Raw genomic sequence first — 206314 nt, forward strand, 5'->3', positions numbered from 1 at the left:
GTCTTGTAGTGTCACTGGAAAGGCCTCTGGTGAACGAATTCCTCCCCCCTGGTGGATTATCTGTGTATTGCATGTATCTACTGGTATACATCAGGTTTTCAAGAAAAAAATTATCACACTGATCATGTAGAGGACTTCAAAACTCATGTATTAAATATGACACGTTTGGTGTTATAGGGTTAACACAAAACTAGATGTTTCTTTACTATCTTTGCCTCAAAATGCAACTTTCTTCACTCATAAAATTATATCTTAAATTGCTAAATATCATACATGTAAATGGTTGTACAATTCATACCAAAATTATTTGTCCCTTGCTATTGACCACTGTTCATAATTATTTTGTAAGGTCCCATGGGGCACAGTGGAAGGGGTGGGACTTTGGCTGTCTTTTAACATCTGCGACTGAGAAGAGGAGTGTCCAGCTCAGACCAAATGATCCAGATGTTTGATGTGTATACAATTATAATCATTTTGTACTATGTGCAATATTAGTGTGACCTGGTGATAAAGTTACCCAAAAATACAGATATTTTTATGACTTGCATCTTACAGCATTTCATTTTGAAGTTAAAATCTGTCAGGGAGCTCCTCTGAATCATAGATGTAATCCTGGAATACTACATGGCAGTAAGGAAGGTAAAAGGAGTGAAAACACTTATAGTAAGAGTGCAAAGACAGAGGAGGAAAAAGAGTGAAAAGAATTCACCAGAGTCATCAGGTGAGACTTTAGCCTGAGGTTTGTAAAAGAGTCAGATGTTGGGCAACACCTGGCCACCTCCTCCATCATCCTGACAGCAGATCAGCTTGTGCTGCAGCTCGTTCCACTCAAACATACTCCAAGATCTGCCTCGATAAGCAGCTGCTTTTCACGCTCTTCTTTTATTCTTTCCCCTCTCATCTACCGCACAAGTCCCCTGCAGACACAGCGCTATCATTACTCACCAGGGCCTCCTCCTTTTTCTCACTCACATTTTTGTTCACTCAAGGTAGCGTGTAGATTGACCCCAAATGAACCTCCAGTAGGTCATAGCACTAAACTCAAACCTCGTCTGGAACCACTAATGAAGTACTCAAGGAATGCACTACTCAAAAATATAAGAGTAAACTGACAATAGTTCTCAGATTCCTCATGTTCATTTAATAAATTACAATCACTGGTGGAAAATATCGGTAACAGGCAGTCAAAATGAGGTTAATTCATCAGCTGACATTACTTATCGTTTTGTTATTACAAGGAAAGAACATAATGGGAATGTACGAGCAGAGTGTGTTCATATGATATACATTTGTAATGTTTTTTGTCAGTTTTTGGTGAGAAATGACAATTTCATGACAAACTAAAGTCATAACCAGTGTTGGGAGTAACGTATTACAAAAGTAATGTATTACAGTAACTGATTACTTTTTGCTGTAACGCAGTAGTGTAAGGTATTGCTAATCGATTTTCAGTAATATATTACTTAGTAGTTGTTCAATAGCGCTTGTGTTACGACACACTTATTGCCCATAATTTAATTGCTCAAATGAAAAAAACAAAAAAGCAAGACCATGAGACCTTAAGGAATCGAAAATGCAACAAGAAAGTTCTATTTCCTGTTGGTGTTCAGCCAATGGGTGAAGACAACAGAGGACAGTACATTCACCACATGGACGTATGTTCATTACTAACCCTAACCCTGCTTTACAGAAGCTAGTTAGCATGATCCCTGTGATCAGCAATGACAAGGTAAGATAACGTTTCTATGGCTAGTTAGAATTCTTTATCGATTGCGTGCCCTCTGTTGAATGTTGAAAAAAATGCAAGCGTTCCTGCTGGGATTCGAGCATCATAGCGTTACATACTGAGCTATCTGTCCACATGTACTTTGGGGCGCAAATGTGTGTATTCCAAGGCTCTCCTATCTCTTGTTTTTTTGGAAGGGTGGGAGGGTTGCGTTCTACTGTGCACACACCATTTATGACAAAAGTATGTATGTAACTCAAAATGAATACAGGAGTCATGTAACACACTAGAGTTCTGAGACAGTAATATTGTAAGGTAAGGAATTACTTTTAAATAACAGTGACAAGTAATCTGTAATGGATTACAGTTTGACAGTAAGTTGCATAACACTGGTCATAAGTAGGCTGAATCCTCCCCTACCACTGCAACTTTCTAAAAACAAAGATAGAAATCCCACAGACGGTGATGAAAACGTAAACTCCTATGATCCCATGATATCTCATAATTTAAATGAACTACATATTTACCCCACCCCCCAAAGGGGAGGCAAAGGGTATTGTTTTTGGTTTGGCTTGTTTCTTCATTTTTGTTTTTGTTTTTTTTTGTTAACACTTTAGCAGCAAAACTATTGGTTGAATTCATATCATATTGGGTTTATAGATTGCAAGTGACCCAGAACAGATATGATTGCATTTTGGGAAAAGTAGGTCAAAGTTCACATTTTTATGAATTTTTTTAAAATCTTTGTTTTTTTTCCCATTCACTTATTATGACCAAAATTTGTCTGTGCTGTCTATATCTATGCTGACATCAGCACACGCATAGACATGATGACATCAGCTAGATCGATACCAAAATAAGCTACAATTCATGCAAGGGGAGGGGTTTGTTGTGCCTGGTACCACTTGTTTGGTTTTGATTTGACGAGCTCAGAGAGCAGTGACAGAAATGACATGGTGTGTGTTTAACTGCACTGTATGCATGATGAGAAAGGCCATGTTTTACAGCCAGGAGAGGTTGAGGAAATGGAAAACATATATAACCCTTCAATAGTCCTTTACATAACATGGTATACTTATTTCCTTCTACTTACTCGTTAACTGTCACCTAATGTTTAAGTCATATTTACCTAGACTTTCTGCTTCAGTTGCCTCAGTATTATCTAAACTGTAAACCGACTCTACGTCTAGGTTTCCTCCTTTTTTAACCCTACACAAATTGGATCCTCAAACAAATATAACACACACAGGTGAACACTAGAAAGACCATCACTACATAGCCTGGACAGGTTCTGCAAACACTCACACCACAGTTTACATCCAATATCCTTCTCAGTGGGTTTTATATTTCCAGTTTATATGTGGCAGATGCTCATACATCACCTGGGTCACTGCACAGTCCACGCTGACCAACCTCTCAATTCAGTTTCATCACTGATAGACAGCAACAATATTTAACCACCGTTCAACAAATCCCTTCCTCAGCTTTGTATGAGCAGTGAGTGAACATGAGTGGAATAACTCCATTTGTTCCACTCCGTCAAGCTTGTGGGTGAAAGACAAACAGCCGCCTCTTTGCCAAACAATTGATCATAAAAAAGTGAGGCATATACACACGAGCAAACAAAGAGCGCTCATGGTTTGAGTTCAGTCAGGTGGAAGATACAGACAGAGACAGATGTCAGTGGCTTTCTACACGATGAAACCTGCTGCCCGACAACATTTGACGTTAGCGTCACCGACAAACATTTCCCAGGTGATTCTGAGGACAATGTGGCAAAACATGCTCACAACATGTCTCCTGTGCATAAGAAAATGATAAAGGGAAATATATTTTAGAAAGGTTACACATATTGTTGATATTTCAGACTCTCAGGAACATGCGTACCAGAACACACTCAGATCTACCAAAATCAATGCTATGTATCCACAGATTGTACCACTCATTAAATAAAGTATAAAGCTCATTGTTTACACCAGTGGTTTCCAACCTTTTTTTAGTTTGTGACCCCATTTTAATATCACACATTTCTGGTGACCTCAGACATTCAAAACGAAGACATTTTTTCAGTAAAATTAATTTGTTTTTGATCATGTAATAGTTTGTTATACTATATTGCAAATAAATGTTCATTTTAGACAACATTTAATCTATATAATGTATATTATTATGGACGGAGGCAGAAAAGCCAGATGTAGATTACTGCACAAAGTGAGAATTTTATTTTCCTTGGTCAGGATATGTACAGTCAGTCCAGCTTGGATTTACAAGGCTGACAATTAATACTGAACAAACAATAACTCAAACTATGAATTATGAAAGAGCTGCAGCATCTGAAACTGACCACAATGAACATTTGAAAGATAAATAGTACCACAGTGCTTCAGTTTTAGCTTCAGAGTTTGTCATGTCTTTAATGTATAGGGATGGTCTCTCTCAACTCACTATGTATTGTTTATTTGTTTTGGTTTTTTTGTTTGTTTTTTTATTAATTACTTGAATTTTCAGGTGACCCCATTTGAATTCCAGGCAACCTCATGTGGTGTCCCGACCCCAAGGTTGAAAAACACTGGTTTACACACATCTGTATTATGGTATCATTAAATTTTCTTCTTCAAACCAAAACTCATCGCTGGTTATTTTGATAGTTGGTCAAAATAATACTGTGTCTTATAATCTTCACCTGCTTTGTCAGCTGATAGTTTGCATTACAGCTCTGTTAGCTTAGCTCTGTTTTTAGAAACAGCCACAGTAAAACCACAAATCACCTCTGCTTTCTGTAGGTTTGTGTTACCAATAACTGCACTAAAGATCTGTTTGGAATCGTCTGGACAAGGTCAGAGCCATCGCAGTTTAGTCTGAACCATGAATCAACAAACAGCAATTTAGCAAAGATAATAACATCCCATAACAACTTTATATGTTCAAAGGTTAATAAAAAATAGTGACTAAAAAAAAGGGTATATGATCCAATAGAATGTCATGGACTTATAATAGTATTCTATGGCTTGTCCAATCAGTTTTATCATTCATCATAATCATTGTTTCTTGAGTCGCTGACTTTTTCCAATAGTCCTAAAAGGTAAACATAAGTATTTGGACTGGATGCTGAAAATACGAGAAACATGTAATTTTTCCAACAGCTATGAACCCAAAATGTTTCTGGAAAACATGAACAACCCATATATTTTCAGAACACACTCAGGTGCATGTGACACTCAGATACAAAGTGTAGAAGGGAAGATTTGTGTTGTCGTAAAAACAGGTGAGATTTGGTTGTTAAACATGAGTGAAGGTAGCCCTGCCTCTTCACACGTCTGCAGATTTAATCTCATTTACAGGAATGCAAATCCTCACACATGCCAGATTCTTGGCGCTGTCGTGTAAAATGGGAGATAAATACTAAGTGTATGTGTCAGGAGTCCCCCAGGGCACCACTCCGGGCCCACTGTATGAAACGCTCTCTGGCAGCTCGCTGTTTCCCCGTGTCTTATCGTGGTAATCTGAACACAGGTGTGAACCAACAGATCAGTCAACCTGGCCCAGCCGCCACTCAAACACCACACAGCGCTGTGCCCTGAGGACAACAACCACACTGACACTGAGTCAGGAGAAGACACTCTGGCCTCTGGAGACCAAGGAGCAAACATACTCTCTGCTGTGCTTTGTAACCTGTTGACCTCAGTCACATTACTGCCATATTTTTCCTCACCTAAGAGACGAACACTCTGTCCTAATTGAGTCTGTACATGAGAAGAATGAACGGCTGCCAGAGGGAACAAGCCATTTCTGAAACAAGCACTGCCACTATCAACACTTCTTTTCAGTTTTTTTTTTTTTAGCTCTTTGGTTTTAAGTGACACACAAAGAGTTTAACAAAGACACTGACTGGATTCACTAGCAAAGAGACATTAAAACCTCACTTTTGGGTTTGTTTTATTGTGTTTTAACCATATGATTATGACAACAAAGACAATGACCTCACTATTTCTCTATTAAAACCTGACACTAACCCAAAGCAAAAGCTCCATAAAATTTCAGAAATTCAGCCAAATTTGCAAAGTCAGTGTTGGTGAGTAGATATGTAGACTTTCCATAAACACGGTGTTTGTCTTTCCTCTCTTTTCAATCCATCTCTCTCTCATTTTTTCTCTTTACAGTACCTTTAGAGGAATTGATTAGTAATAATATCAAATGAATTGTAATAATGCAATAAGGCTTAAGTCTGCTAAATCCTCTGCAATATTGTCAGGAGGGATATAGAGGGAAATCTGTAATATGAGGCCATGTGAAATGTTATTGACTGCATATGCATTCTTCTAGTTTTTACTTTGTGACTTTTAGTTGTTTCTACTGCATGCTAAATTTGATTTATTGATCAATATTTAATTTTTATTATTATATTATAATATATCTTTATTCATTCATTCATTCATTCATTATCTGAACCCGCTTTATCCTCGCTAGGGTCACGGGGGTCACTTGGAGCCTATCCCAGCTACTTACGGGGAAGACGGGGTACACCCAGGATATTTCATATAGAGACAAACAATCACTCTCACATTCACACCCATGGGCAATTTAGATTAACCAATTAACCTGTCAGTGCCTGTCTTTGGATGGCGGGAGGAAGCCGGAGTACCCGGAGAGAACCCACGCAGACACAGGGAGAACATGCAAACTCCTCTTTATTCACTGATCTCAAAACAAATTTCCTTAAGTGGACCATAAAGTATATTGTAGTCTTTGTTATCATTAATGTACCCATAGCAAAAATGTGTTGCTCATCTGTTGTTCAATCTCATCTCTTGAGATCAGTTTGAGCTTCTCATATTTGTATCATTCCGTGGTCATTTGTTTCTGAGTTACTTCTCCTAAGGGTCCCTTAGGAGCAAGAGATAAGCTAAAAAGAGACAAGACATCACTAGGACAAAGGAGGTTGAGTTGAGAAAACCATTTGAGCAACACTTGAGAAGTGGGATAACTAGTGGAGATCTAATAATTGTATGCCCCTGATCTCATTTATGTCTTAGTTGTTTTGAAGGACAAATAAATAGAATAGTATGAGATGAATCTGAGACTTTTATGAGACAAATCTGAGAAGTATTAGCCTTAAAAGAGATTTTGTCCGATGTCTCTTCCATGTCTTGATTATTTCTCTTAAGTGTCTTAGAATTATGATTATTATTTTGAGAATGATATCTGAGCCATATTTGAGAAATGAGAGAACAAATTGAGAATGTAATTTTAAGAGTAATTATCTTTATTCAATTAACTGTAAAAACAATACTCCATAACGAAAAGTTGAAAACTTATATTTGGGTAACAGCATTAGTGCACCATTAGGTTTTGGGTAGCGGCATTTACACTTATTTTAAAATTATAACAAAATACAAAAATATAAAAGGTAAAAAAAAAAAAAATCACAAAAATAAAAAATTAAATACAGTGCCGTTTACATCCAGAGATCCATTTAGAACAGTGTGAAAGCTTTGTTATGGAACTGGAATATTTGAACTGTGGTGCATTCTATAAAGCTCTCTGGCCAACGCACAAAAAATCAACACTTCCAGATGGTAAAAAAGGACCAGCACTGCTAAGGTACATGGAACAATCACATTTGGGTTTGAAACAAGCACATGAAACCATGTGAACAGGATCTGAGACCCTACTACTAATAACACAAATACCAAGCCTCAGTCAACTTGGCAGGTACTGTATGTAAAGTACTGCCTCTGGTCCTTGAAAATGAAAAAGAAAACAGAAGAGGAGAGCAAAAGCAGTCCACATACTGTAGGTTATAGCAGCGGTCTACTCCTTCGAACCTGCTCTGGCCCTACATTTGTTGACAAAGGCTTTCTTGAGCTTGGCCTCCTTGATTTGGTCCCAACCAGGGAGCAGCACATCTCAAGACATATGCTGTAAGACAAGAGTATTAAAATCTGGCATGAGTAATTTGACAGAAAGACCACATAGACCATACACAACTGCACTTCAGGATAAAAGGACATAACACCGTGAGACGTTCATTTCAGTTCAAAGAATTTCTAATCAATCAGCAAGTAAGTTTGTTGGGCCAATCATAAACATAAATGTAAACAATAGTCTGTTATCCTTAAAGATGCTGTAAGTGATACTGGATAAAACTTCATTTCAGGTGTTAAACATCTCAGGGTTTCTGCAGGGGTCTTGTCTTTCTGTGGTCTTTATCACACGCAGTGGCGTCTTCACATCTCCTACAGCCGCGAGTATGTATTTTCATCTCATCAAAGCACCAAAATAATAAAATAATCCACTCGTTTGACAAAGACCGCGCCACTTCCTTGTTTTGTTAGAAAGAACCGCATGTCAAGGGATAAACCAATGTCATGTCAGGACTCACAATCTGTCAGTGATTGGTCAGTTTCACAGTCAGTCCTCCTCTGTTCGCTAATCAGCTCACATTTCTCTGAGAGTGCTTTCAGTGGCCCCAAGGAGAAAAACTGCAGCTCAAGAGAAACAGATCGAGAGAGATGACAAAAAGCGCTGTATGATATAAAAAAATAAATAAATAAAAATAAGATCAGCGCAAACATTTTAAAAATTACCAGGTCAGATTTTAGACTTTTTAAGGCCTTAAATTGGGACTTTTAAATTTTAGACTTTTTAAGACCCCATGGAAACCCTGACTTCTACTATGATAATAATCATTGCTACACTGTCCTGATCATAAATCTATTATTATCCCCACTATCCTGGCCTGAAAACACACAGAGCCTAATTTTGAGAAAACTTACTTAGGATTCCGTCAACTTTTTTACGGTCAAGGACCCGCTTTCCTTCCTTTCCTGAGGGGTTGGTGCCAGGGCGACCAAAGGGGACTGCATTTTGACACTCTTCAGCAGTGAAGAAATGATCAAAAAGTGCATGAAACAGGCGCATGCAATGTGGTTTTGATGCGTGACTCATGGCAGCAAGGCGGAAGGATGAGATGAATATGCCACTCCCAGGAAAGAGCTCCTGCTGGCCCGATGGTGAAGATGGGCTGTCACGATGTCTCTCTCCAATGAGGTCGCAAAGAGTCTGAAGCTCTCTGACCTGGCTTGGATCTGAAAGGGAGAAATAAAGCAAACAATACAAGAGTGAAAAAATACCAAACTACTCTTTAAATGGTTCAAGGCTTTAATGGCAGGCTAGTTAATTTTTGCATATTAAAAACATGCCTACATGACCTCGCATAGTCGTGGAAAAAATTAAGAGACCCCTTTTACAAATGTTTCTTTAAAAGTAGATCTCTACATGTATGGCACGCTTTTCATTCTAGTTTTTTTTTTGTGTTTTTGTACCAACACACAAACGCAAGCCATTCTACTTCATGAGACACTGATAAGGTGATCACCTGAACCACATCTGATTTTATAGGAATACTATAAAAACCACTGCTGGGATTAAACACTGACATCATCCCACTAAAGTTGATGTATAAACTCCTAAGTTAAAATATTTGTGTTGTGTTGTCTAGGAATGAATATGAACATGTTTTCTTTGCATCATTCAAGGTCTGAAATAACTTTTTTTTTGACTAGTTGTCTTTTTTTTTTTTTTTTAACCAATAAATGCTCTAAATGATAATATTTTCATTTAAATTTAGGGAGAAATGTTGTTAGTAGTTAATTAACTCGTTAATTAATTCAATAATTAATTTGATAGGGACAAGTATATGTACATTCACAATGTAACACACTAGAACATTTAGAGCCTAGGCTAATTTGCAATGTGCGTCCCTAGAAGAGCTTTTACAAAGGTACAAATAGTAATTTGTACCTTAGTACAACAAAAATTTTCATTTCACTCAAACTTAATGGTGCAGGAGACTTTCGTAACCAATTTTTCATCAAATCTGTAAAACATCAGTCATAGCCTAAGTATCACGAATCTGTAAGTCTTTCTGTGATTACTCACCTGAATCTCTTGCATTACGGTGAACAATTTCAAAGTGCCATCCACCATAAACAAATACCATGTGTTTACATTCAGAGCCGGGAGGGAACTTGGGCATTTTCAGAATTTTTTGTTGCAACATACACTTTGGGAAACGGAGGCTTGTGCTGCCGTTGCAGGGAGGTTCGTGCAGATGCATGCAGCGGCAGCGCGAACCTCCGTTTTCCACAGATTCGTGATACTTAGGCTATGACTGAGGTTTTACAGATTTGATGAAAAATTGGTCACAAAAGTCTCCCGCACCTTTAATATGTCCCAAGACTAAGTAGCCCACCATTAACAAGTGTTTACCCTACATAAGCTTTAACTAGAATTTCAACCTGCCCAAGAAGATGAAACTTGAATTCAAAATTATCACTGCTGCACTTAATTTTTCAATTAAAAATATTAATATGACAGGAAAAATGAGTGACAATAGATTTTACTTAAACTAGTTTAGATAAATTTGATCCCCTTTAGCCCATTTATACACTTTCTTGTTAAAATATCACAATTAATATAATGAGTTGCTGCACTGTTAAATTATGTTCATATTATAATTTAACATTACGAGTGATTTCTAATTTGCTATTATATCAAGGATTATGTGCAATAAATAAGCTTTGATCATAAACCTTCCCATACCATTTTTACCTTACACCGTCTGTTTAACACCTCAGCCCTCTTTTCTGCCTTATTTCTAGGAGAGTTCAAACGGTATATTTATGTGTTCAAGGCCCAAACAATAATATAGATAAACAAAACAATTATATCGAGAATGAGTTGGCAGAAATTACTTACCTATTCTCAAGATGACTTCATCAATCCTTCTCTTTTCATGAAGGATTTTTTCGACCTCCCCCCTACATCCATCACATGGTGTCCATGCATTTTCTGCTGCAGGGATGTTGCTCTTGTTAGATGATATGCCTGCATCTCTCCTGTATGGCACCAGGCAACCTGCTTTTCCGCTGTCAGGTGGACTGACCCCAATAGCTGGGGGGCCAGCTGCACGGCCACCACCAGGTGATGGACCAGAGGTGGTGAGGTCATACAGTGATGGGCTGGGTGTATGGCCTCCACCAGATGATGGACCAGAGGTGTCGAGGTCATACAGTGATGGGCTGGGTGTATGGCCTCCACCAGGTGATGGACCAGAGGTGCTGAGGTCATACAGTGATGGGCTGGGTGTATGGCCTCCACCGGGTGATGGACCAGAGTTGTTGAGGTCATACAGTGATGGGCTGGGTGTATGGCCTCCGCCAGGTGATGGACCAGAGGTGTTGAGGTGATACAGTGATGGGCTGGGTGTATGGCCTCCACCGGGTGATGGACCAGAGTTGTTGAGGTCATACAGTGATGGGCTGGGTGTATGGCCTCCGCCAGGTGATGGACCAGACATGTTGCGGCCATATGGTGATGGGCTGGGTGTATGGCCCTGGTAGAATGATGGACCAATGGTGCCCCCATTGGTTGAGCTATCATAAAATTATATTAAACCATTAATGACATTTAGTAAAGACAAATTGGTGAGAATAGATATGACAAATAACTACAAAGAAGTGACTGAAATGACCAGTATACACATAAAAGAAGTTTAAACACTGCCTTAAAAACTGGAGCTGTCTACTCTTTTTATGTATATGATGGCTGGTATCAATAATGAAAATAAACATACTATGACTGAAATCTGCCATATTGATAATCATATATTTTAAAAATAGGGATGTTTAAGATTAATAGCTAAACACATCAGAGATAGAGGGATGTGAGACTCATGGCACACTTTGTTTTGGTCTACAGGCAGTGCCCAACAGCAAACCTAGTGGTGAAACAATATTGCTTATTTCTCCTTCAAGTAGTTAGCATATTTATAACAGTGTAGTGGCAAGAAAGTGCAATTCACCTGTAGATATTGTGTGTAATATACCTTGAACAGGGTACTGCTTCTGTCTGCTGATTTTTTTTTTTTAAGTTGAAATGTGACCCATTAGAAGTCTACTTAAAGTCAGAGAAGAAATGTTTAGGGTGTTTTTACTGTTATCTAATATAAAAATGGGTCAAATTGGACCCTCAACCTTATTTAAGGGTTAAATAATGTGTTCTTTACACATTTTAATTGTGAAATTTAGATTCTCAGGAAGAAGCACCACTTATCAATAAATCAATCGATCGATAAGGTCAAACAACTAACAATTAATAAATTAATTGATAATTTGCATCCCTAATTAAAATATTTCATTAGTGGAAATAGCTGATCTACAAGCAAACAATGTGTTGTGACAAGTGAGCTTATAGAGTGGCTACTTCCATTCTTTGCTTAAAGATTTGAAAATCAAACATTTTTCAACAGATTAATTTAAATAGATGAATGTTAACGATTGTGACCATTATGCAAAAATAATGGCAAGTAATTTTCATCAGGGCCCACGAGTTCAAAACTTTTAATCCCAAAATCCAAGTGGATACAGATGTTGGATTTCGGGTCATATATGTTTAAAATAAAACTTGTATTTGTCATTCACAAACTATTTACTGAAATAATTCTATGATCGCAGATTGGAAAACAAAACCATCCTAATGCTGTTTTTTTGGTTTTGAACTCCACCAAATCTGATTGGATAATGATGAAAAGTTTTGAAGTCGTAGGCCCAGGCAATTATTTAATCATTATAACAAGCCTACCTATAGGGTGGTGGGCCAGTGGTGTTGAGGCCTCTTGCATGTCCCCCATCAGGTGATGGATTCAGCTCTGACATTTTCTCACCATGTTCAGACAGTGGGCTCCTATCTATTATAATGGTGTCAGCCTCTGACATTGAGTCAGATGGCTCAACATTTTCTAACATTTTTAAAAAGGACTCTTGTGGAGTTGCGGTGGTTTTTGGCAGCCTGGTCTGATCTTCCCCTGAAATATATTCAACAGTGGCCCTGTAAAATTTACCATCTGACCACTTTGCTAAAATAGGATCCCCTGATCTAAGATCTTGCAGCTGCACAGGAGCCTCGTCTCTTGCCATAATGTCAGATCCTGTAAAGATTTTGCCAGTATAGCCATCCTCCCATCTGACGAATGCAAAACACCCTGCGAAAGACCGAGAGAGAATATGTTTCTATTTGGGCACAACAATTTATAGTGGTATTTTTAGACCCCATTTGGACCGTAATGTTGTGATTACCCCCCCACTGGCAACATAAAGTGCACATAACAGAAACTATACCAGTTCACAGTATTACCTCCATACTTACCAGATTGCTCATTTGGGGGAGGGGAGCTCCGCAGGTCCTTAATTTTCTGGGTGGGAACCCGTACCCTCTTTTTTGTGTTTATTTTCCTTTTTTTTGTCCATCCTGTTAATAAAGAAAAATTGGATCATTAAGTATAATGTGAATAGACAGTATTTTAACCTAATTCACTCCATATCTTTGGGGGCAAGAGTTTGATCAAAATGAGCAAAAATCAAATCATTTTCCTAACTTATTGTTTATTTCATGACCTGTAAAACCACCAAGATTAAAATAATTTTGAAGACCGTGAACAATAGTGTCCCTAATCTAGTCCAACCTTTTGCAGAAAAGAGTACGTCTGCAACCTCGCAACATGCTGACTCGTTACACGATGTGTTGTAAACTTGTAGATCTGCTATTTTAGAGATATTTAGTGAAGAGCAAAAATAAGAGGGCGGCCTACTATAGAGCCATTGAGGGGCTCCAGTCAACCAAGTCAAGTTTAAACGTGACTACGTGACTATCCGGCAACACAAAGTGAAAAACTATATTTTGAGAAAACACAGTTTGTTACTGCATGACTTTACCGTGCAAAACCAAAGTCATATCAATATCTAGAAATGCTTCTTGAAATATATGTAACACTTTGGTTGTTAACTGCAGAGCTTTGAGTAAGCTACTAGCCACTAGCCGCTAGCCAGCTAGCCAAACATGCCATTTCAGTTAAATGTTTTACCCATTGACGTATTAAATGGTTTTACCTTATAGCCAAAGAATTTCTTTATTCAACTCTTCACATCATTACGTAGTTGATCAAATAACGATTCTTACCTCTCCAAGTCTCGGCGTGGACCTGCAGTAGCGGGCTAGCGGCCAACGGACACGTCTATTCAAAAGCCATGGCCTTAGGGACTATCAATAAATTGCTGGTCCAAACGCTGCAGAAAACCTTACTCAAACTACACTCATTTAAATTTCATAGAACTAATAAATTGTCAAAGCTGAATTGCAGTTTAGTAATATTTATGACATAACTTTAGGAAACACCACTTAATATTGGTGTCCAGTCTGTATTCATATTTTTATGAATATTATTAATATTTTTCATTACAAAAAATGTCAGTTTTTCCTCAATATTCCTAGTCATGTGACCCAGCAACGTCAAACCAGTCTCAAATTATTATACTAAAGAGTACCTTTAGGAAACACCACTTAATGTTGCTGTCCAGTCTGTATCAATATTTTTTATGAATATTATTCATATTTTTTGCAAAAAATTTAAATTTTTCTTTAGTATAATAATTTGAGACCGATTTGGAGTCGCTGGGTCACGTGACTTGGAAGCGATTGAAGAGAAATTTAAATTTTTGTTAAAAAAAATAGGAATAATATTCATAAAAAAATATTGATACAGACTGGACAGCAATATTAAATAGTGTTTCCTAAAGTTATGCCATAATTATTGCAAAACTGCAATTCGGCTTTGACAGTTTATCGACTATGACATTTAAATGAGTGCAGTTTGAGTAAAGTTTTCTCCAGCATTAAGAGCAGCAATTTATTGATAGTCCCTAAGGCGTTGGCTTCTGAATGTCCGTCAAATAACCAACCCGCTGCTAACTTCACCTCGGTCGTGAACGTCACTTGTGTTCTTCCCGCGAGTGCAATGTTTCATATTCCTCTTCTGCTCTGGAGGATATTCTGTCTTCTTGGAAATCATGAGTTATCCACTCTTTGCGCTCTGAAACCAGTAGCCGGGTAGCAAACTGCCATTTAACACCACAGAAGAAGAATGCTGGCTGGATGGGCAGAACTGACTGAAACAGCACAACTTCTTTGTAAAGAATAACGACTAAAAGTAAGTAATATTGTAAGTTTCTTTTGTTTTGCAAATTAACAGACTCTCTTAACGCACATGCGCTTCAGTAGGCCTAATGTCACCTTACGAAAATAGACCGTATATAAATCACTGTGTGTGATATAGCCTAAATGCCGCATACGCGCAACCAGCTAGCTATACTTAGCTATACTTACACCTAGCTAATACACGTATGACTACTGAGACAGAACTGTTTTTTATTAAAATAATTACAACTTGCTATGTCTATGGTTACGAATCTCATAGCGTTCAGACTCCTCAGAAAGGTCGAAGCATTGTTTACAACACGTGTGTCTCATAGAATAATTGTGAAATTGTTTGGCACAAAACATGTATTTGTTACCACATTTAAAATCATGTTGCTACATAGTTAATATTAGACCATTTATGTAAATTATACCAAATTGATCATCAATACTTTTGCTACTTTAAGAATATGATCTTTGTGATAATTTTGTAGTTTGACTTAAGATTTTGAAATTAACAGTAACCTAATATTAATATAACAGCTCTATACTATTTCTGATACCAGTCATTGATTAATTGTTAAATGGCCATGGTCTCCCCTTTCCCCCTGCTCTTTATTAAACAGAAAATGCATTTTTAGGTAAGGTTATCAATTTTATCCAATTAGGAGAGAATTCACACAGAATAATGAATACACATGCGAGACTGGAAGTGATAAGATAAAAGATCAAAATGGTTCAAAGAAATGAACAGAGAAAATTGGAAGTGGAATAAAATCGACACTTTCTAGAATTTTTTTTTTCTGTTTGCTTAAGAACTGATAAGATGAAAACCCCTATTACTCAACAAACACTTGATGCTTCATCATAATGTAGAGTTTTAAATTACAGAAAGTTCCACTATATATTCCAGCAGCTTGTGTAGTATTGGAGTGTCAAAATGACCAGACGAAAACCTGGAAAACGATGGAGAAGGACTGGTAATGAAGAAGACCCAAATAAACGACCAAGAAGGACTACACAATTGGTGAGTAGCCTGGCATAGCCGTGTTGCAGCAGACTTACAGCATATGATATTTAATACGTTATTTTCCTCCCTGCAGTCATCCCTCCCTGTGGCCACCAATGTTCATGTGGAGACTGATCAGCAATATTTAGGTAAGTTATGAAGTGTGTGTGTTTGTTTTATGTTCAAAAGGCATCTTCTCTGTTGTCTGACCTGTTGTAGCCACACCCAGTGGCAAGTGCAGAGGAAGGAGAGAGATCCTGAACACAACTAGTTCTGATCGAGAATCACAAGCACTGTAGATAGAAAGATACAATTAGATTAGTGTTCTTTGAACCTCTCTCCTTTAAGTTAAGGCTGTTAATAATAATTTAAGACCATGATCCTTTCATAAAGCTTACTGAGTGGCTGCAGCCTCATGTTCGGTTTGCTACTGTGGAATTCTACTCATTATTGGCATTGTCTGTAACCATCAGCCTGTATCATATATATCCTTCCGAACCCTGTCCAGCTACTCATTCAGCTCAGGTCCCACAACTTCTTATTGTTGTGTGTTGTGATGAGTTACATTCAACACTGTGGATTATGTGTTATCCAAAACATAGAAAGAGATGTAAACATAAACTGCTATAGCATGATCAAGATGTGGGGAAAAAAAAAATGCATCCTATTAGGTGTATTTATAAATATCTTCCATTTATGTAAACTTGTCTCTTGTATTTTATGTGTTTTCTTTTTTTTCCTTTTTCTTTTTTATCTTTTGAGTTTCTTGCAAGAAAGTTTCTCACAAGGAATCTGTTTTTTGCTTATTGATGAAAAATATACTTTAAACAAAATGTGGCTCTCTTAATATTTTCTAGAGGGTCGTGATCCAGAAAAAATGTGTGAACTATTTATGTGTCCTCTTCTGTGTCAGGAGCTAGCAGCAGGAGAACACAGCAGGAGGGGGTGCTTCCTGGAGGAGCCCAAAACGCTGCACTTCTAGGGGAACATGTTCAGCCTCCTGGTGTCCATGCAGGATGTACCACACTCACTGTGGAACATCAAGTCTCTCACCACCTGTCAGGTACACACACCCTCTGTCTGTCTGTCAGTCTAATGATGTACAATATGTTCTGTCACTGAGCGGATCCTACAAAAAAGAAAAAAATGCTATTTATCATGATTAACTCAGGAAATCCTGAGATTAATCATAATTAAGAATTTATTCGTTTGACAGCACTAGTTGTGACAAGATGTTTTTTTAGACCCTTAATAATTTTTATTCAATTTTTTTACCAGCACAAGAAAGCGAGGCACAAGAAAGTATTTCAACTGTTCTCTCTATCGAAGACAATGAAGAACCATCTTCCAGTTCAGCCTTCAGAGATCCACCTGATGGTATAACAACTGAACAACATGGCAGTGCTGAGTATGATCCATCTCAATCATTTGAGGAAGCTCTCCCTGATGTAGGGGATTGGATTTACGATGATGGACATATGTTCAGTGAGGGATTTGAAGAGGGTTTGAGTGAGGAGTGTGCAGAAGAGTCAAATTTCAAGGACACAACAGACAGACCATTATATGATAATGCATCAATAACTGTGGCAGAGTGCCTTTTGATGATCATGGCTTATGTAAACTGTCATAAATTAACTGATAAAGCCCTTAGTGATTTGCTGAAAATTTTCAAGTTGCTTTGTCCAGATAGTCTGAATACAGACTGCTTAAATAGTGTACAGAAGTTCAAAGACTTTTTTTTCTCCCACTCTGCATCATCCCCTATTGTATTGCATAAATATTGCAATAATTGTTTTGGGTCATTAGAAGGTGAACAATTAGAATGTCTGTCTTGTGGGACCTGTGTGTCAGAAGAAAGATCCTCATCCTTCATAGAGGTTCCAATTGAGGCACAAATAAGGTCATTGTTTCTCAAGCCAGGTTTTCAGAAGAAGCTTAACTTTAGATTAAGCAGGAAGAAGACAGATCCGAACAACATTGAAGATATATATGATGGAGAAGTTTACAAACGGCTTGTGGATGGGAGTGGTCCTCTTAGTGACTCTAAAAACATCTCAATTACTTGGAACACAGATGGGGTACCTATTTTCAAATCGTCCAAATTTTCAGTGTGGCCTTTTTATTGCATCATCAATGAATTGAGCTTCATGGAACGCACAAAGAGAGAGAATATGTTATTTGCTGGACTTTGGTATGGGGATGCAAAACCATCCATGGTTACATTTCTTAGACCACTAAGTGACACACTGAGTAAACTTGCAGACAATGGAATTCTTGTGCAGCCTGCAGAGTTGACATCTGATCCTTTTGTGTGTAAAGTGCTTACCATTGCTGGAACATGTGACTTACCTGCTAAAGCTTTAGTCCTTAATTCAGTGCAATACAATGGGAAATTTGGATGTCATAAATGTGAGCAGCCAGGAGAGACTGTGAGGACAGGGGAAAGGGGACATGTCCATGCATTTCCATACCAACATGGAAATCCAAAAGGGCCACTGCGCACAAATGAAAAGTTTGCTCTTGATATGAAAATTGCAAATGAGACCAAAACCACTGTTAAAGGGGTGAAGGGTCCCTGTTGGCTTAGCAAACTTAAAAGTTATAACCTTATCAAAGGCACTGCCATAGATTACATGCACTCAGTCCTTCTTGGAGTAATGCGCCTTTTGATGATTCTGTGGTTTTCTCCAGAGTTTTCTCGTCAGCCCTTCAGCATGGCAAAAAATGCCAAAGAAATTGACAGGAGATTTCAGGATATCTCTCCACCATCCTCAACTCGATATCCTCGATCAGTGGCATCTCACAGAATGTTTTTTAAAGCATCAGAATATCGGGATATTTTGATCTTCTTTGGACCTGTTGTTTTCCGTGGAATTCTTGCAACACTTTACTACAATCACTTCCTTCTACTAAGTGAAGCTATTTTCATTTTGTTAATGGAATCCATATCAGTTGAACAGATTGATCATGCAGAAAAACTACTGTTGAACTTTTGTTCTCAAATGGCTAATCTCTATGGTGAGCGGTACGAAACTGCAAATGTACATCTTCTCGTGCACCTAGCAGACAGTGTCAGGGCTCTTGGTCCATTATGGACTCATTCATGTTTCCATTTTGAGGACAAGAATGGCTATTTGTTAAGGCTCATACATGGCACTCAAAATATACCTATGCAGATCGTCCATGCAGTCAAAATTGTGCAGTCTATTCCTGTTATTTCACAAACCATAAAGCCAGGGAATGCCATAGCTGAATTGTACACACAGATGACTAAAGATGATAGTTTATGTCAAGATAACAATGATTTGTCTAGGACTAAACTATATGGAGCATCTAGTGAACTTCAACTGGACACAGTTCACCTTTCTACATTGGAAAGACTTACTGGCTACTGCATCAATTCTAAAACAGTAAGGATATTTCACAGGGCCCAAGTTAAGAGAAATTATCTCACGTCAAAACACTATGGGAAAGGCAAGAGAAGGAACAATTTTACAGTAGTTTTTTCTAGTGAAGGACAAACAAAGTATGGACAGATTGAATTCTTCTTTACCTCAGAACAGTCATGTACCAAATGGGCCCTTGTTCATGAATTCAAAGTTGCAGGTTTTTCTTTGCTGCAAGATAGTGTAACAAATGGTACATGTAATCATGTAGTTCCCCTATTGGAAACCTCTGCCAATACAATCGTTTCCTTGGATCATATATTGGGTAAAGTTGTTTTCCTTGACTTGACATCTATACCTGGCATTATGTTTGCAGCTCATTTGCCAAACACACTTGAAAGGTTTTAACCCAAATAATTTAAAAGAAGCCAAAAATCTAATGGTTGATTATTGAAATAACATGCTCTGAAAATGCACAACTTGTTCAAGAAATCAACAAATTTTGTTCAACATTACATAAATATATGTCACAAATAAAGGATTTGCCTGAATTAATTATTTTGTCACATTTTTGCAAGAGATAAATTGAGATATGATTGAGGTGTAATATTAAAGTGTGTCATGTTGAGACTCATTTGAGAGCTTCCGCTACTTAAATTTTTCTTTTTTGCTGAGGTGCTATAAAGGAGACAACTGTAAGAGAATCTGAGAACTCAAATAGTGAGCAATGAAAGACAGAACCATATATATTTCTCACTGAGACATAACTGAGATAGTGCTTCCAAGTAAGGATACCAAATTCAGACATATTTGAAATCGGCACAATATGTCTCATTTTTCTCTTAGCTGAGATCAAAAAAAGAGACAGCTGTGAGAATATTTAGAGAGCTCGCACAATGCTTACTCTAAGACTTATTTCTCAGGAGAAAAATTTGAGAAGAATGAGAAAACCACTTTGGTCTCGATTGGTGCTCATTTATATCTAGGAGATGGAAATGTGACATAAAGGAGATCTCATCTTCAATTTTGCTTTGCTATGGGTATTCATCTTTTCATATTGGCTGATCTGCACTCATTCTTTGAGATTTCTTTTTAAATTGCATCTTTAGCCCTCCTTTTTCATAAAAATATAGACTAATTGAAAGGTAGAAAAACAGTTTAAGACAGAAAAACATTGAGAGCCAAGATTAAAATAAAGCTACTATTCCAGACACCAGAAAAATGTTATCTCATCTATAAAATTCAATATGGATAATTTAGTGTAAATGCCAACAGTGAAGCCTGAAGGGAATTAGCAGTTTATTAAAAGCATCCAACTTGTTTTTGTCACCTTATGTTGCTTATTCTGGTGTCTGTTGTAAATAGCATTGCCCCATGTTATGCATCATTAAATAGAAGATTAGCGGGGGTGAAAAATATTTGATGAAACCATAGATTACAAAGTGCCATTGAGCTAGCTTTTTATCTTCTTTATCTCCAGGAATGCTGCTGCTGGGAAATGTACGGTAGGTTATCTGTTGGCGCTGATACTCCGAACCACTGCTAAACATTTATTGCATTAATTTCAACTACTTCTGTACAGTCTGTTGGAAATTTATATTGGTTTTTTTTTGTGTTATCAAACACAGAGATTGTGTTTTCTTGTACTTTTTTCATTCATTCATTGGTTTCCATTTCAAATGTTCTCTATATATTTCTTTATCAGAGCCTTAAATTGTACATAAACAGAGAATGTTTTGCCACGTTCACATATTCAGATTTTTTATTTCATGAAATGGCACCATTTTGCGATGGTGTAATTGTACATTCTGACAGTGTGATAGTCATTCGAATAATTGCACAGCTGTAATTTCAACAACGATTTGCCTTTTTTTGTCCCATCATTGGTGTTGGTCAACTAACTGTCCAGTGTCTTTGCTTCCAATAGGACATGGACATAAACTGGACTCTAATCCTCCTCAAGTTCAAAAACAGTTTCCTCAAAGATTTCTTGAAAGTGAAGTTGACCTTTGACCTTTTACATATAAATTCCATCACATGCTTTTATGCTGTGATACATCAGCATGAAATTTTGTCTTTCTAACTAATAATTCATTCCTGCCGTATGGCTAATACCGAGCCAATTTGGACCTGGTATCTATTCTTAATCCTGGTCCTTGTGTTCCAGCAGCCAAGGAACAGGCTTTCAGATGAAGATCTGACAGCCAAGAGCCACTTACCTCATGTTACAGAGGTTGGAAAGCAACTACAACTTGTAGCTGGTGGAAAACCAAACTGGTTCCAGACCAACACCAACACTAGAGTCGAACTAGCACCTGGTTTGATTCTGTAGAAAAAAGGTAATAATGATCTTTACCTTTGGTCTCTACATTCACACTAGATCATGTGAGCATTTATGCCCAATTCCCTCAAAGTATTCCTGTGATGTAGGCAGACATGCAGACAGACATGTGGATGGACATATGGATAGAGATACAGTGGGAAGGATGGACAATCCAAAAATATAATTCCTCCATTGCTGGCTGTCGCTAACAAACCAGCATAAAAAAATGCCAAATGAAGCTTTTCTCCCTCCAGAGACTGAGAAGGCTGTTGGAGAACGCACCGATAAGAGAAAACTCACAGACAATTGTTACATCAAAATAACAGAAATAAGAATCAAAGAGAAGAGTCTGCATTAGTGACTCAAATGTTCTTACACTGTTTAAGGATGTTATTTTATAGCAAATGTAATTCCAAACCAAACAGTGCTGTGCTACATGAACCAGTACACAGCTCAGGGGCAGCAGGGCCCACTCCACAGTCTGTCATTGCATGAGGCCCCTGTGGCAGTGCTGGGGCCTGTAACGTGAGTTGTTTCCCCGACTTTTGAGGCTGATTTGTTTATTGTTTTATAAAAGGCTCTTTCTCCGACTCTGCTGAGATCATTTGAAGCTGTGGAATAATTTTAGGCCTGAACCTGTGCTGAAACCTAAGCTCCAGACATTATTCATTAATAACGTTAGGGTGTTGATGACATCAGCAGCACACAGGGAAAAGAGCTCTGTCATAAACATTAAAGATGGCTGACACCTGTCTGCAGCTGCATTAGCAGTTCACCGCAGTGCCAGCACCATGACACTTCAGTGACCTGCTGCTTCAGGTGAGTCTGAAAGAAGTTTGTCATCAGCTGGCACTGACATGCACAGCTAAATGGTGTATTTTATGAAGTGCTTAGCAACCAGGTACAAGTTTGAAGCCCTAAATTATCCTAAAACAGCCAGTACTTGTAGCTATTCCTGATTGTACTGGAAAGAACTCAGTATTTTCAAGGTAATTTATCTGTTTAGAGACAGGTAATGATAGTAACTCAGCTGCTAATTTTGATATGCAGTGCATATATTTGTTTACTGCAAATAAAATTCAACACAATCACAGTTACGGTGTGTTAATTCAATACAAGGAGTTCTATTGTGAGGTCCATGTCAGATGTAACATTACATGTGGCTCCATCTTTTTTATTCTTTTTCAGTGTGTGCCTAAAAAACAAAAATATCATAAAAATTCTTATAGGCTGAGAAAGATAAAAAAGTTGGTGCAATGCACATAGATATAAAGGGACTAATGTAATAAAAAAATAAATGAATGCTGTGTTAGATTGGAAATGAACTGCCATCCTTTGTCATGTGCTACAAAAAAAAAAAGTTAGACAAAGGGCTTTGACAAAATATGGAAAAGTCCATGAAATAAGTAGAAGAGTTTGACTGAATGTCAGATGTTCTAGATTTAGTTCAGAAGTCAAAACCAGCACCAGGTTGTATTTTTTTAAGACAAAATATGTCTATGAGCTCCTCAATCTATAACAAAATCAACGTGCTAAACTACAATCCTCTACATATAAGTGGAAGTTTAAGTGTGTAATGTCACTGCATGAATTTGGATATTGTTTTGATAATTATCAGTTAAAATTTGTGATAAATTTGAATGGAGACCTGACCAGACTAATAAGAACTTCTTCTAAAAAATTTGCAATAAATCAATATCTGTGTATATTATACTCCTGAATGTGATACTGACTCCAAATAAGTTTAACTTTAATTGATTTTCTGTTATTTTTCACTGTCAGTCAAATGTCTAAACAATTATATTCTTGCATAACAATAACATTTTATTTCAGAAATTATAATAGTAGAGATGGGAAACTCAGACCATTTTAACTGTGAAACCCTGGGTAATTTGTTTCCAGTAGGAATCATTTCAATGTAACACAAAACCAGAGGCGTCAAAAGTATTGACATTCATTCCACAGGTAGAAGTATAGATACTAGGGTTTAAACAGACTTCCGTAGAAGCTGAAGTATCAACTCAAGCTTTTTACTCAAGTAAAAGTGTAAAAGTACTGGTTTCAAAACTACTTATAGTATAAAAGTGAATGTAAGGGGAAAAAATGCCATTCGGACAAAAGCGTGCCACAGGAGCCTATAGTGCACTACCCCACCTCCCAAAAAACCTGTTTCTAAAGGCCATAATGACTATAAGTATTGGAATGGTGCAAAAAGTCAGGTGTGATGGATCGCGTACAAACCAATAGAGTGTCAGAATGGTGTATGTTTATACTTCTCATCCAACCACAATTAAAATTCCCTCTATCCGGATGGTGCAATTTATCTGGATAGGTTTTTTTTATTTGAGTGATGACAAGCCAGAATGAAAAATGAAATAGAAGTAACAAGGCTATCTTTAAAATGTAAGGAGTAGAAAGTAAAGTTAATTGCATGAAAATGTAAGGAATAGAAATAAAAAGTCAGCTTAAAAAATTATTCCAGTAAAGCATAGATAACCAAAATTTGTACTTACTTCATTACTTGACACCTCTGCGCAAAACAGTGGAGGAGCCACTGGTAAAAGTTTCATTCATGTAAAACCAAGTTATGACCAGAAAACAGCAAAGGTAAAACAACGTTCATGATCATCTCTTCATAATGTGACCTTTAGTTTTGCTCTTCTTTGTCTCATTCAGGGAATTTTAGCAGTAGAGAGATACTACTAATATTGTTTTATTTAATTATCCATGACATACACTGGTCTCAGACCATGCTTGTTTTTCTATATTTGCCCAATGAAGTACTTTTTATTTGAGTTGTGTTCTGTTGTCTGACAGTTGGTTTCATTGAGCTGTTAACTGATGTTCTTCTGGTTATGTGAATGTATAGAATTATCATGTAGCATTGCCATGGTAACACAGATGGAACTGTGGCTGCCCTTGGTACAGGAGGCTGGTCCGTGTCTCTCTCTAGCTCAGATTGTTGGGCTCACAGATACATTTGGCTCAGTCACTTCCTTTCCTCCCTACAAATCAACTCCTTACTGGAGTTTCTGTGACTTTTGGCAGCTTCTATGGAAGTATGTGTTGCAGTGGCGGATCTACAAAAAACGGAGGGGGTGGGGGTGGGGGGTGGGTAGGATAATGGTGGGGTCCATAGTCGGAGTAGGGGTTCAAAGGCGTGAAGTAAAGCAAAATTAACATTATAAATGTTTCAAATCACATCAAACTGTATATTTTTTAATGATCATACACTAATAAAGTGAATCCAAATGAACCTCACTAATGTGACCACTTTTAGAATCAAAGCGAAGACTTGGCTTTAATAAGGTTGTCCTCAGTTATTGCACTGAATTCCATTGTATACCAAATAATTTTAAATTAGAAACAACAGGATACAGTAAAGGTATAGACCTATGTTTGACAACATTCAATCACTGGTTTTGTTCCACAGCAACTTAAAGATATTTCATATTCAGTCCATGCAGTTCTACAGTTCCCACTCTATAATAACACATTCCATACCTTCTGTAGGTGCCTGTTTTTCCAGAATGCAGACCCAAATGCTGCTTGAACAGACAGTTGTCTCTATATGATTAAATTTCAGTCTACTTTGGATTTAACTCCTTTACCATTTAGACTCTTGTCATAAATGTGAAACAGGAGACCAGGGTTTGAAACCCAGCAAGACCATTTCTATTGGATTCTACATTTTATATTTTCAAATGTGGGGGGTTTGCAGCAGTGGTAGGTAAATCCTCCATTGTATTGTTATTAGGTTGCTAAGAGGCTTGTGGGTTACACCATTTAGAACTGAAATGTGTTAGGACTCAAGTGATCTGAGTAAAAGTACACACAGATCTGTGAGTCCTGAGTCATTTTAGGGATTCAGATAAAAGCTCACTCAACCGTCTCCATAATGCAGTTTTAAGTTTCCTCCTCTTCCATCGTTGCCTTGCTCTTGGTTACAGTCATGATGATAACAGAAGATAAAAATGTCACAGTAGTTTATACTGACGACCAACCACACTAGTCGCTTTTCCATCAACTCTCAAATTGTGCGAATATAACTTGCGCACAAAAATGTTTCTTAAGGAAAAATGACAATTTCGCTGAAATTCTCATTTTTCCATGAAAAGTTTTTGCACTGGCAAGAGGTGGTTTTTCAGGTGTAGCAAAATCAGTATATCACACAAAAGTCATGTGAATTTAAAAAAACGGATGTTGACGGACGTTACAACAAGCGAAGAAGACAAGTTTTAAAAGAAACATGGCACGGTATATGTGGACACACTAGGAAACCAAATCATTTTTTAAATTTAGTACTGGATAGAGGGGTAATAGTTAATAATAATGAAGATATCTGTAAATCTACATGATATTTATGTTCATCACCATGTTTACGGCATGACTTCTAGCGTCATCTCACGATAATAAATAAACAAATCATTGCATTTATGATTTAATAGAAAAACTTACATTACGCACTTCTGTTTTTTCAACATTTAGTAAATATCAGTAAAGTTTTGCACAGATGTCCAATGGAAAAGCCACTACCATCAGTGTCTTGTACCTGCAGTGGAAATGTGTTGTGCTGGTGTTTCGTTGAGTAAAGTGGAGCTGATATCGTCAGTGGAAAACCAAGATGGACAAGAAGGACAAACTGCCTGAGTTAAGTTAGCCTTTAATGGGTAATAAGAGTGACAGACTGACAGAGGACGTCACAGTAGCTACATCCACTTCTGTGATGTTTCACTGCTATGAATTGAACAAATCTTTAATATGAGTACAAGTAGTAAATGAAAGTGAAAACTCAAACACGTAAAAAAGCGTCAGTCATCTCTGGTAGCGGATTATATTCTCCCATCAACTGTCTTTGCTGAAGATATAAGGTGAGTTTTTTAATTACAGTTTTATATGTCATGCTGTCTTATGAAAGCTCTCCCAACATCCTCAAAGGTCTGGGTTTAACCAAAGTAATTTTTCCCTTGAATCCCATGGCGGCCACACAGTTCAAAGACATTAAATTTGCTCCATGTATTGATTGGTTTGTTATTAGTTGGGGATGAGCACAGAGCTCTGGAGAGGTTCTCTAATAAAGGTGTAAGCTGCAGAGAAAAAAACATGTTCAGTCACAAAGCTGGAACTAGGAACAGATGAGGTTGGAGGAAATAATGACCTGTAAAGATTATTGGAGAGGATGTCAGGCTCAAATGGCAAACATCAATACCTCTAGTGTATTGATGTACGGCAAAAAAGTAGCTCATTCCTCTCTGACAAATGCCTTTAAGATTATGCATATATTCAGGGTGTCCATAAAGTTTCTTTACAATTTAACCCTTTTACAACTGTCATTATATCAGGCGGTCTTCATGTTTTCTGTGCAATAAAAGTGTCAGAAAATGTCTTTTTGCCAATTTCTTAGCACAAAATTAACTTTCAACCTTTGGCTACTAATTATCATTGTTTTAAACTATAAATGCTTAAAACAGTGTGTTTTAGTAAAAAAGACAAACAGACTTTAAGTTTTTAGCGTATTTAATAACCAGATATCATGATCATACTAATCCATTATTTTTAAATACTTATGTTTTGAAGTTTAGACATTTGGTTTATTATAGAACAAAACCAACGTGATATCATGAATTGCATACAGATAACAAACCGCTGTTAATTGCCGTGTTATTTGTATGTATTATAAGCTTTGAGCGTGTATATTTATGCCGCGTAAAATAACACGCCATGAGCGCAATTAGCAGCTACCGCGATTAGCAGTTTGGGTTAGGAGTTAGGGTTAGCAATTAGCAATTAGCGGCTAGTGCATTGACACGCCATCAAATAACGTGCGAAAGGATGAATATGCGTACAAATAGCATGAATAAATACAATTAAGTGGCACCACAGACAACGCAATTTCATGAGATCAGTCTGACAAAGTAAATCATGTTTAAAGAAAAAAACAAGACACTACCAGATTGTGTGCAAAAGTTTTTAATAGTGTCTGAAAGTAAATATGAGTTGAGAGATGGATGCAAATGTATGTTACAAAAAGCTAAAAAAGTAAGTTAAAAGAGGATGCATTTCTTTTAAAGGGGTTCAACTGTGGAATAGTGCTAATTTAAAACTTAAGCAATGTACTCCCTTTATTATGTTCAAAAAAGCATTATATGCATCTTTATTTGAGGATTATGGCTGTAATTGAAAAAAAAAAAAAAAAAAAAAAAAAAATATATATATATATATATATATATATATATATATATATATATATATATATATATGTGTGTGTGTGTGTGTGTGTGTGTGTGTGTGTGTGTGTGTGTGTGTGTGTCTCTGTGTGTGTGTGCGTGTGTGTGTGTTTGTTTTTCTTCTCGACATTATATATTGTGTAGCTTAAGCTGTAAAGTAAGTGGGCATTAATAAGCTTTGTTTCTACCTGAGCCTTTTTCAGTCAAATTGTATTATTTCTCTCCTCTGTTGTTTTAAAATGCAAATGACTGAAAATAAACTAACTAAAATTAATATTTATCATCAGAAACAACTGTAAATGTCCATAATGAAATTTTTTGAGATTGCAAAAATCCATCTTACGGCTTCATATTTTTTATTTCCAGGCATCTTTAGCCTGTGTGGAAGTCTCTCAAATAGTTCCTTTCTACTTGTAATAGAGTCCCATATTACTGCTGTAAAGTGTTATATAGTGTTGGAAAGCTCAGGATCTCAGCTTTGTGGATAATGCAAACGATTCAGGACTTACAGTAATATGAATGCTGTAAAGTGCAAAATGCAGCGCTGGAGAGACTGCTGTTGTTAAAGGGTTAAAAATGAGTACAAAAGCAACTGATGAGATATGTTCATCAGATTTGTTCTCAGTGGTTTTCAAAGTTTTTAATCACATTGTGGGATCATGTGCAATCGAATCATTGGTCCATTTTTCTTCAATAAAAGGTCAAAGACTGTAAATGTTTCCCTTGGCCTTTTGACTAAATATGTGTCACCACAACTGGATGACCTTCAACCAACCATCATTTTCCAGGTAGATGGTGCACCACTACACTGGGGACTGCATGTTGGTGGGTTCCTAAATCTAACATTTCCAAAACAGTGGATTGGAAGGGATGGTCCAATTCCCTGGACACCTCCTTCACCACATATCACTGCCCAGGATTTCTCTCTATGGGGTTATGTTAAAGATGTCATGTATCGAACAAAGATACAGGACATCAGCAACCTGAAGTGAAAGATCACTGATGTCATTGACACTACTGATGAGGCTGTGATACAGCCAACATGGAAACAAATCAAGTACTGTCTAGATGTGCCTCATGTAACTAATGGTGTCCATATGGAGGTGGATTAAATGAGGCAAAAAAAACCCTTCAATATCTACTTTTTATTTTGTAATAATTTCCATAGATGTGTCTTTTTTTTTATTTGCTTTTGTAATAAATTTGTTAAATTGTAAAGAGACTATATGGACACCCTGTATGTTCATGGTTTGGGGAAACTGCTAATTCTGGTTCTGGTGGAAGAAGCTCTAAGTACAGCAGGGAATGATTCCAACCCTGTAAAATAACTGTAATTTTTTTTTTTTTTTGTGACCCAAAATAATATTCTATTGATAAAGAAAACTATGCTCTGAAGTCCGAAACATGAGGAGAGTTACATTTGAGGTCTGTGTCAGCTACCTTTTCTAAAAAAAAAAAAAAAGCAAAAAAAAACCCTGACACATCATGAGGACTCATGGGTCATACAGATGAAAAAATACAGCTCTAAGGCCGCAAAAAAGAAAAAGACAGATCTGCCCTTCGATCTAAACACACATGGTTCATATTTTCCCTCCTAAATCCTACTTAGGTGCCTCTAAAACAAAGCACTTCGGTGCGGAAATCTCAAGTTAGATACACAGAGCGATAGATAAGAACTATCCTCCTTTCCAAACCCTTTGTCCCCTGGACAAACTCAGCTTCTTATTAAAGTGTTAAGGATGTGTCAGCAGTGGCGTACGTTGGATGATCTATAGATGAACCTCTGCACTAACATGTGACTGAAGCCACTAGTTTTTGATGCCACTGGGCAAAAACTATATAATTAGATTTCAGCAAAATGTAAATTAACCCATAAAGACCAAGTGCTACTTCTGTTGCAGTTCCCAAATATTTTTTTTCTCCATTTAACCTTTCATTTATTGTAATATTATCCTCTTTATTTTGAGTTTTTTTAGTGTAAATTATATATTTTCCTATGTTTAATTCACTGATCATGTAGATGTTCATAAACACTCAGAGTACATTCAAAAGTTATTACATCAGAAGCAGAGAAAACTGAAGAAAAAGCAACTTTCTGTGTAAAATATATCATTAACTGAACATAATCCAGGTTCTCCATCCACTGTCTTTTATCAAACTCCATGGGTTTTACTGGTAAATCAATGTTGTAGAAGACGTTCTCTATGGAGCCTCTGAACATCCAAATGGGTCATATCTGATGACTATGAGAAGATGACAAACTGTATTTTACACCGGTTATTTTCATGTATTGATAGGATTAGTACAGTGGTTCCCAACTTTTTTTGGCTCATGACCCCATTTTAACATCACAAATTTCTGGCGACCCCAGACATTCAAAATGGAGACATTTTTTTTGCTAACATTAATTGGTTTTTGATCATGTAATAGTTTGCTATACTATGTTGCAAATAAACATTAATTTTAGCGTCAGCGTTTAACATTAAATATAGTCTATAAACAGACAGCTGCAATGTCAGCCTTATTCAGGTGCCTATAGCAGCATACTGGCCTGAAACAAGCAACAATTTATAACACAGTAGTGAAAAGTGAAAATGTGTCATGGCTCTGACCATCAGGGTTTTTCTTGTGAACCAAAAATATGGTGAAAAAACTCAATAAAACGTTTTTATAAAGAAATAAACTGATAAACTGTATTTACATCAATGACAACAGCCAAAAGAAAAATTCTCAATGATGAGTAACTTAAAAATGAGATAATAAAACTTAAAAAAAAAAAAAAAAAACTGATGTTAAACAATTTTAGAATTGATTAATGTCAAAAGGTAATTTGAAGGATATTTCAGTGAATTTTGCCAGACCACAGTTGTAAATAATATTGTGTTCCTAATCTGTCTTACCCGGTTAAAGAAAAGAAAAGAAAAGAAAAGAAAAGAAAAGAAAAGAAAAGAAAAGAAAAGAAAAGAAAAGAAAAGAAACAAACAAAACAAAACAAAATGAAAAGAAGACATTTTTGTAGAAAATTACAGGTGGTATGATGATCATTTCACTCTAATCCATTAATAAAACAAGATAAAAAAATAAATAAATAAAAAAATAAAAAATTCCCATAAGTTACCATAAAAAGTGCTTGACATTTCTTAGATCATCTCTTACTGGTGAAGGCAATGCTATAAATATACCATCACCAGTCTGATCCACTATTTCTAAAAGTGTATTAACTAATGAAATATAAAATACTTTTAGCCAAACATCCAAAATATCCTGGGCTCTCAGTTCATTTTTAGTTTCCAAAGCGCGTTCAGATCAATTGGATAGACACAGCCAATCTGAGCCATGTTTTATCCAACTCCATATCAGGTTATAAATGGCTGTGATTGGCTGTACCCAGTCATGGTTCAGTGCAAATCAGTGTGAAAGGGTTTGGCAGTGTCAGACCGATGCCTCTGATTCACAGGTAAAGAAACTTTAAGACTCAGAGTCAGTGTTATGTCATATTCTGTGGGTTTGTTTCTTTACTTCAGTTGTTAATGTCCCATTCATTTGAGTATTCCTTTAAAGACACAACTTCAGAGTAAAACCTGCTGCCTAGTGTAAATTTAAAGGTTGTGTGCAGTTCTTCATATACTGTACAACCCTGTGATACCATTTGAACTACCATGTTACTTAAGAAAACAACGAGAGCTGTCATCTTTCCGACTTAACTCCAGGAACTGTGAAGAGGCTGAAGAAACAAGCAGAGGTTAGAGCTGTCTTTGTGCACAGATCACACACACAAACCAACGGATCTGAGTGGGTGAGTGGGGAATACAGATGAAAAGATGTGCTTATTCCAAACAGGTGGAAAAACTTTATTGTTTAATGAAAAGGTTATTGGTTAGGGCTGTCTGTTCTGTATTTGTGGTCATCCGTCAGACATACGTGAGTGAATTATATAATAAAACTCTGCATATTCGAAGATTAAATAAAACTGCCTCAACTTTTCATCTCAACGGGGTCATTTTAATTATAGTTACTTAAAAAGCAAACAATTTTTACTCACAGAGAAGTTGAATGTTCTTCTGCTGCCAGTAAAATAAGCCTGGGAATGGTAACCCTGTGCAGCCTGGCTACTTCAGCTCCTGCCAGAAGTGCCTGGAGTCACCCATGAGCTGGTGGATAAAGGAAAGCTGCCCTATATCCCAGCAGATGCTCTGACTGCCTCTGAACCCCATCCAGATGCTTCAGCTCTCAGCCTTCCCATCACTAACTCCACTGGAAGAACACAAAGTTCAGATTCTCCTGCTCTAGTCACTTCTTTCGGTCTATACTTGTCCAGCTCCTTTTGAACTCCATCAGCTTTTTTACTGGTTGTAATCATCTCACTCATCACTGTGAACTCTATGTTAAAGCTGAGCGGTCATCTTTGAATTCATGAAGGTTGACCCATTGGTTAAAGGTGCGGTGTAAGATGTTTTCCTGGAGCATTTTTTACTATATTGCTTAAAATCCCCTTCACAGCCCGATTACAACTAATTAAATAAATGCTCTAACACAGGGGTGTCAAACTCATTTGTCAACTCCAAACTTTTCTCTATATTTTACAGTGAAAAAAGTCAAATTAACAAATGAAAATGTTTACAGCTATAAACTGTCCTTTCAAACAATGTGAACCACCTGAAAGAATACGTGTAATTTTAACAATATTCTGCCTCAGTTTATCATTTCCACATGGTCATTATAACTTACAGATCACAGTGGATCTACAAACACACACACATTTAGTATCAGGCAGAATATTGTTAAACTTGCACTGATTTTTCTTAAGACATTTCAGGTTCTTCACATTTGATCAGATTATTCATATTTTTTGTGAAATTATACTTTGTTTTAGTGTAAATATATGTAAATATTTACATTTGCAAAGGGGAAAATTTGGAATTGTGAGTATTTATAGATTATTATGATAGTGTTTTACTGGTCTGACCCACTGGAGAATGAATTGGTCTGTATGTGGAACCTGAACTAAAATTATTGTTAATTTCTTAATATCTATTTTTACATTTCACAAATTCATCCCAAGGGCCAGACTGGACTCTTTGGCAGGCCAGATTTGGCCCCCAGGCCACATGTTTGACACCTGTGCTCTAACACACACACAAAAAAAATATGTAGTCACCTGTGGAACGGACAGGACTGAAAAAAAAAACCATCCAGTCATTTTGAGCGCCCAATCAAAATGATTGAACGGTGATGTGTCTATCAAACTCAACTGCCATTTGTCCCTCCCCCCTCTGAGCATACCCCTCATTGTGTGTGAATTGTGAGTTCTCAGAGGCTTGGAGCACTGGTATAGGAACCAAAGCCTGAGCCAGAGCTTGACTATATTAGTTATATTAGGATGGAAAGTTCACCATCAAACTGTTTGGTCACTCACATAAATCACTGGGAAGTGTAACGTTAGCCAGAGAGGTATGAACTGGGGCTGTTCTGTAAGAGCGGGGGTGTTGGAGGAGACTGAATGAGGCATGCATGGATCGGAGCCTCAGCCTCAGCCTCAGCCTCAGCCAGGGTCAGAGCCCAGAACCTTCGGGAACAAACATTGCCCGTGCCAGTACTCTGGAGGTGTGGCTTCGGGGGGATGTCTGAAGAAAGGGGTTTGGACTTTTGAATTGAGTATTTTCAAAATGTAGCTTGCTCGAACCATTTTTCTAAGATCTTGTACCCCACCTTTAACCTTAACCTACAAAGCTCTTCTAGGTATGGTACAATCATACCTATCCTCTTTTCTCCAAAGATCCACCAGTCAGTATTCTTTCCAGTCTTGTGGTCAGTAATATTTAAATGTACCCAAAGTTAGAACTCAATTGGGGAAGTGAGTTTTTAGCTTTGCCACCCCCTTTGCCTGGAATACACCTCAAGTAAAGCTGAAAATGCCAGAACTCGTGTCATTACAAGCTTTTCGCTCTGTCTTACTGAAAAAGCAGTGAGAGTCAATCGGACAGTGCCTGTGTTTTTAAATTGCTGTGACCTCAACTAAATTTTTGCGCTTTAGTAACTGCACTTAAAAAAAAAAAAAAAAACTGTCTAATTTTTCTGTTATTACAATATTGTTACTGTTTGTTTTAATTTATTGTTACTACCTGTCTGTAAAGCCTGTTTTCTTTCATGGCGTGTGCCGATGACCTCTTGGCCAGGTCACCCTTGTCAAAGAGACCTCGATCTCAGTGGGATTTTATCTGGGTAAATAAAGGTCTAATAAAAAAAAATCAGAGTGATTCTATGAAAAAGAAGTAGTTCGACGTGTTTTGTTTATTAAAAAAAGGTTATTAATAATAACTGTCACATCACGTCAGCCTTTATGACTCCCTTAGCAGAAGTGAATAAAGAACATCTCTTTGGACTAGTTTACATCTTTTGGTCCATGCAGCTTTAACCCATAAAGACCCAGTGGCACTTTTGTGGCAGTTTCCACATGAATTTTTCTCTTTATTTAACCTTTCTTAATTGATTTATTACCATTTATTGTAATATTATCTTCTTTATTTTGCATTTTTTCATTGAAAATCAGGTGTTTTCCTACATTTAAATTGAAAACCCTGGTGCTAAAAGTACTGAAGTCACAAAAAGAGTCTGTTAAAAATATTTATAGGGTGGACTTAGCCAAACAAATACAAATGTTTATATGCTCAACTTGAATTGTCCAAAAATTTGACTTCAGTACTTTTAGCACCAGGGTCTTCAATTATTGATAATGTGAATGTCCACAAAAGCTCAGAGTAAAGTTGAAGGTTATTATATCAAAAACAGAGAAAAATGAAGAAAAAGTGAATTTTTCATCAAAGATATCAATAACTTAACATAAAACCAAGTGTGTCCATCCACTGTCATTGGTCCAACTCCATGGGTTTTACTGGTGAATCAATGTTGTAGAAGATGATGATGTTTTCACGTTCACTACGGAGCCTCTGAACATCCAAATGAGTCATATCCGATGACCATGAAAAGATGAAAAACTGTATTTTACACCATTTATTTACAAATATTGATAGGATTAGGGGATTAACAGGGATTAAAAAGTTTAGATCGGTAGATGGTTTTGGTCGGCATTGGATGTTTGGGTCTTCATGGGTTAACGTTCACCTTTTTCATGCAATACTTCCTGGACTTTCAGTCAGAGCTAAAGGTAAGAGTTGAAGTAGAAGACGTACAAGTTGCTATGAATCTAAAAAAGTAAATGGGAGACTGACACCTCCTAAATGCACCATCGAACCACACAGCGAATCCTTCCTGCCTGTGACCATCAAACTGCTTAATTCTACTGTATAACCACATCATTTTAATAACACAACAATACTTTGGCATACTTATCTGTGTATATTTCTTTTAATTATCATATTGATAATATATTGTTTACTACATATTATATACAGGGTGGGGAAGCAAAATTTACAATGAACATTTAGTTGTTTTTTCTCAGCAGGCACTACGTCAATTGTTTTGAAACCAAACACATATTGATGTCATAATCATACCTAACACTATTATCCATACCTTTTCAGAAACTTTTGCCCATATGAGTAATCAGGAAAGCAAACGTCAAAGAGTGTGTGATTTGCTGAATGCACTCGTCACACCAAAGGAGATTTCAAAAATAGTTGGAGTGTCCATAAAGACTGTTTATAATGGAAAGAAGAGAATGACTATGAGCAAAACTATTACGAGAAAGTCTGGAAGATACTATTAAAGAAGAATGGGAGAAGTTGTCACCCGAATATCTGAGGAACACTTGCGCAAGTTTCAGGAAGCGTGTGAAGGCAGTTATTGAGAAAGAAGGAGGACACATAGAATAAAAACATTTTCTATTATGTACATTTTCTTGTGGCAAATAAATTCTCATGACTTTCAATAAACTAATTGGTCATACACTGTCTTTCAATCCCTGCCTCAAAATATGGTAAATTTTGCTTCCCCACCCTGTAAATTGCTGTTCTTTTCTTGCTACTTTTTATTATAAATGAATGGAGCAACTGTAACAAACAATTTCCCAGTGGGATTAGTGAAGTATTCTGATTCTGATGTTACCAAAATTAACTGTGCATTGTCTATTTTTGCTAACATGATCTGAAACAACAGCAAAAAACACAGACCACAATGGAAATTCTGCAAAACAACCCTAATTCAGACAAGTGGGACAAGGTTTAGCTTTGATCAGTATTTGTAAATCACTGGATGTGGTGAATATTTCCATCTTGTGTTAGGATTAGCATTCTCTTTCTATCTGTTACCTGTGCGTTGCTGTTTTAAGAATCTCCCTCTTTACTCCGTCCCTTTTGACAAAGAAATGTGTTTTTATGAGCCATTTTCTTTTGAAGGGCTTTAGTCATTTTAATACCATGCTTCTTCACACAGAATAACTGCTTTTTATTCTCTACATTATTTCACAAAAGCACTGTTTTCTGCCTTCTGCATTCACCACCAGGAAAGACAAGTGGTTCATGTAAAGCAGTTGTTTTTTGAGTTCAAGACTCACAAGAGAAAGAATGTGGTGACCCCTGAGGACCCAGAAAATCCAAAGATATATCTATATTTTTACTGATTCTTTCACTGTCAGTCTCTGAAAGTATTTTCTGTCATTCTCTGTTTTAATCTTTTTATGCCATTTTGTAATTTTTTTTCCTTGACATTGGTTTAATGTCTTTACTTCTTTCACCCTGTTTTTGTCTTGTTATATCATTAATGCTATTTTAATTTGTTGAATCATTTATTACATTTCTCCCTGCATTTCATCTGCTTTTGTGGTAAGTCTTGTTTCAAGTGTGTGTACATTTACTTGATAATTCTAACATATTCCGTCAAGATGTATTGCTTTCATTTTGTTGGTTTTAACTTGACCTCTCATTAATGTACTGTACTGTGAGCAGACTGACAGTCAGAATCATCATTAATGCTAAAATGCTGTAGACTGGAAACCAGACCACCGGCAGGTAAGACGACTGCACTGCAAAAATCTAAATCTTACCAAGATAATTTTCACTTTTTTTTGTTGCTTGAATTAAGAAAAAAAAAAAGAAAATCTTGAACAAAGCAAAAAAAACAAAACAAAAAAAAAAAAAACATCTGCCAATGGAATAAGTGAAAATTATCTTGGTAAGATTTCTTGAAATAAGATTTTCAAGAACAATTGTCAAAAAATAAGTTCTTTATATCTCCCTTACAAGTTGCTCTTTAGGTGATTATGTTTTATTTTAAGTGTGATGAGACATTTTGACAAGAAATGAGGAAAATACACTTGGTAAGATTTAGTTTTTTGCAGTGTGTGGGCTCTGAAAATACAAAGACCTGCTCTGACATTTGACACCGGCTCTGCATCAGGCCTGGAACGTCTCATTAGAACAGGGTCATAAATGTTCATCACATCCACCAGTATTAGTACTGTACAGACCATAATGACATGTCTGTTAAAATACTTTAACTATAGTAGAAGGTCCAGTTCACTGGGACAGAGTTTTACATTCAGAGCATGTCTTTGCTGTGACTGAATCATTTGGTTTCCAGATTTCTAATTTCATTTTATAATATCATAGATCAACTAACTGCTAAATGCCCTTTCCCTCTAAATCTCTATAAAAGTGATAAATGTTAAAGTTTAATCCAGAGAAGCAGGTTTGTTGAGGTAGAGGAGACCCTGTCTGAGACTGTTTTTTGGATCTGACTCGTGTAATACAACGGCTCCACCTCCTGGTTATCATGAGGTTATGAAACAGTGGATTGAAGTAATCATTCATACGCCTCATGATTTCACCAAAACAATGTGATATGGTCTGTTTTGTATTTCATCTGCTGTATATCTAACAAATATCAAAAATAAAATATTGTTTATGGTAATTGCCTGCAACTATGAATGTCTTTTTTTGTTTTATGGTATATAACTCTTAATTTATTTTTTTTTTCATAAAGCGTATACAGTATATTAAGGACCAAATATGTAGTAGCCTATATATACAAAGAGAGAGAGAAGAGAAAAACACACACACACACACAAACAAACAGTACAGTGAATGTTGTGGGGTTTTTTTTTGCAATTTAAAATATGTTAAACAAGGCCAGTGAAAAACAAAACAAAACACTTACCCCCCACTCCACACACACATGCACACAAACACACACACATACCCTCACACACAAACAAACACACACATTCATACTTAGTCAAATGTGCACAGTATTGTGAACATTATTATCACTATAATGAAACCACCATCAACAGTACCAATAACAGTAACAGCCATAAGAACAAAGGGAGAGTAAAATAAATAAAATGAGGGGAAAAATAAATTAATTAATAAAAACACACATACATACAGTGACAAACAGCCGTGTGTCACTTAAGTACCAAATACAGACACCTTTGTTCACTTAAGCACTTTAACTTGCACATGTAGTTTACAGCACAGCACTTTAAACAAACATATTGGCACAAACAGAGTAATTGCACACAACTGGTTTTTAAAGTAGTTTATTGATTTTATTGTCTTTCCTTTTCAGTTTTTACATCCAGGGGTACTTGTATGTTAATTGATTGATTGCTTGGCCCTGGAGAAAAGGAGACACAAATTAGACACAAAAAGATAAAGTGCAATGTAAATGTGCAGTATTTAAGTTTAGTTTGTTTAGTGTCTGTGTGAGTGGATTTTAAAGTGTTTTTAGTGAATGGTGTTTTAGTGTTTGTACTTACCCTGTCCTTGTGTCCAAGTCCGTCGGCAAAAACAGTCCCAGCATGAACAACAGCCCTTAAGAAGGTTCCGGCCTGGACCAAGCCAGGGAAATGTGTGGGGGAGTCTGGAGATGTATTTTATTGGTTTATGGGTTTTTTATTTAACTTTGGTGTTTAGATTTAGAGTTTTAGATATTTAGTTTGGGTTTTAGATAGGTTATGGTTGTGGGTTTTAGTTATGGAGGTTTTAGATTAGTTTTATCAATTTATGTTGATTTGTAACTTCCCTATGGAGTTGTAGTGGTTTTAGCCAGTTAAGTTGAACAGTATAAAAGGCGCCCATTTTCATGAGTTGTGGTTCGACTGCTGGAGAAGACACTGCTGCTCCAACCTCCGCATGCACTTGCACTTTTTTTTGGCCTTTGCACTTTCAGCCCTTTCACTTTGTGTGAAATAGATAATATTGAAAATATTTTTTAAAAATTGTGGACCACACCATCTCCTGCCTCTGCCTCATCTCCTTCCTCATTTCACGGACCTCCACCTGCTAAACGGCCAGCCGACGTCACATATACACACACACACACACACACACGTATGTATATGTACACATATACACCCATATACATATATACATATATATATATATATATATATATATATATATATATATATATATATATATACATATACAGTACAGTATAGTGCAGTGACAGGACAGTGAATGTTGACAAGAGGATTTCCCATTATTATTACTAGCGGCATTGTACCCGTGGTGCCCTCGTACGATAGCGCCCTCCCATGGTGCAACAGTGGCATTGTACCTTTACGCCCTCCAGTGTTGCAACAAACATCAATGGAACACACGTCGATGGGACACAGGGACACGGGGCGGGGCCGAAACATGAATTATATAGTAGGATTATTTCAGGTCAAGCTTATAGTCATATATCTGCAGAACTAAAGAAGTCTATGAATGGTTGCCATGTTTGATGAAATCCTTCCAGTTTCCCTTTCGGTAAAAACCTTATTTTTTCTGGCTGTAAATGTTTCAATATATCTTGTAATAAAGCTGAATGGGGTAGGAGCGTTTCTTGTTTCCAATCTAACTGTGTGCTAGCAACGTCACAAAACATATCGTACTGAAATGAGTGTCTGAATGTTCAACAACTGTGAATTTCTGACTCAAAATCACATTTAGTGGTAGCTCATGAGGGTGTGGGTAACCTTGGCACTGAGCGGCTGTATTCCAGACCCTCCATTAAGTCCATTAACCCATAAAGACATCATCAAACACCCATCACTGACCAAAAGCATCTAAACTGTTTAATACTTGTTGATCCAGTAATTCTATCAATTCATGTCAATAACTGATGTAAAATACAGTTATTAATTTTTTCATGGTCATCAGATATGACCTATTTGGACATTCAGAGGCTCTGTTGTTACCGTGGAAACACTGTCATCTTCTTCAGCATTGATTCATCAGTAAAACCCATGGAGTTGGATCAATGACAGTGGATGGACACACTTAGTTTATGTTTAGTTAATGATATCTTTTACAGAAAAGGTAATTTTTTCTTCAGTTTTCTCTGTTTCTGATGTAATAACCTTCAACTTTAATCTGATCTTTTATGAAAATCTACTTAATCATTTATTTATTTGTTTATTTAGCAGGAACAGTACACATTAATGAACATTTCTGTAAATGTGCCAGTATTAGCAAAAAAGCTATTTTTCAACTGTTGTCCATGGGCAAGATGTAAAGTACCAGCATTCATAAAATTAGAAACATTTTAAAAATCAAGGCTACACCCACACATTACATAGCATTAGTTCACACATAAATCACATAGCATTATTTCACATATACAGTATACACAGTTAAGCTTTAAGTATTAGTAAAACACCTGGATAGACATTGGCGCATGGGCAGGTGGTCATGCAGCGCAAAACAAAGAAAACTTGATTCCAGTGATGATGAATATGATCACTGAATTAAATATAGGAAAATACCTTATTTATACTGATAAAATACAAAATACGGAGGATAATATTATAAATAAATGGTGATAAATCACTTAAGAAAGGTTAGATATAGAGAAAATGTCATTTGGGAACTGACATAAAAGTAGTGCTGGGTCTTTATGGGTTAAGAAGATGTTCTGTGATGTTTGTCTGATTTGTGGCTCAGTGACTTGAATCTGCACCAATGTCAATATATTTTCTTAAATTTATTTTTGGTTTTTTGACCCTATTAGGCTCTCAGATTAGAGCAGGGGTGTCAAACTAATTTTTTTCCGGTGGCCACATTCAGCCCAATTTAATCTGAAGTGGGCCGAACCAGTTAAATAATAGCATGATAGCCAATAAATAATGACAACTCCAAATTCTTTTAGTGCAAAAAATAACATTCTGTTATGCCAATATTTACATTTACAAGCCATCCAAACAAAAAGGATGTAAATAACCTGAAAAAAAAAAAAAATTGTTAAGAAATGTAAGTACAATTTTATCAATATTATGCCTCGACTTATCATTTATACATGTGCATTACAGATGAGATCTAAAAAGGCACAAAACATTTAGTAACAGACAGAATATTGTTAAAACTGCCCTTAATTTTCTTTAGACATTTCAGGTTGTTTATATTTGTTCAGGTTATTCACATTTTGTTGTTAAAGGATAGTTTGTTAATGTAAATATTTTCATAATTTAATATTTTTTGCACTTAAAGAGAAAAAAATGGTGTTGTCATTATTTATAGGTTATTATATTATTTTTCAGTTCAATGCAGTAACTTGCACTTTACAAATTCATCCCATGGGCCAGATTGGAAACTTTGGCGGGCCGCATGTTTGACACCTGTGGTTTAGAGTAGGGGTGTCAAACTCATTTTAGTTCAGGGGCCACATTCAGCCTAATATGATCTAAAGTGGGTTGGACCAGTAAAATAATATAAATAATAGGTTAAGAGCTTATAAATAACATCAACTCCAAAGTTTTTTCTATGTTTTTGAGTGAAAAAAATAAAATTCCATAATGAAAATGTTTACATCTATGAACTAGGCCTGTAACGGTACACGTACCGAACCGAACCGTTTTGGTACATACCTGTTCGGTTCGGTACACAGCTGTACTGAAACGGCACAGTATGATGAGAAAAAGAAAAAGGAAAGAAAGACGTCGTTCGATGCAGAACTTTAAATCTGTGCAAGTTTCACATGGATATATTAAAGGAGCACACATTGACCTGAAATATGAAATAGCAGCTGATATAAGGTTAAAAAAAACAACAAATATGATGTGAACCTGGAAGGAAGAGACTGAAGACCCTCCACCATCAGTACAGTCCAGTTTAGATCAGTTCAGGTTCAGGTGAAAGACAACAACGAGGAAAGAGACGTTAAGAAGACGGACATTGTTTGGCCCCTAGGAACTACGGTAGTTCTAAAACACTGACACTAGCTCTGTCTGTCTGTCTGTCTGTCTGTCTGTCTATCACGCACGCTGTATAATAGAGGAATAAATAGAACGTTGAAAGTATGTAAAGTTTCACTTTCGTTTCACGGCAGCGTTCGTTCCGTTAGTTATGGACCGCACCCCCAGGTATATAACTGCGCACCCCCCCTACCCCCCAGCTCCGACAAAAAAAAAAAAAAAAAAAAAAAAAATCCCCCGTGCACACAGGCACACACAAATACACACAGTGTCCTAAAAAGTTTGTTCTCTGTCCAATAATAAATAATTTGGTTCCTTGTGTTGTCAGTGTTTCTCTTCAGTTTGTTTAAACAGAATACCAGTTTACCCTGTTGTTAATGTTGCACTTCAGGTGGAATTTTTATGTTATTTGTATGCAGAATGTGAACTGACAGAACTGTTATTAGATTTTTCTTGTTTATTCAAAACTACCTTTCAGGGAAAAGTGCAATACTAATGTTTAAAATACATTTAGTAATATTAATAATTTATTTTATTTTCTATTTGATTTGTAGCAGCAGAATTATATTATTCCTGTTTTTCTATATTCTATTGTCTTCAAAAATTGGGGGGAAAAATGTTTTAAAAATTCATTTGCATTTATGCATTTATAGACATTTTGAGGGGTTTTCTTTCTTCCCGTACCAAACTGAAAAAAAAAAAAAAAAAAAACGAACCGTGGCTTTGAAAATTGAAAACATACTGAACCAAAAATTTTGTGTACCATTACAGGCCTACTATGAACTGTATTTGAACATAACATGAGCAAATATGAACAACCTGAAAATTCTGAAGAAAAATAAGTGCAATTTTAACAATATTACACCTTAGTTTATCATTTATACATATGCATCGCAACTTACAGATCACAGTGGATTTACATATACACAAAATATTTGGTAACAGGCAGAATATAGGTAAAATTTCTGCAAACATCTCTTAGGTCATTTCATAATGTTCATATTTGTTCAGGTTATTCACATTTTTTGTAAAAGGATAGTCTGTAAATATAAACATTTTTGTGTAATTTTACTTTTTTTTAAACTAAGATAAAGACAAAAATTAGCGTTTTTCATTATTTACAGGTTATTATGATTGTATTTTACTGGTCTGACCCATTTCAGATTGAATTGACCTAAAATGATTTTCACATCCTTGATTGTTAATATCTTCATTATAATATTTGCATTTCATGAAAAAAGGTGAACGACATGCACATCCAAAATTAGAGGTGTGCAGGATCCCAAAAAAGTAGAACGTGAAAAAAATAAAGGAAGGTCCGCACAACCACTGAGCTCCCAAACCATTTAATTGTGACGTTTCGGGCCGAGGCCCTTCATCAGACTGAGGACAGAAACTTTCACAGGTGTTCTATATGTGGCGTCTAATCACAACACGTGACCCACGTTACACATCATAACAGAAAAAAATATTAAAACTGTTCAAACTTATGATCAATTGTAAATGATCAAGAGTCATACATTTCAGAGTATCCACAAATACAAAATACACAGGTGTTTTATATGCAGTGTCCGACCAAAATAGCACGTGACATGCAATATACGTCATCTTAGAAGATCAGAAAATAACTTGTAAAGCCTAATCATACGTACAATCAATCATAAAGTGTTACAAATGTCTACAAATATACATGATTTTTAATGATCAAATTGCTTTGCACTCATATTTGTAAATAGATATTAATCAAATTTCTATAGGTCCATGTAGTTATACTGTCCATCTGAATGTGGTGACAAACACCACAGCATGTGTGCAAAAATACAAGAACAGATTTACAAGAGCAAAAACAAAAGAAAAATTGTTTTAAAAAAGTTTATATTGGGCAATTTTTGGCAAAACTTTTTTAAAACAATTTTTCTTTTGTTTTTGCTCTTGTAAATCTGTTCTTGTATTTTTGCACACATGCTGTGGTGTTTGTCACCACATTCAGATGGACAGTATAACTACATGGACCTATAGAAATTTGATTAATATCTATTTACAAATATGAGTGCAAAGCAATTTGATCATTAAAAATCATGTATATTTGTAGACATTTGTAACACTTTATGATTTATGATTGATTGTACGTATGATTAGGCTTTACAAGTTATTTTCTGATCTTCTAAGATGACGTATATTGCATGTCACGTGCTATTTTGGTCGGACACTGCATATAAAACACCTGTGTATTTTGTATTTGTGGATACTCTGAAATGTATGACTCTTGATCATTTACAATTGATCATAAGTTTGAACAGTTTTAATATTTTTTTCTGTTATGACGTGTAACGTGGGTCACGTGTTGTGATTAGACGCCACATATAGAACACCTGTGAAAGTTTCTGTCCTCAGTCTGATGAAGGGCCTCGGCCCGAAACGTCACAGTTAAATGGTTTGGGAGCTCACTGGTTGTGCGGACCTTCCTTTATTTTTTTCACAATATTTGCATTTCACCAATTCATCCTAGGGGCCAGACTGGACCCTTTGGCGGGCCGGTTTTGGTCCCTGGGCCGCATGTTTGACACCTGTGGCTTAGAGGATTTGCACAGGTGTCTGTTGGGATGTTCTTTCACTGTTCTGTCATGACTTCAGTCTGACGCTGGACACTTGTAATTCTTCCACCTTGTGTTTCAAGATGCTCCACATGCCAGACTGGATTCAGATCAGGTAACATGTTGACCCACTCTGTTAGGAAGACAGTGGTCTGCCCAGAGCAAGGCTGAACTGGAACACAACACTTTATTTCAGTTTACATCAATAAATCTGCAGGGATGGAGCTGGAATTACAACTGTCAGTCTGGATTTACTCATTCTAGACTTTAATTTTCTTTCTATGATTAGACCAAGCCTTAGATTTATTCAGTGTTGTTGGTTTAAGTCGGACACACAGACAGTTTTTTTTTTTTTAAGAATTCATGTGTATCTTCAACATCCAACAGGACATTCAGAAGTGTAAAGACCTGTTTGTGTAAAACTGCAAACTACAGTCAGACTAGTATTACCTTCCCTGGTGCTTTTACTTAAAAAGGGAAAAATCCTCAGAAACATTAGTGGTGTTTGAAGTAAAAGCAGACAAACATAGTCCTTCAGTGGTCCTATCTGACCGGATTCCAGCTGATCTTGAACAGGTGGTGTATTCAGGCTGGAATAGTGGGATCTGCATTGTTCTGTGCCACTTTGTATCGGTACCAAGTTAGAAAACAAAGGCTCTGTGCAAGGAAACAAACACCGCTGTACAAATACTGGATATTTTTTCAGTGTACACATAGGATGGACAGCTAGGGGGCTGTGAGGAGATATTCACACGATCTGATCTGAAAAAAAAAAAAAAAAAAAGAGTTACGTGTTCATTAATATGTAAGCCAAACCATGACTTCATATGGCAGAAGGTGCTAATGCAGGACTCGCCGTTTGATTTCCAGGACAACAATTCAGTGAAAAATAAGAAATGATGATGTTTAGAATATATTTATGTTAAATATTCATAACTAAAAAGTTAGTCTCATAATAAGCACAGGAATTCAGCTGTATATCATGAAGTCCTTTGCCATAAAGTAGCTTTAAGTCAGTTAATGCAGAATTACATTCACACTGGAACTGGAATGAAATTATAAACCAATTAAAATTGCTGTATGTTTTAAAATTGTATGTATTTATTTATATTCTTTGTATTTATATCATAATTTATTGCATGTGGTTAGCTAGAAACTGTACTTCATACGTTTTTCTTAACATTAAGTGATAAAAATTGAACAAAACGTATTTCAGAAAAGCTACACCCACCTCCATTCTGTATCCAGACTTTTACAGCGGACACATGTTGTTCATATTGAAGCCACTAGAGGGCAGAAATGACACATGAAACGGCTCACACAAACAGCAGGAAGAGACAAGAGGACTCACCAAAATGTATGGATGATATTCCAATGGTGATGCATTTCATTCATTGTTCTCCAATTCATCTAGAGGTGAAAATGGATTTTCAGGATTGTCTGATTCTGCAGTGATTTTTTTGTTACAGTAGATATTAAATGAATTTAGTCCATGACCTAGAGCAGGGGTTTCCAAAGTGGGGTACACACACCCCCTGGGGTACTTGGGAGAAGTCCAGGGGGTACTTGACATCTTTTTGGAATAATACTTTACATAAGTCATCATGTAACAAATACAAAATAAATAATGAGAGTTAATGCTGAAATATAAAACAAAATAAATACATCCATATAATAGTTTTATAGTCAGTCATCTTTTTTAAGCTTAGGTAACATTTTGAGAACATTTCTGTTTTATATTATTCAAAATGAGTGACAAATTTATTTATTTTTCTTATCATTAAAACAGGGCACTTTTCAGTTTATATTTTGCACACAAAATTTACTTATAAAGATTTGTTATTTTTTAAAATATATTACAGTTGAATATATGTTGTTTGTTTACAAAGTTTTGAAAACATAAACAGACACCTTTGGCACAGGAACAAATTTTGCCAATTTTTTTTCGATTAAAAATGCTGAAGGGAGAGTTGGGGGGGTACTTTAAAAAGTATACTTCGGGGGGTAATCCACTGTAAAAAGTTTGAGAACCACTGACCAAGAGTAAGGACTTTTCAAATTCACAGATGAAGTATTATGCAACTATTATTTTTTTTTTACAATTATGAACAAAAAATCTAATATTACTCATTAACGATACTCAAAAATGTATTGGTATATTATGTTTTTTTTTTTTTTTTTTTTTTTAATTAAACTTCATTTGATGATTTAATTGCTCTAAAAGGCAGAGGGCCAAAACGGCACAGTTTTTGCAGTCATTCAACCAGTGTAAATAAGATGAAAACTTGCACATCATTCATTGAAAACTCCCAAGCTCATAGCATCATGGTGCATATCTTCTATTGACATGGATGACAAGCATGTAATAATTATACATTCACTGAAAAAATATTCCCTTTCTATGAAAAAAACAACAACCTGAAATTGAAAACTGCTTAATTCAGCGCAATCTTTGACGTACACTCCATCTTATAAGCCTGAAGTTGGACTGTGGGCTGAACACACACTGTTGCCATTAATTAGTTACCATCAAATCTGAACTGAAAGTCCTGTTCAAAAATCCACAGTGTCTTTGTGAGTTTACACTTTTTATTTGTACTGCTGTGTGATGCTTTGAACATCCAACACAACATCAGTATAAATCTGTCAGTGAAATCCATGTGACAGATGAACAACATCAGTGACATTAACTGAACACTTTTCAAACCTGTTTGGGTCACATTTACAGCCTTTAACATACATACCATTCACTTACATTACTGATGAAAATACTTGTGATGCAAAAGAAGCAACATAAATTGAGATTTACATGTGACTGTCAAGTGATTTGCACAAATTGTAGGGTTTTGCTCTCTGCGCTTTAATAATGGACAATGTTTTTTTTTACAGTAATATGGAAAAAAGCCTGAAACACTGGACTTTCAGGTGCAAAACTTTATCTTGGCACCAGCATGTCGTAGCACAAAACTGTCTGTGAATAGTGAAGCAAACATTTTTCTTTTAAAGAATTTCTCTGCAGCTAATGTATGATTATTGGATTAATCTGATGCTGATGGAGCTGTATGAATATGACACCTGAAGAATTTGCTGACTCCGACATTGACGTTGATGTTTACTGAATTTATCTAGCATGACCATCATATAACATTGGTCTAGTCTACATGCTGGAATGCAATATGTTTTTTTTCTGTATACATAATAAACCCTGTAGATTTGTGAGGTATAATGGAGAAACAAATCATTTGTTCATTCCATACATGCAGTCTATGTTTTGGGTAATTTGGAGGTAATAGTGTAGTATTCCTGTATTTATAATACATAAATCTCTGCAGAGATTAGATTTTGTATTTCAACACTGGAGGAATAAGAAATGTTATTGCAATTGTTGTTTCTTCTATTTTATGATACCATAAAATATTACATTGTACCTTGTAGTTATGATACAGGACATCTGCTTTATTTTCTTTAATGAACAACAACGTTTTTCCATAACTTTGCCCATTTGTTGGAAATGAATGTGTAACAGTTTCAGGTTAGTTTGTGTAAAAAGTGCAACTGGATACCATGTTTGTACAAACATATCAGGTACTGATTTGCAGGATAAATCCTATGTAACCTAATTTTTTATTTTGTTATTTGTCAGGAAACTATGTGACAACATCCAAACCTTGTTTCCAGCCAATATTAGGAACAAAATTACTTTTTTAAAAACAACATGGAACAGAGAGGATCTGTAATTCTTCAGTGAAGCAGTTGTGGCATTTCTAAAACTACATTTATCAGAAAAGTACAGGTGGGTACAATTATTGGTCCTAAGATTTATTCCTTCTGGGTGTTTCAAAGGTCTACAGTAAACTAGAAAAAAGACTTGCTCTGTCTGTCTAAAATCAACTACAAAATGAATGAAATGAGATGCTCTTTCATTCCTTTACCATCAGATTCTCCCACACCTACTGTGATCCCTGATGGACTGACGAGTGCTTCTTTATTAATTTAGTTATATTTGGTTTTCTTTGTTTTTCTTGAGGTGGTGGAACAATGAATTTCCATTTAGGGATCAATATAGTTGATCTGTATTTGCATCTGTAAAATTAACTGAATTTTACCTGGATTTTAAATGGCACAGAGGCAGAAACACTTGGCTGTAGATGTTTGGCCTGATCTTAACACATAATTTAACCACTTCTTTACATTTTGGCATTATACATTTGACTCGTATTTAATATGATGATGGTGTATATGTTGTGCTGTTTCCTATTTTAGTCAAGACACTCTTGTGAAAGACATTTTTAATCCGAAAGAGTCTTTCACGGTTAAATAAAGGTTAAACGAGATAGATATCATTACAGCGTCAAAGCTCTAATGTCCGGTGTAATGGGCGATCCCTGAAGGCGGCTTGAATGCACCTGCGTCTGTAATACTGGGGTCAGAGCTGCTCTGTGATTGGTCTGATGCCGCTGGAGGCGGGTTATATCTGCGGAGCCGAATGGGTGATTGGGCAATACACCTGTCTATCAAAAGAAGTGCGCCTACCTGTCACTTCCTGCTGTCGGTATTTATTCATTTTCACTTGGTTTTGTCCCCTCTACTGATGGTTTCGCACGTCACTGCCATGTTTGGATGATTTCGTCTAATGTGTACCGCACGGGCTGTGGATCCTGCGGATCAATCTTTGCGACCTTGGCTTCATGTGCGGCTGAAAGGAGGAATAACGCCCCCCCTCCGCGGACACTGCTGGGAAAACACCGCTCGGATTTAATCAGCCACCGCGGCAGGACTCCCGTGGATGTGGACTCGCACCGTCGTCTTCAGTAAAACCGCGGCTGCACCGACGGACTCTGCCTGGTGGAGAGGTAGGCGCCGCACCGGGGCTAGCTGCACACGGTAGCGGGGAAAGAGGCTGTGCACGGGGGGGCTGTGGGCAGCAGCAGGCCCGGCCGAGCTGCGTGGATTCACAGGGGCTATAAACGCCGTGTCATACGCAGCTCGTGTCGTGACAGAAGCTGCACCGCCGTCCACGGACGCGGCTGCTCCGTGTACGTGTGTTCTGAATGTCATCTGTCACAGCAGACCGGGTTTGTGTGTCCCAGGTCCAGCCCCAGTCTGGAATGGGCCCCAGACCCAGTGGGACCCTCCCACCCTCCAGCTGAGGGGCCTGGAGGTGCAGCCGAGCAGGACCTGGGCTTTACTTAGACCACCAGGGACATCTAGGGCTAACTATAGGGTTAACCCGGGCTTTACAGTCACACTTAACTATGGTAACTCTCGCACGGTTGCCATGGTAACTCTTGCTACATCAGTGGTGGAATGTACCTGATTTTATTTACTCACGTACTTAAGTATAGTTTCTTCTAATACTTCTTCTCCACTACAATTTGGAGCCAAAAATTGCGCTTAAATAATGATAATGATAATAGTAGTAGCAGTAGTGTTAATAATAGTAATAATAATAACCTCAAGTAGAGCTGTGTTTGTGTAGCAGTTATTCAAACAGTTAAATAAACTTACACACCTGTATCAGCTAAAATTTGCTTAGAGGTCTTATTTCTGTCTTTGTGTATAAGAAATCAATATAAGTGAATCCCCAAAGGAACTTTGTGTTGGTAAATGCAAGTTATGCAAATTTACAGGATTTCAGTTCTGTTGCAACATGTTGATGGTCATATGAACAATGTTTTCAGGTCAAAAATGTCCAATTTAATCACAATTAATGCTATATTTTCATGTCACAAATGGCCAAATTATATTTTAACTGAATTTACCTGAAAAACAAATTTTCTATTCTTTTAGATCCCCATTTTTTCTTACAAGATCATATACTACATATCACATGTTTTATTTTTACAGGTTGCAATATGGAGTATGGTGCTGATCCATCCTGCTTATGTTACGCCAATACATACATGAAGAATGTCACATGTCACTTTTTAAATCAACACTTTTCTAATAATAAGCATTTTTATAAAGAAATAACAATTCTATATTGTTATTTACCCTTTAGTATGATGATAAACTATACAATAAATAATTATGATACCAGGTTTTGCACAGGGATAATTTCTGGAAACGGTGACATGGCTGCCGAGCATCAGTATGATGGGATCCATAACAACCATGTCACATCTGTCCACTGCCACATTTTGTGTTTTTGTGTCAGCTGTTATTGTTTTAGATCCACAGTACTAACATTTATGAATAAGGGGATAATTAGCAATAGTAAGTATATAAGTTTATTACTAATAAAGTACTGGTACTGACCAGATCATCATGGGTAATGTCACGTCTGTCCACCAGCAAAAGTTTTCACATACACGTGCTATTCAAAATCCAGTATTTCTGAAAATATAACTTCCACTGTCAAATAATATCAGTAGTCTGTGCACAAATGTATTAGCATTATTTCAACACAGTTCTATGCATTTCTTACAACTTTTTTTTTGACAAAAATGGCCACTCATTTGACCCCCTAAGTAAATTTTAGCTGCTAGTACTTCTTCTCCATTACAATTTGGAGCCAAAAATTGCGCTTAAATAATGATAATGATGATTGTAGTAGCGGTAGTGATAATAGTAGTAATAATAATAACCGCAATTGTAGCTGTGTTTGTGTAGCAGTTATTAAAACAGCTAAATAAACTACACATCTATATAAAACAAGCAGGCTAAGAATACACAAATGGTAAAACATAAACAAAATATTAAATGCAATAAATATAACACTAATGTGCAAAAGTAGCATGTGCATTAAAACAAAAGTCAGACTCAAATGGCCTCCATTTTTACTGTATTTATTTTACTCTATGTGCTTGTTGCTGTTAATTAAAACAGTATATGCTTGTTTGATATAAGATAACAGACATTCATGCTGTCCAAGAAATTGAAGACACTACTATACACAAAATAAATACAAATATAGTTCTGTTCTAAGTCTGTTGTCTTTGCAGGGTTACAATGAGTGTCTTTATTTCTCAGTCTCTGTATTAAAAAACAATAAGAAAATGCTGTAAATATGTGTGCGGTATTAAAACACACAAACAGAGCTAAATGCCCTCTGCAGGTAAAACACAGATAACCTTGTGATACAGTCTGTTATACCAGACTTCATGCAGAACATCCCACAGATTTTCATTACACCTAGACGCTTCCTAGTCCAGACGATCTTATGTAACCTCTACGATATTCATATATATTTTTTAATGCTGTTTACATATTTCCTGTATATTCCAGTGGTGCACATGCATATACAGTGACCGAGGAATGCATATGTATGGTCACTATAACCTTCCTAAAACAACAGATATAATGGTGACCTAAGGCTTTTGCACAGCAATTGAAAATTCTAAACTATATAATAATGTAATATTCAATGTTTACACATCCTATGATGCAGGATTATACTATACCAATATCTTATCTCTTATTATTTAAAAGTGACTCCACACTGATGAACTGCAACGCTAAAAGGTTCATACATGGACAATATTATTAAACTTTAAAAGGAGCTAATAATAACTATTGAGAGGCTTTAACACACTTTATTACTAATGCTTAGGCATCACATATGGGATGTTTTTGTTTTACATGAACTATAGTATTAATCAGTACCAGATATTAACAGGTACAGTATTGTTTTGTGTGCTGCTCATCTATTGAATCCAGAGACTGTCACTCCAAATATTTTACCTCCATGCAGATATGAATGCATAAAAACACACCCGGTCCCCCCGGCCCACCCACCCACAGTGTCTCTGTGCAGCAGATGTCCTGGACATTCTTTACTGGACTGAGAAGGTATAAATAAACAGTCACACCGTGAGGCATACTTTGTGTTTTTCCGTTATAAGCAGGAAGCAGACGTTACCATGGATACTGAGGGGCGCATTGCTTGCCACGCTGGAAATACACATCAACCCACAAAATAATGTAAAGTGACAGCACAGAATTAAAATTCTTTTTCCCTTAAGATATTCTTTAAAATAAACTGCTGCTATAGAGCGCATAAGGTGTGCATGTGTGTTTTGCTGTAGTTTTTCAGTTTTGCTTTAGTTTTTAGTTTCAGGACACCTTACATTAGACCTTTTTTTTATCTTTATGTGTACACAGCCTCTTGTAAATCTCAGCAAACTACCATACAACTTTAATTCATCTACATAGAATGACCAAAAACACCCAAGAAGAAGCATCAGAAGGACAAAATGTTTATGTGCTGTCAAGGGTTTGGGCAAGGGCAGAGTGGCTAATTGGGAGATTCGGGAGGATTCCCGATGGGCCGCCTCATGTCAATCTCGAGTTTGGGATGGGAAAAATAATTTGGACACTTATCTGTCACTTATCTAATCTTCTTGCATTCATTCTCCACTCATCTGACAGCGCAGCCCCTCCATCGCAGTAGATTAGATGGGTTCTACCATCTGAGGGAATTCTTCCCGACCAAATGTTTAAGTTGGTTGGGCCCGCGAGTCGTTTTTTCTGGAGTGGTAAAATTAAATATAGCAACAGAATAGTGTGAAGTGTCTGTTGGTGGTGATGGGGGGCAGGAAGAGGCCAGGTGGAGGCCAAAAGGCCAGGTTAAAGAAAAGTGAAGCTACTGAAGAGTTTAGTGTAAAACTAGCAATGGTGGATTTACCTACTGGCGCCCTTGGTGCTCTGCCCCCCCCACTCTATAAAAACCTGATGAGGAATTGCTGCTTTGACTGGGAATCGAACCCTAGCCTTCAGTGTTGCACTGCAAAGTGCTATCTGTTGAGCTAAATCTCCGTTGGCCTGAGGTTGACCTATTTGCTATCTGATTGTCTTGCTACTTTTCGGGATGTGACATTTACATCTAAACCTCAGGGTTAGTTAAGGTTAAAGTGTATATTGTGTTGTGAAATATGACTGTTCTGCACAGTATGTTCTGTAAACAAAGCAAGCAGTCCTGTTGAGCAGGAATATGACAATTCAGAGAGGGATATCATATATGTATGCATATATAGCTCCCCCTTCATTTTTTGTGGATCCACCACTACCCAACAATAGAACACCTCTCTGTTGGGAAGAAAATGTAATTTTAATTTCAAATTATTTTAATTTCAATTTATTACTCCAGTACAAAGGTAAATATGTTTTCATCTTTATCATATTTTTTACTTTATAAATCTTTGACTAATTTAAATTTGAATTAAACATATTGTTTAAGTGAAGTGTTTTCTGTAAACTTACCAACATATGCTTGAACTTATACTCAATACAAAGGCATTGTAAGAGCTAGCTGCTGTTGAATTGATTCAAATTCCTCCTCCATGGAAAAAGTGAACCAGTTTGGGCATGAAAATCCTGGGCTGAAAAACGGGCCTACCCTGGCCCTGGTTTTATGGAAGTGTACCTGTTTCCCAGTACCTATGAGCCCTAAACCTAAACCTAACCCTAATCCTAGTCTAACCCTAAACCTTGGTGAAACTAGTTGAACACCATTGCTTGCATTTATGGTTTGTAGGCCTTCGTCCTACATATGGAACGACATTCCTATTCATGTATGTTGGACTGAGGAACATAGGGCTGAGTCCAGTTTTAGAGTTGGTGTTAACACAGAAAACACAAACTCAGCTTTTAACCTTTTTCACACAGTTTTTACCCTTTGTCATCACTACGGACTGGGTGAAACTGGCTGCTGCCTCAGATCTTTAGGGCCTGTAAATAAGGATATGGATCCAGAACCATCCAATATGTCCGACCTGAAGTAAATGTTTGCCTCAGAGCTTTTCGGGTCCTGTTGGAGATTTTACCCACAGGAGGGGTAGTAAGGGTTTAGTGCTTTGTGGATTTGGTGGGAGCTGAAGGTGGGGGTCTTTGGCGTTTCGGTTCCCTAACTACAGACTCAGAGCATCCTGGAGGGGTCGGACTGGGGAGAGGAAGTCTGGGGTTTTCTGTTTAGTCTGCTGCCCCTGTGTCCTGGACCTGAATAAGCAGAACATGATTGATGGATGGGTATTTTCTTTGTCAGCTGCAAAATACAAAGTGTCACACTCATATCTGTGTGGGCGTGAGAATCAGAGGTCTGGCCAAAAGCTCATATCACAATCTTTTGATGTTTAATCGCAATCCACAATCTCAGTCCCAAGGTTTTTCAAACCTTGTAAAATTAAGGCAGGTTATAAAAAAAATACAACAGGGTTTCCTCTTGGTTTGTTAAGAGCAGAGTCTTTGTATGTGGTGGCTTTTTTAGTTGTCCAACTTTGTAGGCTCCATTTTATGAAGATGACAACAATCTCACTAACTAGTGCTGACAGATAGTTTATATTTTCATCATCATCTTCAATATGAACATCTGCAATATACTGCCTGAAATACAACGAATAAGACAAACCAGTTTAAGTCCATGTTGTGTGTGTTCAGACTACATACATGGACCATCAATTCACATCATTTGGCCAATAAAGCCTACTTATATTAACCCTTTAGAGTTTTTTTTCCATCAAAAATATTTGATTTTGATATCAAGATTTCAAAAAGCTGTAGCCTGGAAGTGGTTGGAGATAAAGGCAGATTGTAAATGAGAGAAATATTGGGTATGACCCAGAGTTTATAATGGGAGTACATGTACTCATCTAATTTGCAAATTGCGACGTCAAAGGGTGGCGGCCATATTGGATTACATAACTTTTAGTAAAATTTAACTTTAAACATATTTACATAGAAGTTTTCTTAGTGGTTTTGGTTTTTTGTTGTCTGATCCTTAAAATAAATTAACTTAAACATTAGTAGAAAGTAAAATGCAGTAAGTTTTAGAAACTGAAGGGGACACATGTCTACCATCTATTGGTGGGAAGTGGTAAAAAGATTTGGCAACTGTATCTGGAGCTATGGTCTGTTTCAGTCCGTTATTTGCTTGTCACAATATTGCAACTTTGGCGCTTAAACAGTTGATAATGTGAAAACTGTTTGACTATTCTAACCTCAAATTAAATCCGAAACAGTGTGGTAGCAATAATGATTAATTTCAACGTCAGTATAATGTTCCTAAATCCAACTGATGTACGCTATGATGCCTTTTCTCTGCTGCTCAGTCTACACTTAATATTTGTTGTGTGTAATATAGGGATGTAACGATTACCAGTATAACGATAAACCACGGTAAAATTGCAGATAGTTAGTATTACCATTTAAATTCTAATTATCATGATAACCGTGTTTGATTACTGCACTTTTAGGGAAAAAACCCTATGTAAAGCTGTGCTTTTATGTCAAATATTTGAGTATAGTTTTAATTTATTGCAATTTTGATTTTCGATACCTAATATTTGGAACCAATATTCACTTTTAAAGTGTTTGAAAAGGTTCATTAAGCATCTTTGTGTTATTTATGCAATAAAGTATATACATTTTTCAAATCAGATTTTATATTTCTTTTGTATTTTCTGGCCTTTTGTGTTAATATAGTTGGTTAAAGTGAAAAAAAATAATAGACAGATGATATAAATGAAGTTGTGCTGAAATAAAAGATCCCAAACATGGGTATAGTAAACATTTATTTATATAGTATATAAAGGCAAAATTAAAAGGACTGAAAAACGGCCAAAATAGGCTCAGACCCCTAAGGGTTAATACTTGAATGTTTCTGCCAACAGAAGGTACATTGTACCGATTATTATTTTTTTTTTTTTAAATACAACTTGGTTAAATTATTTCAGTGTGTGTATAAGTACTTTTTGAACATTTTGAGCACAATTTCAACAATACCGCGGTAATAATGATAACCGTGATAATTTTGGTCACAATAACCGTGATATGAAATTTTCATATCGTTACATCCCTAGTGTGATATACTGTACAGCAACGCATCCACTAAAGTACTGTTCCAAGTACAAATACCTGAAAACTCTGTTACCACAATAACAAATGATAAACTCCATTACTTCCCACCCCTGTCAGCTACACTCAGATGAATTAGTGTCAGTTTGGTGTCAACTGCAAGTCATATCATGATCAAAGTGTTGAACAATGTTATCACAGATTTTCCTGATGTGGTGCAGGTCTAATTTCAGCAGAGACATCCTGTGCCTTCTATCAGCTGACTTTGGCCTAGACCACCTTCCTGCTTCAACAACATGGCAGTTTTTCAGCACCATATCAATGAGTCCAGGACCCTTAGAAACTGCGTTCACTCTTGAGCGCTGTAGCTCTGACCTCTGCAGACTGGGTCACTCAGTCTACAGCAGATGTTTCCTAAAGTGTTCTGTAGTTCTGCAGACTGAACTTTATGTGCCTGGCTGCGTTCCCTCACATACTGTACTGTGGATGAGGATGAGTCATGCATTTACTGCCTTTAATCTCCCGGTGCCCGGCTAAGATCAGTCTGCAGGGCTTGGCTACAGATACTTTTACACCACTGGCTCCTGGTTTCACATTGTTTTTTTACAGATCCATTTTGCTGAGAAGAGAAATTATTAACACTCTGGAACGGCTGCAATGGTGGAACATTTATAAACATCCGAGTGACTTTCTATTGGCCTGTTGACTTTGGACTTGAACTGACTCAGTGTCCCTTTATAGAATAACACTCAGAACTGTGGTGACTATGACAGTTACTGTACTTCGTCACTATATTATACCTCATACCTTATTAAGACCATGTTAGCTGCGAGAAACAAGCTAACGGCTTTGCTTCCATTACTGTATTAAAATTATGTTTTTCCTTTCTAGCTAATAGTTCTCTTATTTGTTAGTTGTAAAGTTTTTACAAATAAAGCATTGTTTTAATTTACATCCAGGGGGAAATGGACCCTCAGCAGATTCACCTGTTTACAACCAAGTTCCATGCATCAAAAAGATAAAAAAAAAAAAAAGATGTATTAGTCTGTAAATGTCAAATGTAGGACTTTCACTTGGAGAGAACTGAGTGTTAGTGTGTGTCATGCTTCGTGTTCTGCTATTTTTTTATATTTTTGGTTGCAGTTTTAATTTAGACACCAAATTGACTGGGTTAGATGGTGTAAATGAGATCAGTTTGGGTTAAAACTAACCCTTTAACAATATTAACTACATGTTAAAAAGCTTTTTGCCTTAGTAGCTGTCACAGTAGAACTGCCTAGTGACGTAATTGTGTTGAAAATTCAACACTGAGAACATTGGCCACCACTATGGGTAAATGTCATATTTGCCAATAGGCTGATGTCAGTCAACAAGACTTTTATTGACTGATTTAGTGAAACAGTGCTCTCACAGCAGTGTAGATTTTCAGTGACTAGATTTGATAGTGATAGTATTTTTCTTGTCTCAGGCCCACTGTTATTACTAGGTTCTGTTGTACACCAGTACAGACAGACAGTATGAAAACATCAGCTGCATTTTCAAGGAGTCTTTCACTTTTCCACTGGGTGAGTTCAAAATGACCGACAGCCAAAAAACCGGATCACTCATGAAGAATGTCATTGTATTAAGGGGTCATTTGGACATTTCACTATCAAAACAGTCATCATGAAACACTGCTTCCAGCCTTATTCTACTTTTAGCATACTCTCTATGCACGTGTTCATCCACACCACATGTAGGAGATTCCAAATCACATGGGTGCTGTGGGTGGCTCAGTCCTCACATTAACAAAGCAGTAAACACCAAGAAAACTTTCAGTCAGACGGCTGCATTCATTTACACATACACTCCTGACCAGACATTGGACTGCATCCACACACCTGTAACTTGGTGTTAAGATATCTTAGGTCTGTCACCCGACCTCTAAGGGTGCGCCCAGCCACCCAACGGAGGAAACTCATTTCGACCGCTTGTGTCCGGGATCTTGTCCGTTCGGTCATGACCCAAAGCTCATGACCATAGGTGAGAGTAGGGACGTAGATTGACCAGTAAATCGAGAGCTTCGCCTTTTGGCTCAGCTCCTTCTTTACCACGATAGACAGATACAGTGTCTGCATCACTGCAGATGCTGCACCGATTCGCCTGTCAATCTCACACTCCATTCTTTGCTCACCCGTGAACAAGACCCTGAGATACTTGAACTCCTCCACTTGGGGCAAGGCATTCACAGATATAAAATGTTTAAAAAGTCTTGATTCATTAATCCTATCAATACATGTAAATAAAAAAGAGAACCTAAAAGTAAATGTAAAATACAGTTTTTTTTTATCATTTCATGGTCATCAGATATGACCCATTAGAACATTCAGAGGCTCCGTAGTGAACATGGAAACACCATCATCTTCTGCAACATTGATTCATCAGTAAAACCCATGGAGTTTGATAAGTGACAGTGGATGGACACAATTTTATGTTTAGTTAATGATATGTTTTGCATAAAAAAATTATCTTTTTCTTCAGTTTTATCTGTTTGGATATAACAACACTGAACTTTAATGAACATCTACATAATCAGTACTTTAAATTTAGGAAAATACCTGATTTTTACTTAAAATTGCAAAATACAAAGCATAATATAAAAGTAAATTATGCTAAATCACTTAAGAAAGATTAAAAATAGAGAAAAAATCATTTGGGAACTGCCGCAAAAGCAGCACTGGGTCTTTATGGGTTAATGACTAAATATTGAGCTTGATCCACGAGGAAACGATAGTAAATGTAACTGTAAACACATGCAGAGGTCGGACCCAGTCTGGCCCAGTCCAAACAAATGTGCAGGTCTGTTTAGAGCTGATGGGCTGGGTAAGTGGGCCCTGACACATGGATGAGTGAACAACAGATGGTGCTTCCCACTTGTTCCCCCTGGGCGGATCCTCACACTTTTCTGAGGATGCCATGGCGACTGTGTTTTTCCTCAACTTTGGTACAGTGTCAACAACCACTTTATAATTCGGAAAGAAATGCAGAAAAATGTGTTACTGGGTTGAGTCCTATAAACTGCTTGTTGATGGCTTCAGTGATGTTCGAAAAGAAAGAAGTTATTTCTTTCTGTGCCATCTTTGAACACATCACCGGTTCATGCACCTCTGCACTGATGGATTAAATGACCTGATATTTTAACAGATAATTATTATTACTTACCACAAATCACATAATAAACACACATAAATACATAACATAAATCCATAAAAACATAAATCAAGGAATTTTATTTTAACAATAGAAAGAGGAGTTGTTTTGAACATTTTAGTGTCATAATTAAATTTAATCGAGCCAGATACAATTAATAAATATTATAATCTTCATAATTCATCTTTCTTTGGAATCTGCATTTAATTATTCTTTGATTTTTGTTTTATTTCTTCCATAATTAATTATAGATTACATTCAGTGATAAAAAGCTTGGAAGTGGGTAGTCAGAAGATAAGTGTGGAGTGGTGTTGCTATGGAAACAATATACCGTCTTGGTGCATTGGCATGAACTGGCAGGTTTTCAGAACGTTGCAGATCGGTGCCTTGCAAGTAGTTACAGGATTATGGCTGAATCCCATTTCACCCCTTGGCCCTCCCACTTATCCCTACCCCTCTGTTTTGCGTGTACAGGTGAAGGGGTAGGGGTGTCCCGATTCTCAAGATGGAGGAAAAGGGCTAAGGCCTTCCCCTCCAGGGCAACTGTACCACCCTTGAAACAGATATTTTTAAGGACCACACTACGAACGGAGGTGTAGGAGAAATTTCTCATAATTCTGTTCAAATCATTGGCAAGATGGAGGTAAACACAGCCAAAAAGTGCAGCAGTGTGATGAAAGAAACACACAAATTTACCTGTTTTCTTTGTGAGACACTTCATCATTTGATCTACCGTTTTATGCCATTTCAGTGTGTTATAGATCGCATTTCTGCGGGTTGCGGTTGATAGTCCGAAAAAGATGACCAAAGCCCATGGAACAGAGATGGTTACAGCTACTGACATCATGGGGAATACTTTCAGAAACAAATTTGTCATATCTGTTAATAGTGACATCGATGACTGCTGATGACGTACAGGTTGCGAAGGGTTGTCCCATTTCATAAGGGAATGTTTCAACCCCTAACCCTTGCAGCTCCATTTCAAGGGTTAGGGCTAAGGAGGAGGGCTTAGGGGTGAATTGGGATTGGGCCTTTGTCTCCTCTCATTAGGAATCTCTTTGCTGGGAGATGGGCTTAAAGTGTTGAATCTATAGAATGGACATAAAAAGTTGTACAAAGCCTCATTGATGTCACTCATTAAACTGTGGGATGATCTTCTGAAGCCTTGTTTTTTTGGAAATGAAATGACCATATTTGAAGAAAAGGCTGAAACTCGCCAGTGCAGCTGTATGCTAACACTGACCTCAAACGCCCTTGTAATTTAGTCATGTAATGGATCCTAAAATATACAGTTGTGTTGTATATTGGGAATCCCAAATTCTCATGATGTATAAATACACTAATTAATTCTAGCAGCGCTAACTATCAGACTAGCTGACATATAATGTGGCATCAAATAAAGGTCCATTGTGTAAGATTTTACTTACAGGATCTTATTGCAGCAATGGAGCAAAATATTCATAATTATATCATCATTAGTGTATAATGAATAAATGAACTGTTGCTCTGTTCTTCCGTCATATTTGCAGTTCTGTTCATCATGTCATGTGTTATTCACCTTTATTTTGGATAGCACTATGCCCAAGTGAAGACAGGCCCCTGTGTTAACACAAACTAAATGCGAACAAATTACTCAAAACTCGTTTCTCCAGCGTAATTACTCCTCAAACCAAAGGCTGTGCATGAGACTCAGTTGTCTTGTTATTTCTGTTAAGCATAAGTCATCTCACCACAATATTTTCAGGTTGTAATGAGACTGTTGGGCCAAATTAGAGTATGACACACCACCGCTGTTAACAGTCCATAATTAATGAGAAAACACTGGAGTCCAGAAATGCTCCTGGAAAATACACACTGACTTTGTATTTCTAGAGCTGTGTCTATGACACCCAGGCCGCTGTGGAGCCCCTATTTAGTGGCTGTTGGGCATCAGCCTCAAGTGGCCATTCAAGGAACTGCAGATTTTCTGTGTTTAATGAATGTCTCTGCTCCAGAGGCTGCTGTTTGGAGTATGAGACATTTTCTCTTCCTTATTGGTGCTTATTAGGGATGTAAACAATTAATCAACTTTCAATTAATTGTCAGTAAGACTTTGCTAGATGAAATTATTCATTGTCGGTTAATTGCCCTTTTCTGTGGCAAGATTTATGGTGCTGACAGTAGGGGGTGCCACTGCCCAAACAAGGCTTTATTGCTGTGACGCTGCAGTTGGGATAGCCGGTCATCGAATTGGATCATGGTGTTGATGAGTTAGAATCACTTTAGGGACATGGTGGAGCGAAACACAGATCGGCCCGTCTGTTTGTTGGAGCGTTGCCCCCCCCCCCCCCCAATACACGCACAAATGTAGGGTCTGTATCAGATCAGAGCGTTTTCCCTGGAGGTTGGTGTAGTCCACGGTCATCTGGACTATCTGGTCAGTGAGACAGAAGTTGAAAACATCCTCCAGGCTCCTGATCTGGGCCACAGGTATGTCCCGTGGACAAAAAAAAAAGAAAAAAAAAAAAAAGGGGGGGGGGGGGGCAGGTCATCTCCACAGAAATCTCGCTCCATCATGTCAGTGATGCAAAGTCAGAAATGCCCATTTCTTCTAAACTGCCCCTCTTTACAGCCACTTACTTTATGTAATTTCTCTGCAGAATTTCTTCAGTTCTACTCCATAAATGTCACTGCCTGTACTGAATCCAATGGTAAAATAAATCAATCATGAAGGAATATGACATGCTTTTTTCATGAAGTGTATAAACAGTATTTAGCTTTTATTCATATAGACCTTATCGAAAGAGAAATTCAGGTTGTCAGGAAAATCAATTAATTGTTAATCTAATGATAAGGTCAACCAACTAATGATTAATGGATTCATCAATAATTCGCATCCTTCGTGCTTATTGATGCAGTTTTCAATACAAAGAAATCTATCTCAATCTCCTCTGTAACATGTAATTAAGCTAGTCTTAAATTGTTGTTGATATCACGACAGTGTTATGGCACTTGTGATGCTTTTTCATGTGCTAACTCTGTCCTTGGTGTTGTAGGTTAAAGCAGTTAGCATACTGAAAGACAAACCATTAGAAGCAGCATAAAGCTGTAGCAGCCACCACAGTTAGCCCCCCCGCTGGCTCCCCCTACCCCCCACTATCCCCGTGCCTACAGGATGGCTTCTTAAAATTTGATTACCATGCTGCTGCAGAGATAATTTAGCTCTGACCCCTTTTTGCAAACCTCTCAGGGACTCCCCTAAAAGGGTGTTTGTTCAGTGAGAGGGGCTTCGTTACCGGCGGTGGGAGCAGAACGCTGTGTTTGTAATGTGAGAGCACTGCATGATGTAAGAGATTTTACCAAACAACATGTTTTTTTGTTGTGTTTTTTTTTAACCCAAGATAGGTTTGCTAGTGTTTGATGTGGGTGTAAAATGCAGTTGGGCTACTACTGTCCCATCATTGCTGCTGCAAACATGCTTCTGATGACAACAGTTCATTCACTGAGGAAAACAGCAGGTCAATAAAAAGAGCTAAAAAGCAATAATAGACAACGAGGGAATGGTAAAGTATACGTTGGTTATTGCTGTTTTAGCGGTCATTACTACAGCCTAATGGTCCAAAATATTCATACTACTTCTCATGACTTCCATACAAACAATTCATTTTCACTAATTACATTCACGTTGTGTTGTTTTCATGCAAATTTCTGTCCTGTTTCGGTGTCATGTTGAAGAACATCCACACTCCTACCATTGTCAAACTCTACCATCACACAGAGAGTTATGGGAATAGGCCGCATTTGTTTGCTTTATTCTGCAGTTTCAATTTGTTGTTTTCACATAAGACGAAATAACAGATAATGAACCATTGTAATTATAATTAGATTATTCATTTCAGGAAGCCTGGGCAGTGTGTGTAAACATTCTTTCATCAGTGTGAAATGAAGTGTGTCCTACGAGCGATTGAAGGGCTGTCCTCTCTAAGTGAAAGTCAATGTGACATCACATTAAAGTGTTTATTGATGCAAAAGCCCATAGAGATACTAGTACATGTTCATAAACACGTTTTAAGCATCAATGCAAGATAATCAGTAAAACAAATATAATCTTTGAAGTCTTCACATCAACATTATAGGAGCATTGATCAATTCACAGTCAAATCATACTTCGAGTAACAGCAATTCCACCTTAAATGTTAGCAGATATGAGTCAAGGTCTTCCTGGCTCTTCACAAAAGAAACATAACAGCTCTCTAAATTCAGATTCAGAAGCACAGATTAATCCCAAGCAGAGGAGGGAAAATGACTCATCATAGCAGCTTACATATCATACACATATATAACACAACAAGCCATTTAAATTAAGTAGCAACTATGTTTTTCTGGACTTTTCCATATCAGCATGAAACCACGTTTTTTTGGGCAGAAAGGAAGCTGCAGGAGATGTTGTGTTCCTAATTGTGTTGTTCTTTCTCTTGATTTTGGCCTCTTAAAAAAACTTTTAGACGACGTCCATCTGAAACCTGATTATATTTATTATAAACTCAATATCTGTACTAACGTTCAGCATACTTTCCTGTGGGTACACAATTGACTGTATCTTTCCAGACAAGCTGCTCTCGGTGTGAATATTTAGCTGCTTTCAGACAGAGAAGTTTTTCATTTTGCCTCCACACGAGCAATAAGGGACCATGGTAGCAACAATGACGTGTTACTTAAGCGACATAATCGACAGCAAACCACTGTGAAGAAGAAGAGCTACGTCAAAAGACCCTGCCTCAGAGTAGGAGCTAAAATGGTTATAGAAACTGAGGTCTGTTTCATATTCTGTCTGAATGCATGAAAAAACCTAGTTCCTGAAAAGTAGACTTGCACCGATTATAATTTTTTGGGCTGATCCCGATTTCCGATTTGCAGGGTGCTTGGATGGCCGACACTGGTTTTGACCAATTCCAATCAAATTTTTTTCCAAACACATCACACAAGGCATTGCAATGCAGCTTTCCCATTTGAACATTTATTTTAAAAATAGAAGAAAAGTGTGCAAAAAGGTGCCAGGTTTTCTGTATGAAAACAGGTGCACTGATTGAAACACCTGGTTTTTAGTGACTCCTGTATCGTACCAGCAGCTGAAAATGATCATATTTGAAGGAAAATTATCATACACACCCAATGTTTTATTCTGTCGTGGCTCAGACCATCTGCTGTAGTAACACATTATCATAGTTCTTACATATTACATGCCGCAACCCAGTTTTACTTTTAAATAATCGAACAGAACTTTGGAAAAGCCCAAGTGTGGAGCACAGGATGAACCCCTGCATGAATAGAGCAAATTAACATCATTTATACATTCACAACTTCTACAGGCTTTGGGCTGAATCAAGGTCCCGCCTCACCAGTAGAGAGACACGTGAGAGGATGAATAAAAACAAGTGCAGCACTATGCCAAAGATCTGTGTCCTATGTGTGTTTGGTAATTAATTAATTTAGTAATGAAGGGGTGAAATTATTGTACATTATGGGATTTTTGGAATAGTTGATCATACATCGTATAGAGGGTAAAATTATTGTACAAATGTGATAATTATCTCAGGCCTGGCTGGACCCAGTTCTGAGGGGGCAAGAGTGGACAATGCTCCCTTAAACAAACGTCCTGCCCCCTCAAATGAAAGTTTTCAAAGGTACCCCGTTGCCGTCTCCGTCAGCAACATGTGCCCCCTTCACACTCCTGATTGCCGCCTCATATATAACTATCTGGAACTGGCCCCGGGTCTGCGATGCAGCACAGCAGGAATTTCACCTGCACTCAGAATCAGTCAGTGTCAGACTGACTGGCCGGTCGCAGGTCATGGACGATCATGTGAAAAACAGCCAATTTCCGAGCATGGTGGATGAATCGGTGCAAGTCTACTGAAAAGTTTAGAGGAACTGCAAAAGGGGCTTATGTCACTTCCTAAAATCCTTGTTGCCTATTGGGGGCCTGTAACCTTGGTAACCAACCTGTCTCATTTCCACTGGCATACGTGTGATACTATGGACTGTACAGGCATTTATGTACTATTTACTCTACTGGCAACTTAAAGGTGGGTTGCGAGATGTTTTCCTGGAGCATTTTTTACTATATTGCTTAAAATCCCCTTCACATCCTGATTACAACCAATTAATTAAATGCTCTAACACAAAACTAAAAAAATTTAGTCACCTGTGGAACGGACAGGACTGAAAAAGCACCATCCAATCATTTTAAGCACCCAATCGAAATGATTGAACGGTGCTATGTCTATCAAACTCAACTGCCATTTGTCCCTCCCCCTTCTGCATGTACCCCTCTTCGTGCATGAATCGTGCGTTCTCAGAGATTTGGAGCATTTGTTCAGGAAATAAAGCCAGAGCCAGAGCTTGGCTATATTAGTTATATTAGGATGGAAAGTTCACCGGTAAACTGTTTTGTCACTAACATAAATCAGTAGAAAATGTAACGTTAGTCAGATAGGTATGAACTGGGGCTGTTCTGGAAGAGCGGGGGTGTTAGAGGAGACTGAATGAGGTCTGCATAGATCAGAGCTGGAGCCACTGGAGCCGGGAGAATTGTTGCTGTGCAGTGCTCGTGAACCCTCAAACAAGCATTGGGCATGCCATGGCTTTGGGGGATGTCTGAAGATGTTGGGGGTATGTCTGAAGAAAGGGGTTTGGACTTTTGAATTGAGTATTTTCAAAATGTAGCTTGCTCAAACCGTTTCTCTAAGATCTCTTACCCCACCTTTAATGAGCCAATGAACTGTACCTGCATCTGTGTAATACTACTGACCCATCTGTTCACCTTCTGTTGTCACCCATTATCATCCATTGTAAAGTGTAATATTTACCTGGAAACGGTGCAATATGTATTTCACACACTATTGATTTCACACTACTGTTTTTTGACATAAGAAAAAATCTCACGCAACTTATCATTTAACCTTTTAACCCACTGGTTCCCAACCTTTTTAGGCTAATGACCCCATTTTAACATCGCAATTTCTGGCGACCCCAGACATTCAAAACTTAGACTTTTTTTTGGCTAAATTTTTTTTGTTTTTGATCATGTAATAGTTTCCTATACTATGTTGCAAATAAACATTAATTTTAGAGGACATTTAGTCTATATAATGTATATTATTATGGACGGAGGCAGTAAAGCCAGGTGTAGATTACTGCACAAAGTGTGAATTTTATTTTCCTTGGTCAGGATATGTACAGTCAGTCCAGCTTGGATTTACAAGGCTGACAATTAATACTGAACAAACAAGAACTCAAACTATGAATTATGAAAGAGCTGCAGCATCTGAAACCGACCACAATGAACATTTGAAAGATAAACAGTACCACAATGCTGCAGTTTCAGACTCACAGTGTGTCATGTCTTTTATGGATTGGGATTGTGTCTCTCAACTCACCATATATTTTTTTAGTAAGTTTTTATTTTGATCAATTACTAGAAATTTCAGGCGACCCCACGTGGGGTCCCGACTCCAAGGTTGAAAAACACTGCTTTAACCCCTGACATGTCTTTGCCCATAAGTGGCTGGGATAGGCTCCAGCACCCCCTGCGACGCTAGTGAGGATAAAGCGGGTTCAGAAGATGAATGAATAAACATCTTATCATTCATTCTTAACTTGAATCTTCTGATGCTTTCTCGAAACCTCCCGAAGGCTGTCTGTTGAGGCCGAAGAGCTTGTGCTGCATCCACAAAGCCTGCAGGAAAGTGAAAGCTTGTGCTGCATTTTAAACTATTTGCTCTTTTTTATTTGCCCATCAGGGAAATGAAAATGAGTTATCTGTGGAGATGCATGTACAGTCAAGTGTGAAGGGACACACTGTGATCAGATCATGAAAAATACACGTCGATGCCAAGTCTGAAGTGGCAGACAGAGGAGGTTAGTTGTGGAAATGCTGGTGTGATTCACTCGATTAGGGGCTTGTTGATGATTAGATAATTTAATGGAGTATAATGCACCAGCAACCATCAGAGACACACAGAACATTAGTGGAGAAAGAGAACAGTGTGTCTGGTGGATAATTAATGGGAGCAGATTGTGATGCAGACGCTGCCGGCTTTAGCCTTCTGAATATTCACCTCCTGACGTCACTAAGTGGGCTCATCACTCCGGTCTTTATTCCCTCATTCTGCCCTCCTCTCTGACGTACAGCAGAGCCTCATACATCTCGCTTTGCCCACGTTAATAATGAGTGTGTGGATCGAGCCGGTATTCCTGTCATGTAGAGGACAGAATACTCAGTATCTGAAACACACTCTGCAGTATCTATAGAAATGAGACACAAATCTGAGTAGAGAGCGTTTTGAAGTGTTCATTCATGCACCTCAGCAATAAAAGAAAAGGTGCAAACTGGGACAATGTTGGGTAGTGGTAGGTATGAGAGTTACTGCTACTGACAGAGAAGGTCAGTGTATGATGAGTACACATAAGTCAGCCACTATCTGCCGCTGCGTCCTACTTCAATTCTGCATAATCGTCATGTACACAGTGCCCGACTTACTGAGATAAATGCATCTGTGTGATATTTGCTGTTGTTTTCCAATAGAAGGGTATTTTTGCTGCAGTGATAATAACAGTGAAAATCAAAACAATGACATTTCTTGTTCAAATAATTTTTTAGCATCTCAAAATGATGTTACTTTCCCATGTCATTATTTTGATGTACTTGTCATTTTCTGTTCACATGACATTTTTTCATCACTATGACAAAAATGGACTCCGATAATTACTATTTCTTTAGTATGATGGTTTTTTTTTTTTTATGTTAGGATTAAAAACGTCCCTTATTACCTTTCTGCATTGCCTTATGGGTATATATTCCAGCTGTTTGACTTGACTGCTTCCTCCTTTTTCAGTGTGAGTACTGGTCTGTAAACACTGAGTCTGGACGTGCTGCACTACAGGTTTGCAGTGTTGTATTATTATTGGCATGTGCTGCCACCTAATGGTTAGAAGTGTGTTTTTTATTGATCTCACCTTGTCTCTTGGCCTTGGAACCAGACACACATCAGTCTGACACTACTCCAATTCTAACTGATTTTCACAGAGTCCAGACTTGGGGGAGCCATTCACAAATATTTATCTGATCCAGATCGAGCCAGATGCGGTTTGTCATGGTGACAGAGCGCCACCTGTGACTGCAGCGTGGGCTTTGGTCTGGGCTTGGATCGGCTGTAGGTCTGTCCAGTTGCATCCAGGGACATTTCAGTATGAGTCTGTTGATAATACCCAGTAGAAAATAAACCTCATGGTAATTCTTATTTATGAATTATCTTAGCAGTACCAGGCTACATGTCTTAATGTTGGGCATTAAAAACTGTATTCAGGCTGTGGGATGCATATTTTTTGTTGCAAAAAAAAAAAAAAAAAACATACAGGAATTAATGGATAGAATGTGTTCATATTAAATGTTTCTCTCCAGATAAGTATACATTTTTAGTGATATTGCTCATGAATGCAAATTCAAGTAATCGCCAAGGTAATTTTTTCAGACATTTCAGGATATACAAAAAATGTAACCAGGCCTAAGTCTTAATCTTGACGTATGCAATTATCTTACAGGGTAAAGTCACATGATCTGTTCAGCTGAGAATGTGGGCGTTTTTTACAAGAGGGGACCAGCATCATGAGGAGAGGATTTAGGCAAAAAAGTGAAAATAAATAAATAAATATATAATTTTAGGAAGATGATGAAATATATATTAATATGTTAATTGCATAAAGCTGTTTACATGAAGGAAGCTTTCCAGAGTTGTGAGGGTGTTAAATAGACTAATGCCTACCTGTGCATATTAGACTTTATACAGAATAGAAATAATGTCTGGAGATGTAAAGCATGTTTTAGTCTCACATATTTTTTAGCACAAGGTGGTGACTCTGTGATAGATTATGTATGATAATGTGATATTTTATATTTCCATTAGAACACTGCAGTATTGGTGCCTTTGATGTCGTAAGAAGACAGTTGAGACTTTTGCCATTTTTCATACATTTTCAGTAAAAACAGAGCTGATTCACTGTGTTGGGTAGTGTTCGCTTACATAGAAACTAAATTGACTCAATATAAATGGATATGCAGGTGCAGTTGTTGCAAAGAGAGTTTCTCCTTTTGAGCTTGGAAAAAAATTTGAGGCCTTAATGTGATCAGTGATGGGCATTTTACTTCATTCATCTTCTGAACCCGCTTTATCCTCACTAGGGTCACGTGGGGGTGCTGGACGGGTTGCCAAGTCATCGCAGGGCTGACATATAGAGACAAATAACCAATCACTCTGACATTCACACCTATGGGCAATTTTAGGTTGATCAATTAACCTATCAGTGCATGTCTTTGGATGGTGGGAGGAAGCTGGAGTAACTGTGGAGAACCCATGCAGACACATGGAGAACATGCAAACTCCACACAGAAAAGTCCCACCCCCATTGACTGGTGTTGGAATCGAACCCAGGACCTTCTTGCTGTGAGGCACTACTATCCACTGCACCACCGTTTCACACAGGGCATTTTAGTTGACTAAGAAAAAAAATCTGACTAGGCACTCTTACAGTTGCATAATGACCTCAGACCTACAATAATAGAAGAATAATACAAAATAATTGATTTTCTTTTTTTTTTTTTTTTTTTTGACCGAGTTTCAGGAGAACACTAGAGATATGAGCTACCCAAATGCAACTTAATGGCACATTTCAGTGGAACCTCTGTGCGGTGATAATAATTGTATCGTCTGTAGTATTTAGACGGACTTGGCTCTAACTATATTGTACATTCAAAAACTCTGACAAACAAACTGTTCATGTAACATCAGTGGAGTGTCCTCTGTGAAACTAAATCCAGCTGTTATAGTTTAGGGGAGTTTCTGAAAGTACAAACGTCCAAGAAATCTTCACAGATGGGGACAAATGTATCAGTGTAAACAGTCCATGTAATTGTCACTGACTGGAGTAAAGATACATCAGCCTGTGTGTGTGTGTGTGTGTGTGTGTGTGTGTGTGTGTGCACTTGTGTGTGTGTGTGTGTGTGACTCTGAGGGTGTGTGGTGTTGTTTTTCAGTTGTACATTAGAGGGCACTTTAGCACTGAAAACAGCATCACTGTCCTTCAGCTTGTTTGGATGGAGCTGAACTCATTAATTCTCTGCTTTCTACTATATTCAGTTTAGGTCTCAGTCAACTCATTGGTATAAATTAATAATTGATAATAGATTAAATTGCAAGTGGAATATTTGCAGATATTGATTTTAGGTGGGCTGGATAAGTCACATACTGATCCTTGGTATGTTCAGATATGGCTTGGTTTAAATGACTTGTTTTCACAAACTACAGTCAGAGCAGGTTTATTAATCTTCATCTTTCAGTGTGTACAGTTCAAATAAAATAGGACTTTTCTGGAGAAAAACTTTGTTGGTTTTATACTGCTCTCTTTGGGACAATTAGAATATGTAGGTCAGTGTTTATATTCATTCTTTTTTGGGACCACCAAGCTGCTCGGCCAAGGAGACTGGAAAACAACTGGATCATTATTTTAAATTCGACAGTGCACTCAGACAATACGTATTTTCCTGTAATTTTGACTAATTTGAGGCAAAGTACTGAAAAAGTCTGTGTGTAAGAGGTTCATGTGTGGTGTTGTTTGTCCTCAGGCATGGATGAGAGGTTATGTGTGCCCCCCAGCTAAAGGCCTCCGTCGCCCTGACCTGTGCATCCCATACGTCCCTCTGTGAGCATGTATCGCAGGAACGGGCTCTCGGATGGCACCAGCATCAACTCAGTCACCTCAGAGGTAAGAACGCAAGCTCACCTGGAAAACTGTCTGCTCCCTTCATGTACGCTTAGTTGGAAATGTTTCAGGTTCAGGTCAAAAAGCGACAACACACTGACTCAGTTGTAAGGAAACCGAAGAAACATGATCACGTGATTGTATTTCCATCTGTGTGCAATTCTCACAAATACAGTGGTTTTACTTCTAGTGCCTCCAGCTCTTCCTCTACACAGGGCGACTAAACATTAGACCAAAGAAGAGTCTGTTATAGACATATACCAAGTGTTCCTACTCCACTTACAGTGATTATGTGATTAGTAGTCGACTTTTTACTAAATTAATCAACATTTATTTGAAAAAGTCACATTTCTTTGATTCCAGCTTCTTAAATGTAAATTTTATCTGAATATTCCTTCCTCTGACAGTCTGACATTATGAACTGAACAAGACATTTGGAAACACTGATCTGTTTTATGATTTTCTGACATATTGTGTGCCAAACAATTAATCAGTTTATCCAGACTGTGATCAAAAAGTTAATTGATGATGAAAATAATAGTTTGATGCAGACATTTTCAATATAAAGCGTAAAGAACCTTTCTATTGGCTGTGTCTGTGTAAGCTAATCATTAATATTTAATGAATTCAACTAAATAAAATTTAAAAATACAGACAGAACCAATAGAAGTCAAACCATTCTGATGCCTTTTCTCTCTGGTTCAGTATCCCTTATACATCTGTTTTATCATGTTACATCTTTTCCATCATTGTTGTTTTGTTGAGTAAAAACCGCTTACACTAATTTTCATTATTAAATGTGATTGCACACTGATGCAACATTGAATAAAGAAGGAAGTGAACCATAAAAAGCCATAAAATTGTAGACTATAGGCATGTTTTGGTTTCAAGTCTTTAATACAGTTTTTGTCTGATGTTGGTTGTGTCTTGTTTTTGTGAGAAATATGCACCGATCAATTAGGACTGCGCGATTAACCAATTTGAAATCGAAATTGGATGTTTAAATTAGGATGATTTTTTTAAAAAAGGGAAATTGTCGAATCAATTTCACCTCTCTTGTGCCTCCGAGCCACACCCCTCTGGACTACCGTAGGCTCCGCCTCCTATGTGAGAGCAGTCTTTCACAGAGGTCCGTGTAATGACCATGGACCTTAAATCTGTGATGGGCCTGCAGTAGTGATACCAATGTAAGCCGTGGTCCACGCACTGATCCCCCAATTCAAATGTAATTGCATGGGGATCACTCACCTTACGTTGTCCCACACGGATCTGTACCATTCCGTCTTCTTCCAATCCGGGTTGTGGGGGCAGCAGCCTCAGCACAGGAGCCCAGACAACCTTCTCCCCAGCCACATCCACCAGCTCCAGGGGAATCCCGAGGCGTTCCCAGGTCAGCCCAGAGATATAATCCCTTCAGTGTGTCCTGGGTCGGTCTTCTCCACGCATGGATCCCCCAAGTTAAATATAACCGCAAGGGGATCACTCGTCTTACGTGGTGAACACACGCACAACTGATGTCTGTCACTGACTCACATTGGTATAACTTCTGACACCGTCACAGATTTGACGTATGGTGCAGTGCCTTGTATTGCAGACTGCTCACAAAAATGGCATGCTGGCTTCTGTTGTCTTTTGTAGTTTTACTCAAAAATTGAAAATCTAATTTTTTGAGGAAAAAATTGGGATTTTATTTGTGCACCAAGGGATCATTTATTCCAGGTGTAATTGTTTCATCAACATAGGACAAAACTGGTCTTGATGCTAGGAAAGCACACAATGATGCAAACAAAAATAATGGATGATTACCCTCAAATGCACTAAAACTATGCAATAAATTAGTTGGAAGTACAGGTATCTGTGTTAAAATGTAGTTTGTAAAAGCAAAACATAGTCAGACAAATAAATACTTAAGTGTAGATGTGACAACCTGACTTCAGTTTAGAAACACAGTGACTTTTCTATTGTGTTAAAACTCACTGTTAAGATGTAGAGGTTTGTGTGTGAGGAGAAGAAAGAGGGAGAGTTCATGTCAAATATAACAGGTCTCCATGTTTTGCTTCTTTTTAATAATAAATAAAAAACATTGTCAGGAAAACATTTATGTTTATATATTTAGTAACCTGGATCTAGACTGTCACTCATAGTTAGAGTTTATAGCTGATCTGAGGATGGTTCAATGTCTACACTAATATTTTTTTCTTGTAGCTTCATTGATTGATTCTATTTAATATTTAATGATTTCTACTATGTAACTGTAAAAAAATCTTTAAAAACCTACTTGACCTGCATTATATTATTAAATTGATGTGTATTTGCATTATATCAAATGTTTCCCACAATATTCAATTGCAGAGAAGCCAGCAGTTTTAGTTAGGCTTTATTTTATTGTATATATCGATGACATAATATTGCTGTAAAGGTAAACAAGGTAAACGCCAGAACTACGATAGATGTAAATTAAAGCTGCAAAATTAATCCATATTCACAATTGAAACGACAGCCTTTGCAGTTGTTTAATTACAAAAGGCTGCAGGCCATAATATGTGCATTTTCCAAGCAAACTGATCTCAAATCCCAGCTGCAGTCTTGTCCACAGTAATATCAACTGGAGTTGTTCCCCTGAATTGTGCGCCCTTAGAATAATCATATAATTTGGTAACAGTAATAAAGTACTATTTCAGCCACATAGCATCATATCTGTATTATTTTTGCAGGCAACCAAGCTAATGTGTCTAAAGTGATCATTTCATTTTATGTTAGCTAAGGTTACTTACAGCTATTTCATTAGAGTGGAATGACATAAAGTAAATATGTCAGGAAACATAACTTCATATGAACATATTACCTCATCTGTAAACATGATTTCATGTTGGATTGACTCCTAATTGGTGGTTCCAGCCAAACGGGGGGCATATTTGTGGCATTGGTGGTCCTATTTTTAAAACGTAGTCACAGTGGGTCTAAAGATGAGGCTAAATAGTGGCAATCTGGTGCCCCACTCTGACATAAGCCATCGTTTCCAGGAAAATGGCAACAAAGTCTTTATTGTCCCGGTTCAGGTTTTCAGGAGCAGCTTACATGACTACATATCCTTTCTGCTAACACTTGTCTTTATGATGGCCGGAGGTAGCCAGTCCAGCATTGCATCATGCTCAGAAAGAACATTAGGCTACTGTGCAGCAGGATAACGTCACCACAACTAGTCAGAGCAGGATCTGTTCCTGTTCTGAGGTTCTGCTGCCAGTTTACACTAAGAGATGAGACCAAAATACAGAGTGAAAAGCAGGTCTATATGGAAATTATTAAATACTCAATTGTATTTATCATTTTCAGAAATTTCCACCAGCGATACTGTAATCCATCTGATTTTCATTAGTGCATCCAGTATGACCTTATACTGGCAACAGGAGCAGCGAGACCTTCCATGATGCACATTTACCAGAACTAATGGGCTGTAGAGGTGGCCAATTGTGAGGTGAAACTATGGTAAAGCTAACTTACTTTGTTGTCTTGAACAGGGAATTAAGGTATAGACACATCATTTTTGTGCCAGGCTGTAAACATTTAGATTTTGCAGTGAATTTAAGCTTTGTAACATTAAAGGAATTGCAGGTTTGGGCTCTTCTACATTAGCTTCATTTTTTAGCCCCATAGTTTGGTCATTTCTGTTTGCTCACATCCAGTTAGATTCTGCTTCAGTCTATTTTGTAGTGAATTTGTTGAGCCGCTTCCTCTGGTCTGTTGAAAAGACTTGCTGATGTTACCATTTGTTGTCCCTCTGATACCACTGCAACAAAGGCAGGATTTTCCATGTGCAGGCACATTTGTATAAACTCTGAAAAAGTACTTGTGCACGTGTGTGCTTATTGTTCTCCTTTTCCAAGTTATATGTAATAAAATAAAAAAGTCCTTTCCAGTCAGTCAGATTTAGTTGATTATAATGCCAGGACTGAGACACATTAGCTCAGGAAGGATAAAAAGTCAGCAGTGAAAGCAGACTGAATCAGGGCTAAGTAAACAGGCGATGGGAAACATCAGAGGCATTTACGCCATATTATCATAATTCCAAATGGGTAACACGCCAGGAAACAGCATCTGGTCTAACTTGGTCGAATCATTGGTTCAGTATAATAATGCAGTGAATCACACTGTGAGAGTTATTTTTACTTTTAAAGTGTTTGGTCTTCTGGTTTACCAGAATTTCACATGAGTTCAGTAACTGTATGTTGTGTTGTGTTTCTAATGTCTCCTTTCTTTTTCTTGTTCTCTGCCTGTAGACTCTTATAAAGGGCCTTATTAAGCGGTGCTATTGTGTTTTGGTTTAATGTAGTTTTTTCTAATGGTAGGAATAAAAAATGCAGTGTTGGTGGAATCGGTGCAGGTTGAATCAATCATTTCAAAGAATAATTCTTTGGCATTTTGGCCATTTGACCATTACCCACTATTTATTTTAACTTTTGGTGCTGTTGGTGTTGGCGAGAGGAAAATACAGAAGGAAATCAGACTGATTGACTCATACAAAAGAATTCCAAAGCAAGCAAGGGATACCCAGTGCTTTTTAATTTATTAGCAGTCATGCATAATTACTAATAAATGAGACGAGCTGTGGTAAAAAGGCTAGTCTACTTATGAGGTTTTAATTGACACTGTTTTCTCATGTCTTTGAATCTTCAATGCCTTTGATTAATAGAATGCATCGTGCATGAAACATCATCATGTATAGACTGTAGAAGAGGAGTGGGCACAGCCACAGTGAGAACACCCACTGTTAGAAATGCTGTGTTGAAGTCTTCAGTTTGGCATTTTGGTTATATTTCTGCCATCTTGTTTTTTTGTGGCTAGAAATGACCATATGTGGACAAGAGGATGGAGCAGGGATAGAGCAGGTCAAACGGATTAATACTTAGATGATAACTAATTTACTTAAAACACCTGTCACACTGATAACTTTGAAATCTTATCTTAAATGGCACCTGATAAATGTTAACATGGATGACAGTGTATAGTGTTGTCTAAACACATTAAATACAGATGCACCACTAAATTAATGCTAACATTAGCCAATGTAGTTATGTTAAGATAACTGGATTGGAACTGAAATTTAGTAATAATGAACTTGTAAAATTCTCTGTCAGTAATGGAACATCAAAGTAGAAGTGTAGAGGTGAGAGTGTGGTATCATATTGTCTACAAGCACTCTGGACATTTTTCAATCAGCACACTAAAAGAACATATAGAGTGGAAGCAAAATATACTGTAAAAGACCTGTTAAACTTAATGCTTTAACGCAGATTAATCCATCATCATGATTAATCTGATTTAAAAATTTTAACACAATTAACCCATCTGCAGCGCAGAATGACTCTGAACGTCTCTGCCAATGCATTTGAGGCAGTTTGTCCAAGTAGAGTTAGTGTCGCACATGTGCAAATGGGCAGTTGATCTGGTAGTGACAGGCAGTAGAACCAACCCATAAAGATGGAAGACACTAAACAGCACATTGGCCCTCTGGCCCTTTGGATGGAAATATGAGGACAAAAAAACCCAAGATGGAACAGTTGTTCTGCTTAAAGCTGATTTGTTGAAACTGTTGAAGGTGTTTAATAAACTTGTTAAGTGCATATATATTCCCTTCTTTCTTGAGTCTATTTGCTCATGCAAAATGAGGCACAATTAATATAGATTAAAACTGAATGATATTTAATTGTGATTAATCGAAAATAATCCACAGCAACACTGAGATTAGTCGAATTAAAATTTTTGACCATTTGACAGCACTAATTTTAATTACAATAGGAGAACTCCGACTTGCATACAGAGGTATGGAATAACCTTCCAATGGACTGAAGCTCTAAATGTCTGTCAGATTAGGCTCTTTACATTCCATTCCATGTGCATTTCCTTTACAGTACACAACATATGTTATAGCTCCTTTTCAACTCACAGTTTATGTAAAGAGTTACACTGGTATTCAATGACAACAGGCGTCATAAAAAACGAAGCAAACTCGTAGTAATTCTTTAACATCCTTTTCATATTGACTAAAATGTCACATTGTAGTCGTCTGTTTCTATTGTACATTAGTAACAGTAAAGAAACTGTCAACGTCTGCATTTTTCTATATCCCTGTTTAAGATGAGGTACACTCCTATAGTTCCAGTGGTTGCCCCTATATGCGTCTCAGGTTTGAATCGTTAACATACAGTGTGAGTTTGTGCACTGTTGACTGTGACTGACAGCTGGATGTGTGTCTCAGGCCAGCAGCAGCTCGGATTCTCTGGATGGGCCTTGTGTGGACTACGCCAAGAGCTACGATGCAGTCGTCTTTGATGTGCTGAAGGTGACGCCTGAGGAGTTTGCTGTGAGTACTGTTGAGATGCAACTTGATATTTGCGTAGTACACCAGACACCACAAGCACCTTCCACATTACACTTCAACATTTGAGCCAGTGTTTATGCCGTAAATATTGATTAGTTCAGCTTTAAAACTCTACAGGGCTTTGGCAAGGTTTGTGTTCAGTTACATGTTGTTGTTTGGTGATAATTAGATGAAAATAACTACAGATTAAAATGCCTTGTAATAATTCTCAGAGTCCACATTGGCCATGGAGTGAAGACTAAATTAAGTAGCTGAACCTCACTGATGCAGGGACCTCACAGTTCCACACATCTCTTCAGAATTGGAAGGTAATGTGGATTTTTTTTCTTTTTCTTCCAGAGCCAAATCACCCTCATGGACTCACCAGTATTCAAAGCGATACAGCCAGAGGTAAGACTTTTTCCACCATCATATTTTTTTCTCCCTTTGAAGATGCTTTCATTCCTGAAAACAGATCTAATGTCTTTCGCAAATGTGTTAGCTTGACCACTTACTGAAGCCTAACAGCTCTTATGGCAAAATTCCAGGTTTCCTGTTGTTAGTACACGAAGACAAGAGGATTTTACTTTTAAAACAATTACAGAAATTTTGACAAAGAGAATGCACAAAACCTCAATCAATTTAGGACTCCAGACTCCAGACACTGTCAGTATTAGGGCTGGGCGATATGGAAAAAATCATATCATGATCATTTTTTTCATATCAGACGATATTGATATGTATCACAATATAAATCAAATCACTATTTTTGTCAAACTTAAATTTTCCGTTACTCATAAGTTAGTTGTGAAGACATCAGAAGGTTATTTTTGATTTAAATATGATTTATTTTCTGTCAGAGGTTGAACATGACAGATGTGCTGAAGAACGTTATACAACTGTTTTAGATAAATAAAACAGGTATATATATTTAAAACTAAACTAAAACTGACCAGTAGGTAAAAGCTTTCAAGTTTTAAAAGAGAACACAAACTAAACAGACCGACTTCACCAAACAATACTGGGGGTATATATGTGGGGGTGTGTTCCATAACTACCGTAACTGGAGTAAAACCGAAAATTAAACTTAACAGGCTTTGAATGTTCGACTGCCGGCTTCTATGCCGTACCCTATTTTTCAGTAACCTTGTCGCCCGAGTTCTCGGTCAAAATTTCATTGTTAAAATGAGTGGGAAAAAAAAAAAAAATTCTCTCCTGAGGGAACACTCATTATCTCCCGCTGCAGCCCAGACATTAGCGTGTGTGCTGCAGCTGCTCTTATGCCTGTGCTGTGTATGTCAACCTAACTTGCCATGGCTCTAGTGTGATTGGTTCGGTGCGGCACTACTTAATTATGATTGGCTGTTCTTCTGTCTGTCAAAACATGGATGAATAAATTCTATCGAAATTATACCGAACATGTTACATATTTCTATCAAGGAAAAGTTATATGGTCATATATATTGTTATCGTTTTATCACCCAGCCCTAGTCAGTATTCAACCTTTATTACATTTAACACTGTTTCTATGCTGTGATGAGGTTTGTTTGAAGTTTGTTGTTTCTTTAGGTTGACTGAAAACAACTTTCTTGCTAAACTTGGCTGTAAAATGGGTTTAAGAAATAAAGTAAGCAATATAAGATTCCTGTCTATTCAGCGTTTAACTGTGACCTCTTCTATTTCTCTCAAAGCATTTCTGATTTGATTTATCAGGTTAGATATTGTATACTCGCTTCATAGAAAATGAGGCCTTCATCGATCCAACCCTCCTCACTGAGTAGACGGTCTTCAGTTTCAGATACTTTTAATGCTGGCCATGATGGCCTTCACAGCTGTTGCCACTGGGCTGAACTCAGACTGGCCTCAGTGGCTGAACTCTCCACTGGAAACCCTGTTTCACCCTCAGTTCGCCAGTGACATTCCAGTTGCTGCTCTACCCTCAGTATTTTCATTTCCACTTTTACAGACAGTACAGGCAACAAAGCATGCAGAGATGGTAGAGATATTAAGGCGTAATAATAGACGTTAATTGTAGCAGAAGCATGTTTTTCGCAAGTACTCAGTGCGGTTTTGTTCACAAGCCGTCTCAAAGGTCTTTTTGATTTTTCCAAATGTTTCCAATTGCACTTGCACAACCATTTATTTTTCCTTTTTTTGAGATTAGTGATGTCTCGGTGGACAGCTCCACAGTTGTTGTTTTTTTTAAAGGCTAAAATACAGCCTGCATAAAAAAAAGTCACACACAGTTTTTCATTGGATCACACTCAGCTGTGATTATGGACACATTCACTGTCATGCAATGCTTCTGCAATGCCACAATAAATGTCACAACAATTATTTCTGCCCATATATACATTAATGTTTTACCAGGATATTAATGATAGAGAGTCAGAGGACTGTGTAAAGTCTTCTCCATCACATCCCAAAGATTCTTAATGGGCTTTTTCACAGTCTGATCCTAATAAATCCTGGTGTTGTCATCTGTGTCATCAGAGAAGAAAAAATCTACTGATGCTCAGACCTTGTCGCTCAGTATATTCAGGTTCAGTTGACCCCACTTTATAGACATATAACATTGCTTAACCCAAAACTGACCAACTTAATCAACCCCAGATCACACCACTGCCCCCACAGACATGTACTGTAGGTGCTAGGCATGATGGGTAATCACTTCATCCACCTCTTTTCTCACTAGGGCTGCACAATATTAGAAAAAACTGACATTGCAATTTTTTCAACCCGGCAATATATATTGCAATATGAAAAAATACTCAGGTGAATATAATAGCTGTGTGGTGCTGATGTAAATGGTCAAACAAATAAGTTGTGTTTCCTGTCATTGTGGTGACAGGTGGAAGGCACTGTCGACACAGAACACATGTTTCAGTATCATCCTTCTTGTAGCTGAAATAATTCCAGATAACTGACATTTTTCTTTTCGGCCCCAAGTCTTCGTTTTCGGTGATTTTCTCTTGTTTGTCGCTCATTTTTCAATATTGTTACCTGCAGCTCCCTCCATGTGCAGGGGCGTGGTCTGCTTTGGCAAACTGATTAAGAATGATTGCGATTGGTGGATCGCTGTGTCAGGTACCCAGGTTGAAATTAGATAAGAACATGTTGAGTTCATTTGCCTCTTACATTGCAGGACCTGCGATGTGACTATTGCGCACACGTACATAGTGATGATGATGCTCAAATGATATATTGTGCAGCTCTGCTTCCCACCCTGATGCACCCATCTCTATGGAACAGGGTCAGTCTGGACTCATCAGACCACATGACCTTTGTCCATTGAAACACAGTCCCATGTTTATACTCAATTGAACTGATAGTTGTTTAAGAAATGAGAGGCTACTCACTGCATCAGTTAAAGGGTTAAAGAACTTGTTGCAGCTGAAACATGCTAATCTGTGCAGTAATTATTCAATGGAGGGATATTGCGTATTTGCATAGTTAAATCCAGGTTACTTTTTAAAGAGCAGAACAAACCTGATTGCTAATTAATCTACCACTATCACCTCCTCTTCCCTTATTCTAGACCAAAATATGACACCAGACTTTCACTAATTGTATTTTTTTTTTTTTAAACTTAATTTTTCTTGTTTTACTACAAACATGGTTAAGCATACATAACACAAGCAGCAGGATCAGGGAGTCACAATTTACATTGGAAATATAATAAATGAATACATAAATAAATATGCTTTCTCACACAGTGTAAATGTGTATGTATACAAGTTACACCTGCTTAAGGAGGTTTAAGCAGGTAGCATTTTTGAAGTTACTGAGCTAAGAAGAGGGTCCACTTTTTCCAGTGTCCTTCCCCTACATCCTTTTGTAGCCTCAGATTGTAAGTGATCAGCTCCATAAGATGTAACTGATTCACAATATTTATAAAGGTATCCACAGACGGGCGGTGTTTTTGAGGCCAGCGTCTCGAGATAAGCTTTCTTGCTGGCTACCATAAAAATCTTTTGTAAATAAGAATCATTCTTGTTAAAATCCCCTGGGGGATGTCCAAGGTATAGTGTGGGAAATGACATATTAACCTCAAAGCTGAGTGCTTTAGAGATTGTTCTGGACACTTTTCCCAAAACAGCCTGATAAAGGGACAAGACCAGAATATATGAGTGTGGTCCACCATTATTCTACCGCACCTCCACAATGACAGTGGGGTCTTCATTTGTCTAGATTTTTTTTTTAGGGGTTGCGAAATAGTGAGTCATGTTTTTCCAGCACAAGTCTCTCCAAATTAGTGAGTTTGTGGACCGCTACTTTCATTATTGACTGTCTTTGACCTTATTAAACCTTATGTCTAACTCAAATGAATCAATAACTCTGTAGCTGAACATTGAACTAGCCTTTAAAAACCTTGGTGGGATCTATTTTGCAGGTCAGATGTCTAATATTAGTCACTGCCAATACAGATAGCTTGTAAAAGACTGTATGCTGTCTCTTTTTATTAGTTATATTTTGTTAAATGCATCCACGTGTTCCACAAAATCCATCTTTGGGCTGTTATTGTCAGTCCTTTGTACCCAACACCAAAGAGAAAACCATAAAATACTAAATGCTTGACATTGAGTGATATTTGAGTTTAGTGCCTGAACTACTCTTACCAGTGACAAAGTGATGTTTGGCTCATATTATGGTCTGACTGGTCAAAGACTATAAATTTCATACAGCGTTTAGTATGACATCATTATACCGACTTTTCCCTCAACACCCCAAACATGGCTGACGTTCAGGGTCCCTCACAGACATTAAGCAGACTGACATTACATTTGGAATCTGCACAGTATAATTGTGTACCAAGACTCTTGCTGAATGTCAGCTGGGAGCGACTCCAGCCCCCCTACGAGCTTTTATTATTAAGCTAATGGAAGGACGATATGTACGGTGCAGTCCCTGTGTCTGTAGCCCCTGACTGGCTTTATTCCCCCACAATGAGACCTGGATTACCATGTGTTCCCTGACATGTCAAGAAAATTACCATTCTGACTTAAAAAAAAAAAAAGGAAAAAAAAGAAATATTTAATGACTGTGTTGCGCAGGCCTGGTGCCAGTGTTTCTGTCTTTGAGTGTTCTTTTATGCCACTAGTTGAATTTGAATTGGTGTAACTTTAGGCTAGTGTTTTTGTATCGTAAACAGTGCAGTTGTCTTTCGGAAAAAGTATTCTGTCAACATGTTTACATGAAAGTTATTTATGCCATCAGTGGTACACATTTATTTTTTGTGGCTTGGCTCTCCTTGTGATGCTCTGCAACAAATTTAAGCATCTTCTTTTTGTGGTGAGCACTTTCATCTCAAACCCACTGCAAAATATCTAAATAATTACATCAGTATTGTTACAGTGACACAGTAACTGAATTTACACAAAACGTAGAGCAAACATATTGGAAATGATTTAAGAATAATGAATCTTTTAGACTCGCTCTTCTAACATTGAATTTATTGCCATGGCGCTGGAATATACATGATTTGAAGACCAGAGTTTTGGTTTTATCATCAGCTCCGTCTTCACCACTCGAAGCTACGACTTTCCAGATAAGGAGCACTGGGGGTTTCTATTCACTCTCTGGAAACTCATCCCACTGCCTCATAATAGACAGTAGCTGGTTCAAAGAAGATAAACCTCCCATAATCCCTAAAATCATCATCACAGGACAATCTTTTGCAAAGTTAAGACCTGCTAGATTACCCGTTAGACATCGGATGTTTTTCCATATAGACGTCCAGCAAATTTGAAGGAAACTTTTGAAATATTATGGAAAAGAAAATGCAAATTAGACCAATTTCCATCAGCTGGTTTGGATTGAATAAACTGGAGTACTGTGTAGTGTCATCAGACATGGGCAGAGCATCAGTGGGACATTTTGGAGCAAGGAAAGCATATTCTGGTTATAAGGCTTTTGAATTGGTTTTGTTCTTATTCAGAATATGGCGTTCACAGAGAAATCTGGAAACTCATATCCCAGTTATTCATTACTGCAGCTGTTTGTTGTCAATCTTTTTATTCAGAACTTAGTTACAAAAACAGCTATTATTAGAATTTGTCTACATTTTGAGAAATAAACACAAAGTGAACAAACCAAAAGTACAACAAAGGAAAGCAAACATAACAAACACACAATTTAACAACCCTCATCCACCCCCCCACCCCCCATCCCAGGACTTATGACATATCACACCAAGGGAGGCCACATAATTTGTAATCATGTTCAGGTTGAGTTATCAATATGTTGTTGAAGGGGATGTCAAATCTGAATAAACTGGTGTAGTTTATTTAACAATGAGAACTGGTTTAACCATTTCTTCCAGCCATAATTTAACTGAAGGAACTTCTGATTTTTTCCAGAACAACAAAACAAGCATTTTTGCTATGATAAGTGCATAAGATAGCAGTTGATGGTGGTGTTTGTTAAGTCGGGAAAATTGATTTGAGGCTCCAAGTACAACCAAAAGTGGATCAGGTTTCAATTCTATATGAAGCATGTCTGCTGAAGTTTTAAATATGTTAGTCCAGTATGGAATTAATTTAGGACACAAAACATAACTATGGATAAGAGTGGCTTCTTCAGTAAGGCATTTGTCACATTAATTACTGTAGCTGTTTGCTCAGGCACCTGTGATGTTTATGACAGAATATGTTACATTAATCTGATATTAAATTTGACTTTAAAGCTACTGTGAGCACACAAAATAAGGCCTCTTTAGTTAATAGCAGTTGTAGCACTATTAAATGCTAACATCATGTTGTGGATTTGTCTTGGAAGAGGAGATCAACAGGTGAACATGTCCTCCAGATGTTATTCTGACCACGTTGGATCTGTAGAGGGTCGTCATGATGTTCAGTGACTGGTTTTAATGCTAATCCATTAGTAACGGTTGCGTCATGTTTTCCACCAGTATCTGATTTGTTGTATTGTGAGTTTTAGGAACGCTGATATTATTCCTGTTGTTGCATTTCCAAATGATTTGACAAGTATTTTTAAGTTTTTACGTCACTGAAAAACAAAACGCTGCATCTCTTTCGCTCCTGTACTGTAGTGAGATGCTTATGTTGCCACCGCCGTGTCTGTATTTCTATAACATCATTTTGTGCATGTGCAGTAATCCACAACTGTCTGTAACCGGTATCAAATATATACATATAACAGTTTTCTGGATACTATCAGAGGATGACAGCTACAGTATCTGGGTTTTTCCAGAATGATGCAGTATCCAGGATACTGAAATTGGGATACTGTGTTTACATGTGCAAACACAAAGATGGAATATTTTACCAAATCGAACAGTATCCAGGATACTGATGTCCATTAGAGTTGTAGATTCTGAAGCTTTTAGAACCTTGCTAAGACATAACACCTCTATTTTCCTTACTTGTCACCTGTCTAAATTTAACATTCGATAATCCCTCTATAAATAATTGGCTGCCTTCTCATCAGAACCTGTGTCCAATGTGGGATTGGCTTTAATGAAACTAATCTTGTTTATAATGGAATTTGGATTTTGTGGGGTTTTCCTGTCAGGGCGGGATGTTCTTTTGTTAAGGCCTGTTATTGAAGTTTGTCAAATACTGGATACTGTCCGAGAGTCAGAGACAAAAAAAATGTAATTTAAATTGGCACAAAGAAAAAGGCTAGGGAATTTCCACTGGTGGGTGGATGGCTGCTCATCCGCTCGTTTAACCCTCATTTATGAGAAAAGACCAGTGTCATGCCAACAGTCTGCGCTGTCACGTTAAGACCATGTCCACTCCCAGTCTAATGATTTCCCTCTTTTCCTGTACTATCCATCAGACTGTGCTGGTGTTCACAAATGACATACTGTTACAGTTCTGCATCTCTTCATCAATACCACTTACAGCTACGGAGCACAGTGAGTGCTGAATGGTCTGATAAATACAGGAACGTGCAGAAGTCTTGCCCTGCCTTCATGCAGCGAGACGTGCACCCATAATTTGCACCTTTAATTTTGGAAAAGCATGGCCAAGAGAATGTTGCATGGCTTGCTCAAAGCTGTGCCAATTATCAATATCTTGTTCTCTTACCTTGTCACGTGTATTACCATGTTGAAATGTAAGCAGTTGGGCTATTAGAGTGTTTCTCAAAAGGGTGGTACCCTGCATAAAGACCCTGTGTAAGACCCCCCTCCCCTATTTCCAAATTTGTTTTCAGTTGGGAATACTGTACCCTCCTCGGTCCAAAATATTTCTGGGACATGGGGCGCATTGCTTTTTTTTTTTAACGCCCTCCCAAATATTAAACACCCTGTTTTTTTGTTTGTTTTTTTTTCTTTTACACACCCTGTTCCTTCATTTCTGCCGAATACACTGCCTTCACATGCTATAGGAATTATGGTAAATACTAGTTACAAACTCGAAAATTGCACATAAATACCCCCCCCACATCATATTTTCTACTGGGGAACTGGAAGAAATTTTTGATCAAGATAAATCTTCCGACAGTGCCTTTGACTGAGGTATTGATGACTCACTGCTCCTACTGCATGTGATGTGCTACTGCTAATGCTAGGTATTTTGTATGTATTAGGATGAGTAAAATGCAGAGATTGAGTCCTCTACAGGGATGATAAAGTGAATTAGTTGAATTAATTCATATTTTGTCGTGCTGTTTGCATATTTCCTGTATATTCTAGCTGTACACATACTGAATTCATATGTACAATCGTAATCCTGATTAAAAAAAAAAAAACAAAAAAAAACAACAAACCTCGTGGCAGCCTATGGATTTTTCGCCGTATTCTAAATTAAAACAAAACTTGAAAGCTGACATGGTGCAAATCAAGTGTCAACATGGTGGTGCAGTGTTTCCCCCCATGTCTACATGAGTTCTCTGTGGGTACTCTGACTTCCCCCCAGACTCCAAATACATGCATCTGAGTAGGTTAACCGGTCAGTCTGTGTCATACATATGAATGAGTGTGTGAATGGTTGTTTGTCTGTATGTCAACCCTAGTATAAACTGGAGTCATGTCTCCCGCTGTCGCCTGATGGTAGCTGGGTTAGGCTCCAGCACCCCGAGACCCTCCAGAAGATTAAATGGTTTGGAAAATGATTGAAGGATGAATGAAGTTTTTGGATTATTTATGATTTTATCAGATGTTTTCCTCTCCAAAATGTTAGGAAAGTGAAACCAAAGGAGGAAAAAATTACATGACAAGAGAATATTGTGCAGTTTGTCCATGGGATACCAGTTGATGTCCTCTTTAGTACAAGATGGACTCAAGAATCAGTTTGAATACATACCATCAAGTCCCTCATGCCTTATTAACTAATCACGTTACTGAAATTATTTGAATTTACCACGTTTTTTTTTTTTGTTATTCATACTCATACTACATACATATTGTGTGCATGATGAAATGCTTTCTGCGATTTTTGTGTGTCCTGCAGAAATCCTATGAAGTGGCTCGCATTTATGGTCCTCACTGGGTCCATGAGTTGTTGCTCCTCAAGTGGAGTTTATCAGTCAGAACAGGAAGGGTAAAAACTCATAAATATACAAAAGCAAATAGAATTTCACTGAGCCTGTTTACATACACACTGATACTCCGATCATTATCCAATTTCTGGAGTTATCAGATTATTCAAGTGATCATGTAAACAGCATAATCTGATATGTTTTATCAGACAACAGCAGTAATCAGATTATGAGAAATCAGATTACACCTGAGTTTCACCTCAGTATTCTGATGTCTTTCTCCATATATACAGGTTAACCCAGTGGTTTCCAACCTTTTTTGGCTCGTGACCCCCTTTTAACATCACAAATTTGTGGTTACCCCAGACATTCAAAACTGAGACTTTTTTTTTTTTTTTGCTTAAATGTATTTATTTTTACCTCCGCCAAGTGTAACGGCGGAGGTTATGTTTTCATCAGGGTTCATCTGTCTGTCTGTTCATCTGTTTGTCTGTTAGCAAGATAACTCAAAAAGTTATGGATGGATTTTGATGAAATTTTCAGGAAGTGTTTATACTGGCACAAGGAACAAATGATTAAATTTCTCAGAGTGCTCTTCTAGTGATCATGTAATAGTTTGCTATACTATGTTGCAAATAAATGTTAATTTTAGATGACATTTAGTCTATATAATGTATATTATTATGGATGGAGGCAGAAAAGCCAGATGTAGATTACTGCACAAAGTGAGAATTTTATTTTCCTTGGTCAGGATATGTACAGTCAGTCCAGCTTGGATTTACAAGGTTGACAATTAATACTGAACAAAAAACAAGAACTCAAACTATGAATTATGAAAGAACTGCAGCATCTGAAACTGACCACAATGAACATTTGAAAGATAAACAGTACCACAGTGCTTCAGTTTCAGCTTCACAGTTTGTCATGTCTATTATGGATTGTGATTGTCTCTCTCAACTCACCATATATTTTTTATTAAGTTTTTTTTTTTTTTTTTTAATCAATTAATAGAAATTTCAGGCAACCCCATTTGAATTCCATGCGACACCACGTGGGGTCCCAACCCCACGGTTGAAAAACAATGCTTTTAGCATTTCAGTAGACTGCCCATATGTCATATTTAAACAAAAGGTCAACAGTGTTGGTAACAGTGTATAAATGGATAGTTCAGTAAATCCTGTGTCTCAGGGCCCCTTCAGTCTGAGTCATCACACACAGTGGTTTACCAGTGTCCTTGTCTTGTTCTTGTCCCGCAGGAGTTGGCGAGCTGTGGATGGAATGGGAAGGAGAAACACAGTTTGGCCCCTAATGTGGTCGCGTTCACACGCAGGTTCAACCAGGTACATGTCCACGTTTTTAATGCCAGGATTTCCCTTTTTTACTCTCTCCTACTTTATAGCACTTATATAATGTGTCAGTTCCGCTTGATAAGCATCTGAATGTTTTTAATCAAGTTGAGTTAATTACCTCAAGAGCCAGTATCCTGTGGTTTATTTTTATATGAAACATTTGGCCTTGTTAACGGACGGCTGTGTAGTGTATTGTGTCTCTGTGTCTGTGGCCCACAGGCTGCTGCAGTCAACCATCATCCTCATCCTATTTCCACTTTTTAGAATTTTTTTCACCATTATTATTTTATTACAGATCTTTTGGAGACAATCTGTTTTGATACAAATGTATTTTCTTTTTATACAGATATGCATGCATTTCTAAAACTCTCTTCTGTTGTACAGCAGAAAACACAACAGTAAGCATGAAAACAGCCCAGCATAAAGAATAGGCCTGACTAAGGCGTGTACGTCTTTGTGTACAAGTCTGGACATCTGTAACTCTGTTTTGACCTTTTTTTTAAAAAAAAAAATCTGTCCCTCAGAGTGCACTTCCACTGCACCCCATGATTTAGGATCATCTTTGTTATGTGTGTTTGTTGCTATGTTTCAGGTAAGCTTCTGGCTGGTCAGAGAAATCTTAACCGCCCAGACGCTGAAGATCCGAGCAGAAATACTGAGCCATTTTGTCAAAATAGCAAAGGTGAGCATTTAGAACAAAACAAATGCTTTACTGTTGAAACAAATGTAGAAATTAACATCAATTGGTGTTAATGGTAATTCCTTTCCCCATCCTTAGCATAAATTTCCCATATTTTTTTCTCTATAAAAAACAAAATTGTCTGCATTTGAAGCAGAAATTGAAATTGTGCAAGTCTAGCTCCTCTCATGTTCAGATTCCTAATCTGTGATTTAATTTGAGAATTAATGATGGTGAGTTTAGTGGAAAAAATGGGGTGAAGATATAAAGTGGAAAAGGTTAAATCAGAAGATTAAAATTTGATTTATAGGTACAATACTGTAAATGTTTTGGGTGCAAATGTGTCTAGTTTTAAAAAACATCCTGTGATCGATGTTAATCTCTTTATTTTGGTGAAATGAGATGGGATGTCTTTACTAAAAATGACTTACATGTGGGGCTAAAATCATCTTAACTACTGTTAAAAAAAAGGTTTTACAAAGAACTGGTCAAACTCTGACATTCTCAGCCTCAAGCAATGGATAGTTATAGTTACAAGGATATTTGTGATGGAAAAGATGACCGTCGTTGAGATCTATGAAGTCCAGCCTCGGACTTTGTGATGTAATTTGGAATAGCTGTTGAAATGTACGCGGTGCATTTTAAATGTGAAATCTGAAATGAAAACTGATAAAATTCTCCAGAAATGCTTTTTTTCTGATGTGAATAAATGTTTCATAGTGTTTTATGGATGATGGCATTTTTGGGTTAAATCACATTTCAGTCAAATTACAATCACAATCTGAATCATTTTTCTCATCTGATTTGGTGGAACTGATTTCCACCTCTCCTTCAGCTCATACAAAACAACAGTGACGTAATCCACAGTTTATTTTCCTATTTTGATTTTTGGTGCAAAACACAGCATACATTGTTTTACTATTAAGTTACATTTGATTGATCATTTCTGTTCGGTGGAATGCCTGAGTACTGGGTAAAATATGAGTATCACTGCTTCAAAATTATTCATATGATGGCAAATATTATTTTACTCTGACTATGAATTTCCAGAAGTGCAAATTCTAAGATGGAATAAGTAGATGTAGAAATACCTTCTGTCACTGTAGATGAGTATCGTTGAATTACATTCTCTTACATTTAGGTATCATAACTAAGGGAGTATTATGAAGCTGTTGTTTCTACACTTTGGCCATATTTTATGTGTAATTAAAACTTCCATCAGAGATTATAGATGAAAAACACCATTCTCAAATCTGACACGTATTTTCCAAAGGCAAAACATGCTGCTACAAAGGATGTATCAGCATCGTTTATTCAGCATCTCAAGGCAACAAGAACACCCATGATCAGACGTGGATATATTTTCAGAACTAGAGGCCAGCAGCTGTTTAACAGTTACTGTTTGAGTGTAGATTTTATTCCACAGGACACCGCCAGCTCCTTGTAAAGCAATTTCAACACAGAGGCCGTTATAGTGTGCAAACGTCCAGCACACAGCGGCGCTCCAGCTCCTTTATGACACTATATGAGGGGTAATGGTGAAAGCAGCTTCGCTGATGGCACACATCAAATAGTGTTTCTCCTTTTGTGGTGCGTTCAGGCAACGGTAGCAGGAGGAGTTTTTTTTCCCTCAGGACACAATGTGGGATGGAAAGGAAATGTGGAACAATGAGATAATGTTCTGGCAAACGGTAAAGATATTGATACCGAAAATGAAGAACACTTGTATGTACTGTACCTGACCATAACAACACGCAAAGCTGCCATAAATACCGTCAAGGCAGATTTGAGATTATTGAGCAGAGCTTTAACTACAGCGAAGAAGTGGATGTCCAGATATATACGCTGCCAGGAAAATAATAAGACCTCTTCCCATAAGTGTTAATAATTAGGGGCCTAAGTGTACATCAAAACTTCCATTCCATGTGTCCTCTTCACTAAAGTGCTGCATCAGCCATATTCAACTGACTGAATCTGTCTCATCAAGTCCCACCGAGACCCTTTACTTTATAACCATCATAACACGATGAAACAATTGGAGAATAAAAGAGAAAAAGAAAACGAAAACAGAGAAATATGATTTTATCATTATGTTTGGCTGGTATCTTTTAATGACATGACCTCATTCTACGATGAGCTCAATATAAATCTAGCGACACTGATTAATTTTCAGTTTGTACTTTTATTTTGAATATTTTAGCAATGGGCTTCATATATTCCCATCATGTCATATCTTCCATGTTCAGGCTTTATTAACCAAAGACACATGTTTTTTCTTTGACTGTAAACATCTCTCCTTCTTTGTGTGTTGTGTGTGCACAGTTAGATTTTTATTAGACCTTTAGTACAGTCTTGGCATAAAGTTGATCAAATTGACAATAATTGCAATGGCAATTGTTTGTGTGACAGTTAATCTTCAGCTGAAATTTTGATGTTATGACGGGTTATGACGGACCTAATCCTTCGTGCCTGGGTAATTGACAAGCTTTTACACCCAGACTGTTACTTTTCGGTGATATCAGTGAGATGTTCTAATGGAAATAATGGCATTACAAACAAAACGTGCCTAGATTATACATGTGAGAGGCACATTTACCATAAAGGACTTTACTAAAAGTGCTATATTATTATGGCTATTAACCAACAAATATGAATTAATTTAAATGGAATAATTTTGTACTATCTGAGACAAGAAATAATGTGTACTAGAAATATAGTAGTATGGAGGACCGACCCCGCCATATTTAAAAATAAATACCGAAATATAAAAATGGCTTGATAAATTAATTTCCGTACTATTTATTTATCTATTTTGTTCTTATTTATATCTTTCCTTCTTTAATTTTTATCCCTGCATTTATTACTGCATTGCTTTCTATTTACATTTTCTTTCTCTTTTCTTCAAAAGGGGGAATACTGAAAAGGTAAGTATGACTAGGGGTGTGTATTGGCGAGAATCTGGCGATGTGATACAAATCACAATACTAGGATCACGATACGATATATCACAGTATATTATGATACTGTTAAAATGGCAATTTTTTGTTTGTTTCTTTTTTTTAAATGATTATTTCCTTGAAGAATTGAATTATACCAGAAATATGTACAAATACTAAACACATTTTTATTTGATCAGAACAGGATCTAATGCAATATCACAAAATTTTCCTGTGTTAAAACGTAAATTATGTTTTAAAGACATTACTGTTTAAGTTCCTGTTCAAATGTTCATATTCTATTAGTTCATAAATAACATCATAACATTATTTTGTGCAATCCCAACAAAGGAACAAACATTTAATAAAAGAGTGTTGAATAATAAATAAAATATAAACAAAAAACAAAAATGAACCTCCACAATATCTGCATTTGAATAAATACCTAAAAATATCAATACAGTACTTTTAAGTATCGATACAGTATTGTGAAATAAAATATCGCAATATGTTGCAGAACCAATATTTTCTTACACCCATAAATATGACTATGAATAAAAAAATGCCAATAAATTAATGAAATGTCAAATGAAAATAATATATAGAAATAAATAAGAAAAGAGATAAAGAAAATAAAAATAGAAAGCAACATAGAAATAAATGCAGGGATAAAAATTAAAGAAGGAAAAATATAAATAAGAACAAAATAGATAAATAAGTGGTACGGAAATGAATTTATCAAGCCATTTTTTATATTTCTGTATTTATTTTTAAATATGGCAGGGTCAGTCCTCCATGTAGTAGTACCAAAGTCACAACAGAGAATTTCCAGGAGTCTGTGCTGTAGTGGTGGGTCATCTGAATATGAGTGTTGTGTCTTTACTTAAAATTGTTGATCTATAATTCTAGTTCATTTAAAATAGTGTTGGATTTAGGATAACACTGTGCTTCCTGTCCATCATATGGTATGTTTTGCTTTTCAGAAACTTTTGGAACTGAACAACCTTCACTCTCTGGTGTCGGTGGTGTCCGCCCTGCAGAGCGCTCCCATCTTCAGACTCAGCAAAACCTGGGCGGTAAGATGTCAGCCTTTTCAACCGTTGTCTTTTTTTAAGCCGCCTTATCCCTCTACAACCACACATATAAGCTTCACATTATGTCTGAACTACAGGGTGGGGAAGCAAAATTTACAATGAACATTTAGTTGTTTTTTCTCAGCAGGCACTACGTCAATTGTTTTGAAACCAAACATATATTGATGTCATAATCATACCTAACACTATTATCCATACCTTTTCAGAAACTTTTGCCCATATGAGTAATCAGGAAAGCAAACGTCAAAGAGTGTGTGATTTGCTGAATGCACTCGTCACACCAAAGGAGATTTCAAAAATAGTTGGAGTGTCCATAAAGACTGTTTATAATGTAAAGAAGAGAATGACTATGAGCAAAACTATTACGAGAAATTCTGGAAGATACTATTAAAGAAGAATGGGAGAAGTTGTCACCTGAATATTTGAGGAACACTTGCACAAGTTTCATGAAGCGTGTGAAGGCAGTTATTGAGAAAGAAGGACACATAGAATAAAAACATTTTGTATTATGTAAATTTTCTTGTGGCAAATAAATTCTCATGACTTTCAATATTGGTCATACACTGTCTTTCAATCCCTGCCTCAAAATATTGTAAATTTTGCTTCCCCACCCTGTGTGTGTTCAGACGGATGCATGCATCGATGTCATATGATACAAACCAAAAAAAAAAAAAAGATTGTCTTTAACATACCAAAAAATAGATGCTTTATTGTTCTCAGATATGTTTTTTTGTTCCCCGTAGGAGTCTTACCATGTGATATGGTTTCTAATGTTTTTTAAATCACATGACAAATACAGAGGTGAGTTATTGGTGCAGCCAGAGGTTGAAGGGTTGTACTATTTTTTAATAAGTTATATTGGAAAATAACTAAACCGTAAGCTGCGCATAACAGAACAGGCAGACTGAAACCTGAAATTAGATACTTCATCTGGACCCGTTTTGCTGAGCCAACTTTTATCACAGATCTGCTTCCCAACATATTTTACTTTAACAACATTTGGGCAAATATTGATTTCTGAATTAGTCGATCTATAAAACCATTCTCATGCTTTTCAGGCAGGAAATATTTTTCATCTAATAGCAGCAGGTGATGCCAGGGTGGGTTTATCAGACAGAATGGTAAACTGGACTCACCTCTGCAGCTTTCACATGAATCACATCTTGGTCGACTATTCTTGAACCGAGATCTTGTGACCGCTCCTCATGGAAAATGGAGATACCATGTGCTACTGGACTGCTGTGTTCAAAAATAGTTCTCTTTATTATATATGTATGAATAATGAAGTGTGGCTGGACTATGCCACTTTCTAAACAGGACATTTTAAATAATAAATTCTACATCACAGACAGCTGTAAGTGAGCTGCTGTAAACCATTGAGACAGCAGTTTGCTCCTGGTTTTAATATCTGATCGTAATTTCTGATTTTACGGTGCTGGACGTAACGCCATGAAAAGTGGACGCATTTATGCCAAGACACATGGAGAAATGTTTGTGTATGTGAAACAGGAAGGCCGGCTTCTGTTGATGTGATTTTACAATACTAATACAGAGGAAGTTTATAGTATATCAGCAAAGAGCAAAAAGTAATTTATGACAGATTGACCACTCTGGTTGAGAAGAAACCATCTGTAGGATTTCCGGTAAAAAGCTCAATTTTGTGAAGTCTAAAATACACCGATCAGCCACGACATTCTGAGCACTGACAGGACAAGTGGTAATAATATGGATTATTTCATTACTATGGAACCTTTCACTGCATTGGATATATGAGGCAGCAAGTGAACATTTAGTGATGTGAACATTGAACAGTGAACATTTAGCTGATGTGTTAGAAGCAGCAAAAATGATCAATGTTAAGAAACAGAGTGACTTTGACCAGGTCCATATTGTAATGATGCTGAATGGGTCAGAACATCTCCACAACTGCAGGTCAATGGTTGTTTGTTCCTGGTCTGCAGTTGTTAGTACTGACTAAAAGTGGGCTAAGGAAGGACATCCTAATATCAGACCGACTGATCATCTGTGGGAGGAGTTGGACAAATAAATCCAATCCATGGAGGTCCATCTCTTAACTTCCAGGACTTCAGGGATCTGCTGCTAATGTCTTGGTCCAGATTCCACAGCAGACTTTCAGAAGTCTGGTGTAGTCTAGGCCTCAGGTCAAAGCTGGTTTAGTGGAAAAAGGGGAGCCTACACAATATTAGACAGATGGTAGTAATGATCTGATCCCTTAGATCACAGGTGTCAAACTCTGGTCCTCAAGGGCTGCTATCCTGCACTTTTTAGATATTTCCCTCTTCCATCACACCTGGAAGCCACTACATCATTATCAGGCTTCTGCAGAGCATGATGATGAGCTGATCATTAAATGACCCAGGTGTGCCGCAAGAGGGAAATATCTAAAATATGCAGGATACCGGCCCTTGAGGACGGGAGTTTGACACCCCTGCCTTAGGTGATCCATCTCTTTAGATCTGGTTGTTGTCCTTTAGATATTTTTGGTCAGTACTAAACCCTTTGCACTGGGAATGAACAAGATCCGGACTTGCTCTGACTCAGTGATTTGGACGTCACAATTTCTTCATTGTCAGTGTTGCTCAGATCCCTCTTCTTGCCCATTTCATAATTTCTAACACTTCAACTTCAAGGTCTAAATGTTCACTTCCTGCCTAATATATCCACTGACAGGTCCCATTGGAATGAGATCATCGACATTACTACCACTTTGCCTGTCAGTGGTCAGAATGTTACGCTTGGTCGATGTGTGTACATTATGATAGCATTATATCAGCATTTCAAACCCAAATCCTAAACTAATTTGTTTTGTTTGTGGCTTTTCGAAATGTTCCAGGAATCACTATGAGGCATTTTTAGTGGAAGAGAGAAATCTGATGTGCCACTATACCAACACCATTCAACACTAAGTTGCCATTTTTAATAACATTTTACCACAAAGCTCAAATCTGATCTGATCATTTCCCTCTGCTAGTAGATTTTCCCCTCTGATATGAAGTTTAATACATGCATTTTGGCCGTTCAGTTCTTCTGTTTTACACTTCCAAGAAAAGGGTGTATGTTGAAAGGCTGAATTGGTGAAAGTTCTTGTCAACACAGGAACATGTATTTTAATAATAACAAAAGATTTTAGAGGTGATCCAACTGTGCTGTAATGTTTGAGTCAGGCCTCTCTCTGGGGCCTTTTCCACTAATTTAAGTCTTGTTCTTGATCCGGTTTCATTCAGGGTTCTTGGAACCTTGGTGCCACCTCACACACCAGCCCAGTTTTAAGCAGAATAATTGTAGTCAAGAATGTTTCATCAGTGGAGTGGACTCCATAAGGTGTAATCAGTCATAATATGGTTGCATCCACCTCTTTTTGAGGCTTTTTAGTTCTTTTTATGTTTTTTTTTAGTTTTTCTGCTTTTGAGTGAAACTAGCCTTTACTAGCTCTTCATGTAGTCCATCACTCAGGTCACTGTTTTTCGTGATACTTTCCAGTGCTTCTTGAACTGGAGAAGGACTACATCTTCTCCAGGTTGCATTTCATGTCTGCTGGTACCTCATACTTCTCTCTTGTTGAATACCTCATTTTCTCTCTCAAACATTTAGAATATGACTGAAAACGTTGCATGAAAAACTACCTGTTTTTCAGCCTCAAACAATTTTCCAGGTTAACCAGTTAATTTTTGGCCAAAATATTCTGAACAGGTCCAAATTAGGTGCACAAACCAGAATGGAAAAGGGGTATCTGAACAGAAAGTAGTTGTCATCTCTGAATGATGTTGTCACTTGCTTTTACTCCCATTTGTTTTGTGTAACTAAAGATGGAATCAGAGCCAGTGTTTCTGGACACATGGATAATTCACCCACCAGCATCTTTTTTTTTCTTTCTGTGATTTTTGTACAGTTGATGGAAAACAGCACAGCTTGAAAAGCCTTCCAAGTTTCTTGCTTTGTGTCTGAGGGAAAAGGACAAGGTCAAATATTGGAAAGAAACAAAAGCAGACTTTGCCAAATTAGTGTGAATCACACTGGCCTTTAACTCCCTGGGCATGAACAGTGTGTAATCAGCCAATTAGGGGGGTGAGGGTATTAAACCATCTGCATCTGAATATTTATTTTGAAATCTTTCTTTTAAATATTCTGTTTTGACTTTCTTATGTTTGTGCTTATGTAATGGTGTGCAAGCTGAAGTTTCTTCTCAGGAACTTTAGGTATTGATTGAGAAGAAAATAATTCACCAACCTGAGTGATTCTTTGTCCTTTGCAGCTCATCAGTCGGAAGGACAAGGCCACGTTTGAGAAGCTGAACTATCTAACATCTAAGGAGGAAAACTATACCCGAATGAGAGAATACATCCGCTCCCTGAAGATGGCGCCCTGTATTCCTTACCTCGGTGAGTCCTTCACCTCTGTCTGAACGTTATTCCAGTCCAAATGCTTCTGCATCCACTTAAAGTAAGGTTACACTCACAAGGCCATCCAGGCTCTTTCACTGCTGGTCTTATATCCACTTTGTGTATTAGCACAGACAGGTCATGCAAACAATAACCTGTGATTTAATCTGGTATGGCGTTATGGTTCATTCTATTTGAACTGGGAAATTGGGATTTCTGAGCTGGAAATTTCAACTGGAACACCATCTGAGGTTGGATTTCCAGCTCAGAAAGTCAGATCAACTTCACCAACCCCACATCCAAATTCAAGCTTGCTGTTCTGTGCATCAAGTATAGCCCCTTTTACACAGCTCTTCTGTAATGGGAATATTTTGTCTTAAGGCGGCCATACACTGTGCCATTATTTCGATCGTTGCACGCAGCTTCATCTCAAACTGTGCGAATCATTCGTAAGGTCAGACTCACAATTCATGTTCTCACACTGTATGGACCAATGCTCGTATGCGACCTGACTGCTCACACTGTAGGACCATACACCAGAGGACGCACAACACGTTCGAGTGTTGTATCCAGAAATACAACGTGAAAATACCAAGGAATTCGAAAGTAAATAGACGGTTGTGTATTGGCGTGAGTCACGAAATGGTAGTGCTAAACAAAAACCAACGAGCCGCTTTGGCAATATGTGCCATTATCTGTGGGGAATCAAAAAAGAAGAAAAGACGGTGACGTGTTTGGTGCAGGATTTGGTTGGCCAGATGTGGACAGTATGGGCTGTCAATCCTACAGCAAAGGGAACTAGAGGTAAGCTGCAAAAGCTAAACTGCACTAGGCCAATAGCCAGCTACTGTTAGCTTAGAATTAGCTTACAGTAGCTGGCTATTATTGTATTCGCGCATGCACAGTGTGAGAATTTGAGGCACATGGGCTCGTGGCACTGCTTTGACAGTGCGATATCCTCACGAGGAGCGAGCAGGATTTCAAACAGCTCCGTTTTCCTTGCGAACACACGATTGCTGGTCGTGAGGTGGTCGTGAGGTGCTAATCGCTTCTCTTTACCCCATGTACACTGCACGAAGCACGACACATGATTAGAGGCACATCTGGCCCGATCCTAGAAATAGTCGCACGAGTGAGAAATCGTCTCTAAACTCGCACAGTGTAAGGCCGCCTTTAGTCTGGAACGACATCTGTGTAAACAAAATGGTGGGATCATTTGGTCCCACCTTTATCGTGGCTCTGTAGCACCTCTGGATGTAGTAACAGAGCCGTGATAAAGGTGGAATCATGATTCCGGAACGCTATGTAAAAGGAACACCTCTTGTACTGGAACCAAGATGTCGTTTTGATGACGTATTGTGTGTGCGACCCCCGCGCTGGGGGGATTTAAAAATGAGTGTGGGCCATGTACAGTAAACAAACATATCAACACGACCAGAAAGATGGAACTGGGGAGACACCGTGATACATGAGCTGTTGTCACTTCAGGCGGAGGACTCTATCCATGCTAACATTTATGGAACGGTGAAAGACGGGCTGACTCTGGAGAGATTAGGAACACAGCTCTGCTAGGGGTATTTCTGACATGCAAGTTATATGTACTATACACTGCACTGTGTCACCGCCCCTTTGATTCTGGAATGCAGGTCCGCTGTGTAAAAGTCCAGCCTGTCTCTCCTCTGTTACTCCTTTGGCTGTGGAAATTGGTCAGTGGTTGAAAAAAGGTGGGATCACCATCCCACCTTTCTTCTGGGACCTCTGTGTAAAAGTGGCTGTACTGACAGCTGTAGACATGTATTGTACTCAGAGTACAGTCCATCCTCTGTCTGTAGACATGTCCCATAGGGTTTGCATCGAAAAAGTAATATTAATGCATTACTGTCAGCTGGTATTGGTCACTGCTAGAAATAGGGTCAATTGGTTTTCCAGTTTATTGAACTGGAATGGTATGATGCCATTCCCTGTTCTGACTTCTGCCTTCTAAACTAAAAGAAAAACCCAGAATTAGCTTCTGATCTAGAGTGGTCATTTTTAGTTTGTTACAATTAGTGTTAAAGAATCACATCCACGCTGTTTTTCCATTGCAAATCACAAATTACTAGGTTTCTGTTTGTCGGTACGTGTTTGAATAACTTTTTTTTTTTTGTTCTAGAGACAACCTTTCACCCCTTTTCCACATAAGAACAGCATTATGTTTTTTGCCGAAAATGACAAAATTATGCACAAAATATATTCATATTGATGACTGAACCACACAAGATTAATGTCTGACTTTCATAAGAGTTCAGAAACCAATATTTGGTGGAATAACTGTAATTTTAATGTTTCGGTGTGGACAGTTCACACCCATCCTGCACCTAAAACAGCTCAAAAAACAGCTTGTCCATATTTGATGAGTTGCGATCATCCATCTTCCTCTGGATCACATTCCAGAGGTTTTCATTGGGGTTCAGGTCTGGAAATTTGGAGTGGTCTTTTCATTTTTTCCAGAACTGTATAACGCCTGACCAAACTCAGAGCTTGGTGACTGTTCAAAACCAACAAGGCGACTCCTTAAGCTTAAATTTAACAGCCAGTCTATGCCAAAACCTATTCATTCCACTAATTTTATTGCACCTATTCAGTATTGGGCAAAGGAGTTGGAAAGTCTACAGAGCTACCAGTTACTCCAAACTTAATGAAGAAGACGTAGTAAATGGTAGAGCAATGTAACAAGCTATGCTACACCAACATGGCAAAGGTGATATCTCAAGAGACTTTGTAAAATCTAAAATTGAACGTAACTACTTGCCATTACATTCATGTAATGCCAAGTAGATTCTATTTTTGGTACAAAAGAGAAGTTGGACAGATTCACTGCTTGAAAAAGGGTCCATGTCCATCATTAGCTGCTAAATTATGAGCCGTGATCTGTTCTCTCACTGCTTTGTTACAAACATCCAAAAATATGTATGAGTTTGTATCTGTATACAGTTTCCATATTGGTGGTTGGTGGTTTCACTAAGTTTTGGTTTCACCTCCTGCTCTTCTCCATCTCCACCCTCTTAACCCACTCACATGCTTACGAATAAGCGACATGGTGATGGTCGTGACAATCATGATTCTCCTATGGGCTGTCCTCATTTCATCTTGCAGGAAACATGCACAGAGAAGGGATTCTGGGACTTTGTTTTAAGACAAGAAAAGAAAATGCATTAATAACTAGTGTAGAATGCCAGTGCTCTTTATTTTTGTGTTCTGTCGAGTTTTCCTGGACAGTTTTGATTAGTTTCAGGCCTCCTATGATTTTGTGTTTTCTGTTTTTAAAAGAGTCCGTGGGCCTGCAGTAAGAGCATCTGGTGTTTTGAAGGGTTTAAAGATACTTTCTTACCTTCTCAGATGTCTTAGAAACGCATCACTTGAGTGGAGCTGAATCAAATGCATCAAAACACATGTAAGGCTGTACAAGTTTATTGTAAGATTGTTAACATACAGACTATAAAAATAATCTTAATGAAACTGCATATATACACAGAGTACCTGGCACATACTGTATCTGCATACTAATACAGTGACTGATCTTTCAACAGACCAGGAGAACTTTGGTTTCATTTAAAGGAAATAAGTAAGTTGGAAAATTCTTCACTGTCAGTTTTTTTTACTTATGATAACATATTCTTCTTTATTATTGTAATGTACATGAAATACATATAATGGTTTTAATCTTGAATCTGTTTAAGGTCAAGAATCATATTGTTGGATGTCAGCCTAGCTTAGTATAAATACTGGAAAACCAACAGCCTGTCCAAACGGGAACAAACCACTCGTCAAAACCTAAAAATCTCTCTGTTTAATATTTTTATCTGGTGTTGTGAGGGTTGTTCCCAAATGCCATTCATCATGTAGATAAGTGATCTTTAGTTGTTGTTTACCTTGTGACAGGTCCAGCAAGACCAACCACATGTTAGCTCTAGCTCTGTGCTTGGAGTTTCAGTTCAATCCAGTTTTATGTATGCAGCACCAGTCATATCACATGATTACGTCAAGGTACTTTACAAACTCAGATCAAGGCCTTAAAAAGACTTTATGGAGAGGAAACCCAACAAATTCTCCAGGAGTGAGCGGAAGGTGACAGTGGGGAGGATTAACTTATTTTACAGAAGGGAAAACCTCCAGCAGAACCAGGCTCCAATGGGCAGCCGTCTGTCTTCATTGGCTGGAGTTAGTGGATAGACAGACAAACAGGGAGACATGCATGAGGCGACCGACCTCTCTCTTAACTCTTTTTATCTCTAAGTGTTTAACTGTTGTTCGACAAATGCTTTCATTGGACGGTTTTAGTGTCCATAATGGCTTTATGGCAAGTCAGATCCGTCAGTCCAGACTGAAACACATCTCTAGTGAAAGACTGACCCTAATCAGCCACTGGCATCATCAAAAATCCAAAACAGTACATCAATGTAATTTAAGGTATCTGGTAGGGATGCACCGATTCCGACATCGGGTATCGGCTCTGATACTCAGTGTGTGTACTCGTAAAAGTACTCCGATACAGATGCACTGATACCACTTACGGCTGTGTGACATTCACAGTTCAGTGCAGCAGGTACGAGGAGGAGGAATAATGTGTGGGGAGTGTGAAGAGTGTGGAGATTTTTCAAAATAAATGACGGTGATAAAAGTAACGCTGACTGCAAGTAACGTTAAAGACACAGACCGATACGGACGCATTGTTCTGTCCATCCTCTTCGTACATTCCATCCGTTTTCCAGGTGCTGGCAGATGCGTACCCAGACGGAGAGGGGTACGGAGTGGTGCAGACCACCGCCAGCGGAAGTGAAAACGAAACTTATCGCTCATTTCTCTTTTCTCTACCTGCTGAAGCTTTTAAACCTTACCAGCGAAAACGCTGCAATATTAGTATCACAGTAGTGTTGCCTCTGTCGTCTCAATGTTTGTTATTACTGACTTTCTTCTTCTTCTCAAAAAAACTTTCCTCTTCTCGTGGTATTTGTCCAGTATGGTTAATTCACAGCGGTGCCCCCTGGGGGATTAATTGAGAAACGCTCATTCCAACACATTAAATGTCAGTAGCAGCACTTTGTTCCAGTCAGACTGATGACAACGACAATAAAGCACATTTACAAAAGGAACTAAGAACTGGAATGGGATTATTAAGTACTCGTATCGGTACTCGGTATCAGCAAGTACTCAAACGTAAGTACTCGTACTGGAAAAAAGTGGTATCGGTGCATCCCTAGTATCTGAAGTCTCATTCATGGTTGATTGGTGTATAAGATGATTCAATATAATGAATCGGTGTCAACAAACCTTTTCATGCAACACCATTATCACCTATCACATTGGGATACCACCAATCCAAATTCAGAATACATGTTTGGCTCTTTCAGAAATGGCACCATTTACAGTTTTTGTTTTGTTTTTGTTTGTTTGACACGTGGGTTTCAATACAGTTAAGTCAAAATGTCAGATGAAACAGAGAGGCAATAGACTTGAAAAGCAAGTGACATTAATTCCATATCTGAAGTCTTTTCTGATATTATGTTGTAATAAATATATGATCGTGCCTTTTAATATAAGCATCACTAAAAAATGAGGTACTGTTTTTTGCTAGTAAACAGTTTTATCTCTGGATATACAGTAACTTGTTGTGGTTTTCGTTTTTCAGTGATATAACATTAAAGCGCTGTCAGTTGTATCCTGTACTATAGCGATTGGCACCAGAGATACATCACTACTCTCCTCTCAGAAGTTGAGATGAAGCAATTGTGTTGTGTTCTAATTATGGCAATATAATATTAGATTTGTTGTATTAGTGCTATAATGCTATTGTGTAACCATCAGCCATGGATGAAAAGCAAGTATAGAAAAGATGATCTAGAATAAACCAAAGAAAAGCTCAGGTGGAATCCCTTTGGAGGAAATGTGTCCAGTATGTGCTGTCAGTTTAAGAAACTGAAGTATTAATGAAAGGTGTTTGCATTGGGTCGTATCATCATGGTGACTTTCTTCAGAGAATATGCTCCACCCCTGAACTCGGCCCAGTAGACCCCATCCTGGTAGCGGCTACGGTAGTGTCCGCCGCGATACCAAACGCCGTTCAGGTTGGAGTGAGCGCAGGCGTTGTACCACCATCCTCCTTTCTGGTAGTGGGCACAGTTACCTAGAAACAAGCATCATGCACAGTGTTTGGTCTTTAATTAGTCTGATTTCACACCCATCTTATTTGGTCCAGATTTTTCAGCTTCATCTGAATCGCCTGAACAGTCTTGAGCTCGGCCCCACAAAAAAAGAATATTGTGGCTTGGTGCAAATACAGAATTTGGATGTTTGGACTAGGTATGAATGTTACAGCAGGCTATTGAGTCAATAAACAATAAACAAAAGAGGAAAGAAAAAGGAAATATAAGAAGTAAAAAGCAGCTGCTATGGCATATGCATATAGGAAGAGATGAAGTTTTAAAGAGAAATTCAAGCACAAGTCACCTGAAAAAAATGCATAAAAATGTTAATTGGGCTATGTTAGTCTCATTTCAAATATTTTTAGTGAAGTTGATGCAGCTGAATCCAATGAATTTAAGGAATTCAATTATTTTTTAAAGAGAAGAGGCTGTAATCGCTTACGATGACTAGATGTAGCGCAAAGTTGTTTGATGCGCTTGCAAAATTGCAACATTTAAACCAGAACTAGTGTATATCAGTGATCAACTATTTACTGTAACAAAGACATGACGGTTGGTTGAGATTGTCAGATGTGAAAAGAAAATCAGATCCTATATTCATTCATGTGACATTGCAAATGGTGAACAATGGAAAGCATCATGGAGGTGTTTGACATTGTTCTGGTAGGTACAATTATGTGTGGTTTACTTAAGACTTTGTTTTAGATTCAGTACTGACTGAATGATTTTCAATGCTGGTTGAACTGAGAAGAATGGAATTTGTTGTTGGTGGTTTGTGTCATAGCAATGCACTAGAACGTGGGTGAAGAATGGTTGGTATACAAGGGTATTATGTCTCCATCACTACAAATCAGAGCTGGAACTGATAAATACTTGTGGCTACTACAGAGTCATTTGACCCAGCAATATCTACCATTTGAATCTGACCGTACCCTTTCACACTGAAAACAAAAGCCAAATATTGGTGGGTTTTTTGTCTAGTGTCTCAGGGATATTGGTGCAAAGACATATCCAGTATGAAGCTGAAACCTACTGAGAAAACTAAATACTATGTAATGCTTTGAGTTGCATTCAAGGTCTGCTACCAGTTCTGATTGATTCCTCATGTGAGATGTTCTGCTCACCTGTGTAAACATCGTGGTCTCTGTCCAGCGTGGTAAACTGCTTGCCGTTGTGCCAAGTTAGGGAGTCTCCAGCGTTGCCATGGTATCGGCCTACCCTCAGCCTGTAGAAGTCAGCCTCCGACTCGATGCGAAAGCTGGTGTACTCTGCAAATGTCTTGCGCCCAGTCCAGTCCTCCAGCATGACCAGCAGCTTGTAGGTCCCCTGGTTGGTCAGCCAGTAGATGTTTTCCAGGCCTAACCAGTATTCACCATCTATGTTTCCAAATCCTTGCTGTGAGAAATACATTGAGTTAGTCGTGGATGATTTATGTCCACTGTCTTCATAAAATATGATTTAATAGGAAATGCCACAGTGATTGTCTTATTTTCAAGTTTAAAAGAAAATCAGTTTTTCCTCCCTTTGGAGACAGTCGTGGCCTGAACACCCATGTTTTCCAAGCATCTGTGAAACATTGGTATGATGTCACAGCGAGAGTCCATGAGCGGTGGCATAATGGCAGGACATATTTAAGGTCCACCAGAGCTCACTGTGCATCTGAATCCCTGGCCTCAATTACACAACACATGGATTACATCAGGAAGGAGTCGCCGTCGCTGCCAGATGTGTGTGAGTGTGTGTGTGTGTAATTGGCTCTAAGTGCTTGGTTGACTCATTGAGGGTGGGTTGGGGAATGATCAGGGATGGGTATGACTTGAAAGTTTCCTGTTGTCTTGCTGTCTTGAGTTTAAAGTCCTGATGAGCATACAGGGTCATTCTCACTGTACTCCAGGATGCTCGTGTTTGGCTACAGAACATGTCACCCTGTGCACCCGTATTTACGTAATGTTGGGTTCCGTCGGTAGTAACAGAACACGGTTATGAAGTTATCCTTGGATCACTGCATTGGCTACAGACCTGAAAACATATTTGATTCATGTGAATTGATTTTAGCTCTACAGTTGTGATCTCACTGATGTGATTTATGAAGTTTTTTTACAATGAGCTAAACAGTTTGTTTGGTTAAAGACAGATTTCAGCTGTGGGAGTTCAATGGTTCAGTTTTGTCATTACAGATATAATTTTATTACTTCGCGTCACAATGATGCTTGCACATGCGTCTGGTGGCCAATTTTGGTTGCATTTTAATAAAATACCTCTTCACTTTGAAATGTTTCTATTAGGACAAGCTAGCAATCACATGTCAACGCTGCATACAGATGGTACACTGCTGACTTGAGTCTTAAAGACTGGTGTAGGGTCAGTGGGGAGATAGGGGTGATATTAGCAACCAGCAGTGATAATAATCCAGTTTTTTAACCTTCACCCTAATGCCACAAATACTAAAGTTATTTCAATCAACTAACTTTTCCCCTTGACATAATCCTGTATTTCAAAGGTCAGTGTGAAATCAAACAAACATGAGTCCAGAAATGGAGGATTAAAACTTGGGGCAAACTGTTTTTGGGAAGCAAAGTGTCGAAGTAAAAAGCTGTCAGCAGACCTATAGGTCATCAAATGAGCTGTTATAATGTCAGTAACAGGTGATACAGATGACCTCTTCCATCATCAAACTAACTTTAGGGCACAGTCATGTCAGTGAAAGATATCGCCTCATACAACCAAGTCACCACCGTAAAATGTTAAATGTGTATGTTTGTACAAATTACAGATACCTAAATCTGTATAATGTCAACATGTTAGTATTGTACCCAGTACTTCTTTCTCTTTCTTCAAGAGGTAGGAAGTGACTTGGATGGATGTCACATAAAGAAAATCAGTGACTTTGCCTGGAGACTTGAGTCTACAGTCGCAGAAAAAATTATTAGACCATCAAAAGTCACCAAAAATAATGGTTATGCAGTCAAGTACTAACTCCTGTGTGTATCATGTGGCTAAAACAGACAGAAAAGAAAACATGGAATGTCTAAAAGCACTGTTTTTGTCAGTACAATGCCATAGCTATTGATGTAAGAACTGAAGTGATTTTGGTTATTATCAAGAAACCCATGGAAAACGGATAGATATCAGCTCTGAAATTAAACTCTTATGAGCTATTTTTGTTGTTATCATTATATTTGTCCAAACAAATGTACCTTTAGTTGTACCAGGCATTAAAATGAACAAGAAATTGAAGAAAACAAGGGGTGGTCTAATAATTTTTTCCGTAACCATACATCCCAACTTCTGTAGGTTTTTAGTTTTAAGGAATAACAACACAGTGGTCAGGTTTAGGTAAAGATTGTGGTTTGGTTTAAAATAACACACAGCTGTTTGTGTTGTTTCGGTTCTCGTGTGTGCCTGTCCAACATAGGCTCCAAGCACATTGCAGTCTCATGCAGGACTTACTATAGAAACCTCATACAATAGAACTCCACCTGAAAACACAGAACTATTGCTTTAAACCCTCATTTTTACCTTGTATGTCTCCCAGTTCCTAAAAAAGTTGACAGATCCATCCTGGCGTCTTTGGATGACGGTCCAGCCTCCAGGGTCGTGTCTCTGGTCACACCAAACCTGCATGAGTTTGTTGGCATCGTCTGGTTTCAGGAGGTACATCCCACTGGTGGTGTAGCCACTCTCCAGAGCTTCCAGACAGTCCTTGAAAGGGCCTACAGAGAAGAGTAACTGTTCTTTATTGACCACATCCACTGATGCAGACGATGCAACATCAAACTCCATATTAAACATACAGCTGGAACAGTGGAACAACTTTTGACCTTGTGTTATTCATGCCAGATATGACAAATGCTTTCCAGTGCGAAGCTGTGGCTTTGTGATTCTAAACTACTTTGTTGATTGCCTGAGAAAACATCACATGGAAACAAATATACAACCCATTCCTCCTTTTGTTTAAAACACTTATGTTCTGTGGTTTCACATGTCCAGCATGCGTTAGAAAGTGGATGCGTGCCCTGAGGTTGTAAGTGTGTGTGTGTGTGTGTGTGATCAGTGTAGACACCAGGGGGAGTAGAGTTTGCACATCTGTAGTTTTAGTTCATGGGGATGATTTATGTGCTGCTTTACATGTACTCTCACATCAGAACAAGCATTCATACTTTTTACATTGCAACCATCATATGGCAAAAAAGGAACTAATATTTACATTTAAGAAGCAGAAACGAGTTAAATTTGATAATTTCACCAAAACAAATACGTTTTTGTAAAGAATTATTGTAGCTCAATTGCTCCACCCAACCCTTTTTACTTTACAAAGCAAACACCACTTTATAGTATTATTAGTAGTCTGTCTATTTGGGTGTAATCCTGACTCCTCCAGACACCTCCTTGGAAATAATTTGTCCTAATCCCACTGGATGGAAAATCACTAAACTGGACCTGCTGCAGTAGCTTGAGAACCGACCTCACAAATTACCAGTAAGATTAGAGTGAGCCATGGTGATTCAGTTCACTTTTCTGTAAAATTCAGCGAGAATCCCCAACTCCACTATAATAAGACTGTTCCTCTGGGGTTCCCACACTGTTTCACATCATTTCTACCTCGATCACATCCAGCTGCATAAGTGGGTCCTTGTTTCTGTCACCATATGGATGTTATTTTCCCTATTTCAGCTATTTCTGTGCTTTGCGTATGTCAGGACTTAGTGGATATGATTTCACCTTGGACACAACACAGGTATGTATTACTACTGTTCAGTCAGGCCAGGTGCTCACTAGATTTTCATGTCTTAACTGGTTCTTAAAAACATGGAAGACCATGGACATAGAAACAGATTTTTAATAATACACACCAGAAGACACAGTCCAGATGCAGGGCCACACACTTTTTTTTTCCTGAATGCTTTTAGAATGGTGACACTTTCAGGAGTATTTACATATTGTATGTAAACACCTCATGCGACAGGGTCATTCAGGCAGATAATCAGTTTTGTCCATCATTGAATGTGGACACCTCCCAAATATTGGAAGGGCCAAAGTGGGCCTAGAATTGGCCCTTTTGTCTTCTAGTGTGGGCCCAGTGTTTTGTATGTCTCAGCAGGGTACTGTAAAGTTATATTCTTGAGGAACTACTGTATGTCAGCCTTTGTCAGGTTGAACTGTATTTTGCAGTATTTATTTAGGCAGGTAAATGGGTGATGTAATAAAAATTTTAGATCAGCATTGTCTCTGCTCCAACAGGACCAGTGATGATTGCTCCAGGGAAGTCTGCCATTTTTCCTCTATCCCCGTACTAAAAACTGTTTTTGACTTTCAACCTTCAACACTAGCAAGATCTGAGATTTAAGGGAAAAGATAAAAAGGGCAGAATTAACTTGATCTGGCCAAGAAGTGAGCCTGAATCAGTATTAAAGAACTGTCATAACTTCTTTATAGCCACTTCATAATAACTTATAGACTTCCTGTTTTACAGCTCTATTAATAACCTAACCACAAAGAAGTTATGAATCCATTATTTGGGTAGTGTTGTTGTAAAATACTACTCTTTTTTTCCCTCAGTATTGATATCTATGGTACATACCAGAAGGCTCATTAGTGAAGCTGTATGTAGCACCAGGCATAGTGGGTGGAGGTGGGGGTGGCAGTGCTTTAGGGTTCTGGTCATTCTGTATCTCATTATTCAGAGGGTTGCTAGTGTGGCGGGTGTAGGTAGGTGGATGGAAGGGCCTGTAGCCCCCAGGAGACAGTGCGGGTCTCTGCACAGGAGGCTGAGGGATTATGGGAGGTTGGTGACGAACAGGGTGGCTCCTTTCTCGCTCTGTGCCATGCGAGTAGCCTCTCCTCTTACAGTGCTCCTCCAGCTGCACCAACAGGGCGCTCTGGTTGCTGGCGAGGGCCGACAGGTGCTGGTACTTATGCTCCAAGTCACGGTAGCGTGCAGTTAGTCTTCCCATTTCATTTGTGTGGTTGAGCACCCGGATCTCTAGTTGTGACACCTCCAGAGCATTGTCTCTTTTGCGGATAATTTCGTGCAGCAGCTGCATGTAGAGCTGCGTAACCCGGGAGTTCATGTTGCGGCTCTCTTTCCGCAAAAGCTTCACCTCATTAACCATGCCCCCATCCACCTCCACCAACTGCTGCAGCGCCTCGATCTGCCTCCGCTGCTTCTGGAGCTCACTATTGAGCAGCTCCAGCTCCTGTTTGTTAACCCGGTTCTCCAGCAGGGCATCGGGCTCCTTAGAGTTCACACAAATGGCACCATTGTTTTTCTGCTGAGGGACAATAAATGTGTAAGAGCATTTGTCTGTTTGAGCGGTGCTATGGTCGAGCACAGCACGTTTTTGACGTGTTGGGTAGATGAATTCTTTTTCCAGGATCTCATCACTGCTTCCCATTTCCTGGGTGTCCCCCTGGAGAGATGACTGTGGTCCAGAGAGCAACAGGAGTACCAACAAAACCATCACAGGGAGAATCATAGTGCAGGCCTGCTGCACCTTCAGCAAGGTGGTACCTGGGGGATTAAAGAGGACACATTACACATACTGACACTATCACATCAGTTTTCTCAATACTTTGCGTTTTCTTTGTAAAGTTTATGTCAGAACTAATTTGTAGTTGATAAAACTTTTTTTCTGTAGAACCCCACAACCTTTTGCATGGTCAAACTAGCCTCCTCTCTGGCTCTAAGGGTGTATTCACACCTAGAAAGTACTTTGGTTCGCTTATTTGGTTTAGATAGAATGCGACTTTATTTTTTTCGTTTGGGTTGGATCACATTCTCATTGCACTTTTTGCTAGTGGACCAAAATTTGTAAACAGAAGCATGCATGTGACAAACTGTGCTGGCATTGGACAGAAAATTCGGGGGTGGGGTGAATCAGACACAGCAGTTGTTGATGAAAACAAACATGGAGGTCCTACGTGACCATTGACAAATGTCAATGAGACATTCAGTCTCCTTATTGCTCCACGTCTGTCCACGGCTCATGGCTGCTGCTATTGTCTCTGGCTAGTGGCCACCCATGCGGCTCGGCTACTTCCAGTTTTGTTGATTACAAACAATACCACGTGACTATGGTGGCTTGTCAAGTAAAAAGTGCTTGAAGCCAGTTATATTCAAACCAGACATGAAAAGGCCAAGGGTCCATTTGGAAACAGACGCTTGTTTGGTTTGAATCAAAGTTTGCATGTTTGTATTCACACCTAAAAAAACAAAAAAAACAAAAACAAAAAACAAAAACAAAAGTCTGTACTTTCTAGGGAAACAAACTCTGGTTTGTTTTAAATGGACCAAATGAAGTAGGTCTGAATACACCCTAACACTGTCTCTAGTATACAGTAGATGGATATTCTTTTTTACAGCTCATTTTTGTCTACCTTTGTCATGGAGCCTTTACAGGTCCATCAGTTTTGGGTTAGGATTATAACAGAAGACGTTAAAGACGTCATTTGAGAAGTGTTGCTTAGCATGTGCCTCAAATACATCAGTTCAGGCACTGGTAACCCTAACCGTAGCCCTAAAGGAGGTTTGCTGGTGACCTCTTGGTCTTTGAGAGGCAAAGTAAAGTGTACAGAGAGAAAGTCAGTTTGTAAAAACAACCAAACACACAAAAAAAAACTAGATTAAATATTGAATACACATTGACTCGTCTGACTGTGGCATATGGCCATTATTTTTTTAAGAATTAAAGATAAGAACTCCTTTATTTGAGGGAACAGCCATCTCTCAAAGTGATTCTCACGTGATTTTATAAAGAAAAATACTGATGCCATCATTGACTTTGAAAGTGCACTTAAAAAGATTTATCCCTCACTGTCAGTCTTGGCCTATGCTTTTGTTAGATAACACAGTTTTGATGATGTTTCTGTTGCTCATGGGGAAGAAACTGCCATCACAGCATTGGAATGTGGAATAACAGAAAACACAACAAGGAATCTCCCATGACAATAGCAATCTTATCTTGTGTTGTTGGAGATGGTAGTAACTACCTCATAACATGTTTTGCCAATTCTTGTCTCAGTCGAGCCAGTTCAGTCATTTTTAGTGGAGCATTCCCAGGATATAACAGGGTCTAACTGAGGTTTTTCTGAGGTTAAAAGGCTGTAAGTCAATTTCATTGCTTCCATCTTGGTAGTGGACCCTAAGTGAATTCAACATGTGGGCAGTATTATATTTACTTGGAGTGTGTGTGGGGTTTTTTTTTAGTCTGCATAAAGTCTGTGAGTTCCTTTTCGTGCAAACTTTGGACTTTGATCTGTTTAGATATATCTGAAAACACTTCTCAACAACAGAAAGCTTTCATAGAGCCCAGATCATTTAGATTCACTGAAGAACTGTGCTTGAGACCAAAGGAACCCTGGTTTTTACACATCCTCTTCTCTAGTATTTAATCCAAAATAATTAGTGGTAGTACATCATTCTTGATCACTAAAAATTTAGGCTTTAAACCTTTGGACATACTGGGCCTATGAGTATATTTAAGTTTTTACCTATTCTTTTGTCACTATCAGCACTAAGTGGGTTTGGTGAGTCCTTTGTCATGTGCAGGGCTTTGTGTGATGTGATTTGCTGTTGCTGAGGAAATAATTGTCATTGTGGTGGACTGATCAACTGATCAGGACATTTTATAAGTTACTGGCATCTACAGAACTTGTCGGAGATGGCGGTCAGTGGCTGATATCAGACTTCTCCACTGGAAATTCTGACTTTGAGGAAAAATAACAGCAAAAAAGCTAGTTTGCCTTAAATGTTCAGTTCAACAGCTATTCCTATCCAACAGAAAGTCCGTACTTGGATATTAGGCCTGAAATTACAGCCACTAGAGGTTTGCAGGACACCCAGAAGAGTCTTATCTCCCTGAGTCCTTGTAAATTAATGTGATGTTGGACTATTTCACAGTGAAAGCAGACAGTTTGTCTCCTGCTTTGAGGTCGTGTCCATACTGAAGCTGTGGTTTTTCTGCTGGTTTTACTTATTTGGATTAATCAGACTGGACACCACTCCAATTCTGCTGTTTTTTAATTCAACAGTGACCACAAAGTTTTGGTTAGTGTCATTGGCCATGATAGATTATAGACCAGCAGTGTGTTGGTGTCACTCATGAACCAGCTTTCCTGGCTAAGAGCTGGTTCATTGGCTGTTGAAACACAAAGAACTGGTTGAAGATTAGGCACTGGCTCTAAGTCGATCCTGGATCTGCCTCTATGGAAAAGCGGTATTAAACAGATTTGCTGCTCTGCTGAATACATGTCTAAAACAGACTTTTATTTGTCTTCTTTAATGTAAATCATTTAAGTATATTACCAGAGAGGTTTGCATACAACAACAACAGTGTGTGTGCAGCACTAAAATAAATTCCGATTAATAGTTTGTTTAGTTAAAGAACCTTTTCACATCAGATTGATGGCAGTGGTTTGAAGAGCGCTGCAGTATTTTATCTGCCACTGTGTACTAATGGAGATGAATTGGTCATTTCCTCCTCTGAGTTCAACCTGACACACAGTAATCCAGCCTCGCCTCCAAGGACCAAACAGGAAAACATCACAGCCTCGCACTCAATTACGTACGAAAACTCATTTTTAATCTCAGGTTTCTCTATTTTCTGTGACTACGGGTGCAGTTTTACTCCTGAGACAGCTTAAATTAACTTGTCAGTGAACTGCACAGCATGTCTAAACACACATGTTTATCATTATTCACTGGCAAATGTGAGTGTTTTTGTGTGTACATGTGTTTATCAGAGGTCACTACATGGCTAGACATTTCCACGGCCAACAGACCTCACAAACATTTTTTCTGTTCACGTACACACATCAGAGTTCTTATAGTCTTGACATTACTTTAGATTTTTATTTAGTCTTTTTTGATTTCAGATTTTTTTTTTTTCTTGGTGTTTTGATGTTTTCAGATATCGTGAGAGTTTAAAGAGGCTGGAAATAATTGGATGAAACCTCTGCTCAAACCCTCTTGACTCAACTGCTCAAACCCTCTTGACTCAACTTTAAATGAAGCATGGCCACATTGTTCTTCAACATGCCAACGTTTTTAGTCAGCTGTGTAATAACCACTAGACCAGATTTGTTGGTAATGCTGTGTTGCAGTACATTTCACTTAAACTAATTCCTCAAAAAATGTTTCATTTAGAGAGCCATAATAAACTGGAATATTTAACCTCTAGATAACCAACTAATGAAAACCAAGTAAATGTTTGAAAAAATATTGACTGACGTGTGTATGAACTGTGGAGACTGAGGTGAAAGTCTGTACTAGTTATGACTGGGTTGGTTTGTTTCCAGATTTCAACACTTAAGGAGGGCATATGTTGTTGGTACATTGAGCCCACATGCACAGCTTTTAGGTTTTTACTAGCGCGTTGACCCATGGGGATCCACGGGTTGTAGATGTGGTAGTTTTTACGCTGTTGTGTATTTGTGCATGCTGTACTGCATTTGTCCAGCAGTCACCGCCAAAGCGGTCTGGCAATGTGATTGTAAGGCTATTGTATTCCAAAATTAATTTTCTCCCTAAATATTGGTCCTATCAACTTACCATCTTCGCTACTGTCTTCCTTGACCAAAAATGCTTAAGAATGCCAAACTGCAGCAGTCAGCTCTTTCCGGATTTTGTGTGATTCCTGAGACACACACACACACGCACACAGAGGCCATTTGGCTTTTATAATATAGATAATGATATTACATCAGTGGACAGCTTCAGGTTGTGTTCAAAAGAAATGCTTTACCCTGTAAAACATTTAAGTTTATAAAATTATAAGTATGTTTTTACCACAGTATGTTATATTTTCTATTAAAATGAAACATTGATATTGAAGGAAGTATTATTTAGGAAGTGTATTTGATCAGTAGGGCTATATTGACATGGAAGTTGATTCATTTTCTTACATTTAATTACATTTTTTTTTCTTTTTGCCTCCACCGTTGTATAACTTTAACAATTATTTATGCACATACACTATATGGAGAAGAAAAGTAGTTTATTATCATAGAATTTTGGAATGTAAAATTAGTCATATTTCCTTATGCCTCTTGTTAACACAGCAGATGTGACATGACTTAAATATATGTAGCTCACAGATTGAATGTTGGACCAAGGTATAAAATGTAGTTAAACCACCATGACGCTAGTTTACTCATGAGGTGAATTCAGGTGATGAGAAGACAGTAGAAAATGATGTAGAATTTATATAATGTGCTATTTTTATTAGATTCTCCTTTTTTTTTAAAAATTCAAATGAATAAAAAGAGCAGTGAAATAATTGTGATATGATGATCAGGTCATAATTGTGACTTGTGGCCTGCATATTTGTACTGGTATTGGAAAGTTGTGAGCGTTACCCAGTCCTATCTGTTTGTGTTTAGTTACAGTTTGTTATAGGTGTGTCAGATGACTGGTCAGTAGGAAATGTGGCATGAATGCCATAAATGGGCTCAGACACACATGACCATCTGTCAGCCCGACTTGTAAAAGGTGCCAGCAGACACATATACGACCGAGCAGAGAATAAACTCTCAGTCCTCTGCGGTAGACATCACAATCATTCAGCAGCAACAAAAGTGCTAAATCAATTTGTCACGCATGCTTTATCCAGCCTCGGCTCCTGCGACTCCTTTTCTATCTTTGTCGCTGTGTGTCTGTTATGTGACGCTCATTCATTCTCTGCCACACACATGCACACACAGCGGGAACAGTTGCCTGTGGCTGCAGCTCGTCTGCGCCACAAATGCACGTCGGCGTCTGGCTACAAAGGCATGACAGGCCTGTGGGGCTCTGTAAACCACAAAGGGACACCTCATTCACCACGTTAACTTTAAATATTTAACGACTAATGAACAACATGAAGAGGAAACCACTCACATTAGGTCACTTTGTCCATATTTCTCTCTAAGTTAAGCTCAAAGTGATGTGCATGGTAACAGGAGAGTTATCCTTTAATTAGTCTCTGACTAATATCTTCCTGTCGTGCCTCCGCTCGCTGCTTGATGGTTCAGTAGTTACTGAAAAGGTTGATTCTCTTATTGATTTGTGGTGTTTGGCGCTGGACTCTTAAGTCACAACAGCGGCATGTTTCTGAGTGGAAAACAGCACTGTTTGGTTCTTTACATTCTCAACTGGTTTCAGTCTGTTTATTTGAAAGAAATCATGCCCAGTCACTGCGTCACACTAAATGAACCACACAAAGTGTTTCAGTGATCCATAATGGCTCATGTAAAGGTCCGGTGTGTAGGGTTTAGGAGGATTTAGAAGGATCTATTTCCAGAAATGGAATATAATTTGAATGAAAGAAAGAGCTGTTTATATCTGCAGGGGGACTGGGTCCACCACCATGTTTCTACAGTAGATTCTCTTTCCTTTTTCTGTTTTAGAACAGGTTGCATCCAGTGTTAACATGCATGAATGTCACCTACTACTGCACCAGATTTATTATCCCCTGAACTAAAAAGTTCAGAAGACACAAACCAAACCCTGGCTGTAAAGAGGGACTTCTCTGTTTTGGATGATTCCACAGATTGTTGCAGTCTGCATCTTCACCACTAGATATCACTACATATCACACACTCAACCTTTAACTTTATTACAGGAGCTCCACATATATGTATTCCATGTTCTGCCAAAAATCTACCAGCTTGATTGACTTGCTCAGCTGGTTTTTGACAACAGCATTATTAAACTTTTTGTTGATAATCTATGATCAGCAGTTGAACATGTTTTATCTGGCCATGCACAACTGCACATGTCGGAGCAGCATCTTTTATGGTTTCTAAGGGTCTGTGGGAAACACTGGGAGCCTGATTAATTCACAGCTGTTCTTGGAACAACTATCCCCTTATCCCTCACAAACAAATAGGAAAACATTCATTTTTGTTTGGAATGGTTAACTTTGCAGCTGTGGAGCACATATTTACCAGATAGATTCACCAAACAATCTGAGTAACATTTATGGAAACATATCAGATCTAGTTAATCTGTGATCTTTTCCTAACCTCAACCAAAGCACTTTAATTACCTCAGTGTAAACACACATGGGTGTGAACCCCAGTCTTCAGTTAAAGTCCTGGAGTTTGTAAATTCACTTTCTGCCAGTGAGGAATGATGAAAGAAATTGCAAAATGAAGGAACAAATTATGTTACAAAAATCCAGTACAGGTGGCATTGGATTTACGTAGAAAATGTATCTGGATTCATGATTAGATTCAATATGAACATAAATAGCCTGAGTTGCAGTAGTGACAAATACTAAAGAGGTGACAAATATTGTAATTTTGAGGCCAATTTCCTAAATATTGACAGTGACTCCACGTACAAAACTGATACAAATACATGTTTACAGCGGACCCTCTAATCTAGTTTGATTCCACAGTATAAAACTGAAGGGAACTGCTGAGTTGGTATCTGGTATCTTGTTGGATTACTGTAAACACACCCTTCTGTTTTGTCATGTGCTGATTCTTTATTTTTCTATCATTTCATTACCAGTAAATATTGACTATTGCAGCTTTAACCAGTTTCTTAGATATTCTCTGGGTGATTAAAATACATTGTTCATATGATATGTTTACAAATGACTTAAGTTGTACTGTATGTATGGAATCAACGTAAAAAGAAAATAGTCAGGAACTATTGGACATTTAGGGTAAACATTTGGCCATTTTTTATGTCCTAGGTGCACCTGCATTGCTTTTGTCACACTGTGAGTTTATAGTTAGCTTCAAATTACTTCACCTCAAGGACAAAACAGTGGTGTAGTCTAGCTGGGTTAGGTTTGTCATCTGAAATCATTGCAAGAAAAAGAACAGCTGTTTACTTAGTGTCACAAAAGCTGATGTGCTCATTTTCCTTTTACTTTGTTAAACCTTCCCAATTCCAGTTGTATTGATCAGACACAATTCAACCAAGTCACTACACTTCTACTGTTAAAACCAGAATCCATGAGGTTGATTAATATACAAAGGTGTAGGAGGTTTCTCCTACATCTACAGGTTTTAATTCTGATCTCACTGTTTGTGTTACAGTTCCAGGAAATTTTCTAACAAGTTAACAATGTGCATTAGACATTCATTCAACCCATGCAGCCTCACAAAGCTTATTTTTTTTTATAACAAATGCTGATCTCAGTTAAAAGGATGAGTAAGTTTAACCTAACTGAATACAAGGTTTTACATGTTTGATGTACTATATAATGATTTGGTTTGTTATCTCATAACTTTTATTAGAACATTAATTTATAGCCTCTCTACATCTATTCATCTTAATATTTGCATGATATGAGGAAAATTGACATGCAATAACATCCTCCAATATAGTGATAACAATAAATGGATACCCTCCATACACAGAGTAATAAATTATTTGTTTATTAGATAAATGTAATTATTTTTGACATGTTTTACTGAAAGATTGCACACAGATACCCCACCAATTCAAGTGAATATGAAAAATATCCAGAACATATAATAAATATATTGCAACTGTCATCATCAAGTCAAGCCAAGTTTTTTGCATTTTTATATTCCCTGTGGTTGTGAAGTTTTATCATAGGACAGACTCTGAGAAATTGACTGCTGAATGTAAATAAAATGTTTTTCATTTTCATGGTGTTATAGTCAGTCTGCTCATGTTGCAATTATGATGAGGATGCAAATGATCAGTCTGCACTTTGACTAGTTACTATTGAACTATGAAGGTGCAGAAACTGGTGAATTTAACCGCTGCATCACTTACTGCAGGTACAGGAGTTAGGATTTATCAAATTGAAATGTCGGGTCCATAAATGTCCCACTCACCTCTTCTTGTCTGTGTTTCCTTAAAGCCCTTGCCTTTTTGGCAGGTTTGAGTCCAGCCCCTCACCAGTCACATTCATTCCACATCCTTCTGTATTTTGTCTGATAAAACTTGTCAGAACAAATCCTTAGAATAAATATGAGCAGTTATTGCAAAGGAAAGAGCAAAGTCCAGTCAGGCTGCAGTAACAGACAGTTAAAGCCAGTTCATCTGCAGCCTCACACCTCTCCAGTCCTTTCAGAGAGTGAACCTGGACCTTTCACAGAATCCACTTCACTTCTTCTTCTTCTCTTGCTCCTCGACACTGGACCTGCCTCTGTCCTCCCTCCCATTCCAAGTGAGACTCTTAACTATTTTCTTGAAGTAATGAAGCTGTAAGCCTCAGTGACGCCCCTTTCCCCTCCCTCATGGAGGCATTAGACATTAGTCTCCCAGTCCCCCCACTGAAGCCCTTGTCCCCTGCAGTCTGCCCCACTCCACACCCCCCAAACCCCCCAAACCCCCCAACACACACCTCTCATCCCCTCTATTTTTTCCACTCCTCTGTTCCAGTAGTCCAGGACTCGCTGTGAGGAGAGCAGACCAGCAGCTGCATGAGTAACAGGACAGGGTCACAGCTTTGGAGCATGTGTGTCTTGACCTGAACCCACAGTGAGAACCACGGGAATGACGAGGTTTTCCACTGATCACTTAAAAAGAATCACATCTTTTGGATTTTAAATGCAGAAATGTATGGTTGTGTGTCCATTCAATAGTTTATTAGCAACACATGTTAGGTTCAGAGTTAAGTTAGGAAATATTAAATTCCAAGTAGTCTGCTAAGTTTCAAAGAGGACACCTAATAATAACAATCCAACTCTAATCTTAACACTATATATTATATTTTAGGACTACACTGGAGACCTGATTGAACTGATGCAGTTTGAAGTATGTTCTAGTCACATGCTGAACAGAATAAATAGAAATAGATGATGTTTCCTTTCAAATTCTCTTAAGTTTAATGCATGTATTGGACTTTAATTCTCATGCTAAGCAAACTCAGGTTGGGGTTCTATGAAAAATGTGGTAATCTGATTGTGAGCACATGCTCATCAGTGTTTTCCTGTTTCTCCCATTGCCTATGCATTCCTACGCAGCCCGCAGACTTTACAAGGGCATTACATCACACTTTTTAGGCTGTGGAATTAGGACAAGGTATTGAGGTCAGTTTAGGTAAAGAAGAACAATTTATCCGCTGCTTAAGGGAGGATAATGTTCCAAGATAAAATTCAGAATCTCAAAGATTATACATGAAAATTCATACAACTAGGATATACTTTGAGATTGGAGAATAATAGATTTGCTGGGAAAAGCTGAATTCAGAGATAAAAATTCAAATTATCTGAGAATAATATACATCTCAGAAAATATCCAAGGCTTTTTTTTTTCCCATATATTTGAAATTGTGATCTATTTTTGGTGGTACTTATGCACTTCATAGCATAAAAAGCTAGTGTGGCTTTCCAGTGAATATATTATTCTACTTTTTTCTTTTTAATTAAACCTGGCATGTGTTAACTGCATGTGAACTCACTAATACACAAATTATATTTCTGTTTTGCAGCATATTTTAAGGTTCTTTGTAATGAACCTTAGTAAGTCTTTTATACATCTGTTTTTTCTTTATAGAAATGACTTGTAACTGCAATTTTACTAATATATTAAGGCCTGGAGTTTGGTCTTTTAGACATCTTGTTTTTTTTTTGTAACCAAAAGTTGTTATTGGTGAGGGGTCAAAGAAAATATCTAATACGTACAACATTGGTCCCACTATTCTATTATTAAGCAGGTTAACTAACAGGCCCTGTAATGCAATCATGAATAAATTTTAACATTAGCTATGTAGCTAAGTGAAGCTAACAGGCTGCGTTGTCTATTAAGCAGTAGTAACCATTTCTGCAACAAATTTCTTGTTACTGTTACATCTTAACCACAACTACAGTTGACCTGGTCTATCAGGAAAACAATGTTTTTTATTCAATAACTGTGAGCTAAAGAGTGACATGCGTGCATCAATGCCCACATGGCAGATGGCAAATAATTCTGTTGGCCTTGAATGCTATTAAGACAAGAACCTGAAAGAAGAAATGAATTCAGTACATTTATTAAAGGGTCCAAATAAAGCAGAGAAAACCAGGGGAAAAGACTGATTTAGTGTTTGTGTTTTATGAATGGAGTCAGGTGGGGCCAGTACCTAGTGGCCTTCAGTTGTTTTAACACTTCAAGATGCTTCTACTGTTGAACCCTCTTTTTTCATGCCCACCCACTCAAATATTCCAATCAGATTGCAGTGTTGATATTCAGCAGCTGAAAAAAGCCTTTGCTCCTGGAAAACCCCAGTGGAGCAGGTGCTGTGCAAGAAAATACTGACTATTAGAATTTCTTTCTTAACTGATCTGACTTTGATGTCAACATACAGATGTTCCTCCCACACTTGACTTAATTTTCAGAAGCCTTATCCATTGGCTCTGTAGGCAGAGATGTTTATCTGTGAAACCAGCCAGAAACTGTCCATTCAGACAAATCGCCAAAAGCTGAGGTGCAAGATTCTGGATAGAGTTTGTTTTGTTGTCATAGTACAGTAATTACTGGTTACATAACATCTGACAAACTGTTTCAACAAGTATTCAGTGATTCATCGTATTTGTTTTTAATTGCACGAGATGCTCACAAACACATGATGGGCTTTAATCCACAGCTGAGACAAAAGCTGCCCTCTGTCTGGGGGAGGTCAGAGGGTGAGGAAGATGGTTATCCTTTCAGACATTCAGTGAAACTCTACTCTGTGGGAAAAGAAGCTCATCGTGATTTGCCCTTTTATTTTAGCTCCAAAAGATTTTACAGTGACAGTTCAGATGGTCTATCATCATTTGTAGCCTCCTGTGACCTGTAATTTAAACAGGGCTTTTTTTTTTTTTGCACAAAATGTCAAGTGGATTAGATTTGAGAATTGCGAACAGATAGGTTGAAGTCAAAGGTTGGCGTTAGTCTTTGTCCTCCAGAGTATTCCTCACGCACTTTTCATTAAGCCTCAAAAGTCAACATCATATTTGACAAAAGCAGCAGACACATCATTGCCAGATCAAATCCCTGAAGAAGTATTATGCTTCTCTTTTAACTGGCTTCCTGCAGACTCCAGATGCAGCAAAGCATAAAGCTGGAGCCTTGTTTTTTCCTTTTATTTGTGATGATTATTCCTGTATGTCAGCTTTAACAAAGACAAGTTCTTAATGATTCCAGTAGTGGCTTTTGTACGCCACAGAATCCCATGTCTCTCCCTTTCCTGCACTTCATAAAGGAGGACAAGCCCCAGCCTGTGACCACTTTCCGGTCTCTGTCTTCTTTATTCAGCTGCACAGTCTGCTCTGATGAACATGATAATGAGCTCTGGTCGAGCTACAAGAACCAAGCAACAGGTTGTTGGGAAAAAGCAACAGGCTGTGAATCATCTTTTCTACTGGTGTGTACTTAAGTTCACATTCAACACAGGAGCAGAGGAGCACTTTTATGGAACTGAATGGCAAGTTGAGTTGAACTTTTTGGCTGTAAAAATAATAAATTCTCATCTTCTAGTACTCTAGTGTTCATGTATTAATAGTTTAAAGTGGTTAAATATTAATATTGATATTCCAAACTCTGAACAGAAGGGGGGATTCGAGTACCAGAACACACTTAGGGAAAAAAAAATCTAATGAATCAATGCTATAAATGTACAGACTGTATCACTCACTGAATAAACTGTAAAGCTCATTGTTTGCACACATCTGTATTATGGTATCCTCAATGTTTCATCAAGTCTTCATCCTAAAATTCAGAGCTGGTTGTTTTAACAGTTGATCAAAATAACAGAGTCTTATAATCCTCAGATGATAGTTTACATTATAGCTCTGTTAGGTTAGCTCATTTTATAGACTGAAAACAGCCACAGTAAAACCATAAATCACCTGTTTTCTGTAGGTTTCTGTGTCAATAGTTGAACTAAAGATCTGTTTGGAATCGAACAAAAAAAGGTCAGAACTGTCACAGTTTAGTCTGAACCATGGATTAACAAATGGCAACTTTGCAAAGATAAAAACATCCCAAAATGAGTTTATACCTTCATAAGCCTTGTAATCAAACTCACCCATGTAGAAGAAACGCTGCAATTTTAACATTAAACTTCATTCTTTTCATTTAGAGCTGTGTCCAGTGGAGAAACAGTGCTTCCAACTTTTATCATTTTGTCACTTTCTTTAGAAGTTGTTTCTCAGTGGTTCTCATCCCATCTGGTCATAATGCCCCATGGCATTAGTTTTCCTCATCATGACAGACCGGCAGAGTGACTCACTACTCCCTCTAGTGGTCACATAAATCCCTCGGCCTGCTTTCGTAACCTATACGTCATATTCTCAGTTCATATCTCTATAATCCAATACAGTGGCATCTTTGGTAGAACTTATGGAGTCTTTATTCTAAACACTTTAATGATTAATGATAGTTTTAGTTTTGTTTTTGTTTTTTTGTTTTATGTTTTATAAGTTGAAATACTACATGTAATTCCATTAAGATAATTTCACTAAGAACAAATCAAGTCTTCACTACAATATTTAATCATAAATAGGTCAGTGATTAAGTTGGTAGAATATATAAAAGTAAATTCATCATGTAAACCAACACATTTTACAATAAAAAAGAGTAATCAAACATTAAATATTAATATATTTAGCAATTAACACAATGAAGGAATTGGAAAAATAAAATAAATGAATAAAAACCACATTTGAGTTAAATTAATAAAAAGGGTTGTTTAGCCAAGTAAATGAGAGCAATAAAATAAGTAAATGACGTGATGCTCAAGTGAATCAATAAATTAAAGTAGAGAATTTTCTGAATAAAAATAATTTGTGCTCTGACGCCATCTGAATCCACATGCACAAATCACACAAATCATCCATCCACCACCCTAACCAATTATTTTGTCTAATTTAGAGCTCCACACCCAGACACACATTATCATATTTTTCAATGACTCTAGTACTGTAATAGTGTGTTTATGTAGGCTGGTTTTAAATAAGGAAACATTAAAGTAATCATTCTTCTTTTTTAATAAAAATGAAAATAACAAATAGGACACAAAGTTTAGAAGAGACACAAAAATAATGTGAGTTATGTGTACTATTGGTGTGTTTGTATGTCTGTTTCTTTTTTATACTTCTTTGTTGTCAGTCATTACAGGCTGTTGTCTAGACAGAGGTTCAGATTTGGTTCAGGTTAAAACTCTTGTGGTCATACTGATGTAAGATTTGTGCAGGTTTAGTGGAAATAGTGGGAAAGACAGCAGTGTAAAGAAGAAAATAAATGTCTGCTCTGATGTATTATTGGGTTTAATGGAGCTGTTTGATGAGCTTCTGCCACAAACCCTGTCAGAAAAAGGAGGAATGTGGTTATATTTGTGGTGAATAGTGTGTACTGGTTGGAAATACTCTGAGTAAAAAGAGCTTTAAAGCTTTTTTTTTCTTTTTTCTTTTTAACAACACTTCCAAGATCCATCTCTCCTCTGAAGTGATGATATCGTATGGCCGTGCCATTAAAAACCCATTAGAAAATCAAAAACAGTAAAAAAAAAAAATAAAAAAAAAACCCAAACATTAAAATTGAACTTCAGTCTCATAAATATAGCATCATGAGATAAAGATGCTGATCCAGCCTAATAAAGTGGGATATACTGTGAATATTTCAACCATGTTCCTAAATTAAAACACGGTGAAGTAATGTCACTCAAGAGAGAAAAGGGTTGGGTCATTTTTATAAACTGCAAACTTTTTCCAAAGAAAGATTTTAATTTCTGTATTTTTTTTTTTTATTACCATAGTTACTCAAATCACTAAGAAATGTCCATATTAACCACATGTAATATAACATAAACTGCTAGTTAACCAATGAAATAATTAGATGAACTAGCTCTATGTCAGATGTAAATTGTATTTTTCTTTGTAACTTTTCAGATAAAAGTTTAAGTGACTGTTCTGGCTTCAGATCTTGATCTGGGAAATTTTTCATGTTTTTTTTTTCTTTTTTGAAGAAATGTTCAACTAAGCCACATTTGCTGCAACATAAACTGCAACTTAACCACTGAAATAGTTGAAATAATCAGTTCAAATTACATTTTCTTCGCAACTTTTCAGAAAAAGTTAAAGTACAGGTGAATGTACTTTTTTTCAGACCTTGATCTGCGAAATTTTTCATAGTTTTCTGTTATTTTATCTTTACTTAAATCACTAAGAAGTCTTCAACTAAGCCATTTATTCTGCAGCATAATTTAACCAGCAAAATTTGTACAGAAAATGCAGAGAAAGAAGATGAAATGCATTACACAGCAGACACATGAATATACAAGTGGGAAATCAAAGTGCATTAAATAAATTGTGCATTAGCTTCAAATGTCAGTTCTAGTGTTAAACAAGTGGAAAAGTGTCATGAGCTGCCAAGGCAAAGGTTTTTTTTTCCCGTTGTCAGCTTGTCATTTTTTGCTGTCAGCTGCAGTGGCGTTTGTTTCCAACAGCTGTACGTTCGGCGGAGGATCTCTGCAGCAGCACTGAATGACGGCTGACCACCGGTGCTGTGTATTACTGAAGGGTATAACGATTTAGTGAGCGTTTAGTGCGTCAGAAGAGCAGGGAGACAGGAAGCAAAGCTGTACGACTCTGCAGACTGAGCACAGCTGAAACACATCACACCCCATACCCATGTGTGTCGATCAGCATGACATCATCGGCAAATATTTGTTAAGCATTTCATGTTGTGTTATGCAGATGTAATATTTAAGCGTTAGCTGCCAGCACAGCTGATATCATGGACAGCCAGTATATGTCCACAGGATTTGGGTGTATCATGGAGTCAAACTGGAAAAAATGCAACTCATGGTAGAAAACAGGAGAAAGGATCGGATGTGGAGTTAATGTCTCTAGTGGGTTTTTTTTTTATATTTAAAGCATAGAACACACTCTTCTGAAGTCGTCCTGTGAAATGACATTTCTGTTTCTCTGTTATTAACATATAGCTCTCTCCCTACATCATTTTATGATAATGAGGTGTAGTGGTCACTGTGGCCACAGCCTAGTGAGGCTTTAAACTGGTTCCTTTAATCATTACAGGCCTAAAACACTGAGCTTTGACATGCGGCCAAACATAAGGCTGAGGTGCTACCCAATATTTCCACAACTGTTTTCCATCTCCCTCTCCTCTCATTAGCCTTTACTCGTACATGTTGGCAGTTTGCACGCATCTTGTAAACTCAGTGCATCATAATTGATGATGAAACCGGTCCACTTTGACCTCTGCTCTGTCAATAAAATATGAAATCATAACTTTCCAAACGTTGTTGTTAGAAGGAGCACGTTTAAGCCACATGAAAGATGCCTCCGGAGTCGGTGATTCTGGCATCATCTGCAACTAGTTATAAAACCAAGTAAATGAAAGCCTCCGAACGTTTCATAGTAAGCTTTCAATATTTCTTCAAAAATGCTGGAATTTTGAAATAATTAGTTGTACGTGAGATGTAAATTTTATGTTTAATTTTACTTTCTTCAGATTGTTAAGGTTAACTGAACCTTAGTATGTGTTGTCTGCAAGTCTAACATTCAGTTTGATTAATGATCATGAGGTTTATGTGCTTTGTACTTGTGGTAGGGGTGTGTTTTGTCCATATGTAGATGCCTATAATTTTCACAAATATTTTATTGCATTGTATGTGGGAATAAACAGAAGCTTTCCTATTATCACCAACTCAGATTTACATTTACAGAATTACATAGTTTTTTCCACTTGACTCCATACATACGGTGGAAAAAGATGTCATGAGAACTCAGAGTGTCGCCTTAACAGCTTTATTTGACACAGTTTCTTCCACACAAACTGGCCTTGGACACATTCATATTGTCATCTCACTGTGACACACTTACAGCACATTTGGATTAGGAGTCTGAGTTGGGGTTTGTGTGGAGTGTTACAGAACAACTCCTGTTTATGGTCAGCTCTTCGTGTTGGTCTGCAGATCGACCTGGTTTGTTCCACCAGGCAGTAACCACACATTTCCATCAGTCCTGGTTCTGAGTGAGGAATGTGGGTTTCCTAACATAGAAACTAAACCTGTTGTCTAGATTTTATATATCACGTCAAAGGGAATGACTGAGGAAACAGAGGTGTTGCCATGGTTACATTTCAGACAGTCTGGGTTTTGGATTGATGATAAACTGACTGGTGACGTGGTTTTGACAAATGATGCACAATATGACAATTCAGCAGGATTATCAGAGCTTCTGGAGGGGCTCATTTAAAGAACACGTCTCTGCTGCATAAACTGTTCCATAAAGTAGAACACAGGACTGTACACTGGTAAAGGTAAACATTAAGACTCTTTAATACTACTACTGATAATATGTACTGCTGGTGCAAAACAAATACGGCTCCATGTAACCAGTAATATAGGGAGAACACTCATTTTCACTAGTCATGTAAACATCTTTTTTTTTCCCATTCTTTGTTTATTTGGAGAAACAGATCATACAAAACTTCCCTTTCGGGTACAATTCAATGTCCACACCTCAATGGTGAACGAAGAGTGAGTTGCTAATCCAAGTTTTTTAGTAGAATATAGAACAAATATAACAAGTGGGCAGGAGGCGAGGGTTTGCTCCACTTCTTCATCAACAAGATAAAACGCATTAAGGTGTGTATTTTTACACTAATCTAAACAGACGTATATATCATGTAAGTGTTTTCACATAACCAGTATATTCAATTCACAGCAATTACAGATTTTACATTGTGCATTTTGACCAATAGTGATAAAAAGATTCCCTTTGACCCTTAAAACAAAAATGTCAACTTCTCCAGAATGTAAATGTCCTGTACAATATCAATCCATTTTTCTGTTGTGGGCACTTCAGGCTTTCCAGTGATAGTCTTTTTACTTGTTGCCAAAAGCATTAACAACAGTTTTTTTTTTTATATTTCAGAGTCCAGTTATCACATGAAATATCTCCTAAGTACAGGGCTTCGCACTTACAAGGAAGTTTTTCATTACAAATGTTATTTAAATGTTCACATAGCTGCTCACGTAAACATCATTTTTATTGGTATATTGCAGTGGTTCCCAACCTTTTTAGGCTTGTGACAACTTTTTAACATCACAAATTTCTGGCAACCCAAGACATTCAAAATGGAGACTTTTTTTTTTTTTGTTAAAATGTATTTGTTTTTGATCTTGTAATAGTTTGCTATACTATGTTGTAAATAAATGTTAGTTTTAGATGACATTTAGTCTATATAATGTATATTATTATGGACGGAGACAGAAAAGCCAGGTGTAGATTACTGCACAAAGTGAGAATTTTATTTTCCTTGGTCAGGATATGTACAGTCAGTCCAGCTTGGATTTACAAGGCTGACAATTAATACTGAACAAACAATAACTCAAACTATGAATTATGAAAGAGCTGCAGCATCTGAAACCGACCACAATGAACACTTGACAGATAAACAGTACCACAGTGCTTCAGTTTCAGCTTCACAGTTTGTCATGTCTTTTATGGATTGGGATTGTCTCTCTCAACTCACCGTATATTTTTTATTAGTAAGTTTTGGGTTTTTTTTTAAATTTTTATCAATTACAAGAAATTTCAGGCGACCCCATGTGGGGTCCCAACCCCAAGGTTGGAAAATGCTGATATGATGGGTACAAATCAAAATCTTTTAGTATCAGAGTATCAGTATCACAACCTTCTGACCCTAAAGAGAAATCATGTGACAGCTTTAGTTTTCCAGGTTTAGTGGTGTGGTCAAGTCTAGTTTCTTTCACTTAAGACAGCTTGCAAAAGTAAAATCAGTTCTGCCCAGGGATCTGTTTGAAACTGTGATCCATGCTTTTGTAACTACTAGACTTTACTATTGTAATGCACTTTATGCTGGGTTGAGTGAAAATGCACTTTCCCGACTGCAGCTGGTCCAAAATGCTGCAGCTTGGCTTTTAACAGGGACACGGAAACATGAACGTATTTCACCAGTTTTAGCTTCACTCCATTTGTTACCAGTGCGTTTTAGAGTTGATTTTAAAATTCTTCTATTTGCTTTTAAATGTTTGAATGGCCTTGCCCCCTCCTACCTGTCTGACCTGATCCACCCCTACGCCCCCCCTCGTACTCTCAGGTCAGCAGATCAGATACAGTTTGTGGTTGCAAAAACTAAAAAGAAGCTTCGTGGTGACCGTGCCTTTTCTGTTGTCGCCCCAAAGCTGTGGAACCAGTTGCCCTTAGTTGTTAGGCAGGCTCAGTCTCTGCCTGTATTTAAATCACGTCTAAAAATGCACTTTTTCTCATTGGCTTTTAATCAGTGAGTGACATGTCTGTTTTTTTATGCTGTTTTTATCAGATTTTCATTTGTCTTTGTTTTTATGATGGTTGTATTTTGTTGTTCTTTGCCGGCTTTGCACCCTGTGTTATCACTAGTTTTACTTACTTATTTACTTATTTAATCCCTTGTTTTCTGTTTGGTGTACGGCACTTTGGCCAGCTGTAAAATTCTTAAAGTGCATTATAAATAAAGTTGGTATGGTATGGTATGGTATGGTATGGCATGGTATGGTATGGTATGGTATGGTATGGCATGGTATGGTATGGTATGGTATGGCATGATATGGTATGGTTTAGACAATGTCAGGCTCTGGGGACATTACCGTCCACTGTGTGTCCTGCGTAGTGGTGAAAGGCCAGTCCTATGTGGACACTGTCCTCTCTGCTACAGTTGAAAAGACTCTGGCTGTTTCCACCTGAGCACTTACAGAATTGTTTTGCGTCAGGCGGGCGGACCACACACTGAGATGGTAACACACAGGGTAACACACAGTCGCTGCACAAAAGAACATGAGTGAAAAGTTACAGCAGAGAGCAGCGACAGGTAAAGTGCGTTCCTGCCTCAGCTGCTTGTGGATCGTCCTCCCAGCGTGGGTGCAGAAAGCCATGGTCCCCTGACCTCTGCACTGTGACCTCTGACCTCTGTAATACTTCACCCCCTGTGGGTCTGTCTCCTTTGTGTAACAGAGGATGTTTCTCACTGCACTGCTCAAGAATTTCAGCAGCGCTGCGGCTCAAGGGTTTATCCTGAGGTTTATTCTCCAGTGTTTGTGTGTGTGTATGCGCACAAACACTTTCGCTTTTCATAGATCAGTACTCATGTTCCCATGACATTTTATATTTGTTGCATTAGAAAAGGTTTATGGAAAATGCAAAATTCTCTACGAGAAGTTTTTTTTCTTTATGCATAGATGGCTAATATAAGCAACAGATTGTGTGGACTGATGATACTTCACAACCATTTTAGGTGGAAAATGACTAAAAAGCTGTACTTCTTCTACTTGGTTTATTAAAACTATACTGAAGTTGTCTTTACCGCCACTCTCTATTGACAGAAGTCTAATTATTTGCCCCAAACCATTTATTTTTTACAACTTTTCAAAGGTTGATTAAGTAAACGTGTCAAGTGTATCACAGGAAATTATGACCTAATAGACTTAATCATGGAAAGTGGACTTCTTGCTTTATTTCTGCAAGACACAGTTAATTTTTTCCCTCAAAGCTACAATTGTGGCCAAAAGTTTTGTGAATGAGGCCCAGTGGGTTCTTTGCTTAAGTGTGATTTATTTGTCAATAAAAGTGAAACCTGTAGAATGCTTCTGATTGTTCTTTGGTTTACCCTAGAAACAAGTGAAATAAACAAAAAAAAAAACAGCTTGTGTCATTCCCAAAACTTTTGGCCATGACTGTGTATTTAGTGGCTTTTTTATGCACTGCCAAATACGGTCTAGATCTGCTCAAACTATATTAGTACTTCAGACAATCTTGCAGTGCAACCTTATCTGTATAAACATGAGCATAATGCCACATCACTGACTTTTAACCACAGCGAATGAAAAGTAACCAAGAGTTAAATAGATGTGTCTAAATATTTCAGTAGGTAACAGTAATTTTATCAAGGAAGTGGCTGAATATGTGTCCTGATGTTGCTCTGTGTTTTCACCGTCTGTTGTATTTCAGTTGTTGAGCAGTGAAATGATGACAAGGAGTCCAAATCTCTGTGTTTTTGAACTCAGCAGTGTGCCATTGTCCTTTTAATGAGAGTGTGTCACTGTCCCACCCGGACTGTTTCATCAAGATATGTGGACACATGGACACCATGTGAAAATAGTACATGAAATGCCATGCAAAAACTTTCTGTTAAAAAGAACATGGGTGCTTCTATGAAACTGGGTTTATTTTGGTACCTGGCACTTTACTAATTTTTTAGACTCAACAATAAAAGAGAAAAGTAGGCATATTTCCTCCCAGGATGTACCTAATGATGACCTTAGATAAATGTAAAAAAAATTATACTAATACTAATTTTTAATAAAATATTAGGGCCAAAAATAGGACCAAAATTGGGACAGGAAAACCTACCTAGGTGTCAGAGCATTTGATCTGGAAAATGTCACTTAAAATGGTCTTATATACCACTATAAATAAAGACGCTGTGTTAAATTTGTCGATCCTAGTGGTTTTTCATGAATCAGCAGTCTCATTCCAGGTTTCGCGTGTAACCCATCGTGTCTACTCGTGTTACATGTGGAACCTGCCCAGTTAAACACAAATACAGTCGTGGAAAAAATTATTAGACCACTCTGGTTTTTTTCAGTTTCTTGTTCATTTTAATGCCTGGTGCAACTAAAGGTACATTTGTTTGGTCAAATATAATGATAACAACAAAAATAGCTCATAAGAATTTAATTTCCGAGCTGGTATCTATCCATTTTCCATGGTTTTTTTGATAATAACCAAAATCACTTCAGTTCTTACATCAATAGCTATGGCATTGTACTGCCAAAAACAGTGCTTTTAGGCATTCCATGTTTTCTTTTCTGTCTGTTTTTGTCACATGAAATACACAAGAGCTAAAACTTGATTGCAAAACCATTGTTTTTGATGACTTTTGATGGTCTAATAATTTTTTCTACGACTGTAAATGGTGAGTGATTTTGCAACAGTGGTCATTTTTGTGAAACACTCTGCCTTGCATAATTAGTTTGATTCCCAAAATGTACCTGTGAGAGAATAAAAAAATATTTTAAAAAAAATAGTTACATGTAATTTTTGTGTTCTTTTTACTGTGGTACACGTGGATTTTGGTATAAAAATATGAAAATAATATAAAAATGTGTTTTATCTGAATAATTAAAAAAAAAAAATCTCAACAATATTTATTTTTTAAAATAGACCCAAAGTGCTTCCAAACTTGCTTCCTAACATTAGTCGACATCTTGTTTGAATTTTTTGCCCCCATGTCCTGTTTTTAAGGGCCAGTTTCATAGAAGCACCTATATAAATATGAATATGATAAAAAAAAAAAAATGAAACCACGGTATTTCAGTTCTCTTAGCGGACAGAACAAACTGCTCATCTATATTTTTCTTTGTGCTGCTACTGCCTTTACATTATTATAACAGGATTAGTTTCACATGAAAGTGATACAGAATGTTACAACCTCCTCCTTAGAGCCCTGTCATTTGTCTTGGAAAGAAAAATGCTCATGGAGACCAGAGACCGACACATTAAATTGTCCATCAGTGACAGGATGAAGGCTCAGAGGTGTCTGAAGTCAAAGACGGATACTTTGTTGACCTGACTGTTCACCTCAGCTTCTTCTGTCAGACATTTTCCACAACTATAACGACATCGCATTAGTTCTGCCTCGGCCTCTGACGGATAATGATCATTATTTATACTCCCACAAGAGGACACCTGTCAGGAAAACAGACGGACCCGTTTGAAGGTTCAGAAAATACCTAAACTTAGTGCTTGTATTTTAATTTTACAGTTTTATTCTTGCACAACTGAAGCCTCACATAAACTTTTTGTAGGAAATAAAAGCACATGAACAAACCGGGCATAAAACACTGAGGTTTTTGATATTTGAACACGATGCACAATTTCATAAGTCATGATGTAATGTCACTGGAATGGTCTTTAAAAACACTGCCCGAGACTGAGATTTGTGCGGAACATGAGAGAAATAACTCTATTAACATGACAGTATGTTACACAATAAATCAACACATTTTCTTTACCTTAATTAGCTCGGTACAGTTGAAAGACGTGTGCATTTATTATGGATATGTTTTTCTGTTTTTTAGAATCCTATCATTCGTCAGATGACCACATCTGTCTTGGCAAAAAACAACCCAGTCATGCTTGAGTGTCTATGAATGCACAATGAAAACCGAGCAGCCAGGCTGGAACAGGGAGATGAATGGAGTTAGAGATGAAGTGTATTGGCCGTTTGAGCACTGGCAGCAGTTTCACCTATGTCATCTTTTACTGTTAGAACCTTGTGAAGAAACATTTCCTCATCCAACTTGTGTTTTTCGCAGCTCTTTGAATTATGAGGAGTTGAACATATTGAATCATGTGTCGTCTGCTTCATCTTTCACTCAGTTTACTTTTTTATTTTTTTATTTTTTTCTGCTTTCTTTTGGAGTGATCTCGCTGTTGTTCCATCCAGATGTTTGTGATATGACCATTTTTAAAGTTCACTGATCCTGAAATTCTGACTTGATATGAATAACAATGTTTCTAAGAAAATTGGTAGCTGATGTTTGTTTGTTTACTTGACTGTCGTGTAGTTTTGTCATTAAACTCATGGTTTACATCTATAAATTTGACAGTTTGACACCTAGTTAACATCCCAGACACACAATCCACAGACCGCTGGACATTCAGCCAAGACACTTTAACAACTACTGGATAGTGGGGCTTGGCCATCTCCACAAAAGGTCATACGATCCTCTGAGGTAGAATGAAAATATGAGATCTGCATCATAATTCTCTAACTTTGTATACAGTTTGAATTATAGAAGTTTCCCCTGTGTTTACTTAAGGCTTAGACCACAGTTATTAAACATGCAGCCTGCGGGCCAAAACTGGCCCACCAAAGGTTCCAATCTAGCCTGTGGGATGTATTATGAAATGCAAATGTTACACTGAAGATATTAACAACTGATGATTTTAAAATCATTTTAGGGCCACATGCAGACCAGTATGATCTAAAGTGGGCCAGATCAGTAAAATACTATCATAATAACCTATAAATAATGAAAACTACAATTTTTTTCTCAGTGTTTTACTGCAAAAAAAGTACATTTCCATGACAATATTTACATTTACAAACATTTAATAACCATTTAATAACATTAATAACCTATAAATAAAGAAAACTAAAAATTTTTGTCTATGTTGTAGTGCAAAAAAAGTACATTTCCGTGAAGATATTTCCATTTACAAATGATCCTTTCACGAAAAAATGCATAACCTTAACAAAATATGAACAACTTCAAAAGTCTGAAGAGAAGTAAGCATAATTTTTTAACTTAGATTTTATTAGATTTTTTTTTTTTTTTTATCAGTACAATACAATGTATACATTTAAATACAGTTCAACTAGTTTCTTTTCTTTTTCCTCAGCTGTATATGTATTCCTACAAACCTCCATAGGCAACATGGGATGGAAATTAAAGAAAACAATATCAGTCACAGCAAACAAATAATGTCCGCTTCCAAAAATAAGGCTGTTAATATAAATCTAAGTCAGAGGCAGGATGACATCACCTTGATTAAAAACATGGGGTTTTACATCACCAGTAAATATTATTGCAGCAACAAAGGTAACATAAGTTCCCATCTTTTAGTAAAGGTGGTTTTCTGAAGCATTAGTAAGAATGTGATCTGCTCCATTTGGTAAATATCCCAAACCTTTTGAATCCATGTATTAAATGAGGTAAGTAAGCTTAATTTTAATAATATTCTGCCTGTTACTAAATGTTTTATGTATTTTTATATCCACTGTGATCTGTACGTTGTAGCTAATGTACATGTGTAAATGAGAAGCATATGAAAATTGCAGTTATTTTTCTTGAGACATTTTATTTTTAAGGAAATTTTGTAGATGTAAACATTTTCATAATGGAATTTGACTTTTTTCACTTTTTTTAGTATTTTACCAGTTCGACCCACCTCAGATCATACTGAGCTGAATGTGGCCCCTGATCTAAAATGAGTTTGACACCCCTGACTTAGACCATGTGCGGTGGTTTTTTTGTTGTTATCTGATGAGAAACTGCATTTTTTCTATCATTTTTTATCATATCACACTATTTTTACAGAAGCTGATGAGGTATACACTAGTCCACATTGTCATTAATTGTACATACATCTGTAACCGCTGCAGGGTTTCCATTAATTATCTAGATTGTAGCTTAATTCATCTGGCCAGAGTTTTGTAATGAACTAAAAGTTTTGACTGACGTAACTGTTTAACATCTGTGTAAATAAGAAGCTTTAGCCTAGAAACGTTAATGCTAATGGCTCATAGTGCAGTGCTCTCTGTAGAAATAATTACACTTAGTCAGACCATTTTAGATCATTTGAGTAGGAGGGTATGTACAGTCTGTGTGATCCCTGTAAAATGGAAATCATATGACTAATTAAGATTCTTGACGTATAATTCTTGAGATTTCATCTTTGGTTGTGTGTTCAGTTAAAGTTAGTGGTCCTGAATGTTCAACCAATTCATACACATTTATCATAAAGTTCCCAACAGTCAAGTTTCATTTTGGACATCTGAAATTAAAGTATCACCAGTAAATAGATATACAAAATGGGAGTTTTTTTGGGTTTTTTTAAGAAATATATTGCAGATCAGAAGTGATGTATATACCTGAAAAAGCCTAATAAACATGTTTGGCTAAAGTGGTTCAGTTACAGATCACTACAATAAATACTGTGTCTACTGATGAAATGTTCAAATGGCTGCTATAGCTGTCAGTCTTTTCATTTTCCAGCTGATTCTCCTTTGTCTGGTTGATTTGGACACCAATAGGAAAGGTCTCGTCCTGTTTGAAGACAAACTGTGATCGTAATCAGACCTCGATTATTCACCTCAGTCTAATTAGTTTGGGCAGATGTGAACAGAGTAACCACACACTAACAGTGGAGGCTGAAAGTAATATGACCTCACTGTGACCCAACTACAAGGCATACTCTTCAAGTTTCTTCAAACGGCCTAGATAGCCAGGTGCACTTTGCCGACAGCATCTGGGATGGGAGCGATAACATAAACACAGGAAGTAGGTCCTATCTGTCCAAACATTAAGAAGACACTGGCTTTGTTGTTGGTCTCTGCCAGACCCTGATTCATTCTCCAAATGGAGGCTGGGAGATGTTAATTTTCTCTTAAGCATCTTCGCCTTCAAAGTGCACCTGGCAGAGTACGCCTTGGATGATCAAATCAATTTCCCACAACAAGCAAACCCTACTGGAGTTGGAAATAGACTATTAAGACCTTCACAGGATGATGTTACTCTATGTTTAATGATATTTACCTGTACGTAAATACTAGGGGTGTAACAGTAGAGAAACATTTCTATTTGGTATGTCTTCAGTTCGATACATTTTCGGTACAGTGGGGGGGGGGGGGGGGGTGCGCTCCGTAACTACCTGGCACAGTACATTTCGACAAAATATTGTTCAGTTATTTGTGCATTAACAGGCACCCCACATGTAATGTATTTTTGAATGTTCAGTGTTTGTTTATGGCAAACACTGTAATTTACTGAGTGTTTTTTGAACACCTCACAGTATTCCCTAAGGTGCTGTGAACGTGACCTCACAGTAACATCATAGCAGAGGCACAGTGAAGGAGAAGAGGAGCAGGTTCACTTGATTTTACCAGCTTGAGTTAAAAAATAAAACCCTTTTTGCTCTAAAGGAACCCGTGGACTCTTTTGTGCCACAAAGCTGCAACAAACCAAAAACCAAAAATGAAACTTAACATGCTTTGAATGTCCGACCCGGCTTCTGTGCCTCTGTTATACTCTCTGTTGTCATGTTTTGGGTTTTTTACAGCGGCGCTTAGAATTCGCCACTGCTGAATGTACATAGAGGAAACCCTGCACATGGGGTCTGCTTGTGTCCACCCTGCTTCCAGAGTGTTTGCGTTTATTTATTTATTTAGAACATGGAAAGAAACAAAATAAAGCAAAATGAAGCAAATTAAAACAAAAACAAAATGACAATTAAATGAACAGAATCTATCTTCAAGTATGTGCAAGTCTGAATTTTGCTTGGTCAAAAAGGAGTAGGAAGAAGTATAAGCGTTCTTCACAAAGGCTACATGTATTCGTTAGCTACACCTCTGTATTGTTTCAAAGGCCCTGAACTGAAACGGCTCAGTACAAATGAGTGCACCGTTACAGCCCTATTAAATACAGAACTGGACATGTCAACAGGACTTTGCTCCATCCACTAATGTTAGAGGTATGGAATTATACTGGATATCAGAATATTAGTGTGTTTTTGTTAAAGACTTAATGTCTGTTATCGACACAACTACATAAAAGCCTGATGAAATATCTGGTAGATATTTCATCAGGCTGTTCCTGTAAATGCTTTTGTTGCATTTACAGGAATGCCAATGGGGCGTGTCATTCAAAAGGCCCAGTCTCCTCTGATTGGTCCAATCAGAGCAACAACATCTTGTTGACAATCCATAACATCAAGAATGCATTTTCAAGGAAACAGTAATTTGGGTGGAAAATGAGTAGTTCTATTCCCCAGAGTGCAGAATTAGTAATCAGAATGTTTTTAGCATTTTCCCAGAAATGACGAGCTGTAAAGTCCTATTGAGAATACCTTCACAGCAATTCGTTCGTTTTAGTTTGATAGTGGAGTGTGGGTGACAATGTAGTGCAATTCAGATGGTGTAATATAAAAAATATGAATGTAAAACTTTGATTTGGTTGGATGCGAGCCACATACTGACATCAGATATCAGGATATATTATACATCATGGGGCTATATTTAATGTAAAGCATGTGCAATATTAGATGGAATGGAAGAATGTGCCCTGATCGTCATTCTTCCAGTTCTGTGATCTTTGTCAAATATGAACCTGGTTTTCTAGGGGACCGGTTATAAATTCGTGTCTGGACCATATTATATACAGTATAAGCCTCTGTAATGGATCCATAAACTTGTCCAGTATCGGGTCTGCCTGAGTTCTGATTGTTTTTGTCCAGGGGGCTTTAACATCTCCTGTTTATCAGCTACTAGAGCAGCTGGTGTTTTCATGAAGTTTCACCTCTCATTCCCCTCATCCTTTCATTGAAACTTGGTCACTTCTGACTCCAAAAATCCAAGATGGCGACATCCAAAATGGAAAACTCTAGACTTCAGAACAGTCGTCCACAAACCAGTGTCACAGTGGCTTCATTCATTTCTTCTCTCTGGTGTGTGGTTGAATCAGACGGTGAAATCACCCATTGGTTTGGTCTGTGCAAACTAACCAAAAAAGGTTTGAAAAATAGCCTAAAAAGTAAATAGCAATCATGATTTTTCTTTTGTCCCTGCCCGCTAAGCTGAATAATTTGAGAATTGAAGCCAACAGACTTCATGTGTGAGCTAATGCTGTAGTTCTTCAGAATGACAACATCCCGTCTCCTTTTCTCCTCCTCTGTTGTTCATTTGAGCCTTCTCCTTGTGCAGTCATGGTGCTCTGTATGTTGGTGCCACAGATGTAGAGGAAAATTTAATATAAGTAACTGCTGCACTGTTTGTCGGGTTCATGGTGTCACTAGTCAAACAGCAGTTTCAACTCTTTCTGAATCACAATCAGAAAATATACAAGAGAACATGATGTCAGGACTGGATCATCCATCAAGGTTTGAGCTGACACATCCCAGACAATCAAAGAGCTGCTCTGATTCCAGATGTTACATCAGCTGATGTGTGTGTGAACCTGTTATAAACTCATATAAACGCGCTGTTGGAATCAGTGGAACCCATTCCTTCCAGCGGTGGTCGTTCTTGTATTGTCTGCAGAGGAACGTAAATCTGTTCAGAAATTATGGTGTATATATAAATAACCCTCCTCTAACTTTAGACCCGGACAAACCTCACTGACCTTCCATCCAGTAATAGTCAAACAACAGCTTATAGTTGTATAGACACGTCACAGTGCCCGCTACTCCTTTCCAAACATTTATATAATGCTATGTGTTTTCCACATCCTATCTCAGACACGCTGTAGACATATTCACTGAATGTTTCCACAGAACACCGCCTGTCCTGAAGTGGTTGTTTGCATCATGTCTGTTCCATCGTAGCTGATGAAACATGACTTTTCATTGTAAAAGTTCATCATAATGGGAAATTTACAAGACATTTTTTCCATATGATGCTGAATGCTTCACCTTTTATTTCTAATAAGTTCTGATAAAATCACAATCTGGGATCACACAGATGCTAATTGAATTTATTCCCTGACATTTATTAAATATCTTTTTTTTTTTATTGGACACTTGTGCTCGCAGGCTTTTAAGTTTTTAATTTTTACATTTATTTGTGTGGCTATATCTTGGCCCTATTGTGCAATTTGCTCTAGCTTTCCCGCTGAACATTCTAAGTACCTTTAGCTGTGAGTATGTCATTTCTTGAGCTATAACATCACAAAAGTAAGAGGACGTGGCATTTTTATCATTTTACTCCTTACCTGGTCATGCCTTTTAATGTTAAGATAAAGCTATGTAGGTAAGGTAAACTCTAAATGAGAATTGGCAATAAAAGTGTAATTTATCACTATGTTGAGCAGACTTTGGTAAAATGTGATACGTTGTTTCATCAGTGTTAGAATTAAAAACTTGTGTATGTTGTCTGCCTGTTTATTTTTTTTCCTCCAAACTAGTAAATGCTGTGGTCAGAGTGTTCTTGTGTTGTCCATCTGTCCCATTGGAGACAAACTTTGCACAAATGTTCACTTTGACCCAAAGATTAAATGATTAGATTTTGGTGCTCAACTCAACAAAATTACATACATATGTGCATCAGGAATAAATAATGATGTGATATAATTTAATATTCCAAAGGTTGACTTGGGGTGTCCTCATGACATCCTAATGTTCTGTCAAACCACTTTCTATTATCATACTCCTTTGTAAAAACAGTCTGTAAGCACAAGGCAGCATGTTTATCACTGGAATTGTAGAAACATTTTTTGTTAAATTCCTTCACTTCATAAATTATTTGGACAGACATGGATAACAACTGAAAAATGACCAGTTTGTATCACACGTCAAGGCAACTCTTTCTTATTCTCTTTCCATCTGTTTCATTGTCAAAGTGAAGCATCCAGTCTTCGAAATATATTTTCTAATTGGAGTTCCAGGGTTTTAAAAAGGTCACTGATACCATTTTATTTTTTCGAAGTGGCTACTGACACAGTACTGTGGCACAAAATATCAGTTTGTCTATTACCACAGAGCCAGTCAGCACCCTCGTTGTATCATGTCTAGACTGGGAACTTGTTAGATCCTGAAAAGTACCAAGGCAATCAGATAGCAAATAGGTCAGCAGAAATTCAGCTCACTTGGTAACGTATCGGACTGTAATGCAGAAGACTCGGGTTCAGTTCCCAGCCAAACTAGCATTTATTTATTTGTTGAAGATTTTCAAACAGGGGGTGGGGGGGGTGGGGGTAACTCTGACATTGATATAAATCAGCCACTGGGACAACGTTCAAGGTGCAGAATTCGGACCACAGCACTCAATACACAACTGACACAGAACTGAGAAGTCACACAGCACATCTAACATGTAGCTCCGCCCACCTTCTCCAGCCTCACTGACTGCACCAAGCAAAGAACACCATAATACAACATATAGAGTATTTAGAACAATAATTACTATTCTATACTATATACTGTCACTAATTTGTCATTTCTTCCATCAGCTGCCACAGTACTGTCGTAGTAAAATGCACAAAAGAAGCCACTGAAGTATAAGTCATATTTCACCACAGTACTGTGGCAACAAGAGGATAATGAGTAAAAAAAAAGAAAAAGAAAAAAGAGGCGAATGAGTTCATGTATCAGTATCTATGATTGGCTCTGGTACAAATGCCAACATTTGATTGGCTCTGTGGCAATAGACAAGCCAATATTTTGTGCCACAGTACTGTGGCAGTAGTCATTGCCATATTTGTTTTTCCACACAAATAAAAAAAAAAAAACTGTCACATTGAGGAGAGACTAGGTAACATTCTACAACTGCATTTTTACTCTGATTTATTAAAATGTCATCACCCAAGTCAGTGGGGATCAAACGTACATATTTATGATAAATTAGCAGTGATTAAATGTATTATTTATGCTTTTTTTGATGGTACCATGGCTCAGAATGTCCCACCTATATTGTTCTTACATCCTTAGAAGTCAAGGTCAGATTTATATGTATAACACATTTACAACAACCAACGATGCCCAAAGTGCTATACAGCCAGATTAACAATGCCAATGCAGAAATTAAGAACAGCACTAAAGCAGTAAAAACAAATACAACAGATAAATAAAAACAAATAAACACAGATAAAATGTCCTGCTCAGCTTGTGTTAAACTTCATAAATTATTTAGTCAGACATGAGGAGCATTGACGCTCCCTCTATCCCATGTACATCCATATATTTGACCTTTGTTGTAAACTGCCTGCATATAATTCTCTTCTCTCATGCATATGTATGCCAACATGTTGTCCTCCTGCAGCAGCCTTCACAGGTGCAGCGTGATTTTGCTGCTGACTTTATTGGTCTCCTGTAACTTTTATGAATGCACATTCCCCAGCGTGTCCACCTGTGCCCTCTGCTCTTTTCCAAAACCCTGTAAAATGCTACGTCTTTTCCACATCCTATCTGAGACGCACTGTAGACGTATTCACCAGAAGTTTCCACCAAACAGCGTCTCGCCTGAAATGGTTCTTTGCGTCGTGTCTGTTCCATCGTAAATTCCCAGTTCACCTTCCACCTCATTTCTAAACGCAGAGTAAAAATGTTAAAAATCATGGTTAATTCATTAATAGCAGCGTTGGAAAAAGATGAAAAGAAGTAGTTTCTCTCACTGTAAATAAATCACAGGTCAATATTGTGAACATTGTTACGACAAACCAACAGATGAATTGAGCTAATCCGGTCATTAAAAAGACTCTACTCTGAAACCTAACATCCACATTCAATACATAAACATGGAACATACAAGACTAAGTGATACGTAATCTGTCACGGCTGTAGTGGATTAAACATGGTGAAGTAAAACGGAGATTTCTAACCATGTGGCTGGTATTAAACGCTGGCTGCATCTGTAGTTCACATAAGTTTGAGTGTATTTGTTCTTGAGAGTCAAATGTTTGACAGGAACACGTGTTTATCTGTGAGGTTTTGACAGGAATTGGAGACCTGACAAACCAGGGCTGGATGCTGTGTGAAGGAACAATCACAAGTGGAAAAAGTTAAATGTTATCAAAAACACAGAATCAAATCAAAATACGCAGTCAGACACATTGTCTATGATTAATGACGCACACATGGACTTGGAACAGATTTATGTCCAGGTTCAATAATATTAATGCTGATACTGATTGCAGTGTAGAAGTATTAAAGGTACAGTAGGAGTGGTCTACTAGCAAAAACGGAATATAATTTTACAATTATATTTTCATTTTTATTTAATCGTTATTTAATTAGTCTCTGTGAGAGTGAAATTTCTTTTACCAGAATAAGAAATATTCACAGAACAGCAAACAACACAACTGATAAAGAACTCCAAAGGAATTACAAGAATCATAAAAAGATTAGGTGATAAAACTTTAAAACCTGTAAAGGAACCTGTCCAGTTTGATGACCATTCACACTTCATTCTATTAACATCACCAGCAGTCATTCATTCATTCATTTTCTGGGATTTAAGTCTTCTGTAGAAAAGATTAAAATGGTTTTATTAATATAATGTAAATAATTGAATTATAGACCCCCCCCCCCCCCCCCCGTACAGCTGTCATGAACACAGAAGGTCATGTTTTTTTGGGGGGGGGGTTTTGGTTTTTTTTTTTTGCATATTTCTTCTTTTTAACATGGTCTATGAGGATTGACTTGCCTTTTGAGCCTCATGTGGACATTTACAGAATTGCAGGTTTTAGTGCTTCCACATTACCTCCTTGTTTTTTCAGTCTTGGACATCACCACTTGTTCTTTCTAGAGACTAGAGGTTGTAAGAGTGGAGCTTTAAACTGAGTTGGTTTTAACTGGATGTTCCCAGTAAAGTGGGAGTATGAACATCTTTTCTCCATGTGTTTGCATTTGCAACACTGTTAAGGGCTGGTTTTTTCCCAGCTGCTGTGAACAATACCCAATAAATGCTGAATAACCTCTCTATTCATTACAAATGTCTATTTAAGTTATTGGGAAACCAAAAATAATTTACAGTTATCCTTCTGTCTTGGGTTTTATAGGTTGGATTTGAAGGAAAGATTTGGGTGTCTTTTGGTGACCGCAAATTGCTGTCGTCAGCATGTGGTCAGCATAAGAGACATCTGCCTGGTCTAATACAAACTGCCAATATTGTTCATATAATAGCCATGTAGAGCAATAAAACTGTGGCCAAAACTCTTACTGTTTGCCCACTAATTACACTTTACCAAAAACACAGTCAGCGGCAGGCCAGCCAAACATTATCCACCGACTGGTAATGACACGGCAGATATTGGCAGAGGTTTGGTGAGGCTGGTGGTGTCGGGATGATGTACACAAAACACATCTACATACATACATAAATACTAGATATAATGCACAGAGTTAGAGGTCGATTAACCTAAAGAGAAATGTCACTGCATGTCAGTGGAAGGCCGTACTTCACACCCAGGCCTATAGCAGTGTTCTACCTGATGTAATCTACCATTTTATATCAACAGGTAACAAAAACCATAATATAACAGGGTGATGCATCACAGACCAGTATCTCGGGTAGCTTTTACTACAGCCACAGCAGCGCCACGTACATCCTCTTAAGCACAATCATCAATATTTACTGAATTAAATGACAAAAACATAAAATTCATAAAATGCATCAAACTCACTAGAACTACTGCATTTTTATATCTGCAACCAAAAGATTCTAGCTGGAGTTAAACAGAAGTGTTTATTTATATTATAAAAAAAAAAAAGTAATCTTCCAATTTCATTAGTTCCATAGGGAAGACCTATAGAAGTATTTATTTAAAGCCTAAAGTTATGCATAATTAATGCTGTGATCACTCTATTGTAGTCATGGTTGAGAAGTTTTACTAATAATACTGTCAGAAAAATTCTGTAATGATATGCATGAGTATTTAATGACAATACGCAGCTTGTTGGATTAAAATTAGCTGCATTAGTTTATGTTAGTGTTAATGTGGCACCACATTAATCTATACAGTCTGTTTGTCAAACTGCTAAATAAGCAGCACTAATGTATTTGCTCTAAATTACACAAAGTTGTCATTTCAGTTATCAAATATTTATCATGTAGTTGACATTACTTGGTGTTTAATAAAACTATAGTAGTTTTCCGACTCCAACTTCTCCTCCATTTGTGGACACTTATGTTTCTAAAAGTGAAGATGATGAATGTGAATATACCAGTCTGTCATCAGTTCTTGTATTATAACAAAACATGAAGCTTCTTTAGAGGAAAACTGCTGTAAACTGTCATTTACTTCCTGTCATTATTTTGTGTTGATAACAGATGAGTTCAGATTGTCTCTTCTAAAGTGACTCAGTGAGCTGCTGGTGGCTGTAGACATCTGATGCATCCAAATGTGTGAAAAACCTTGGTTTTGTACAGAATCGAAAGTTGCAGATCTTCTATCATGAGAGGTGCAACAGCATTTTTGGTTTAAGATGAAACCATGCCTCAACAAATTGGACTGTTGTGGGCCACCGTGGTTTAGGTAATTAATAGGAGACACTGTTGAGCACCATGTGTGACGACTCATCATAAAAGCCCCTGTGTTTGTAAAGCAGATGTGGATGTTTGGAACTGAAACAAAACTATTGCTTTTAGGTCACATTTAGGACTCAGAACCAAGCTTTATCGAGCTATATTAAGACTGTTGGCTCCTAAATACTTACTCTAACCCAGAAAATGAACCTCCAATGAAAACATTTACAGAGGACTTTAATGTGCACAGGGTTACTATAACCTGAAGGCAGTTTTACTGAACATTTAACAAGAGGTTAGAGATCGTAGCTGATGCAGATGCAGGCGGACTTTAAGGGATAAAATCAAAGAGGTACCCTGTAACAACATTCATTACCTCAGTTCTTCCTAAAGACGGCTAAATGCCTCACGTGTTGGTTAGTACATACATAAAACACCAGTACAAACATCCAGAACTGTGCATTCAGTACTTCTGCGAGCATTAGTTTGGGTAATGCATCTATTGTTTTTTGTCATTTAGCCTGATACTAGGCTAGCTGATGCAATCTAGGATTTAACACATTCCAAGTAGATGATATTAATGATGAAAGTCAACTGTATGTGTTAACATTTACGAAGTAACTGAAATGACTTTGCACCATTTAGCTCACGTTACTCCAGCTCTACCCTTTTGTCCAGACAGCTCTGGAAAAAAATGAGACCACTGCAAAATGACCACTTTCTCTGATTTTACCATTTATAGGTATGTGTTTGAGCAAAATGAACATTTTTGTTTTATTCTCCAAACTACCAACATTTCTCCCAAATTTCAAATAGAAATATTGTTATTTAGAGCATGTATTTGCAGAACACGACACATAGTCAAAATAACTAAAAGATGTAGATATCAAATAATGCAAAGAAAACCAGTTCATATTCTTTTCTAAACAACACAATACTAATGTTGTAACTTGGTAAAAGTTGAGACATCAGTATTGGTTGGAATAACCCTGATTTTCAATGACAGCTTTCACGTGTCTTGCCTCTCCTCCATTGCTGTTGGATGACTTTATGCAGCTCCTGAAATAGAAATTCAAGAGGCTCAGTGATGTTCCATGGCTTGTGACCATCCATCTTCCGCAAGAGGTTTTCAAAGTGGGTTCAGGTCTGGAGATTGGGCGCGCCATGACAGGGTCTTCATCTGGTGGTCCGTCATCCACACCTTTATTGACCTAGCTGAGGCCAGGAACATTGTCCTGATAGAAGAACCAGGCTACTTTTGCGGTCCTAATAGCACTGTTTTTGCCTATTGTAAGAAGATACTGATGGACACAGTAGTGGTGGTTATACTTCTCCTTCATAAAATAAGACATGGATCAGGTGTTTATTCAGTAGAATAAGGTGTGCTTGTGTTGGAATTCAACAGACACAGGAATGGAATGGTTTTCATATATGCAGACATGCTGATTTCACAGGAAATTGCGGTGGTTTCTTGCTCCAGAAATTCAAGATGGTGACAGTTTTAATGCATCAAAACAGTAGTTAACAAACCACTGGTTGATGTAACATGTCTCTGTACACTTCTCTTATACAGTCTATGTGTGTTACATAATGGTCACATTGAGGTATTGTTTGTTATTCATCTGACACATTATGTGGTCAGCTGTAAAAGTGTAAAACTGCAGAGTCCAGAGGTGTGGATCTTCAGTGGATTTGACTCAATTATGATCCCTCTGTCAATGACTCGTGATGTATCTTAATGGTTTCATCTTCAGTTTTCAATGACACCGTACTTACTAATCCATCGGTTCATGCAGTCTTAAAACTCCATTTTCTAAATAATAGGCTTTTTTTTAAGCTTTCTACAAAATAATAGAGCATAGAGCAATAAAATGAGCATCAGTGTAGTACACAGTAGACTGTCAATTATTAGCCACTTTTACACTGAGATCCCGGAAAAAAGGTGAGATGGTGATCCCACCTTTTTCCACGATTGACCGATTTCCACAGCCCAGCCAAAGGAGTAACAGAGGTGAGACAGGCTGGACTTTTACACAGCGGACCTGCGTTCCAGAATCAAAGGGGCAGTGACACAGCGCAGCGTATAGTGTGACGTATAACTTGCGCATCGGAAATACCCTGAGCATAGCAGTGTTGCTAACCTCTCCAGAGTCTTTCACCGTTCTACAAATGTTAACATGGATAGAGTCCTCTGCCTGAAGTGACAACAGCTGACGGATCTCTGCATCTCCCCACTTCGACAGCTTTCTGATCACATTGATATGTTTGTTTACTGTACACGAATCTGCGCTAATTTTTAAATCCCTCCAGTGCTGGGGTCACACATGCAAAACCTCACACCTTGGTTGCACAACAAGAGGTGTTCTTTTTACATACCGTTCCGTAATCATGATTCCACCTTTATCAGGGCTTTGTTTCTACCTCCAGAGGCATTACAAAACCGCGATAAAGGTGGGACCAAATGATCCCACTATTTCGTTTACAAAGACGTCATTCCAGAATAAAGGTGAAATATTCCCAGAACAGAAGTGCTGTGTAAAAGGGGCTATTGATTTACTGCATCATGATGTATCTTAGAATCAAGAAACTTCCACATCTGTAACAGAGTCAATTAATGATAGAAGATAAATTTATTCAGGTAAAAGAGTCAATTTTATGAACCACAGGGGGCCACTAGAACAAATGTGAAAAACGTACAAACTATACATTGCATATCACACATTTTTGATTTTTGAATTATGTAGATTTTGGATAAAACACCGTAACTTAACCAGAAAACCTCCAAATAACATGAGATTGTACAATTTCTGTTTTTAATTGAATATACAACTCAAGCTGGTGTTTTTACACGGCTGTACTTCCATGTCTTAAACTCTAACAATAGTAATAATGTTGCCAAGGTTGCTTAAAATGTCTCTGCCTAAACTCCATTTGACAGCTTCTACCAGGTTATGGCCTTTCTACACTGTGGCTGACACAGGAGTAATTTTCTAAGTTAATAAAGTGGATAAAATTAAAAAGTAAAAATATATAGAAAATAAAATACTCTTATTTTTAATCTGATAAGTAGGACCAGATTTTGTGGTCAGTTGGGAGTATCTTCAGTGTCTTCATAAAACAGACCCTGAGGTAGCTGTTAATTTTTTCATTTTAGTATTTATGTGTAAATCTTAGTAATTCCTTAGTTACCCGTTGAGGCGTAGCCGGTCTGAATTTTTCTGTCACTGAATGGATGTGGTGGGCCACCCTGCTCTCTGCAGCTAACCCCTAATAGAATGTAATTGATGTGGGTTTCACTGGAAAAGATGGTGTACCACGAATGGCCAAAAAGCCTGTCACTGAAGGTTTTTCCACCCGAGTGTGACCACAGCGCTGATTATTAGTTTTGTTTGGAAAGCCGTCAGATGCTGAGATATTATCCCCAGCAACGGCATCAGTTCTTCGACTCTGTGTAGAATAGTACTGATATTGTTGGCATTTCAGTTCTCATATCAGTCCAACTGCTTTGTGGTCCGACCTGTCTGTGCTGTTCCAGGATCAGCTTCAGTTTGTTTGATAAACAACTAGACACATTCCTGCAGGAAACTGTAATACGTTGGACTTTCTACAAAATGATGCAGACTATGGTGTCACTATTTGGCCAAAAATACCGTAGATAATACAGAAAACATGCTTCCCCTCCTGTGTCTATATAACTGAGATCTATATGGACTTTACATTTTGTAATCTGTAACATAATGTAGATGTACATCAGAGATGGCAAAAGTAAAATGGATGTTTTACTCAAGGTGAAGTACAGATATTTATGTAAAAAAGCAAAATTAGAAATGCTGGTTCATCTGTTTTATTCAAGTAAAAGCACAAAAGTCCAAGCTCTGATATGTAGTCAAAGAGTAAAACTACAAAGTAATTCTACTTTTCCATCAACTGTTCCTGTCCAAAGCCACTGAGCATCACATTTGTCCCCTTATCTTCTCTGTTTTTGTTTTTTTGATGTGTTTCTGTTTGAAATCAGCGTTAATGTTGGGAAAATGTGCAATAATCGATAAAAATAATCATACAAAAATAATCGATAAAACCTGCCAGTAAAGAGCCTGTTGCAGAAGTGTAAGGAGTAAAAGGACCAATATTTTTGTCAACATGGTGGGAGTAAAAGCAAAAAAGTTTAAAATTAAATATTCAGTACCTTCAAAATCCAATTAAATCTGGTAACAAAGTGTTCAAACTTGTTACTTCCCTAATACCGAATATTGGACCCAAAGCAGAGGCGAGACTCAGGCTGTTTCCACTCCACTCTTTAACCATTCTTAGTACACAGTAATTAAGACAAATTGTTGGAAATTGTGACTCAGCAGATGTTGAACAGGTTATTTTGGACTCCTCTGCTCTGTTTCTTCCTCCTGTCCTTGGTAGCAGTCGCCAGGAATCAGACGTGCAAACACTCATCTTAAATTACAAATTACAACGGGTGCTTGTCTCGTTTTTGAACATGATCACAGGGAGCATATTTTGTTTGGCAAATTTAGGCAGTAAATAGATCCAATTTAGAATACAAAACCAAAAGAATTTAAAAAGTAGTACTAAGCATATTTCAAAGTAATATTACTGCAGGTTTCTTTCATTTTTTTCACAGTGTGGTTCACTACTGGTGTGCAAATGATCTGGATGTAGAGGTTTTTCTAATTGAATCAGGTTCTGCTTTGAGATGCTTTTTATAATTTTACAACCTTTTACATTATTGATTGTGTTTTATATGTATGTTTTTAGTTTACTGTTTTATGTATGGTTTTAGAACTGACATTTACTACGTGTTTTATGTAGATTTTTGGTGTGGATGTATGGATGAAATCATTGTCTTGGCCAGAACACTCTTGCAAAAGAGATTTTTAATCTGAATGAGTCTTTTTTTCCTGGTTAAATAAAGGTAAATGAATAAATATATAAATATCATGGGTCTCCAAACATATTAAACATCCAATAAGGTTTTATGGGGATGTGACAGAGAAATCATCAGTGTGTTTGTGTCATTTTTCAGGCTTGTGTATGTTGGCTTATGATGATTGAATATTCAGTAGACTGTCCTTGTTTTCTTAGAGATCCAGTGTGTGTGTGTGTGTGTGTGTGTGTGTGTGTGTGTCATAGTATTGTACTATGTGAGACTGATTGTTTGGTGATACTAGCGGCATTGTACACGTGGTGCCATTGTACGATAGCATGATAAGTAGAACTTGTCTGCCACCACTATCCATTTGTAAACTACCATTTAATCATGCGTTGTGCAGGTAATAATTTGAGCCAACATGTGAGGCTTGAAGGGAAGAACATGTATTTGTTTGGCCTGTCAAGCATGATTAAATTCATACAGCGGTAGTGAACTGCAGCCTTCACATTGTAGCATTGTCTGCTAGCAGTAGAAATTTCATGAACGGCTGCGTAACCCCTTCCGAAAATGGAGTATAGCGGCAGGGATGAAGAATTCAAAGTAGAGAGAGGCTAAAATTGCCCAGCATACCTCACAACATTTGAATACGGACATAAAATTGTGCCTAGTAGATAGTCAGGTAATGTTTCTATTTATTTGGTGAGTTTGGCGACAATCGGGCCTGTGAAGGCTGAGGAAAATCCGTACAAACGCCCTCCTGTGCTGCAACATCGATTGATCGTAAACAGAATGTGCATTATATAGTAGGATGTGAGATATTTACACTTCTGTTGCAAATCAAATTGCCCTTCGGGGACATTAAGGATTTTTCAATTCAATTCCTGCAGGGATCTACCTGTTGGACATGATCTACATCGACTCGGCCTATCCAGCATCAGACAGCATCATCGAGACGGAGCAGAGGACCAATCAGATGAACAACCTCCTGAGGGTCATTTCAGACCTGCAGATGTCCTGTAACTATGGTAGGTATATAAAGAAATAAAACATCACATCTGCTGGAGTCTGAGGTGTCTCTGGCAAACTGTTCTCCATATAGATGGAATGTGTAACATATACTGCACAAAAACTATTTACTACCAGCGGCACACATGGTTTTAATGTTTGTTTTTTTTGTTCCCTCGTTCTTGGGTAGATACACTCACACACTAGTTTTCACATAGAACATGGAAGAATAAGTAGAACTGAATAACAAAAACATATTCAATCAACATTAACCCTTAAAGACCCAAACAGCCACCATTGACTTAAAGCATCTACTGATCTAAAATGTTTAATTTAATTATTTAATTGAGGTAAAATGCAGTTTGTCGTCTTTCAATGGTCATCCGATATGACCCATTTGGACGTTCAGAGGCTCCGTAGTGAACGTGGAAACACTGTCATCTTCTACAACACTGATTCACCAGTAAAACCCATGGAGTTGGATCAGTGACAGTGGATGGGGACATTCGATTTTATGTTCAGTTATTGATATCATTGCTCAAAAAGTCACTTTGTTGAATAAAAACAATACAAAATGTACAAAATATGGAATAATGTTGAAAAAAAGCAAAATGTTATGGATAGAATAAGCAACAGAATGAATAAAAACAGCCAAAGTTAACAATAAAATTTAAAAAAATCAAAATAAAAACAAATAAAATAGTAAATAAAATGAACAAAAATGAATAAGAAAATCTAACTAATAAATAGCTTGAACAGTGAACAAAATTAACACAAATTAACAAAAGAATTAGTGCCATGAACACTTATTTTTATGTTCAGTTAATGAGATATATCTACACACACAAACACACACACACTAGACAAAGTAAGACAATTCACATTTTAAAATGTTGTTTCCATGTCAGAACCACAAATATAACAAGTTAGTGGAGGAGTATTTGTATTCGTATTCATTTATTTAGTTACAGGACAGTGTGTATTAGTTGCAAAGAACAAGATGCGTGCAGCAGATTTAGCAGAGAAGCTCATTTCCATCTGTTGTCCTCGACAAATGACCAGCATAATAAAACATTACATAGACTATGAAGTGCTAATAGTGATGATGGTTTCACGTCAGTTTATTAGTAATTAGTCTGATCAATTCCATTTTCATGTATTTGCTGCAGGGTTAGATTGTTTATATTTTTGCTCATTTTATGTAGATCTAGTAACAATTCAGCAAAATGTTCAGTAATGCAGTATTTGAATCCAGTAGAACTCATTATAAAGTCATTCCCACCGACATATTTTTTAGTTTCTGTGAAAATGAATCAGCTGGAAATGATAAACCATCTGTTTCTATTTAAATCGGGGATAGTATTAAACTAAACCAATTACTGCTTTACCACCTTAAATCTACCAAGAGTGGTTCTGGGTAAACATTATGATTCTTAATGTTTGGTTTAGTCTTCTATTGCTATGAAATTAAACAGAAATTTTTTTTTTTTTTTTTAAATTAGGTTTTGCTGCTACACAGAAAGTATCATCAACATTTCATGGTAAAGTCACAGGATGAAACTGAATTTACACAGACATAAGGGAAAATAAATGTCATATGGAAATGACTGTCTTTAACCTCTATTTCTCTGTGATAATGTCAGTCTTTTACGTGGTTTTTACTTAATTAATTACATGGTATCACTAATAATTACCTCTATTACCAAGCTATAATGTCATGTAAAAAGTGATAGATGTTTAACTGCAGACATGCTCTCACTGATGCTGATTCATTTCTTGGCCAAACTGTATTTTCACGTTTTTCCTAAGTTTTTATTCTTTCTTTTATACACAGCAAAAAACAGTGACTACCACATATTGGAGTCCCTGTTACAGACATTCAAACCTGCCCTTAAAATACTTTGTGCACTGTCAGGTCAAGTTTTTAAATCTATTTTGAGCGTAACTTCAGTCGTCTTTGTTTCCTTCAGATCACCTGGTGACTCTGCCTCATGTCCAGAAGTATCTGCTGTCAGTTCGCTACATTGAGGAGCTACAGAAGTTCGTAGAGGACGACAATTTCAAGTAAGTTTCCCATCAGAGGCTTAAACGCACTGACAGTCGTGACATTTATGGTTGTTCAGAGTGGGCCGGTGTTGACCTTCATGGATTCCTCACTCCTCGGGCTTTTCCTTCAGCCGTCTAACGTGTCGATTACCGAGGTTTTCACTGAAAAGTCACAAAACTTTGCTCTCGCATATGGGAACATGGAAGTGTGCGTGAAATTGATGGGGGTCAGTGCACAGGAAGCAGGATGGAAAACGACAGGCAACTGGTTTCATCTTTCACCACAGGGAGTCCATTCATCCAACAGCCTGATGACTTTCTCAGACAGCGGCTCAGTTTTGGTTGTCATGGCACGTGACATTTTGCATTTAACACTCAGTACTTTTGTCTGATTGGTGCTTTTATTGTTTTTTTTTTTTTTTTCATTTTTTTGATTCAGAAGTAGCTGTTTAAGTGGGACACAAAACATCAGCCCATTCATTAGACTTCAAAATAAGTCATTTTTGATGACTTTGTAAGCAAATCAGTGCAATATCCATTAACCCCCTGTATGCAGATATTTTTGTGACTATCGCACTGTCTAACCCTCACTTATATCACATGATACATGTTATATATCATTACGCAGAATTTCCTCTAAAAAAAACCCCAAATGTTGTTGTTTGCTCGTTTTCATTCAGCACAAGTGATGAAATATGAACTTTCACACAGAAAACATCTGTTAGGCATGCAAGGAGTAGCCTCCCAGTCGTCAGTATTTGTTTTCTTATTTTGTCTCTCAATCAACTCCAGACAAAAATATCTGGCTGTTGAGCTCCTGCTTTCACCGGCTACATGACACCGGTGCCTGTCGGCTGTTTGGTTTGGGTGGAAACTGGACAGTGGGCTTGTAGGTTGAGTATCTGAGCAGGTTGAGTAGCTGGGGAAAAAAACAACATAACTGACAAAGGCTTTAAAAAGTTATATAGATTATTAATGATGAGTAGTAAATAAACGATAAGGTCATTAACAGATCTTACTTTTGTGAAACTGTAGACTCTGATACCAGTCTACCACTACAAACCACTGTTCTGAGATAAACCACTTACATAGAAGCCTTAACATGTGATTGTTCTAAGCAGGTGGTCATATTAGAACTCCCTGGTCTTGTGGTAAGACCAGAATGACGAGGACCTGGAGTACCCATGCGTAGGTTGGGTTGATCCTGCTGTAAATCAGGAATGGGGGTAAGAAAAAAAAAAAAAAAAGCTGTGGGTTTTTTGAGTTTCTTTAACCCATAAAGACCCAATACTAATTTTGTGTCCGGTCCCAATTTAATTTTTCCTCTGTATTTAACCTTTTTTAAGTGATTTATCAACATTTATTACTATATTATCCTCTGTGTTTGTGCTATTTTCACTGTGAATCATGTCTTTTCCTATATTTAATAAAGATGTTGATGAAAACTCAGAGTAAATGTATAGGTTATTACATCAAAACACAGAAAACTGAAGAAATAGTGACTTTTTCATCAAAAATATCAGTAACTTAACATAAAACCAAGTGTTTCCATCCACTGTCATTTATCCAAATCCATGGGTTTTACTGGTGAATCAATGTTGTAGCAGGTGATGGTGTTTCCACGTTCACTACGGAGCCTCTGAACATCCAAATGGGTCATATCTGATGACCATGAAAGACGACAAACTGTATTTTACACCAATTATTTACACGGATTTTTAGGATTTAATGGATCAACAGGTATTAGATATTGTAGATCAGTAGATGGTTTTGGTTGCCAGTGGATATTTGGATCTTTATGGGTTAAATCAATCACAGTCGCACTGGGCAACGCTAAACCAAGGACACACCAACAGTGCCTTTGCAAGTTTCATGGGAATATGTTATGTACATGTGAATCTGACATGAAAATGGTGAAAACCCTACCAAAGACCCAGCGAGCCTTTGTTATTGCGTCATTCAAATGTTGATTAGAACATTCCATTTTTGCTTTGTAGTTGCAAATCTGTGCGAGAGAATGACATGTGACATGGACAGTGATCAGCATGACATGATCAAACTGAACTGCTATGGGAATGTAAAACACATGGGTCTGTTCAGTGAACATTCAAGCTGGGACTGATCACCTTCAGCCCTGTGGTCCAGTGGGACAGTGGGCGACCATGGCTCAGGAGGTAGAGCAGGTCATCAAATAACTAAAGGGTTGGTGGTTCGAATCCTGCTCTGTCCTAGTCATGTGCTGTTGTGTCCTTGGGCAAGACACTTCACCCACCTTGCCTCCATGAATGTGTATGCATTTTCGGTGGTGTCAGAGGAGCCGTTTGGTGCGAATTGGCAGCCACGCTTCCATCAGTCTACTCCATGGCAGCTGTGACTACAAACGTAGATTACCACTAGGGATGTAACGATAGGAAAATTTCATATCATGGTTATTGTGACCAAAATTATCACAGTTATCATCATCTCGGTATTGTTGAAATTGTGCTCAGAATGTTCAAAAAGTAGCCTATACACACACTGAAATAATTTAACCAAGTTATATTTTGAAAAAAATAAATAAAAAAATTGAAAAAAACAAAAAAAAACAATTAAAATAATAGGCCCAATGTACTTTCTGTTCGCGGAAACATTCAAATATTAGCATGTAAACATCAAACATACAAATGTGCATTAAAGATGTCACCTTATGGCCATTGTTTGACCATTTTCCATATCAAGTTTGAGTTGTTTTAGTTTCTTTTTCATAGATAGATAGATTGATGGATAGATAGATACATAGACATTGCAAACTGGCATGCGCGCCTGGAATGCTGCAGTTTCTCCAGGAAATGAGCAGTACCTTGAGTTTTCAAAGTACAGTAATCAAACACGGTTATCATGAAAATTAGAATTTAAACGGTAATACTAACTGTCAGCAATTTTACCGCGGTTTATCGTTATACCGGTAATCATTACATTCCTGATTACCACCACCAGAGTGTGAAAGTGAGTGTGAATGAATAATGGATCAATAATGTAAAGCGCTTTTGGTGCCATGAAAAGTGCTATAGAAATCGAATCCATTATTATTATTCTTAACACTACCCCCCCAATCATTGGTCTGGGCCCACCAACGATGATGCGTTCAAGTCACACCATCTCATTGACTTACATTTTTCCTCTCATGCTCTACGTCCCGAGAACTTTTACTATCCTGTTCAGCGCCAAATCTGTTCAACCTCCTACATGATACTCAGAGCCAAACGTGAATAAAATGTCCATCTAATCTTCCAAGCGTGGAAAGATAAACAGTCCGTGGGGAGCTGCTGGATGACCAGAGGCTTTGAGAAGGCACCATTAACCTGCACTGAGATCAGTCACAGAGGAAATACACTTACCAGACCTTTGTGCTGGAAATGTGAGAGGAGCTTTCCTGCAGAACATGTGTGTAGGCGACTCCCTAGACCCTGTCGTCAGCTCCGTCAGTCAGTAATGTGTTAAATCAAAGAGGCACGGCGGGGTCAGCTGACTACATTGGACATGATGGAGGCAACAGCGAGAAGCAGTAAATTATGAGCCCCTGCGTGGTTTTCCATTGTTAGAAATGACGAAATGGAAGAGAAAGGACTGTTTCTCATCCTTGTAAAACAAAGATTTACAAACAGAATAACTTCTATTAACCTGTGTTGCATTAGTTTTTAGTGCATACACATATGTAATAGTTGACTCCTATGTGGTTGTCACTGCTGATGCCAGTCCTTCTACGTACTGAGGGATCTGTGGGTGCACAGTAGCTGGTGACCCCATGTGTTGTCTACATTTTCCATTTGGAGACACTAAGCAGGAACAGGGTGCGATGGATCACGTAAGACTGAGTGTATAATCATGCAGTCCAACTCCAGTTTTACTTATTTAGCTCAGGGGTGTCAAACTCATTTTAGTTCAGGGGCCACATGCAGCCTTATATAATCTAAAGTGGGCGGGACCAGTAAAATCAGGGCTCTCAAATTCATTTTCTGTCAGGGGCCACATTCAGCCCAATTTGATCTCCAGTGGGCCGGACCAGTAAAATAATAACAGAATAACCTATAAATAATGACAACGCCAAATTTTTGTCTGTGTTTTAGAGCAAAAAAATAAAAAACCCAAAACATTAACTTGTGAAAATACTCACTTTTATAAACTATCCAAACAAAAAAGATGTGAATAACCTGAAAAAACTGAAATTTCTTAAGAAAAATAAGTGCAATTTTAACAATATTCTGCCTCAATTTATCATTTCTACATGTGCATAATGGATCAAATTCTTAAAATTGTGCGTAATTTTCTGTAGACATTTCAGGTTGTTCATATTTGTTCAGGTTATTCACATTTTATTGTTACAGAATAGATTGTGAATGTAAATATTTTCATAATTTAATGTAAATTTTGCACATAAAACAAAGACAAAAATTTGAAATTGTCATTATTTATAGGTATAATGTAATATTATTTTTTTTCACATCAATCAGAAAATCCTGAGTCATTATTTTTTGTCGGTTATTCTGCTGTTATTATTTGACTGTAGGTCATATTGGTCTGTTTGTGGAACCTGAACTAAAATGAGTTCCACACCCTTGACTGTGGATTTTTTGCACTTTGCAAATACATCCCAGCGGCCGGATTGGAACCTTTGGCCCCCAGGCCACATGTTTGACACCCCTGATTTAGCTCGGTATCAAGTTAGAGATTCACCTCAAAGGGTTTTACAGTCTGTACAATAACAAAACTCTGTTCTTAGAGGAAAAACCCCACAAACCCTTTAATCTGTTAAACTCTTGGTCATTTGTTTCTAGTCTGAATCATTTGCACATAACACAAAACAATGGATTAGCCAATAGCAGAAGCTTCATTTATATAAAGCAAGTTATGATGAGAAAACAGCAAAGGTAAGACAACATTCATGATCATCGCTTCATAATTCGGTAGAGAAATAATACTTGTCCTGTTGGATCTGTTTAGTGTTAGTTTAGTGCTGCAAAGTTTCAAATCATTCATGATATAGGCTGATCTCAGACTCTCAGTTTGTTTTATTGGCCCATTAAAGTGCTTGTTGTTTGGTTGTGTTCTGTTTTCCAACAATTGATTTTATTGAGCATTTAGCTGATGTTCCTCTGGTTAGGTGGCTGTATAGAATGTGTATATTGCTATAAGCATTGCATAGCATTGCCATGGCAACACAGATGGAACTATGCACTGTGGGGGCAGCTGGGCTTAAGAGGCTACGGGGAAAAATAAAAGGGTAAAATCCTCAGGTAGAGTCACAGAGGGATGCCTCCCCCAGAACACAGAGACAGTTGACTAGGTGGTGTGTGCGCAGACGTTTTGAATAAACAGTGCATACAGAAGATTTACAAATAATCTGTTATGAACTGCAGAAGGACTGTATTAAATATAGGTGGAGTCATGATGTAGCGTTTAATCTGCAACTGGAACCAGACCCAGACGTCACAGCTGCAGCCAAGTAAACATAGACAAAAGCACCGGATAGAAAAACACGCGGACACCACAACATTCACAGACACATGTTAAAAATAGCAGCAGAAGTGTTTAGAATTAAAGAAACATATACAGGGTGTCCCAAAAAAATGTAAAATGTAAAAAAAAAAAAAAAAAAAAAAGTCTAGTGGTGTGAGGTCTGGTGAACGTGGGGGGTATTCAACAAACAAAACCCCTCCGTCCAATCCATGTGTTTGGCAAGTTCATCAAACCTCACACCACTAGACTTTTTTTATCGGGATACCTAAAAGACAAAGTCTACGCTATGAGACCTGCAACAGTCGCTGAATTGAGAGCAGCCATTGAACGTGAATGCACGCAAATACCAAGGGAATTGTTTTGTGATGTGTGTGATTCCATTGCTTCTCATTGTCAGCAGTGTCTGGACCAGAACGGACATTTGTTTGAGAACAGACGGTGACAAAACAATAAAATGATGTTTGTAAATTCTATTACAGTTTGAAAATTAAATGAATTTTAATGAACACCTACTTTACAATTATTTAAAGTGTGTATACATTTTTTTGGGACACCCTGTATATGTATATATGTGCGCTTATGAGAAACATATTAATAGTTTATAGATTTCTTAAAAATGTCAATAAAACCTTCATGAGTTTGTAGAATTGTTTATAATTACAAACTGAAATGTATTGAGTTTAACTAACCCATCTGATTAGTCACTGATAAATCTAATTCTATACATATGTAATTCTTCACTTGACTGCAGTTTTTTGCATCGACTGGATCTAAAGCAGGAAGAATGGCCCCATTAGGGTTAAGTTTTTACAATTACACATCACAGCTTTAAATCAACAGTGGATTTAAATATAATACTGATGGAAAAGGCAGGTGTTTAGTTAAAACAGACTCTTTTTGCTCTTGGTTTACCTTTGCCTTCTTTTTGTTTGTTGCAGCTTTGATAAATTACTACCTGCCATGACAGGAATAACTACCAAACTACAATCCAGTTGACAGGCTGTAACTTCACTGCCTCGGTTCCATTTCATCGCTCCTGTTTATTTCATATCATGCAGCAGCTCCTTAAACAGGGACACAAACATGTCTCAAAATGAATGCTAATGAATGTGCTCTATGTCTGCTGGATGTGTGCATGGTTTTCCCATATGTTTACCATAAGATGTTTAGGTGATCCTTTCTTGGTGGTACGTTCATTGTACAGTCACAGTGATGAGCAGTTTAGAGTTTGGATCGTGTTATTATATTCTTTATTTAACAAAGTGAAATCCTCATTGAGATTAAAATTTCTTTTCCTATAGTGACTCATGCTTGGAGTTGTGCGTCTGTCAACTTTACTGATTCAACCAAACCTCATTTAAAAAAAAGTCAAGTTTTCACTTTTTATGGATCTGCTTAAAGTTTCTGCTCCCAACAGACAAAAGGAAGTGACTACATTACTTATGTAGGAGGAAATAATAATGTCATGAATTTTCCAGTCCCTCAAGGATACTGCTTTGATGATATCGCTTTAACTTAAAATACATGAATACACTGCTGTAAATGTGGTATTTTTAGGTAAATGTGAGACATCTGCATCTTCACAACCAGAAATAATACCATGTGATTCGTATTTAATACCTTATATTTTGCATGATTGTGATCGGTGAGTGTCATAGAATTGTAGTAAACTATAGTGATTTGTCATATCTGTAGAGACCCCCCCCAGAATCTGACAACGTTACAAGGTTGCACAGAATTCACGGGGACTGGTTGAATTTGTGTTACTTGTACTAATCGCAACATCCTGAAGAAAATGGTTTTCAATAATTGCAAGAAAAGAGGTGATGACACGCACATCCAGTTGCTAAAATGTGTGCAGGATCCCATAAAAACTGTGAATGAAAGAATAAGATAAGGTCCGCACAACCTGTGAGCTCCCAAGAAGATATTTCTTCACCACAATAGTGTCGTTTCAGGCATCGGCTGTTAAGGTGAATAAATATGTTCTTGGAAGCTCACAGGTTGTGCGGACCTTATCTTATTCTTTCAATAATTGCAACACATATATTTTGAGATTCATTCGAGTGAGAGACGCTCCTGTCGTCTTTTGCAGTTTGATGAAAATAGGAAATGATGTAATAATAACTGCTCTATTATGAACATACACAGAAGTTTCCATCACAGAAAAGCTGTGAAAATGTTTGCTCATGTGGTCAGTTGTAGTTTTTAAAATGAAAGAAAGTTGGAATCAGTCAGAATTGGCAAGTCAGACGTTTGACAAAAATTAGAGATTGAAATTGGCCTTGGAAATTGAAATCAATGCATCTCTGGCAAATATTCGGAACATTAATCAGTTTATCCAGTGAATAAATCAAATCAGGTGGTCCTGCAGCTCTGGAAACTACTGATGCTGTTTCCAGAAGGGGTGGTCTTCTGAAATGGTTGCTGGCCGTTGGTTGTGCGTTGCACAGAGCAGTGCTAATGACAATAGTGACAAGAAAGAAAACAGATGCACAGGAGATGAAACCAGGCTCAGTGTATGACGTAATGTGAACATTACACATGACAGATTGCATTTGAAGTCTGTATGTTATTCCCCTTCTGCTTTTCTTTGGACCTTACACTTTAAACAGTCATTAATCAGCTCAACCAAACCCATGATTTTTAATTAATGACCATTTTCACCCAAATTCGTCACACCCACTTTTCAGTACAAACTTAAATGGAAGTAAATAATAAATAGATCGATAAAGGGCGATAAATAGAAATTGAGAGCAAGATATGGCACAAATAGACTGACATAACCCATGATGCCCCTCCAGTGGAAATGTATGTGTTCATCTATTTTTATGGGAATCCAGTTTAATTTGGATTGATTTGCAGCCTGAATCTGGCCGTTTCACTGGTTTAAACAAATATTTACCCAGTGATTGTGCCTCACTATGAGCTCACATCGTAGCTGTGTATGAATCAGAACACCTGACAGGCCCATGTGTTTGTGTCTAATTAAGATGATGAAAACAGTGTGAAGGTTCATTGCTCCTTTCAATAATGTTCAGATCTGTCCTCAGATTTGTTTTTTGTTGGATAAACAAACTGAATCAGTTGCAAAAGGCCTTTAAAACTGGCTGAAACCAACAGATACACAACGAGGTGTTCAAAGACAAAGCTCAGGCTCATACCCACCGCTTTATGTTTCACCTCTTGAATATCAGTCTATCACCGGTTACGTCTGACATAAAGTACACCATTTATGTTTCAGGCTGTCTCTGAAGATCGAACCTGGAAACAGCTCTCCTCGTATCGCTTCTTCTAAAGAGGACCTGGCAGGTAAGATCCACACTGAGGCCTCTGGGGTTTGTCCATCACACTAAACACTGGCACTGGGCTCTCCAGCTCTGCATGAGTCCAAACGTAGCCAGGTTTCAACTTGTGCTAACATCATAGGTTTGCACCACCTAAGAATGTTCCTATGTGATTATAATTTATATCTTACACATAACTCTTTGCTGGTGTCACGTCCTCTGTAAAATATCATTTGACATGTTTGCAGCATTTTGGAAGATGGGAGAACTGAAGTGAATTACATTGACTGTTCTGCATCACTAACTCATCCTCCAAAATACATTAGACCATTATGTCTCTGAGTACACAAACTAAAGTCATCTTCATATAATTAACAGCTACTAATTGGTAACAGTTTAGCCCCTTTTCCACAGCACTTATGTTTCGGCAATATTTCACCTTTATTCTGGAACGACATCTGTGTAAATGAATTGGTGGGATCATTTGGTCCCACCTCTGTCACAGTTCTGTAACACCTCTGGAGGTAGGAACAGAGCTGTGACAAAGGTGGAATCATGATTCCAGAACACTATGTAAAAGGAACACCTCTTGTTCTGCAACCAAGGTGTGATGTTTTGATGATGTATTGCGTGTGTGACCCCCATGGGGATTTAAAAATGAGCGTGGGCTGTGTGCAGTAAACAAACATATCAACGTGACCAGAAAGATGTAGAACTGGGGAGACTCTATCCATGCAAACATTTATGGAACGGTGTAAACATTTATGCTCGGGGTATTTCTGACTTGCAACTTAAACGTCACACTATACGCTGCGCTGTGCTGGAATCACCGCCCCTTCGATTCCAGAATGCAGGTCCGCTGTGTAAAAGTCCAGCCTGTCTCACCTCTGTTACTCCTTTGTCCTGGCTGTGGAAATCAGTCAATGGTGGAAAAAAGGTGGGATCACCATCTCACCTTTTTTTCCGGGATCTCTGTGTAAAAGTGGCTTTTGTCAGTGTTGGTTACCAATACGGTTTAGAATGTTTCAATTTGCGTGCTTAATGCTTAGATGATGTGTTCACTGTTTCACATGGTTTGTTGGCATGGTTAGAGATGGAGCCATAAAAATGCCTCCTGGTGGCCATTTTACATGGATGTCTTTTCCTTCCAAAACTTAAGAAAAAAAAAAAATGTTTTCTAACAATTCCTTAGCAAACAGTTTAATCAAATTTAAATCAAGTCAAATTTTATTTATATATTGCCAAATCATAACAAAAGTTATCTCATGACACTTTACATATAGAGTTGGTCAAAACCAGACTCTACACCAATTTACAGAAACCCAACAGAATCCTCCAGGAACAAATACTTGTAAGTGGTGACAGTGGTTAGGAAAAACTTCCCTTTAACAGGCAGAAACCTCGAGTTTAATTTGCAAAACATGACTAACAAACTAAAAACAGCCAATACCTATCAAATACACAATATATTTCTCATTCTTTTCTCATCATGCCTCTTAAACAAACACTGAATATCTTGCAAGTACAACAAATATATCTAAAACTCCTCATGTGGTTTCTGGAAAAATTTCCAATAAATGTCCCTAAGAAATTCACCTCCACAACAGCAGGTGGCGCTGTGGGTTAAGATTACATGATGTTATATTCTGGGTTGTTTTAGTTTATTACTTCTCTGTGTGTGACTCCTTTGGGGATACATTAACAAATATCATCTATATATGTAAAGGTGGTGCAGCATACTCTTTATATCGTCAGTGATAATAAACGGTTCACTTCCTGTCTCCTAAGTGGGCGTGGTCTGAAGGGTTGAGGATATTTTGTGAATGGATGAAAGCAGATTAAAAAGCACTGGTCTACAAGTAAAGACCCTCCAGAATAAAAGTAGCGAAACTTTACCATGTTTGAGTCACTAAAAAAAAAAAAATTAAGTCAAAAAATACTGGTTGGATGTAGTTTCTAAGATACAGTCTTGGGTCAAAATGCCAAAATTTGAGAATTAATGAGAGAGTGGGTTTTACTCAAAAGGAATGTTTGTCTCAGAGCTACTAGATCTACTTCAAAACACTGTCTGCACATTACAATACATTCACTTTACAGGTTATTTCTAGTGGAAGATTTATAAATATCGTATAAATGTACATAAACTAGTAAATATGTGTAATAACTTTATCATATACATAGAAAACATGAGCTGACCAGTACTTTGGCACTTGTTTTCCAGTTCATCTCATTAAAGTATGTAAGATTTTGCACATTTAATAGCTGAGGCAAACAACTTCTAAAGAAAATTGTAGACTAATGTAATCATGCACTGATATCAGGTTTTTACCATTTTTTTTTGTCATAACTATCATTCATGTTACTTTCCTGCTTATTTTTACCTCCTTCAGATGATATCTGTGTTGCAAGATCTGACCTTATTATGGAAACAAAGTCAATTTTCTCCTCATCTGTGTTTCTGAGAAATATTATTTTAATGTCAGAATCTTCTGAACACAAGTGGTTTGTGGAAATGGATCCAGTATTTACAAGTTAAAAGTGGAAGAACTGGTCAAAATCACTTAAACATCTCCCATTAAAATGAATGATGCAGAATTTGCTTTGGGACAGTGATAAAACCATGTGACACTTAAAAAGTAATCCCTGTTTTGTTCAGTGCATGAAATTCACATAGTTGAGCTCAAACAGCAGTACTATTATTGGCTGGAGCAGAACTCTAAAACACCAGTCCTTTTAAACCACCTGCTCTTATTATTGTTATTACTCAGGACACTTGTGAGAAAATCTTCAGCACAAAACAATGGAAAGATTGTGTTATAAATCACAATAACTGTCCAAATCCCTATTGATTTTATTTTTTAATAGCCAAACAGCTTGTAGCCTGAAAACAGCTCAATGAAAAAGCTTAATGTCAATGCTGATACCAGAGACGTTTGTGGATGAAGGCAGCGGTTCAAAGTGTTTGGACCTAGAACAAGAAGATCCATCAGATTTATCTCTGCATTCTTTGCGTAAAGAACAGATGATTTTCACTGGCTGCTTGTTCTGAGCGGACTCCGCAAAGCGCACTGGTCTCTGTCAAGCGCTCTCCTCCCTCGTCCCTCACCCCGCTGTCTTCTCTGAAGTCATCGAGGAGGTGAAGCGAGGAGACAGATGACTTCTGACTCAGTGGACCGACAGCAGTGGAAGCCGAGTGAAAAGTTCCATGAGGACATGTTTCAAGAGCGGCAGTCGGCTTCCTTTTCAGTTGTTCTTTCTTGTCTTGTGTGACGGGGGTTTGAAGGGCTTCATTTGCGGGGGCTGAGGTGATGTAATGCAACAGGAACAATCCAAAGGCTGGATGTAGGTCAGGGTAATGAAGAGGGATGAACCCCCAACCACATCAAAGACAGAGTGGTGTTCTGCAGCTGCATGAGCGTGAGCAGCGCCGTCATCTGCACTGTTAGAGGCAGGTAGTTATGAGGCTGGAAGTCTCACATTCATAATTCAGAACCTGGACTTCTGTTGAAAAGATGAGTGGAGAAACTGAAAGACATAAATTATTATTACAAAGAGATTGTTATCAGTAGTTAAAGAGGAAATTAATCAAGTCAGAGCTGCTAGATGCTAGACGCCTGGCTTCTACAGACTTCCCCTGGAGTTCAGAAGAAATTCATTTTTTCCAGGAGTCAGTTCTGTTCTCATTGACTTTACTTGGACCCTCTCATTGGACTGAGCATCCTCTTCTAAATCATAGCTCTGTTGATAAGACTTTCGGGCTCATAGAAGTTCAGCTAACCCAGTGGTTCCCAACCTTTTTTGACTCGTGACCCCATTTTAACATCACAAATTTCTGGCGACTCCAGACATTCAAAACAGAGACATTTCTTTTCTAAAAGTAATTTCTTTTTGATCATGTAATAGTTTGCTATACTATGTTTCAAATAAGCATTAATTTTAGACGACATTTAGTCTATACAGGGTGTATCAAAAAAACTATACATTTTGAAAAATAACTTTATCCCCAGTTCCACATTTGATAATTTTTGGAATTTTCTTTTATGGACGTCAGTAGGTAGGGGATTGGTGGATATTTGTGGCTAACCCTAACTTGGCCAGGTGTAGATTACTGCACAAAGTGTGAATTTTATTTCCCTTGGTCAGGATATGTACAGTTAGTCAAGCTTGGATTTACAAGACTGACAATTAATACTGAACAAACAATAACTCAAACTATGAATTATGAAAGAGCTGCAGCATCTGAAACTGACCACAATGAACATTTGACAGATAAACAGTACCACAGTGCTTCAGTTTCAGCTTCACAGTTTGTCATGTCTTTTATGGATTGGGATTGTCTCTCTCAACTCACCATATATTTTTATTAGTAAGTTTTTGTTTTTATTTTTATCAATTACTAGAAATTTCAGGCGACCCCATTTGAATTCCAGGCAACCCCACGTGGGGTCCCAACCCCAAGGTTGAAAAACACTGAGCTAAGCACAGCTCCAGTGTGGCTGTGGTTAACGCTGTCAAATGATTCTGTAAATGTTTCATCAGCTTTACAGTTTTACTGCATCAAACTGAGTTGTACAGTGTGATTAGGGATGGGAATTAATAAGAATTTAGCGATTCCAGTTCCGTTATTGAGTCTCTTATTGATTCTCATTGGATTAATGAATAAACTGTAGTAGACCTGGCTTTGTTCGCATTAACTCTTTAATGTCAAATATGCCAACATTTGTTTATGTTTATACATTTGGCAGATGCTTTCCAAAGCGACTTACAGGGGAAAACCAATCAAATCACTCAATCAATCAAATTTTATTTATATAGCGCCAGATCACAACAAAAAAGTTATCTCATGACACTTTATATATAGAGCTGGTCAAAACCAGACTCTAAGCCAATTTACAGAAACCCAACAGAATCCTCCAGGAGCAAACACTTGTGACTGGTGACAGTGAACATTTTGTTTTCAATTCTAACTAGAAGCACTCGGAGAGTGCAGACCTCCGCCAAGGCTGATCAGTGGTCCCCCCCGTGGGCCCCCCCACCCCCAATCACCACCAAAATGTAATCATTTCTTCCTTATCCCATTTCCAACAAACCCTGAAAATTTCATCCAAATCTGTCTATAACTTTTTGAGTTATGTTGCACACTAACGGACAGACAAACAAACAAACAAACAGACAAACAAACAAACCCTGGCAAAAACATAACCTCCTTGGCGGAGGTAATAAACCTCCTAAAGGGTTCTACAGGTGTAGTTAAAGAAGTGTTAGATCTACCTGCTGCAGCCTCTGAGCCTCGTCGTCATCTAAATGGAATTCTAGGACATGGACATTATTCCTAAACAATAGTAAAGCAGGTTGACACAGTGAAATGACGCTAACATTAACAGGATCGATAGAACAATGAGGAGTTTAATGTTAGCGGCTCAGACAGAGGACGCCTTGCTGTAGGCTCCGCCTCCAGAGTCACCGCCCCCTTCACTAAGCAGCCAATCAAAGATGTTCCATTGGTGCAGTTTAATTGGATGCTGTGGTTAAATGTTTCTACATGTTGGAGGTATTTAACCTTTTGTTGTAATTGAAGTTCTGCAGCTATTGACAATGGTCTTTGTCTTTACTGGTGAAATACAACCAGACACTACAGCGCTTCTTTCTCAGTGCCATGATGGACATGTTCTGAACTGAAATCCTGAAATGGCATGATGAAGCATTTGAGATGATGATGTTGTGTAACCGATAAACTGAATCATTAAGCAAACGGGCTAACGATACTGAGAGGCAGTTCAGCTTGATTCCCATCCGTAAGTGTGATTACATATTATCAGTGTAGTCTGTTTGTTCTTCCTCCTGTCCAAATACAGCTACTACCTGCTCCAAAAAAAACAGAATGGTGATGGCCAAAACACCAAATTTGTAGCTTTAAAATGGTTACTCAAAAAAACAATGGACCCTCTGCCTTTATATGATCCAGAAAAGGTAAAATAAGGACCACTTACAGCTGGTGTTTGCTTCAGCTATGAATGAACCTTTGAGGTCCAACCATATAAGCAGTTTGGTGTCTGTCAGGTGCAGTATCCAACTACTGCTGTTCATATTCATGTACTAGGCCAAACACTTCACTGCAAAAACCACTGGATTAAAAAGTAGCAGATGGCTCTTAAATATAATCAAACCCTGTATCGAGAAAGCAAATCTGCCAGTGAGGTAAGTCAGTTTTACTTGGCAAGATTCTTAAAACTAGAGAGAAAGTCTGGGCACTGAAAAATGTAACTAAAAAACAACAAAATGCTTATTAGGAACAATAAAAAACATTTATTTAAGAGATTCAACATTAACTGAGAATTTGTGCAAACAGTCTTACTCTAAAATAAGGGAAACCATTGAGCTCCTCCTCTGACATAATGTTCAAACCATTGTTGCTGATTAAATCTTGCTCAAACTGGAATATCTTATGAGGACATAATCAGATATCTTTTCTTAAACTGACATTTTTCTAATGGAAAACATGTTTGGCAAGATTATTTGTCTTTTTAGGAAAAGTAAGAGGCATTTCCCAGAAATAAGGCCTCTTTAAATTCTTGAAACAACTTTTTGTGTTTGTGCTGCTTGTCACGACTCTGCCTGTAAAACACAAACATCAGTATGTCTGAAGAGATCCATGTCCTGAATGCATATTTGCTGAAAAAATGTCTCTAATGTTTTTAATCCTGCCTGTGTTCTTTTTTCTTTCCTCTTTTTATTGTTGCTATATTTATTGCAGACATATTTGCAGGCATTCAGACCAACAGAGAGTAATACATCTGCGACTTTGAAGGCTTATCAAAGGTCGTAATCAGCTCAAAATAATCTGACTATGAACGTTTCAGTTCTGGAAATGTTTCAAAGTGGCTGTTGATTTTATGCCTAAGCACCAGCGATGGCCAGCACTGGAGGCATTGTGTTTTCAGGTTTCATCCTTCCATCTGTCATGTTCTTGAGGAAGCACTTGAGAAAAAGTCTTTGAAATTGGCACAGACGTTCACACAAGAAACACATTTTGTCCATAACTCAATATTCAGTCAATCAGTTTATTCACTGAATATAGTAAGAACTGCATTTCACCATGAAATACCTTTAGACCTTTTATTAAATTCTTTCAAATTCTGTGGACAGACATGGATGTAAATGGACACTGGATATTTTAATGATGCTTTCTACTTAGGCAGTCCTTTTGGTTCTGTAGATGTAGTTCTGCAGTATCTATGAAATAACAGCACGTTTCACAAAAACAACTCAATTTGACAAATAACATCACAAACCCTAAGGCTCATGGAAACAGGAAAGCCGTGGATTGGATGAAAACATCCATCCTTGGATTGGATGGATGTTTTGTGATCAGGGCGCACATGTATAGGGGCTGTGCTCTAATTATGTCAGGATGGAATCTTCAGTTTGCCTGTAAACATCCCCAGTCTGTATAAAGTCTGTGAATGTGTTTGCTCTAAACTGTTCATCTCCCAGACGCCTGGTGGGTTTCATCATTTGGTTCGTTACATCTCTGTTTTTCATTTATTGTCCTCCTTGAGTTTGATTAAAGAACACAGCAAAAGGAATAAGTTAATAAGACAGTAATACTCTATAATAAGGGTCCATTAATTAGCCTTCATTTAATGCAGTATTTAACTTTAACCAACAGATAACTATTAAGTAATGTGTCTTGTCATCAGTTATTAATGCTGTTGGTGTTAATTAAATCTAAAAATGTAAAATAATTCATACATATGAAGGTGGATAAGTTCAGCGGGGTTAGGTGTAGTGTTGATGTTCTGATCTATCAACAGCAGGGGGAAGTGTCATACCAGAACACACCATCAACGCTACATATTCACAGACTGTATCAGTGTGTGGATAAAGTATAAAGCTGCATTTCTACTACATGGTACCAGTTTGACTCAACTCACCTCAGGTACCAAGTACTATTCCTGGAGACTGTATCCATTACAGGATACTACCGACTTTAGAGTACCTGGTCGTCATACCAACGCTGCGCATAACTTCCATGACATCTGCTCAGAGAGTTGCTGATAAACTCGTTCATTGCGTGTTGCTTTGTTAAGCTCATGCTGAATCTTTTCATCAGCCACCACGGACAGAACTGTCTGATCCTCCTCAACCAACCACGGTGTTGTTTTTATGGGCTGTCATCATGGATTAACCTACCGGTATATTTACAGTAAACTTCTGAATCTGTTTGTTTTTTTCATGGCGTGTCGTGCATTGATGACACAATGACGCAGAGACAACTCTGACCAGTCAGTGGTCTGCAGTGTTTACACGTCACATTTTAGTATCTGTTTAACCATTGTGGAACCTCTTCAGAGCAAGAACTAAAGAAAATAGTTCTGGGTACCAGATTCCAGGTTCTTGTATGTAATGGAAACGCAAAAATGCCGAGTTGAGTCGAGCTGGTAGCACGTAGTGGAAATGCGGCATAACACTCATTGTTTACACACATCTGGATTATTACCATCAAGTCTTCTCCTTCAAACACAAACTCAGTAAAATAGCAGCGCTTCTTTATAGTCTTCACCTAAGTTACTGCATCAGCTGATAGTTTACATTATAGCTCTGTTAGCTTAGCTCTGTTTTAGACTGAAAACAGCCACAGTAAAACCACAGATCAGCTCCGTTTTCTGTACAGTTACTGTTGTCAGATCCACTAAAGATCTGTTTGGAATCAACCAAACAAAAAAGACTGCAATTGCAGCATCAAGCTTCTTTTACTGTAGTAAAAGCTGTGTCTAGTCATGAAAACAACTGCAATGTCTGTATTTTTTTCTTTTTATCACTTTGTCACTTTCTTTGACTCTAAAAGTTGTATCTCAGTGGTTCTCATCCCATCTGGTCCCTTTGTGATACTTTGGTCAAAGGCCCTATGGTGTTATCATGTGATACAAACAGAATGACTCCCTCTAGTGGTCATGTACATTCAGTGACACATCGGTCCATTGCTGTGGATAAATTCCGTTCATATCTGTACAGGCCAATACATTGGATTCTTTGGTATGAATTCATAACTCTTTATTCTAACACTCTAATGGTCATGATAGGTCATTTTAAAAAATATTTTAAAGAACAAATACTACATATAGTTTTTTTAAGTAAACAGCCCATAACCATAATTATATATTTGAATTATCTTTATTTTTTCTTAAATCATTCACAACTATTTCTGCCTTTACATGTAAAAGTTTTAGAGGTACTCGTTTACATCTGTTGTAATGCTTAGTACTACTTTTACATGAATTATTTTCAGTTCACAGTATATTTATTATTCTAAATAAAGCATAAATTTATTGCTGTACCATCATTTTGTTTAGAATTTTGCAGCTGAAAACTGTGGAACCTGGCCCCTTTTTATACAAATAACTCACATTTCAAGTATTTGATTTAGTAGTGTTTAATTGAGCTGGATATAATGTGGACCTGACTGAACAGCAGCAGCATGTCAGCCATTCCACCACGCCATCCACAGAGACGTCCTCAGCACATTGATCTTTTTCCATAGACTCATGTCTCGATGGACGGCCAGCCACATGGTGAGATTTGTTTGCAGCCGTTTCCAAAGTAACAGCTATTCTCTGCCTCTTTGTGTCTCCCTCTCCCACTTATCACACAATTTAGTAGAATTACAGTTTATGGTGTGACATTAAAGTCTTTATGTGCTTGTCACTGGTCTGACCTCTGGGGACTTAACAGGAAAGAGAGAAAAGGTTTTAATTAACAAAAGCATGACTGTAAGCCAATTGGACATCAATGAATCCGTCAGACAGGAAGCATGTGTCTGGGCTGTTACATGGAAACGTTTGTCTGGAAACACAACGTCGCCTCAAGCTGAACTGTTGGTTTCTGTAACTGTCACCAAAATATCACAACAGTTTTTCATTACACAATGAAGATGCATTATCCTCATTATTGTCAGATTTTTAAGCTTAATTTAAATGGTAATAAGAATATGATAACAGGTCCAGGTGTATCCAAGAGTACATATTATTACACCATTAATACACAAAGGAGAATGCGTCCTTGCAGCAATAAACGAATAAACAAGTGGTGGCAGGCACAACAAACCCCGCCCCTCTCATGTATTGTACCTTATTTTGGCATCGATCCAGCTGATGTCATTATGTCTACACGTGTGCTGATGTCAGCATATCAATTTCCTCTATATATGTGTCAAGTAAGAAGTAAATTGAAACAAAATTGATGTTTTTAGACATTTTAAATTTTGTCCATTATAAGTAAATGGGAGAAACAAAGATTTAAAAAATTCATTAAAAATTTGAACTTTGACCTACTTTTCCCAAAATGTAATCACATCTATTCCGGATCACTGGCAATCTATAAACCCAGTATGGTATGAATTTAACCAGTAGTTTTGCTGCTGGAGTGTTAAACAAAGAAACAAACAAACCAAACCCAAAACAATACCCCTTGCCTCCCCTTCGGGGGACAAGATAAGTGCCAAAACATATTAAATAAATGAGTCGATAAATGTTCCACATGCTTCCACAGCTTTGAACAACTGTGAAATTAACATGCTGAACAGGTCTAGAAGTCCTGCTAGGTCCAGAGCGGTGCTGGTTGTCGTTTGGATGACAACATGCAACTGTACTGTATGTTCACACAGAGCCTGGTTCTGCAGATGTGTCATTATCTGGCCTCACCTTGATGATGATTAAAAAATACAAACAGATGTTTTAAAAAGCAACAGAAGACCTTCTTGTTTAGACAGGTTTGTAGTGAGGGGTTTGTTTTATGATCGTTTGGTTTTATATTTTTTTGCTTGTGTCTGTGTATGTAGCTGTATGTTTTTGCTTTTTGTTTTTGTTTTTTTTACCTACATATTTTACTTCAGATTTTATTGTAAAGCACTTTGTGAAATCTTTCTGCAAAAAGTGCTATATAAATAAACCTTATTATTATTTTGATTATGGTGTTTCTGGAGCCAAATTGGAGACACTCTTACCCTCTATGGCCCCAGCAGTAGCAGTATTAATCTCTTTGCTGGTCCAGGTGCCTTCACCAGAGGCCTCCATTATTAGGCCTGTAACCTTGGTGTTGTTTTGTGGTTTTCCTGGAAGGGCCTTAATGGTTCCAGAATCACACCTTGTCTCTGTGGGAAATTGGGCTTTTTTCCATCCGGACCCCTGAGCTATGGGAGGAAAACTCAGTATAGTCCTTATTGATATTTTCCGACAAACCCACTGTTATTGTACAGCGTTTTGAAGGTATTCTTTTTTAAATGTTTGATCTCAATTTAATCCTAAGTTCTATATTTATTTCTTCTATGTCTTTTTATTATAAAGCACATTGTAACTTCCTTTAGTAACTGAAGTTATCATTAATATTGCAGGCTTTTATAATACAGCTTGGTAAGAGTAGAGTAATAGTTTAGTAATACATAGGTACTAATTTAGTAATATTATGTAACTACCAAAGTCATAACCATGTGATATCTACAGTATCATCCATCCATTTTCTGAAGCACTTATTCCTTGTGAGGGTCACTTCATCACAGGGCTGACGTTTACAGACAAACAACCATGAACAACTAACATATTCACAACTATGAGCTATTTGGACCAATCAGATAAACATAGTATTACAGTATTTTAATGTTGAAACCAGTCTTCCCTTTGGTTTGAAGATATGGTAGAAATACATTTGATGTGGTGATTTGTTCCCTGGAAATACTTTAACCCTTGTGTGGTGTTCAGATTTTTGTTATTCAGCCAGTGTTCGTTTGGTCTGGTGGACCCGCTGCATTTGTGGGTTTTTAATTCAACATAATCAAACAATTTTATGTTAAAATACTCAACAGATGTTTACTTCATCCCAATTACAATCAACATAAAAAGCATATATGTTTAATATTTGCCTTTTGCTAGATCACATTTTAAAAAATGAAAGTGCTACTCATTACCTCTGCCAGGAGGTATTGTGATCGCTTTGCTTTGTGTGTTTCCGTGCGGGTTTGTTAGCAAGATAAGTGAAAAAGTTATGGATCGATTTTCATGAAATTTGCAGGAAATGTTGATGCTGGCATAAGGAATAAATGATTAAATTTTGGTGGTGATCGGGGGGGCAGATCTGTCTCTGAGTGCTTTTCTTGTTTTTAGTTTGTTTTTTGAATAAACCATAATAAAATCAAGATATGAGCGGAAAATTTCCTAAAAAGATAATTACTCATTTTTCTTTTAATAAAAAATGAAAACAGGTTCCACAGACCCAAACACCACACAAGGGTTAATAGTCATTTCTGCTTAATTACCATGAATCAGGGCTGTAAAATGCAAAGCTACCCGTTTCTGTTTAACTTCATGGCGATAGTTAATTCAACTAAACATATAAGAGGAAATACTTGTAGGGCAGGATGAGAAGAGCAGGCAAATGAGTGGAGAACAGATCAACATAAACAGTTTTATATCCTGCTGTGGATCTATCAGTAACTAATTCTTATTCTGGCACTGAACAGCACCAGGTTTTTACGTCTTTTTCTTTTGTTCAAGTCAAAATCAAACAGCCTCACATTGCTGTTAGTATTAATGGGCTACATATCAATGAAAATAAACTCTACAGCTTCATCCAGAACATTAAAAAAGATTGAAAACACGTGGATTTTGTCATATTTTCCTTCATGACAGCGTTCATAAAATCCTCAGTGCTGAGGTGTATCATAAATGTTGTGTTTCTGGACATTTTCTGTATCTGTATGTATTCATGTGTATCTGTATTTTGTCATCCCCTCAGAGTTCTCCGTTCATTTCCTCTGCTTTTCCCCTCTTTCCTCCTTTTCCCTGCAGAACCTGACCGGTCCTACCACAAGTGTTTCCAGTTAATCATTATGTCATTAAATGTTTAGTTGAATCTAATATTACCATGTAATTAGATAGAATCAGGTTGGTTTGCATTTTTTTTAGTCCTGATTTGTGGTTTTTACTTCACAAAAATGACCACAAGTGCATTATTTATCATGCATTTAATTTCTACTATTAAAAGGGTATGTTTGGAACACAAGGAAGATAAAGTTGAGCCTCATCGTATGATAATTAACATTTTTACATCATCACTAAGTTATGTGGTAATTACATGGCATTACTACTTGCATTAACCATGTGTTAATGTACTAATTTAACCAGTGCTACCACAAACTGAAACCGTAACTACATTAGAGGCGCAGTTATCGATTAATCTATTGATTATTTTCTTCAATTTGATTAAATAATTCTTTGAATAAGCAAAAGAAAAAGAACATTTTTAAAAAGACATGTCTGAAAAATAAGTCTGAAATATCTATGTAGAAATAATGACAGTAACAGTATAACATGTATATAAAAATACTACAGGTCCATAGGTATAACTAACATCTAACAAGTCAGATGACATCTACAAACAATATGTGCACTGCAGTCTTCAACACATTTGTACCCAACTTAAGATGGAACTAAAGTAACATAAAGCCAAATATTTTCAATGTTTGTGTGAAATCTTAAAATTTTACAGATGTGATGGTTATAATGAAGAAAAGTGAACATATAGACACTTTCAGCTTTTTGTCCTTGTCTCTTCTGAGCTACTCTCCATCTTGTTTATGTTGATCCTGACATCATGTGCATCACAGATAGTGTCCGTGTGAAAACGCAACAGTGGAACCAATGTTTAGCAGAAGTAAAATTAAGCTTCCATTGAGGATAATTGTAATCGATTTTTTTTTTTTTAATTGAGTCGAGTCTTAGGGGTTCCAAAAGAAGCCATTTCACCATTAGATGAGCAAAAGGAGGGGAAACCAATATCAGTGGCTTTTTCTTTAAATTTACATACACAAGTTTCAAAACGTAGCATTCACTCACCTTTTGCTCATCTAATAGTGAAATGGATTCTGGAACCCCTCAGATGTGTAAAAAATCACATAAACCCATCATTATGTCAGCCTGCTGTACTCCTGCATGCCATAAAGCGAAAGTCAGACTCTCCTTGAATGTCAGACAAAAAATTCAGAATTCTGAGATTAAAGTCAGCATTCTGACTTTAATCTCGGATTTCTGACTTTTTTTTCTCAGATTTCTGACTTTTTCTCTGAATAATAATAAAGAAATATATATTGGACTTGTATTTGAATTGTATTTTTTCCAGTGGCGCTTCCGTATATCAATGCCATTTTCTCTAATATATATTGAAGTAAGCTGCACAGTGGAATAAAAACTAAAAGTAATTCAGTACAGTTCGAAAAGAAGACAGCATGAAGTTTGTTTCCACTCACAAATTTTGTAATTAGCTGTTTGTCTTATTGCGTCGGGTTCAGGACATGGTGTGCGATGTGCATCTGCAGGTGGCGTCTCATCCCTGTGCAGTGATTGCTGATGGTCTCCTCATGCTGGACCGATGATCACTGACAGTTATATAACATGGCAGAAAAAGACCGCTTGGCCCAGTCTGTGCAAATAAGTCTCATGCTCTCCACACTCCGCCAAACATAAGAATTTGGTTTACTCACTCTCTCCATGTACGACTGAACATGTGCGAGCACAGAAACAACACAACTCGCACGTGACATGATGTATTCACCAAGTTTATACAATACTCTTTTTATTTGTTTATGTAATATTAGTTAAAATATGAAAACGTGAGTTGTCAAACAGCGTAGTTTTTTTTAACCAGGTATAAATGACAAAATATGTTTAGAGATTTACATGCTAACAGGAAGAGAGAGCCTGGTCGGTGATGTGGTGACTCAGATTATTAGCTAATTCTCTCTGATTATGTTCCATAAATCATCTATTTCGGGAAGCTTGTGACTGAGCTTCTCGTGACTGAAGTTTCAAACCACACTGTGGTTTGAGACACAAATTCATCCAAGCTGTTTAGTCATGTCTTAGCAGCAGCTCAAGTAGCTGAGTAAGCACAAGCATGTGTCGAGAGATGAGCTCAGAGCAAACATCAATCACCTGGAAAAAGACTTTCAAGCACTTCTCAAATTAGCAAAATAAGTGTTACTGCAATAACTGACTGAGTGTTAATTCATCTGAATGAACCTCCATCATGATCCGCCGTCTCTTCCTGTGCAAAGACGTGCAAATCTCCGACGTCGTATCATTGCTGTGTAGAGCTGGGTAATAAAATGATGAGGGTAATTATTACAATATCATTTTCTTTGGTTTAAACAGTCCAGGTGCAGGCTCTACCAGCTGAGCCCAGTGTTTAGGTACAGCTCCCAAATCTGATCCCAGGCCAGCAGATGATGCAGGGACGCCACCTCTATTGACCATGTGAGGATACTCGAAGGAGAATCCGTTTTATCCCTTTATTGGTTAAATCCCACTTTGTTTTGAATAGAATTTCATATTAACCTCCTGAGACCCAGGAGAATACACATTTCTGTTTTTTTTTAATGAAAAAATTGTCCAGACCGAAAACAGCATGACACTGACTCATTATTTCAGATACATTTTCATTTCATTTTTTTTTTCTCTGAATGGCCTTTGTAGCGGCTTCTTTTTTTTTTTTTTGTTTAAGATAAAGCTATGGAACTCTTGTCAACAAACATGGACAAAAACCCCATAGCTAGGTTTTAGGAGGTTAAGGCAAATTTAGGGATATTTTATTAAAATTAACATACTTTTCTAATAAAAAATATTTGTCAGTATTATTTTTCGTTTGTTGAAGAGCTAAGGTTTTGGTAAATTCAGCATGATGTGAAAAAGGACACAAATCCCCCTCTGAAGTTTTGTATAATTAAAGTCAATTTTCATGGATGGATGATGGCCTAGTTTGGGTTTGTGCTGAGTGTGCAGTTCTCTCCAACAAACTGCATCATGTCTTTACGAGCTCAGACCGAACTGATTAAGGCACATTAGGGCAGTTATCCCTCAGGGAGCACATTATACAGCCACATTACACAGATTCCTTTAATTCTCACTTAACCACATTATTATTGGTGATTACTAAATTGCAGATGAGTAAAAAGTTTCCTCGTGTCAGTAGGAAAGATTCTAATATGAACAAATTCCATGGTTTACTATCAGTGGGGTGTTTACCCACCAGCAGACACAGTCACAGCTGCCCATGTGCTGCAGGATCAGCTGAATGCAGCCGTTCCTACCGTTCGTTAGGCTCGGTGGGTTCACAGTACTTACATACTTTGTTCCACAGTGTAACTCCACTGTAAAGCACAGCGTTCCAAGCTGAATATGTTGAACACAGACTGTTGGATCCACACTGGTCACATCAGAGCTGATTGAGTGGCCCCAGTGGGTTTCCAGTGGGAGGAAACACAGACTCACAGGTTCCACTGGCGCTGAATCCACACAGTGAAGCTGTATCCATTCACCAGTTTCACACCACCAGACCAGAAGGCACACGATGATTGGATTATGGTGGCGAAGCTTTACACCCTCGTGTAATGACGGAACTAAGAACATGCAGATACTTTCAGTTCTGTGAAGTTTGGGAGCAGGAAATGAATAAAGACATGTGGTACTTAGGCCCCGGGTGGAAAAGCCCATGTGGTTAATTACACCGAACCAAGTGTGTATAATGACTGAGACAATTGGTGACTGTGTCCAGAGCGATCCGTGGTATCGGTTGTGCACTGTTGTATGATCAGAATCAGAACACTTTATTGATCCCAGGGGAAATTATTGTGTGTGATACAGTTGCTCCATATAAGTATAATTAAAGTAACAGGAAAGAAATGATCAATACGACCAAAAAAAATAGGTAAAAATTTACATATATATACAGTGTGTGTGTGTGTGTGTGTGTGTGTGTATATATACACACACACTATATAAAATTTTATTTATTTATTTTTTAAACACTCTATTAACCACAATTAGAACAGCAATTTGTTATAGCTAGACACTGGAAAAGAGTTGATTGTTCATCATTGAATTCATGGATTGCTGAACTCTCATCCTGCATAGCTATTGAAAGGCTCACGTACACAATTAAACGGAAAACTCATATCTTCCACAAGATATGGAATTCATTTCTAAAATTTTTTGAATCAAGACCTGGTATCTCATCATAACTTCCAAAGTGAGACCATACCCTTTTTTTTTTGTTAAATGATGTTTGATTATATATTAGATATACAAAATGGATGTTGACAAGTATTCAAGTCACTATTACTTATATTGTCTGTCAGTTATTTTGTTATTTACTTTAACAGCTGTTTAAAAATTCAGGGGTGGACTGGGGGGGGGGATTTGTGTTCGAGGGGACCCACACAATGTTGTCAATTCATGTGGGAAAATATATGTAATGTGTTAAAACCTGAATAAAGATATGTGTTAAAAAAAAGAACAGCAATTTTAACTGCATGTACTAGACTAATATTATCAATATGATATTTAGAATAAATGTAGATAAATAAGTGTGTAGATACATAAATAGAGCGTTCTGAGGCTGATCATTGTGGGTTCTGATGATGTAACTATAGTTGTGGAAAAAATTATTAGACCACCCCTTGTTTTCTTCAATTTCTTGTTCGTTTTAATGCCTGGTACAACTAAGGGTACATTTGTTTGGACAAATAAGATAACAACAAAAATAGCTCATAAGAGTTTAATTTCAAAGCTGATATCTATCCATTTTCCATGGTTTTCTTAATAATACCCAAAATCACTTCAGTTCTTACATCAGTATCTATGGCGTTGTACTGACAAAAACAGTGCTTTTACACATTCCATGTTTTCTTTTCTGTCTGTTCACACAGGAGTTAGTACTTCATTGTATAACCGTTGTTTTTGATGACTTTTGGTGGTCTGATAATTTTTTCCGCAACTGTATGTATGCATATCTCACAGGGAGAAAAAATATTTAGATGGACCTCAATTTCAGTGGATTTCTGACAAAAAAAAAATAGTTTGAAACAACCAATAACCATCTGGTTTCTTCACACTTTACTCAGGACAAAACTTTAGTATTTTATAATGCTTTGACATTTATAGTGATATTAAACAGTACTGACTGATATGAAGTTCTTGTCGTCATATTTATTCATACCTATTTTATATTCATTCTGTCTTTTCGTCCTTCCTTTTTTCAACTTCTATATAGAGACCTCCCTCTACAACACCTGTATAACTAAATAAAAACGTATACCAGTCACACCAGTTATACCATATAAACTGATACCAGTCAGTTCTTAAACATAACAGTTCAACTACCTCTGTACTCGTTGAACCATCTAAAATTAACCTAAACTCTAAATCCAGAGTAAATAAAAATGCATGTCCATTTCCAGAGCGTCATGGCGCAGTGTGGTAGCAGGTTGTGATGAGCCGTTTGCTGTGTTCCAGGTCTGTCTGAGGTCTCTGCCTCTATGAGGTACAACCGCCGGCCCACATGTCCAGACGCCTCCGTGGGCGTTCACATCCCCACTCCCCCTCCATCCCACCACAGGAAGAGCCACAGCCTGGGGAACAAGTGAGTACAACGAGTCTTTCCTACAGTGGGATCCACGGTTTAAGTAAAATCCACCAGGTCAGGTCTTCAGTGACACGTTTAGTGGTTAGAGTTACGTTTGAGCCATGTGTGGACTGATGCAGCTTAAGATTTAACCCTTTCATGCATAGTGGTCACTAGAATGGACAGCTATTCTACAGCTGTTCTCTTGTATATTCATGGGTTTTGTTGTTTTAGTTCCACATCAGCCAACACAGTGAACACTTATGCATCATCACAAACAATGCAATTCATACCATTACTGTAACTTTGCTGTTTTTGATAAATCTGATCTGCAGTGACATGTTTTAGTGTAAATCAGTTGCTAATTATTAGCCTGTAATTAACAGTTTTCTTACACAAAAAGTTTTTCTTTTTTTTTTTTGCAAATTATCTCCATGAAGTGAGTAACAACTGGTATTAGAGTATGTTCAAATGTGAGAAAACATCAGATTTGCTGCATTAAAAATGTTTTATTTCATCATTTTCACACAGTTTATCACTTTCTGATGATGGGTTTCATTGCTTCAAAAATTAAACACATGGTGTCCAGCTGAGTGGACGTTTTTGTAACGGCATGAAAAATAGGTTCATAAAAATATTTCAGTTGCATTGTTTTTGTCATGCCTGAAGAGGAATGAAATCACGTAAGAAAAACATATTGACTAAGATTCTCAAAATTCATGCATGAAATAGTTAAGAGTCAGAGATGTTTTATTGTCAGTTCATTAGATGGACAGAATATACAGAGAATTGAGACACAGTTTGTCTCTCACCTTTTAATTCAAATGGCACGCAATTTATTTATTTAAAAAAAAAAAAGCTAAAATAGAATTACAATAAATAAGTTGTATAAACAATAAACTATAATACAATATAATTCAAACCTATTTACAATAGTGGTGGTCGTGTAATGCAGTAATGTTATGAGGTGAGGAGGTGGATGATGAATAAACCAGTAGCAGATATGACAGTTATGACAGTTTTTCTGTTTTAACCACAGATTAAACATAGAAACTAGAACATAGTTACGTCAAATACAGCAATTTGACATCACACTTCTATTACTACACTAACACTAAGTTAATAATTATATAATGAATTGTTTTTTTCCCTAATATTTCTGCTTTTTTGTTTCTAGTTTACACATTTTATCTTTTGAGATACAGTGCATACATAGCCCATTCAGGTTACAAATTCAGCATTATCTCTTTTTTAATAATTCATGTACTGACTGTTCAGCTTCTAAACCATTTAATAAACAGTTAATGGGCGGTTTCATTTCATTTTTTACAAAGTTAAAAAAAAACTAAAAAAACTGCCCAGTTAAACGCACATAAATCGCAAATGATTTTGCAACAGCAGTCATTTTTGTGAAACACTCTCCCTTGCATAATTAGTTCAATTCCCAAAATATACCTGTGAGAGAATAGATATTAAAAAAAATGGTAGTGTCTAATTTTTTGTGTCCTTTTGACCGTGTTACATGCAGATTTTTGTATTAAATATAATGTAAAATAATATAAAAATGTGTTTTATCTGAAAAATTGTTTCTCTTTTATCTCAGTAAGTATTTAAGTACTTAAGTATTTATTTTTAAAATAGACCCAAAGTGCTTCCAAACTTGCTTCATAACACTAGTCTGCATCTGGTTTGAATTTTTAGCCCACATGTCCTGTTTTTAGCGACCAGTTTCATAGAAGCACCCAATTATATTTTCACAAGCTACCCTGCAAAATAAATGTTAAACTACAGAAAGTACCAAAATTCATGTATACACTGGTGAATTACTCATAAAACACACATTTAATGATTAAAATAATAATCAATTTCTGAGACCACTGTATTTTATTATCTGTAGAGTTTATCTGTGAGAAGAATAAAATAATGAAACAGGAATCAACAATGTGAAAATGTAATTTAATATTTTCAACAAGAATATATCGACTCATCCTTTAAAATCAAAATGTCCAAAACAAAATCACACCAAAATATAGTAACAAAAAAGATAAATAAATAAAGAAGTTAGTTATTTAATGAACAGTGTATGCTTTTATTTTAGATTTTGATCAAATTAATTGTAATTAGTGTATTTAGGTTTTAATGCACATACGTATAGAATGAGAACATAGTAGATGAAATACTGAGACTGAAGAGTCCTGGTCAAGTCGTCCTCATAATGAATAAATCTTTCACATGACCCTGTGACCCTGAGTGTGTCGTGCTTTGTACCATCACTACATTTCCCTGTGACCGTCCACAGTATGATGTGTCAGTACGGTATGTCGGAGAGCAGGAGCGCCACGTTTCCCATAGAGAAAGCACGACATCTGCTGGACGACAGCTTCTTAGAGTCTCAGAGCCCCGTCAGAAACGATCCGCACAGTACGTCAGTGTCCAACGGCCTCTCACTAGGTACGTACAACACACCCACAAACTCCTGTTCACATCTAAAAGTGTCACTGAACTCCTCAGTGCAGCAGGAATAATTGATTTACATGAAATGGCCTGTTGTTTTTTCTGAACAGGCAGCAGTGAAAGCTCTTTTGGGGAGGAGCTGTCACCTGGAATGGAGAGGTGAGAGTTCCATCATCAACCCTGAGCACAGAATACTGGCTACTGTCTCTTTAAACAAATATGTATATGCAACTGTGTTAGCAATGCAATGAGAAAAATGCCTATATTTTATCTAATAACACTTTTCATCTCAAATCCTGCAGTAAGGCTTATAATTAATAGGTCCTGGTGTCATTATTCTAGTTTTTTTTTAAATATAAATACATGAAATGAAATCAAACTATGACTTCCTGTCCGGCTGGATTGCACCAACAATAATTAGATCCTGGTTTAGCTTTGAAATATGATGCAAAAACTGTAAAACTATCTTTAAATAAATATAGATTGTATTTAAAACTCTTAGTTTTTTCTCTAAATCTACTAGAGCTGCAACCGATTAATCGACTCAAAGTGATCCAAAAAATCATTCGACCACAATTCTCCTGAATCAAAGCTTTGTTTCCTTCATTTCTCTGCTGTTAAACATTGGTTCCACTGTTGTGTTTCACACGGACACTTATTGTGACGCACAAAGAAGCTTCAGTTCAGGAAAACTGCAATAGAATATCTCCCTTCAATCAATTCGAGTCTATTAATCGAATCGGGACTTTTTGCATTGACTTCAAGCACCTAGTTGATTAATCGGTTGCAGCTCTAAAATCTACATTAAATGTAATTCTGATGCCAAAACTCATCCCAGTATTAACTTTATAGTTACAGAGGTTTAACTTTTAAATTGGCTGCTATTTAGAGATGAACTGTGCTAAATAAACACATTGTCTGAACTTAGATGAAGGACAAATTTACCTCAGGTGTGTTTTCTTCCATTTTCTGGAGTCAGACATGAGTAAAACACTCCTGTAGTTACTGTTTTTTCCTTAATGTACAGTTTTTCTTTGCTTCAGACTTTATTATTTGGTCATTTGGTCATGCAACACCATCATGAGCAGGAGTAGTTTTACTAACTAGTGAACAATGTGATATTTTCTTATGGAATACATAGCTCATAAAGATTAGGTTTTAATTACCTCTGCCAAAGAGGTGATGTTTTCATCAGGGTTTGTTTGTCTGTCTGTTAGCAAGATAACTGAAAAAGTTATGGAAGCATTTTGCTGAAATTTTCAGGAAATGTTGATACTGGCACAAGGAACAAATGATTAAATTTTGGTGGTGATTGGTGGAGTGGAGGGCTGGTCTGCCTTGGCAGAGGTCTGCGCTCTCCAAGTGACGGGAGGGGGCTTTTGTAGTGGCTTTTCTCATTGTAAATGTTCACTATGTATGAGTTGCTCTTTGTGTTAGAGTCTGTTCTGTGCTGGTTGTTTGTTGACATTAGTTAGCCACTGTCAACAATCAAACATCCAGAAGAAAACAGATTCACGTCACACAAATCTGTGCAAATTACTGAACCTTTAAGTCTTGTTTTACTAAAATTAGGTCTAATCTTTTACATACATAGCTGATGCAATCCAGCATGGCTCAGGAAGACGTATGGTTAAAACATTAGTTCACAAATTTATGGTTAGATCTCCTAAAAGAACTTGTAACTGTAGCCAACACATGAAACCAGTGGATTTGTTTAGGTATAAGAACTAAATTAATAAACTTTTCATAAATAAACTTTCATACTCTGTACGAACACATCTTATGTGTGGGTTTTCAGATTTTGGTTACAATAAAGCTCTGTGGCACAGAATAATACATGAGGCTATAAGTCCATATGCTGGTTTCACATGGGATACACAACCAAAAAGAAAAATAGTATTTCTACTCCTCACATTGTGGTTTTATTAAATTGGTATCAGAAGTATATCTGTGTCTTTACAACACATTCATTATACACATGATATAAGTGTGTTTAAATGTTAATAGCATCAAGTGTTTAGATTTAATCATACTGTATATTTGTGTTTGTTATGAATGAGTGTTAAATGAACACCTCAAAGTGACTCAAACAGCCAATATCAGACTGACTGTGACACTGTGTGATGAACAGGGGCCGCATGTACGCCACACTGGGCCCCAACTGGAGGGTCCCGCTTCGCAACTCCCCCCGGAGCCGCAGCTATGTTTACAGGTACAACCAGAGGACTGTGTCACATGACTACCAATAAAAGTCCCAGTCACTCCTGTGTACTTTGTCCTGCCTTATATCCTCACTGTGACCTTTTGCACCGTTCAGCCTTATCTTTAGCTCCAAAGCAGTGGATGAAAGCATGTCTTTGCATTACCTCCAAAAGTATGGATCAAATTCCCTTCTGTTCAAAACTCAAATACTTAAATGAAAGATTTCCCAAACATAAACTAGATTTTAGACTGGGTTTTAAAACTGTTAAAGGATTTGACACTGGTATGACATTTCCTCTATTAACCCATAAAGACCCAGGGACACTTTTGTGGCAGTTCCCAAATGAATTTTATCTATTTTTAACCTTTCTCAATTATTTAAATTTTTTCTAATATTATGCTCTGTATTTTGTATTCTTAAGTGAAAATCAGGTATTTTACGAAAATTAATTTGTTGATCTTGTAGATGTTCATAACAGCTCCAATTAAACTTGAGGGTTTTTCTATTAAAAACAGAGAAAACAGAAGAAAAAGTGACTTTTTCAGTACAATATATCATTAACTGAACATAAACCAAGGATCTCCATCGTCTGTCATTGATCCATTTCCATGGGTTTTATTGGTGAATCAGTGCTCTACAACAGGGGTGTCAAACTCATTTTAGTGCAGGGGCCACATTCAGCTAACTTTGATCTGAAGTGGGCCGAACCAGCAAAATAATAACATAATAATATATAAATGTCTACTCCAAACTTTTCTCTGTCTTAGAGTGAAAAAAGTAAAATTACATTATGAAAATCTTTATATTTGCAAACTATTCTTTCAAACGCTGTGAATAACATGAACAAACTGAAAAAGTAAGTGTAATTTTAACAATGTTGTGCTTTAGTTTATCATGTACACATGTACATTATATATAACTTACAGATCACAGTAGGTCTACAAATACACAAAACATTTATTAACAGGTGGAATATTGTTAAAATTGCACTTCTCTTAAAACATTACAGGTTCACTTTTTTTTGTGAAATTATATTTTGTTTTAGTGTAAATACATGAAAATATTTACATTTACAAAGAGAAAATTTTGGAATTATGAGTATTTATGAGTATTTATATATTGGGTAGGATTTTACTGATCTGACCCATTTGAGATTGAATTGGTTTGAATGTGGAACCTGAACTAAAATGATTGGCAATATTTTAGTGGAATTTTTGCATTTCACAAATTCATCCCAAGGGCCAGACTGGACCCTTTGGCGGGCCGGATTTGGCCCCCGGGCCGCATGTTTGACACCTGTGCTCTACAAAATGACGGTATTTCCACGGTAACTACAGAGCCTCTGAACATCCATATGGGTCATATCTGATGACCATGAAAAGATGATAAACTGTATTTTACATCAATTATTTACATGCATGGATAGGATTAGTGGATCAACAGATATTAAACAGTTTAGATTATTAAATTCTTTTGGTTGCCAGTGGATGTTTGGGTCTTTATGGGTTAAGCAATAATGAAATATGTTAAGTCATAGCATGTGCAGTACTGAAGCAAAAACATGAACTTATTGTTCAACCTCTCATGCTGGTGATTCATCAGCAAACTGGGACTGTAGTGTTTGTATCTATTTATCAGAACAACAACATTGAAACTAATGCTGGAAAGCTCCATGTGTTGTCTCTGACAAACTGACAGCCTGGTCATACTGTCATTGTCATACAATTTTGTGAATACATTAGTACGTACACCATATTATTCTACACATCCACTTTGGTCATTTTTCATCATTTTTTTCATCAGTCTGTTCTCCACTTTTTTATGATTGTTTTGCAGAATTCATGCCCAATTCAAACTCGGTACCAAAATTATTTTACCAAAACTAAGCTTTGTGTTTGCACGTCTGTTTGCAGAAGTTTGTGTTGGAGTCTGTTTTGTGCAGGAACTCAGTCATTGTTGATGTTAGTTAATTCAGCTTCTGAAGTAAACACGATCTAAGTTTACTGCATCCACGATATCAGCCATTTTCTTTTTTCATGACAATATTTATATTCACTGTAGACTTTGTCAGGTCTTCTGGTCTGCGTTAGTGACACAGACTCCAACACAGACTTAATCTAAGAAGATGGTCTCATCCGAGTCTTATATCTTTCTTATTTAGACAGAATTCTGTGGGTACGATCATGTACATAAGATCCTAAATTACATAGAGGGCTCTTGTGTATTCAGGTTTTCCAAATCTTTAACAACAGTAGGAAAATTCATCTGTATTCCCCAACTCTCCACTGATGCTGTTAAATGAAAGGTCATAAATAGTTCATATTTATTAGTTATATTAATTATATTTTCTTTTATTCCATGTCTTGAATTCAACAACTCACACAGGTTAGTTCCTCTGGACCAAACAGGAAAAGTGAGTTGTATTAAAATGAAAACCTTGATGCCGTTTAATTCCTATTTTTCACCTTTAGCTCTTCTGCTGCCAACTCCTGCTACGGCTGCAGCGAAGCCGGCAGCGTGACCATCGAAGGGCCCCTCCGAAGGAAAACTCTGCTGAAAGAGGGCCGCAAGCCCAAGGTGAGGAGCTAATGTTTGAGCTGTTTGGGTTTAATCTTGTAGACAGATGTCCGATGAATAAATGTTTTGTTTTGTTGCAGTTGTCATCATGGACACGGTTTTGGATCACTCTGTCTGGATCAATGCTGACATTCTATGGAGCAAAAGCACTGAGGGCCTCTGAAAGGAAACACGTAAGTTCATGTCACACTCCTTAGTAACATTTATATGAGTGCAATACATTATTTTTCTGATAACAAATAAATAAGACTGAACATGAGAAAACGATACACAAGAATGCAATAAAGTATGACACAATAAAATATGTCAATCAATCAAATTTTATTTATATATAGCACCCATCGTAACAAAAGTTATCTCGTGACTCTTTACATTTAGAGCTGGTCTAAACCACACTCTTACACCAATTTACAAAAACCCAACAGAATCCTCCAGGAGCAAACACTTGGTGACTGTGGAAGGAAAAACTACCTTTAACAGCTAGAAACCTGGAGTAGACCCCGACTCTGGAGGATGGACGTCTGCCTTGACCAGTTGGGGTTAATGAGAGAGGGTTAAAGGAAGAGAGAGAGAGAGAGAGAGAGAAAGAATTGGGGGGGACAGGGGGGAGACACATGGATGCACAGCAAATTGAACTAGAACAGTTACAAACTGGAACAATTGGTGCTGGTATAATTACCAATGACTAGTACAAATACCCATAACTGTTAATACTACTACTTTAAATACAAGTATTAATAGTGGATGTACTACTACTTTTGCAACTGTTAGTACAAATAATAAAAACCTCCACCACAGCACTTCTGTTATGGGAATATTTCGCCTTTTATTATTGTCTGTGTAAACAAAATGGTGGGATCATTTGGTCCCACCTTTATCATGGCTCTGTAACACCTCTGGAGGTAGTAACCGAGCAGTGATAAAGGTGGAACCAGGATTCCGGAACACTATAGAAAAGGAACACCTCTCATTCCGCAACTAAGGTGTGATGTTTTGATGACATATTGCGTGTGCAACCCACATGCCGGGGGGAATTTAAAAATGAGCGTGGGCCATGTACAATAAACAAACATTTCAACACGACCAGAAAGATGTCGAACTGGGTAGACGGCACTTCAGGCGGAGGACTCTATCCATGCTAACATTTGTGGACCTCTGGAGAGGTCAGCGACACTGCTATGCTCGGGGTATTTCCAACACGCAAGTTATATGTCACACTATACGCTGCACTGCGTCACCGCCCCTTTGATTCTGGAATGCAGGTCCACTGTGTAAAAGTCCAGCCTGTCTCACCTCTGTTACTGCTTTGGCTTGAATGTGGAAATTAGTCAATGGTGGAAACAAGGGTGGGATCACCATCTCACTTTTTTTCCAGGATCTCCACAGAAAAGTGGCTTATGGAACTATATAATAAACACTATCACAACTATATGGATAATGAATAATGATGATAGAGGCCGGAGAGGAACAGGACCACATATAAAAGATACAATAACATACCATAGTCTGTTGGTGTCTGTTCTGGTACATATTGTGCTGTTTGATGCAGATGACTTCAGTTGTTTCATGTTTAAGGTAAATCCGGTCCTTTTTGCCACAGTACAAGTCCAGCCCCTGTAAGAAGGTGTGTGTGACTGGATGGATGGTGGTGCTGCCAGACGACCCAGCCAGACCCAACATCTTCCAGCTCAATGACCCAGACAAAGGTGGGATGTGCTAAAGTTACCTTCTCTGCTTCTTTTTTAGCTCAGATATTCAAACAAGATGAGTGTTCTTACTGGTGTTAGTGTCATGTTTGTGTCATTTCACAGGCAATGTTTACAAGTTCCAAACAGGATCCAGGTTTTCGGCAATCATCTGGCACAAAAACCTGGAAGAGGCTTGTAGGAGCAGCAGACCTCAGGTTAGTCAGAATATATGAACATTCACCATATCCTCTTAATTCATCTTTTTTCCATCTCTTATGATATGATTAGCTAAATCTGAAATATTGAAAACCATTAACTTCACATGATTCCGGTATAACAGTACTAGTTCCTTTTCTTGATGAAAATATTTTTTTGGAAACTTTTTAATGACTGGAAGCAGATTGCCAGGAGACTATTCAAGACCTCAGCTCTGGGTTAGTAGTGTTATGTAAATTGGAGTTCATGCACTGCTAACATGTTGAGGATTTCACCAGCTCCCATGAACCCTTGTTGGATGTAACGTCCTTTGTATGTTTCACCACTTGATGTTACTGTGGTTCTTTGGCTGTAACATAAGGATGTACAGTTGTTTCCTAATTATCACTCTATATTTTTGTTGTTGTTTGATGATTAATGTTACCTACTTTTAGTTGTTATCTTCCAATAGCAATGGCGTCTTTTGTCAATTTATGACAGGAAGTGAACACATATTTCTGCAGTCATATTTTGGTGAATTTGGACTTCACACCAGAGAGGCAAAGATGAAACTCACATCAACATCTCTATGGTTTAACCAAGCATCAACACAGTTGTAGTATTAAGATAGTTTCGTTGGAATATTTGACGCAACTCATTGAAATGAGCTAATACATTATGATGTATTACCATATTATGCAATTAACTGCTCTATGCTAAGAAATTATCCTACAAGTGTGAGGTCTACTTTTCTACAGTTTTACTAACATGATGTAGTAGGATGTAGCTGTTTCCAGTCTAATGCAAAGATAATCTGCTTAATAGATTTAGCCTCACATGACATGTGTGGTATCAGTTTTTGTCGAACAGTGGATGCAAAACAAACTGCTCAAACCAACCAGTGAAATGACTTGTGTTGAAATTAGGATTACAATGTGATTATATGACCATGTCTGGTGTTTCTCAAGGCCTTGTCAAGCTAAGTTCAAGTAAACCCATCTTCTGCTCTCCACAGATACCAGCAAACCTCATGTCATTTGAATGAGAACAGACTTAACCAGCGGGACATTAATGTGCCAAAGCCATTTGTTTGGAGTCTAATAATGAAATGATGGAGCGCAGTAGAACAGGAAGGCATCTGCTGAGATGAGACACTGGAGGACACTCTCTGGAACTGGATGTGTGACTGCACATGGACTAAGTGTGATGTAAACTGAAGAAATCTGTGAGGTTGCTCTTTGTTTCTTTGCTCTGAGTTTCCTTGTTCACTGTCTTTTGTTATGCTGCTATAAACATGTGAGCAAGCACATAGTTTTTTGGCCCATGTTGGGTTTCTGCCTGGGTGAAAAGCTGCATCAGTGCAGAGACATGGACAACAGTGTTAGCTGACTGATATCGACCTTCGGTTTGCAGACCAGTGTTATGGGGACTTCAAGTGGAGCTCGGGTTTGGAAAGTTGAAGTTGAGTGACTAATATTGCCAAGGAAAGGATACCTTTTTGTCAAGATGGTGAAGGATTTTTTTTTTTCTGCATTTCAACATTGTATTGAGGAAGAGGAGTAGCAACGTCCATCAGAACTCATGGGCTTAGAGGATATCTAGTTCATGAACGCTAAACCATGAAGAACAGAGCTGTGTAAAAGGCATCATTATACCACTAAAGTACATGTGACAAATCATCGCCTTCAGCCCTGTGACATGCAGCTGGACTGAGTTTCTTCTAAAAAAGACAGAACTCGTAGTTGTACAAGAACCATAAGGAACCACTGAGTTGTTTTGTCAAAGTTGAATTGTTGGTTAAATGAAGGAAAGAGCAGCCCTGGATCACCTGTTCACCTGTTGCTACCTCAGTAGGTAGTTCTCCTATTAAGGTTTACAGTGGCAACTAGAAGCACTCGGAGAGCGCAGACCTCCGCCAAGGCTGATCTGTGGCCCCCCCTGTGGGCCCCCCCCACACCAAGGAGGTTATGTTTTTGCCAGGGTTTGTTTGTTTGTTTGTCTGTCTGTCTGTTTGTCTGTCCGTTAGTGTGCAACATAACTCAAAAAGTTATGGACAGATTTTGACGAAATTTTCAGGGTTTGTTGGAAATGGGCCCCCCCGTGGGCCCCCCCACCCTCGATCACCACCAAAATTTAATCATTTCTTCCTTATCCCATTTCCAACAAACCCTGAAAATTTCATCAAAATCTGTCTATAACTTTTTGAGTTATGTTGCACACTAACGGACAGACAAACAGATAGACAAACAAACCCTGGCAAAAACATAACCTCCTTGGCGGAGGTAACAAGGAATAGTTTCTACAGAACATAAGAAGAAGTCAAATGCCATGATAACGGTACTGAACCAGGTGAGAACTCCAGTGATTCACACTAGAGGCAGCCAGCTCTTATTGACACCAATATGCCAAGACAGTTGGGCAAAAAGCAATTTTCCATTAGCTTTCAACAATCTCATATGTAAATATTGTATTTATTTGTAAAAGAGTTTATTTTTTTGACAATTGGCCATTAAAGGGAAATGGTACGATGGATTATCTTTGATCTAGCTAGCACCTGCTACAGGAAGCTGCCCCTCAGAGAGACTGTTGGTGGGAAGCCACCCTAAAGCTTAGTCTGACTTCTGATCTCCATCTGAAGGACACCACAAAAAGGGAAGGCTCCATTAGCATCGGTACTGCTAATACGCTGCGTCAGAAGCAAAATTTTGTGTTCAATTTAAAGGGTAATTCTGCTGTATAACAACTTGGATCTTATTTTTCTTGTTTCGGTCCATTATAAAGTACTCATTCAGGTCATTGCTGAGGTCTGGGAATGTGGTCATAACTGAGGTGGTGAACTGTGACATTGGCCTCAGTTTCAACAAAAAGCCACTGGGATTTTTAAACTGGCTTTTGGATTATTGTGAAAAACAAAAGCTTATGATGATTATAATGTTTTGTTTAGCAAGATATTTTCACAGCTGAAAACCTTTCTTGATTTTTGTAGCATAAATGTCATCCCCAAAAGTGAAACACTGTTGTCAGGTCATAAATGAACTAACACAGACAATCCTCCAAAGATGAGCTAACTAAATGGGGAAGTTTCCAAACTCTTGTTTAACCGTCAATAAAGAACGTAACCACTAACATGTAGCTAATTAGCTTAAACTTCAGCCCCATGTATCTGTGTGAGTTAGTGGTATGAGTTCTCCAACATCACCCATCATTTCCCTGATGTTCACAGCACTTTATCTTTTAGAGCAGAGCACATTTCTCAGTTGTAGCAGTAGATATTCATGAAGTTAGTTCTAAAATTTGGTTGTGACAATATGTAGAAGCAAAGAGACGTACAAGTGCATTCTAAGGTGAGCTACACAACAGACAGGAATAGTTTGCAGGCACATAATGCAACAAGGCTATGAATGCAAACTAATAAACAGCTGCATTTCGGTGTTCTGCGTAGTGTTACTGTGTATAACATCGGTCTTTGAAATCAGTCTCAAGACCACTCCTTGAAACACTTGCATCATAATATTGCCTGTAATAAACTATGATGAAACGGTCATAAAACCTAGGCTGTATATCTGCTCTGGTCTCGGCTATGTCTCAACCCTTCAAGGTCTTGTCTCTATCTTGTCTTGTGAGTGTAATCTAAATAGTCGTGGTCATGACTTGAGCTCAGTTTCAGCTTCCTTCATCACAGCTCTAAACCATTATTAGACCAGGGATCATGGCAAAGTCAGGTGGTTAAACAGGCTGGAAAATAAGCTTTTGGCTGGTCAGACTTAATTGGAAGAAAAATCACAAGAAAAGAATACAACTATCGACTCTGACCTTTTATTAAAATTCCTCTTTCTAATGTGATTATAAACATTGGTTTCTTAGCCACACTCCCAGATCTTATCAATACCTGGGTTCATCAGTGTCTTAACTAATGGAAACAACGACCAAAATATGACAGTAAGATCCATGTTGTAATAAACTGTAACTATCCCTTAACAGTGAATAAAACTCAGCAAAATAAACATTTATTTAAGCATTTACTAATAGATGTCATATTTCTAATGTTTCCCTGTTGTACATCATTGTAACTGCCAGACATTTATGATCGAAATCATAACAGCGGCAAAAAAAAAAAAAAAAAAAAAAAAAATCATAAAAAATCACGACTCGTCACTTTTCAAGAGAATCAGAACTAGTTTCATGTTGTGTGTGTTTTCAGCCAAACAAGTGAGCTGATTAACACGGTTTTTACTAATCAGTTAATCTGCAGATAAGTGGTTTTGTAATGGATCATCGGTATCTATGTTTGTTTTTAATCAACTATATGTATTTGACCCCCTCCAGCACCCATACTTTTATTTCTACACGCTATGAAAATCAATGACAAGGTTCTTTTTATCAGTTACGTTATTGTTGAACTGTTTGGTGATACAGGCAATTTTCCAAGCCAATTTACTGCCATTAATGGAAATATAAAGTTAAACACATTGGTTTAACAGGTTTCAAGTGTTCATGCACTGAACGTGAACTTCGAGGCTGATCAAGATGGTTAAAATAACAATTTTGCCAATATCTGATGCTAATGTTTTTCTTTATTTACTTCATTTTCATGTTGTTTTGTTGCTAACAGCTAGCATGCTAACTACTAGCAGGCTGTGATAACACTTTACACTGATTAACTGTCCTTAATTCATATCCACGCACACTTAACATCAGCATAGTTCAGCAAACACTTTAACATCTGCTCTGTGTCACATTGAACTAGACTTTGCACAAAGGAAACAGAACTTTAATCTAGTGTAGCTGCGGTCAAATGTGGCTGCCACTGATGCTGCCTTCATGTGCTGCACAATTTATTATCACCTGCTTCTTGGGTAAAACTGTTTTGGATTTTTTTGTTTTGGGGTTTTGTTTTGTTTTGTTTTTTTTTGCAAATTGTTTATGTCAGGGGTCTCAAACATGCAGTCAGGGGGCCAAATGTGGCCTGCCAAAGGTTCCAGTCCAGCCCGTGGGATGAAAAATTCCACAGTCAAGGCTGTCGAACTCATTTAGTTGAGGTTCCACATACAAACCAATATGATCTAAAGTAAAATAATTGCATAATAACCTACAAAAAATAATGACTCTGCATGTGGTTTGATGTGAAAATAATATTACACTATGCCTATAAATAATGACAACTTCAAATTTTTGTCTTTGTTTTACTGCAGAAAATATTTACATACAAACTATCTTGTAACAATAAAATGTGAATAACCTGAACAAATATGAACAACCTGAAATGTTTAAAGAAAATTAAGCACAATTTTAACAATTTTCTGCCTGTTACTAAGTGTTTAGTGTCTGTAGATCCGATCCATAATGGACATGTACAAATGAGATGTTGAGGCATAATATTGTTAAAATTGCACTCATTTTTCTTAAGAAATTTCAGCTTTTTCAGGTTATTCATATCTTTTTTGTTTGGATAGTTTATAAAAGTAAGTATTTTCCTAATTTAATGGGGGTTTTTTTGCATTGAAACACAGACAAAAATTTGGAGTTGTCATTATTTATAGGTTATTATGCTATTATTTTACTGGTCCGGCCCACTTCAGATTAAATCGGGCTGAATGTGGCCCCTGAAAGAAAATGAGTTTGAGACCCCTGGTGTATGCTATAAATGTGTAAAATCATCAGCTAACAGCAGCAGAACATTAATAAAAGCATTATTTATTATTCGTGATGAATCCCAGTTCTCCAGTGGAAAAGACATGACACGGCATTCATGTGAAATTTTTGAGTTCATAACTAGTGTTTACCATAATTCCCATAGCATGTGAAGGCAGCATAAACATCAGTTTTGTCAGTCAGTGACCAATCGAAGATAATAAAAGGGAATAGTACCGATCAAAAGTCTGGTCATTGATTTTCACACCAAACAAAATAAACCAAAACCATTTCCATTAACATCTGTAAATAATACGCAAAATAAAACATAGCATCCATGACAGTTGAAGATTCACCCTATAAAAATGACCCCCATGACCTCCTCAAACAGACCGAGCCTATCGTTTTAAGGTCCGATTTGTAAGACTAACATGTGCTTATGTGAAGTTAGTGTTGGAGTCTGTTTTTTCCTGGGAGATGGGCAAGGCTACTTAAGTCAGTCAAGAACTCAGGAGCTACGTAGTGAAAAGCAGACAAAATCCACCATCAGGACTGTTCTCATAGATGAGGAAGACAGCTGTTAGCTCAGAAACTGAATAAGCTAACGTCAACTAACTCTGTCTCCTGACTTCAACACAAACTCCACATGTAAATCTTACACAACGAACCTTCACTGTACACTACATTACCTCCTATGTTTGAGTGTGAACCCAAGTTATGATCGTCTTCATTAAAAAAAGCCCAGAACGGATAAACTGGAGCTGATTGCAAGTGGTTTTCTGTAAAACATACAATATTTGTCATTGCTGTTGTTCATATTCTATTTCTGTGATTCTCTCAGTGCTGATGGAACTGTGTGACTGATCTAAACAGCTGCTGTGAACAGTGCATTCTGGCCTCCAAGTGAATTAATGAATCGTAGCTGTTAGATTAACAAACGCCCTTTTTGATACCATTTATTCCCAAAGGTGAATACCAACATCCTACTAACATCTTAGCATGTGCCAGTGACTTTTCCAACACGTAACCATTTTGTTTTAGTCAAGATGTAACTTAACCCAACAGTTTTTTAACTAATGATGAACTTCATTTTCTGCAGCGTTGTTTTTCTTTAACTGACAATCCAAATACATTTGATCCAAATGTAGTTTGTGTTGTACATGATTATATCATATCACTCGCCAGTTTGTTTTTCATGAAGTATTTGAGCGAGTATTGCTTTACTCTTTTCTCTCGTGTTGTTTTGATACTTGTATTTGTCAGATCCAAACATTTGTTTTTTTTATATCAAATTCCACTGAAGAAAATCTGATTGTGTTCTGTTGGACATTGCATGTATTTTGTGTACAAATTTCTAGTGTTGTAACTGTGAAAAGATAACCACTGGGTTGTGATTATCAGTCTGTGATTATTTTGCTAAGTTATTTCTTACCATGGCATTGCTATTTGTGGCTGTATTTTTCAGCTTCAAACCAATGAATTGGGAATAAAAATTTCTGTACAGAAAGGTGATGAGTTTGTCCGAAAGTTGTCATAAGAAATGTACTGTACTTCCTCCCAAATACACAGTATGACACAAGACACAGAATTAACAGCAAAATAAATTACTCTGCAGATGAACACCCACAAACACCAAGGCTCAATCCCAATTCACCCCTTAGCCCTCCCCTTTACCCCTCCCCCTTGGCCCTTGCACTTGGTACTACCCCTTGAAATGGAGCTGCAAGGGTTAGGGGTTGAAACATTCCCCTATGAAATGGGACAACCCTTCACGACCTGTTCGTCATCAGCAGTCATCAATGCCGCTATTAACAGATATGACAACTTTGTTTCTGAAAGTATTGCCCATGCCGTCAGCAGCTGTAACCATCTCTGTTCCATGGGCTTTGGTTATCTTTTAGCGGCTATCAACTATAAACTGCAGAAATGTGATCTATAACACATTGAAATGGCATTAAACTGTTGATCAAATGATTAAGTTGTTTAAGAAGAAAATACGTACATTTGTGTGTTTCTTTCATCACACTGCTGCACTTTTTGGCTGTGTTTACCTCCATCTTGCCAACAATTCAAACAGAATTATGGGAAATTTCTCCTACCCCTCCGTTTGTAGTGTGGTCCTGGAACATCTCCATCTCGAGGGCCAAACAGCCCTCCCCTTTAGCCCTTCCCCACCATCTAATTGAGAATCGGGACAACACTACCCCTTCACGAGTACACACAAAACGGAGGGGTAGGGGTAAGGGGGAGGGCCAAGGGGTGAACTGGGGTTCAGCCTAAGAGACTCTGCATTTGTCAGAATGTGAATTCCAGAGAATTTCACTTTTACACAAACAAATTGTGTAAAAATTTCTGCACAGTGTGTTGCAAAGCTTAGTTTCCAAAGGAAAATCATCTTGTTCAGTATGGTTTTCATTCATTATGTACTTTCTCCTCCAAGAAAACATAAAGAAATTTGTATTAATATGATGTTACTCCTAATACTGAGCTTAGATTTAAACCAGAGGAACAAAGTCGTTTTCTTTATTTTATCAGTAAGACAGCTTATGTTAAAGGAGCAATATGTAGCATTTCTACTTAAAAACATTCAAATATGACTTTATATGGTCATTAGATGTTTCAAATAAAGAGCTCTGAAGGTCTGCCAAAGATGCAAGTGTACTGGATTGCAGACATATGAACTAAATGTACAGTATTTACAGTGACAGGTCTGAGCATTTATGTGACCACTAGAGGGAGTAGTGAGTCACTCTGGTCTCATGGTGAGGAAAACTAACACCACAGGGTCTTTGGCCAGCGCATCAGGAAGTGACCAGATGGGATGAGAACCACTAAGAAACAACTTCTACAGTCAAAGAAAGTGACTAAGTTTGAAAACTAGAGGAACTGTTGTTTTCTCCACTGAACACAGCTCAAAATGAAAAGGATGGAGTTTGATGCTGAAATGGCAGCGTTTCTTCTGCACAGGTGAGTTTGAGTATGAGGCTTATGGAGGTATGAAGTTATTATGGGATGTTATCATCTTTGCTAAATTGCAGTTTGTTGATCCATGGTTCAGACTAAATTGTGACAGTTCTGACCATGTTGGTTCGATTCCAAACAGATCTTTAGTTCAACTACTGACAACACAAACCTACAGAAAACAGAGGTGATTTGTGGTTTTACTGTGGCTGTTTTCAGTCTAAAAACAGAGCTAAGCTAACAGAGCTATAATGTAAACTATCAGCTGACAGCACGAGAAGATTACAAGACACTGTTATTTTGACTGACTGTTAAAATAAGTGGTTATGAGCTTGTGTTTGAAGAAAATGTGATGATACAATAATACAAATGTGTGGAAACAACGATCTTCATACTTTATTCAGTGACCAATACAGTCTGTGGATACATAGCATTGATGTGTCAGTGCTGGGGTGTCAAACTCATTTTTGTTCAGGGGCAATATTTAGCCCAATTTGATCTCAAGTGGGCCAGACCAGTAAAATAATGACTTAATAACCTATAAATAATGACAAATCCAAGTTTTTCTTTTTGTTTTAGCACAAAAAAACCCTAATTAAATTATGAAAATATTTACATTTTACAAAAAAGATGTGAATAACCTGAAAAAACTGAAATTTCATTTGGAAAAACTGGTGCAATTTTAACAATATTATTCCTCGACTCATTATTTATACATGTACATTACACACAATATTACATAAATTTTTGGTAACAGGCAGAATATTGTTAAAATTTTGGAGTGTGGAACTAAAATTTGAACAAATTCTGCAATATTACATCTCTTATTATTAACACAACTACAGATCACAGTGGATCCATAAATGCACAAAACATTTAGTAACAGGCAGAATATTGCTAAGATCACACATTTTGGGTTGTCCATCCTTGTTTTTATTTATGTATTTATTTGCACTTTATTCTGAAAAAATGGTTTTGTAAATGTAAATATTTTCACAGTGTAATGTTATTTTTTTCACTTAAATTTTTTCTACATAATTTTTCGCAAATGTGTAGTTGTCATTATTTATTGGTTATTGTGTTGTTTATTGGTCACTGAATAAAGTATGAAGATCGTTGTTTCCACACACTTGTATTATTGTATCATCACATTTTCTTCAAACACAAGCTCATAACCACTTATTTTAACAGTCAGTCAAAATAACAGTGTCTTCTAATCTTCTCGTGCTGTCAACTGATAGTTTACATTATAGCTCTGTTAGCTTAGCTCTGTTTTTAGACTGAAAACAGCCACAGTAAAACCACAAATCACCTCTGTTTTCTGTAGGTTTGTGTTGTCAATAGCTGAACTAAAGATCTATTTGGAATCGAACCACCATGGTCAGAACTGGAGGATTCTGTTGGGTTTCTGTAAATTGGCTTAAAATTTGATTTGATTTGATCTTTCTCTCCTTTATGTGAAGCGCTTTGTAACATGTTGTTTTAAAAAGTGCAATATAAAATAAAGCTTTACTTGTTATTTTTAATTGATATCACATTGGTATTTATGTGGAACCTGAACCAAAATGATTTTGACAACCTTGACTGTTAGTTTAATTTTTGCTCTTTCATCCCGTGGGCCGGAATGGAACCTTTGGTGGGCCAGATTTGGCCCCCCGGGCCGCATGTTTGACACCTGTGGGTTAGTGTTTTTGGTGTAAGTGTGTTCTGGTACCAGACTGCCCCCTAGTGTTGAGAGTTTGGAATACCCCTTAAAGTCTACCTTTAACAGTTTTTCTGCTCGCTTGAGTTTAGCTTCTTCCAACTTTTGCTGTTTTTCCATCTATCTAATATCAGCAGGGTATGCAGATGGCCTGAAAAAAATTGCTCCCCCTACTGACAGATTTTGTTTAATTCAAGACACTTTAATTATGCTTGATAAAAATATTTGTTTTCTTTCTGTTTGTGCTGTTGTTGGACTGACCCTCAGCCTGATTCCTCCTCCTTTTTCCTGTTCTCTGTCCACATGTTTCCTACTTCCTGTCTGTCCACAGATCTTCAGTGAACACATGTAGTGATCAGAGTCTGAGGTGACACACCTGATGATCTTGTTCACTGCAGCAAAAGAACTCCAGTTTCAGTTTGTATCCGATTTTCATTCCATTTCAGGGATTTACAAATCAGATATTTAATTTGAGAAGTGAAATGAGGGAAATCTCCATCTGGATCAGGACCAATTGTGCTGTTTGGCCTGTCTGGGTCTGCTGAAGCTTCCAGATGTACTGGACTGAACTGGGATGAAGAACATCAGAGGAAGACCTGCAGACGGTTTCAGTCCAAGGCCAAACCATGGAGGCAGATTTAGTTGAGACACTGAAGGTCAGTGCTACTGTAAACCTGGACATGGAGCGTAGTGTGCACTGGTCTAAAGGTCAAAGTCTGTAAATGTCTGGGGTCTGTGAACTTCACCTCCATCTAAAGCAGCAGATTCCTCATGAGGCTGAATACAAGCTGGTGGCCTCCTCCCTGAAGAGAACATTAGCAAACTAGAAAAGCACTCTAAGAAAGCAGACCTCCGCCACGGCAGATCAGCCCCCCCCCCCCCCCCCCCGATCACCACCAAAATGTAATCATTTGTTCCTTGTGCCAGTATCAACATTTCCTGAAAATTTAATCAAAATCCATCCATAACTTTTTGAATTATCTTGCTAACAGTCAAACCCCTGAAAACATAACCTCTTTGGTGGAGGAAACAACAACTGCTGCTGATCAGAGGATTGTCTGTCATCTGTGGTGCACGAAGCAGCAACACAGACTACATTCACACTGCAGGTAAAAGTGTCTCAGATCTGACTTTTTGCCCTTATGTGACCCATATATGATTTTTTTGACAGTCCAAACAGCACAAATCTGATTTTGCTGGACAAGTTGCCAGTTCATCGCAGGGCTGACACATAGAGACAAACACAATTTTAGGTTGACCAATTAACCTATCAGTGCATGTCTTTGGATAGTGGGAGGAACCCAGAGTACCCGGAGAGAACCCACACAGACATGGGGAGAACATGCAAACTCCACACAGAAAGGTTTGTACAGTGCTGTACAAAAGTCTTAGGACACCTTTAGCTTTGTTTTTGCAGGGTTGAAATGAAAATGTTTCTCATTCTCTTCAGATTTCAAAAATACTGACTGAATCTAAAATAAGATAATTATCAAAATGAGTTATAATAGTAATAACTAGAAGCACTCGGAGAGCGCAGACCTCGATCAAGGCCGATCAGTGGGCCCCCTCGTGGGCCCTCCCACCCCACACCCCTGATCACCACCAAAATTTAATCATTTGTTCGGTGTGCCAGTATCAACATTTCCTGAAATTTTCATCCAAATCCATCCATAACTTTTTGAGTTATCTTGCACACAGACAGACAAACCAACGCCAACAAAAACATAACCTCCTTGGCAGAAGTAATAATCTTTATGTAATCACTTACTCTCAAAATAATACTTTCTTAATATTGATTTACTAACTCCTTATAATCAGTTTAATCTGTTTCTTCTTAATCCTATAAATTTAATGGAGTCTTTTTGTACAAGAGCTTGGACCATTCTTTCCATTTTGCAGTATTCTACACTTCTGATTTTTACTTCCTGATCCAACATTAACACACTGACAACATGTATTTGCTACTTTCATTTATTTGAAAGACTGCAATACTGAAGCTGATTGTAGATGGCTGCAGGTGACTGAAGAGCTGCTATGACAGTGCAATCGAAGGGTCAGTGAAGTAGGACCACTGTGCAGTGCTCGGATGCAATGGCAATGAACTCTGAATACAAACAAACCTGTATGCTCCGTTTCACATTTCTCCTGGCCTGCTGTCATTTATTACTGTATATACAACTCATAGTACTACATCTGAAACTGAGTGTTAATTTAAACTGGGAGGATATACTGGTTAATGCGGTGCACTGGTCAGATGAGTAAAGAATATACTGACGGTGGGTCATCAGAGTCTGATGTTAGGATAATGTGTGAGACAGGTTCAAGTCAGGATACAAAGAAAACAGCTGTGTCATATATGAGATAAGTCTGTGGTGACCCATGGTCGACCAGTGCAAAGCATACGGAGACAATGTCCTCCTCAAACTTAAACAAATGAAACATCTGACAGAAACGCAGTGATTCACTCAGTTTGGTTTGCAAATATAAAACAGCTAAAAAGTATTTTGTTTAAAAAAAAAAAAAAAGAAAAAAAAAAAAACAGAGCTCCTGAACTGATCCATTGAGACTGTTGTGAACAGTTTTCTAATATGACATTTATGTTTCTTCTATTTATTCAGTGAACAATTACGTTTCTCTATTGGTCGATGCATAAAACATCACTATTTACTCAATCTTTTTCCATTGCAATTAGTCCCCTTTACCTTTTCTTTAAACAAACTTCCCCACCTACTTTGTAGTATTTCTGGTTAACCCCTTAAATGTTCAATCCACTTTGTGTTGTTTTTTTATATTTGCAAATAAAAAATCTGAAGGAAAACATGCTTTAGCTACAAACTCTGCTGAGTATCAATAGAACTAGTGTTTTTGGACTAATTATTAATAAGCTAAAGCTAACCAACATATAATGTGGCTAATATTACAATGTTCCCCCTGGGGTTAATAAAGTATTGTGATTCTCAGGTAGTAGTTCATACTTCACTTTTCCTAAACACAGATTGCTGTTCTCTATCTATCCCTATAAAATAAACCATTAATAAATAACATTAAGTCTGAACAGGGGCATTATTTGGCAGAGCTGAGAATTCAGCGTAACATCAGCACTAGACTCCCATATTCAGACCTAAGAGCCACTTTGTAAGGACTGAGGCAGATCTGGAATCACCATTGTCAAACTATGATAGGAGGAAAATAACATTTCTGAGTTGTTACCCCACCCCCCCGAAGGGGAGGCAAGGGGTATTGTTTTTGGTTTTGTTTGTTTGTTGACACCGCAGCAGCAAAACTATTGGTTGAATTCATACCAAATTGGGTTTATAGATCGTCAGTGACCCAGAATAGATCTGACTACATTTTGGGAACAATAGGTCAAAGATCAAATATTTTATGAATTTTTAAAACCTTTTTTTTCTCCCATTTACTTATAATGGGTGAAATTTCAAATGTCTGGAGCAGCAAAACTATTGGTTGAATTCATTCCAAATTAGGTTTATAGACTGCCAGTGACCCAGAATAGATGTAGTTATATTTTGGGAAAAGTAGGTCAAAGTTCAAATTTTTTATGAATCATTTAAATCTTTTTTCTTCTCCCATTGACTTATGATGGGCGAAATTTCAAATGTCTATAAAAACATCAAATTTATTTCAATTTACTTCCAACTTGGCACATATATAGAGGCAATTGACATCAGCTGGATCAATGCCAAAATCAGTTACAATACGTTCAAGGGGCGGGGTTTGTTGTGCCTGGCACCACTTATTTGTAAAGTTTCTATTCCTTTAAATACTGTTTGTTTTTTTACATTTACACATAATGAATTAAGACACTGAATTAAAATGAATAAATCCCCACAAAGGAAAACATCCCCTAAAAAGATAAAAGGCTTCATCACATCCATTTCCACTGGAGTTTCATCTCAGAGGTGTAGCTGTTTTATGTACGGAGGGTGACATTGAAAAATGAACACACAGGCAGCAGGAGGAAGATACGAGTAAAATACGCACCCACTGACAGGATTATTAGTGAAATTGTGATTGAAGTTGTTTTGCACTTGGTTGCAGCTCGCAAGTTGTTGGTTTTTCACATGACAGAAATATTCACCTTATTCAGGCGTAACACTTTCAGTGAACTACACTAGATCAATCCATTTCTACAAATAGCACCACCTGCTGTTGTGGAGGGTGAATTACTTAGAAAATGGTGATATTATTGTACTTCTAAGCTGGGTGTGTCTGAAGTGTGAAGTTTTAGAAATAAGTTCTGTTCGTTTGATAGTCGGGTTTTGTATTTGCAAACCAAACTGTTGATGAATCACAGGGCATTTCTAAAACTTTTTCTGTTTGGAAGGAAATTGGCTCCATAAAAGGAAGACATCAAAGAAAACTCAATCCACCCATGAGTTAAAGGACTCAAACTCGCAGCAGAAGCAGAACTCGGAGATGATTTAAAGGAGATTTCAGAGCATTTCTCTTATTATGTTAGTTAAAATTTTCTTTGAAGTCTAAAATAGTCATCTTGCACAAACCCAGTCACTGTCCGCTGTGCAACGGGCTGAGGCCTTAAGAAAAATAAACCTGATGTTTAACACGGTCAACAAATCATAAAAGCGATTCACTGAGCAAGTCATGTCAGGTAGGTAGCTATAAAATTACAGACATCTTATAGACTGTTAGAGCACAGTAAATATGGCGAGTCCAACGTAAAGGTAGGAGCTACGATGCAGTTCATCACCTCGCTGCAATGTGCCCGAGTCATGGAGGAATTGTAGTCCGTAACATCAAATGAACTGAAAAGGCACATCACATCTCTCAAGCGGACATTTAAATCACACATCCCGTAGAAAAAGCAGTGGAATTAACATGAAATCTCACAATATTTCACATTGTCCACCGACTGAGTGTACCAAACCACTTTTCAAAATACAGGTCAGTGTGCAGCTTCCACTGGGACGCTCGGTGAAAACCTCCCCTGTGAAGTCACAATCTGACGTCAAAGGAGATGTCCTCCGCTATTTACAACAGCTGTGTTTAAGGCAACCCTGCTTTTGTGGAAGGAAACTAACTTTTTGGCAAATTAGCTGGGTGACCAGTTTGATCTTTTTTTTTTTTTTACATCTTTATCAAGTTGAGAAAATATGTGTTGTAGTGTTATTTACCCACAGCTAATATAATGAGATTCATAGGCTGGAATTTCTGCAACTAAACGCCATGATGGTCTTAATGTTTAGATTCAGGGCTCCACCTTAAACATGTCCTATTGTCCTGGAACCAATCACAATCAGGGATGATGTGAATTAATTTGGGTCAAATTTGAGACTAGAGTTGAGAGAAAGGAAACCTGTTTTATGTTGCACTGTGATAAACAATAAGTTCAGCCAAACCAAGAAACAATGAGATGAGTTAGTAGTATAATTCTAACATTAACTGATATTAAGTGCAATGTTATCATCTTCTGTTTATGCACTACTGTTTGTACTGGCTGTACGCCACATGACTTCAGATGCGACTGAAATAATGTTGGCATATGATAATGGAGACTACAACACAAAAGGCAAACTTCACATACAGAACCTCTGAAAGTAAGTTGAATTTTTTTGACCAGTTGTAAAAATTGATACTGGACCACAATGATTCAAGGTGATTTGGAAAATTTTTCTGGACAGTTCTGGGATGAGGAAGATAAATGTTAATGAGGAGCCCTGAGTTTTATCATATTTGATTGTGGAAGTTCAATTCTGTGAATTATTCATTACAAATCAAAGAGCTCAGATTATGAACGGTACAGATTTCCACACAGCTCTGTGGTTTTCTATCTTCCGGCCAACTTTGGACCAAAGGGGTATTATAATTGTTTTGTCGTCTGTCTGTCTGTCCATTCAACAACGTAACTGCATTGTCTGAAGAATACATTGATATATCTGCACCAAATTTATTCTGTGGATGGATCTTGATAGGGCTGGGCGATAAAACAATAACAATATATATCGCAAAATAACTTTCCCTCAATAGAAATATGAGACATGCTCGATACAATTTCAATAGACTTCATAAGAACAGCCAATCATAATTAAGTAGCGCTGCACCGAACCAATCACACTAGGGCCACGTCAAGTTAGGTTGACGGACATAGCACAGGCATAAAAGCAGCTGCAGCACACACACTAATGTTTGGGCTGGAGCGGGAGGTAATGAGTGTTCCCTTGGGAGAAAATGTGACCGAGAACTCAGGCGACAGGGTTACTGAAAAGTATGGTGCGAACCGTTTGGGTTCCGGAGAACAAGAGAAGTATAGAAGCCAGGAGTAAGACGCTCAAAGTACGTTAAGTTTCATTTTCGGTTTACTCCAGTTACGGCAGTTAAGGAACGCACCCCCACATATACACCCCTAGCATTGTTAGGTGAAGTCGGTTTGTTTTGTTTGTGTTCTCTTTTAAAACTTGAAAGCTTTTGCCTGCTGGTCAGACTTTTAATTTAGTTTTAAATATATGTACCTGTTTTATTTATCTGAAACATTTATGCTCTTCAGCACATCTGTCATGTTCAACCTCTGACAGAAAATAAATCCTATTTAAAGCAAAAACAACCTTCTGACATCTTCACAACTAACTTAAGTGTAATGGAAAATTTAAGCTTGACAAAAATAGTGATTTGATTTATATCGTGATGTATATCGATATCGTCTGATATGAAAAAATTCAACACAATATGATTTTTTCCATATCGCCCAGCCCTACATCTTGGCATGGAGCAGAAGCCTACTGAAAATAGGTCACCTTGACCTGCTTTTCGTGGACAAATGGTAACATGTCCTTTCAACCACGTAATCACATTGTCTGAAAAATACATTGAGATTTCTGCACCAAATTCACACAAAGACAATCTAATGTCAATTATAGGGCAGTAACTTTCAACAGAATCTTCCACTATATTTGGCCAAGGGATATTAAAAGTGCGCAGCACGTTATGTTGTCTCAGTATGTTTATGATGATGTTTTTATGCCAAATGGGGGCATCCACGTACTGGACCGAAGTACTAATTTGCCAAAAATGTTTCCAAGTTAAAGTGAGTGATTTTCAAAGATGCAGTAACTCCAGGAGAATGTCTAAAGTTGTGTTTATATTTGGGTTCTTCAGATGCCAGTTTGTTTTTCTCTTTAATTGTTATGAACATGACTTGGGTTTCTACTAGTTTGTTCTTCTGTCTCCTGTGTTTGTCCAAGATCAGAAGAGGGACTAGACGTTGAACGTAGCACATCAGTGATGCTGTGCTTTCCACTTCCATCTCTTAATGTTGATATTTGTGTGAGGAAGAAACAGAAAAAAAAAATAGAACAAAATGCTTTGGTCCATGCATCTATCTTGGCTGTTCAGGTTCATAGATTTAAGAGCC

At 37.5% G+C, this 206314-nt stretch overlaps 3 protein-coding genes and 2 long non-coding RNA genes across 7 annotated transcripts in view; 3 read left to right on the forward strand and 2 right to left on the reverse strand.

Annotated features, from left to right (window-relative positions):
• Nucleotides 1-14732: 14732 nt before the first annotated feature.
• Nucleotides 14733-15917, forward strand: LOC115429593 (uncharacterized). The gene is made up of 3 exons (XR_003936809.1): nt 14733-14771; nt 15684-15785; nt 15862-15917. It is a non-coding gene; the product is annotated as an uncharacterized LOC115429593 (long non-coding RNA).
• Nucleotides 15918-48957: 33040 nt separating this feature from the next.
• Nucleotides 48958-189734, forward strand: LOC115429427 (ras-specific guanine nucleotide-releasing factor RalGPS1). Of its 2 annotated transcripts, XM_030148837.1 has the most exons (20): nt 48958-49287; nt 71073-71212; nt 77466-77570; nt 77928-77978; nt 88271-88354; nt 88956-89045; nt 92962-93054; nt 97346-97472; nt 150123-150260; nt 152211-152304; nt 161027-161094; nt 179408-179534; nt 181816-181967; nt 182081-182129; nt 184102-184182; nt 186645-186750; nt 186831-186923; nt 188351-188456; nt 188562-188653; nt 189649-189734. In XM_030148837.1, exons 2-20 carry the CDS (start codon nt 71156-71158, stop codon nt 189676-189678), a joined length of 1743 nt encoding a protein of 580 aa, XP_030004697.1. In that variant the 5' UTR covers nt 48958-49287; nt 71073-71155; the 3' UTR covers nt 189679-189734. The 2 variants fall into 2 exon arrangements, with proteins under 2 accessions (XP_030004697.1, XP_030004698.1); XM_030148838.1 differs by lacking the exon at nt 184102-184182.
• LOC115429428 (angiopoietin-related protein 2-like) lies at nt 103076-118775 on the reverse strand. Its single transcript, XM_030148839.1, has 5 exons — nt 118457-118775; nt 109236-110165; nt 107174-107367; nt 104779-105049; nt 103076-103635 (listed from the first exon to the last, which is right to left on the reverse strand). Exons 2-5 carry the CDS (start codon nt 110128-110130, stop codon nt 103436-103438), a joined length of 1560 nt encoding a protein of 519 aa, XP_030004699.1. The 5' UTR covers nt 110131-110165; nt 118457-118775; the 3' UTR covers nt 103076-103435.
• Nucleotides 140320-140585, forward strand: LOC115429430 (uncharacterized). Its single transcript, XR_003936781.1, has 2 exons — nt 140320-140353; nt 140453-140585. It is a non-coding gene; the product is annotated as an uncharacterized LOC115429430 (long non-coding RNA).
• Nucleotides 189735-202718: 12984 nt separating the features above from the next.
• The window catches only part of fbxw2 (F-box and WD repeat domain containing 2), a 20911-nt gene continuing 17315 nt past the window's right edge, over nt 202719-206314 (reverse strand). The window contains exons 8-9 of one of the 2 annotated variants that reach the window (XR_003936921.1): nt 205729-206314; nt 202719-204788 (exon numbers count right to left, since the gene is read on the reverse strand). The exon at nt 205729-206314 is cut by the window's right edge and continues 328 nt beyond it. The gene's annotated coding sequence lies outside the window, so the exon portion shown is untranslated. The other variant, XM_030150252.1, reaches the window with a different exon arrangement.

The sequence above is a fragment of the Sphaeramia orbicularis genome, chromosome 12 (genome assembly GCF_902148855.1).
Source record: "Sphaeramia orbicularis chromosome 12, fSphaOr1.1, whole genome shotgun sequence".
In the NCBI taxonomy this organism is placed as follows: Eukaryota; Metazoa; Chordata; class Actinopteri; order Kurtiformes; family Apogonidae; genus Sphaeramia; species Sphaeramia orbicularis.

Excerpts from the sequence above, each read along its gene's own strand:
- LOC115429427 (XM_030148837.1), top strand. The coding sequence starts at position 71,156 with ATGTATCGCAGGAACGGGCTCTCGGATGGCACCAGCATCAACTCAGTC. Across the intron at positions 77,571-77,927 it reads TGACGCCTGAGGAGTTTGCT|AGCCAAATCACCCTCATGGA; the intron begins GTGAGTACTGTT and ends TTTTTCTTCCAG. Across the intron at positions 181,968-182,080 it reads GTCCAACGGCCTCTCACTAG|GCAGCAGTGAAAGCTCTTTT; the intron begins GTACGTACAACA and ends TTTTCTGAACAG.
- LOC115429428 (XM_030148839.1), bottom strand. The coding sequence starts at position 110,130 with ATGATTCTCCCTGTGATGGTTTTGTTGGTACTCCTGTTGCTCTCTGGA. Across the intron at positions 105,050-107,173 it reads GGAACTGGGAGACATACAAG|CAAGGATTTGGAAACATAGA; the intron begins GTAAAAATGAGG and ends TATTTCTCACAG. Across the intron at positions 103,636-104,778 it reads AGACCACGATGTTTACACAG|GTAACTGTGCCCACTACCAG; the intron begins GTGAGCAGAACA and ends GCTTGTTTCTAG.